Below are 242,398 nucleotides of genomic sequence, written 5' to 3'. Positions count from 1 at the left end.
GGGTAGGTCATGGGCAGGAAAGAAACAATTTGTACCTTACACCTTTATGCTATTCAAATATTTTAAACATCGGCGTATCTTACTTTTTCAATAAAAACGTTAATTAAAACAAAACTTTATTGAAGCTTCTATCAATACATCTTTAATACTTAACTGTGTGTGTGTGTGTGTGTGTGTGTGTGTGTGTGTGTGTGAGAGAGAGAGAGAGAGAGAGAGAGAGTTTATGTTATTTTATTTCCTCTAACACATAAAGCTCTTTAGTGCTTTAGAACCTTTGCACTAGAACCTTTGCACATTTTTTTTCTCTCTGCCTGGGATGTTTCTCCCCACCCCACCCTTGCATTGCATGCTAATTCCTTCTCCTTTAGGTCTCAGTTCAAATGTTACCAGTTTAGAGAGGTTTCCTTGTCAGACATTGTCTCCCAACAGCCATTCTCTGTTTCTTGCCTGATGACAGAACACGCATTTCGTGAGCACAGCTCCAGAAGTTCTTCCTGTTCCCCAGTCCCAGCGGATGAACCTTCATTGTTTTAAGACTGTCATGGTCATCCCTCGGGATTGGGTAAGGGGTGGTTATGTGGCCAAGTTCTGGTAAGTGAGAAGTTGGGGAAGTATGCTGGGATTTCTGGGGAAAATAATTCTCCCTGATAAAAAGGAGCAGCAGGGAGAAGACCTCCATGTGGTTGAGTTAGTTTCGGATGTCTGGAGTTGTAGCAGCCATGTAGAAAACCATGGGAATTGCAGAGAAGCCAACCAAGGTTCCAACATCCTCATAGTTAAATAAATGATCCAACCCTGCTACCACCTATGTCCAGACTTCTTTTAGGTGAGTTAATGAATGTCTTCCCTGCTTACACCATCTTTGGTGAAAAAGTTCCTACTGACCCACTCTCCCTAACCACTCAATTCAAAGGAAATTATGTTTTCCCCACTCCCTGCCTGCAGCTGGTGCTCTCTCTGACCCTTACCTGCTTCTTTTATGACACGTATCATGACTTTCAATTTACATATGTACATATGCATATTTATATTCAAATATACTGTGTATATATACATATACATATTTGCCTGTCATTATCTTGTCTCTTTCTCAAGGAATACAAGTTCCTTAAGGACAGGGACTTTTCTGTCTTGTTCACCGTTGTACTCTAGCACCTAGCATGTTGCCTGGCTCAATAAACATCTGTTGAATAAATGAAAAACTGAAGGAATGATGGGATGGATGAACAAACATACCAGTCCTCCCCTGCTAACTGAACATTCCTTGAGGATGGTGTACATGTCCCATATTCTCAAAATGTAAAACACAATACCTGGCACTTAACCCATACATAATAAATCATTGTTAAATTAGTTAATACTGTCTCAGATTGCCAACAGTATCTCTATGTTGTGCAGGCTTCTGGCCTAACCAAAGAGTAGAAGGGAAGGTTTAAAAAAACAGGAAAACCAAAGATGTACAATTGATAGACCAATTTCCATTCCACTGCAGCTGTTTTCCTTTATTCCATTTGGTTATACATATTAGTGAACTTGAACTGATTCATACAACTTTAGGTAACTGGAGTATAATATACTATGATATCTAAGAAAAAAATATTTGTACTCATGCATAATCGTACTCATGCATAATCTCTTATTCTTCATTTCAGTATCTTTCTTATTTTATGTAAGGATTTTAAACTCTGTATATATAAACACTATATTTTCAAAAAAGGAAAAAAAAAAAAAGACAGCTACAAAGGAAGCAGAAGAAACATATACTTCTCTCCCAGGATTTTAAGATTCATGAAATGGTCTAAGTCAGCTCTATTTTAAATTTCAAACAAACGACCACACAAAACCAACCAGGTCCAATAGCAAACTGTCTATTGGTTAACAGTACAAACTCTGGGGATGGACTGAGTCAATTCAAAGGCTCCACAACTAAAAATATCAGCAGCCTTCAGCAAATTACTTAACCCTGCTCTGAGCCTCAGTTTCCCCATTTGTAAAACAGAGACACTGATAGTGGATACAACTAGAATTACTGAGGAGATAAATGACATAACAAACCTACAGTACTTAGTGACAGACCCATAGTAAGAGCTCAAAAATGTGAACTGTATTATTTTTATTCAAATGTAAGTTTTTATCACTCATCAAATTTCTCCTCAAATCTAGTATATATTTTTTGTTTATATTTACCTAGAACTCTACTTAGCTAACAAATTATTCATATTCATGAGACAAATTATCTGTAATTAACTATAATATAACTACATTTTTATGATATAAACTCTCAAGAATATCTTCAACAGTTTACCGATTACTGACCTTGTTAAAAGAATCAATAAACCTTAGATGACTCTTCCCCAATATTTATTGCAGTCAGCCAGCAGCATCATGGCCAAGTGAGGAGGTAGCTAGCACAGTCAAGTTCGAGGAAGTAGTCAGCATGCCCAAAGATTGGTTACTTAAAAGGGAATTGAGCAAGTAAGTAAATATATTGAGGGTAATATAAGCAAGGATTCCCACTGTTAGAGAAGGAAGTTACAAATATAAAAAGGGGAACCTTGTGGTGTTTGACAGGAATTGAAGGTATTGGTGTGAACACATGGCTTTCAATAGATTTAAAAAAATTAGAGATATATAGTTGTGAGTGTGTGCATTTATATGTGTGTGTGAGTATATAGTGATAGCTCATTAGCAGTGAATACACATAGTGTCCAGATCTTGGTTTCTAAACACCAAACTCCACTAAAAGGAAGCAGAGCTCCTTGGAGAAATGGCTGGTTCCAGGGCTGGGGCATGGAAAGTACAAGATGAGAATGGTACATCTTGTTATGTTACAAAGTAAGGAAATACTCAAAGAATGATGGGAACATGTCAAAAGGACAGAGAACCCAGTCTGGAGGGGGTACCACTGGGCAAATCTGGGACAAACTGAGCATCAAATAAATAATGATGGTAATGGATCATAACCCATTGAACAAAATAGGAATCCATGGATGCATAATGATATAAATAAATGAATTAATGGGAGAGTGGAGGGAAGAGAAAGTGCTTCTCTATGTCAACTATAAATGTAGAGAGAGTGATGGGATCAGAAAAATCACCATTTGACAACCACCATAGTAACAATTGATTCAAACAAGAATCATCAATAGATGCTAAAAATAGCAGAGGAGTTTTGTAGAGGACTGAGATATCCACCTGGTTTCAAAGCATCTTCCCATTAGATACCTACTAATTACAAAAGGAATAGTAATAACTTCATAGTGAAGGAGACATGCAGACACCACCTTAACCAAGTGATCAAAGGCAACAACGCCTTGGGGCTTCCCTGGTGGCGCAGTGGTTAAGAATCCGACTGCTAATGCAGGGGACACGGGTTCGAGCCCTGGTCTGGGAAGATCCCACATGCTGCGGAGCAACTAAGCCCGTGAACCACAACTACTGAGCCTGTGCTCTAGAGCCTGAGAGCCACAACTACTGAAGCCCACGTGCCTAGAGCTCATGCTCCACAAGAAGAGAAGCCACCGCAATGAGAAGCCAGTGCACTGCAATGAAGAGTAGCCCCCGCTCACTACAACTAGAGAAAGTCCGTGCGCAGCAACAAAGACCCAATGCAGCCAAAAATAAATAAATAAATATATAAATAAATCTTGTTTTTAAAAAAAGGGCAACAATGCCAATTATGGGATAAATCAGCATGGCGTGCCACACGATGAGGATAGTTCACATCTGTGACATTCCTGCCAAAATGCTTGACTTAAATCTGATCACGTGGAAACGTCAGACAAATCCAAACTGAGAAGCAGTCTACAAAGTCACTGGCCTGTGCTTTTAAAACCTATTCAGGTTGTGACAGATAAGGAAAGACTTAGGAACTGTTCCAGATTGAAGGAGACTAAAGAGACATGGCAAACATATGTAACACATGATCCTGTACATTATTGGGACAACTGGCAGAATTTGAATAGCGTTTGCAGATTAGATGATAGTATTACATCAATGTGAAATCAAAATTCTTCATTTTGATGGTTATGTGGAGGAGATCTTCCTTATTTTTAGGAAATACACACTGAAGTATTTAGGGGTAATTGGGCATCACATCTGCAAACTTTCAGAAGAGAAAGAAAATATAAAGTAAATGTGATAAAGTATCAACAAGAGGGGAAATTGGTAAATGACATACAGGAATTCTTTGCACTCTTTTTAAAAATTTTTATTTATTTATTTATTACTTAATTTTGGCTGCATTGGGTCTTTGTTGCTGGACACAGGCTTTCTCTAGTTGCGGCAAGCAGGGGCTACTCTTCATTGCGGTGCGTGGACTTCTCATTGCGGTGGCTTCTCTTGTTGTGGAGCACGGGGTCTAGGCACGCAGGCTCAGTAGTTGTGGCGCACGGGCTTAGTTGTTCCGCAGCATGTGGGATCTTCCCGGACCAGGGCTCAAACCTGTGTCCCCTGCATTGGCAGGTGGATTCTTAACCACTGCACCACCAGGGAAGCCCTGCACTCTTCTTTATACTTTTCTGTTAGTGAAATTATTTCAACAATTTAAAAAACATACTTAGATATAGTTCACACTACAGTCGAAGCCTTATGACAATTTTTTATATAACAGTAGGGATAAAGATCAAACCAGGTTTAATAATTTGTTAATTTGTTAATATGTGCTGACCAGAGTTATGACTCCAAGGTCATTTCCAGTCATTCTCTAATAAAACTACAAAGGACAGTGACATTGAAACATACACTACAATACATTCAGAAGGATAGTGGTGACATTACTTCTGGGTCCCTTGTGAGTCTTATTGGGTTGGCCAAAATGTGACTTAGGTTTCTAAGTAAAAATAAAAGACACATTTTTCATTTTCACCAAGAACTTTATTGAACAACGTATTCACCTTTTTGTTCCACTACCTTCTGCCATTTTTCAGGCAACTTCATAATTCCATCTTCCCCAAACTTTTTATCTTTTTGAGCAAAGAACTGTTCCAGGTGCCTTTTACAGTCTTCCAGGGAATTGAAATTTTTTCCATTAAGAGAATTTTGTAAAGACCGAAATAAATGGACATTCGAAGGTACAATGTTTGGTGAATACAGCCGATGAATCAGAACTTCCCAGCCAAGCTGTAACAGTTTTTGCCTGGTCATCAAAGAAACATGCAGTCTTGCATTAACCTGATGAAGATTATGCGTTTTCTGTTGACTAATTCCAGACGCTTTTCGTCAAGTGCTGCTTTCAGTTGGTCTAATTGGGAGCAGTACTTGTTGGAATTAATCATTTGGTTTTCCAGAAGGGGCTCATAATAGAGGACTGCCTTCCAATCCCACCATATACACAACATCACCTTCTTTGGATGAAGACCGGCTTTTGGTGTGGTTGGGGGTGGTTCATTTCACTTGCCCCACAATCTCTTCCATTCCACATTACTGTACAGTACCCACTTTTCATCGCCCTTCACAATTTGTTTTAAAAATGGAATGTTTTCATTACATTTAAGTAGAGAATCACGTGCGGAAATATTGTCAAGAAGGTTTTCTTTGCTTAACTTATGCAGAACCCAAACATCAAAGCAATTCACATAACCAAGCTGGCGCAAATGATTTTCAATGCTTGATTTGGATATTTTGAATATGTTGGCTATCTCCTGTGTAGTATAACGTTGATTGTTCTCAATTAATGTCCCGATGTGATTGTTATCAACTTCAACTGGTCTACCTGACCGTGAAGCACCATGCAGCGAGAAATCTCCAGCACAAAACTTCACAAACTAGTTTTGACACGTTTGATCAGTCATAGCACCTTCTCCATACACTGTATAAATCTCTTTTTGTGTTCCAGTTGCACTTTTACCTTTCTTGAAATAATAAAGCATAATATGCCAAAAATGTTGCTTTTTTCTTCCATCTTCAATATTAAAATGGCTACACAAAAATTCACCAATTTTGATAAGTTTTTTTCTAAATGCATGCTGATATGACAGTTGTCAAAATACAATCTAACAAAATTGTTTCAAATGAAGTTAAAGACAACTAAGCACCACTAGAGCCATCTTATGGAAAACACCAAATGAACTTTTTGGCCAACTAAATAGTTGGAAGAAACTGGGGAAGACTCACTGCTCAGTAGGCCTCCTGGAACCCGAAGGAACCAAAGTCTTGACAAGACAGGCTAAAGACCAGGGACCTGGAGAAGCTTCCTTCACCTGAGGAACTTTAGGATGCAGTTTGGATTAAAGTAGAATTCAGTAAATATCAGTTTAAAAAAAATTTACTGGAGGATGATGTACTTACAGAAATGCATATAAATTATAAGTGTAGAGCTCGCCAGATTATGCCAAAGTGGACCCCCTGTGTAACCACCACCCAGCTTATGAACTGGAGACAGCCAGAAGCTCCTCTCCACACCTTCTCCAATCATTACTGCTTCCCAGAGATTCTCTGACTTACTGCACCAGAGATTTGTTTTACCAGTTCTAATAATACTTTCAACTGGTCAGGGGTTTCAGCATTAAATTTTACTTTTAAAATTCAATTTTCTTTTGTTTTTCTGCATACAAATAATTCACACCCAAGGTAGAAATTCTGAACATTCACTATGTCTTTTAAAGCTTTAATAAATGGCATAGTTCAGTTCTGGAAAAGTCATTTAACAAGGATGAATTTCACAGCTCAACTTTAAAAGTTCTTTCCCTTGGCAGTCACTCTGGAAAGAAAAGACTCCATTAGCCAATTCATACTCATTCCATAAAGTTATTAGACATCTACAATGGGCCATAGTAATATACTAAGGTCTTAGTAGCATAAGGAAATTATTCTGTTCCCACGTGACAACATCAGCTAAATGAAGTTAAAATGAGCCATTGCCTACTTAAACACAAGTTAAACATAATTACTGGTTTCAAACTCAGCCTAAGTAACCAAGTATTATTTGCAGTCAGTGATTCTTGACTAACAGCCACTACCACTAATTAACGTAGTAAAGATGAAAATGGCAAAATTGGACAACTGGTCACAGCAGAAGGGTGTTCCCACATATGAATCCCTCCTGGTTCTCTGCTTCTCCTAGGAAGGGTTAAGACAAAGCCCCATAAACTTTTGAGCAAATATAAAGGCAAGAGTCAGAAAAAGAATCCTATCTGGTAGTACACCACCAAGAGAGTGAACAAACCATATGATTTTTCAAGGTTAACTGTTAGCCAGAAAGATTCATAACAGTCTTCAACAACAGTAAAGACAATATCTTGTATAAATCTATTTGTCCTAAGATCCAGTGAAGGCTCTCTAGCTACGTATATCCTGCTCGAAGCCTCATTCTGCAGCTATACAGCCATATTCACAGAACATCTAACCAATGCCCATCAATGAAGAAGTACGATCTGTAAAAAAATCTGGCTCCCTAGATCTACCAGGCAGTTAAATACATCCTTGGCAACTATTTTGAGCAGCTGAAATTCTAAGGACCATACTTTTTTTTTTTTTTAATTTGGGAATGAGCCTTAGATGAAAGATAAGTCAGGTCTAAAAGAAACGCATTCCTGCTTCGTGAGAATCTGACCGAAGTACTATAGAGTCCTAGGGGAAAGAAATACAGTAGTGAACGCTGCTGACCTCTAGTGCTGAATAGAAGAATTACATGTCCCACTCAAAAGACCCAAAGGGCAGAGGCCTGGCACCAAAAAATCTCTGAGTGGCTGGTCACTGATTTCCCCGGTGTGAGGGCAAAAAGGAGCAAAGTTTAAATCTTTTACATTCATTGTGATCATTGCTATGTTTTGATGTACTGTTATCATCTCATATATATGTATTTTTTCTGTTTACCATGCTTTTTCTTTGCTTCTCTTATACCCTGCCTTCTGTTCAATGAATAGTTTTATTTCCCTTTGACTGACTTGGAGTTATATTTACATTCCTTTTATACTCTAAATAAAAATTTCTAACAAAATCCTAAATTACTCACCTTCTTATCTTCCTCCTAAATAAGACCTTAGTCCTCCTTCTGAATCAGGGGTGGGCATTATTGCCTTAAGGGTTGGTTCATTTGCTCATGATGTGCTTATTCAATAACCGCATTTTTATTTTCTAGGATTACTAACTGGTTCTTTAAATATCTACCTTTACTATTTCATTTCTGACCACTTTTATTTCACAATTTCTTATTCTTCTAGAAAGAAAAGGTATCCTTCCTTTATGTCTTTGAGTGTTCTAAACATATTTTAGGGTTTTTTTTAACTTTATTTTTTGGCCACACCACGAGGCATGTGGGTTCTTAGTTCCCCGATCAGTGATCGAACCCACACCCCCTGCACTGGAAGTGCAGAGTCATAGCCACTGGACTGCCGGGGAAGTCCCTGAACATATTTATTTTAAAGTTATTATCAGTTCGCTCCATTATTTTCATTTCAATTACAGTGAATTCATCTCCTGATGCAGATTTTGTTGGTTATCTTTCTTTTGGCTAGGTTTTCTTGTATGTTTTGGAAGCTTAACTTCTAAGCTTTTCATGAATGGAAAAAGTTTCCCCATACATGTTATCTTTCCTTCCCTCATGGTTTTGTGGTAACCTCTACCCAATTCTCCAGGAACGCCAACCAGAAACAAGTCTTACATTAGTAATCTGAGACTCTGTTTGCACCATGAAATTTGGGAGACAGGAGTTTCCAGGCACTAAGTGAGAGGGTAGCTGGACTTAGGTCTGGATTCAATGTTGTGTCTGCTTCCTAAGTATTCAACTTCATATAAACTATGTCTTCATGCACAGACGGGATGTAGTTTTTTTCAATCTCTATTGAGTTTAGGGAGCCCTACCTAAATTCCTAATTGCAAGCAGCAATCCAGGCCCCAGTTAGCCACATTCCATGGTTCTACCCACCCCTTCAATCTGTTACCTTTTAAGTTACAAACTCCAGACTGCCTCTATTTCTGGATCCATAGCCCAGCAAGATTACAGCTCCTTGTTCCTGGTCAACAAAAGAGTTTATCTTGTTTTTGAATATGGATATGTAATTTCAATCTTTTCTTGTTAATTCTACCATGTGTTTGGAGCAAAGGGAGTGGCATCAAAGTGTGTACTATCTTGACCAGAAGTCAGTTTCATTCACTTTTCTGAAAAAGCCTATATGTTGGTCCTTTGGCAGTACCATGGTTAACAGTGATGGCTAAAAAGCAGCCTGGGAGCTACACATTCTCTTTCTAGTTTTACCAATAAATATTTTATAAGGTTGGGGATAACTGACTTGTACAATTTGGCCAATGACATTAACTAGAGCTTCTGTCAGAAATAATTGATTTTATAACTGTGTTTACTGCATATCTAAACACGTGATACTTCATTACCCAAATTCCCCTATCTTTGCACTTTGAGGTCCAAAAAATTAACCCATGGGAAGTCAACAAATAAATAAACTACATTCATGCTTTGATGTTGCAATGACACCAAACTTAAAATATTGGTGCAAAGGACAGGGATAAGATTCAAATTTACCCAAAATAATTTATCTATAGTTAAGAATTATAAAAATTATATTAAGGATTTACCAGCTTTTTAAAAGTATGATATTTGTTTTGTGACTGTGCTGAATAAAAGGAGTCTTATAGAGGTGCACCCCGGAATTTTTACAGATGAAATGGTATAATCTGATTAAAAGAATCTGGGGTGGTGGACATTGGCTGATGGGGATTTATAGATGAAGCAGTTTTGGCCTTGAGTTAATAATTGTTAAAACTAGGTGGGAAAGATGGGGACTATGGGTGTTCATTGTACTGACAGGAACTATGCAGGTGCAGGTCTGGAATTTTAACCTACACAAGCTAAACTGGTAGCTACCCTATTACTGTTCCATTGATGATGGCAGAAGACACAAGCCCCCGGGTCAGACACAAAGGATGTTAATCACAGCAAAAGCAGTTGCCAGACATTCATATTGGTTTGCAACAGTTCTCCTGCCCCAAGTTTCCTGGGTGTGACACAAAGGGCTGACCACCTTTGTCTGCTCACATAATGGATTTCATTACCAGAGAGGAACACTGAGCTTGGTAGATTCAGTTTTTATAGCAAGTGGAAGCTAAGTCTGCCCTTTGTCATGGGGGAGGTAATACTTCTTCCCTCAAGGTTGCTTGCTGAAAACACAATCCTGAGAAATAGCCCAGGTAAAGAGCAGTCAGGGCCTTGCACTCTTGATATACCCAAAAAGAACTTGCAGGGGCGCTCAGGGTCCATGGCAGATTGCCTCACCTAACACACACTATCTCTTTACTTGTGTATGTTTGAAATTATTCATAATAGAAAGTAAATTTTAAAAAGAAATGTACATCTGAGTTGAATATATTTGAAAAGGTATGCACAGCTGCCAGCATAGGTGCGTTAACAGCTACCATTATAACCACATTTCTTTCTCAGAAGCCCTACATATTCCAAATACTTCATTTCTACTTTTTATTATCATGAAAGGAATGCATACTTTTGGCTCCCCAAAAGCAAACCACATAGAAGAGTATTAACTGAAAACTGAGAGACTCTGACCTAGCTGTACAGTTAAGAATTCTGATATATCCTTTCAGAAATGTCCTGTGCTTACATAAGCATATGTATAAACATGTTTTTTTTAAAAAATGCCACTTGGTGGAATCTAAAGAAATGGTACAAATCAACTTATTTGCAAAACGGAAACAGAGTCACAGATGTAGAGAGCAGACTTACGGTTGCCAAGGGGGAAAGTGGCGGGGAGGGATGAATTGGGATACTGACATATACAAACTACTATGTAATATAAAAGAGATAACTAATAAGAACCTACTGTATAGCACAGGGAACTCAACACTCTGTAATGACCTGTAATGGGAAAAGAATCTAAAAAAGAGTAGATATGTGTATGTGTATAGCTGATTCACTGTGCTGCACAGCAGAAACTGACACAGCATTGTAAATCAACTATACTCCAATAAAAATTGATAAAAAGATAAAAATAAAAAATGCACTTGAGGACCTCCCTGGTGGTGCAGTGTTAAGAATCCACCTGCCAATGCAGAGGACACGGGTTCGAGCCCTGGTCTGGGAAGATCCCACATGCCGTGGAGCAACTAAGTCCATGCGCCACAACTACTGAGCCTACGCTCTAGAGCCCGTGTGCCTAGAGCCCATGCTCCGCTACAAGAGACGCCACTGAGATGAGAAGCCCGAGCACTGCATCAAAGAGTAGCCCTCACTCGCCACAACTAGAGAAAGCCCAAGCACAGCAACAAAGACCCAACGCACCCAAAAAAAAAAAAAAATGTACTTGGAATCATAAACGTACTGGTTATAGCAGTTGCTTTTTTTACTCGACGTTCCCTGTATACTTTCCATGTCTGTACACTAGATCTAACTCATCCTTTTAAACTGCTGCTTCCTCCTTCATTTAATTAATGTTATTATGGACTGAATTGTGTCCATATGTTGAAATTTATATGTTGAATACCTAACCTTCAATGTGACTGTGTTTGGAGATGGGGCCTTTAGGGAGGTAACTGAGGTTAAATGAGGTCCTATGATTGGGGCCCTAATATGATAGGACTGGTGTCCTTACATGAGGAAGCAACACCGGAGACCTCTCTCTCTCCAAGCAACCACAGAAGAAAAACCATGTGAGGACACTGTCTACAGGTTGTGAGTAGAGGTCTCACCAGAAACCAACTCTGATGGCACATTGATCTTGGACCCATAGGCTCCAGAACTATGAGAAAATAAATTTCTGTTGCTTAAGTCACCCAGTCTTTGGTACTTTGCTCTGACAGCCCAAGCAGACTAATACAGATGTCTTTCTTTTTTTTTTTTTTTGGCCGTGCCACACAGCATGTGGGATCTTAGTTCCCCAACCAGGGATTGAACCTGCGCCCCCTGCATTGGAAGTGTGGAGTCTTAACCACTGGAGCGCCAGGGAAGTCCCAGATATATTCTATTTCATTCAATTAGTCTCCTAATAAGAGATGTGTAGGGTTTTTTTTTAACATTAAATATAAGGCACCAATGATTTTCTCACACATTCATGATGATGGTTAGATACACTCTTAGAACTGAAATGGGTCAAAGGGCACGCACATCTTAAATCTGATACTGCCAAACCACCCTTTAAAAAAGTACTACCAATTTCTGTTCCCCCAATAGGACTGCTTGTTTCCCTAAACTGGAACCAGCCTCCCAGGTGAAAGTGCTCACTCATTCAACAACACTTATTCAGTGCTTATTTCTAAATAGGACCAGGCACTGTGCAATTTTCTTAGGATACAGTGGTGAACAAAGGATTAAGTTCTTGCTCTCAAGGATCTGTATTCTAGGGAGAAACAGTTGGTAAGTAAGAATACACACATAAATCCACAAGGTCTGGGAAGCTGTCTCTGAGATAACATCTGAGCAGAGACCCAGATGGAGAAAGAAAACAAATCTTACCAATACTTGAAGAAAGAATGCTAAGAGTGTTTCATGGTTTTAATTGTCTTTTAAAAATAAGCAAAGTTGGGGGACTTCCCTGGCAGTTTGGTGGTTAAGACTCCGCACTTCCAGTGCAGGAGCGTGTTCTATTCCTGTTCGGGGAACTATGATCCCACACGCCACGCAGAGTGGCCAAAAACAAAAAACAAAAAACCCGCAAAGTTGGAGTTCCCTGGTGGGCTAGTGGTTAGGATTTGGTGCTTTCACTGCCATGGCCTGGGTTCAGTCCACGGTCGGGAAACTGAGATCCTGCAAGCCTGAGAGGCGTGGCCAAAAAGAAAAAAAAGCAAAGTTGCAATTCTATTCTTCAGTATACACCAAAAGAATTGAAAACAAACAGGTATTCAAATACTTGTACACCAATGTTCACAGCAGCACTATTCTCAATAGGGCTACCACACACGGAAGAATAAACTGCTAATAGAAGCTCAAAGTAGCACCTTGAAGAATGAGTAGGAAACATCAGAAGAAGTGGAGAAGTTTCTAGACAGAGATGTTAGCAAAGAATGAAATCTAGGGACTGGACAGGGATGAGAAAAATAAGGCAGTTAAAGTAATGACTAGGAAATAAGAGATGAAATATATGGGAGGGAAGGGGAAAGATAGACACTAACTGGCACTCACTTTGATATAAAATGGATCATTCTATCAGCCTCACCAGATACAGCCATTCATTAAGAAGAGTCCAAGGTTCAAGAATAGGAAAAGACCTTCAGGGACAAAACTAACAACATAAAATGTTCAAGAAGGAAAAAGTTTAGAATGTTCTACTTGTGCCTCTTGCAGTGCCGCCTCTAGCTTTTGATTTAAGACTTATTTGCATGCTTTTCTCATCCTCTCTTGCAGATTAGAACTTCCTTTGGAGCAGAGACCACGTCTTTATCACTTAACATTCACAACAGCACTTCAAACACAATCTGAATGAGGCTGAATCTATCATCTCCAACTTAATCATATTAACAGTGCATAATCCCTCCAGTCACTCGGGTACAGTCAGGTCTCCACACACCTGTGGCCAGGGACCAGCCTGGAGGTCTACAATCACCCTCTCCTTATCTTTCTTGTCTTTTTCACCGCTGAGCACAGTTCAACCCTTCATTACAGTCATCTAATTAGTATCCTAGCTAATATTTTCCCAGCCAACTCTACCCTCACACTTCCAGAATAACGTCCCTAAAATACAGTATTTTACTCTCCTACTTAGAACCATAAAAATGTCTTACAAAAACTAATTGATTAAAAATAAAGTCAAAATCCTAGCGTAGCATTCCTGACTCTGCTTTTTCTGCTCTATCTCCTCTAAAGAACATTCACATACCCAGCCCTCTCCTCACACTGAACTATTGAATAGTTTTAGGATTTGCCCTTTGTTCCACCTGGATGCCTTTGCTCACATGGTTCTCTCTGCCCCTAGAATACTTTATACTTCCTCTTTTTGCTTTACGCAGGTTTTCATCTTCTCTACTAGGCCCTAAGCCCCTTGGGGGCAGTGTCTTTGCATCCTCCACACCTGCCTATCAACTGCTATATATCAATATCCGTGCAGGGGTCATCCCCACACGTCATAGCACCACGCCCTGCTCAAAATAGAGAATAATTATTTAAATGAATGATGGTCCATGCTCACCTCCCTCACCCTTCTGTCCAACGCAGAGAGAAAGTAAATAACAAATACTTGTTGAATTTAATTGTTTGGACAAAAATGAAGGGATATGGCCACATCTTAAAAGCATATTCTAGGTCTTTCCAGCTGTAAAATCCTGACCCAGCTTCCGAGGTATCCCCCACCGAGATCTCTCCTTTTGAAGTTGGATTCCACTGAACGCACACAGGAGCCTCACCTGGAGGACTGTTGCATATAACGGGGATAAGGCCCTTTCTCACTTCTGAGACGCGAGGGCGGAGGGGGAGGGGGCGGGACCTTCAGACCCGCCCAGCAGCACTCCGAGCTGCAAGTGCCACCTTGTCCTTTTCCTAACGTTGTACCGTTTACAATGCGCCATCACGTAGATTTCATCCTCGTTAACAATCTCGTGAGGCAGAAATTCTCATCTCCCTAAAGAAACAAAATTAGAGGGGAGATGGAGAAGAGAAGAGGCGTGGCAACGAGCCGCGGCGAGGAAGGCGGGTGGAAGCCCGGGGCGCGAGCTGGATTTCGTTCCTGGCTCAGCCCTCCTGCTCACTCGCAGCGGGAGGAGCGGGTCACGCGCGCAGAGGACCTGAAGGCCCTGCCGCTCTCACACTCCGGATGCTAACCCTCTGCGAGAAACCAGCTGCTCAGACTCGCTCCCTCGGCACCCCCAGGACCCCCCGCGCGCCCGCCCCATTCGCGACCCTGCCGGAAGTCCCGCCTCGCCCGCCGCGGCCGTCCCCCATTGGGCCCCGCGCCGGGGTCTCGCCGCCGGTTGGCTGCTCGGCGGCGTGAGCCCTGGGCGGCCACTGCGGGCCCCACGCGAGGGACCACATCAAGACCCGCGGAGACACGGGGTCCAGCGCGGGAGGCGGGGCTGGGGCCGCGGGGCGGGGAGCGCCGCCGGCCGGCGGGACTTCCGCCACGGGACCCGGAAGGGGCCGCGCCGCCGCTGGTGGGAGTTGTAGTCCGGCCTTGGTTGGGGGGGGCCCGCGGCTCATGCGCGGTGCACCGAGGCTTGTTTCACATCTGTAACAACAGGTGAATTGGGCTTTTGATTCTCCCTTTTCGTGCCCCATTGAGGAGCTTCCCGCGGCCGGGGGTGGTCAGCGCGAGGAGGGGTCCGGGTCCGATCGCCGGCTTGGCGGAGAGTGGGGCGGAGAAGCGGGCGGGCCGGAGGAGCAGGCCGGGCATCCGAGGCCTGCCCGGGAAGCCGGCCGGGCCGAGCCGTGAGCAACCAGGCCTCGGCCTGCCGTTGCCATGGAGCCGGGGCGGGGGCGGGGGCGGGGGCCAGACCGGTCCGCCAGGGCGGGCCTCGTAGCCAGGGGCACCGCGGGGGCCGCGGGAGAGGCCGCTTCATTGGCGCAACGACGCCTCCGCCTCAGGGGATGCTCTGTTTCCCGAGGCAGGGCCTGGAGGAAGCCCCCGGAGTGCCCTGGGACCTTTGTCTGCCCCCGTGCCGCCTGGACCGTTCGTCCACAAAGAGGCCTGGTGCATTCTGGCCCCCCTGGTTTGCCCCCTTTTGCACCGACCTTGTCACTGGGGGAGGCCAAGGGGTGAGGTGTTCTTTGTTTGATGGTGGTGACTTGCCCCATTTCGCAGGGGAAGACCTAATGCATGTTGGGTCCTTTGTTTGCAGTGAACTGGAGTCCCAGGGGTCCTCAGAGCCCCTGAGCCAGGAGTATGGCGTTAGCATGCTGTCTAATTAGTCATCGTAGAGCAACACTGGTCACCTTAATTGTGATTTTGCAAGGCAGAGGTTGTCCACTTTGCAACCCTCATCCACAGGGGTTTGTCATACGCTGTAGCAAGTGGACTGCAGATGGCCACTTGCAGATTCTCAACCTGTTTTTGGTTGCAACTTACTGGCCAGAGCGAAATGAGACTTTGATAGTTTCCCTTGCAGTTTCTTTAAAGGCGGTAATCCCGCCGTCATTGTGGGTCTTGACTACATTTTATAATTTACACTTAAATTTTGGAGTCTTGGAGTTTCCAGGAGGGAGAATCTTTTTTCCTGATGTAGTATTTGGGATTTATATAGTGGTCTTTATTTATGTAGCTGTTTTAGGTGCAGGAAGTACATCCTTTGCTGCATTTTCTTCCTATGTAGGTTGTCCCTTTACCCAAAAGATACTTACTCTCAAAGTGTTTTAATTTATGGAATTGTGGTCCAGAGTTTATCAAAGTTCTTTCCTCTTTCAACCTTTGAAGATGTCAGTATAAAATATTATTTCAAAGAATGAATAGGCAACAGCATGATATCATGGAAATAAGTGGTATAGTATAAGCATGGAAAACTTTGGAGCTCAGTACCTTAACTGCAGGTTTGCATTCTGCCCTGGGCAGTTATAGCATCTTGGGCAAGTTGTGTAAACTCCTCTGGGAAAATCTGCTTCAATTTCCTTCTCTGGGAAGGATATTTCCTTCCTCACTGGGTAGTTGCATAGGTTAAGTGAGATGAAGTCTGTGGAAGTACTTTGTAAACTATAAAAATGGTACTTAGCATTTAATTTTGTTATTTTCCCAATCTGGAAGAGCTTCTTTATCTACCTTAGATAGATTCATATTATAGTCAGATGGGAGTAGAACTCAAAACTGAAGTAAGTTTTGCTCTGGGCTTGGAGAAAATGCTTTCGGGACTACACATCCCTCTTCACCATGACATATCTTTCTTGGTATCTTACAGGTGCGGATGTAGGGCAGCTCACAATTTGATGGGTATAGAGTGGGTCATGGCAGGTCCTGAAGTGAGGCCAAAGTGTACTGTGTGTGTTTCATGCCACTAACATAACTTGTCCTTGTTGTCAGAGTTAGTAGATGAATTTCAGTGGTCCGGAGCAACTGTCTTTCCCTGCGGGGGCCATCACTTTAGTGACCCAGCATTGTACTTCCCAGGAGGAGGCCCAGCCTCGTGATGAGGAATAGCAAAGAGAGAATTCAGCTCCAGTTCAAAAGCCCACAAAATCTGAGACTGTCACTGCTCTTGTAAGGTAAGTTGATTTATCCATGCACACAAAGCAGTGGTGGGTCTCATGCCCAGCCACACTGTAAAGCAAAAGGCATGTATTGAATCCATTTGTGACTGTCTTGGAAGAAGGGCATCATTTTAAGTTATACCCTCTCTCTGTCCTTGAATCATCTCATAGTGATTCTGTCTGGAGTTAGGTTTCATTATGCAAGAAATCTCGACATAATATTATTTAACTTATCTCTAGATTATTTTAGAGAAACTCTAAACCATAAAGGTTTCTAACATAATACTGTATAACCAGGAAGGCGGTTTTCTTTTAGATCTCTTATGAAATTTTCTAGAGCTCTGTAAAATATCTCTAAAAGATCCTATCTTGAATCTCATAGTATATTTTTTAAGACTGATACATGAAAAGATAGTGTTATATGAGCCTTGGTTGGCATGGAGAGGATCAGGGGCTTTTTAAAAAAGCAAAACCAAGAGTCTGTTTACGAGCAAATGAACTTAAAACTTCTTAGCAAGAAAGTATTGTTTCTTAAATAATAATCGCTTAGATGTTTTAGATTTTATAATAGTCAGAGTTTCTTTAAAATTAGAATCTCAAATTACACCCCTTTTCTTTTAATTTGGATAGAAGGAGTCTATAGAATGTAACTTATTAAAGTAAATTGTATTATTGTTGATATTGTATTGAAGTTTTCTCTCTGAGCTACCATATCCTATCGGCTGAAATTTCCGGCATCCCTGGGGGAGAGGAGGCCATCAGGGCAGACCTGCTATGGACCTGAAAGATTCGTCCCCAGGTCAGCCCTCCACCCCCACCTCCCCATGATTTGAGAATGAGAGGGAATAGCACTCAGGAACAGGAGTGTAGGCCCCATTAGACTCCTAGTAATGTTGGACATCATCATGATTTGCTAAAATGTTGTGTAGATGTTTTTAAACTAATGCCACATAGGATTACTGCACCAACCCAAGAGTACTACAGTATTAGAAACATCTGTAGGGACTTCCCTGGTGGTCCAGTGGTTAAGACTCCGTGCTTCCACTGCAGGGAGCATGGGTTCAATCCTTGGTCGGGTAACTAAGGTCCTGCATGCTGCATGGGGCAGCCAAAACAAAACAAAACAAACAAACGAACAAAAAAATCTGTAAGTGTGAGTTGGAGTGTTTTTTAAAACAAAATTGTTAAACCAGAGGTGTTACTTATTTGTGTGTGTGTGTGTGTGTGTGTGTGTGTGTGTGTGTGTGTGTGTTTAAGTCTCTAGGTATATTCCTCACTTAAATGTACTAATGAGCAAAATGCAGCAAAATTTTTGGCCAACAGTCGAACCTTAACTTAATATTTGTTATTTCATAGAGACTCCGCCATGAAAAGCTTTTTATTTTGAATCACTCTACAGTTACTCTTTGATACTGTCAGTCAAGTCCCATTCCTAGGGGCCTGACTAGGTTTTATGAAAGCCCAGTACACCAGTTTGTCCATAAGGCAATCATCAGTCCCATTTCCTGACGCCACATGAAAAAAGGGGTCCATGTAGGATTTCATTTCTTCCTACACGTCCCAGGATAACTGCAAGTATTGTGATGAGGTGGAAATATATGTCTCTCACGATGAAATGCATCCCTTTCTGTTTAGCAGGGATCAGGGAGTTTAGGACAGAGAAAAGAAGAAAGCTCTCAATTAGAAACAAAGACATGTAATTACTTTGTAGTGGAGATGGCCCTTCCATCCTTAAGACTGGGAGCAGTTGGGGCTCATTAGTGAAGAGCTTCATTTTTCTTGTCTTCTGGACAGTGCTCTCTGTGTTATTGAAATCTTCTCTGTGGGTTCCTAGACCATGAATATTAACCATAGCCTCTCGGCCCTCCTTCTTCTTAGGATTCCAGCTTTCCCTCCTGGCCAGAAATGTTCAGCCTGGACTCATTCAGAAAAGGTAAGAATGTAATTGTGCTTGTGGCCTCAGGCCCTTCTTCCCTGTGACAGGCAGCTATGAAGGCTGTGGAAGTCCCTCACCAGTGTGTAGTCCTTGGACCCCCCGCTTTGGGTGGCTTTCCAAAGTCCTTTCTCAGCCTTCCTCTTGCATGGTGTTTTTAACCCTTGCCACCCCTTGTCTAGGCCTTTGTGTACATTTGCCACCCCTCTCCCTGAATACCCTCTCCTGCATATTCGCTGCTTATTGAAATCCTACTGTTTTTCTAGGCCAGTGTTTTACACCATTTCCTCCATGAGCCATTCTTGATTCTGTCAACCAAAGACAATTTCTCTTCTCTCTGATTTCCTCAGCACCACATCTGTACTTTCTCGTGCTTAGTCTATCTGAATTACTCATTGTATCACTAGATTAGAAGCTCCCCGCAGCCGGGGCCTGTTGTGCTGTTTTATCATCCGTGGTACCTGGCATAGCATTTTGTACACGATAGACCTCAGTAAAAGCCAGTGGAAATGGATTGAGTCATTGTTTTATATTAGTGGTTAGAGAAATTGTAGCAAGTCTTGAAATCAGTACCCTCCAGCAGCTGAGGTGAGAGGATTGCATAAGCAGTAGCAGAACTGAGCCATGGCAGGGCGAGAGGGTAGCATTCAAGGGCTGCTTACAGGAAGAGATATAGGTGGTGAAGACTTGAAGGGGCCAGATCCCAAGGGCATTGTATATCTTAGATAGGAGCAGGACTTTTCTTCTTTAAGAAAATAAAGAGTAAAAGGCCTGTGTCACCTGTATTGAAGCTGACTGTGAGCCTCCTAAGCTGAGCATATTTTACAAATAAATGAGAACCACAACAGGCCATCCATAACTGCTGATGAAAAAGATGCTCCCTGTTGTGTCTCCTCTCCAACTTATGTTCGCAGAGGCCTGGAAAACCTTGGCCAGGTGGTGCCCTATGTAAGTAACCCACTGAATGGGGCCAGAAGGAGGCTGGATGTTCCAGGTCTCAGAGCAGCCTCTTCCTGTCTCCTTGTTTCTCTTCAGCCACTCGATCTGTTTACATAGTGCATGAAGAAATTAATCTGTCATCCTCGTTGTGTTGGTTAACTGTGTCTGAAAAGGGAAACGTTGAACTTGAGATTAGTGTGGATAGCGCATTTTGAGCTGAAAATTAAGTACATTTAATTGCTTTGTGTTTATCTCCTCATCAGTGGGCTTTGTTGTCCACCCAGTTGTAAAAGGATGAAGACAGGTTCTCTCCTGGTGGGAGTGTCTGAATTAACAGTACTGATTTCGTAAAGGGATGGAGAGCCCAATAAAATCACGGTCCTCCTCCTCCCTGTGATAGGGAAATGGTACCAGATGAGAGAGTTTTCGGGACAAAATTCCTTTCTAGCATTTGTGATTTTGCTTTCTAGGCTGGAAATTGATTTGTTCAAGAGGTTTTCCTTCAGGGGTGACACTGCCAGCACTCAGCTTAGTGGGAGGCAGCAGGACCTCCCTGAGCCAAAGATGCAGACCCAGGTGCCTGGTTCACATCTCACTTCTGCTTCTCGCTGGCCAAGGAGGCTTGGGTGGTGACCGAGCCTCGCTGTGCCTCCTTCCTTACTATTTAAGTGGGCATAGGGTTGTTCCAAGGATCAGATGAGTTACTATGTGTAAACAGCTTAGAACAGGGCCTGACACGTGGTAAATTCACAAATCCATGGTATTAAGTAGCTTCAGGACATAATAATTGGACAGAGTCTGATTTCGGACCTCGCTTTCCACACAGGTAAATGTTTTGTGTTTCTACCAAGAACCATTTTATGCTTGAAGGTCTCCGGGAAAACCATTAATCAGAAAGAGTTGCTGATTTGAATATTTTCCTTCAGGCAGAGCTGTCTTTTCATGGCTCTAAGGCTGAATGCCTTCTCCTGTCTTATGAATGCTGGTCTCATTTGTGGTTTGCATCATGACCTTGGCAATTGGTCATGGGTGGCCTTGTGACACTTTATTGTTGTATAGGACTTCTTTATCTCTTATGGAGTTTTTATGTATTTCTTTGTTCCTCATGGTGAAATTATGAGCTCCCTAGGGCATTGTGAATCTTGAGAGAAAATTTAACATGGTATAAAGCTTGATTCAGACTGGCTAAGGTTCCAATCGGGTCCCCACTAACACTAACAAGGTGTTAACTTACCTGTTTCCCAGTCCCTATCTTCAGGGGTATAGTGAAGTTTAGAGATGATATAGGAAAAGCACTTGGCTGTAGTCTGTCCCCAGCCCTTAGCCATGGGTTGGCAGGCCTTTAATAAATGAGAGTAGGTTGATCTATTTGGGGTACAGCCCTGTAGCCCATGTTTTTCTGGAGAGTGACAGCCTGGCCTCAACATGCAGTGTGCTGTGTGGCTGCAAAATTGAGCACCTGCTGTGTACAAGCCACTAGGGTGGAGATAGTTGTGTTTCAGAGATGCTTTCTGGCACTCAGGGCTTTACGATCTTAATGGTATGGGCTATTTGATGGTTCTGAAGGTAATGGCCCTAGCAATTCCCTGCAGCATTGTGGACTGTGGCCCACTGGGTCTTGGGGCTACCATCTTTCCTATTATGTAGTTAAACAGAGCTGCCAACGCCTCCCAACTAGAACACTTGTGTGCCTGGTAAGTAACCTGTTATTGCCTTCTCCAGCATCTTAACACAGGTTTCTTGTCTCTCAGCTGTAATGCCATCAGAATCAGGCCACAAAGAGTGAGCTGAGTCTTTTACAGTCAGCACAAAACTTTGAAAAATACTGTATCAACCACAAGAATGTGCAGTTTTCCTCCAGCTCCAGTGGTCAGAAGCGGGCTCAGTGATGTTGTTGTGGAATTGTAGCAACCTTCCCCCAGTTACTGAAAATGCTTAATGAAATAAAATAATCATCAAATCATTTATTCTCTTTTTTTTTCAAGCCAGCATCCTTGGATATGAATGAAGACCTTCCTCAAACAGGAAAGGAGAGGTTGAGCTGGTCATTTACAACCTTAGCTTCAAGGCAGAGCTAGAATTAGTTCCAAGATAACCTTCATCTTAGGCACTTTGTTCCAGAAGTAACAACATTTCTGCTGTAACAGTATATATGTTTTCTGCAAAATCACACACCTGCAATGTTTTAAGAGGGCTTATGGGAAAAATAGAGTTGAGGCTGTATACCTGCAACTTTATGACCAGAAGATGACAAAAACAGTCATTGGTACCTGGGAAGGAGCTTTGGACCACCAAAGCAGGCAGCTCAGTGTGATGCTACAAATGTACATTGAGCCTTCTAATGAGAATGGAGCTGGCAGTTGCTGAGACAGCGCAGGTGGAGGTGGAGCTCTGAGCCAGTGGGGCAGCCATTAATGAGTGTGTGCAGCTGGGAATGTGGGGGAAGGGGACCTGAGTGCAAGTACATGCTTTCCCCTAACATTTTATTATGAAAAAATTTCAGAAATAGTGAAATGTTGGAGAAGTTGTATAGTGACCACCCATGTATCTACCACCTCGATTCCCTACAGGCACTTGATTTTAATTTTTTAAAAATATAGCTGAAGGGGCTTTTTCTTTTCCTGCCGAAAATTATCATTCCACTCCTGCTTTTTAGTTCCCTTGCCTTAGAAAAATCAGATTTGAACCAAGGGTTCTTATGTTTACTGATATCATTCCCCCATTTACCAATTGTACATGAGCTAATTTGCATTATAGAAAGGGGCATCATTTTAGCACTACAGGCTGTTGCTCAAGTGTGTAGAGTGTGTATGACTGTCTCTCCCTGCTCCTCTCCTGCCCCATTTATTATACCAAAACGTGTGGGGCAGAGAGAGCAGAGAGCTCTTGCACCTTTTCCCCCAGACCAGTGACTATCTGATGTTTTCACCATTTTGGTGCTTTAAAGACCTTAAACCTTTCTTAGCCATACATTTCCACCTTCCCATGGAACACTCAGTGAGTGTCTTAATTTTAGTTCATGTATATCAAAATTTTGGAACTCCTTAAAAATGTACTTTATGTACCCACTGATGGGTAGTATTTAGTCTCCCAATGAATGGAAATATGTGGAATAGTAAATCATTAACTTTTAGAAAGAAGGAGAAGGCTGGTAAGGGTGGATCTGATATTGGCTCTTGGGGAGGACACCAGCAGTCAATTAGTCCCTATCTCACCAGTTCTTAGAGGGGGAGAATAATTTGAGATCTGGTGGCTTATCTGGGGAACCCATAGCAGATACAGGGGTAGCTTACGTAAGTGGAGGACAGATAAGTGGAAGAACCCCGGTGATGTGCATGGTACCATGAGACTGTAGAGAAGCACATGGGATGGGCGTTACACTCATGGAGGGTGGCTAAAAGAACAGGGAGAGTTTGAGGGCTTTTTTGAGAGCCAAGAAGGGATCTGTACGAGGCTGTCACGTATCACGTCTGTATAAGACAATGCCTTCTTTCTGTATGGCATTGGTGGCACTGTTTCTCAGAACCTGTGACTGGCTCCAGATATGGTCCAGCAGCTCTGCTGCCCAGAGCTCCTCACGGGTGCTCTGGGGTGAGTCAGTCCAGGCGTCTGTAACTGTGAGGGGTGAGAACATGTCACCCTGATGCCCTTTCTCTTTCCCCAGATCGGGCCCAGCACAGGCAGCGTCAGTGCAAACTTCCCCCACCTCGTCTTCCACCCATGTGTGTCAACCCTGCCCCTGGAGGGACCATTTCTCGAGGTAAGGGAGGAGCCATGCCTCCAGCACCAGGTTGGTCCAGGGACTGTGGGGAGGCGGGTGGCAGCAGGACCCCGGGTGCCAGGGCCATAGGCCTCTGGAAAGTGAGTGAGGAGGAGTGGGGTTAGCAGAGCTCTCGGAGCCCTCAGGGAGACATCATTTGGAAAGGTCTGGGTTATTTCATGATGCTTGGCCACTTGGCTTAGACCCTACAGTCTCATCGGGCCTCCTGGTGTGACCAGGAATAAAGCCTAGGCTCATTCTGCGTGTCTGGCACCAGTGTGGAGAAGCAGAGGGCTTGGACCTTCTAGGCAGTCTCTGGCTCAGGTGCCTCAGAAAGTTCAGGGCGCTTGTAGCAGGGCCAGAACAGAGAGCCTGACTCGGCCTAGTGCCCTCCATCTTGGAGGCTTTGGGGATGCCCGACAAATCACTTCCCTATCTCCCCCAGCACCTCAAAGCACTTTACTGACATTAGAATCTGTCTCTCAGTCCATTTGGCAAGGTAGGCTCTCCTTTTGATTGGGGAGAATGTCAGAGCTCCCCGACAGGTGACAGCTGACCTCAGATCCCACTGGTACCCAGGGATGGGGCCAGTAATAGGACCCAGGGAAGCATCTTTGCCCGTGAGTTTCTCTTCTCTTCCCTCAGACTTAGATCTTTTCCAGGTCTGCTAAGACCAGTGCTCCTGGCAGCCTCTTCCTTGTCCTGACAGCTGCTCTTCCCAACTCCATTGGCCACCTGTTCACACCCCTCCCTCAGTTTTTTAGTGGAAGAACACTATTATAGTTCATAGAGTCTTTGCCTTATTTGGAGACAGCATGTCCACTTTAGGCTCTGTCTGTAAAGTGCTTTGAAGGGCAAGAGCTCAGGAAGGGTGCGGGGAACACACAGCACCCCAGTTTCTGCAGCACACACTGCTGCCGTGTTCCCATGTGGTTTCTACATGCACTGCCCTCCTGCCGCAGTGGCCCTGACTATAGACAGCAGTATAGAAATAAGTACTTCTGGCCCCTGTGACCATTTGACTTAGGTATTAAAGAAATGCCACCCCCTACCGTTGCCAAAACAAGAGTTGATTGCCCTTTTTTCTTTCTTTCTTAAAATGCCCTGTAACTCGAAAAGGCTGAACGTTAACATTTCCAACATGGCAGGTGAGTGGCTCTGAGAGTGTCAGATGTGCTTTGGCTAAGCTTAAAGATGGTTAGTTGGGATTAACCAGGCAGCATGGCTAGGCAGTGCCTCCTTGAGCACATGCAGAGGAGAAGGCCGCTGCTCTTGGGAGGGGCAGCTGCTCCCTGTGGGGCAGCCCAACAGGCCTGCACTGTCTTCCCCAGAGGAAGACAGACACCCCCCTCCCCCTGCCCCCCAGCCTGATTGTCTCCTCACAGTTCCACCTCCAGAAGGTATCTGGGTGTATGCATCTTTGCCGTCTCTTTCTTTTTTAAGCTATAAAGCGTTCTTGCCTCTGTTCCTTTATCACAGAAGCAACAATCTCTTAGTCCACATGACTCTTGGACCTTTCTGCCATGCTTTCTGTTTCCCTGCAGGCTTTGCTGGTACCTCTGTCCGGAAGAAGGAAGTGCAGGGCAGAAACAATCTCTCTGGTGTTCAAATAGGAAAACAATGCTCAGAAAATGGTGGCCACTTAAATAGGTTACAGTGCCCATCAGAGTCAGATTTGGAATTGGAAAAAGATATCATCTCCTTTCCCAATCTACCCTTCCCTCTACGGCCAACCTCTTACCAAGGCCACATTCCAAAGTAAAGGGTGAATAAATTAAGAAACTTGCCCCCAACCGTCCCCTGCGAATCTTCCCCACCCATGCAGATCTGAGATGTAGAGCAGCTAGAAAGCAACATGGGATAACACGCCTTCTGGCAGGATTCTGGGGACCACAGGACTGGTCCTGTCCATTCCCTGATATAGACGTGTCACCTCTTGGTGTGGTGGTTTACCTCAAGGGACCTTGGGGCTATACATACATGGATGGGAGAACCGTGAGAATGTGTCGGGTGGTCAGGGTGGCTACCCAGCCCCTGTAGGTCCCCTTACCTTTCTTTTTCTTTTTTCTTTCTTTTTTTTTTGTTCCCTTTACTTTTCTTGTTGCCAAGCAGGTGGACCATTTCTTGCCATTTTGACCATCCATAAAATATCTAACTGTGATTAAGTTGACAGAACTTTGGCTGAGACGTCTGGTTTTTTTCAGCTGTCAGTGGTCCCTCTCACTTTCCCTCCAGAAGTTCTCTGGTCTGCCCGAAGTCCGGACTGTCTTGGGCTTCCTCCTGTTGCTTTTTCCTGGGGCCTCCAAAGTTTAGAATCCTACAGCATCCTCCTGTGTATTCAGCAGATCCTTTAACCTTAATTCCATGCTTCTAGATGTCATTGTTTAGCACTTTGAGTACCAGACATTGTGCTTGATCCAGAAGTGATGGCAAGATCTCTGAGCCAGTAAACCCTTCCTTTTTTCAGAACTTCCCTCCTTTTTCACAGGCAGAGGAGTCAACTTTCTCTCCCCAAAGAATGGAGAGTGGAAGAGAAAGCTTAATGTTGGTGGAAAGGAACCAGGAACATGCCTGAGCCTCTTTAACTTTCTTCAAGGTCCTCTAAAGCAGGAGCCAGCAAACTTTCTTTAAGGATCAGAGAGTACACATTCCAGGCTTTGCAGGCCATATGGTTTCCCTTGCAGCTACTTAACTCTGCCATTATAGCATGAAAGCAGTAATAGATAATACAGAAACAAGTGAGCATGGCTATGTTCCAATAAAACTTTATTTTTAAAAACAGGCAGTGGGTGGGTTTGGTCTTCAGGCTACACTTTGGCCACCCCTGCTCTAGACCAATGGGGAGATCACAGAACCAGAAGGGTTCCAAGAGCTGGTCTAAGAGTTGCCCTCATTTTACAAAAGGCAATGAGGTTTGCGGAGGTGAAATATATGCTCAAGGTGACACCAGCTGTTAGAACCCAGATGAAGTAAATGAATAGGAAAAGGGGACAAAGAGCTCCCAGAGAACCAACTAGTTGGTTGGCATCACCTGACCTTTTTTTTTTTTTTTTACATAAAGTCTCAAATATCTGTTTGAAATATGTTTTCTAAAATAGAGAAAATTGTATAGTAAATCCCTATGTACCTATCACCTGGCTTGAACAATGAACAGCTCATGGACAATCTTACTTTGTGTATATTTTTCCACTTTGGCCCCTTTGGAAGCAAATCCATGAAATCATAGCATTTCAACCTTAGCCTAAGTGGCTGTCAGAGCAGAGTGCTATTCTGAGGGCTTCTTGAAACACCAAGATAGACCCAGGCCCTGCTTTCCAGGTGAGGTTTAGGCTGTTGCCTCCTTCAGCTTTCAGACACCATAATTTTCAAAATTTGGCCTCAGCTACTGCTGCCACTCCCAGGCTTGCTAAGCTTCTGGATTCTTTTGAGGGAATTTGGGCTGCTAACAATCCTTGAAAAGTACTCCTGAAGCTGGGTGGATGCCTTAGGTTTTGGCAAATTAAAGTGCCACTTGGCCAAATTCAGAGCCCTTGTAAATCATGTTCTGCCCCAAGGGTCTTGCCATCCCTATATGGACGATCTGGGTAGGGGTGTTTGACATGGATGGTGATGTCCCTTTGTGACGTCAGACCATTGCTGCCAGGGCCACCTTCCCTTTTTTGCCCTTTCCTGGTTAAAAACCCACTAAGGAGGGAATGGAGGAGCAGGAGTTGAAGCTGCCCCATTTTGCCCTGGGTCTGCTTCTAAGGGACCTGTCCCCTGTTGTCTCAGATCTCAGAGGGCAGAGGCGTCTCTATCAGAGCACTCTGCAAAGCCCCCTTCCAAACATTCCCATTTTTTTTTTTCTTTTTTTTTTAATGAGGATCTTGAATCAGATGCGTATGTTTGATTGATTGATTGATTGATTGATTTTGGCTGTGTTGGGTCTTCGTTTCTGTGCGAGGGCTTTCTCCAGTTGTGGCAAGCGGGGGCCACTCTTCATCGCGATGCGCGGGCCTCTCACCGTCGCGGCCTCTCTCGTTGCGGAGCACAGGCTCCAGACGCGCAGGCTCAGCAGTTGTGGCTCACGGGCCCAGCCGCTCTGCGGCATGTGGGATCTTCCCAGGCCAGGGCTCGAACCCGTGTCCCCTGCATTAGCAGGCAGATTCCCAACCACTGCGCCACCAGGGAAGCCCCCCATTTTATATTAACCACAGCCATACCAAATGAGTAGAGCAAGTTTGTCCTAATTTTCCCCAGTGATAAAATGGCCCAAGGTTCACAGCTGGCACGTGGTAGACTTGGGGCTAAGCCCAAGTGTTAGGACTCAAATCCCTGTTCTTGCCATAGGCCAGCAGTTCTGAGTGTGATCCCAGACCAGCAACCTCAGTATTATCTGGAAACTTGTTAAAAATGCAGATCTTGGGCCCTATTCCAGACCTAGTGACTAAGAAACTCTGGGGGGGTGGCTCCCAGTAATGTTTTAACAAGCTCTTCAGGGGATCGTCGGAATCACATCTAGAATTATAAGACAAACAACAAACAGCCCCCCACCGCCAGCTGCACCCAAACTGCACTGCCAACCTCTGACCAAGGCCTCCTTCCAAGGGATGGAGGCCTTGAGGCCCTTGCTGTCACCGCTGCTGCCCCAACATGCAGATCCAGTCTGATTCCCACCTGACCCAAAACCCTGCTCCTCAGTGCCAGAAGAGGAAGAGGAATGAGCCTGGCCAGAACCCAGGTGTAGTAGTTTGGAAGCAGAATCCCATCTGGCTTTCAAACAAGCACAGAACAGCAGCTTCAGACTTTCACTGCTGGAACAGCTCAGTTCTTGGGCACAGTGTCCAAGTTGGGTACTTTACATCTTTGACTCCAGCTCTGGAGAGTAAACCTGGTTTGCTTATGTTCAAGAGGTCTTCCCTGTCCTGGCTCCAGATTCTTCACCAGGTTTACTTTGCAAGCCATTAAATGAGGTGGCTGTGCCCCACCTTAGCAATGATCTTAGGCTCTGCTGGCCGGGAGTGCAGGCCACTTTGCAAGGGCATGTGGGAGGTATTTACCCGCAATGGGTAGGACCTAGAGGGAACTTCAAGTTCATTTCCTTGGATGGACATTAAGCTAAGGCCTGTACTATTTCCCAAGAAGCCCCCCTCTCTCTTCCTGCCTCAGCTTCAGATGACGAGTCTGTGGGTTGGATTTACTGGGGGAGTGATTTCGGCAGGGTTCCAGCCCTGGTCTGGTCGGCCCACCGGTTGACCGGAGCGTGCAGCGCTGGAGGCCCTGGGCTGCGTGGGGCGGGAGCCATCTCGGCTCGGTCCCGGGTCCGCCCGTCCGGCAGGGGGCGCCCGGCGTCCGGGCCGCCCGCTCCTGCCCTTCTACCCTGTCCCTGCCGGGATCCCGAGTCGCGGGGGCGGGCGGGAGCGAGATGGCGGCCGCCAGGAGACTCATGGCGCTGGCCGCCGGCGTCTCTCCGCGCCTGCGGCCGCTGGCTCCCTACATCCCCGGGCGACAGGGACGCCCGCGCGGCCTCTCGACAGGCTGCATCCACCCTGACAGCACGAAGGCGGCCGCCGAGGCTGAGGCGGGGGCGGCCCCCGACGGGCCTGGGGAAGGCGACGGGAGCATGGTGAACGGTGAGGGCAGGGGCAGCCAGGCTGCGACGCCCTTGACTTCGGGGGATGACAGAGCTAGAGGCGCGGGCTGGGGTCGGGTCCTCTCTTGTATGGCTGAGACCGCCATTCAGTGGCGGGCCGGAGCCCTGCTGTTGTAAAGCTCGGTGTGGCTCAGGCCCAAATGGTCTCCAAGCGCGGAGGTTCTGGGACTGGAGCGCTTGCACCTGGCAACAATAGGTGATAGGGGCGTACCCAAGGGAGTTGGGGAAAACAGGTAAACGTCCCGTTCCTGCCACGTCGGTGGTCAAGGGTTAGAGCATCAAGGTTAAGCACATCCTCGCTGTTGTGAGAAAGGCAAAGAGCTCAAAATACACCTGAGACTTCAGAATCTCGAATAGAGACAGAATGATTGCTCTAGTGGACCCCAGCGCGGTACCTCCTGAATGGTGCAGGAAGTGAAACTGGTAAGAGCATCCCTGCCCATCAAAGATGGACAGAGAGAGCCAGCCTCTGTCCTGTAGAGCTGGAGGGGGTACCAGTGCATGTCTGCTGTTACATGTGTGTCTAGTGGGCTACTTAAAGTTGGGTTCTTCTGTGGGATGGAAAGCCTTTGAGTCTCCTTACGTACTGTTTCTCGACTACTCGATTCTTAGTTGCTTTACAAGTTAACATTTAGAGGGAGACAGGGCCAGGCAGAATCCTCCCTCTTGGCGAGTTGACACAGGAGTCTGCTCCAAGGAAATAGCCTCAACCCAGGCAACAGAGTTACAGCAGAACTCCTGGAGGAGCTTTTTCAAAATACAGACTTCCCTAACATCATTGCCATTCTCAAGTGCCCTGTGGGGATCAGTGTGGGCAGTGCTGTGATGAAGCTCTCCAGGTGACTTATGATTGATGCATGCAGGTGCACAGGTGCATATATGTACCCCCTACAAAATTACTTTTTGGAGCTGAATTATAATGCCAGAGACTGTGGGTGGAGAATGAAAAGGCTTCCCATCCTTTCTGCTGGTCTCTGACTGCATCTCTTGAAGGTCCACTCTGGTGCTTTGGGGCTCTTCCTTTAGTTTTCAGCCACTCTCAGCAGGCTTCTTCATGGTCTAAGTCCTGTGTTTGGCACAAGCTGCTTCTAGGTGGACATCTCACCCATTTGTGCTCTGGGATTGATCCAAAGTGCAAGTAAAAAATAGTAAGTTACCTCTCACGGTGTTTGATGCATCCTGCCTCCACTTGGTTCACTGCAGTGAACTCCCGGGAGGAATAGCTCATGCCCGTGTCTAAGCTAAGGAGGTCTCTAATCAGTGTCCCTACACATAATCTGGCTCTGGGGAGGCCTTTTGCACGGTGTTGAGGTAGAGTTGAGAACTGGGGCCTGGTATTCAGACTCCGCAGCCAATCCTCCCTGTTGTGTGTCTGTTATTTTAGGAGGGGCCTTGCATTGTCTTGATCTCCACTGTGTGTGTGTGGTTGATTTTGTTTTTTGTTTAGTGCGTTCTTTCAGACATCAGATTGGGGTGGTTGTTGTCATGTAGGCTTCTGTAGCTGATGTGTTAAGTCGGGAGCTTGGGTGGGGAAGAGGATCCTGGCTGGTTCCCCTCTGTGGTGTGGGGGGCATTGGCCCTTCTATTTCAGGAGATGATCGTGCATTGGCTCTAGCCCCACTGTCCCCTGTAAACCCTGAAGTCATCCTCCCTCCTTCTTAAGATGCTCCTGGGTGGTTTGGGATCATGAGCCAACATCCTCAGTATCCAGTCCAGGGTTGTCCTGATACACACCCCATGGAGTTTTTAGAAGAAAAAGCACAGCTATAATGCTTTTGTTCTTATTCTCTTAGCTTCTAGGGACCTATTAAAAGAGTTTCCACAGCCCAAAAATCTTCTCAACAGTGTGATTGGAAGAGCCCTTGGCATCTCACATGCAAAAGACAAATTGGTCTACGTGCACACAAATGGACCAAAGAAAAAGGTAACTCTGCTGGTGGCAAGGAGACATGTTGGTCTGATTCTCAGGAAAGAGACTGGCTGCTCTTTTTCTCTCAGATTTCTTGTCAGGGAGGCCATAGAGTGGGTTTTCTGAATTGAGAATGGTTAGCAGAGAATCTCAGAGCAAAGCTAAGTCTGGAGAAGAGCCTGGTTTAGGGAAGGGGAACACGGGCAAGTGAAGTGAGACATTCTCATCTTGTGTAAGACAGGCCTCTGTACTGGGCCCTGGATTTGGTCCCTTCCAACTAACTGGAACTGTAGAGGGTTAGAATTGATGATAATTCCTGCTCCCAGAGTCTTGTAGGTCCTGGGACCCACAGGGAGCATGCAGGCAAACCATTCTGAATGAAAATTTTTAAGGATAAAGATGGGTCCCACCTTGCCCTCTGGCTAGAACATGGCACTTTGAAGAAGCAAAACAGCTTGAGGTGGGACAGTGGCTTGAGGGTGGGGGAGTCTGAGCCTTTCAAGGAGTTAATGATGGGGTTGGGGTTCTGTCTTGCACTCAGCCCTGCTGCCATGAGGTCTACAGCTTTGCTGTTGATTCTCCATGTGGTTTGTTATATCTTTGTAGTCTAGAGAGGCAAGAGTCCTGATTCTCTCTTCTCTTCCTCAGAAAGTCACCCTCCACATAAAGTGGCCCAAGAGCGTGGAGGTAGAAGGCTATGGCAGCAAGAAGATCGACGCTGAGAGGCAGGCTGCAGCTGCGGCCTGCCAGCTGTTCAAGGTGACCCTCCCGTAGTGAAAACGATGCAGACCTCCCTCCTGAGAACTCCTTGAAGTGACGGTCTTTCTGGTGTTGGCTGCACCTAGGTTTAGGTTGGCAGGATGTTCAACCACTCACCTGTGCTAGGCCCTTCCCACCTTGTGGTTCCTTTTTTGTTTCAGCCAGTGACGGAATAGATTAATATTATTTTCTTGCCACTGTAGTTATCTACTTTTTGTGGTTTCAAAAACCACAGAGAAGAACTCCTTTATGGAGAACACTCCCTCTGTACAGCACCATGGTGAGACTTCTATTTTGGTTTCTGTTTTTCTTTCCCTGTTATTTCATGTATTTAGGTTTTTCCTTGTAGCCACATAGTCCTCTCTTACAGTGGAAGAATAATAGTCACTTCTCTCACTTCCCAGTGGTGGGACGTGGGTTGCTTTCAGTTTTTGGTTGTGCAGCATTTCCTAGACCTTCATTGTTGCTCCCAGCCTTTCTTTCCATCCCTAATTGGCTCCCTTCATGGCTGTGCCAACCTTGAATTTTCCTCACATTCCTAGGTCTTTGCTCTTGACAAGGACAAAGCTGTATTCCTTCAGCTTCTCTCCTGCTCATGGTCTGCAGACCTTCATTGTCACTGCTTCTCCTGGGTCTGAGGAGGCAAGGTCCCTCTTCCTATCCTGGGCTCCCACACGACCCTTCTCTTTTCTCTGTCCTCTCTGTCTCTCTTCTCCATCTTGTCTCCCACACTTTTATTTAATTTTCAGATCTTTCCTCATCTGATTCTTTTCTGTAAGCATCAAAAATTCTTCAGTGTTGGGGAATTCTCTGGCAGTCCAGTGGTTAGGATGCCACACTTTCACTGCCGAGGGCACGGGTTCGATCCCTGGTTGGGGAACTAGGGTGCCGCAAGCGGCGCAGCACAGCCAAAAAAAATTCTTCAGTGTTGTAATCCCTTCCCCAGGCCCTGCTTCCCTGCACACAGCTCTCCGTGCTTGTGGTTTGCATTCTTTCCACTCCAGCATTATAGCCCATGCTGTGGTTGCTGGTTCCCTTCACATCCTCATAGCGCCTGGTGATTGTTGGCTGACTGGGGCAGCTTTGCCAGGCTCACTAGCCTCTCCTCAGTCCTTGCTCTGCTTGAATGGTCTGTGGCTTTGGCACTGCTGGGCATCTTTTCCTCAGCCCCTGGGTTATACCTGCTTTCCTTGTCTCTGGGTCACTCCAGGCTCCTCTTCCTCTCCCACTCTCTATAAACATCTCCTTTTTCTGTACTCCTTCTGCCTGGGGAAATCTTCTCTCTCAGAAATTCAACCATCCTTTCTGTGTTTAATGTCTTGGAAATCGCTGTCTCCCTTAGAGCACCTCTACCTCAGGGGTTCTCAATTTGGGGGGGATTTTGCCCCCCAGGGGACATTTGGTAACGTCTAGAGACATTTTTGGCGGCCACAAGGAGAAGAGTGCTACCTGCTGTGACGCCAGGGATGCTGCTAAACGCCCCACAGTGCACAGGCCAGCCCCTCACACAAAGAATTACCTGGTCCAAAATGTCTCTAGTGCCAAGGGTGAGGATGCTTTTTCTGCCTGGATGTAGAAGGCACTTTAAACCGAGACCATGTGAGCAAGTTGTCGTCACATTCCTCCCCAGCCCGTTCTCTGTTCTCTATCTATGCTCATAGCCTTTTTTGTTTGTATGTTTAATTGTGGTAAAATACACAAAATATAAAATTTACCATTTTAGCCACTTTTAAGTGTACAGTTCAATAGTATTAAGTGCAGCCACGTTGTTGAGCACCCAGTCTCTAGAACTTCTTCATCTTGGAAAACTGAATCTCTATACCCAGTAAGCAACTCCCCATCCTCCCTTCCCCCCCCCAGTCCCTGGCAGCCACCATTCTGCTTTCTGTTTCTGCGAATTTGACTACTTGTCACATAAGTGAAATCACACAGTGTTTGTCCTTTTGTGACTGGTTTATGTCACTTAGCATAATGTTCTCAAGGTTCATTCATGTTGTAGCAAGTGTCAGAGTTTCTCTCTTTGTAAAGGCCGATAATATTCAATTGTATGTATGTATCACATTTGTTTATCCATTCATCCATTGATGGACTCTTGGGTCCACTTTTTGGCCATTGTGAAATAAGGCTGCAGTGAACAAATATCTCTTCAAGACCCTGCTTTTAATCCCCAGAATTGGAATTGCTAGATCATATGGTAATTCTATTCTTAATTTTTTGAGGAACTGCCACACTGTTTCCATAGTGTACTATTATACATTCCCACCAACAGTGCACAAGTGTTCTAATTTCTCCACAGCCTCACTAACGCTTGTTGTTTTCTTTCATTTTATTTATTTATTTTATAGTAGTCATCCTAATGGGTATGAGGTCGTATCTCACTGTGGTTTTTTTAAATTTATTTTAATTTTTTTAATTTTAAAAATTTTTTAAATTTTTGGCTGTGTTGGGTCTTCGTTTCTGTGCAAGGGCTTTCTCTAGTTGCGGCGAGCGGGGGCCACTCTTCATCACGGTGCGCGGGCTTCTCACTATCGTGGCCTCTCTTGTTGCGGAGCACAGGCTCCAGACGCGCAGGCTCAGTAGTTGTGGCTCACGGGCCTAGTTGCTCTGCGGCATGTGGGATCTTCCCAGACCAGGGCTCGAACCCGTGTCCCCCTGCATTGGCAGGCAGATTCTCAACCACTGTGCCACCAGGGAAGCCCTCACTGTGGTTTTGATTTGCAGTTCCCTAATGATTAGAGATGTTGAGCATCTTTTCTTGTGCTTATTGGCCATTTATGTATCTTCTTTGTAGAAATGTCTGTTTAAGTCCTTTGCCCAATTTTTAGTCAGATTGTTTTGTTGTTGAGTTATGGGAGTTCTGTATATATTCTGGAGTGTATAGCCCATTCATTCCCAATATTTGTACTGAAATTTGTTCAGCTTTTTTCCTCCCAAACTAGATGTGTTTGTTAAGCATTGCCCTCAGGCTTGGTGTGAGGTGCTGGCAGCACAGAGGTGACTGAGGGTGCTCTTGGGGCAGCCACAGCCCAGAGAGGAAGCACCCACATGAGGGGAGAGGTGCACCTCAGCCTCCTGAATAAAGCAGGCTATTCTTGAAGAGTGAGTAGAAGTTTTCCAGGGACAGGGATGGAGAGGGCACTCCAGATAGAGGGCGCAGAGGCATGGGACCTGGGTGCACGCGAGCAACTAGAGGATTGTGAACGTGGGTCTGAGTGCTTGGCGATGGTGCGAACAGGTGGGCAGGAGCCAGAACACCAAGCCCTTAGGTATCTCAAGTAGGAGTCTTGATTGATCCTGTGGATGCTAGGTCTGCTGACCGGTGGTAATTGTTGGAATGACACAGCTGAGTTTGCCTTTAGGAATAGTCCCTAATAGCAGTGGGGTCAGGCAAGACCAGAGTTGGGGGCACAGGATAGGTGAGAATGCCAGTAGCAGCAGTGCAGGAGTTTTCTTCTGGGGTTATTAAAGAGCTGGAAAAGACAGTGACTCGTCAGATGGAGGAGGGAGGAAGAGCGGGTTGGTGGGGAAGCATGAGCCAGCACGGGGAGCCCTGGAAGGGAAGCGGGTTGGGTGGGTGCTCATCATCAGGAACATCTCATGGCCTTGTTGTGGGGGGGGGGGGATGTGAGTGGGAGGCAGGGAGGTAAAGCATGCTGGCGTCCTGGGGAAGGCCAAGGGGGAGTGTGCTCTATGTGTTTTCTGTATAATCAGATCGTCCTTGTAAGCAGGCGGTGATGTGACGCAGAAGCACGGAGGCTGAGCCTTGGGCCAGGCACCCGTACTGCCCTGCCCTGAGTGGCTGTGCTTTCATGCATGTGGATGTGTGTGGTGTGCCCTTTTCACATTCTCTGTCACAGAATCCTGCTGTTCTCATGCATCTGTTCTTCCACACAGATTTGACAATCAATTTGTCAAATGCCCAGAAAGTCTATCCAGACTTTGATTGGAGTTATGTTACACGGGTTAATTTAGGAGGCTTTTGTCTCTTTACGCAAAAAAGTTTCATCATCAGGAACTCCCATATTTTGTGTTCTTTTACCAAGTTTTATACTTTAAAAAAATATGTAAATCTATTCCTTTAAGTTCATTTTAGGTAGGCTATGGTTATTGTTGCTGTTGTGAGTAGAATTTTCCTGATTACATTTTATTGTTTTTTTAGATTTTTTTGATGTGGACCATTTTTTTTTTTTTTTAAGAAATTCACGTTCTTTTTTATTTATTTATTTATTTTTATTTATGACTGTGTTGAGTCTTCGTTTCTGTGCGAGGGCTTTCTCTAGTTGCGGCAAGTGGGGACCACTCTTCATCGCTGTGCGCGGGCCTCTCACCATCGCGGCCTCTCTTGTTGTGGAGCACAGGCTCCAGACGCGCAGGCTCAGTAAGTGTGGCTCACGGGCCCAGTTGCTCTGCGGCATGTGGGATCTTCCCAGACCAGGGCTCGAACCCGTGTCCCCTGCATTGGCAGGCAGACTCTCAACCACTGCGCCACCAGGGAAGCCCGATGTGGACCATTTTTAAAGTCTTTATTGAATTTGTTACAATATTGCTTCTGTTTTATGTTTTGGTTTTTTGGCTGCGAGGCATGTGGGATCTTAGCTCCCCGACCTGGGATCAAACCCGCACGCCCTGCATTGGAAGGTGAAGTCTTAACCACTGGACTGCCAGGGAAGTCCCTTCCTGATTACTTTTTTTTTTTTTAACATCTTTATTAGAGTATAATTGCTTTACAATGTTGTGTTAGTTTCTGCTGTATAACAAAGTGAATCAGCTATATGTATACATATATCCCCGTATCTCCTCCCTCTTGCGTCTCCCTCCCACCCTCCCTATCCCACCACTCTAGGTGGACACAAAGCACCGAGCTGATCTCCCTGTGCTATGTGGCTGCTTCCCACTAGCTACCTGATTACATTTTAAATTACAGTTGGTTCTTTCAGAAATCTGAGGAGAGAGTTGTTGTTGTTGTTGTTGTTTAAAGATTTAATTTTATTTATTTTTGACTGCGTTGAGTCTTCGTTGCTGCGCACGGGCTTTCTCTAGTTGCAGTGAGCGGGGGCTACTCTTTGTTGCAGTGCATGGGCTTCTCCTTACGGTGGCTTCTCGTTGCGGAGCATGGGCTCTAGGTGTGCGGGCTTCAGTAGTTGTAGCACATGGGCTCAGTAGTTGTGGCTCTTGGGCTCTAGAGCGCCGGCTCAGTAGTTGTGGTTCATGGGCTTATTTGCTGCACGGCATATAGGATCTTCCCAGACCAGGGATCGAACCCATGTCCCCTGCATTGGCAGGCGGATTCTTAACCACTGAGCCACCAGGGAAGTCCCCGAGGAGAGAGTTTTAAGAAGTGAGTGGTCACTCCTCGGCTTGTCACGAGTCAGGTGGAGCTGAAGCCGCACTGTGGAGCGGTGCCTGGATTCTGGCACCTGCCGTCCACTGTCACATGGCTGTAATGTCTGAAACCCTCTTGATGTGCCTGGCTCACCCGTGTTGTCTTTACCACTCCCAACTTGAATTTCTTGACCTTGTGCTCTATTCACGTGCTACTCCTGTTCTTCTAGCTTCTTGCTTATTTTTTTGTTCTTTAGACTCTGTTTTTCTGCATTTTTCTTCTGCCTCTTAGATTTTGAGCTTCTTGAGGGCAGAGACCAGGTCTCATCTCTCCTGATGGTGCCCAGGGTGGCAAGCATGTTGCTTTGTACATGCTAGAGACTCGGCAAATGTCTTACTTGATTTTCTCTAGAAAAAGAATGAAACTGTAATATATTTTAAAATAATATTTTTGTATAACTGGCTTTAAAAACGTTTGGTGTTATTTCTAGAGTATGTTCCCAACATAGGATTCTTGTGTCAGAGGTATATCTGTTTTATGGTGTAGACGACATATTTCCTAATTGCTACACTCACTGAAGCTTTCTAGATCACTTTGTGAATGCATCTGCTTCCCGTTGCCCTGTGGGGTTTTTGTGGGGTTTTTCTTTGTTTTGTTTTGTTTCTTTGGTCTTTTGTCTTAATAGCTGTAAGAATTTACCTTGTCATTTTCATCTGTTGAAGCTAGACATGTTAAGTGCTCTCTCTGTGCCCAGTTCTGGACTAGGGCCTGAGGTGAGTAGACAGGTGAAAAAGCATGGCTCCCACACATGAGGGACTTACGGTGTAACTGGGCAGGTTCCGAGCAGCCTGAGGTGTGAGGGTGGTATGGGCCCTCACAACGCCCCTTTTTTCCCCAGGGCTGGGGTCTGCTGGGTCCCCGGAATGAGCTGTTTGATGCAGCCAAATACCGCGTGCTAGCCGATCGCTTTGGCTCTCCGGCTGACAGCTGGTGGCGCCCAGAACCCACCATGCCACCTACTTCCTGGCGGCAGCTGAATCCTGAGAGCATCCGGCCAGGGGGACCTGGGGGCCTATCCCGCTCCTTGGGCCGGGAGGAAGAGGAGGATGAGGAGGAAGAGCTAGAAGAGGGGACCATTGATGTCACTGAATTTCTGTCTATGACCCAGCAGGACTCCCATACCCCACTCAGGGATTCGAGGTACAGCCAGGGGCAGGGAATGCAGGGGAAGCTGGCTGCACCTTGACATGGGGTGGGGGGTGTTCCCAGGGAGTCTTCTCTGAGATGGGAGGGTCCCTGCCCCACATCTCAGTCCGTGTCTCTGTTATTCATTGGTACATCTACCTGTTCTTGGGGAAAGCCATTTGTGGCCATGTACTGTATGGCTGGGCTTTTGCGAAACAGCAGCACGGACCCTCCCTCCAGCTCACACTGGGGTCCTTCAGAGGCCCAGTAACTACTCTGCCTGCCCCCTGCCCCTACCCTCCTATCTGTTTGGGGGAACTGAGGGAGCGCCAGGTGTGCTTTGTGTCTGTGAGAGGATCACAGGCCAAGTGGAAATGCCCCAGCCTCCTGGCTGCCTACTGCAACTATGCAATATCCTAGCCCCTGGGTCTCAGAGCAGGTGAAATTGGCCCAGGAAGAGAGAGTGCTTTTTCACCTAAACTTTCGGTCCTCCCAGGGGGGGTTCCTTTGAAATGACAGATGACGACAGTGCTATTAGGGCTCTGACCCAGTTTCCACTTCCCAAGAACCTTCTGGCCAAGGTGATTCAGATAGCGACATCGTCCTCCACAGCCAAGGTGAGCTGGGTCTCCTAAAAGTGTGTGTGACTGGGGAGCTGGCTTGGTCAAGTCTGGTTTTCCTCCAGACCAGGTGGGAGGGAGACTACAGGTATACGGGAGGGCCGAAGATGCCCATTCTCCAAGCCCAGCCTGGGCCAGCTGGGGGAACTCCAGGTCCTTGGAGGGTTGAAGCAGCAGGGGCAGATTGGAAGTCAGAACACTGGAGCACAGGGAGGGGGCTGGGGACTGTAGGAGTGGAAGACCTATATCTGTTCAAGGGTTGCGGGCAGGAAAGGAGGGTTTGGGGAGGGGGTGGCTGACTTGCTGAGGTTTTCATCTTTGTTGTCAAGCTGAGGGGCTTTGGTTAAGCAGAGCTTCTCTCCAGGTGCAAGGCCTTTTTGATCCCCCAGGATGTGCTTGGTTTTTAGCTTATGTTGACAGCTTCAACCCGCAGCTACCATCACACCTGTTTGCTTTGAAAGTGCTGAGAGGACAGTGGGCTAGGAGGCAGGTAGTGGCGTTGCCCAGATGCCGTTTCCTGCTGTGAAATCGTGGTACCACAGGAGAAGCAAGGCCAGGATCTGGGAGCTGCAGCCCCACAGGGCTGGCTTCTGCCTGTCCAGTGGCACTTCGTTTGTGGCTGATGCTTGGTACCTGCTCAGATGGGGGTTAAATCCATCTCTGCGTTCCTCGGCATTCTGAGAACTCCTGGATGTTTTCATTCCCTGTTTTTTTGTAACCATCTCTCTTGCCCTTTGTGTAGAACCTCATGCAGTTCCATACTGTGGGCACCAAGACCAAGCTGTCCACCCTCACCCTACTCTGGCCCTGTCCCATGACCTTTGTCGCCAAAGGGCGTCGCAAAGCAGAGGCAGAGAATAAGGCGGCAGCCCTGGCTTGTAAGAAACTGAAGGTGAGTGCATGATCCCTGGTGTGATGCATGAGATGTCTTGGAGCTCCCTGCTACCCTTGGCAAATGGTCCACTTTTCCAGGAAATGAAATCTACCACTGCCAGGCTTTTGGCCTGGGCACATAAGTATCTGGTATCCCAGCCTTGCTTGTCAGGCTGTGGGGTGCTGTTTCCAGGGCTTCTGCACAGTCCCTGTGGAGGTGCTTTGCCCGTGAGCTCAGCCGTTTCAGCACTGTTGGCTGGAACCTGGGTGAAGCCAGGAGGAGACCTGCTCATCCTGAATGGTATGGAGCTGGAGAAATGCTGTCTCTGTTGAGGGACAGACTTGGTATCTAGAAAGATCTTGATAACTTGGGCTTTGTGGCCAAAGCAAACCATGCGACGTTCATCTAGGATGAAGATTGAAGGGATCAACATCCAGGTGAAGGCAGTGGGGCTTACAGCTAGCAATCATTTTATTTATTTTTCTATTTATTTTTGGCTGTGTTGGGTCTTCGTTTCTGTGCGAGGGTTTTCTCTAGTTGCGGCACGCGGGGGCCACTCTTCATCGCGGTGTGTGGGCCTCTTCACTACCGCGGCCTCTCTTGTTGCGGAGCACGGGCTCCAGATGCGCAGGCTCAGTAGTTGTGGCTCACGGGCCTAGTTGCTCTGTGGCATGTGGGATCTTCCCAGACCAGGGCTCGAACCCGTGTCCCCTGCGTTAGCAGGCAGATTCTCAACCACTGCGCCACCAGGGAAGCCCTACTAGCAATCATTTTGAAGCGGCTTTGGAGGTCAGCTGATACCCCAGTTGTGGGAGTTAACCTGAACCCGTGGGGGTCTGGTTTGCAGAATAAGAGAGGAAGGAGGCCCTGTTTTACTCTGAATGGTCGGATATACCTTTGGTGTACATTTGGCTCTGGGAACTGAATTTTAGATAGAGCTGATAGGGGTAACAAGATCCTGGAGAACTGAAGAGGGATGGGCTCAGGTAAATGGTGAGAGGGAATGGATGTGTCATTACCTGTGGCCCAAGAGGACAGAACTAGGGCTAACTGGGAGAACTTTGAGGAAGTCTGAATTTTAATTTGATAGACAAAAACAGTGATGAACTTGTTCCCAAGAACTCTTGTTTTAGGAGGGTATTTCCACTGTCCTGGGAGCATTTAATTCAAATTTGTGAAAACTAACGTTGGAATAAGATTGCACCTGTCACCATTGTTTAATCTGCTAATGTCCACATTTGTCCCCAGAAGATCACTTTTCGTTGACTTATTTTATTAAGCAACCGTTAGATTGAAACTGAAAAATAAATGCATTGACAAAAAACAAAAACAAACAAACAAAAAAGTGATGAGAAGACCCTCAGCATGGTAGAGGCCTGTCTCAGGAAGGAACAAGCTTCCAGGTGGCAGCAGTGTTCTGAGAGCAGCTGCCTGCCCCCGGTCAGAGAGGCTGTAGGTAAATTCTCACAGTCCTGGGAAAGGACAGAGGCCTCCCCTGCAGCAAGGTGGCCCTGTTGGCACCTCTTCTGTTCTGGCACGAGGAGGCCGGGGGAAGGGGATTGGTCCCTGTGCAGGTAGACTTCTTAAAGGAGGGAGTGTTTGCTCTGGGTTTTGGAGGGTGTGCGGAATCCGGACATGACAGACTATAGGGGTAAATGACTGGTTTTCCACACTTGCCCAATGTGTTGGAATGCTTTGTCTTATTTCTGGTGGGGTGGCTTTGGGCATATAGGGAAATAAAACAGAGAGTTTCCCTTCCAGTGGCTTATTTTATCAAGTTGCATAAGTAGGTATTTACGGGAACTTCCATGTATGTTTGTACGGTGGACTGGGTGTCATGCAGAGACAGGTGGAGGTGTGGCAGCTGGATGTGAAATGCGGCAGGGGTGGGCAGGCAGCGAAGGCAGAGGAGCCTGTGACTGGGTTCCGGGGTGGCTCAGGGCCTGGCCCCCCTGTCTCAGGTGAGGATTCATGGAGGTGAGCCTGGGCTGCTGTGGGGACTCTGGCTGCTCGGGGAGAGGATTCTCCGTGGCGCCCGTCTGCGTGGGTGGGGGCTGTAACACTCAGACACGCCAGGTCTGGTTTTTCTTGAATCATTTTTAACTTTGTTTTTTTTTTTTTTTTTTTTTTGGTGGAGACTTAACATTTTCCTGGTTCCTAATTTCTCCCTCCTGCACCATATCGGCCCAAACCCAAAAATGTCTTAGAAAAGAGGTTGCTCTGCACGACTTCTCTCAAGCTCCTGAGCAGGTCTGGGCCAGTTCTGGGGAGACAGGCATAGACCAGCCGCCCGTGTCCCCTCTGCAGAGCCTGGGCCTGGTGGACCGGAACAACGAGCCGCTCACCCACGCCATGTATAACCTGGCCTCCTTGCGCGAGCTGGGTGAGACCCAGCGCCGGCCGTGTACCATCCAGGTGCCTGAACCCATCCTCCGCAAGATAGAGACTTTCCTGAACCACGTAAGAGAAGCCCCACATTCCTCCTTACCTGCCCGCCTTCATCTACCCATACCAAAAGCTTTCACCTGCAGCAGGTGGTAGTGACTCCCCGCTTTCCCCACTGGGGATGGAGCCTGGGTGCACCCTTGCCCTGAGCAGTCCCGTCTTGCCCACGAGGGTCCCAGGGCAGTTGAGGACTGAGTTCTGCCCAGTGGGTGGGCCATAGCCTCTGGCCAAGGTGAATTGTGTGGAGGGTCTGGCTGGCTGTGGGTAAATGAGAAGAAGGTATTTCTCTTCACCATTTTGTTTGCCTCTCCCGTCCCCCAGTACCCCATGGACAGTTCATGGATCTCCCCAGAGCTCCGGCTGCAGAGTGATGACATCTTGCCCTTGGGCAAGGACTCGGGGCCACTGGGTGACCCTATCACAGGCAAGCCCTACGTGCCCCTGTCAGAAACAGAGGAGCTGCGTCTGAGCCAGAGCCTGCTGGAGCTGTGGCGGCGGCGAGGGCCGGTCTGGCAGGAGGCCCCCCAGCTCCCTGTGGACCCTCATCGGGACACCATCCTCAGTGCCATCGAGCAGCACCCGGTGGTGGTCATCGCCGGGGACACGGGCTGTGGGAAGACCACGCGCATCCCCCAGCTGCTGCTGGAGCGCTACGTGACCGAGGGCCGAGGTGCTCGCTGCAATGTGATCATCACTCAGCCGCGCCGCATCTCGGCTGTGTCCGTGGCACAGCGGGTCAGCCACGAACTGGGCCCCTCCCTGCGCCGGAACGTGGGCTTCCAGGTGCGGTTGGAAAGCAAGCCTCCAGCCCGAGGCGGGGCTCTGCTCTTCTGTACAGTGGGCATCCTGCTACGGAAGCTGCAGAGCAACCCCAGCCTGGAGGGTGTGAGCCATGTCATCGTGGACGAGGTGCACGAGCGGGACGTGAACACGGACTTCCTGCTGATTCTGCTCAAGGGCCTGCAGCGGCTCAACCCGGCCCTGCGGCTGGTGCTCATGAGTGCCACAGGTGATAACGAGCGCTTCTCCCGCTACTTTGGTGGCTGCCCTGTCATCAAGGTGCCTGGCTTCATGTACCCTGTCAAGGAGCACTACCTGGAGGATATCCTGGCCAAGCTGGGCAAGCACCAGTACCCACACCGGCATCGGCACCACGAGGTGAGGGGATACGCCCGCCCCGTCCTGCCCACGGCTCCTGGCCTTTTCTCCATGGATTCCCCTCCTCCTTCCCAAGCCTTGGTTTCCTTGCTAGAAATGGGAATGATCAGGCCTGCTTGACAAGGGTGTGGTGAGGGTTGGAGGTGATGTGTCACGTGCCTTGACCTCACCAAGTCGCGGTGGCCATGTCCTGTGCACGACCCCTGGCCCCGGGGCTGTGACTGGCCTCTCTTCCCCCACCCCAGTCTGAGGATGAATGCGCTCTCGATTTGGACCTCGTGACTGATCTGGTTCTGCACATTGATGCCCGCGGGGAACCAGGTGGGTGCTTTCTTCTCTGCCCCGTGCCCCCCCTGCTCTCCATCTGCCGGGAGCCACTAGCTCATGCCTACAGGGCCCTTTACAGGTGGGATCCTCTGCTTCCTGCCTGGGTGGCAGGAGATCAAAGGAGTGCAGCAACGCCTCCAGGAGGCCCTGGGCATGCATGAGAGCAAGTACCTCATCCTGCCAGGTGAGAGTGTGTGCGCAAGGACGGTGGCCCCCGACACCAGGCTTGCCCTCTGTCTTGGGGAGTGACTCACCTGGGGCTCAGGGCCTTGGGTTTCTTAACAGGCTGCACTAGTTTTTTGCTGGCTTTGTGACCTCTACTGGGCATATTACTGATCTGGACTTCAGTTTCATCAAAATAGGGTCAAAATCCTTGCCTGCCCTCATATGGGGAGGTTTTGGCTGGAGCAGTGCCCGTGACCATTGTGTTCTTGCTGCCCGCCAGTGCACTCCAACATCCCCATGATAGACCAGAAGGCCATATTCCAGCAGCCTCCCGTTGGGGTGCGCAAGATTGTCTTGGCCACCAACATCGCTGAGACCTCCATCACAATCAATGACATTGTGCACGTGGTGGACAGCGGTCTGCACAAGGAGGAACGCTACGACCTGAAGACCAAGGTGGCACCCATCTCCTGGCCCCGCCCCAGCCCAGATCTACCCTGGGCCTGTGTGTCTGGAGAAGGCCACACCTCTGGGATCTCAGTGTCCCTGCTGTGGGGGGCAGTTGAGGAGCTGAGTGAGGTGAAGGCCAGGCACAGGGGAGCATGGAGGAAGGCGTGTGGTCTGTGTGGCTGCTCACCTGCCCCCTCCCCCAGGTGTCCTGCCTGGAGACTGTGTGGGTGTCACGAGCCAACGTGATCCAGCGCCGGGGCCGGGCGGGCCGCTGCCAGTCAGGCTTTGCCTACCACCTCTTCCCGCGGAGCCGGCTGGAGAAGATGGCCCCTTTCCAGGTGCCGGAGATCCTGCGCACGCCCCTCGAGAACCTGGTGCTGCAAGCCAAGATCCACATGCCAGAGAAGACGGTGCGGCAGAGGTGGGCGGGGTGGGCCCTGGGAAGGTGCAGGTGGGGTGCGGGCTAACGGGCTCCGCCTTGTTCGTGCTGTAGGCAGTGGAGTTCCTCTCCAAGGCCGTGGACAGTCCAAACATCAAGGCGGTGGACGAGGCTGTGATCTTGCTCCAGGAGATCGGTGAGTGGTGCAGGGCTGGGCCGGGCTGCGGAATGGCCGTCAGGGGCGGGACTGACAGCTGAACTTGCAGGGGTGCTGGACCAGCGGGAGTACCTGACCACTCTGGGGCAGCGCCTGGCCCACATCTCCACTGACCCACGGCTGGCCAAGGCCATAGTGTTGGCTGCCATCTTCCGTTGCCTGCACCCGCTGCTAGTGGTCGTTTCCTGCCTCACCCGGGACCCCTTCAGCAGCAGCCTGCAGAACCGGGCGGAGGTGGACAAGGTCAGACCCAGTGCCTTTGTGTGGCCCTCTGCGCTCCCTTCCGGCCCTCCGCTCCCTTCGGTCCCGAGGTGGCTTCCTCTGGTCCCTGCCCTGTGACCCTGGCACCCTCCTCCCCTCCCAGGTGAAGGCACTGTTGAGCCACGACAGTGGCAGTGACCACCTGGCGTTCGTGCGGGCTGTGTCCGGCTGGGAGGAGGTGCTGCGCTGGCAGGACCGCAGCTCTCGTGAGAACTACCTGGAGGAAAACCTGCTCTATGCGCCCAGCCTGCGCTTCATCCACGGTCAGCGGGTCCCGAGCTGCCCTGAGCCCCTCCACCCTTCCCACTCGCACTGGGCCGGTGCACAGTGAGCTGTGAACCAGGGGCCCTAGGTTCACCCTGACTTTGCCTCCCCAGGACTCATCAAGCAGTTCTCAGAGAACATTTATGAGGCTTTCCTGGTGGGGAAGCCCTCGGACTGCACCCTGGCCTCTGCCCAGTGCAACGAGTACAGTGAGGAGGAGGAGCTGGTGAAGGGTGTGCTGATGGCGGGTCTCTACCCCAACCTCATCCAGGTGCTGCCTCGGGGAGGGGGCCCCAGGCCGTGACCTCTCTTTCCATCCCAGCTCCTTGCTCAACTCACCCACCTTTTCCTTCATCCTTGCAGGTGAGGCAGGGCAAGGTGACCCGGCAGGGCAAATTCAAGCCCAACAGTGTCACGTATAGGACCAAATCCGGCAACATCTTGCTGCACAAGTCGACCATTAACAGGTGGGGGACTGTCAGGCTGGGGCAGGGCAGCTGGGGTGGTTGAGCAGGGGGGCCTCACCCAGCTCTTTGTTCCCTAGGGAGGCCACACGGCTACGGAGCCGATGGCTGACGTATTTCATGGCTGTCAAGTCCAATGGCAGCGTCTTTGTCCGGGACTCCTCCCAGGTGCACCCACTAGCTGTGCTGCTACTGACCGACGGGGACGTCCACATCCGTGGTGGGTACCTGTACACCCCCCGCCCCACCGCTCCTCCGGCTGCTCTGTCTCCTCAGGGGTCTGGCTTCACTCACCCGGGCTCCCCGCGTCTTTCCTTTCCTCTAGATGATGGGCGCCGGGCCACCATCTCCCTTAGTGACAGCGACCTGCTGCGGCTGGAGGGCGACTCACGCACCATGCGGCTGCTGCGGGAGCTGCGCCGGGCCCTGGGCCGCATGGTGGAGCGGAGCCTGCGCAGCGAGCTGGCTGCACTGCCGCCCTGCGTGCAGGAGGAGCACGGGCAGCTGCTTGCGCTGCTGGCAGAGCTGCTGCGCGGGCCCTGTGGCAGCTTTGACGTGCGCAAGACAGCTGACGACTAAGCCCCGTCTCCGCTGGGGCCATGTACAGAGTGCAAATGTTTATTTAAAATAAAGTTCTATTTATCCCTTGTGAGCATCGCTATCCGCTGGGGCGCCCCAAACCAAGAGGAAGAGTGAAGGCTCAGAAGGGAGGGCCCCAAAGTCTTTCTTAGGAGAGCAAGGGGCTTAGAACCCAGCCCTCAGGAGCTTGAACCACTCATGCGGTTCTTGGCTTGTGCTGCTTGGCCCAGTCTAGTCGTCTTTGTCACAGCCGCGGTGGGAGGCAGTGTCCTTGCGCGTGCGGCAGGGCCCGCAGCGTGGATCCTCTCTGGCTGGCTGCCACCTCCTAACCCAGGCAAACGGGGGAGGGAGAAGTTCCACAAGCAGCCTTAACCTTTGGTCACAGCCACAGATTCACAGACTGCACGCTGCACCCCAGTCCCTCGATGCGAGGGGACAAGCTGGGGGCTGTGGGGGCCTCGGATGCTGAAGACGTAGACAACCAGGACGTATACAGAAGACAGGGCCTGCGTGGTGGGACATACGAGCTTTATTTGTTCTGGAAATCGCAACAACAATCACAGATCGACATGGTTAACGGCTGAGCCATAAGCAAATGGGGAAGTACAGAAACGTTCCAGCCCCAACAGCTGCAGGATAGAACACAGCACACACGGCCTCTGGTCCCACCTGTCAGGGCGGCCTTCTCAGCTTCTCTGGCTTGTGGGACCCTTCCAAGGGAGCTGTGACCAAACCACCTTTCAGAACACTGATCACTCCAGCGCCCCCTAGAGTGCTCTCTGCTGGGGTCACCTCTCCCACCCCTACCTTTGGCCAACGGAGTAAAAGGACCGAGAGCTTGTCCACCCCAGCATCAACACAGGTGCAGGTACCTTTAGGCCCAGCACTGTCACCCCACTGCATCTGGCACCCCACCTCCCACTGCGTCCTCCCAGTTTCATCTCACCCTTTCTTGCAGACAAAACACGGATGCCCTGATGTCCCTGGCGCCGTTGAAGCACTGTGTGGACAGTCTCTGGCCCTGGGAGCGCTTTTTCCACAAGACCCCTGCAATTTCTTGGTATGTGCTTGGGGAGCTGGGGAGATGGTGTCGAACCTCCCTGGAGAAAATGCTACCTCAGAAAGGGAGAGCACCTGCCCAGCACAGACACCCTCCCTCTACATGGACTTCGAATCTGATCCTAGGTCAGCAGCTCCCACCTTCTCAGCGCCAAGGGATGCCAGAGGAGAAGGTGGGGAGTGTGAGGGGCCAAGTCTGCACTGCAGAAAATGCTCTTCCAGAGGAGAAGCCTTGGAGACTCCCAGGCCATTTCACTACAAACTGTTACGTTTTAATCCTTTATTAGAAACCATGCAAACTTTAATACAAAAAATACAAGTGCAATAAGAATCTTCGTGTCAATACAATTCCCGGGACTTATCATTGCAGCCATCCCAAGACCAGGCCTAACCAGGACACACCCCTTAGGCTGGCCTCACCTCTCCTCTCTCCCCTCTCCAGTCAGGCCGCAAGGGAGCCTGGATGGGTCATCTCAGGTACTTATTTTTTTTTAATTTCCAGACTTGATTCCCCACTATCCACATGAGTTCTGAACACATCGGGCTCCCTGGCAACTGAGGGCTCGAGTGTCCTAGGTTGCAGGCTTGGAGGAATTTGACCTCCATGGCCCTTTCCAGCCCAACCTTGTCTCCCACCAGATCCCAGGGAATGAGATAAGACATAGATGCCAAAACCAGCCTCTTGGTTAGAAAAGAAAAGCAGCATACACACAAAATGCCAGAACCACCAGTCCATACTCTGACCAGCCCCTAGCGGTCCCTGCCTGCCCTCTAGCCCACAGCCCCCCACTGCGCCTGCCCTGCCCACACCACCTCCGGGGCCAGGGCCCCGAGCTGCCCAAGACAGGGCAGCCTCCAATGCCTCACCTCCCAGCTGGAGGCTTCAGGATCTCCCCTCCCTGTTTCCTTTAACACCTACCAACGACTTTCATTCAGACATGGCTTCAACCTGCAAAACTACTCCACCGGTTTTCAGGTTATTAAAAAAAAAAACAAAAAAACAAAAAAGATAAAGTGTGCCAGCAGCTAGGTAGGTATGGGAAGCAGCGGGGACAGGCAGCATTGCCCCTGACTAACTTGGGGGAGGGCAGCAAGAGGTGCCTGGCGCCACCTGCGAGGTGGGCACCACTGTGGGGTCAAAGGAAGAGGCAGTGGCTTAGCAGGCTCCAGGGTACGCAGTCAGCGCCCAGCCGTCACGTGGACATCCACTTCCACTCTTCCCTCCAGATGGACCAGCGAGGAGGGAGGGTATGTCAGTTTCTCTTGGGTTTGGTCCAAAAAACCCAAACGAACAAAGAGGAGGTTGGACTCCGGCTCCCCCCACCCAGATCCCAGGAGGTCCCAAACTAGCCTCCCCCATCCAACTTTCCACCCAACCTTCTCCGCGGAGCAGCGGCGCAATGGTGAGGACGGGAGCCAAGCAGGGAGCTGGGTCTGGGGCCAGGAATGGAGGGAGCACGGGGATGGGGCTGCTGCCACCCTGGGCAAGTGAGGCAGGAGGGAGGGAGGGAGGGGCCTAGAGGGCAGCCCGGGAGAGGGAGCTAGGGGCCCAGGTGCCTGAGCTGGGGCCGCCAGGGAAGTGGAGGGGGGCGGGAGACAATGTCGGCCCCGTGGTCGGTGCGGGCCCTGGCGTTTGCCCGGAACGTCAGCCTGTAGGTCTCAATCTGCAGTGACACGGGAGGAGGGAAGGGAGAGGGTGACAGGGGAGACAAGAGGGGGGGGACACGGGGGACGGAAGACGAGACCAGAATGTCATCATTAGATGCCTGGAAAATAAAAGGTTCCTTCGTTAAAATTCAGGCCACACTCTGGTCAGGAAACAAAGGAGTTTCAATCTGCAGCCAGTGGCAGGGCCCCTGGCTGGCCCTTAGGCCGAGCCCAGCCACTTACTTGTCTCCTGGATCTGGCTGTCCAAGGTCTGGGCCTCCCTTTGGTCACCACCCCCTGCCAGGGTGGTGTGGCCACTGAGGCCACTGGCTGAAGTGGGGGCGCCAGCTTCGGGCGCTGCCTCAGGGACGGCCGGCTCCTCCCCAGCGGGGGGGCCCGGACACGGAGGGGCCTCGCTGCCACCGCCCTCAGTCTACAAATGAAACAGTGGGGGAGACAGTGCAGGGTCAGTCGGGGAGGGCGTGTGATGGTGATGGTGGGGGGTTTCACACACAGTCCCCACCCCCGCTGCTGCCGCTCCCCATTGGCTCAAGGTACAGTCACCTGGGAGTCTAGACCAGGTGCCCCCCCGCCGCCCCTCCCCCCCCCACCCCCAGACCAACTCCTGGCCTGGGCGGCAGGGTGCTGGGTAAGAACTCAGGCTCTGGAGCAGGAGAGCAGTGCAGCCTGGCCAGTGACACGCTCTGAGAGCCTCCTCTGGGAGACGAAAGGCTTCGTGAAGCCTCTGACATGAGAGGTGAAAGGTGCCTGGCTTCTCAACAAGGCTGATGCCAGATCAAAACACTTAGGACAGCAGATTGTTAGCAAACAAGCTAAGGAACGATCTCAAATTGTGGGTCTGGAGCCACTAGGGCTAGGGAGCTCCGGGAGCTTGAACCAGTTCCCGTGGGGTACAGGCCGCCACCTCAGACCTGAGGGACCCAGGGGCACTCCCTGCACGTGCGAGTGTTCGGAGAGGCTTTCTCGGCCATTCCTGGGGCAGCCCTGCCCGTGTATCCATCATTCATGCACCCCTGACACAGGCCTCCTCTGTGCTGGGCACCTTTCTGGGGCCTGGGGACACAGAGGAGGGAAGAAGGTGTCCAAGGAGGTGTGAGGGAGACTGTGGGGGCCTGGCGAGGAAGGCCTTGAGGCGGCCGTGGACACCCAGTGTGAGTCCAGAGCACAAGAGGGAGGGCTGCTGGGAGGCACTGGCGAGCTGGCACGCCTGTGCTGGGAACGCCCAAAGGCGACAACAGGAGAAATCAGAGCAGTGAAAGAAACAGGCCTCTGTGTTAGAAAAATAGTTCCAGAAGTGATAAGAAAGGGAGGTGATGTAAGTAAAGAAAAGACTTGCGGTCAGAAAGGCCCAAGCGTGAGCCCTGGTCTGCATGCGCCTGTCGTGTGGCCTGGGACAAGTGACTACACCCAAGTTAGTGCCCGGGGGGTGCTGACCAGAGAACGGCCCCTCACAAGGTGTGGAGCACGTCCTGAGAGGCTGCGACAGAGGGAGCTAGTCTGGGCTTGAACGGAGCACTGAGTGGGGTGGGACAAAGTGCGGGCTGGGATGGAGCCGCGCTGCGCGGTCAGATGCAGGGGGAAGGCCCGCAGCGCTGCTCACGTCCCCTCTCCCTCGCCCACCCTTCCCTGAGCAGCTGCAGCCGCCCTCAGGCCTGGAAGCCGGCAAGGCGCTGCCCCCACGGCCCCGCTACCCAATGACACGGAACAAAGGACAGACAGCATCTTGGCAGACAAAAGGTCTCACGGTACTGTGGAAGGAGTGCGAAGGGACAAGAGGGAGGGAAGGGAGGAGAGGCCCAACCAGGATGGGAAGCCCGCCGCCCGAGTGCTCTCCAGAGCCCGGCCGCGCAGGCCTCCAGAGCGGGTGGATGCCGGGCCTGCCATCACGGGCAGCTAAAAATGCGCCATCCCGCTCCCAGGACCGGAACAGAGCTTGACACAGAGCAGGTACCGAACACTCCCGTCTCAGGAGGTGCTGCGAGAACTGTACCACACAGACCCCGGCCTTGTGGGGACCTGCACTCCAGCCCTGTCCCTCTGAACATGGCTGAGATGGGCTCAAAAAGGCAGGCCATGGCTCTCAGGAGAACGTTCCATCTCCAGCTGGACAGGTGAGAGGGGACCGGGCTGGGGCCTCTTCACCTCTCCTGCCTTGCTCAGGACTGATGACAGACGATGGAAACAGCAATGGTGTGGGTGAAACATGACCCCTGAAGAGACTGAGGGGCGGTGACAGGTGCCCACCTGCTGGGACCCAGACTCCAGCCGCACAACCCCACCCCCCAGCTGTGTCCCCGCAAGGACCCACTCACTACCTTCACGGCGCCTCCTGCGGGCAGGTGGCCCACGTTATCAAGGGATCCCACCTTCGCCTGGGCCTTCTCCTTGAAGTTCAGCTTCTGACTTTCGATCTTGACATCTCCTCCACCTGGAACCAAACATAAATGGGTCACTATGGGTGACAGAGAAATACCCCTACAGGCAAAGCCAGGAGGCTGGCCAAGGACTGGGATGTGCCCAGTATAGAAATGGGGAAAACGTGACCTGCTCTGAGGACAAAGGAAGAGGCACAGTGAACACATGTTTTCAGCCTCATAAACACCCTGTTGGTCAGGGTCAGGATCCTGGAATCCTGGTTTTCCAGCTGCCAGCACTGATACTGGAGGAGAGGAGTGACTTGCCCAAAGTCACCAGCGAGCCAGTGACTCACAGGATGGAGTATGGTCTAGGTGAGCAGTTTAACTGAATCTCACTGCCATGAAAAGAAGGGAAGGCAAGAGGCGGGAGCAGAGGGGAGGCAGTCGGTACACAGGCAACGCTCACAGCTCAGCCAGAGTGAGGCCACGGGATCAAGGGCCAGAGCACTGTCACTGGTCACCCGGCCCCTCAGCTTGGCTTTCCCTTGAGCCCTTCTTCATTCTCCCATCTCCTCTTGGCTCATATCAGCAACCTCAACACCTAGCTTCCTGCCAAATCCTCCAGGTATCCTACCCACTGGATTTCTGGCCCCTTGCAAAAACTGGACCTCAAGTCACTCAGTGTCACTAGGGAAGGAGGTTATCTCACAAGAGTGGATTTTCCAGATAGAAGGAAAAATGAAGGTTAGTTAAGGGCCAGTGTTTTGATCCTTTTAAACAGAACACCTTCTAAAATGGATGACACTTTTTGCTGAGAGGGAAGGGAGTTTTCTTTGCCTTCACCTTAACTGGCCCGTGGCGACTGATCTCTGAGACACCAGACCTGTCAGCCAGTGTGCCTGCCGCTACAGATACGGCCCTGCCCCAAATCTGCTGCCGACCCAGGGTCCAGGACACACGAGGCTCTTAGGGTACAGCCGAGGCAAGAACGCAGGCCCTGCTCAGACAACATTGCCAGCGGCTCAGAGGCCTCCGCGGGGGCGCCAGGCCACCTGTGCTGCTGGCAGGAGAGTCTGCATTGCTGTAATGGCAAGATCCACATGGGCAGGCCGAGGTGGCATTATTGAATGGCGCCCTATCTCCTGCTGGAGCAGCTGGTGGATGCTTCACTGCTCGGGTATACCCTTTGCTCCTGAGTCTGACAGGCAAGGCCCGGCCACCACTCTCCAGAGCTCCTTCAGCACCAGCTCCTGAACGCTTGCCTGGGAGGCCAAGAAGGGTTCTTAGCCCATAGCGCACCTTTCCCCTAGGCCTAGGTCAACAGTGCCGTGCACACGGCAGGTCCTCAAGACGCTGCTGGTGCAAATGGCAGCCCTTACACACTGTTCCTCCTCCAACTAAAAGGTTAGTGCCCAGAATCCCCCCTCCCTGACAGGGACTGAGGACTACGTTGTTTCTACCGCTGTGCCCTGGGTGTGTGGCTCCAGGGATCTTCATGGAAGGACAGAGACATAGGGGTGAAACCTGGGACAAGGGAGGCACCACTCACCAGGCTTGTGCTTAATGTTAGCCTTGGACCCACACTTGGAGGAGACCTTAGAGATGTCCACCTTTTTGTTCTGAATCTGAACCTGAGGAGAAAAACACACAAAAAAATGACTGCCTCAGAGACAGAGTGTATATTGCCAGGTCCAAACCCATGCTCTCTTTATAGTCTCCAAACCCGAGCTCAGAGGCCGCCTTCTCCAAAGCCTTCCCTGACTCTAACCTCACTCCATCTCTTCTTCATACCATCTCTTGAAAGGACCTCAGCATCAGCTCTACGCTAATCGCTTCATGTGCTCAATCATCATCTATAGCGCACCTACTACCATCAAAACAGCAGCCTCTACTCTGGCTCATCTTTCCAACAAGGCTGCAGTTCTCCCTAAACAGGAGCATGGGGAAATGCACTTTTCCCAGCCACAGATCTGGCAGCTGCTAAAGCCACCACGTGGCCTCGGCAAAGGTGACAGGCTCATCTTGCGCCATGCCTGAGATGACCTGTGAGGAGTCAACAGAGGTCACTCGCCACGGCTGGGCTCTTGCCAGGCTGTGGAGCCCACACATCTGTTGACAGTGTGCCACAGCTGAACCTAGTCCCCAAAAAAAGAATAGTTGATGAGGGGAAGTTTCGCTGTATAGGTGTATTCCAGCCAATAAATGAAGAAGGGACAGGAGAATTAGAGTCTCACCACAGTGCACCTTCACTGAACTCATGGTTTTGGGCATCAACAGCCGCCAGCATCACGAGGAGCGAGACGACGAGAAGGGTGAGACATTACGTTTCCTGACAGAAACACCACCACTGCCTATGAACATCTTGCAAAAATGTGGGGAAAAAAATCGAGTCTGAATCAATCTAAAGAAAACTGTGGAACTAATGAATATGTTAAGTGAAACCATGGGGACATCCTCAGCAGAATCCAAATTCTAGGACAAACCACTCAGTTTACTCTTGAAAAATATTACCGTGAAAAAAGAAAAAATGAACAGGGAACTTGTAGAGTAAGAGAAACCTAAGATTATAAGATGCAAATCAACCAATCACAACTTACGGACCTTACTTGTTTCCTGATTAAGCAAACCTGTTTAACATGCTATGGGATTTTATATTATATACATATGTATATTAGAGTTCTTATCTTTTAAAGTTACATACTTGAATATTTGCAGATAAAAGATATAACTAGAACTGGCTTCAAAATAACTGGGGTGGGCATTTATAGATAAGACTGGCCACTAAGATAATAAATGAAGCTGGGTAAAAAAGTACAATCCAGGGGGCTTCCCCAGTGGTGCAGTGGTTAAGAATCTGCCTGCCAAAGCAGGGGACACGGGTTCGAGCCCTGGTCCGGGAATATCCCACATGCCGCGGAGCAACTAAGCCCATGCGCCACAAGTACTGAGCCTGCGCTCTAGAGCCTACAAGCCACAACTACTGAGCCCGCGTGCCTAGAGCCCGTGCTCCGCAACAAGGGAAGCCACTGCAATGAGAAGCCCGCGCACCACAACGGACAGTAGCCCCCGCTTGCCACAACTAGAGAAAGACTGCACGCAGCAACGAAGACCCAATGCAGACAAAAATAAATAAATAAATAACTTTATAAAAAAAAAAAAAAAAGTACAATCCAGTTAACGTTACCATTTCTTCTACTTTTCTATATGTTTGAAAATTTCTATAATTAAAAGTTTTAGGGACTTCCCTGGTGGCGCAGTGGTTAAGAATCCGCCTGTCAATGCAGGGGACACGGGTTCAAGCCCTGGGCCGGAAGATCCCACATGCCACGGAGCAAGTAAGCCCGTGCACCACAACTACTGAGCCTGTGCTCTAGAGCCCGCGAGCCACAACTACTGAAGCCCACGTGCCACAACTACTGAAGCCTGCGTGGCCTAGAGCCCACGCACCACAACGAAGAGTAGCCCCCGCTCGCCGCAACTAGAGAAAGCCCGCACACAGCAACGAAGACCCAACGCAGCCAAAAATAAATAAATAAATAAATAAATTTATATATCTATAAAAAAGTTTTAAAAAGCTTAATTGCATCTCACTGAGTTAACAAAGCCTCTGAGACAAGGCTCTGCCTTCCCAGGCTGGTACATAGAGGAGCCACAATCTGCTTCCAAAAGATCCCCCCACCCGCTCCCCTAGCCACTGGCCTCCACTGATGGCTTCGGCTTCAGGGAGCCACGTGCTGCTGCTCTGGCCTAGGAAGTGTGTTTCTCGTGCTGGGCCCAAAGTCACCCGCAGTGACGCCCGGCAGCCAGCACCAGCCTGTTCACCACCAACCCGGCATTCCCGCACCTCGCTCCAGCCGTGTGCTCACGTGATCTGCCCCTGGCCTGCAGGCCACTGCAGGTGTCAATACTGCTACTGAAGTGACAATGCGAACAGGTCTCAGAACCCATTAGCATGCACACCCCTCCTTGCAAGGGGGAAATGGAACTATAACTGCTGCAACATTTAAACTGGGATCAGCCACAGAAGTAGCTGCTATGTTCTCCCCCGACGGCCTCTCAGTTCTCAACAAGAGGCACGTTTATGTGTACGTGGGGACATGTGGGGAGTACTGACCAGGATCCTGTTCCAAGCCACTAATCCCTATGGTAACCCCAGAGTTTCTCTCTGGGGGGAAGGCGGGCCCTGTGGGGGAATGGGGTTAGACGCGTACAGCTGGCAGCCACCCTTCTTACATGCAGGTATATTTATGGTGGCTTTATGGAGGGGCTGATGGAAGGCACGACAGCGCCTTAGTCCAGGCTGTTTACCCTCATCTTCCCACCTGGAAACACTGTCACAGGCATTTTCCTAATGCTCTGCTGTTTAAGGAAACCTCCTAAAATGAAAACTCTTTTAAAAAGTACATTCCCTCGCCAAAAAAATCTTGTTTGAAGTCATGTGTAGGCAGTGTGGGAAGACCATACTAGGTGACAGATAAACGAGGACTTATTTTCAGAGCTCTGACATACACCACACAACATATATAAATGCATTTCTGTGTCACACACACACACACACACACACGCAACCCAATTCCCTCAGAATCCCTGTTCACCTTCTGTTTGCATCTAGGCCAAAGCCTGAGAGGAAAAGCTAGGGCCGGTGCCTACCTGCACCCTTCACGGGTTGGATCTTTCTCACCTTAACCAGACACTGCCTTTAAAAGCTTCACCCACCTCTGCCTTCCCACACTGGGATGGCTGATCTCTGGCCAACTTCCAAGATGGCCAAGAACCGGCCACCCAAGTGCCAAGGATGCAGTTTCTGCCCACGCCAGGAAGAGCCAGTGGTGGGGAGATGACCAGGAAGGACGTGCAGTAGGGGAGTTGTGCGGGGGGAAGAAAGAGGTGTTCTATGTTTGCACCCTCACAGCAGAACTGCAGGGTCGAGCCCTCTGTAAGCCATGGGCAGGATGACATGACCACCGAGGGGGCAGGGGGACAGAGCCTAAAAATGAAGAAGGTAAGCAGAGCGGGACTTAATCCAGGTCAGGAAAGAGAGGAGAAGGAACTGAATGAACCCAAGGGAGACCAGGACAGGGCAGCTCTCTCCCTCTTGGGGTGGGAGAGAAGCGAGGGGAGAGGCGGTGAGGGCAAGGCTCTGTCACAGGGACGTGGAAAATGCAAGTGTGTTCTCCACATGCCAGATGACAATGGTGATCTACCCGGTCTCTCCCTAGACCAGGACCTCCCTATGAGCTCCAGTCACCTGTGTCCCCAACACAGATCTAAAGGGTGGCACAGAGTAGCAGCATGATAAACAGGATGTCTGGATGGGAGAAGGAAAGAGCCAAAAAGAAAAGGAAATAGGAGGAGGAAGGGGTTGGAAAAGGGAAACAGTGGGGGAAGGAGAGCAGAAGGAAAAGCGGGGGAAGGAAGCAGGGAGAGCAGAGGAGAAAGAGCAGAGTCACAGAGATGAAGTGAGGGCACAGGAGACGGGGGCGCATGTGGAACACAAACGCCCTGCTCTACAACAGCAAGGGCTCGAGGATGGGCTCTGGAGAAGTCCGGACATCTGTCTCCAGGTCAGGACCACTGCATCCCCAAGAGCGGACTCGAGACAGACTACGTCCCTCAGACCAGGTCTCTGAACCCCTAAGGCCTCCCACCCACAGGGGCAAAAGATGCTAAGTGGGTGTCACCCAGCTGTCGTTTAGGGCTCACCAGAAACACTCAGTCTGAACACATTTGAGCAACGGGGTCCCCCCGACTCCGCTCGCCCACCAGCGCGGGGCGGCCCTCTCTCCAGGGTGCCTCAGACGCCAGCGGCCCCGAGCGCATACTTACATTACCACCTCCAGGGACATGCTTAATATTGTCCTTGGAACCACACTTGGACTGAATATGGCTGTAGCTCACTTTTTTGGAGACTATCTGGACCTGGAGTGTTAGAGAACAGAAAAAACAACACAAAGGGAGAGGGCTGGTTAGAACCGACACGGGGCAGGCAGTGAGTCCACACGTGACCACGATGAGCGGCAGGGAGTGCTGTTAAAACCCCACCTTCAGCAGAACGGCTGTGGAAAAGCACAGGCCAAGGAACTGGAAGGAGCAGGAAAGGGAGGGAAAACACGAACAAACAGCACAAGGACAGAAGATGTCGCCAGAGCGCTACATGGTCATCCTCACTGCTCCTGGGGGCCAGCTGCAGTTCACAGGGTGCAGACAGCAGTGGCCCCAATGCCCACTCGGCCACGGCCCACCCCCGCCTGCTCTCTCCCCGACGCTCCTCTCTGCAAGGGTCCTGCTCATCCGGACACATCCTCACCCAAGGATGGCACTTCCCTTAAATCTGGGGCCTGGAATCGCTGCAGCCAGACCTGCTCTAGGAAGCAAAGGCTGCGTGGAGAAGCCCGGGGCCGCTGGCTCACGGCCCAGATCTGACGCTGATGGGAAGGAAGGGACCAGAGGCCGCTGGACCTGCTATGCAGAACCCTGGGCACCAGGGGGCACAGGCCGAAGCCACACTTCCACACAGAGCCCACTTGTCTCAGGACTCAAGAAAGCACAGTGCAATTGAGGTTTAAGTCTAGTCTTCTTTTTGATTCCAGGGTAAAACCCCTTCCACAATCCTCCAGATGTCCAATCCTGTGCCCTGTTTCATGTGTAAAGAGACTAGGCTCTGGGCAGGGCTGCAGTGAGGCACAATCTTGGGGGGGCACCTGCACAGTGTGTTGTATATAAACGGCTCCCCCTGGAACGGAGCAACACAAAGGCTCAGGATCCAAGATCTGGGACAAAGAATTCTTTTTGAGCCTTCTCAAGAAGGAATAGTTGCCAGCGTCCTTCCTTCCTTTTCTTAGAGCACCTCACAAATGATGTAGCCCCCAAACTGAAGAGTTCTCCCCAGAGTAGAGAAATCTACCCTGAGAAACTCCAACTGTTTCTTGCCTTCTTTACAACATCAGTGATGAGTAAGTGGTGAGCAAACCACTTTGCTAATGAACCAGAGACCTACAGGACCTCTAGAAGCTCCCAGGAACCATGGCGCAGCCTTCCCCACCTGCCAACCATACAAAGTCCTTGCCCTGGCCACCTACCTGCCACAGATAAGGACAGAAGGTTCCCAGGGCAAGAGGAGGGCCCTGGCTCCAGGGTGTGGAGACAAGGGGAAAGAACCTAGCATTTCCCCGCTGCATCCAGGTGACAGTGCAATCCCTATGCTGAGTGGGTTTTCGCTGGGAATCAGCATCCTAACTTTCAGTACAGAGGTCCTTGGAGAACCAGGACAAATGAAGCTATCTCCACACCCAGAGGTGTTGAGAGGGGCCTTCAGCTGAACTTGAAGCACAGGGGCTCCAGGGTTCCTATTGCTGGAAGGTTACCAGTGCCATGTCTTACTGAGGAAGAAGCTGGGTACTCTGTGTGTGTTTGTGTACATAATGGGTGTGTTTCAGATCAAGGTCAGAGTGAAGGAAGTGACTGAAAGTGTTTGGATCCATTTTATCCAGCTAAATAAATATTCCCTAAAGGGCTAGTGGGCTCCTACCTCTGTTAACTTTCAGGTTAATAGAGAATATTTTCTGATGCCTGAGTCATCAAACACAGAGGCAGGAACACGGGGAGAAGTAGAAACTAGTTAAGGACAGGAAAAAAGTGCAATAGAAGGGAAAGTGACTGAGGCTGGAAGAAACAGTTGACCATCTTTTACCTTCAAGAGGTAAAAGTCTAAATAAAACTCACTTTCCCAGCAGGCGGTTTCTGTGCACTGCCAATTGGGCCGGCTGCTTTAGTGACTGCGTTAGGTTCAGGCTTTCGAGCTGGAGCAGCTGCCTCTGTTTTTTTCTCTACTTTGGCCTGGATGGAGATAAAGGGAGGGCAAATTTCAAACCAAGAGGACAAGAGCCCAGATACTAAGAAGGGAAGAAGGCTGAAGGGGACTCGCATCCAGGCCAGGCCACCATGCAGAAGCAGGTCACCCTTGCTCCTAGAAAAAAACCACCGATTTGCCAGGGCAGACCAAGCTGGAGGGAGAGGGGCTACAGACCAGACTTGAGACACGAGGAAGAGATCAAGACACCATTCGTGAAGAAGAGGCAAGAAGGAGGCTAAATGAGCGATTCTCTTCTGAGTGTGTACTGGGGTTTTCAAATCACAATGTCCCACCCCCATGCCCCATGTTCTGATATGCCCCAAGCAAGCTGCCATGGTCACAGGGAGCCACTACTGATGATGGGAAGTGTCACACCCTCGGGTACGTTGGAACAGAAAATACTTTCATCACCAGACTGAGTTACTCAACTCTCCACCAAGACCTCCTGCCACTTTTGCACCATGAAAACATAAGAAGAGCATGGGCGGGGGTGGGGAACGGGCAGGCCATCAGCACCACAGCCCCAGATGCCTGGCTGGGTATGTTAGAGCCATAATCTCTTGTCAAAAGCAACTCTTGGGCCCTTATCCCAGTTTTCCATCAGCACCAGGATTCTGCTTCATTTTGGACCCTCTTCAATTTTTTAGCAGCTCTGGATTGAAGCAACTTAAGTATCCTATCCTGAGTGGCGGGTGGGTGGGGGGGAGGCGCACGCCGGTGGTGGTGGTTTAAGTGCTAGAGAATGAGGCAGGAGGTGAGAAGGTTGCTGCTCCTGGGACTTTGAACTTGGACTTTTGCCACCACCTTTTCACACATAAAATCCCCGTGGTTGCTAATAGTTAACAAATAATTCTGGGGTGGATGCACCCAGAAAGTCCTTAAAGTGAAGCGCTGTGGCCAGCCATGCTTCTCCATCTCAACACTCTATCATGGTCCTTTGTTTAGGAAAGCCAGGGGCTCGCAGCAAGTCACCCTGGCCACAAGAGGACACTAGTCCTCGTTCAGACAGACTCTCCACCCAAGACACAGCTTCGGGAACAAAGAGGCGGTCCATCTTCTGCCTATCCTGCTGTTCACAGTGCAGGGGTAAGAAACAGAACCAACCAGGTTCCCGCCCAGTGTCTCTCACCTGTTCAAGGCTCAGAGTCCTCCTCTGTTTGATTTGTAAAGCAGAACCCTTTTGCCTCCAAAAATGTAAGCCTACACCCCAAAATGCAGAACAGGTGAGGAAAAGAGAAAGCTCAGAGCCACCTGCTTGCTGCTGCTGGGAGGCGGAGCCCAGGATGAAATTCCCTGACACTGAATCCAACGTCCTGACTGCTCCCTGCATGGTGGGCCCCTTGGGCCGACGCAAGGACATGCCTGGGAACGGTGCTTAGATGTGGCGGGGGAAGAAGCAGGGGCCAGCATGCCGAGGACCCCAAGCTCCCTGGACTCACCCGGCCTCCTCCAGGCTGATGCTTGATGTTTTCCGTGGAGCCAACCTTGGAACGGACATTCTTCAGATCAGGGGCAGAAGCATTGGTAGCCACGCGGCCCAGCCTTGGGGCAGAGGAGCTGGGCTTGGCTGACGTGGGCTTCTTGTCCACGGAAGGAGTCCCAGAGGGCCGGGGAGGCGTGGCTGTGGGCTTCACACGGCTGGGAGTCACCCCTGCTGGGGGTGCCGCCCCAGGGACGGCGGCGCTTTTCTTCACGGAACTGGTGGAGGTGCTCTTTGGGCGACTCACGTCAGCTGCAAAGGTGGGAGTGAGAGATAACAGGTGTGCAGGGGAGAAAGCAAAGGGAGCCTTAAAGCCATGGAAGAGGTGGGGGTTTAAATCTGGGATCCATGAAGTGGGGGATGGGGTCTTACCTGGTGCAGACTTCGTAGCCATCTTCTTGATGTCTGCAGGTTTCCCCTCAGTCTTGACTGCTGCACAAACGTATACTTTTTAACATCACGTTTAACAAAATAACCTACTGAATGGCTCATCCAAAACTGAGATTCATGCATTCATTCAACAATTACTAACCTGTTTGAGCCAGGGGCTGTGCTAGTATCTGAGAACAAACTAGTAAATCAGACAGCCAAGTAAAGACCACGCCCTGATGGAGCGTCCAAGGCCAAGCACTGTGTCTTACTCTTTTCTACAGTCTTGACAATGCCTTCCTTCTACGTGGCCTTTCTTTGAATGGCCTATTTCTTATCATCAAAGTCCATGAACACAACGTGCTGGGTGCTGTGGAGTTACTAAGAAAGGAATAGTAAATTCTACCTTGGAATTCATGAGAATCCCCTTCACTCAGGATTTTTCTGGATGCACATATCTACTAACCTCACATGGGGATCGAGGCTACCACTTTTCAATGGACCTCATTAAGGGCTGGTGCACAAGCAGGTCTGCACAGCTGTCTGTGATGCCGGCTGGCGCTATGGCTGGGGCAAAAAGCCAAGGCCCCACCCTCCTCCCCACTGGTTCCCATGGGAGGGAAGTGCAGTACTCACCAGTGGGCCTCTTGGGCAGGGGTGTAGAGGGGCTCCTGCTGCTTGGCCCAGCTGAGGCAAGAGTGGCAGCTGCTGTGGCTTTTGGAACAGTCTGGGTGCTCTTGGAGCCAGGCCTACCGGCCAGGGCAGAAGCCAGCTTGGATGGCGAGACTGGCTTGGATGTTGAGGCCCGCTTCTCAGGAATCTTTGCCTCTGCAACAGGCTGCTAATAAGAAAGTGGGAATAAGAGCTGCAGGTCAGCAATAGGCCGAGGAATTCATGCCAAAGGATGGTTCCATATACGCTTATGCCAGAAAGCAGGGGTACTGTGGGTTTGGCACCCACTGATAGGAAATACATGTGGCTATACGATCAAAGTCCACACAACATGGGAAATGGCCATGTAGGGTGCCATGTGATCGGGGATCAGGAAACAGGGAGTCAAACCACCTCAATCCAACCTGAACCAGTGAGAATGAACAGCCCTGAAAATATACCACACCACAAACTACGTCTGCCTCAGGATCCACTGCATTAAATACTTATGTATTTAAGGTATTAATATTTGACCAGAGATCAGACAAATACATAAACAAAACAAAAAATTTAAAATGTTCAGTCAAATTCAGCCATTCTTTTTTTTTTTTTGAGGAGAGAGTTTAATTATTATTATTATTATTTTTTTTTATTTATGGCTGTGTTGGGTCTTCGTTTCTGTGCGAGGGCTTTCTCCAGTTGCAGAGAGCGGGGGCCACTCTTCATCGCGGTGCGCAGGCCTCTCACTGCCGCGGCCTCTCTTGTTGCAGAGCACAGGCTCCAGACGCGCAGGCTCAGTGGTTGTGGCTCACGGGCCCAGTCGCTCCACGACATGTGGGATCCTCCCAGACCAGGGTTCGAACCCGTGTCCCCTGCATTGGCAGGCGGATTCTCAACCACTGCGCCACCAGGGAAGCCCAAATTCAGCCATTCTTTTGGCTAAGATGCACCCAGTGAATTCTGAACAGGATGGAGCTGCAGCTGGAAACTGCATTGGCCAAATCAGTCAGGTCTAAGCTCCAGCCCCAGGCAGGCCCCCAACTCACAGTGTGATCTTGGGCAAATCACTGAGCCTCTCTGGGCTTTATTTCCTCATCTGGACAAAGGAGGCTGGAACAAAGGATCGCTACGGACCAGCTTTGATAATAAGTGACGTTAGGGACGGGAGGATGAGGATTCTGTAAGAGCACAGGGACAATGAGAAGGGGCAGTGGAGGGTGCAGGCCTGACCAACAGAGGGAATGAGCAGGCCGATGCCACAGCTCTGACTGAAAGCAAAAAGGAAAAGCCTCTCAAGTGTAGACACAGGCCATCTGGGTCACTCTAGCTCCTCTTCCATGGAGGCTGGGCATGCAGTCACTATCAAGGAAGGGAAGGAATCAATACAGCCTGGTTTCTACAGGAATAGGCAATGAACAGACTGTTTTGATAAGCAAATATACCATGTTACTCAAGAGAGTAAGCCAAACCACAGACAAAGGGGATCCAGCTCTTGTACTCCAAGAGAAATGGCCACACAGAGGGTAATATGTTGGTGGAGACAAGCAGGATATTGCTTAAATGGAAAATCAGCTAAGGAGGATCTCAGAAATTAAGGGCTGGCAGCCATTTAAATAAAATCTAACCCTGCAAATGCAGGGTAATGACCATTCCTACAAATGAAGGGCCCAAGCATGGTGTAAAGAACCCTAAGGTTGGAACCAGGGGAAGGTCCAGCTACCAGCTCTGTCTCGAGCATGACATGGGAGTCTGTGCAGAGGGACTCCTGCTCTGTCTGCTCTAAAATGTAAAGATTAAACCAGATGCTCTCTGGGGTCTCCTTCAAATTTTCAATACTGTGAGTCAGAATAATCGGGTGGGGTCTTATATTTTGCTAGTAAGAGTAATAATAATAAAATAAGTTAGAAAAAAGTTGCTTGAGATAGAAATCTCTAAAGGACGTGATGTTCTTTAGACGTCAGGCTTTTGGCCTCAGCAGGCTGCAGAACCAGCCTGCTCTCAGAGTTGGAGTCACTCTCCTGTTTTCTCAATTATATTTTCTCCTCTGCCAGAATCACAGATCTTGTTTTTTCTGAATAGTTTTTTCCCCTTTGTTTGCTCCTATAAATCTTTCTACCAAATAAGGAAAAAAACAAATTTCATTAGGCTTTAGTTTTTATCCATCTCTCAAAATGTTTCCATCTGTTTCTTATCTAAAAGATAAACAACGGTAATCATTATGAGGCACATCACCTCTTCAGGTCAGCAGTATCTCAAAATGCTGCCTAAAAGCTGCATGGCAAAAAGACAGGAAACAAGAGTGTTGACAGAGGCCCTGCGCACCAGCGTTGGAGTTAGACCCAAGTTCAAATACGGGCTCTGCCGCTTATTAGCACTGGACTACAGAAAGGTTATTTAACTGAGCTCTGAAATGAGGATACTAAGATCCACACTATGGGTTGTTGAGAGAGAGAATTAAAAGAGTTAATGTCTATAAAGAAACCACTACAGTATGCTTCATTTTTGTTATTATTACAGAGTGAACTTCACTAGACAGCACCCCCTCCTTCCCATGGCCTCCTCTGTCTCCCCCAGGATTTGCTGCTAAGAAAGTGTCAGGGAGGAGCTGCTGTCACAGCTCCAGCCACCTTCCCTCCGCCCTCTTATTCAAATAAATTGTTTTCTAAACATCAAGAAAAGCAGGGTCAACTGGGTAAATGAGGATCAGAAAGCTTCATGAGATTTTATAATTCCTAGTCTATATTAGGATTTCTCAGTTTCTTGGCCAGGGTTTCAACCTAGCCTACAATTCCTAGGTTCCACCAGTTTTCTTTACAAGATTAAATGAAAACACTGACATTTTAACATGGTAAACTATTCCTCATCATGATTTTAAAGAGTAATATCAGGCTGACCTAAAGACCCTCCTCAAAGAAAACAAGATGTTAGAAAAGGCAGTCACAGATTCTACCCACCCTGTCCTCCAAGAACAATCCTGTGAAGCTACTGCTGTTCCAATCTGACCAGTTTCTAAGCAATAATGTGTGGGTGACCCGGAAAACTGAAAAACTGCAGAAGGAGCCCGGTGAGAGGTAGCCTAATGCCAAAAGCAAAGTAAGTTACCACCTCATGCTGGAATCTGCTGGAAGATAAGCTGGAAGAGCTAATCACTAATCAACTAATGGAGGAAATTCACTTCTGCAGGATGATTAAGAAGAAAGACAAAGAATTGAATTTGACTGGGAATTTGATGGCGGAATTACACCAAAAATGAGTATATGATTGGCATGTGGAGTGGGGAAAGTGGTTAACCAGTATGTAAATAGACGAAGAGTGAGGAGGAGCTGGGAGAAAGGAGGAGCCAGAGCAGAGGCAAGAGTGCCTCCAGCCAGGGCAGAAAAGGCACAAAGGAAAACAGGCCATCGAATTTCATGGCTGCATCAAGAGCTCCCAAAATGACCTGAGTTACCCTTCCCCCTTTGCCCTTTCCTTTCCCCTAGTCCACCAGCCTGCTTTCATATCTGGAAGCAACAGAGCCTGACTACCTGACGCTCGGAGGGGAAAACTTTTCCCTGGCACGGTGCTCAGGTGACTACTTACCTTGGGCTTCCAGTCTTTTGAAGGTAAGGTGGAAGGCCTGGAAGTGGCAGCAGCTGGGCGTTTGGGTGGGGCAGCCGGTGCTGAGCCTGAAGCAAGGCTCATGGATTTTTTATTCAACCCACCAAAGGTGGTGGGAGCTGGCTGCTTAGGGAGAGAAGTGGGCTGTGTTTTGGCTTTCGATGTTGAAGTCTTTGCAGGTTGAGTGGTGGCCAAAGGCTTTAAGTTGATTTGTTGTTTTTTTTTAAAGGCCAACATCAAACACACAGACAGAATAAAAACAAATTAAAAAAAAAGTATAAATTGCACAATTCAAAGTAAAATTATAAGCAATGAGGATAGATGCAACTGAAAATTTGCACTCCTTTCTTCTGAGCTCAGTAAATAGTGGAAAGACATCAGGATGCAGATAAAGAAAACTGGGAATTGTTTCTTAATGACAGTGTCACAAATTCCAGCAGTTTGGCACCTGAAGATTTAAATTCAGTAATAACTTGAAACAATTAACTAACTTTTGAAGCCTGCAATAATTCTGTGAAGAAAGTCACCAGCAGGTGATTAGGCTATTTATTATCTGCACCTCTATGAGGCAATATCAACGTCCTGTTTTAAGCCCACACTAAAATGTGGCATTTGTACTTTGCAATAAGTACCAATAAATGTCTGGAGCTATGATCCACCTTAAAAGTCTGTGCTCCTTTTTCATTAGCAGAGACTTCAGAATGGATTTCTGAATAATTCTGTAATTCCCTTTATTATTGTTGTTAAGGGAAGCAGAAACAACATCTACAGAACAGATATTCAAGATAATACAGTCAAAAGCAAAGATTTAAAGGATTGAGTTAGGCCACCATGGTAAAATGGGAATATAAAATATTTTCTAAGCATGTCCAAACTTGAGGAAGGACTCATAATAGCTCAGAAAAAAGAAATTTCATTTGCATGATTCAAGCAATAATAAGCAGAAGATAGTTTTAAAAAAGTACAGCAGAAGACAACCCACCATTCTGGCACCTACCTTTGTTTTCTTCTCTGGGCTTGGTGGGAGCTCCTTGTTTGGAGGGGCGGTGATGTCATTTCCGGTCACACTCCCAGTAAGCCGTCCTTCTTCTAGTTTGGCTATTCCTAAAGGGGGAAAAGTTATGCTAAGCAAATGTTTTTCACACCCATTGAGAAAATGCAAGTCTTTGCAGAGACACACCACTAACTAGCACTCCATTCTGAGAAAATCCAGAGCTATGCTGCTGAAAGTAGACAAGACTCCCAAGTCCCCCTCACTATGACAAAGGACAGTTTTAGAGTCCAGAGATTCAAGCAGCCTGTCCCTGTGGAGAAGCAACTTAACTAGGATTTCCACGAATGATCAGTGGAAGGAAATGGCCCTTGAAGTTTGGTTTCCCTTCCCTGGAGACCGGCAAAGGGGTTCTGTCACCCAACCACTAACTCCCAGAGCACATAGGGGACAAAAACCACTTCTACTAGAGTTTATCTCTTGGAATAAAGGTTGCTGAGAGATGGGATAAGAGCCAGAAGATCATCCAATGTCCTCCCCTTCCTTCCTTTCCCTGTAAAGCACCACTTTATGGAGGATGTGAGATGAACTTGATCTGGTTCTAGCAGTGACCCAGATTTCCAACAAGGCCGAGGAGACCCATGAAATCAGATCCAGGGCCAGAAATAAAGTCTACAGCCTAAGGCTACGCCCAGCAGCACCACTGGGAGGTGACTCCAGATTTCAGTAGGGCTGTACCAGAAAGCACTAAAATACCATGAAATTTATAACCTGGGTGTGGGGAACAACTTTCTAACTGGCACAAAATCTAGAAGTCACAAAAGATAAGTTGGACTACAGAAAAATAAAAAGTTTCCACGTGCCCCAAAAAACAATATGAAAAGTCAAAAGGCAAATGATAAACAGGAAAAAAGTACTGAACCTCACATCAAAGACACAGAGCTTATTACATAAACTACTCCTACAAATCAACCAACTCCTATAAAGGCCAAAAAGAAAATGAACAGGAAAAATGGCCAAAAGAATATGAACACAGTTTACAGAAAAAGAAATACAAATCACTTTTGAAAATATGAAAAGATACTATTACTAACCTAACATATTGTCAAAAAGTCCTAAAATCTCAAAGTAGCTGCTGGGGATAATGTGAGGACATACACTGCTGGGAAGTGTGTGAAATGGTACAAATCAGATGCAGGGCAGTCTAGCAGTATCTCCGAAAATTACAAGTGCAGATAAATTCTAATCCAGAATTACAATTTCTGGAAATTTATCTTAGAGATATATTCATATACCTGCAAAATAGCAAATGTGTATGGTCTTTTACCAGAGCATTGTTTCTAAAAGCAAAGGACTGAACCCGGAAGTCTGTTAACTGAAAACTGGTTAAAGCATATGGCAGAAGTATCAATATTATCTCTGAATTTGAAAAAATAAACCATGACTGATAGGGAACGATCTCTACTCTGTGAAAAGAAAAGCAAGGCACAGAACAGTAGGTATAACATGAAACCATTGTCTAGAAAAGACAATACACTTGTACATGCATTTTTTTAAAGTCTTTGGAAGAACGATGATGAAACAAAACAATGGTGACTTAATTTTGGGATGGGGTGGAGGACCAGGCACAAAACTAGGGAGAGTTAGGAGGCTTTATTTTTATTTTTATTTTTTTAATTTTATTTATTTATTTATTTTTATTTATTTATGGCTGTGTTGAGTCTTCGTTTCTGTGCGAGGGCTTTCTCTAATTGCGGCAAGTGGGGGCCGCTCCTCATCGCGGTGCGTGGGCCTCTCACTATCGCGGCCTCTCTTGTTGCGGAGCACAGGCTCCAGACGCGCAGGCTCAGTAATTGTGGCTCACGGGCCCAGCCGCTCCGCGGCATGTGGGATCCTCCCAGACCAGGGCTCGAACCCGTGTCCCCTGCATTGGCAGGCAGACTCCCAACCACTGCACCACTAGGGAAGCCCAGGAGGCTTTATTTTAAAACTGCTTGTTTTGAAGTAAAGATTCAGAGGAAGTTACAAAGAAATGTACAGGGAGGTTCTGTGTACCTTTTACCCAGTCTCCCCCAATGACACCCTGCATAACTAAAGTACACCGGGAAACTGATATTGGTACAATCCAGAGAGCTTATCAGACTTTTCCAGTTTTACATGCATTCATTTGTGTGTGTGTGTGTGTGTGTGTGTGTGTGCGCACGCACATGCAGGTGTGCAGGTATGTAAGCAGTTCTATGACATTTTATCACATGTGTAGCTTTATGTAACCACTACTAAGAATCAAAACACATTAATTGTTCCATCACCACAGAGCTCCCTCATGTTACCCTTTTTTCTTTTATAGCCACCCCACTCCCTCTGCCTTTCCAATCCCTTAATCTCTGGCAGCTATTAATCTGCTTGCCATCTCTAAAATATTATTTCAAGAATATTATATAAGTGGAATCACACAGTGTCCTACTTTTTGTAGCTGGCCTCTTTCACCGAGCAACACGCTTCTGAGGTGCATCCATGTTGTACATGAGAAGTCCATGGTGTGGCTGTACCACAGGTCAACCGTTCACCTACTGTAGGACATTTTGGTTGTTTCTGGCTGTTTGCCATTATAAGTAAAGCTGCTACGAATATTTATTACAGGATTTTGAATAAAATAGTTTCATTGTTACTAAATGGAAATGCAATTAATTGTTTCTTACATGTTGATAGTGTATCCTGTGACACTGATAAACTCACTAATTAGTTCTAGGGGTTGTGAGGGTAGATTCCTTGGAATTTTCTACATAAACAATCATGTCATCTACAAATACAGCCAGATTTTTTTCTTCCTTTCCAATCTATATGCCTTTTATTTCCTTCTCTTGCTTTACTGTGCTAACCAGAACCTCTAGTACTATGTTAAATAAGAGTGATGACAGCAAGTATCCTTGCCTTGTTCCCAACTTTAGGGTGAAAACATGTAGTCTTTCACTATTAACTATGATGTCAGCTGTAGGTTTTTTGTAGATGTTCTTCATCAAGTTGAGGAAGTTCTCCCTCTATTCTTTGATGAGAGTTTATCATAAACGGGTGTTGGATTTTGTTGAATGAATTTTACGTGTTTATGATTTTTCTTCTTTAGACTTTTGATATGGATTACAGTGATTGGTTTTTGATTATTGAACCAGCCTTGCATACCTGGAATAAATTCCACTTGGCTGTTGTGTATAATCATCTTAATATACTGCTGGGTGTGATTTGTTAGTACTTTGTTAAAAATTTTTGCATCTACGTTCATGGGAGATATCAGTCTGTAGTTTGTTTGGTACTGTCTTTGTCTGATTTTGGTTATCAGGATAATACAGACATCATATAATGAGTTAGGAAGTGTTCCTTCCTCTTACATTTTCTGGCAAAGAATGTGTAAAACTCGTGTTAATTATTCTTTAAATGTATGGTAAAATTCTCCACTGAAACCATCAGAAGCTTTTTAATTAAAAATTCAATTTCCTGGGCATATACCCAGACAAAACTATAATTTGAAAAGATATATGCACCCCTATGTTCATAGCAGCACTATTTACAATAGCCAAGACATGGAAACAACCTATATGTCCATCAACAGATGAATGGATAAAGAAGATGTGGTGTGTATATATACAACAGAATATTACTCAGCCATAAAAAAGAATGAAATAATGCCATTTGCAGCAACATGGATGGACCTAGAGATGATCATACTAAGTGAAGTCAGTCAGAAAGAGAACGACAAATATCATGATATCACTTATATGTGAAATCTAAAATATGACCCAAATGAACATATCTACAAAATATAAACAGACTCACAAACACAGAGAACAGACCTGTGATGGCCAAAGGGGAGGGAAGGATTGGGAATTTGGGATTAGCAGATGCAAACTCATATATTTGGGATGAATAAACAAGGCCCTACTGTATAGCACAGGGAACTACATTCAATATCCTATGATAAACCATAATGGAAAAGAATATTAAAAAAAGAATATATGTATATATGTATAATGGAATCACTTTGCTGTACAGCAGAAATTAAAACAACATTGTAAGTCAACTATACTTCAATAAAATAAAAAATTTCAGTTTCATTAATGGCTCTTCAGGTTACCTATTTCATCGTGGTTGAGTTATGGTAATTTGTGGGGTTTAAGGAATTGGTACATTTCTTCGACGTTATTGAATTTATGAGGGTAAAGGTGCTCCTAGTATTCCCCTATTATACTTTTAATGTCTGTAGTGATATCCCGTGTTCCTGTTATTGGTTGGCTGTGTCTCTTTTTCACCTTTGTCAGTTTTGCTAAAAGTTTATCAGCTGTGTTGGTTTTAAGAACCAGCTTTTGGTTTAATAAATTTTCTTTTCTGTTTTATTGTTTATAATTTCACTGATCTCTGCCTGTTTTGGATTTATTTCATTCTTTTTTTAGTTTCAGAGTATTGATTTGAGACCTTTTCTCTTTTCTAATGTAAGCACTTAGTGCCACAAATTCCCCTCTCAGTACTGCTATAGCTGCATTCGACAAATTTTGACATGTTCCTTTTTCTTTTTCTTTTTGTCTGTGCCACAAGGCTTGTGGGATCATCCCCCAACCAGGGATGGAACCCCGGCCCTGGCAGTGAAATCGCCGAGTCCTAACCACTGTACCGCCAGGGAACTCCTGATATGTTCATTTTCATTCAGTTCATTGTATTTTTAAAATGTCCTCTGAAAACTTCCTCTCTGACCCATGGATTATTTAGAAGTATACTGTTTAATTTCCAAGTGATTGAAGATTTTCCTGTGGTCTTTCTATTATTGGTTTCTCATTTGTTCCATTATGGTCAGACAATATATTCTGCATGATTTCAATCGTTTAAATGTATTGAAGTTTGTTTTATGACCCAAGATCCATCTTGATGCATGTTCCACGGGCACTTGAAAAGAATCTACAAACAATAAATGCTGGAGAGGGTGTGGAGAAGAGGGAACCCTCTTGCACTGTTGGTAGGAATGTAAATTGATACAGCCACTATGGAGAACAGTATGGACATTCATTAAAAACTAAAAATAGAATTACCATATGACCCAGCAAGCCCACTACGGGGCATATACCCTGAAAAAACCATAATTCAAAAAGACACATGGGGCTTCCCTGGTGGCGCAGTGGTTAAGAATCCGCCTGCCAATGCAGGGGACATGGGTTCGAGCCCTGGTCCGGGAAGATCCCACATGTCACGGAGCAACTAAGCCCGTGCGCCACAACTGCTGAGCCTGTGCTCTAGAGCCCGCGAGCCACAACTACTGAGCCTGCATGCAACAACTACTGAAGCCCACGCACCTAGAGCCGGTGCTCTGCAACAAGAGAAGCCACCTCAGTGAGAAGCCCGCACACCGCAACGAAGAGTAGCCCCCGCTCCCCACAACTAGAGAAAAGCCTGCGCACAGCAACGAAGATCCAACGCAGCCAAAAAAAAAAAAAAAAAAAAAAAAGACACATGTACCCAAATGTTCACTGCAGCTCTATTCATAACAGCCAGGACATGGAAGCATCCTAAATGTCCACTGACAGATGAATGGATAAAGATGATGTGGTACATACATCACACACTGTGGTACATATATACCACATCCATATATGGCTGGAATATTACTCAGCCATAAAAAGGAATGAAATTCGGTCATTTGTAGAGATGTGGATGGACCTAGAGTCGGTCATACAGAGTGAAGTAAGTCAGAAAGAGAAAAACAAATATTGTATATTACCGCATATATGTGGTATCTAGAAAAATGGTACAGATGAACGTATTTGCCGGGCAGGAATAGAGAACAGGAGGGTGGGATGAACTGGGAGATTAGGATGGACATATATACACTACCATGTGTAAAATAAATAGCTAGTGGGAACCTGCTGTATAGCACAGGGAGCTCAGCTCGGTGCTCTATGATGACCTGGATGAGTAGGAAGGGTGGGGCGGGGGGGGGGGGTGGTTGGGAGAGAGGTCCAAAAGGGAGGGGATATATGTATACATATAGCTGATTCACTTTGTTGTACAGCAGAAACTAACACAACATTGTAAAGCAATTATACTCCAATAAAAAAAAAAAGAATATTCTGCTGTTGTTAGGTGGAATTTCTATAAATGTCAATTGGATGCTGTTGTTTGATATTACTGTTAAATTCTTCTTTACCTTTACTAATATTCTGTCCAGTAGTTCTATCAATTGCTTAGAGTGGGATGTAGAAGTCCCCAACTACAACTGTGGATTTGTCTATTTCTCCTTTCAGCTCTACCAGTTTTTGTTCATTGTATTTTGTGTGTGTGTGTGTGTGTGTGCGTGTGCGTGTGTGTGTGTGTGTGTGTGTGCGTGCTGCGTTGGGTCTTTGTTGCGGTGCGCGGGCTTCTCATTGTGGTGGCTTCTCTTGCTGTGGAGCATGGGCTCTAGGGTGCATGGGCTTCAGTAGTTGCAGCAGGCAGGCTCAGTAGTTGTGGCTCACAGACTCTAGAGTGCAGGCTCAGTAGTCGTGGTGCACGGGCTTAGTTGCTCCACGGCATGTGGGATCTTCCAGGACCAGGGCTCAAACCCATGTCCCCTGCATTGGCAGGCAGATTCTTAACCAGTGTGCCACCAGGGAGGCCCATAACTTCTATTTCTTTGCTGAGATTTTCTAGTTCCATTTGTTTCAAGAGAATTCATAACTTCTTCTTGAAACGGTTTTATGATGGATTTTAAAAAGGGATTTTAAAATCCTTTTTGTATATTAGCAGGTAATCACTGTTTAAATTTAGTGTGCAGGTAGTTTCAATAACAATTTAGTTCCCAGGGCCCTTGTAATGCAATACAGGCCTGCTGTGTTCTTCTGGTTCCATGAGGCTGTCACTCAATCCCTGCTGGTATTGCCTGCAAGGGCTCAAGGCACTTCCCTGGGACAGATGGTTTCACTGGGTGGGGGATGAGTGATGCTGGACCCACGGAATGAAGACTTTCTCCTGGCCTGTTTTCTGGCTGCCTGATGCTGGTGGACTTCCTGTTTTTTTTTTTTTTTTTTAACTAATAGCTACTTTATTTATTTATTTATTTATTTATAGCTGTGTTGGGTCTTCGTTTCGTGCGAGGGCTTTCTCCAGTTGCGGCAAGCGGGGGCCACGCTTCATCGTGGTGCGGGGGCCACTCTTCATTGCGGTGCGCGGGCCTCTCACCATCGTGGCCCCTCCCGCTGCGGGGCACAGGCTCCAGACGCGCAGGCTCAGCAGTTGTGGCTCACGGGCCCAGCTGCTCCGTGGCATGTGGGATCTTCCCAGACCAGGGCTCGAACCCGTGTCCCCTGCATTGGCAGGCAGATTCTCAACCACTGCGCCACCAGGGAAGCCCTGGACTTCCTGTTTTGATGCCACTGGGAGCAGGAAGCACCTAACTGGCCTGATGATGGAGGAAAGAGTGTAGCAGGAAACCTACCTACCTTTCCTTCTGCTACTGGGTAGAAGGCTGGTGCCGCTGGTGCTGTCACCTAGTGGGGACAGGGGATGAGCTTCCCTGCCACTGTGGGTGGATCAGGCCTGCAACTGCTGCCAGGTGTGAAGTGCACAACAGGTAGGCCCTGATGACCTCTGCTGACACTGTACCTGCAAGAGGTATCCACCACCACTGCTGGATATGGAGATGGAAATAGGGCTTCCCCGTTCCTGGTCTTTGGTCAAAAGAGAACAGATTTTTTTTTCTTTCTTTTTGCCTTTTCTTCTTCTTTTATCTATGCTTGTTGGTGATTCCAGGTTGTAGACACTCTCCAGTGCCCAGACCAGGACACATGGGAGATTAAAAAGAAAAGCCAGGGAACTCACTGCACTGTCCTTCCTCAAGTCCTGAGCCCTACCCAGCCTGCCCTCTCCCTTCTACCTTTCAGATTCCTTTTCTGATTATCTGGCACATTCTTTCCAGAGTATTTAGCTGTATTTAGAAGAGAGGAACAGGAAAAAGTGAATCAACGTCACCTTCTCTTGGAAGGAGATTTTCTAATGTATAGCATTTTGTACTTTTTGATGCTTGAAACCATATGCATTTCTAGTTGAAAACGGAATTTTTTTAGTTTTAAAAATATGAAGAAAGAAAACCACCTCCACCATGCAAGGTATTGGTAACACCTCTGTTCTAGAGCAAGCTGAAAGAATATCTCACCAAATGTCTGACTTGTTGCCACTGGCCACTGGCTTCAGACCACCATGAACATTTTTCAATAAGCACAGGATTTTTCAGCAAACAACATGAACACTTCATGAAGTCTCACTGCTTATGATATAAACATGCAACATCTCAACCTGCACAAGTAAGTGTCACCCAGTGAAAAACGCCTGACCGCCACATAAGCAGAAACCACAGTCTTCCTCCCAGATGGTGCTTCTCACCATGACCCTCCTCCTTTGCTTCCGGGGTATATACCAGCCAACTGCTAGAGACCCCCACCCAAATGTCCCTACAGTTCCACAGAAGAATGTTCAAAAAGAACACAAAACTGCTCTACAAAACTGCTCCCTTCTGTTGCATCTTTCCATTATTTGTACTACTACTTGCTGGAAAACCCAGGCTCAAAATCACAGCATAATTTTCAACTCCTCTCTCTCTCTCCCTCTCCCTCTCCCTCTCCCTCTCCTTCTCCCTCCCCCTCCCCCCCCCTCAACTTCCACACCCAGTTTTCAAGTCCAGTTGATTTCGCCTCTGGTATACTTCCCCTATCACGTCCTCAGTAGTTCACCTTTTACTATTAAATGAATCCAATTGTCATCATGGGAGTTTTTGCCTTCAATCCTCTGTCTTCCAGTTTATCTTTTCTACTGAGAACAGGTGACTCTTCTCAAAGCCAAATTTGGGCCACTTTATTTATTGTCATAGGCAGTCAGGACAGTTTTTTGAAAATGGGAGTAAGGTTTAAACAACTCAGGCAACAACTAAGCTTGGGTTCCAAACAACTTTCTAGATTTGTTATCCCATTATTTCTGGCCACAGATGTACAGATGGCTTTGGCATATTTGCTCAACCCACATCCTTCTCCAGAGGAGCCCCAGATGAAGTGGGCAGCTCAAAATGGCCAAGACTGGTGAAGAAGGCTTTGGTACCTGGCACACAGGTGACTGGACCAAGCTGAGACAACAAGATATATTTACTCATTCTTTCCCTAAAAGAAAGAAAATATGAAAACTATAGCCAAGCAACCTTGGGTTCCTGAGATACAAAGTAGGGCACAGAACCCAAAACCATGGCAACCAATGTCCTGTGCAGCAGAGACACAAACGAAGCAAAAAGTAAGAGACGGCAGAGAACAGTTTCCAAAAGGGAAGAGAGGGGCTTCCCTGGTGGCGCAGTGGTTGAGAGTCTGCCTGCTAATGCAGGGGACACGGGTTCGCGCCCTGGTCTGGGAAGATCCCACATGCCGCGGAGCTACTAGGCCCGTGAGCCACAACTGCTGAGCCTGCGCGTCTGGAGCCTGTGCTCCGCAACAAGAGAGGCCACGATGGTGAGAGGCCCGCGCACCGCGATGAAGAGTGGCCCCCGCTCGCCGCAACTGGAGAAAGCCCTCGCACAGAAATGAAGACCCAACATAGCAATCAATCAGTCAATAAATAAATCTTAAAAAAAAAAAAATAAAAAAAAAATAAAAAATAAAAATAAAATAAAATCCTTAAAAAAAAAAAAAGGGAAGAGAATGGAACACATGTTTAGGGCAAAGCAGAGGTCCTAAGAGAGACACACAATGGCTGTAGCTGGGCTACACTTCCTGCAATAGGATTCCATGAGATTGTCAACAAATAGCTTTTTACAAATTTGAGTTCCTATGAGTGTGTTTCTGTTCTTTGAAACTAAATAATCATTAAGAGAAGCCCCACAAATACTCGTCATTGCTCTTTTACCTAATGTGAGCTGTCTGAGCTTCATACCTTTGCCTGGAAGGCTTTCCCTCCACGTTGTTAGGCTTCCAAGGCCACCTCCTCCCGAAAGTTTTCATGATTCACAATCCTCTCATACAACCCCCACCCCCCGACCCCTGCCACCCCAACTAGATCACAAGTCGCTCGAGGATAAGGACAATATCCAGGGCCTAGGTAGTGGCATATGATAGGTATGGTGAACAATGAATCCTTATATAGCTTTATCTACATAGAGTTTAGCAGTCAGCATTCAAACATTTATTAGGTGAACAGATCAGTGAGGTTTGTCAGTCATCTGACATTTTTTTCCTACCAGCGTGAAATACTCTTAGTGTGAACTAGGACAAACTTGTTCTGAAATAAACAAAAATCTTCACTCATTACCACTTAGAAGGTATACGGCACTGAATTGGGCACCTGGGGATCAAGCAAAAAAAGATGAGACAATCCTATCCAGGAGGACCTTACAGTTCTGCTACAGTTAGAAGGAAGTGACAGCATAGAACACCTGAGTCTTATCATCTTGGAGTCATAAGAAATCAGAGGAAATATGACGCTTTTTTGCCCACCTCTATTTAAAAAAACAAAAACAAAAACACACGCCACACACCTGCAGGTCTTCAAGGGTCCTTTCCACTTACCCTTACCCCTAGAAAATACCACTTCTAATATTAAGAAAAAATGAGTAAAACATTTTTGTAAAAATGTACTGAGAGGTATAAATACTAGAGGAAACGGTTCCTAGGAAAAGAGGCTATTTTTATAACAAACAAAACACATATTGTAAATCTCCATTAACTAGCTTGTGAATCATGGTCCTTTGTGCACAAACTGGACTCAGAGGAAAACAAGCTTTTGTAAGACCACCAACAATAAGACCCGTGGAGGGCTGGGGGTGGGGAAGAGAAGAAAGGGCCAGGAAGAAAGACAAAGGGGCAGCCGCAAGGACCGCAACATTTAGCTGTTTATTAACCACAAGTCTTTCCACTGTCCACTTTCCCCTTCTTCCCCTTCTCCCCACAAATCCTCCTAACACACATACACAGAGAGGAAACTAGAAGCAAGACCGGGTCAAACATGAAGAACAGCAAAAGAATATTAAATAGCCAGCTTTAAAAGGCTCTTTTTCAGCTTGAACAAAAGTAAAACGTTCTCAAAAGCAAAACGGAAAACAGAGCTTGCACCCAGACTGCGCTACTTAATGAGAGGAGGTTAGTGCTGATAAAGCCATTGTGAATCCACACAGTGACAGATTTTCAAGCAAGGAAATCAATCAGTTGTGATTGGATGATTTAGGGCTCGGGAATCATCTGGTTCAAACCAACAGGGAGCTGAGGGGTGGGAGGATGGGGGGGGGGTGGGCAGGGTGACATGAGGTCAAGTGAGGGGCTCTATGTCTTATGACCACCCCTCTCTGACGGGATTCGGCCCACGCCCTCAGCCCACACCATCTGTCACACCAGCAGACGTGCAGGCTGACCCAGCTAGAGTCACTTTGTGCACTCTCTCGCTTCACTCTCCTCAACCTTCTGACGCAAGGGAATTCAGCTTTCCCTGGGCAGTCACAGACTCCAAGCAGGAACAAGCCGCCTAACGCTCCTGCTGGTAATCTGTCACTTTGGTTCCTTCCTTGCTGTCTGCTTGTTCCCCATGGAGGCAAAATTTAGAAACATACCATCACGTGGGGTCTCTTCACACAGGAACGATGGAGTGCTCTGGGTTGTGGTGACCTCAATTTCCTTCTTCCCTGCCAGAACTGTCTGTCCTGGCCGTTTCTCACCTCCCCGGCAGACTTGGAAGCATGAATCCGCTCTAGTTTCACTAGTATCTTCTTGTCCTTTTTCCTTGCTGCTTACTTCAGGAATCTGCTCCAGCTTACCATGGAGATAGAACCCAGCAGTGCCCAGTTCCCTCTTCCCAGAGCTGCTGCTGTTGTTGTTGAAGTGGGTCAATTCTTCTCTCCTCTTGGCCACTGGTTCCTCGCAGTTGAAAGGAGGTATCTCTTCAGTAGACAGAATGGGCCGTTCTCCAGGGTTCAATTTGTGGCTGGCTGTCTGTTCTTCAGCCACTGTCATGGAACGCCTAATGGCAGGAGCCCCCAGTTTTCTGGGTGTGGGACTCAGCATTGGGCTACTGGTGAGGAGTAGCAGGCCAGAAGAAAGCTCTTCTTGGGTGGGAAGTTCAGGATACTTATCTGCAAGGTTGACAGCTGGGGGGACTGAGAGATGAGAGCACTCAGACAGGGCCCGGCGCATTGCCTTTTTCTGCTGGGGGGCTTGGTCAAGCAAAGCCCCCTCCTCAGTAGAACTCAATTTCTCCAACTCCTTATCATGGTCTTTGACATGAGAGCTGGCATTCAAATAGTCCGGGGTGAACTCGACCCTAGTGATTGGTGGAATGGCAGTGGGTGAGTGCTCAACAGTGGGGGCTGGGTGGGCTACAGCCACCACTAGGGAGGACTCATATTCGAGCTGCCCAGAGCTATCACTCACCACCCCAATCACCCGGCAGCCAGCAGGGATGCCACCTTGAGCCACTGACAATGGATGAAAGTTGGGGTCCCAAACACTGGTTTCCTGCTCCTTAACATACTGGGTGGGCATGTCAGCAGCCCCAGGGAAATGCAGATCTGGCTGGCTCTCTGTCTCCGGCACATTCTTCCCTGCCACCGTCCCCGGAACTATAGTGGCTTTGTTTTTGTCTGGCCCCTCTCTGGGTCCCAGATGTAATTCGGCCGTCTTCTGGTGCAATGAGTTCCCCTCCAAGGGATGGCAGCTGTCTGCAATCACATACCTGCTCGCAAGGTGACCCGAGGTGGCTTGATACTCCTTGTCCTGCGCTTCAATGCCGAGCTCTTTGTCTAGCTTCCCCTCAAAGAAGCAGAGCTTATTCTGCTCCAGGAAGCTGGCATTCTTGACAAGCCCGTCTTTCAGCTGCCCTTCCATGCTGACATTCAGCCCGATCTCATTCAGCTTGCCCTCTGTCCTCTGCCACTCAAACCCAGCTTGGCTCATTTCTTTTGTGGAATCCACCCAGCACTGTGCAGGCGGGCCCTGACAGAGCTGGCCGGGAACGGCAGTGCATGAGGCTGGCTGCCTGTGTGAGAGCGACATCGCCTCTTCCACGGCTCTCCCCGCCGCTCCTGGAGCTCTAACACCACCTATGATCACAGAGCTGGCAGTGACATCACACCAAGTCCCCAGCATTCATGACTAAACCTGTCTTTCGCCCAACACTCCTCTCTCCTCAAGCAGTTGGATGATAAATGTATTTACTAGTGTGAAAGGAACCAAGGAAGAAAGAAGGAATGAATGAAAAAGAAAGAGAAAGCAAGGAACCTGCTCCTTTCTGCACAATCGAATGCCACTGTTAAACTGAAAATGTAATTTCCTGTTAACTGGTACCGTGTTTAGATCTGCAATTTAAAACACGGGATGGTGCTAATCTGGGTACTGAGGATAGTAATGATGCCAGCTTTCACCAGTATAGACACGTGTGTACCCACACACTCGCTTATGTGACACTATGCCCACACTTCCACAGTCACCTACTCAAAAAACTGTTTTAAAAATAAGACTCATTTGCCAATCCTAAGCCATAACCCTTAAAGAATGACTCCAAAAAATTGCTCAAAATTTCACTTAAAAAAAAGAACCTTAATGTAATATCAAAATTGGAGACATTCATTTCTCAGAGGAAGAGTAGGTTTGCTGTCATAACAACTTATCAAATTCACTTGAAAACTGACTTGACTGAGTCCCCAAAGCCCAGTGAGAGCTCTACCTTGTAGCTCTGCATTGTGCAAGAGTCTAATAAGTGGTTCATTTAAAGGTTTCAGTGATCAGCACTTTGGGGACATGTATCCAAGTTGTAAGACACTTGTGTGACAATACATCCTCGTACTTTTACTCCTGCTCCTGATCCCTCTTAGTTTCTTGGACAAGATGTGTCTCTCCCTCCTGCACCAGCCCTGCCTGCTCTTTCCAGCCTGCTGATCACTTAGTTGCCACGGGAACACACTGCAGCAGTTCATCTTCCTCCGACCTCTAGGACTTAGGGACCTTGGCTATCTGTGGCTTGGGGTTTTAGCCGCCCACCAGAGCCCACTGCCCCCATTTAATTCAGCATAGTCCTTTGCTGCCCTGAGCTTTGAGTTTACAAACTGTACTTTCAGGATTGAGGGACCCACGAGAGAAAATTCTTGAAAAAAAAGTTACACTGAAAGGATAGGAAAAACTCTGCCTTGAACAAAGCTGATTTTTGTTCCCTAGCTTGAAAGTCACTAATTGAAGTAACATAGCATATTGTGAAGTAGTCTATCAAGAATACAAGAGATGGACTTCCCTCATGGCACAGTGGTTAAGAATCTGCCTGTCAATGCAGGGGACACAGGTTCGAGCCCTGGTCCAGGAAGATCCCACACGCCGCGGAGCAACTAAGCCCGTGCGCTACAATTACTGAGCCCGCGAGCCACAACTACTGAAGCCCGCGTGCCTAGAGCCCGTGCTCCGCAACAAGAGAAGCCACCGGAATGAGAAGCCCGCACACCTTGCCGCAACTAGAGAAAGTCCACGTGCAGCAATGAAGACCCAATCCAGCCAAAAAAAAAAAAAAAAAAAAAAGTGAAGAGATTACCAAGGCCCAGCCCAAGAAAGCTTCCTTAACTGGAGCCTCTGTCCCCATTACTCACCTTCTCTACTTGCTATTCATACCCTTCACATAATTTTCTCAAGTTCCCAACTAGAGCGCAAGAACCAACCCTAATATGTTTCCTGCGTTAGCATTAGTACCTAACACAGAGCTATGTTCATGGTCAGGAGTGGCAGTGTTGCAATGCTGGAAAAAATGTGAACTTAACCTCTGTCCTGAACATTAACTGAACTCGTATACACCTCTCCTTCCCCTTGACCTTAAGTAGCTTAGCAGCAATACATGCGAAAGCACAATAAAGGTTCATTAGCAAGAAACTAGGGTCACCTTACTCTATAGCAAAGCTCTCACCAAGGAAAAGCAAGGAAGGATGTATAATAAAATGAAAAATGAAGGTGGTGCCAGGAGGGTCATGTTTCTAATTAGTAATGGGACAAAATAAGAGATGAGTCTTGGGTATATAAAGGCTTGGTGATAAAACATGGTCAAATTCTGGCTTTCAAAGAATGAGGAAGGTGTGTCTTATTCCTTAGCAACTGTCTGCTACTGTTTTCCATCCTCAAGTGGACTTGCATTTATGCTGGCGTCCTGTTACAGTGCTCAGCACTGTGGGCATCCTTCACTGCTGCTTCTGAGTGGGCAAGCAGGTCCTCCTGCTTCACTAAGAAAACATGGAGATCCAGAGGCTTTTACAGAGGGGAGGGGACAGAGTGGCTTATAGTTTGATTACACTATTGCTTTGCAACACATACCAAGGAAGAGGTCACATGGAACAAGAATTAATGTGTTTATTTCTCTCCTAATGAGGTGACTGCTACCTGGATGACAAACAATGAGAAAAATCTAGTACAGAATAATTAGTAAAACCTGAGGATGACCCTGTCAGTGCCCTAGTCCAATTCAGAATTACAAACACAATCTCACTCAGGAATGCACATTCACCCACGGGAGAGAGCTCCATCAAGGAACTCAAATGCCCCCCCCAGTCACTGTGATATTTTATCAAGTTGGCGGATGAGGAACTTACATGAAGTCTTAGAAAGTTGAGCGTGCCCAGGTAAAAAGAAATGTACTTAAGAACCCGAAGACTTAAATTCTAGACTCAGTTGCCACTAGAATTCCTTGCCTCTGGGTTCTGCTTCTACTCATTCAGAACTCACAGAAATGTCACCTCCTCTGTAAAGTCTCCTAGACCCCCAACTCCCAAACTGAATCCTTAATGTTTACACAGAACTATACTTGTTCTACTTCTTCTTAGGATTTGGAAACTACACCATAATCTTTTCTGTATGTGCCTTTCCTGGAAGCTTCTAGAAGGCAGGAATAAGACCTGTCCACCTCTGCTATCAGATGCCCAGCACAGTGCTTGATACAGTGCTTAAGTAGGCTCTCAAAAAAGTTCTGCTCAAGTCGGATTCCTTTCACGGACTTCTATCATTTGACCTGATCTCTCCCATCGTTAAACTCATGTAGACAGGTGTCGATTTGGAATGTCCTTTGGAATGTCCTTTGCGCTGAAGGTTTTTAAGTTCCATTCTGTCTGAGTCTGAGGAAAGTGCATGGACTCCCATGTGTCTGGTCAGAAGGCGACCTCTCTTTTATCAGACTGTATAACAACTTGTCAAGCTTCCAAGGGCTCTGGCACAGCTTGCAGGTCTCTGATCTCAGCAGATGCACTGGCAGATGTTTCTGTTTTTGCCTTGTGCCTTGAGCTAGTACTCAACCTGTTCAGGGCCTTGGTTTTGATACGCTCCACAACTGGTTTCTCTGCATTCTTTCAGTTACCGAGGCAACAAAGCTACTTTCCAGATTGACCAAATGTTCCCTGTTACTGTGTCCAGGAAACAATTTCTAATAGATTATCATTACAATGAAAGTCGATAAGTCTACTGATTACAATGATGGATGACACTCTACTAATAAAAGCTGAAGACTATGAAGCTGCAATCTAGTTTCTTACCTGGAAGAAAATGATGTTTGTTTATATACAAATATACATGTATGCAAAAACATTTCAAAACCACATTCTACTAAATCTTAGAAAAATTTCTTAGTACATGTTTAACTCAAGAAAATCGTGATTCTTCCTGATTAACTTTCAAAAGTTGGGAGGCAGACAGAATGAAAAAACTGAAGCTAGTAATCTGATTTATGTGACCCTTGATAAAGGTAATTCATTTACCAGGACTCACAAAATGGAGGCCGCCCCAGTGGCTTGGCCCACAAATCTAAGTCAGCCTGCACTTTACTGTCAAGTCAAGGAAACCTAAAACACACCAAACAATCCTACGACTCAGCTTCAGCTAGCTCACCTTACCCCAGAAAATTGGACCTGTTAGCCTTATAAGGAAACCCCAGGCCTTCTAGCCAGTCATGCCCTATTTCCCCCAGTTGCCGCTTATAATGCTCTATAAAACTCGCTCTTGCCCAGAATCCCTCGGTAAGAGCGGTCCACTGTTCTCTGCTGTACTCCCCTAATCCATGGATTGTTCTCCCTTAAGTAAAGGACATCACACTCATTACTAAATTGCATTATTTTTGTCATTTAACAGGCAAAAGCATTAAAATGCTTACAGATGAAAAGTCCCCCAAGAAGTACAACTTGGAAATTCCAGGCCTTTTGAGTACTGAGCCTAGCATAGCCTCCCTGAAAAAGATAAGAGATTCATGCAAGGAAACTAGGTAAAAGCCTAACTCCCTCCACCAATTACCTCCAGTGTAAAGTTTAAGATCCTCTGCTCATGGAGGTACACACAACTCTCAGGACCCTTGAAGAGCTTACCTTCTTTTCTCCCCAGTCTTGTCTCAGAATGTTTCTCCCTGCTCCCCACATGATGTATATACCAGTCACACCCAAATGTTTGCTAGTCCTCAAATATTCCATGCACTTGCACTTCACTATGCCTCTATGCAGTCTATCCCCTAGAATGCCTTACCCTGCTTATCAGCTCTTCAAACTTCCAGACCCACCAAATGTCACCTCCTCCAGTAAGCTTTCTTTTGCTCTCCTAAGAGGACTTAGTTACTTTCTGCTCTGTATTCCCATGGCATATAGCTCATCCTTCTATTATAGAACTTCTCTCACTAGAGTAAAATTATCTGTTTATGTGTTTATCTCCCCACTATGGAATCCTTGAGGAGTAAAAGCTGTGGCTTCTTGATCTACCCTTAGAATGTGGGAATAATGTTACCTGGTGTTTGCTGAATGAATGAATGAATGAACTAAATACTAAAAAATCCAAATCATGTTGAGTGTTCACTATCTGCAGAGCAACAGAAAATGTTTATAATTACATCGTTGCTGAACAGTTTAAAAACTAGCAATTTCAATCTGCTCACAGCTGAGATGACCTACTCAATGTCACAGGTAAAAATAAGCACAGAAGTCCCCTCTACTGTCCACTTCATCTTTTTTTTTTTTTTTTTGTCCACTTCATCTTTTAGAGTAAAAATTTCTGCAACACCAAAAGTAAGAAGCAAGTTGCTTTTGCTTTTCATTTGCTTTCTTAATCTTCCAATGCTGTCAGCCAGAGGGTAAAAGTGAGGGAGTGTCAGGGGAAGAAATTCCTTTTAAAGTAGAACAACCAATATTTGCTGGACTTGTTTCACAGAACATTTAGATGCTCTGGCTCAAATCAGGTGAACAGTAGCACAGAACTGTTTGAGGGTTAAGAGTTTAAGAGAGTGCTGAGCGTATAGTAAGTTTCAATAAACAATGACTGTTTTTAGTTATTGAACATATAGAATCTCCCAATAAATTTCATTAATATACAGCTAGTAAGAAGAAAACAAGCCAGAGAATGAGAGGGTAAGTGGGAAGAAAGCAATTAGGAAACTTCACAAATGGCACTACATTTAAGATGTGGCGCAGTGGTTAAGAATCCGCCTGCCAATGCAGGGGACACGGGTTCAAGCCCTGGTCCGGGAAGATCCCACATGCCAAGGAGCAACTAAGCCCAATCACCATAACTACGGAGCCTGCGCTCTAGAGCCCGCGCACCTAGAGCCTGAGCTCCGCAACAAGAGAAGCCACCGCGATGAGAAGCCCGCGCACCCCAACGAAGAGTAGCCCTTGCTCGCCGCAACTAGAAAAAAGCCCGCGAACAGCAACAAAGGCCCAACGCAGCCAAAAATAAATAAATAAATAAATAAATTTTTAAAAAAAGGATATTACCAAATGGGCACTTCTCCAGTTGTAAGACTGTAGTGAGCTCTAAGATTACAAATGATTTTTTCATCTGCTGAGCATATTTTATTTATGTACAAGGGCCTTGAAACTGCTAGCATTTGAGGTTTATAAATTACTCCAAGTTTCACACCAAAAGAATTTCCCACCATAAACTGATATCCCCAGCTGTTGGAAGACTGTTGATGGGCTCAAGAAAACTGAAGAAAAAGAAATGAAGCCAGATAAAAGGGAGAAATGGCTCTCACTATGGCAAAGGGAAGGGCTTATCTATGGAGACCCATGATAACTGTCCCTCTCACAGAACAACATGCCAAGTGCACTGCCACTCACAGCTCTCCTTGGCTTCCTTCCAGGGGAGCGACTACTGTGGAGCCATCGCATATACCAGAGTCCAGTGAGGATCGCCCTTTCAACCTTGCTCTTCCCTGCACAAAACACACGGTCCCAAAAGAAGTCCTTTTCGGACTAGTTGAGCTCAGATTTCCTGAAGTATCTCAGTGTTCCCTAGTTAGAACAATAGCATAATATGTGAAGAAACCTTCTGCTAAAGCTTCCCTAAACTTTAGACGTGAAAAAAATAACAGGAGAGGAATCATTAAGCTGGAAGAGACTTTAGCAGTATATTCACTTTCCCTTCTTCCAAAGAAGATAAGCGTAGCAAAAGGTAACTCATTTATAATTTAAAAACTGTCATCAGACATCATATACAGTAAAGCTCTATGCTGGGTGGTAGGGAGAACACAGGAATAAATCAAACACAGTCTCTGCCTAGAGAATAAAATGCTAGACAGACTTAAAAGACCTAGATTCTAATCCTAAATTAGCCTCTGATTAGTTTATGTCCTCATGATGTGTCTCCACTTTCCAACTAGAAAAGTGCTTAGTTATAGAACTTGGATATTAAAATTTTTAAAATATAATTATTAATCATCGACCTTCATCTTTTTCTTTTTAAGAACCTAAAACTTCTGGAAGGTTCCTCTGAGGCAAGAATGAGGAAAGCATGGGCCTTAGAGTCAGAAAGACTTGGGTTTAAATTCTATTTCTGCCACTTCACTATCAGTGTGACCTTAACATGGAGAGCCTCCATTTCCTCACGTGTAAAATGGAGAGAATCCTTCAAAGTACTGTTGTGTGTGTGTGTGTGTGTGTGTGTGTGTGTGTGTACACGACTATCCACCTACCTATCTACAGACAACTAGACACTGAGTATTCACTCAATAGGTGGCAGATGCTATTATTTTTATGGACACCACTAATAATATCTTTACTGTCCAAACACTGAAAACCATGGGTAACACCATCCGACCACAGGAGAGTTAACATGAATGATTCGAAGTGAGGAACAAAAATAAAATTTACCAAGGCCAGGTCTATTACCAGTCATGCATGAAACATCAGAGCCCATATGAATCCATAAGGGGTCACCCTGCCTAGTTCCCTATCACAAATCCAGGCACTCCCCATTCCACTCAGTCCCCTGCCTCAGAGCCCAGGCTTGCCTAAAGCTCTGCATCTGCACATTCGCCTGCCTTCTGAACATCTCTGAATAAGCATTATTAGAAACATACAAGATCTTGGGAATTCCCTGGCGGTCCAGTGGTTAGGACTCCACATTTTCACTGCCGAGGGCGGGGGTTCAATCCCTAGTCAGGGAACTAAGATCCCACAAGCCGTGAGGCCAAAGAAAAGAGAAGAAACATACAAGATCTGCACAAAGAAAACACCAGCGAGGGACTAAGACATGTAAACCTGAACACGTGATGTTACTGAATATGGCATGTATTACATATTGGACAGAAAAACTCAACATACGCAACAACTCTCCCTAGGGTAATCTATACATTTAACGTGATTTCAAGAACAAGACTGACTGGATTTTCCCCCCGCAAACCTATGAGCCAATTGTCAAGTTTATATGAAATAATAAACAAGCAAGAATAGTCAGGAAAACTCTGAAAAATAGTGTGACATGTGGGGCGAAACCTATTAGATATTAAAATATATTATTAAGCCATACTGTGTTACTTAGAGCATGACAAAGGTGGCATTTCAGAGGGAGACAGAATATACAAATATAGTGAGACAACCAAGTAATCATATCTCAGATTTCATAAACAAAGTACACACACACACACACAAAAACAAATAAGCAAATTCTAGACTGATCAAAGATTAAAAAAGTGAAAAATTTAAAATATTTTTATAAACTCAGAGCAAGGATGGCTTTTATAAACTGGATAATAAAGGAAGTCATTTAAGAAGTAAAACACAAAATACATGTATACCAAGTAATAATTTTTTACCTATTAGATCAGCACACCTCAACAAAAAAGAAAAACCACACTAGTAGGAGAAAGTACAGGGGAACAGGTACTGGTCTACGCTCAGGGTGGGAGTATAGTTCTGATGCATCTCTGTGCCCCTATGAGGAACAATTTGGCAACACCTATCAAAAAGATAAACATATATTCTTCAAACCAGAGGTTCTAATCCAGAGCCCCTTTTTATTATACAGATGTATTTGTATAAGTATGTACGTACGTAAGTATGACATTCTGTATATACAAGATTAGTTTATGCACCTTGTTTCTAATAGAGAAAAAAAGGAAAACACTTGAACATCCATCAATAAAGAAGTGGTAAAATACATTAGGGTATCTCCATACAATGAAATACTATACAGCTATTTAAAAAGACTGAGGCCCCTTTCTTTGTACTGATTTGTAAAGAGCTCTAAAATAATTAGGTTTACAAATCAAGGTACACACCAGTATGTATGATATGTCTCACTTTTATAAAATCAGGAAATATATATATCATTGATTCTTTATGCGTAAATTATCTGGAAGGACGTGTAAGACATTGTTAACACTGGTTGCTTGTGGAGAGGGAAACCTGGATGGGGGTTAACAGAGGGAGGCAGACTTACATTTTACTGCATATCTCGTTCTACCATGTGAATGTATTAACCTATTCAAAAATTAATTTTTGAAAATTTTAATTTTACCTACCAAAATAAAAAAAGTATAGATTGTCCTTAGGAAAAGGGTGTGATAGAATTTAGAGAAGATATTTTCTAATATCTTAGAAATGATATGTCTAAGATACATTACTCCCTCCTCAGCCACTCTACAAGGCTACTCCTAACACATGTCGCTGAGGGTGGCCTGGCCAAGGTAGGAGCCCAAAAGTTCTACAGCACCTGGATTGCTTCCTCAAGAATCAGAATAAATCCTCTTCCTACATTTTTCAGTAATACTGAGCTAAAAGAGATGCCTAAGTTTCAGAAAACTTACATGTTATACTTTAATTACCACTGAAACAAAAGGACTGGTCTAGAACCTAAAACTAATGAACTGGAGAGAGGGCTGGGAATCTTAATGAAAACTGGAAAGCACTTTACATACAACATCATTTTCTGCCTTGGCAACAGGGTAGCTAATGGAAGATAAAAACGGAAAAGATCAGAATGTCTTATGCAAATAATAGCTTCTAGCATTCTCTACTCACATGACACACGTTCCTTACTGGGTACATATTCATGCATAGCACAAGCTTTACCCAAAACAAGTCCATACCATGCAGAACACCATCTCATGATGAAGCCTCTCCAAAAGCCTAACTGGCTACACCAAGGCCAACCAGTGTTTTTTCATTTCTGGAGTTAGTAGCTGCATCATGCAAGCTGGGAAACAGTGATTAAGAAATAGCATCATTTGTAGGCTGTGAACACCTCAAAGGGCATGATTAGATGTATACTTTTCAGGGGAAAAGAAAAACTTAACATTTCTAAATCTTAAAGGAATCATCATCTTCTCAGTCTCCTCTCAATTACTTCACTGATTAGAGGCAAAAAGGGCAAAATTATGAGGAATCCTATATGGGCAAGTTTTACAGACTTGCCCATGGATATGGACTATGTTTCATGGGCACAGGCTATGCCCAAACTCTAACTCCTGTGAAACTGTGGGCCAATGGCTGCAAGCAACAAACCGGTAAAAGATAGAGCTGCACCACTGAAAGATCATTTCCCACTTCTAGAAACACAAATAAAGTCTGTGCCTAACAATCTGGGTGGAGGCTACCATAAGGGATCCATTTTCATTCAATCCAAAAGCAATTTGGATATTTAGTCCCACCAGCACAAGTTACATACGTATACTGGAAAAAAAAAATCCCACACACACAGCTGGACATGAAATGTTTTCTTTCCTCTTGTGAATCCTTATACAAAATAATGATATGATTAAAATTTGGCTGTAAACTTTACACATAGGAGGCACACTTTTTTTTCTTTTTTTAAATTTAAGAATATCGTGGATGGTGATAGGCTTTCTGCTAAACAATTTATTGTTTGAAATTCAACTTCCCCTGAAAGTCAAGGTTCAGTGCTGGCTAAAAAGGCATGCAACCAAGTCACCAGCCTCCCAAGCTGGACACAAGGCGTGCCTTCGCTGCAGAAAACACATAATTAGCAGTTACAGGTCTTCATGCCAACAAACCAATGGTTAACAAGAATGATTAGAGTCTGGATGGAACCAAAGCACAAGCTCTTTGCCTTTCTGATGCTGACCAAAAGCCACAAGCACACACATTTCCCCACGGCAGGTTCATACCACTGGACTTGAGTTGCTTGGATCGCTCTCGTTCCTGGACTGTAGATTTTGGTAAAAGTGGAGTGAGTCCTCGGGACTTGGTGGGTCTCATGTAGCCTTTCATGGGTTCTGCCGCTCTGCTTTTATCTTCCTTCTTCCCTTGTCCCAGTGCCTTTGGTTCAGATTTTTCTGTCATTTTCTCAGGTGCCTCCAAGATCTTGTCTTTGGGTTCTGGGAGCTGAAGAGCCTTGGAAGCCATCACTACTAACTCATCTACCACCCTTGAAGGAGTCACTTCAAGTTTGCCATCTAAGACACCTGACTGGAGTTCTGGTGGTGCCAAGGAAACACATGCCATTGCTCTGATTTCAGAATCCAGACTGATTTCTTCCAATTTATCCTTTTCACTTTCTGGAGGCAAAAGAGTCGTATCTACCTCCTTATTCAAACTATCTGGGCCCTGGGAATCTCTATTTTCAGCACGTTGGTCCTCAAAGAAACTGGGCTTTTGTGCTTTGTCTCCCATTAGGTCAAGAATTGGAACTGGAGCAGAACCTTCCTCAGACTCTTTCTGTTTGTTTACTGGACATGTTGGAAAATTACTGCTATCTGCACATGCTTCTAGGACTCTGACCTCACCTGCCAGGCTTTGGTCTTCTATGAGCACGCCAGAAAGAAGGTGCCCCCCTGCTGGCTCTGTGGTTTTCTCTACTGAGTGCTTTGATGCACCACTGGGCACTGACTCAGATTCTCCTATCACATGCCCTTCGTCTATCCCTGCTTCGTTTTTCATGGGACCAGCAAGCTCACCTTTATTCTGAAGACAGCTACCTCCATGGTTGTTAACTGTTTCTATGGCTGCTGTCAGAGTTGGGGCAACTCCTCCTGTGCTCCTAGAGGGCATTACAGCACAGGGAGCCTTGGGTCTTTCTTCATCTGGGACTCCATCTTTGCTGCAATTATCTACCTCTAATAATTTGGAAATCTGGGCTGGAGCTGTCCCTTGCCCGCTTTCTGCCAAGGTGTCTGGAAATGAATCACTTTCCTTTACTACTTGAGAAGTAGAAGGGGGCAGTTTTTCACAGGCTGCTGATTCCTGAGCCTCTAGGGGGGCTGTCTTATTCATCAACCCTGGTGGTGTTCTAGGGCAGGTAAATGTAATATTTCTATTTTCATCCACATAGCCCATTCCTTCAATTCTGTGGTCCCCTATGGTTTCCATGGGAACATGTATTTTTGTTGCATCTATCTTATTCTCCAGAATGTGCTTCTCAGGGAAACTATTTTTAATCTTTTTGCTTTTTCCATCATTACTCCTTTTATTTGGTTTGTCAGCAACTGCAGTATGCCCCTTGGCCACATCTGTCTTATTCTCCTCAGACGGTACTGAAGGAACAAATCCTGCCCCCTGGATTTGGTCTTGGCAGCTCACATCTGTCACCTTGGTAGCTGGTTCAGTAACAGCACAATCCTTGCCTGCGTTTGTTTTGATCCTGCCAAGAAGAGCCTCAAGCTTAGAAGAATTAACCTCAACATTTCTACCCTTTTGGCCAACTCCTTCCATTGTGGGTGTATCTGATATACGTGAGAACAAAGGGTCACGATTTACGGGGAAAGTAAGTTCTAATTCTCTGTTTTGATGGGGAGTACTACCAATATCCCCACCCTTCCCTAGAAAAGGTGGGTTGATGATTTCTTCCTTCCTCTCTATTCTAGCAGGCTGTGTGGAATAACTATTTTTAAACTTTTTGTTTTTGTCTTCACTGCCTCTTTTTGTAGGCTTTTCAGAAAACCAGGGAGCTGCCTCATGATCCATCCAAGGACATTTTTCCTCCTCACTCTGGTTGCCGACACGCATGTCTATGGCTACAGCTCCTCTTTCTGTTCTAGCACCGGAAGTCTGAATCATGCCTGACCCATTTCCCAAAGGAATCAATGCCTGCAAGGTGCCTGCCACCCTCAGGTCAGTCATCTCCTTAGGGTCCCGCATCACCACTGCCTCAGTGAGCTCAGCCACGGTCCCTGGTTGCTCTGAAGAACCCAGCCCCAGCTCCTCACTTTTATCCATTCTTTCCATTTTAGGCGCTGGCTCACTTGGCACAAGAACAGCTCTGCTGTCCTTCTGGCTGTCCGCAAGCAACAGCAGCTCAGACCTTGCTCTCACCTTCCCAGAACTTGCTCTCATCTTCCCAGAACTTCCCTTTCCCTTCCTGATTCTGCCATCACCTGCCATTCTCTTAAATGGTTCATTCCCTAGTCCAGGAACCTGAGCTAACACCGTGTCCTGCGGCTGCTCAGAAGCAAAGATGCTGTTCTCCTGTCTTTCCTTGGGAATACTTTCCTTTTTTAGTTCTTTAACCTCTTCAGCTCCCTCAGAAAACTCTTTCTGTTTGTCATTTTGCAGTTTAGTCGTTTTACTTTCATCATTCCCTTCTTTTAGACTATTTACTAATGGATTACCTGTTGTCAAAGTGGGTATGGAATTAGGCAGTTCTTTTGCTGCTTTGGGTTTTGAAACTCCACCCACAGCCTCTTGGTCCAAGACAGGAGAGCAACCCTCTTTGGGTCTGATCTCCAAAGGAATTTCTACTTTGTGTGAAAAAACTTCTGTCAGGGGTCCTTTCAGATTGAGGGAGCCTACTGTCTGGCTTTTACCCACAGGAGTCTTGAGGTGGGGTGCAGGCTGTGGTCTGCACTCATCTTGCTGCAGCAATTTCTTGTCTTGGCTCTGTGGTGCTGACTTGTTACCTTTCACCTCTGCCTCTACTCTCAGTTTGGGCTGAGAATTTACTGCAGTTTTCGGGGGTTCTTCCAAAGGACACAAAGGAATGCTGAGACCCTCTGAGACAAAGTTCTCAGCTACCAGTTTGGCTGCTCTGGAGTCAATTTCACACCCCTTTTTCAAGTTTTCTCTGGATACCAGTCCACGTTCTGTGCCCACAGTGGTAGGCTGGCTGGGGGGAACACCTGACTTTTCTGGGTCAGTGGCAAAGGGATGACCTTTAGGCTCATCTGCATTGTCATCATCCCAAGGTCCCCCAGCCCGGGGCTGAGAGTATCTCTTTTGCTTTGGTTTCTTCTTTTTTTTCTTCATCATCATTGGTGTTCTTTCTATATCCCAGGACTCCCTGCCAAGATCCCTCTGGGGTTCAAGGAAGTCACCATGAATAGTTTTCCTCTGGTTCCCAGGCTCACCACAGGAAGACGAACCAGAAACCCAACCCAACTCAGACAAAGGGCAGGGGCCCAGCCCAGGATCAAGAGTCTTCCGTGGAGAAGAGCCTCCCAGCAGCTCAGGAGGGACCCTGGCAAGCCTGGGTCGGGCGGGCCGGGCGGACCTGCGATCACTGGGTCTGCACGCTTTTTTGGCTTGTGTGGGAGGGGTACCTGTAATACATGAAGTTGGCCAAAATTCCAAACAGAAAACCCCTTGTTATTGTTTCTTTAAAAAAGTGTCCATTTAGTGACTCATTTAAGTAGTCTATTTTCACCAACCCACATACTGATTCATTTAGGAAAACAGTTTTTTTCCAAAACATTTCTCACTCTTAACTTGGATTAGTAAATATTTAACAAAGATCAAAGATCATCACCTTGGGTAAAGACTTTTTTTTACAAAACGTATTTACAAAATATTCGAAACTTAATAAAAGAAATTCAAACAGAGATCTTCTAATCTGTATCATAAGCACCTACTGCCTATAAATCTCCTCTGATACTTATTTATATTTGTTATTATTTTTAATAGGTACATAATTCCCAGGATAGTAACAAGATGGTAAGCTCCTCTTTTTGGTGACACTGATTAATTGATTCATTGAAATATGTATGATTTTACAATTCTAAGAGTCTGTCACCAATATTATACTAATTACTTATCAATATTATACCAATTACTTGTGAAACAGACCAGAAGGACAGAATTATACTGCTTTTTAAAAAAAAGAAAAGATACTGAATTAGTATTTTGTCCAGAGAAAAAGTCACATTATTTCAGAACCAGAGCCTCCTACTTTGAAACACAAATGTGCTAGATTTCAATGTTCTGTTGCTAAAGGTACTTCCCAAAAGACAGAGATATATACATAATGCCAAGTATAGGATAATGAATTAAAACAATTAGGATGAGCACCCTTGGAAAAGTTTCAGGAAGTCAATTAGTCCAACCTCCTGCCTCTAAGTCAATGAATGCAGTATGGATCCAAGATCCTGGAAAAAGACACGGTGAGAGCAGGTCTAGGACAACTCTTGTCAAGTTTGATGCAATAAATGACCTCACAGAATATTAAAATACTCAAATAGTGACTTTTGTCCTTATCTTTATCCCTCCAATATCCTCCAAATCCTACCCTTTACTTAATACCTCAGGCCAATTTTTGTTTTTCCTGAAAAACTGCTAGGTTTTAGCAACCCACAGCATTTATAACATTTAACTTGGCAATTAATCAGCAGCTATTTGGTGCCATCTCTAATACTATTTAATTCAATTACTATATAAATCTTTGGTTCCAGAGTTCACGCCTGGGAACTTCTCTCACCATCCAGGCTAGAAAAGGACCAGGACCCAGGCCTAAGTATGTGTGTGCCTTAGCGTGGTGTATACACAATAAGGACTTGAGAAATCTTTAATGATATGTGAGTCACTAAAACAACATTTTAAAAATCATACATTTATTTAGCTCCCACTTGGTGCTAGACAGTGTTCAAAGCAGTAGAGATTCCAAGTGTAGTAAATCTTGGTCCCTGCCCTCAAGTTCACGATCTCACCACAATCACAGAAAAGGAGGCAGAGAATCACTAAGTTGATAATCATGTGCACGTGCTTCTGGCTTACCATCAAAAATGTGTAAAGCTCACTGAAATCTGTTTAAGAAAGAGAGCTGACTTCGTAAACGGTCCTGCTGATCACTACCTTATAACCAGGAACAATGTCCTCCACCATCTCCCCATCTTTCCCAGTTTAAGCGGTTTCAAACAGGCCACTTTGTTTTCCTGACTTACCTGAGGTCTCTGAAGGAAGTTCAGAAGGTTGACTACTGAACAGTTTCTTTTGCTCTAGTTCCTCTGACACAGAATCCTCATCTGTTGGCAAGTTGTGCTTTTGGCCCATGGCTGTGACTGCTTCTAAAGGTAAAAGTAAAAACCACACAGGTTTCAGAGAAGCACCATTTCAGCTGCTTCTACACCTTCCAGAAACTGGAAACGGACACAGTTTTTGAGGAATGAGGGACACTCCTATGAGGGCAGAAGAGAAATGGAGTGGCAGTTGGAAGGGGGAGGGAAGGGGGAGTTGGGAGGGTTGTTTTTTTTTTTTTTTAAAAGAAGGGAAAAATAACAAATGTTTTTATGGTGGTGGGAATGATCCCATGTAAAGGGGAAAAAACATGGTGAGAGGCAGGAAAAGAGAATGGCCAGGGCAATGTATGTAAGTAGACAAGAGAAGACGGGATCTAGTGCAAGACAAAGATGCTGCCCCTCATGACTAGGAGGAGGGACTGTTTGCTGATGGCAGCATGAGGGAAGGCAGAGTCTATGGATAAAGATACAAGTAGTTAGGCAGACGAGCGAGTGGAAGTTTGTGAATGTTCTCTTGCTTCAATCATCTGTAAGAAAAATAGGAAGATGAGCAGAGAACAAGGATGGAGAAGGTGTTGGCGGTTGGAGGAGGGTAAAGGTGAGAAAGGACTGTTTAGGGGAGCAGGAATGTGTATAGACTTGCAAAGTACAGTGTGACTGTCTTTATTTACCTGGCATGACGTTTGTCCCTTACCCTTCTGGAGACTACACCCTTGTAGACAAATACTACCAGTAAGCGTAAGCCCATACCTGCTGAAATCATGAGAGGAGGTACAGCTGACTGTCCTTCATCCTGGAGAGATTCTAACTGGGAAGCCTCACTTGTTTCTTCCTGTGTCCGTGCAGCTTCCATGTCATTAACAGGAACTGGTGCCACCTCTGCTTCTGAGGATGCTGCAACATCCTTGGCTGGAGCCACACTGTTGGCCAGGGTCACCTCCGTTTCTGGGGGTAGATTCACATTCTTGCCCAGGGCCATCTCTGTTTCTGGAGATGAAACCACGTCCTTGCCCAGGGCCACCTCTGTTTCTTGAGGTGGAGCCACGTCCTTGCTCAGGGCCATCTCTACTTCTGGGGGTGGAGCCATGTCCTTGACTGGGGTGACTTCTGTTTCTGGAGGTGCAGCCATGTCCTTGACTAGGGCCACCTCTGTTTCTGGGGGTAGTACCATATCCCCAGTCAGGGCCACCTCTGTTTCTGAGGACAGGGCTACCTCCTTGGCTGAGGATATTTCTGTGGATGACACAACGTCCTCATCCAGTGGCGCCTCTATTTCTGAAAGTGATGCTACACCCTTGGGTGGGGCCACCTCTCGGTCTGTAGGTGGTACCATGCCCTCAGCTGGGGCCAAATCCATTTTCACAGGTGGTGTCCTCTCTGTTTCTTTGAATAGTAGTATGTCCTTGGCTGGGGTTACCTCTGTTTCTGTGGGCAGTACCATGTCCTTGGCCAAAGACACATCTGTTTCTGCGGGCAATACATCATCCTTAACTGGGATTGCCTCTGTTTCTAGGGGTAGTACCACGTCCTTGACCAAGGCCATATCTGGTTCGATGGATGATTCCATGTCCTTGGCCAGTGCCACATCTGGTTCGGTCGGCGGTTCCGTGTCTTTAGCCAATGCCACCTCTGTTTCTGTGGCTGGCGCCATACCCTTGGCCAGGACCACCTCTGATTCTCGAGATGGTGCCCTGTTAGCAGCCTTCAGTCCCATCATCATTTCCAGTGTTTTTGTTGGTGCTCTCTCTTCTGCTGATGCCATTTCTACCTTCTCAGCAGGCTCTAAGGGAAATAAATTGGACATATAGGATCCATCACTGTCTGCTCATAGCTCTTCATTCAAAACTTACTTTCTTAGGGCACGAGAGTATCTGGCTTTTGTGACCATAACATCCTAAACATAACTAAAAAGCTGTCCACTTAATGCATTTGTGCCTACTCTTCGACAGTCCTAATACTTAGAAGAACAGAATACTGGCAGAACAAAGAGTGGAGGAGGAAAGGCAAAGGAGAGAAAAAAACACAGGTCCAAAAAATCAACACAGGTACACAATTAGTGTCAGAAAGGGAACCTGTGGGACATCAAGAAAACCCCCCAGAGTTCTAAATCTGCCCTGAATTACAGAGGGATTGTCTTTGCCCATTGGCCCTTAAGTGTTGTATTTCAACTACAACTTAATTCCTCCAGCTTTGAAATCAGTAATTTAAATTTAAAAATATCTGTGACAGTTGTGAAAATTTTACCTACCTATACTGCTGCACAAGGCTCAAAAATGTCTGATGCTTTATACTGATTATTGATACTGTAACTATTAAGTGATAAACAGGGATCCTAATAACATACCTGCTGTAGGCTGCAGAGGCTGTGTAATGGCCTCAGGGGAAATGAAGGATTCTGAATGTGGAGGGTTTGGAGCTTCCACAGACCACCCATGAGGAACAAGAGCTGCAGGAGCGAATGTGTCACAGGGAAACACACCTAATATTGAAACACAAATACATTTTTCAGACTCAGTCAACATTGGGGAAAAAAGACATTTGATATTTAAAACCAGCTTTATATATTGCCATAAAGACATAGGCCAAAAGGACCAATGAGAAACAAAGCAAGAAAGTTTTAAAGTGAAAACCGTTGACATTCTCCAGGTTTTGGCTAATTGTTAGGCTGTTGCGCTGCTGATTGACACTGACTGGCCACCTTCTACAATGTTTTACAAAGATTCAAAAACACCAAAGGATAGGGAGGGTGGGAGGGAGACGCAAGAGGGAGGAGATATGGGGATATATGTATTTGTATAGCTGATTCACTTTGTTATAAAGCAGAAACTAACACACCATTGTAAAGCAATTATACTCCAATAAAGATATTTAAAAAATAAATAAATAAAAAAATACCGGGGCTTCCCTGGTGGCGCAGTGGTTGAGAATCTGCCTGCTAATGCAGGGGACACGGGTTCGAGCCCTGGTCTGGGAAGATCCCACATGCCACGGAGCAGCTGGGCCCGTGAGCCACAATTGCTGAGCCTGCGCGTCTGGAGCCTGTGCCCCGCGACGGGAGGGGCCGCGATAGAGAAAGGCCCGCGCACCGCGATGAAGAGCGGTCCCCGCACCGCGATGAAGAGTGGCCCCCGCTTGCCGCAACTGGAGAAAGCCCTCGCACGAACCGAAGACCCAACACAGCCAAAAATAAATAAATAAAAAAAAAAAAAAAAAAAAAAAAAAAGCAGGTGGAGGGCCAGATTTGACCACTGGGTCATAATTTTAAAAAAAAAAAAAAAAAAAAAATACCAAAGGACAAGCTCTTGCTCCTACATTACAACCGATAGAACGTAACATACAGTAAGGGACAGTGAATCAATTTCCTCATCTGTACAGTGAGATTAACATACAACCCTTTCCAACATTAGAAGACACTTTTGTGAAAATGCTTTGTAAATTATTAAGAACTAGACAGATGTAAAAGCATTATTATTATGCTGTCCTCTGCCAGACCTAATATCACATGGGATTTAGTATCGCCTGGTCCTTGCCATCTAGATTATTACAATTTAGCTAGAGAGGCAAGAGAGACATATATCAAATAAGGTAAACTGTGTAGTATGGACTAAATGCTATAAGAATTTCAAAAGAACCATGAGACCAGCACAGTCACAGAAGGCTTCAGAGGAGAAGCAAGGGCAGGAAGAGAGGAGAGAGTACTCAATTTCAAGGATGGAGAGCTCACTGAGCAAAGAAAAGAACGAGGATGCCAACAGGACAAGAATGTTTCTGGGACTATGAGATTAGTCTGATTCAAACAGATCTTGTATACCAGAGAGGGAAAATGGGATTAGAACAAACAGTAGAAGAAAGAATCCAGAAAACCAGAGAATTTAGAGAAAAAAGGTGGGGGGGTTGCTGTCTTAAGGTCTTCATCATAAAAATGAGACAATGAATACAGAACAGGGAGTCAGGTGATCAGGTATATTCAGAATTAATTTTAAAGGGGAGCAGGAAGTCTGATAGGCGACTATTGAGGTGGTCTAGGTATGAAGTGATAGGGGCTTGCACTGGGGTAAAGCAGAGGGAGCACAAAGGAAGAGAAGAAAGACGCTGTAAAGAAAGAAGTCAATGCAACTAAGTGACTGCCTAGGTAGTGAGCTGAAAAAACAGGAGTCAAAGCCAAAATCAAATCAGGAGACTAGATGGATAGCATCAAAGTCAACTCATTTAACATCCTTCTTGCAAGAGATCATCAGGCCAAAGAAAAGCATAAATGAAACATATTACTACTAGCCAGGATCTTTACAAATACAAAATTATAAGCATTATTTGAAGTGGGACTTACTGATGATGGGTACTGAAGGAAACCAGAACATGTAACCCCAAAATATGCCTCTTTGACATAAAAATTTTGAGCTGAAGCCAATTAAGCAAACAGCAAATTGAGAAAAAGCTCCTCCCTTTCTGCTTAAAGGCAGGATATAAATTTTCTTTTCACTGGCAAGAGACGCTTATCAGGCCAGAGAGGGCACCAGAGGAATATGCAAACAAACCTGACTCCATTAGTTCCCTCCCATATACTTACCTTCGCGAAGTATGACTCTTGGAAGTGTAAAATTGCTTTCCTTTATCCTGTCATTTCTCTACAAATTTAATATTCTTTGTTGAGGATGCTACACAAACTGAATTTCTTTCTTTTTTTAAATAAATTTATTTATTTTGTTTTTTTATTTATATATTTTTGACTGCGTTGGGTCTTTGTTGCTGCACGCGGACTTTCTCTAGTTGCAGCGAGCAGGGGCTACTCTTTGTTGAGGTGCGCCGGCTTCTCACTGCGAAGCATGGGCTCTAGGCACGCGGGCTCAGTAGTTGTGGCTCGCAGGCTCTAGAGCGCAGGGTCAGTGATTGTGGTGCAAGGGCTTAGCTGCTCCGCGGCATGCGGGATCTTCCCAGACCAGGGCTTGAACCCGTGTCCCCTGCATTGGCAGGCGGATTCTCAACCACTGTGCCACCAGGGAAGTCCCAAACTGAATTTCTAAGCTACACCTTTGAGTTACTTTCCTCCCATGTGATGTATGTTGCATGCGTTAATAAACTATTTGTTTTTTTCTTATTAACCTGTCTATAGAGTCTCAACTGAACACCAAAGATGGGTAGAAGTAAAGTTTTGCCTGCCCTACAGTACCTTGGCCACATTCATGTTAAGTTATACAAAACCAGGAATGAGGAAACTACTAATTGATAACTAAGATCTGTTTAACATTTAGTTTACCATGTACCAGAAACTATGTGAAGTACTTTTACATAAATTTTATTTAATCAACACCACATCTTTAAGGTAAGAACAAGTGGTGGCCCCATTTTATAAAGAAACCAAAGTTTAGGGAGAACATAACTTGCATAAGGCCATGAGCTAATAAAAATGTGGAGACAGAACCTGGCCCTAGGATATAGGATTCAAGATCCCATGAGAGGAGGTGAGCTGACCCTGAGCAGCCCAACTGTGAATTCTCTGTGACTAATCTAGAAGGAGCCTTGTCAGAGCCAGAGCCCCTAAACATGACTTTGCCTAGCGATTCACTTCAAAGGTGATGGGTGAAAGGCCAAATTAATTGATGGAGTTAAGAAATAAATCCAGCTGGAGAAGTCATACCGTAACTGTCTTTCAGGGGATCATTTTGTTCTTCAGATGCTGAAGCACTGGTTGTTCCAATGGGGAGAAAGAGCAAATCTTCCAGGCTGTCATCATGGTGCATCTTAAAGGGATCTGGAATAAAGAAGGAATTTAAAACTCATTCCCAGTGAACACAACTAGAAAGATTATCATTCCTTATTATCCTCTGATGAATACTGACTAGCTACATGTGTGTTGTCAACAGTGAGTTAAATATGTTGAGATAATATGTGACTGAATGTGGTAGGGAATCAAATATTCACTAATTCATTTGTGACAAGTTAAAAATACATAATCTCATATTCTCTAAGATTTAATTATCTAAATCAGACAGCCAACAAATACATAAAACTAAAACTACAACTAATGCTCGAGTCTATAATATATTAGGAGGTGAGAGTACAAATATAATTAAACTTTCAATATGTATTTACAGAGCAGACATTCATTTTAGGTTATTAAAAAAGAAAACAAAACACAGAACAAGTAAAAGAGATATTTTCACCTCCTGTGGAGAGCATGAAGAAAACTGCATTTCAAAAGCTGTCTGAATGAGACAAGGTGAACTGCTGGCACCTGGAAAGAATGAACTCTAGACTCAGGAGTTGGCATGAGTAAAGGCACTGAAAACATCAGGTAAACTCTGTACCTTCTTACATGAAAAAAGAGCAAAGCCATTCAGGCCAAGCAAGAATTCTGCTCTCTAAAGAGGCCATCTCGAAATGCAACACACATCTGAATTAGCCTGAAAGCTTATAAAAACAGACTGCTGGGCCCTAAGAATCTGCATTTCTAACTAGTTTCTCAGGGAATGCTAATTCCCTTCAGGCACTGCCATTGTCAGAGGCAGCTGCACTGAAGTCCAGGCTTTAAGTGAATGTTCATTCCTGTGGCTCTGAGGCAGCTGCCCCTCCCTCTTCTAGTAAGGGATTTCCGGCTTAGGGGAGAGCGCGGCAGTGCAGAATATGAACTAGCAGAAAGGAAACTGAGAAACTGCTGTGGCTGGAGGAGGCCCCAGTGCTGCTGCTTCAGAACAGCAGAGGAGCTAGAATCTAGACAGATTAGAAAGCTTCATTCTCCCCAGTCTTAACTTGGTTTGGGGTACCTGCTGCTTGCTCTGCCTCTCACACTTCCGCTGAAGGAAAACAGGACACTTAAACCAGCAACGAGAATAACTGTTGTATGGTTCACACATTAGGAGGGGAAGAATGCTAAATCACATGTAAAAATCAAAGATTTCTACAAAGTTCCGTCATTTATTCATTACTATTTTACTGGGTGCATATGATATGGCAGACCCTGTGTGCTCTAAAAACCCAAAGATGTATAAGATCAGGGTTGAAAACATTTAGGAGATGGATATACCTTAGTTCAAGTCAAGGAAGGTCTTCACTTGACAAATATTTAAGCTGAGCACTAAAGAACTGAGTGGCTGCGGGATGGAGGAAGACCTGTTCTTTCTCTACCTACATTCCCTCTCTTAGTGATCTCATCCAGTCTCACAGTTTAAAATTCCATCTATAAGATGATGACACTCGAATTTGTATCTCCAATCACCTCGACCTCTCCCTTTATTTCCTGACTTTTGTATCAAACTGCCAACACTTAATGTATAAAATAAAGCCCAAATGTAACCTGTTTCCCAAATCACTCCTCCTACAGTCTTCCCACCTCTGATGGCATTCTATCTTTTGGGTCCAAAACCCTGGAGTCATCCTTGATTTCTCTCTTTCATACACCACATCCAAGTCGTCAGGAAATCCAGCTGACTTGACCTTCAAAATGTCCCCCAGGGGGCTTCCCTGGTGGCGCAGTGGATAAGAATCTGCCTACCAAAAAAAAAAAAAAAAAGAAAAAAAAGAATCTGCCTACCAATGCAGGGGACACAGGTTCGAGCCCTGGCCCAGGAAGATCCTACATGCCGCGGAGCAACTAAGCCCGTGCGCCACAACTGCTGAGCCTGCGCTCTAGAGCCCGCGAGCCACAACTACTGAGCCCGCATGCCACAACTACTGAAGCCTGAGCTCCGCAACAAGATAAGCCACCGCAATGAGAAGCCCGCACACCGCAACAAAGAGTAGCCCCCGCTTGCCGCAACTAGAGAAAGCCCGTGTGCGGCAACGAAGACCCAACACAGCCAAAAAATAAATAAATAAAATGAAAAAGAAAATGTCCCCCAGAATCTATTTCTTCCCCACCTCCACTACAGTTTCTCACAAGGCCGCAGTGAAGGCACTGCCCAGGGCTTTGATCATTTGGAGACTTGACTGGGGCTGGAGAACCTGCCTACATGATGATGGCTTACTCACATGGCTGTTAACTGGAGGCTTCTGTTCCTCCCCACGTGTGCCTCTCCACAGCAGCAGCTATCGCCAGGGTGAGTAAACCCAGTGTGACCAAGACAGAAACTGTAGTGTCTTTTGTAATCTAATCTTAGAAATGGCACACCATTATTTCTGCCATCTATTCTATTGGTCACATAGCCCAAGCATGGTACAATGTGGAAGGTGACTACACAAGGGTGTGAATACTAGGAGGTGGGGATCACTGGAGCCATCGCCCTGAATTAGTAATTAAAAACTACTCACAAAAAAACGCCCTGGCTGAGACGGCTTCCCTGATGAAATCTACCAAACATTTAAAGAAGAATGAAAATCAATTCTTCACAAACACTTTCAAAAATATTAAAGAGAGGAGGATACTTCCCAACTCATTGTATGAGACTAATATAAAACTAGACAAAGACATCTCAAGAAAAGAAAACTACTGACCAGTATCTTTTCTGAATATGGATGCAAAAATCCTCAACAAATGTTTACATATGTGCCAGCATATAAAACTCATTATATACCATGACCAAATGGGATCCATCTCAGGAATGCAACATTGGTTTAACATCCAAAAATCAATTAATGGAATACATACATAACAACAGAATTAAAAAAATAAAACCACATGATCATCAATAGATGCAGAAAAACCACTTGGCAAAATCCAACACCCTTTCACGATAAATCAAACACTCAACAAATTAGGAATAGAAGGCATTTTCCTTAATCTGATAAACGACATCAACAAAAACCGCACAGCTAAGACCATGCTTAATGGTAAAAGACTGGATGCTTTTCCCTAAGACCAGGAACAAACAATGAAGTCTGCTCTTCCACTTCTATTTAACATTGTACTGAAGGTTCTAGTCAGGACAATTAAGCAAGGAAAAGAAATAAAAGGCAGCCTGATTAGAAAGGAAGAAGTAAAACTTTATTGTAGAGGACATGATCTTATATGCAGAAAATCCTACAGAATCAGCTAAAAAGCTATTAGAACTAATGAGTTCAGCAAGGTTGGAAGATACAAGATCAATACACAAAAACCAATTCAGATTCAGAACAATCTGAAAATGAAATTAAGAAAACAATTCCATTCATAAGAATAAAGAAGAATAAAATATTAGGAATAAATTTTACAAAAGGGAGTATAAAACTTACACTCTGAAAACTACAAAAATATTGCTGAAAGAAGATATAAACACATGGAAAAACATTCTAAGTTTAAGGATTGGAAGACTTAATATTGTTGAGATGGCAAAACTCCCCAAATTGATCTACAGATTTAATACAATTCCTATCAAAAATCCCAGCTGATTTCTTTTTTTTTAATTAATTAATTAATTTATTTATTTTTGGCTGCGTTGGGTCTTCATTGCTGCGTGCGGGTTTTCTCTAGTTGCGGCGAGCAGGGTCTACTCTTTGCAGCGGTGAGCAGGCTTCTCATTGCGGTGGCTTCTCTTTTGCAGAACACAGGCTCTAGGTGTGTGGGCTTCAGTAGTTGTGGCACGAGGGCTCAGCAGTTGTGGCTTGCGGGCTCTAGAGCGCAGGCTCAGTAGTTGTGGTGCACAGGCTTAGTAGTTCCATGGCATGTGGGATCTTCCCAGACCAGGGATCGAACCCATGTCCCCTGAATTGGCAGACAGATTCTTAACCACTGCGCCACAGGGAAGTCCCCCAGCTGATTTCTTTATAGAAATTCACAAGCTGACTCTAAAATTAATATGGAATTGCAAAGGATACAAAATAGCCAAAACAATCACCAAAAAGAAGACCAAAGTAGGTAGACTCATACTACCAAATTGCAAAACTTACCACAAAGGAACAGGAACTATGACAGTGTAGTACTGGCATAAGGACAGACATACAGAACAATGGAACAGAACTAAGAGCTGAGAAACAAAACTGTATATCTATGGTCAACAAATTTTCAACAAGGGTGCCAAGACAATTCAATGGGGAAAGAACAGACTTTTCAAAAAATGGAGCTGGGACAACTGGATATCCACATGAAGAACAATGAATCTGGACCCCTACACCTTTCACCATACACAAAAATTAACCCACAGTGGATCAAAGACCTCAATATAAGAGCTAAAACTATATACAATTTTTAGAAGAAAACATAAGGATAAATCTTCAGGACCTCAGATTTGGCGATGGATTCTTAGATATGACACCAAAGCTTGAGCAACAAAAGAAAAACTAGATAAACTGGACATCATCAAAATTAAAAACTGGGCTTCCCTGCTGGCACAGTGGTTGAGAATCCGCCTGCCGATGCAGGGGATATGGGTTCGAGCCCTGGTCTGGGAGGATCCCACGTCCCGCGGAGCAGCTGAGCCTGTGCACCACAACTACTGAGCCCACATGCCACAGCTACTGAGGCCCGCGCGCCTGGAGCCCGTGCTCCACAACGGAAGAAGCCACTGCAATGAGAGGCCTGCGCACCGCAGCCAGGAGCGGCCCCCGCTCGCTGCAGCTGGAGAAGGCCCATGCACAACAACAAAGACCCAACGCAGCCAAAAATAAATAAATTTAATTAATTAATTATTAAAAACTTTTGTGCTCCAAGGACACTACCAAGAAAATCAGAAGACAACCCACAAAATGGGAGAAAATATTTGCAAATCATAAATCTGATAAGCGTCTAGTATGTGGAATATATAAAGAATTCTTACAGCACAACAAAAAGATCAACCAATTAGAAAATGGTCAAAGGATCTGAATACACATTTCTCCAAGGAAGATATACAAATAGCCAATAAGCACATGAAAAGATAAAAAGATAATCAACATCATCAGCCATTAGGAAAATGCAAATCAAAATCACCACAAGGAAAAAAAAAAAAAATCACCACAAGATACCATTTCACACCCATTAGGTTAGCTATAATTGTTTAAAAAGGGAAAACAAGTGTTGTCAAGGATGTAGTGATTACAAACCTCATAGGTTACTGGTGGGAATATAAAATGTTGCAGTTGCTTTGGAAAACAGCTTGGCAATTCCTCAAATGATTAAACAGTTACCATATGATCAGCAATTCCAATCCAGGTTACATTCCTTCATCTACACAAAATCTTGCACACGAATGCTTTAGAAAGCATTATTTACAATAGTTTGAAAAAAAAAAGGGGGGGACTAACCCAAATGTCCGTCGACTGATGAATAAACAAAATGCAGTGTATCCATACAAAATATTACATGCCCATTTAAAGAACGAAGCTCTAATCCATGCCAAAAAATGCATGTACCTTGTAAACACTGGGCCAAATGAAAAAAGCCAGTCACAAAAGACCACATATTAACATGATGATTCCATTTATACGAAATGTCCTGAATAGGTAAATTTATAGAGACAGAAAGTAGATCTAGTGGTTGCTTAGGACTGGGGTGGATAAGGAGATGGGGGTGAAATCTAAGGAGTACTGAGTTTCTTTATGAGGTGACAAAAAATATTCTAAAATGGACTCTGGTGATGGCTGTACATATATGTAAATATACTAAAATCCACTCAATTGTACATTTTAAATGGGTGAATTGTATGGTATGTGAATTACATCTCATTAAAGCTTTCTTTAAAAATTACGTACATCTGGGACAGCCAATGACTGGAGAGTGGTACAGAACATCAAGTACTAGATCATCTGGAACCAGTTATGGGCACCTTATAAGTTAGATAGCAAAAAAGAAACCATATATAAGTGGAAACAAATAACATGAGCTCTCAACCTGATTAACTCTGACATGGAGGTATCGACTACTGCTTTGAGGTGCTTCTGCAGTCCATCCCTCCCACCACTTCCAGCTCTAGGCAACTACAAATACGCTTTTTTTGTCTCTATAAATTAGTTTGAATTTTATACAAATTGGGTAAAAGTAATAGTTTTCTTTTTTTTTTGTCAAATGAGGATAATATATACTTGGCAGAGTTAGGTAAGAAACGCAGATAATATGTATATTGAGGCTCTAGTACTGTGCCTGGCACAAAATAGGCATTTGACAAATGGTGCTATTAGTACTATAATAATTCCTTTTGGAAGAATTAAGGTTCTAAGGTACTATTGATCATTTAGTCCTCAATGAATATGAATTTCAGCTTATTTACTCAAAACAGGTTTTGAAGGGGAGAAAAGAAAGGGGCACCTGCCTCAGAAGAAGGGATAAATAGAGAGGAGAAAGGGTCAACTAAATGTTCAGGGGAAATAATTATACCTTGGTTGTGCTTTACAAGCTATATTTAGGCTGAAATGTTTTATCTGAGTGGTGATTGTGGCTTTTCCATGTTTATGTCATAGTTCACATTCAGCAGTCACAAGCAAGCCTTGCACTTACCAGTCTGGATAGGATTCACCACTTGCTCGGGTTCAAAGCAAAAGTTTGTATTTTCTGGCCAGTTCTGGCTGTTCTGATATCCCTGGTAGGCCATTTTCTCTTCACGGAATTCAGCTGGAGACCCTTCAAATAGAAACAGGAAACAAAAGTTATAAGGTACCACTGTTGACATCTGATTATTTTTGGCTTTTGTAAATAATGCTGCTATGAACATTCAAGTACAGGTTTTTGTGTGGACATACGTTTTCAATTCTATTGGGTATATATGCTCAGCAGTTGAACTGCTAGGTGATACAGCAATTCTATGTTTAACATTTTGAGGATCTGCCAAACTTTTCCATAAATGTATATAAATGGCTGCACCAGTTTATAATCTCACCAGTAATGTCTGAGGGCTTCAATTTCTCCACATCTTCACCAACACCTGCTATTATCTTTTTTTATTTTAGCCATTCTAGATATGGGTGTGATGTGGTATCTCATCATGGTTTTGATTTGCGTTTCCCTGATGACTAATGATGGTATGTATTATTTCATGTGCTTATCTAAGGTCACTTTTATGTTTTTTTTCCCCCAAAGAAAGGTTTATTCAAATAATTTACCCAATTTTAAATTAAGCCACTTGGTTTTTTTTATTACTGAAATGTAAGATTCACTTTCTTGATGATGTCCTTGGAACACAAAAGTTTTTAATTTCAATGAAGTCCAGTTTATCTACTTTTTTGGTCATCTGTGCTTTCGGTGTCATATCTAAGAAACCACTGACTAATCTAAGGTTACAAAGATTTACGCCCATGTTTTCTTGTAAGAGTCTTATAGTTTTACCTCTTACATATGATCCATTTTGGGTTAATTTTTTATATGGTGTTAGGTAGGGGGCTTAACTTCACTCCTTTGCATGTAGCTATCCAGTTTTCCCAGCACCATTTCTTGAAAAGACTGTGCTTCCCCCATTAATTTATCTTGGCACCCTTGCTGAAAAATGTAAGAGTTTACATCTAGACTTTGACAGTTTCTTAAAATGTTAAACTTAGACTTATCACACGACCCAGCAATTCCACTCCTAGGTGTCTACCCGAGAGAAATGAAAACAAATATCTATACAAAGACTAATATATGAATGTTCACAGCCATGTTATTCATAATAGCTAAAGACTGGAAACAAACCCAAAATTCATCAACTGATGAATGGATAAACAAAGTATGGTACATATACTGGAATATTATTCAGCTGTAAACGGTAATGAAATACTGATAAACACCTCAACATGGATGGATGAACTTTACAAGCATTAAGCTAAGTGAGAAAAGCACGACATGAAAGACTATATGCTGTATGATTCTGTTTATATGAGTTTTCTAGAAAAGATAACTATAAAGATAAGAAGCAAATCAGTGGTTGCCTAGACTGTAAATAGAGATGGGGATTGAGTGTAAATGGACTCAAGATAACTTTAAGGGTGGTAAAAAATTTTTTTGAAAAATGGACTGTGGTGATGAATGCACAACTCTATAAATTTACAATGGGTGAATTTTATAGTATGTAAATTATATCTCAATAAAGTGGTTAAAAAAAAAATCTAGGACTCCCAGGTATGTGCCTTTAGCGTATACTTCCCTTGTTGGGGGTTATGAATTTTTGTGGAGAAAGGTATGGAAGTGAGTGAGCAAAGAAGTTTTGAAAGGCTGAATAGCTACAGTACAAACACGGTTGAAGTTTCCCTACTGCCCTGTTTCTGGAAAAAAGACTAGGACTTTAAAAAGATGTACCTGGGAGAAGGAGAAGGCTCAGCCACAGGGTACTTCAAAAAAATCCACATACCTGCTGCTAATCTCAAGACAAACTTCGAGGGTAAGTGGCAGAACTGTCCCTCCTTTATTACTAGCTAACTCATCAGGTTGCCTTGAAGTGCAAATTTTCCCCTTCAAGACTGTCCTTTATTTTCATGTTTCACAGAATCACCTAAATCTGATTTCAACTACATGAAGCGTTTGAGGAAAGAGGAGGAAGAGGAATGAAACAAAAAAATTTATCCTAGATTACATTCCCTGAAATGTTCCTTCAGGAACACATCCCAAGAGAATGTTAGATATCTGAGGCTATTTTTTTTTTCTATAAACATTTTTACTTAAGCATAATAAATCTGTGGACTTTAAGTTATCTTCCATGCCTGCGAGAATGGAAGGGGGATAATATACTGTATTTTTACTTAAGATATTTCAATTATAATTTTATAATTAAAACTCTTCTTATGTAAGTGAAATGCCTAATCTCTGAGAAACTTATCTGCTGAAGGTAGACTGTACATGACAAAGCCTCCCAAGTTCTACCTGTCAAAGAGAGCCTCTAGCAGTTGTTCTTCTCTGAAGGTTCCAGGCCTCCAGACCTGCACACAACTAAGAAACTTCTGCTATAAGTTATAAGAGAAGGGAGCAAATCAATTCTTCAGGAGAGACTTTTTCTAAAATTTAGGCAGTATCTGTCATGAATATCTTTTTAAGACGGAAACTGATCATCATAATCATCTTTCATCAATAACAGTTTACAATGGATGTAGAGGATGTTCCACACATAGCTATTCCCTAGGTCAACTATCAATAAATGACAAAGGTACAGAAGTAAATACACCATTAGTTATGGTACAACCTGGGGACAGGGAGAAGAGAAAAACTCAGCAATACAGCTCAGCTATGGCATCTAGTACCAGAAGGGACTTAAAACATCCTGCAATGTGGCCCTGGCAAACTCATGTCTAAGACCTCCAGAGGTTGAAATGCAACCTCTCCATCCCCTCAAAACACTCCCTCCCTCCCCATTTTGGTCTCTCCCCAGGATTCTTTCTCTTTTCTGTCCCTCCTTTGGCTTTAAGAGAGCCAACTTTAAATGGCATTTCAACACAAGGAAGTTCTCCAGAGCTGACTATAGTCCAACTGGGTTAACTGTGTGATTTAATATTCTGTAGTAGCTTATATGTACTCATCATTATTTCAGCAGATATATAGGGCCAGTTTGATAACTGCCACATTCTGATTTTTAGATGGTGCTGGAGAAAAAGTCTCAAGGCTGACGGAAACAAAAGACGTTAAAATCTTCAGGAGAGCAATAAGACAGCAAGAACGAATCAACTGGCGATTATGCAGCTCCGAATTAACAGCACCAAGAAATATGAAATATTAAAGAAAAAAACAGAGATTGAGGTTCTCCACTTCAGTTTTCCCCAGGCAAACTTCCCACCTTTTCAATACTTTCTGATCTCTTTCCCTATCTTCTGTACACTGCTGGTGTACATGATTTGGGTTATTTACAGGAAGTCCAAAAAAAGAAATAGAAAAACAAGAAGCACCAATAAGAATTATTTTACTCTGAATTATTGACAGATAGATTTCTTATAAACAGTATTAGTGGTCATAATTTGCATATTACTAACAAAAAAACCAAATCTGTGACTGCTTCTATTTCATGTCCTTGGCTCTTTCCTTATCCGTCCCCCCTCCCCTGCCCCAGCGGCAACCTTAGAATTTTAGAGAAGAAAGCACCTAGGAGATCACCTAGTCCAAGCCCCTGAAGTTTAAACCATATCTCATTCAATTATCTATTTAAGCACCTGTTATGTGCCAGTCACTGTTCTAGGTATTAGTGATACAGCAGCAAACCAAACGGTGAAAGGTCTTGCTCTCACGGACACTGATCACTATCATCACCATTACACTGTACTTGGGCACGACAAAAACTGAGCAGCAAGTATTAGTCTAGCTGAGGGTTTAAGATATACCCAACAATGCAAATCTCTGCAAGCCTCAGTTTTCACATCCGGTATCTGCCTTACTTACTTCATAAGGCTGAGGGAGGATATGTGAAAGTGCTTAGAAAACTATGAAGAACATGATAGTCCCACAACTATAATGGGTCATATAGGATAAGTGTCTACAATAACACGTACTAAGTGTTGCTACCGGAGTTTAAAGGTCACATAATATGGTCATGGGATGATCTGGAATATTTTCCACAGGAGATTAGAATTTAACTGGACCTGGAAGGATAGTTAGGAGGATATAATTAAATGGAGCTGGGAGACTGAGAAAGAGACAAAGTGGAGAAGATATCCAGCAGAGGAAAATATGAGTTAAGACCACAGGCAAGAATGGGAAAGTAAGGAGCACACCAATTTGGCTGGAACACACTTACTGGGGGCAGCAGTTCTCCGTAGAGGGCAGCTAGAGAATAGCTAGGGTGTCAAAGGCCAAACAGAGTGGCATCCAAGAGTTGTCTGCCTGTATCCCATCTAAAGGGAACCACCCCAGTCCCTTCCAGGTCATCCTGGTATGGCTGCCCATCGTGGTACTTTGCTTTCCTGGCCAAACGAGTATACTTGTGATTCAGGCAGACCCAAAGTCCTTTGGGGAAATCTGATATACAGACATTTTGGATCTTGAGCCATAAGGCTACACTACACCTGGGCTGCCAGTAATCATTCTTCCCACCTTGAAAGAGTCTGCCTGAGAATGAAGCCAAAGAGGGGGCAGGGATGACAGAGGGAGAGAAGGAAGAATGGAAAAGAGGGAGGAAGAGTGGGAGAGAGAAGAAAATGGAGGAGTAAGGGAGAGAGGTAGAGGAAGAGAGAAAGAAGGGGGAGGTGAGGAAAGCAAGAGAGAAGAGACTTTTGAGCCAAATATGTTATTATAAAAGCTTTACATGTTTAAAAAAAAAAAAACAACTAGCTGTAGGCAGCCAACAAAGATGTAAATGCAATGCCCAGTTCCTTTAATTGAGAAAAAGTCTAAAAAGTAAGAAATACGTATTTTGCCTAGAGCTGTCTAAAGGTTTCTTCACATGCTAGAAATCTAAATCAGAAAGAAATATGATATTAAAGAAAGAAAACTGGACTGCAAATCAGGAGATCTAGATTCCAGTCCTGGCTCTGTCACTTAACTTTGGGTGTGACCTTGAGACTTTTAGAACCACAAACCATTCATCTATAGTAAAACACCAAACCAAACCAAAACAAATCCACAAAAAAAACATGAAACACAATAGGGTTGTGCTATATAATTTTTAAAATGCATTTTAATTCTAAAATTAAACTTTAAGACCTTTGATTTATCTATTCATTTTTATATTCCTCCAAAACCTGGCAAGATATAATTTGTGCATAAGTACTCAGCAGGAAGTATTGGTCATTTGCTTAAGCCAGAAAAATTACAATGAATCAAAGAACAAACCACAGTGTCATTGGGAAGGTTCACAAGCATATGGAGGAGGGAAGAAGAAAAAGTGGTAAAAACTTGGATAAATAAAGGGGAAGGGGGGGAAGGGATAAATTAGGAGGTTGGGATTAACATATACACACTACTGTATAGCACAGGGAGCTATACTTAGTATTTTGTAATAAACTATAAGGGAAAAGAATCTAAAAAAGAATATATATCCGTGTGTGTGTGTGTGTGTGTGTGTATATATATATATACACACACACAAACACACATATATACACATATGTATAAACTGAATCACTGTGCTGTACGCTGGAAACTAACACAACACTGTAAATCAATTATACTTCAATTAAAAAAAAAAAAAAAGAAGATTCTCTGTTGGTTTGATTTCTCCCAAGTCCCTGGTGTTTTAATAGAATATATGCTTAATAATTCTCTTTGGAAAAAAAAACTTGGATAAATAAATAGTTCTTAAAATTAGTAAAAACAGGGACTTCCCTGGTGGTGCAGTGGATAAGAATCCGCATGCCAACGCAGGGGACACGGGTTCAATCCCTGGTCCGAGAAGATCCCACATGCCGCGGAGCAACTAAGCCCATGCGCCACAGCTACTGAGTCTGCGCTCTACAGCCTGTGAGCCACAACTACTGAGCCCACGTGCCACAACTACTGAAGCCCGCGTGCCTAGAGCTCATGCTCCGCAACGAGAGAAGCCAACGCAATGAGAAGCCCACTACAATTAAGAGTAGCCCTCGCTTACTGCAACTAGAGAAAGTCTGCGCGCAGCAGTGAAGACCCAACGCAGCCATAATAAATTAAAAAAATATTTATTTAAAAAACTTTTTAAAAATTAGTAAAAATATTTTTAAAACAGTAAGATTTCATAGGATTAATTTATCTCAGTTCTAAAATAAACTTTAAAAGGCTGTGATTCTCCTTACATTTCTTACCCTTTTGGAATAAAGTAGTTTTTAATCAGAGAAGTGGGTACATTTTGCCAGCACATTCTGGAGAAGGAACATGCAACTCTGGTTATCTCCCCTCCACACTGGTGCCGCAGCACAGCCTAGAGAGGCTCTCCTGGGAGCAACATTCAGAACAGCCTCCGGCCAACAGTGTTATTTTTAAACAGCATGTTTGACAGAGGCTCACTCCCACATCTTCATTCAGTGTTACTGACCTAGATTTCCTTCTTAAAACTCAAGCAAAAGCAGGAAAACTCCCTTGCACGAACAACAGCCTTCAGAATAAACGTGGTGGTTTTTCTTTTAGCATAATTGCAATCTACTCAGAGAGTCTATTTCAGTAAAAGAATGAAAAATGAAATTCAAAACAAGAAGCAATTTACTTAATGCAGTGGAAACAACCCTAGATACCTTGGTTCTCCTATAAACGTAGAATGGGAAAAAATAGTGGCCAGTTTCTATTTCTGTGAAATTGGAAGCATTTAACAGAAGGGGCAAATGGCTAAATATTTTTAAAGTATCAATTAATCAAGTAGTAATATCTGTATATATATCAAAGCCAGAATAATTCTATCAGGTAACACCCATTCAAGTCTAAGACAGACCAAGAGATCTTAATGTTTAAGAGAATATAAAAAGTTCATTGATATGGTTTCAGATTCTACATTGCAAATAACTTTTAAGAAGCTACCACTTGTCCAGTTTTGATGTCAAATCAAAGAATATCCACAGTTATCGGGAAAAAAAAACTATCAAAATACCCTTTCTCTTAGCTTACATATATATGTGAAATGGATTTTCTTCATATACTTCAACTCAAACAACATATTGTGACAGATTGAATGCAGCTGTCTTCTATTAAACCAGACAGTTCACCAGAACTAAACTTCTTAAAAGAAGTATACTTACTAAACTTTTTAAAAGAAGTATACTTATTAAACTTACTAAACTTACTAAACTTTTACTAAAGTTTTACTTACTAACTTTAAGTTAGTAAGTTTTTACTAAACTTTTTTTAAAGAAGTATACTTATTAAAAACATTGGGAGGGGAGAATGTTAACATTAACGTATAATGAATTTATTGTTATTTTAACGAATACTTTTTTAAAGTCTCTCAGTTGTAATATCTAATTTGAAAAATATTGATAGATATAACCCATATAAACAAAAGCTCTTTGGGGTCCTTAAAAATTCTGTAAATAGCTTTACTGAGGTACAATTAACATACAACAAGCTCCACATATTTAAACTGTATACTTTGATTAATCTTGACTATGTATGCCATCACCACAAGAGACAGAACCTATTCATCACCCTCAAAAGTTTCCCAATTTTTAAGAGTGAAAAGTGGTCTTGATACCAAAAAGTTTGAGAGCTGATGCCTTAAGAGTATTTAGAGACATTCTCCCTCTGGAGAATTCTGCTATTTACCTGGAGAGTCAAGTAAAAAGATAAAGAAGCAAAAAAGAGCATAGATTGGGGCAGTAGACTAAGGTTCTAGTCCAGCTCTTTGGAGAGACCTTAGTTATTAACTCATTTAATTCCTTCAAACCTCAATGTTCTCACCCATATCATCAAAACATTGTACCAATATCTGGTATCTAAGCTCCTTTCCACTTATAAAAGTCTATTATATTAGTCCACACCTCTCCATACTACACTGTAGGCTTATGTATTACCACTATCATTCTTCTAGCCCCCTCCCCCAACACCTCCCCCCTCTCTCCCCCGCAGAGTCAAGAAGTCGAAGAAAAAGTTCAGGCTTCACTATGTTTTTGTGATAGAAATTAAGCCATCTGAGAAATGAGAAAATAATACAATATCTCACTAAGGGCTAAACTGTACGATGAAGATGTTTAAAGTACACACGTAAAGAGAAGTAAGAAAATTAATGCTGGCAAGAGGGCTTCACAGATAAGACAGGAGGCAGTCTTTGAATATGCTATTTTCAATTACTGTTGACACTATAACACATGTGAGAATGTCTGAGATTATTATTACAAATATAAAACAAAATTGGCCAGGAAAATAATGTATATCCATACATACATTGATTGTAGAAAGACAAAGCAGTCGTGGCAAAATGCTATTGATTGGTGAATCTGGAAAAACATACAAAAGTTCTTTGTTTTATTTGTTCTTTTCTTTCATTTGTCTGTATATTTGCAATTATTTCAAAATAAAAATTTAAGTACTTCTATTTTCTAAAAATAGAAAAAAAAGTGACAGAAGAAAGCTAACTCCTTTCTCAGATTTTCCACCAACTCTACTTTCTTTAATAAAATAGATTTAAATGCTCATATCCAACTATATTAGGATGTCTTTCTCCTCTGTACTAAACACGTAAAAAGCCCACCAACCTTCCTGATTTGAATAATATTTGACCATCCCTAAAATGGCCGGAGACTTTTTTTAAAGACTTCCAGAGCTCTAACAATATTTGAAAACAATGAAGCATTGAAGGTCTCAAGCAGGAAAGAGATGATGACTTTGAGTTAACAGTTTCTTTTCGGTTTGCTGTAAAACAAACCAGCATGCTTGTCTTGGAAATGTCATTTTAAAAAAAAGCCACACAGTATGCTCGTTTTGCTTAAACCGGAAATCCTGCAGGATGCTCCCCAGAGTGGGCTCAGGTGAAGGATACCACCATGAGGCCACAATACACCTTAAGTGAGCAATAGTTTAGCTATAAACACTACATTGTTTTCAGCTGTTCCTTTTACCGCCCATGACACTCGACTATCATACTGAATGTACACTGTTCCTATAAACACATGTATCTCTACACAACTTCCTTTCTTGTTCTCCAAAGAGGTTGTTACATATACTCTCTTCTCCAGCATTTTCCATCCCAACATATAAACTCTTACTTTATAGAAAATAATATTCTTCCACTGCCCTGTCCTCTATTGCAAACTTACCTACATGAGTCCACCATTACTCCTTTCCTTCCTATTTATGAGGGAGGTATAATCTTCCACCTTTTTTTTAATTAAAAAAAAACAAAACCTGCCCAACCAGAGAATATAAGAAATGCATTCTTATACTCTCCTTTCCAAGGACAGCATTTATGCAAGTACACCTTTCATACTGTCCCTTGCCATTCAGTCCTCCAGCCTCCTGGACTTGCTTTTTAATCTCTACTCTCCTCCTCTGGTTATAAGCACAATTAAATCTCAAGCATCTTTAAAACATAAAATCCAAACTGTATTAAAGAAAAAAAATCCCCTATAGAAGAATCTATGGATTAAAAGAAATTTAGATTCTAATTCTAACAAACCAGTCATTAAAAAACAAACAAATGAGGTAACTGGGCGAAATACTGGTGAACTGAATACTGACTGGACATCTGATGTTATGAATTGGGGTGTGTGTGTGAATGGGTAATTATGTTTTAAAAAGGAACCAATTTTTAGAGATACAGACAGGTATAAAGATAGGATAATATGATGCCTGGAATTTGCTTCCAAAAAACATCTAGGGTTGGGTGGAGGGACAGATTGTCCATCTGTTTGAAAAGCTGAACAACCAACTAAAGAGTCTCTGCCTCTAGTCTGACGCTCCTCTTCTTAGCATAAAACATGTTCATATTAGTCCCTGGTTTAAAACCCTTTAATGTTTCCCCATAACCTAGAGATTACAGAGCAAATTTATCACATAAGATCCTATATAAGCCAGTCTTAATGTTTCAGTGTCGTTCCCAGCTAACCATACTATTCCTTACCCACATCCCTCTACTCTTTCACATGAGCTGCTCTATCCATCTAGAATACTTTACTTTGCTCCCCCATACTGTCTGCCTGCCCTAAGCTTACTCATCCTCCCAGGGTCACTCTCTAGGAAACATCTGCGTGTACCACTCCTCTTAAACACAGGGACTTCTTTCCTCAGTGTTTGCATGGCAGCCTGTGCTTACACTAAACACGTGATACAAGACATTGCTCAATGGCTCTGTGGCTGGCCAACTGAGAGCAAGGAGTGTGTCTTCTCATTCAGTGTTCCCAGCCCCATATGCTGTGCCTGACACCTAGATGGTGCCCAATAAATGGTTGTTGAATGAACAAATGACTGCAATTTGGAGGGGAAAAAAGTAATCTGGACATAAAAATACCGATAACTCTGGTGGGCTTTTCTTAAGAGATACAACCTGCAAATTAAGATTCTACTTTTTGCAATACCTTTGTTCCATTTAATTTTATTCACATTATATTTTTTGCTGAATACTAAAATATAATCAGTATATAATTTACTTTTTCTAAATGTTCAGGGCTATTAAACAATAGAAATTTATGTTTAAATCAGCCTATTCAAAGACTTAAGTCTGCCTGGTCAGAGCAGATTAATACACTTGAGAGTAAAAACAGTACAATTAATTATGTCAGGGCAACAGACATCATAAACCATGACTGTTGTGTACCTGTGACATGACAGACAGCTACCCTAAGTAGAGAGAGATAAAAACTAGGCTCTTTCTTCAGACAAAATAGGAATTAAAATATTCCCTCAAAATAGCAATAACTGATAATAAGCCCCATTTCTATTTTCACATTCTGCTAAACAGGGTATATAAATGGAAGTATTTAAATTATTTTGGTTTAAAGCCAGAAAACATTTTACAAGTAGCCATAATCAAAATTCAACTGTGGTAGAAATCACATGTGAACATTAAACTGCATTCATGTCCACAGCCCATATTTCACTGACTTCTACTCATTCTGCCAATTTGTTCCAGACAACTATGGATACTTGACATTCCAGCTCTAAACTGAGAATGAAAAAACACTTTCCCAAGTAGGGCAAATTATTCATGGATATTTAACATTCTCATTATAGAATATGATCTGGAACACAACACACACGAATCAAGAAGGAAATTAATGTCCAAACAATTTACTCTCTTACTGTTTCTGGTTCCCTCAGATTCAAAAAGATTTCTTCATACTCTGATAACAAGTCTGTCAGCAGTGTGGGGTCTTGGAAGGGTTTGGTTTCCCACGACTTTTGTACCCCTTCCTCTTCCAGACACAGAGCTAACATGTAGTGAGATCTTCTATCCGAGGCAGCACAGAGAGGCAGCCAGCTAGGTGCAGGGTGAGGTTTCAATCCCCCTCCCCTCCACACACAACCGGAGGCACGTTTCTTTCCTACTCTGCCTAACTACCATACAACGACAACATACAACGACGACAACGAGGGAGGCAAGGCCAAATAATCTGCAAGAATCCTCCTAGACCCAACACACCTCTGTTTCTTTGGTTTACTAATGCCTGATAAAAGGATTATGACTGCAGGCACTTGATGCGGTAGCTTCCTCTCTGCTCTGAAAAAAATGCAACGAAAACTCACTTTTGTGCCCTCAAGTCGTAACCGTGGCCCATTCTTCTAAAGAAGGGTGTGTTAACAGTGCATGCAAACACACACCAAATCTTCAGAAGAGGGGTCCATCAGTGCCCTAGCAGGTGATCAATTTTCTTTAAGCCAAATGAAGGTATCCTTTAACTCAGCCATTCAGAATTTCACATTTAACAATTTCAATTGGTGGACCAGGTCAAATTACAATTTTTCTTTAAGTTGAATGAATCAAACATAACAAAGTTACCAACAATTTAATGTTATCTTGAGCTGTACTCGTTTATTCCTTCAACAACCATTTAAGTATGCATACTATGTTCCAGGTTCCAGGGATAAAGCAATGAATAAAATGTGCCTGGTTCCAATGTGTTTTCTTCTCTTTTTGTTCCCGTGGTGCTCTGCTGCTGTGTGGGACACCGAATGGTGCTCACCCCCACGAGTTCCAGTGTCACCCCACAGGTGACTTCGCATTAGTTCAGCTGTCACCCCGGCCAACTCCTAGTGAGTTTCCTAGAGAGTTTTGTTGGTACCCCAGCAAGTGGTAGTCCTCAGCCTGTGGCATCTCAGGAACTTCTCCACACTCCAGTGGACTTCAAAGATATCTGAATCTCAGCCTTGTGTGGGCTCTCTTTTACATATATCCCTTTCTTATATACCCTGCTTCAGTTCCCATATCTGCTATTCCTCTATTCTTCAGAGTTCTCTTTACCCTTTAGTGGGTAATCTCTATGTGTTAGTAATTCTTCACATTAACTTTCCCTTGTTCAAATTACTATGTTTCTGTTTCCTGACTGGACCTAACACAGAATTGGTACCAAAAGCAGGGTAATTCCAGAAGACAGACTTACAAACAAGGGATGTGGGAACTGATTTTTGTCACACCTTTGGGTTTAAGTGCAATGCTAACAAGCACATTACCAATGGGAAATAGGATGCTAGTAATCCATGGCACACAGTGGCAATACAATTAGTTGAGCTATCAGCTGTGATTGTGTTGAAGTATAAACTAAAGCAAGTACCTGGGGAGCCAAAGCAGCTGTTGTACTTGAATGTTATGGTGGCAACGATGACTACAATAACTGTAGTATGGATAGATCCTACTGAACACACCGAGTGCTCACAGAAAGAAAATGACAAACTCAGGTCTCTCAAGCCCTGAGAGTTAGCCTGAAAACCAGAGGGTGTATATCACAGCCCCAAAGAATCTCTTATTTCCTGTAGCCACAGGTCTAAAATTGTTTACAATAAATTTTTTTTCATTACAAAATTTGTTGAACTCACAGTCTCACCAAGTTTCTCATGTGAAGTTAGGACACTGACTGGAAAAGAATGGAATAATGACACTTGGAATGGAGACAACTAGTTATAGCTAGATGAAATTTATAATCTTGATGCCCCAAGTCACTCTGGGCCACACCAGAGAAGGAGCTGGCCCTTTGGTGCCTGAGATACCAGCCTTCCTGATTAAAATCCCTGAGAAAACTTCACCCGGGGCAGATGCTTTGAAAGAGGATGCTTATTTCCCTCGTCGCCCACCACAACCACCCTCTGTTGCCGGAGACCCATAACCAGGTCAAATCTCAGCATGCTCTAGGGCAGGGTTTGGTAAGCTACAGTCCATGGGCCAAATCCACCCAGCCACCTGTTTTTGTACAGCTCACAACCCAAGACTTTAGACTAGTTTTAGGTTCACAGCAAAACTGAACAGAGGGTACACAGATTTCCCAAATACCCCCTGTACCACCATCCACCCCCCTGCATCAACATCCACACCACTGTGGTACACTTTGTTACAATCAATGAACCTACACTAACACATAGGGTCATTACATTTTTTAATGGTTTAAAAAAATTAAGAGGATAGGGTTATTACATTTTTTAATGGTTTAAAAAATTAAAAGAGGAAAGAAAATTTGTGAAATTCACATTTCAGTGTCCACAAACAAATGGGCACAGACACACTCGTTTGCTTACGTACTGTCTAGGGCTGCTTTGTTGCTACAGCAGCAGAGTTGAGTATTTGTGACAGAGACCAAATGCCAACCCAGGTCTAGGGGAACAGGTACACACTATGGTCCTGAAGGAAATAGCTTGCACAGCAAAAAAAGACTCTGGTAATAATATATTGGCAGAAACCTGGGGAACATGTGTAGACATAGATTCTAAGGACATTTGACCAAGGAGGGTAGAATATAATTCTATATTGGGCCTACTTTATTGATACAGGTTCACCTACTAGATATTCCAAATTTAATTAACTTATGCAGCTAGAAGTGGCTCTAACAGCTCACTCAGTTGGCTGACTAAAATTTGGACTCAACAGTGACCTACGTTTAATGAGAGAGAGATGCCAAAGTTTCCACGGCAGGGAATCCAAAGGCTTAGGAAGACGGAAATGTTCAATAGATTTTTCATCTGTGATCTAAGTTGCACAAGAATTCCCAGAAGGCATTGAGAAATACATTAGTCAGGGGGAGCACCTGCATCCTTGAAAAGCTCTGTGGTTGTTCTCCTGTGTAGTATGTACCTGTTCCCCTAGACCTGGGTTGGCAAACTTTATCTGTAAAGGGCCAGATGTAAATATTTATGCTTTGCAGTCCATACAGGCTCTGTCACAACCCCCAGGTATGACCATGGGGGATGTCATCACTGAAGTGGATTCTCTGATTCCAATAGGGATCATGGGATCCTAGAATAGCAGAGGCCAAGTGGCAGCACTTACTTGCCAAAGACAAGGTGGGTACATCTGCCATAAAAGGCAGCAGGGCTGTATTAGTAATCAGAATGCCTTGGCCCACCAGGAGCTTTAGTGGTAGTTAATTGATTTCAGTGTTCCATAGGGAGCTTGCTAGAAAGTTTTTTCCTGTTGTATAGATCGATCTGTATAATAGGAAAAAACTTTACCCCTGGTAGTAAAAACTGTTCTTGATAAGTCAGGATCAAGATCTCTCATCCAGTTTCCAGACCCAAGTCAATTCACAAACCCAGGACCCCTTACGGAAGGATCCTGCATTGTTCCCACAAGTACATACTGTGAATCCTACCTCTATGCTTCCCCAAAGGCCACTTACAAGAGTGACTATTGATTAGAGAAAAGGAAATACCCAGACCTTTTAGGGATAACTAATTCCTGAGGTTCCAAAGTGCCACTGTGGCCGACCAGTCAAAGTGAGGGCTTATGGTAGTCAGGTAACAGATGGAGTGCTTAACTCAAGTCCAACTCACAGTGGACCCAATTGTTCCATGGACCCATTTTGCGGTTATTTCCTTAGTTCCTAGATGAATAATTGAGAACAGACATAATTGACAAGGGTCTTTAAAATAGGGAGAGCTGAGTGGGAATCACCTAGAACATCCCCTCCCTACTAAGATATTAAACCAGAAGCAATACTCCGTACCTAGGAGATTTAAAGAGATTAATGCCACTACCACAGACCTGAAAGAAACAAAGGTGGGTGATATCTACCACATTCCCATTTAACTCATCAGTTTGGCCAGTGCAGAGGTTGGATGGATCTTGGAGAATGACTATGGATAATCCTAAACTTAATTAGATTTTTCCATCTGGCAGCTGATACACCAGCATCTTTACTGGAGTAAATTAACATGGTCCTGGCACTTGGCATACTGCTACTGACCCAGCTAGTGTCTTTTTTTTCTATACTCATTTGCAAGGACCACCAGAAGCACTTTGCTTTTACCTGCCCTTTATATGCCTCTGAGTCTTGCCTCGGGCCTACATCAGTTCTCCTATAATATAGCCCACAGTGATGCTGAACAAAAAATATCACACAGGCCCACTATATATTGTTGGCATTATGCTAATTGGGTCTGATTAGTAGGACATAGCAAATATATGATCCAGTAGGTCCAATGATAGTTGAAGTGTCCATGGCAAATAGGGATGCTGAATGGGGCCTCTAGCAATCAAAAATAACAGAATTAGAGAGCCCAAACCTCTACATTTTGGGAGAAAATCTATACTCTATTCTGCAGACAACTATTCACCTTTAAAAAAAAAATAGCTTCACGCTTGCTATTGGGCCTTGCTAGAGACTAAATGCCTAACCATGGGGCATAATGTGATCACACAACCATGAGCTACTCATCATGAACTAGATGTTGTCTAACTCACGCAACCATAATGGTGGGCATGTGCAATACCAACCCATCATCAGGAGGAAACATGTAAGAGACCAAATTCAAGCAGGTCCAAAGATATGAGTAAGTTACCTAAGCAGGTGGCTCAGACTCCCTCAACTCTGACTCTTGTTGCAAAGCCCCCCCTCCCTTAACCCAAGCCAAGAGCCTCCTAAGAGTTCCATATGACCAGCTGAATGGGGAAGTCTGGTTTACATATGGATCTGCACAATATGCTGGTACAGATGCAGCACTACAGCCCCACTTGAAGGTAACCCTGAAGGACAGTGTTGACAGAAAATCCTCCAAGCGGGTGGAACTTTGAGCAGAACATCTGGTTGCCCCTCTGCCTGCAGTGAGAGATGGTCAGAGCACAGATTTACATTGTTTATACTAACATATTTGTGCCCCATGTGACTAATCATTAAAGAGCACTCATTGTAAAGGAAGCCCTTAATAAGCAGGTTGACAAAATGACATGCTCTATGGATATCAGTCAGCCTCTTGCCCCAGCCACCAGAGTGCTTCCTCAATGGCAGGGAGAGAGGCTATGTATTGGATCAACAACATGGACTTCCCCTAAACAAGGCTGATCTGGCTAAAGTTACTGCCAGGTGTGTCTAATCTGCCAATAGAACAGACCCAAACTCAGCCTCCTATAGGGTACCATTCCCAGAGAGACCAGCTAGTTGATTACACTAAACTTACATCATGGGGGGACTGTGGGAGCGGTTAGGGAGGGGCAGAGATTTGTCCTCAGTGGACTAGACATGTATTCTGGATATAGATTTGCCTTCTCTGCCTACCTTGCTTCTGCCAGTGCTCATAAAATGCCTGATCCACCATCATAACATTCCACACAGCACTGCTTCCAATCAATAAAGTCATTTCACAGCAAAGTGAAAAAAAAAAAAAAAGGGCTCAAGCCCATGGAATTAACTGGTATTGTCACACCCCATCACCCAGGATGGCTGGCCTAATTAAAAGATGGAATAATCACCTACTGAAGACTCAGTTACAGTTTCAGCTGGGAGAAAACACCCTAAAAGAATGGGGTAATGCTTTGCATCAGAGACCCTTATAGGGTGCTGTCTCCCCAACAGCCATAATATGTGAGTCTGGGAATCAAGAGGAATCAGTACTATATCCAATAACCCACTCATCAAATTTTCACTTCAACTCCTGACAACTTTGAGTTCTGCTAGTTTGAAGGTCTTAGTCCCCAAGGAGGAAATATACCTACCAGCATATACAACGGTTCAACCAAATTAGAAAATGAGACTCCTACATGGCCATTTGGGATTCCTTATTCCACTGAACCAACAGGCAGAAGAAAGAGGGTTACTTTACTGGCTGGGATGACTGAGCCTCATTATCAAGGGAAAACTGGGTTGCTGCAACACAATAAAAAGCAAGGAGGACTATATCTGGAACCCAAGGGATTCTCTGAGGTACCTCTTAATACTTCCATGCCAATAATAAAGGTTCATGGAAATCTAGGGCAACTAAAAAAAGGGTCAGACTACTGAAGAAGTGAACATTTGAAATTCTGGATCATTTCACCAGGTAAAGAATTTCTACCAGCTGAGGTTCTGGCTGAGGGCAAGGGAAACATAAAATGGGTAGCTGAAGAAAGAACTCACAGATATCAATTCTGGTCTTGTGACTAATTACAGAAATGAGAACTCTGATGGCTTTGTATATTTTCTCTTTGTTATATTCTGTTTATTTGTACATTCTAACCATTTTCTTTTCCTCCTTTTTCCCATTATTATAAATTGTCAAAGGTTAACTTTACAAGCAGTCTCTTGACAAAAGAATATTCAGTGGAACTGTGATTTGAGGAGTGATTAATATATCCAGCAATGAATGCCATGACTACAGGTACTGAGCATCTCATTTTGGGGAAAGGATGAAAGCTACTTCATCATATGAGAGACAGCTATATCTTGTTAGATGTAAACAAAAGAGTTGTTCTGTTGATATGTGAAAGCTCAAATATATGTAGACAAGTACATAGGGATGCTAAGTAGCCAAAGGGGTAGATTGTGTCAGTTATCAATTTATTGCTTCTCAGCTCCAAATCGCCCCTTCACTGCCCTGCTTGTGATAATGGAGCTGGACCCTGTAAACGTTTCTCCTTTGCCAGTTGGCATGATACTAAGGTTACTAGAGGGTGATGGAGGCAGGGGCTTCTCTTCCTGCTTCCAGGGTGCTTTTCCATCTTCTTGCTCCTGTGGTGCTCCGCTGGGATGCAGAACACCCAATGGTACTCATCCCAACATGTTTTAGTGGGCACTCCTGTGAGCATCTTCTCAGGCAAGTTCTGCCAGTGCCCCAAGCTGGCTTCCCGGTGATTCAGCAGCACCTCCACGTACAGTTTCCTGTTTGCCAACCTTGGTCTACATCTCCTCAGCAAACATCCAGTGAAGATATCCAAGATAAGAAACTGGCTTTGGAAGAGGAGGGTATTCTTCCAAATTTTTCTTTCCTTTGTACTCTGCCTCAGTCCTGGGGTAGTAACTGCTCCCCTGTATCTGCCATTCTTGTATTCTTTAGAGTTCTCTCTACCCCTCAGTAGTTAATTCCCTGTTCAAACTACTGTGTGGTTTCTGTCTCCTGACTAGGCCCTGATTGATACAGATACTGAGAATAAATCAGCGAGATGGCTAAAAGAGTAAAAAGTTCTCATCACAAGGAAAAAAAAAACTCTGTAACTAAGTGTGGTGATGGATATTAACTAGACTTTTTGTGGTGATCATTTCACAACATGTACAAATACCAAATCATTATGTTGTACACCTGAAACTAATAGTGTTTTATGTCAATTATACCTCAATAAAAAATAAATAAATAACCAACCCGTGAGATGGCTTAAATCCATATTATAGGAAAAAATGGGGAAAAGAATGAGCGACGTTTAACGCAAAGAAAATAAATCATAAGGCACGTGCTAAGCGCTAGTTAAAAGACTATCATGTGCACGAGAGAACACACTGCAACTTTGCTGCTCACGACCAACAACTACAGCAGCTGCAACAGCAGACTAGCTCTTTATTTTACACGGAAAAGCAAAGACCAGAAATATTAACTTTTACTAACCAGAGAGCAGAACTCTTCAGTGAAGATCTCTAAGAAGTCTAATGTCAATACTTAAATTTGTAATTTACACATCTTTGCATCTTCTCAGCTCATTTTAAACTGCTGTAATCCCCATTGGAGGATCAGCTGTCCCAGGTTTTTGCAGTAACAAAGTCCTAAGTTAATTTTCTCACAAGAAACAAAACAAAGGCTCTTCCTTCAGTTTGCCTGGAGTCTTTTTAAAGTTTCACCTTCAATTCTGTCCTCTAGAAATAGAGAATCTCCAAAGACAAAGGACACCAAATGCGCTCTAGTTACATCCAATTAAAATACTGTTATACACTCATTTAAATAGGAAAAGGGGCTGATGGCCAAACAAAGAATGATTTACTGGCAGAACTATTTACTAGGATGAATCTGTAAGAACTTTCTATGTGGACATTAATCATTATCCCAATATCATTTTACATTTATTAACCCCTTCAACCAGGTTACAAAGCACTGAAAATATTTTCTGTCCCTTAACACAAACAATTCTTTTATTACTAGTTCTCCTTTTATAGAGGAAGAACTTTGGCCTTAAAGAGGGCAAATAACTTGCCTAAGATACCAAAGCTAGCAGGTGGTAGATCTAGGCCTGCTCTTTACAAAGCTTTCTCAAATTTAAACAAACCACTAAGGGGATTTATTTCCAGAAAGACATGTACCAATAACCTGTCAAAAACTACTGCAATTATATCTGACCTTGCTCTTAACGTTCTTTGCCTACATGAGGCCTGAAACAAACAGAAAGAACCACCTACTCAGAGAAAAATGCTGGTGAAGAGAAAGGAAGAAAACATAATCAAACTGCTTATGCAACTTCACAATATACAAAAATTTAAGCTAGATAATCTGTTTATACACAAGATAGCAAGGTGGCCCACTCCTCTTCAACGTTAAACAAAACAGCTGTTATGGGCTAGGACAGAAGTTTGTAATTTTCTCAATAGCACAGAAAGATCATAGCGCAAGTCTTTATTTAAAAAGTTTTTGTTTTGTTTTTTTACCTCAGTGACAATGTTATAGCCATGAAAATGTATTAGGTAAAGAGGGAGATGGAAAACCATAATAGACTTAACACTGTCAGGGATACGAGAGTAACATCAGAGCAAATGGGCTGAATGGCACATGCTCAGGCTTTGCCACGGGAGAGGGGAAAGGATATGTCTGTTCCAAGGATGAATGTAAAATTCCCTGCCATGTCTCTTAAATGCTACAGAAACACAGCAAGGGATCTATGGGCCAAAGTCTTGATATGCTTTAGAATGACCCAGAAATCCCCTCCTTCACTGCTAGAGGGGCTCTGCCGTGGCTCCTCCTCCAGAGCTCCCCTCTCTGCTCCCATCAGTGCCTCCTCCCAGCCTTTCACCTACCTAACTTCCATCTTAGCAGACATAACACTGCCAGTTTAGAACAGACTCCTTCCTTAGAACCCCATTTCTTTCCTCCACCTTTTTTTTTTTTTTTAAACACATTCAACAAGATTATTCATTCAATAGCTACTGTGCATCTACTCTATGCCAGACACTGGTCTAGGTGCTGGGCCACAGCAGTGACCAAAACAAAAGCCCCACCTTCTCATAACACTTATCTTCTAGTGGGGAAAGGCAGACAATAAACAAGATAAATAACGTGTACAAATAATAAAGCGACAGGTGCCATGGAGAAAAATTAAAGCAGAGAAGTAGGAGAGAAAATTGGAAGGGGTACAATTTTAGGTAAGATAGAAAAGACCTTGCTGAGAAGGTGGAGAGTGAACTACGAATATATATGAGGGAAGAGTATTACAGACAGAGAAAACAGCTAGTGCTCAGAGCCCAAGGCAGAGGCCCACCTGGCTTGTCCAGGAACAGTGGTGAGAACACCAGTGAAGCAAAGTTAGCAAAGGGGAAAATCAGGAGATGTGGTCAGAGAGGTGACAGGGGTATCATATGGCCTTATGATATCTGGTAAAGACTTTGGCTCTTAGTCTGAAATAGGAAACTACTGGAAGACTCTGAGCAAAAGAATAACATGATCTATGTGCAGGACCATTCTGGATACTTTTGAGAATATACTATAAGGAGCAAATGAATGCAAGGAGGGAGACTAATTTGGGAAGTTACTGCAATAGTCACAGTGAGAGCTGGTGGCTCAAATCAGAGAGAGAGCAGGGGGTTGGTGAGGAGTGGTCAGGTTCCAGATCTATTTTTCTGACAAAATAGATGTGGAATGCAAGAGAAAGAAAGGATAGGGGAAGGCAAACATTTAGCCTGAGCAACTAGAAGAACATTCTATTTCTATTTAATGAGCTGGAGAAGGTTTTAGTTTTTTTGGTTGTTTTAGTTGCAGGGGTGGGATCAGAAGTACAGTTTAGGACACCTCAAATTTGAGATGTCAACTCTACATCTAAATGGAGATTTCAAGCTCTAATTTCAAATTTTCTTAGTTCTCATCCAACCTCCTCATGGAATTTAGCTAATATTACATATGTTCTTACAAAATGTTCCTTTAAACTCTGGTTAGCATTTAAATAATGTTTATAAATTTGTGCATTTCTCTCTGCAACTGGAAAAATTAGAACAAACCCACACGGCAGCTAACATACAAAGCAACACTTTAATTCTAAAGAGGTCTGTACGTGCACGATGGTTAATTTGAAAGTCACCTTTTTTTAATTTTAAATGAGCTAGCTTTATTTATTTATGTTTACCATTTTAAACGTGCAGTTCAGTGGCATTAGGTACATTCACACTGTTACACAAACATCACGGCCATCCATCTCCAGAACTTTTTTTCATCTTGCAAAACTGAAACTCTGTACCCATTGAAAAATAACTTCCCATTCCCCCCACTCCCAATTCCTGTCAACCACCATTCTACTTTCTGTCTCTATGAATTTGATTACTTATATGCAGTACCTCATATAAATGGAATCATATAAGTGGCATCAGCATTTGTCCTTTTGTGACTGGCTTATTTCACTTAGCATAATGTCTTCAAGGCCCATCCAGGTTGGAGCACATGTTGGAATTTCCTTCCTTTTTAAGGCTGAATAACACTCCATTGTATGTATATATAACTTAGGTTGCTTCCACCTTCTGACTATTGTGAATAATGCTGCTATAAACAAGGTTGTACAAAGTCCCTGCTTTCATTTGGGTACATATCCAAAAGTGGGACTGCTGGATTACACAGTAATTCTATTTTTAATTTTTTGAGGACCTCCCATACTGTTTCCTATAATGGTTGCACCATTTTACATTCCTACCAGCAGTGCGCAAGAGTTCCAATTTTTCCACATCCTCACCAATACTTGTTATTTTCTGTTTGTTTGTTTTAAAATAATAGCCTAGATCCTAATGGGTGTGAAGTAGTATCTCATTGTGCTTTTGATTTGCCTTTTCCTAATGATTAGTGATGTTAAGCATCTTTTCATGTGCTTATTGGCTTATATATCTTCTTTGGAGAAGTATCTATTGAAGTCCCTTGTTCTTTTTTAATCAAGTTGTTTGTTTTCATGTGGCTGAAATGTAGGAGTGCTTTATATATTCTGGATATTAACCCCTTGTCAGATGCATGTTTTGCAAATATCTTTTCCCATTCCATGAGTTGCCTTTTTACTCTACTGATAGTGCCTTTTGATGCACAAAAGTTTTTAACTTTGGTGGAGTCCAATTTATCTATTTTTACTTTTGTTGCCTGTGCTTTTGGTGTCACATCCAACAAATCATTGCCGAATCTAATTTCATGAAGATTTTGCCCTATGTTGTCTTCTAAGAGTTTTACAGTTTTAGCTCTTACATTTAGGTCCTTGATCCATTTTGAGTTAACTTTTGTATATGGTGTAAAGTAAGGATCCACCTTCATCCTAACACCAAGACTATCTTTTCCCCACTGGACGGTCTTAGCGCCTTTGTCTAAAATCATTTGACCATATATACAAGGGTTTATTTCTGGGCTCCCTGTTCTATTCCTTAGTCTATATGTCTGTCTTTATGCCAGTATCACCACTGTTTTAATTACTGTAGCATTTTGTAAATTCTGAAATCAGGAAGACTGAGAGCTCTAACTTTATCTTTTTCAAGATTGCTTTGACTATTTGGGATCCTTTGAGATTCCATATGAGTTTTAGGGCAGATTTTTCTATTTCTACAAAAAAAGGTAGTTGATATTTTAAGGGAAAAAATCCTTTGAAAAAGCATTTTTTTTCTTTTCCATAATGGTTCATTATAGGATATTGAATATAGTTCCCTATGCTATACAGTAGGACCTTGTTGTTTATCCATTCTATATATAATAGTTTGCATCTGCTAATCCCAAACTCCCAATCCATCCCTTCCCCCGCCCCCCCTTGGCAACCATAGTCTGTTCTCTATGTCTGTGAGTCTGTTTCTATTTCATAGGTAAGTTCATTTGTGTCATATTTTAGATTCCACATATAAATGAGATCATATGGCATTTGTGTTTCTCTTTCCAACTTACTTCACTTACTATGATCATCTCTAGGTCCATCCATGTTGCTGCAAATGGCATGATTTCGTTCTCTTTTACGGCTCAGTAATATTCCATTGTATATATGTACCACATCTTTATCCATTCATGTGTCAATGGACATTTAGGTTGTTTCCATGTCTTGGCTATTGTAAACAGTGCTGCTATAAACACAGGGGTGCATGTATCTTTTTGAATTACAGTTTTGTCTGGATACATGCCCAGGAGTGGGACTGCTGGATCATATGGCAACTCTATTTTTAGTTCTTTAAGGAGCCTCCATACTGTTTTCCATAGTGGCTGCAGCAACTTACATTCCCACCAACAGTGTAGGAAGGTTCCCTTTTCCCCCATACCCTCTCCAGCATTTGTTATTTGTTGACTTTTCAACGATGGCCATTCTGACCAATGGGAGGTGGTAACCTCACTGTAGTTTTGATTTGTGATAATTAGCAATGATGAGCATCCTGAAAAAGCACTTTGAATCTTCTACCAGTGACTGATATTTCCCTACCGTTGCTGGAAGTTCATAGTTGGAATAATCATTTGTATACATCCTCTTATCCACACCCCAGAATTTTTCACAAGGCATTAATCCTTGAACAATGTAAAAAGCATATAAAAATTAGTATTATTCAAATTTCTCCTTAAAACATTACAATGGGAGCCCTAAAATATATGAAGCAAAAACTAACAAAATTGAGAAATAGATAATTCATCAGTGATTGTTGGAGACTTCAATACACCACTTTTAATACTGGATAGAACAACTAGGAAGAATACCAACAAGAAACAGAAGAACCGAACAATATTATAAACCAAGCAGACCTACCAGACATTTATAGAACACTCCACCCAACAACAGAAGAACATACATACACATGGAACATTCTCTAGGACAGACCATATGTTAGGCAATAAAACAAGCCTGAATATATTCAAAAGGATTGAAATTACACAAAGTATGTTCTCCAACCACCATGAAATGAAATTAGGAAATGACAACAGTAAGTAATTTGGGAAATTCATAAATATGTGGAAATTAACAACACCCTCCTAAATCACCAATAGGTCAAAGAAATCACAAAGGATATTAGAAAATACTTTGAGATGACTGAAAGTGAAAACACAACACTTAGGAAAACCAAAACTTATGAGATGCAGCTAAAGCACTGCTCAGAGGGAAATTTATATCTGTAAATACCTACAATAACAGGGAAGGAAAAAAAAAATCCCAAGTCAATAACATAACCTTCCACCTTAAAGAACTAGAAAAAGAAGAGCAAACCAAACCCAAAGCAAGCAGAAGGAAAGAAATAACACAGATTAGAGAGGAAATAAATGAAATAGAGAAATGAAATAAAAAAGAGAAAAACAGAGAAAACCAAAGTTGACTCTTTGAAAAGCTCAATGAAACTGACAAATCTTTAGCTAGACCGATCAAGAAAAAGAGAGATGACTCAAATTACTCAATTCAGGAATAAAAGAGAAGACATCAACGCCAATGTTACAGAAATAAAAAGGTTTCTAAAGGAACACCAAAAACTACAGTATGTCAACAAAATACATAACCTAATTGAAATGGACAAACATTTCTAGAAAGATAGAAATTACTGAAACTGATTCATAAAGAAAACATTAGGATGGAAAATTCCAAAACTAAAATTGTGGTTGGTTACACAGTTTCTAACAATTAGGCTTGGAAATTAGTTCCATGATAGATGGAGTTGAGTCAAATTTCCCAGTATAGAACTCAAAGATCTCATATTCCATGATAAAGTACAGGCAGACAAATCTTTTGTTGAATTAACCTCTTGGTTAATTGGACACCACTTGTGCCCCCTGCCTCTCAACCTTTAAATCCCACCCAATAGGACTAAGCTCTCTTTGTCCACAGCAGTGACTAAGTTAGTAATACTTTACTGTATTGGTTTTTCATCTTTCCGTTTTCACTTTTTTCAGTCTCCCACTCTTGTTTCCTGAGATCACTTCTCAAAATAAACTACCTACATGCAAAACCCTTGCCTCAGCCTAGATTTTCTCCCAGAAAATAGTGCCTAAGAAAGGCTTTAAATAGGCCTTCAAACTTCCGTTCCTTCCGACTACCTTTCTGATGATTAGTTAGCACTTAAGAAGATCCACTGAGACATGACACTGTGGTAGAAAGAGCACAGCACTTCTTCCCAGACTGGGTACAGCCTGGAGCTCTCTTATTAACCTAAGTTCAACCTCTTCACATGAAAAATGGATACTGTTATCCATTCAAAAGCACTTTACAAACGCTAATGTGTTATACAAATGACAGTTATCCTTATTACCAATGAGATGTATCAGGCAGAAGAATCTGTTCATATCTAGATTCAGGTAAAAATACAAGATCAACTTATAGTAGCTTTGTGTGAATGTTAGTTCTATGAGTAAAAATCTTCTGATCTCTGATAGAGTGTGGCTCTATCTACAATGCTTTAGTTTTTCTTAGAAAGGAGAATGTATTCGTATATTACTTACAGAATTACAAATAAAAATAGAAAATATTCTATATCAACAAATGCCTTTTGACATAGGGTAGAGTATCATTCCACAAAGAGAAGCAAATCATATAAACGAGATTACCGTTTAAAAGTATTTCAGAATTATGGACTCACTCAAAGCTCAGGAAGAAGCTATTTTGTTTCATTTAACACAAAACTCCAACAGAAATAGAAATCGAATGGCTCACAGTATAATTAAATGCTTTGCTTAGATGAAGGTTCTTAAGCTCAGTCCCTGAGCTGGTTTCAAGGGAGTCCTAAACACCCTAGAAGTAAATATAACATGTTGCGTTAATGGGTACATGTGGATTTTTCTGAGAAGTTTTATATTTTTACCAGAAAACAATAAACCAAAAAAAAAAACTTTAATGGTATTTTACTGGTATATTTCCAAAATGCAATGCATATCTGAAAAAAGAAAGGAAAAAAAAAAACTAAAGCTTTGTTTTCAGGATTTGAGGAGGGGCAGGGGGAATGGCTGCCTTGCTGTGTCTACATCTAGGAACACAGTGTGCAGCTTTATATGTTCAGGCTTCATTTACGAGCTATAATGTCAGCATATGGGTTGGTTACAATAGCTGTTCAGAAACTCTAACATTACAGATTTTTCTGTTAAGATTTCACATTTTTGATGCCTTAAATTTTGCCTAATACAAAATCCTTTGCATTCCATCTGATGATACAAGTGACAGGGATGAAACACCTAGGATACTTTCTGTGTCATGACATTCTAACAAAGCAGTTTTACTGTTTCACTGCTGTGCTGACCTGAGGGAATGATAACACATCCCATTCAGAAGAGTTATCACAATAAAAAGCCATCGACTCTGATCACAATGGAAACCACTAGTAACACTGCCATTTGTGGAGCACTTAGTGTATTGCATCTAGCCCCAGTGTAAATAACAGCAATTTGGCTCCATGGCAGCAGAGAGGTTTATTTGTGGTTAAGTCTTGTTAAGCCTTCACTGTAATGAAAACAGCATCAAAATAAAATGGAGGATAATCCAGTTTTACCCATGACTTAGAAATAAAACTAACACTCTGTTCCTGCCCCACCAGTCCTGTGTCTTTGTCCAGAACCCTCTCTAGCCTCCCAGCCCCACCATATTACCAGGCCAACAAGGAGGAAGAATCCACCTGAAGCCGGGTTTCATCTCACTTTCATCAAAATGAATACACTAACAAAACCCAACAGTTGTTCCCATCACCAAAAGTTTAATCCTAAGGTAACTATAAGGTTAGTCAAGATTGAGAATTATTCTTTACAGTACTTAAATTATTGCGCTTCAAACCTAAGAATAGATTATTGAGCTCTCTTAATGAAAAGAAACCTAAGAACATTTAATAGAGCTTTCTTAATAAAAAGAAATGTTTGCCAAGCTAAAAAAGTTCTTTATGCCATGCAAATTACCTTAGGTATTCAGTCTTTTCAACATCTTAATTCAGTCAACATACTGCGTTTGCAAATCTATCTACTGTAAAGACACACTAACCCAGAATGGCTAGGAAATTGGGCATTCCATTGAATTCTTCCCAGATACAGCCTACTAGATTATCAAACAATAAGGTTACAAAATTAAAATGTTATTGAATGTAACACGTTTTATATATTAATTCAAAAGGCATTTTAGGAAGACTGTGAATGTGAATTTTAATCGGACTAAACAAAACATAAGTGTAGTGTTAGAAAGTATCTAACAGTAATTGATACGCCATGGAAACTGTCTTGGAATAACTTCTTATTGCTACTCTGCCAACTGTCTTTCTCATCAGATGCTATAAAATATCAAATAGTCATTTGGGCTTCTTAACTCTTACAGATTCCAGATAAAAGGGAGTTCACTCTGATAATCCAAAGTGACAACGTAAGTGAAGGTGCCTGGCAAAAAGTAAAAAGCCCATATAATTATGGAATTACTATGAATCGTATTAGAAGCTTTGTTAGACCAAGAGCTCATGTCTCAAGGGTCTTTATTTACAAAACTCATGTTTTGGTCACATTATACTTCAATAATTAAGACCCCAACCAAAATCCAGTCCATACGGTGTTGGTGTAAGATGTTTATTAGTGTAATTTATTTAGCACAATGATCACATTAAAATGTCCCAATATACAAAACTGTTGAAATCTAAAGTCACAAAAAATACAAACTTAGGTGAGTGAATAAAGTTATAAAAATATTATTTAAAAACAAAGTTCTACATCTTCAACATTGGGCCAAAGAAGGAAAAAAACAAGAGAGAGAGAGAGAAAGAGAAAGAGAGAGATTGCATATAAGAAACAACACATTTCAATAGCGCAACCCTGACCGGTCTTGGCTGCCTCACCAGTGAGATCCTGGGCCACTGGGTGTGACCATGATGGCAATACAGCATTTCATTGCAGGACTGGCTACTTCATATGAAGCTCTATGTGAAACGTTACATTTATTTCCTTCAAAATGAAACATCCAAGTGAAACAGAGCTAACAATATACACTAAATTTTAGCTGGCTGATAGTAGAAATTTTCAACAATTCCATAAATTCAAAAAGAAACATATTTGGAAAAAAACAAATTTCAAAGAGAAATAAACAAGACAAAATGGAAATTAAAATGGAATAAATCAATGTCAATAATGAAGTGTGAGTGTATGTTTCTGACCACAGCTATACCACAGGGGTCACACCCAGGCTTTTCTACCCACCTGTCACCTAGACAAGCTGCAGAGATTAGTTAGAAGTGATAGAAAGATGTCAAGCATGATTTTTTAAAGTTAGCACTAACAGCTGTGAAAAGTTCCTTGGCTAGAAAAAAAAAAGGCACAAAAAAACATATGAAACAACTACATACCAAATGAAAAGAGCTATGTTTTATTTGATGGTGTGCTCTCCTATGGTATTTTTCATATTTTTCTCCTTTGCTAAGAGTTTTCATATTTACCAACTGCTTAGAATGTTAGCATAAGCACTTCCCTCTAAAATGTGCCTCCCTTAGTGTCTTCTCTCCAGAACCCACAGAAGGAATTCCTGGCAGACAAACAAACCCTTGTTACCACAGGAGGGAACGTTTCCTAAATTCCAGAAGTCATTGCAGGGTCTTGGTTTAAACTTTCATAATATTCTAACTTTCCCATCCCCAAAGTAGTTTTGTATCAGGGGATCTAAAACAATGTACATCTCAAATCTTCCTGAGAACATGGTGGCAAATATTTAATCTGAAATAATCAGTAGCTTAGTGATTATACAACCTGCAAAGTCAGTAAGAGGATAGAAAATTTTGAAGAGTATCTCACATTCCAGATCTTAAACCAGAACTCCTCTACAATTTCAAAACACGGCCCATGTTTTATATTCTATTTCTAAAAATCCAATCAAAGCTTATCATTTGAAAAGTTCCACAGTATTTGTCCCAGATGGTTTCAGATTTTTTTAGCTTTTAGTTTGGGAAAATGAGGAATGAGAAAAACAAAGTCCTACTGGGACAATCCTCAGAATGTGTGAAAGTAAATCCCAAGGTTCGTGGTAAAGGACTTGACACACAGGTATTTATATGTGACCCACCAATCCCACCTCAGGCTGCACGAAGGCACCTCCACAGTTCATAGGGAGGCTAACACTGAACAGAGCTCCAGGAGTCCAGTCAGATAATCATTTCATTAGAAACCTAATAATTGGTTGTAGTTCTTCAATGTGTTGCAATTTAACATCATTCTCAGGTTGCTACAGAAAAAGTTATTTTCTATCTGTATCAACATCCCAGTATTTAACAATACAGGATTCCATTTTCCTTAACTTCCCAATTATTACCTTGATAGTTCATGATCATGTTAAGAAATTTGGGATATGAAATTCCACACACAATAATAAGGCTGTCAAATTTTCAGAATCTAAGCCTGGAAAAATAGATCATAATTTCGTAATAGAAACAATTTCAGCCCAAGTTGCAAATAACAAAGGATGATTTCATTTTGGGAAATATTTTTCAAAGTTTAATCAGAACTACTCTAAATTAGAAAACTTTAAATTAAAATAGCTATCATTATTCAGATGTTAGTAAGGTAGAGAGAAACATAGGTAGCCTGAAAGATGAATCTACCCTAAAAGCGAGCTCACAGAGGGAGGGAGGAGGGAGAGAAGAAGGGAGGTTCACGGCAGTGCTGGTGGCCTCGATCCCTTTATGAAAGCACACCTTCTCATTTGCTGCTACATTACCCTGATTCAGGTTGAAGATCTGAAAACCAAATGAAAAAGGCCAACTAAAAATGTTTAAAGAAAAGAAAAATGTGAGACTGAACTAAATAAAAAAATGAGTTTTAAAAGAGAACAAGAAATAAAAGACATTAGATGACCTTTATAAAAATACTAAAATTAAAAAGAATTCATCTGGTACTTTGTGCTCACAAAGGGAAACGAGGTTCCATCAAGCCCTGCGGAGCACAAAAGGAAGCAGGTGGTTTGCTCAGGCATCGGCAGAAATGGGCCCCGAAGAACTACCCTCAGCTTCTTCTATATCGTGTCCAGGAAGGAAAGCAAAGCTCTGCAAAATGCTGAAGGTTTTACAAGTGTAACGGTGCTTAGGAAAGATCACTGGTCTGGTGTTGCAGCAGCCCCAGTGTTGAGAGACACGCTAGGCTTCTAGGAGGAGAAAAATAGAAAGAGAGGAAGAAGTAGGAAAGGGAAGGAAAGGGTGGAAAAGCACAGATCATTAGTAAACAGCAAGTTCAACATTGCAAGATGCTCATAAACCCTTTATACACTGTCAGCAGAGCGGGTCTGCTCTTACGACTATAGATAACACCCTGAAGGAAACAGAAGTGGGAATTTTCAAAAGAGCACGGAGCTACATGCTCCAGTTAGTGATGGCCAAATTAGAATGATGTCACAACATGCTCTGAAAACATGCACTCTTGGCCCCCTCCCTACTCCTTTCCACCCCCAATGAAACATGCATATTTTCAGTAAAGCACCTGCTTTAATATAGTCAAGAGGTCAGGTTGGGAACACAACATTTCCCCAGGTGTGCAAACTATATTCTACACGATGGTGGAGAGGTGTCCAAGAGCAGAAAGACCTGCTCTCATAATGGCACTGGGCAGTTCATAAACAGCTGGGTTCTTTTTTGCAGCCAGAGAACTGAAGTCTTCAAACAGTAAGGGCCAGGCTGCATGTTCTTCCTGTTCTTTTTTCCTGCACAACTAAGCTGTGGCAGTGGGAAACAATTGCTACATAAAGTCTGAGTCTCCTCTGGTCAGACTGACATCCTGCTGGAGAAGAAACCTACTCTAGTGTGGTAGTCGTTTCCTTCCCGGATGAAAATGGCATTCATTCTTCCAAATGGCTAACCAAATCAATCCCTTCAAGCCTTTCCTTCCCCTAGCACTGCCTCCTCATTAAAGAAAGCTGAATTTATTCATTTTTTAAAAGTTTGTGTTCAAGCTTCTTCTCCTTTCATCATGGGGATATTTCTACAAATATTTTCTTAAAACCAAAATTATATAGACCTTTGTTTTCAAAGCAGACACAGAAACAGTGAACACTACATACGAACTAAGATTACCAAAAAAAACAAAAAAAAAACAAAAAAATTTCAGTTCACAAAACTGGAAGATAAATAAGGTCACACTTCAGGTTGTTTCTAGCCTTTGAAGTAAAGAGTTCCTAATTAATGAGTTGCTAATAAGGATTTATTGTCACTGGGTAAAACTAACATTCACAACTAATAGAACCTAGTCATCAGTAAACCTAACATACAAAGATGTATACAACATTTCTAAAGGTCACAGAATAAAGAGTAAATCCTGGAATAACTGCTATTGCTAACAGAAGGCTTTTTGGAAGCCTTAGAAACTGAGAAATCCTATGGTGGCTCAAGGAAAGGCTTCTCAAGGCTGAGGTATGCGTGCAAGAAGAGGAACACAGACATGGCTAGCACTTGCCTCCCTGCAGTAATGTGAAGCAAACGTTATGCCCAGTTAAAAGTCTTTTCAGTTGGGTCAACAGTATCAGCCTGATTGTGCACTTAAGCTAATTAAGTGCAGTTATTTTTAAAAATTCAACATGGCTCTCATATCAGCTACCTAAACAAAGATTTACATAGTATTGTACATCCCTGTGGACCCTGCTACTGCTTCAAGAATTTTGCTCACTGCAAAGACACTGGGGGAACCCACAGGAGCTCAGTGTTAGCCCTGGTAATGGGCTAGGCATCAGAGACAGATTTCAAAAGTAACAGTTAAGGGAAAAATAAAGGAAAAACAGACTGAGGGCACAACAGAAAGGAAAGAACTTTTAATTTCCAGCTCACAAGTTTCCTAACATTGAGCCATGGAAAGCAAACTGAGTGCAGTGTGCATTCAGGGATGAGACCTGCCCAAAGAAATGTAGCAGCCAAAGGACTCCATTATAACATTTTTTTGATGGTCATTCTGCATCAAAAGCATATTGTTAAGATTGATCCAGCTCCTATGTGGTACAACTACAAAAGATATTCAAGGAATGTCAAATGAAATTCTCTCTTTCCATTGTTGGAAATGTTATGGGGCAGATGCCCTGGGTTTAAATACAACCACCAAGAACAAGAGTACCCTCAGAAATAATCTATATGCTTCCACTAACAATCTTCCTCAAAGGAGCTGATCAAGGTGTTTACTGTGACTGTTTCACCCACACATTTGGGGACTCCTGGGAATCACTTACCAGTGGCATCATTCCCTTCTATTCCGTGGTCACCGTTGGCAAGCACTGTTGCTTGAGAAGATGAAGTACCTGCAATGACCACAAAGAATAATTACCCGCTGTGACAGATAGAAAAATGAAAAACAGACACAATTACTGTCTAACTAGTAGAATTTTTGTCACTCTTCATAGTATTAGCTTAAAGCAGATAAAATCTGTCCAAAATTTAAAGATCCAATAAAAGGAAATCCAGGGCTTCCCTGGTGGCGCAGTGGTTGAGAGTCTGCCTGCTAATGCAGGGGACACGGGTTCGAGCCCTGGTCTGGGACGGTCCCACATGCCGCGGAGCAGCTGGGCCCGTGAGCCACAATTACTGAGCCTGCGCGTCTGGAGCCTGTGCTCCGTAACAAGAGAGGCCGCGATAGTGAGAGGCCCGCGCACCGCGATGAAGAGTGGCCCCCACTTGCCGCAACTAGAGAAAGCCCTCGCGCACAGAAACGAAGACCCAACACAGCCATAAATAAAAATAAATAAATAAATAAATAATTTTTAAAAATGTTATAAAAAAAAAAAAAAAGGAAATCCAGAAACACAGAACAGAACTGAGTCATTGATTTCTATGGCATCCAAACTCTGATAAGCACCACGACTACAGGAGAAGCTTTCCTAATACCAAGTCTAAGTCTTTCCTGCTCTGTACATTGTCAAAGGTTACTATTATACTCAATAAAACCATCATGAAGCACCACAGGTTTAGAACCTGTGATTCAAGCCAAATGGTCCAAGGATACAGAGCCGCTTAAAACAACCCCCATGTGGGACTTCGTTGGTGGTCCAGTGGTTGGGAATCCACCTTCCAATGCAGGGGATGCGAGTTCAATCCCTGGTCAGGGAACCAGGATCCCACATGCCGTGGGACAACTAAGCCCACGCACCACAACTAGAGAGCCCATGAGCTCTGGAGCCTGAGTGCCACAACTAGAGAGAAGCCCGCGTGCTGCAACAAAAGATCCCGCATGCTGCAACACAGCCAAATAAATAAATATTAAAAAAAAAAAAACAACCAACAACCACCACCCATGTAGAAAGTCCAGGGCACCATCACTGCTCCTGTACATGAGGATTACCTGGAAGTCACCAGCAGCACTTCTGGAAGCAGAGGGCTTTTTTTTTTTTTTTTTTTTTTTTAAAGCTATCCTAATAGACTATAGTTGTATCTTATTTCCTAATAACTAAGGATGTTGAGCAACTTTTCATTTGTTTACTTGCCATTCTTTTATTTTCTTTGGTGAATTGAATGGTCAAATTTTTTGGACTATTTTTTTTAATTGGGTTATGTATTTTCTTATTATTGAATTTTGAAGATTCTTTATTGTTCTGAATACCAACCCTTATCAGATGAGTTCTGCAAATATATTCTCCCATAAATGTATTTTCCAAGAAAATACATCCAAGAAATGTATTTTTGTTTTCTTAACTGTGTCTTTTGAACAGCAAAAGCTTTCGATTTTGATAAAGTCTAATTTATCATTTTTTCCTTCATGCTTCCATGCTTTTGGTGGGATATCTAAGAAATTACTGCCTAACCCAAGGTCACAGGATTTTCTCCTATGTTTTCCTCTAGAAGTTTTATAGTTTTCATTTAGGTTTCCCATTGAGGTCTATGACACATTTGGAGTTAAATTTTTTACGTGGTATAAGATATGGGTCTATTCATATTTTTGTACATTGACATCTAATTGTTCCTTTACTCCACTGATTCCTTTGCACCTTTCTTGAAAATCAACTGACCATATTACGGGTAGGTGTTTCTGGACTCTCCTGTTCCACCAACCTATAAACTATCCATTTTGCCAGTACCACAATGTCTGGATTACTGTATTTGCATAAAGTCTTCAAATGATGTCACACAAGTCTTGCAAATTAGGTCTTTTCCAAAATTGTCTTGGTTATATTTTAGTGTCTTTGCTTTTCCATATAAGTTTTAGAATCAGTTGTTGATTTATACAAAAAAATCCTGATGGGATCTTGACTGCACTGACTGTATAGGTCAATTTGAGGACATATAAACTTTTCTGAAAGGCTCTGACGATATCTAACATTTCAGCAACCTGCCTAGCTCTGCAGTCAGCCTGCCAACCCAAGAGGTTCCTACAAATCACTCTTACTTAACAACCTCACAGGGATTTCCCTGGTGGCGTAGTGGTTAAGAATCCGCCTGCCAATGCAGGGGACATGGGTTTGAGCTCTGGTACAGGAAGATCCCACATGCTGTGGAGCAACAAAGCCTGTGCGCCACAACTACTGAGCCTGCGCTTCTAGAGCCCGCGAGCCACAACTACTGAAGCCCGTGTGCCTAGAGCCCATGCTCTGCAACAAGAGAAGCCACCACAATGATAAGCCTGTGCACTGCAACAAAGAGTAGCCCCCGCTCTCTGCAACTAGAGAAAGCCCGCGCACAGCAACAAAGACCCAATGCAGCCAAAAATAAATAAATAAATAAATTAATTAATTAATTTTAAAACAGATTAGGGAACTAAGTCAAATAATGCTGGGCTTCCCTGGTGGCGCAGTGGTTGAGAATCTGCCTGCCAATGCAGGGGACACGGGTTCGAGCCCTGGTCTGGGAAGATCCCACATGCCGTGGAGCAACTGGGCCCGTGAGCCACAACTACTGAGCCTATGCTTCTGGAGCCTGCGCTCCGCAATAAGAGAGGCCGTGACAGTGAGAGGCTTGCGCACTGCGATGAAGAGTGGCCCCCACTCGCCGCAACTAGAGAAAGCCCTGGCACAGAAACGAAGACCCAACACAGCCAAAAATAAATAAATAAATAAAGTAGGTGACTTTTTAAAAAAAAAATAAATAAATAATGCTTAGTTACCTTAGTAGGAAAAAAAAAAAACCACCTCACAGACATATTTTTCATGAGTCAAGTAAAAATCTAGAACATATGCTACTAAACTATAAAATGCAAGATTTTACTTTGGAAGACAGCAAACTACAATGTCCAAGCTTCTGGGTCCCACAAATCCAAGGCAGAAATCTTTCATATAAACTCACTGAAAAGATCATTCATTCTGTAATCTCAGGTAACAGAGGAACAACTAAAGAGAACCACCTAAAAGAACAAGGCAGACTGAAAAGAAAATATCAAGTAACTGTTAGAAGAGAGGAAAATAAAGGAATGAAAGATAACAGACTTTTATTAAATACCCAGTATGCACCATGCACCATGCACCATGCTAGGGTTTCACATATTGTTTTACTTATCCAGAGAGATAGAACAAATATGAGCTAGAACATATTTGGCTTAAATAAATTCCCTTTTACCCTCACACAGTAAGCTTATAAAATTTATTCTTCCTAGCTCAAGAAAGAATGCATATTTTCAAAAATCTGCCTCACATGAAAATGCAAATTGCAAAAAAATAAAATAAAATGCAGACTATAGGAAAATGCGAATTACAAAAATGATACCGTCTTCTGGCCATGAGAGTAATAAAATCTTTTTTTAAATTTGATAATAGCCTGTGTTGGCAAAGGTGTAGAAAAATGGGTAATCTGATACTCCACTGGAGGAATATAAATTGAAACAACTTTTTAATGAGACAATCTGGCAGTCTATCAAATTTTGAAATACCAGCTTAACTCAAGAATCCATTTTAGGTGCTGGAGAGGGTGTGGAGAAAAGGGAACCCTCTTGCACTGTTGGTGGGAATGTAAATTGATACAGCCACTATGGAGAACAATATGGAGCTTCCTTAAAAAACTAAAAATAGAACTACCATATGACCCAGCAATCCCACTACTGGCCATATACCCTGAGAAAACCATAATTCAAAAAGAGTCATGTACCACAATGTTCATTGCAGCACTATTTACAATAGCCAGGACATGGAAGCAACCTAAGTGTCCATCGACAGATGAATGGATAAAGAAGATGTGGCACATATATACAATGGAATATTACTCAGCCATAAAAAGAAATGAAATTGAGTTATTTGTAGTGAGGTGGATGGACCTAGAGTCTGTCATACAGAGTGAAGTAAGTCAAAAAAAGAAAAACAAATACCATATGCTAACACATATATATGGAATCTAAAAAAAAAAATGGTTCTGATGAACATAGGGGCAGGACAGGAATAAAGACGCAGAGGTAGAGAATGGACTTGAGGACACGGGGCGGGGGAAGGGTAAACTGGGACAAAGTGATAGAGTAACACTGACATATATACACTACCAAATGTAAGACAGATAGCTAGTGGGAAGCAGCTGCACAGCACAAGGGAGATCAGCCCCATGCTTTGCAACCACCTAGAGGGGTGGGATAAGGAGGGTAGGAGGGAGACGCAAAAGGGAGGAGTTATGGGAATATACGTATGCATATAGTTGATTCACTTTGTTATACAGCAGAAACTAACACAATATTGTAAAGCAATTATACTCCAATAAAGATGTTAAAAAAAAAAAGAATCCATTTTAGGTATGTAGTTCACAAAAAGACATACAACACACACAAATAATAAGAAAAGGTGTGGGGAAAAAAATATACCAAACACCACTGGTAACTGCTAAGGAATGTAGTGCAGGGAAACAGAGATGGGGATAAAAAGGAAGATTTTCACAGATGTAAAGTCCTGTTTTAACTGAGCACCTTAAATAGTGGATAGATAGCCAACTGAAGCACACAGGCCAGCTTCAACATACTATCACAAGCAGTTAGAAGCAGCAGGAAAGACTGCTAAAAAAATTAATAAAAGATCTATAAATCAAGAAGGGTACCCCCCCCCAGTGGAACAGAAATTACAACGAATATCCAAGAAAATGAAGCAAATAGACCACACTAAGGAGAAACCCCAGCCCAAAGAAGGCATAGGAACACAGGACTCCAAGATACTCTAGGCTTAGAGACAGCAGCGATGATGGGACTCAGTTAAAAGCTGTCAGGTGAGCCCTCACTTCCCCTATGCTTTCCTTCCCTCACCCCACAATAGTCAGCTTTGTGCCAAACCCAAGATGGGAACAGAGACTGAATGCTTTGGCACAAGAGGAAGCCAACGGGTGAATGGTGATACCCAGAGGAGTTGGGGGGGAGCCCTACACCACACCTGGCAGCACTGTCACACCCCTGTCAGAGGCAGGTGGTAGAAAACAGTCATGTTATCACAGGGACTCTCAAGTATTGCCAAATAACTGAGGAAAACTACTACCAAAAAAGAAAGGCATCACGTTCAAAGAGAATAAATGTCACCCAGCGAAACAATGTTGATACGGCAAATAGGAGACTTTTAAAAAGAAATATGCCATTTTCCTCATACGGATGAAAGAAAATATCACACATCTGTGAAACAAAAGCAAACCCCTAAACTAAGTGAATTATCTAATGACTAACAAATCCTTTCCAGGTTAGGTAGTTTTCAATTCTTTGCTTTTCCAAAATTCAAAGAGGTCATAATGTTTAATAATACTGAGTTATGGAATGCTTAGCATGTAACTCAAAGATCTGAAGACATTACCATAATAAAGCTTCCATTCCCACATGCTTAGCTGAGTGAATAAGGTTTTTTGGCTATTATTAGCTATAAAAACAATAGGACTAAATATTGTTAAAACCTTTCCATCCTAACAAAAAATAGTTATCCAGATTTATGGTCTAATCAAGGAAAATAATAGCCCCCATAATCTCATTAGAAAAACATTTCCAATCAGATTCAACTTTTATGGTTGTTAATAATTTGTCAAAAACAACTGTGATAAATGTGATCAACTGGGTACTACTAATATCGATAATTGTGATGATAAATCTCCTAATATCGATAATTGTGATGATAAATCTCCTCTGGACCAAGTTAATGCATAGGAGCCTTTGGTTACAGAAACTTTTTAAATTAAAATTTAAGTGTTTTTTTTTGATGTGGACCATTTTTATTTATTTATTTTTTATCTATCTATCTATCTATCTTTGGCTGCATTGGGTCTTCATTGCTGTGTACGGGCTTTCTCTAGCTGCGGCGAGTGGGTGCTACTCTTTGTTGTGGTGCGCGGGCTTCTCATTGCGGTGGCTTCTCTTGTTGTGGAGCACGGGCTCTAGGCACGCGGGCTTCAGTAGTTGTGGCTCACGGGCTCTAGAACGCAGGCTCAGTAGTTGTGGTGCACGGGCTTAGTTGTTTCGTGGCATGTGGGATCTTCCCAGACCAGAGATCGAACCCATGTCCCCTGCATTGGCAAGTGGATTTTTTTTTTTTTAACATCTGTATTAGAGTATAATTGCTTTACAATGCTGTGTTAGTTTCTGCGGTATTACAAAGTGAATCAGCTATATATCCCCATATCCCCTCCCTCCTGCGTCTCCCTCCCACCCTTCCTATGTCTAGGTGATCACAAAGCTCCAAGCTGATCTCCCTGTGCTATGCAGATGCTTCCCACTAGCTATCTATCTTACATTTGGTAGTGTATATATGTCAATGCCACTCTCTCACTACATCCCAGCTTACCCTTCCCCCTCCCCGTGTCCTCAAGTCCATTCTCTACATCTGCGTCTTTATTCCTGTCCTGCCCCTACGTTCATCAGAACCTTTTTTTTCTTTTTTTTTAGATTCCATATATATGTGTTAGCATACGGTATTTGTTTTTCTCTTTCTGACTTATTCAATCTGTATGACAGACTCTAGGTCCATCCTCCTCACTACAAATAACTCAATTTCGTTTCTTTTTATGGCTGAGTAATATTCCATTGTATATATGTGCCACATCTTCTTTATCCATTCATCTGTTGATGGACACTTAAGTTGCTTCCATGTCCTGGCTATTGTAAATAGAGCTGCAATGAACATTGTGGTACATGACTCTTTTTGAATTATGGTTTTCTCAGGGTATATGGCCAGTAGTGGGATTGCTGGGTCATATGGTAGTTCTATTTTTAGTTTTTTAAGGAAGCTCCATACTGTTCTCCATAGTGGCTGTATCAATTTACATTCCCACCAACAGTGCAAGAGCGTTCCCTTTTCTCCACACCCTCTCCAGCATTTATTGTTTGTAGATTTTTTGATGATGGCCATTCTGACCGGTGTGAGGTGATACCTCATTGTAGTTTTGATTTGCATTTCTCTAATGATTAGTGATGTTGAGCATTGGCAGGCGGATTCTTAACCACTGCGCCACCAGGGAAGTCCCAAGACCTACCACTTTAGTTTGCAGACATTCATTACTTGTTAGTCTGCATATTAACATAACCCAAACCTGAACGAAATGATTCTAGTTCAATAACAGATAAAATGACTTCAATTCAGTTTAACGAGCAATGATTGTATATCTACCATGTGCCAAGAGCAGTGATCTCTCTTTAATGCATATCTGACCAAGTTTCCCAGTCCCACCTTATCTCCCCACAGACTGTGAGACTCTGCATGATGTCACTGGATGTGCTTCTCCATGGTTCCACCCTGTCACTTGTCTCACTTGTCATTGTGACCTCTGGTTTCTTATCACTGAGCAACTTGAGGTTGCTGGTACACTTTGAACTATTCTGTGCCTCTTTGCTTTTCCTAAATGTGTCATTCTGCAGGAATATAGAAATAAACAAAACACTATCCCTACTCTAGAGTAGCTTAAGTGTGAGACAACAGATAGCTTAACTATGACCTTACAAGTGCCATGAGAAAGGAAGGTTCAAGGAAGAAAGGCACTTACCAAGGGGAAAACGAAAGATAAAGGGTGTTGTGGGAGAAGATGGGAGAGGGAAGTCAGGGAATGTTCTTGGAAGATTACATCTAAACCCATTCGTAAAGGATTTTTTGTAGAAGACCACTTTTAGCCAATGCTTTATCATCAACCTCCAGATGTGTATCTTTAGCCCAGAACTCTCCTCTCAGTTCCAGACTCTTTTATCTAGCTGCCTACTGCTCTTGACTAGGTATCTTCTCCACTATCAGATAAGCTGAAATTCTTACCTTTCCCTCAAAATCTACTCCTTTTACAGCCTTCCCAATCTCACAAGATGATAATTCCTTCCTTTCAGTTGCTCAGGCCAAAACCTTGAGTCATCCTGGATTCATCCTTGGCAATGTAAAGTCTTATACCTTCAAAGGAGCAGTTGGGTGACATGGTGTGGGTTAAAGTCAGATGGGAGTGGGTTCAAGGGAGAATGAAAGGGGGGCTTCCCTGGTGGTGCAGTGGTTAAGACTCCGCGTTCCCAATGCAGGCGACCCAGGTTCAATCCCTGGTCAGGGAACTAGATCCCACATGCATGCCACAACTAAGAGTTCGCATGCCACAACTAAGAGTTCGCATGCCACAATTAAGAGTTTGCATGCCACAACTAAGACCCGGCAAAACCAAATAAATAAATATTTTTTTTAAAAAAAGAGAGAATGAGAGGAAAGGAATTGGGATTAGGGAGTAGATACACCTTTTTCAAAGAAGGAGCAGAATAAAAGAAAGTAAATGAGATGGACATAGACTGAGATAGGATTTTTTATGAAGGAAAAAATTATGGTATGTTTGATGCTGATGAATGGCCCAGTTGAAGACAGGAACTGATGATGCAGGAGACAGAGGAGACAATTGCTATAGCAGTACCCTTGAGTGAGAGCAATGAGCAGTTCACTGATGACAATAAAAGTAATACCAGAGTAAAGGGCACAGATAAAAGTAGTTTAGGAGATGGGGGGGGGGGGTGCATAAACTCTCTTTTGATTGAGTTTACTGATTATCTGTTCTAAAAGACATCAACTGAGAATATGAACAGGAAAGCAAGTGCTGGAGGTTTGAACAGAGAGAAGATGTGAAATAGCTGTCTAGGAAGGCAGAAGGTTTTATAAATTCGTATGAATTAGTAGCAGAGTCCTCAAGTACATGCTCTTTATGCAAATAAGACTCTCATTTACATTTCCTGAACATAATGTTTATAGGTCTAATAATTCTACCTTTTGATCTAAATAAGTGAACCTTTAGTTTTGAAAAACAGTTATCTATGAGACATTAAATCAATCAGAAAGTATGCATTCATGAAGATGGTAAGGGTTCACAGAAAGAACATGGGGTTTAAAAATCATAAGACCTGGGTTCAGGTTGTGGTTCTGTCACTATAAACTAAATGATCAAATGCAATTCCCTTGTGCTCCCTAAGCCTGAATAGCCTCACCTGAAAGACGGGATAATATCTACTTCCCATGGTCACCAAGAGGACTGAACACAATAACACTGGAGGCAGCACCGTGGCAATTGCACAGTGTTAAGTACATGTTAACTATTATTATTCTCATTGTTGTTTAACTGTAGATTGATCAACTATATTGACTTACCTATAGAACAACTATAGATTGTTGACTGTAGATTGATCACTAAACTACAAAGTAACCTCAAGAGAACACTGAAATTAATTTACTTTTGCCTTATATAAAACTCATTTAAATGACATTACCAGACTAGGTAATAACTGCAAGACTAAGAAATAAGCAATTTACCAGAATAAAATAAAAGCAACACAAGGTTAGAAGAAAATAAAAGGGAGACGGAGATTCTACCATACACATAACACCTAACGATCTCAAAATCTACGCTCAGAAGAGAAGAATAAAAACACTACAACACAAAAACAATTAGGTTTTAGAGTAGGAAAAAGCTTTGCATACTTCTCTGGAGATAAGGCTTGGGCTCTAATCATTGGAAATGATTATTAGACGTACCCTACTGGACGTACCCAGTAGGGTACGTCCTCATTCGAAAGGTGCTATACTGTCTTCTTTCTGATTTCCCAGAGGGACAGACTCCCATTTCATGAAGTGAAAACTTTCTCAGCTAAATACATACAGCACTGAAAACAACACAAGTTTTTTAAACTAATCACATGCTCTGAGATATAAGGATATTGAAATTTACTGTTTTTTTTTATCTCTTCTCCTGCAATCTCTTCTCTTTCCCAGCAGTGGGATTTCAGAGTCCCACTGCTGGCAAATCAATTTGGCAGAGAAGGGAAGTAGCAAGAAGGTGAGTGGGCATGTGTGCTGTGAAGAAGAGACCCACAGTGAGTGCGCTTTGGGCAAAATGGGGAGGATTCAGCATGGTCTCAATGCATGGCCTCCTTCTTGTGTAAAAGTCAGGCTTGTGCCAACATCGCCCTCTGGTGGCCAATGAAGGTAGTTACAAAGCTCCACAATAGAAAGCCCCAGTCAGTTGAACAATGAAAAGTTCTGTAGTATCTAGTTATCATCCTTCCCAGGACTTACTTAGGCCCTTTCTCCAGGATCAATGTTTCTCAGTCATGGACGTGCATCCAAGTCACTTGCAAAAAGGGCTTGTTAAAAAACAGATTGCTGGGACTTCCCTGGTGGCTCAGTGGTTAAGAATATGCCTGCCAACGCAGGGGACGCCGGTTCGAGCCCTGATCCAGCAAGATCCCACATGCCGTGGAGCAACTAAGCCCGAGCACCATAATTAGGGAGCCTGTGCTCTAGAGCCCACGCGCCACAACTACTGAGCCCATGTGCCACAACTACTGAAGCCCACGCACCTAGAGCCCGAGCTCCACAACAAGAGAAGCCACCGCGATGAGAAGCCTGCGCACAGCAACGAAGAGTAGCCCCCTGCTCTCCGCAATTAGAGAAAGCCCGCGTGCAGCAATGAAGAACCAACGCAGCCATAAATAAATAAATAAATATAAATTTAAAAAATAAAAAGCCAATTGCTGAGTCCTATCCCCAGCGTTTGCCTAAGAATTGCATTTTGAACAAGGTCCCAAGTGATACTGCTGGTCCAAGAACCACACTTTGAGAACCACTGTCTTAAGATTAAAACATTCTGTAGAAATAAGTTCTTAGCCTCCTGGAATGTTGGGGAGTAAGTATCCTCTCAATATCATAAGTGCTCTATCTAAGCACATGGAGTACAGAAAAATTAAGTGGCTTACCCACAAATTTGCCAACTATTTGTGTTTAAGGGTCAACAATATGTTAGATGTTCATTCAAACATCTGTGACAATGTTTTGAATGAACAAGAGTGACAGAAGTTATATTGTTACATCTAAGAGAAAGCTTCTGTCTTTTGTCTTCCTAGCCTTGAAAATAGAGCCATATAGAGCTGATATTGAACAAGTATTAGGAAGACAACATTTTTGAAGGAAAAAAAAAAAGTAATACATATGTTCTGAAAAAGTATCTTGAGAATTGTTTCCCAAGGAGACAGGCATTTTAGAAGAAGTTTAAAAACAGTTTCATTTCTAGGTATTTGGTTATTTAGGTATTTTATGGAGGCAATGCTATGGGAAAATACTTGTAGACGCACAACTAAATGGGGGTAAAATGGGAAAGAGTATAGTACAGAAGAGGTATCCCTAGCACCCACACTGTGAACTTGAAATACCATAGTTTCTTGGAGAAATCATTTTTTCCAGATTTGGGGCAAGAACTATACCTGGGGGGAAAAAAAGCAACATTTCCTACTTTGTGCTAAGTGCCATAAAGGCAGTCTCACTTTCCTTCCCCCTCATTTTAAAGCTAAGGGCAATTACAGTAGGTGTATAATAATTAAAAGAAATAAAAACACCATTGCCCAGAGAGTTCCATTATGTGTAACCCACTTAACTAACCTTTCTATATCTAGATGCAGGAAGCTGGTTGATAAATTTCCAGTAGTTGGCCTAAGTTAGCCTGCTGTAAAGTCATATCAAGAGCACCAGTGATGGGGCTTCCCTGGTGGCGCAGTGGTTAAGAAGGTTAATTACAGGTTATTCAAATATTTAAAGTATCAGCAGGAAAAATTTAATAATTTTTATAAGCAAAACAGTTTCTTAAAAACTCTCCTCCTCTTGGGTCAAGTTCATGGTACATAGATCAAGTCACCCAAGATGAACCACAAGAAAATCTACTGCTACCATCTCATTATCCTCACCCACCTAAGCTGAGTCCCAGGTGGTAGGAGCCACGCACAGCTAAAGGAAGATTTTAAATGAAAAGCAGCAAGCTTCCTCCACCTATGACTGATGAGGGTAAGTTAATGCGGATGGGAAGAGTATCTTAGCCATGACTCAAGTTATTAAAATATTTACTCTGTACCATTTCCTTTCTTCCAACTAAAGTGTTCCTTTTAGGTTAATCAAAGGACAAATAACTCCACTGACCATTACGGATTAAAAGAGAACAGACATTTCCATTTTCCATTAACGAATCCAATTTTTTTCTTGGAGTAAATATTTATACGGATATAATTTGATTTTAAACTCTCAATAATATTTCTTTTGATCATTTGTGGTTACCCTCCCACCCCCCAAATAAAGCACATATACAAAAAGCAGGAGTTCCTCTTCCACTCAGGCTACAGAAAGCCAGAAGAAATGTCACTCCCACCCTATCAACAACAAAAAACCCAGATCAACTACAAAATCGAACTCAACTACAACAACTCAACTACAAAAACAAACTCACCAGAGAGCTGAGGTTTTAGGGCAACCAAGTAGTGTGGAATCCAAAGAAAGACATTCCCCTCAAGGAGATATGGGAGGTAAGCAATAGTTCTCCTGTGTCTCACATGCCATGCAAGCAGGTGAGAAGAATTCAACTAAAGAGTTTAACGATTTGCTAAAGGCTAAGTGAAGGCTAGCGTGAGAGTAAAGGGTCCCTGGGATCCACAGACACAAAAGGAGTTCATACCCACTCGCAGGTTAGAAAGACTGGAGGCAGAGGGGGGACCAGAGAGCTGCTCTAGGTGGTGCAGACCTGGAAAAAGCTGCCACTAAAAGCAAAGGCAAGAAGCCCTGGCCCCCAGGACTCCTCTCTCCTACGCAAACAGAAGCTTTAAGCTGCTGGGGGAGGAGTATCAAACCCTGTCAGCCCCAGGGCCCGGGTGAAGACCCACCGCAGCTGGGGAAGAAGTTAACAAGAAAACCCCCTCTTACCCTAGGGGAGGAGCCAGAAAGAGTCCTAGCCCAGGATCCTATGCCAATACCTTTAGAAAACGCCAGCCATGTAAGAGGGATAGTGTGACTGAGAAAAAGACTCAACCACAAGACGCATGCACACAGGCCTGAGCCTAAACCAAGACCAAAAAACAAAAATAAAATAACTCCTGCCCGCTACCAGGCTATCCCTCTTCTGATAAGGGAGGGGAGAGCATGGAGAGAGATCCTTCTGAGACACAGGTGCACAGCAGGGCCAAAAGCTGGGAGTGGAACAAGAACTTTGAGAAAAGAACTTTTGAGAAAAGCTTTCCAGCACCTCAGTCCCTACTCTACACACCAGAAATGGAAGAATTTGAAGCCAGTAGTGCTCTGAAGATCATCATAGCAACAACAAAGCCCAACCCTAGCTCAGCCCTGGCCTAAATTGACTCAACCCTTTCAACCCTTTGAAAGTATTAATTAACTAGTAAAAGAAGAGAGTTGCCCATTGTTGGGTTGTACCCCGCAGGCCTACAAGGTCTGTGCTTGCCCAGCTCTAAAACTGAAGAAAGAGCCCAGAGTCAGCAACAGAGACATCAACGGTGTAATGGATGGGGGACCTTACACAGCTGAAGCAAGGTCCTGGAGCGACACCCCACCGTGTGCAGCAGACAGCAGGCAGGACATGGTAGCAGTCTTCACTGCCGGCGGGGGGTGGGGGGGACTACCAGTTATAGGAGAATTACGTCAGGTGGGTTCATTAGTTACCAGGGAAACCAGCAGAGGTGCACGCCCCTCACTACCCCTTTGATAAAAATAGTCACCAGCTGGGGCGGGGGCAAGAGTGTAGGAAGGTCGGGCATGTGAGTAGGGTACAGGTGAAGCAGGCACTGGTCAAGAAGGGGATGTACAGAGAGCAAGAGAACAGCCATCTTGAGTGGCCTGACCATACACTCATTTCCAGGCATAAATATTTTATTTCAGTCTCTACTGTTTTACATGTGAGGTCCAGCATTCACTCAAAAATTAAGATACACATAAAAAGTACCAGAAAAAAACAGTAAAGAGACAAAATAATCAGACTGAGAGATGACCCAGATGTTCAAATTACCAGACAGACATTTAAAATAATTATGATTAATGTGTTAAAGTCTATAGTGGAAGAGATAGAAATATGCATTAACAGATGGATAATTTCAGCAGAGAGATGGAAACTCTAAAAGTCAAACAGAAATGCTAGAAGTTAAAAACAGTAAAGATATTAAAGATAAAGAATGCCACTGAGTGCTCATCATTAGACTCAACGCAACCAGGAAAAAAATCGGGGAATTTGAAGATAGATGAAAAGAAAGTACCCAAAATGAAACACAGAGCATCCAAGGACTGTGGGACAATACTCAAAAATCTAACAAAAATGTAACTGGAATCCCAGAAGGAGAAGAGAGAAAGAAAGAGGCAAAGCACAGATCAAGCTCAGAGAAGCCAAGAAGGACAAATAACAAAATATCACCTAAACACAAGACATTCAAACTGAACAAAATATCACCTAAACACAACACGTTCAAACTGCTAAAAACCCAAGATAAAGATAGCCTTGAAGGTGGGGGGGGTGGGGGAGAACAGTGATCAAGATTGTAACAGATTTCCCATAGGAAACCATGCAAGTAGGACAACTAATTTTCTTTTAAATTACTGAAAGAAAAAAGTAACACAGAATAGACACGTAGCAAAAAGTACCTTCCAAAACTTAAGGTTTGTTTTTCAAATAAAACAAAGCTGAGATAATTCACTGCTAAGCAGATTTGTACTATAAGAGAAGAAGTGTTACAAGTTTTTCAGGCAGAAGGACTATGGTGCTAGACAGAAATTTGGGTCTATACAAAGAAATGAAGAATGCCCAAAACGGTAAAAATTAGAGTAAAGGTATATTTTTCCCGTGTTTTTATTCATTCTAAAAGGTAATTGACAAGCTAAAGCAAAAATAGTAACAAGGTAGGTAACTAACATAAGTCCAATTATGTGTATGACAATAACACAAAAAATGAAAGAGGAATTGGACATTTACTATCTTGCATGGAATTTTACAGTATACATGAAATGGTAGAATATTACTGGAAGGCAAACTGAAAGAAATTAACATACACAGTAAATTCTAGGTCAAATATAAAACAATTTTTAAAAGAAATATACATAATAAGCCAATGTTGGAGTTAAAACAATATTATAAAAAATATTCAGGGACTTCCCTGGCAGCACAGTGATTAGGAATCCACCTGCCAATGCAGGGGACATGAGTTCAAGCCCTGGTCTGGGAAGATACCACGTGCTGCAGAGCAACTAAGCCCGTGTGCCACAACTACTGAGCCTGAGCTCTAGAGCCCACAAGCCACAACTACTGAGCCCGCATGCTGCAACTACTGAAGCCCACGCGCCTAGAGTCCGTGCTCTGCAACAAGAGAAGCCACCGCAACGAGAAGCCGGCGCACTGCAACTAGAGAAAGCCCGTGCACCGCAACGAACACCCAACACAGACAAAAATAAAATAAATAAAATAAGTAAATTTTTTTTTAAAAAGCCTATTTTAGGTGGTTGCCAAAGGTGAGGGGTGGGCAAATGGGTGAAAGGAGTCAAAATAAATAAGATAAAAAATTTATAAAATAAGTCCTGAGGATACACTGTATGGCATGGTGTCTATAGTTAATAATAACACTGTACTATATTTGAAAGTTGCTAAGAGAGTAGATATTAGCAATTCTCATCACAAGAGGAAAAAAATTCAAACTGTATGTGGTGATGGATGTTAACTAGACTTGTGTCATCATTTCACAATATATACAAATATTGAATCATTATGTTGTATACCTGAAACTAATATAATGTTTTATGTCAATTATATCTCAATTTTTAAAAAATGCTTATTTTAGAAAAGAAATGTTTCAAATCAATGATCTAAGCTGCCACCTTAAAAAACTAGAAAAAGAGCAAATCAACTAAAAGTAAGCAGAATGAAGGAAATATTAAAAGATACAAGCAGGCACTGAAAACAGAGAGGACATGACAAGAGATCCTACAGACATTAAAAGAATAAGGTAATATTATAATTTTATCTCCATTAATTCGATGACTTAAAGGAAATAGACCAATTCCTTGAAAGATACAAAACACCAAAGCTCACTTGAAAAGATAGAAAACTTGAACAGTTCTGTATCTCTTAAACGAACTGAATTCCCAGTTAAAAACTTGACAGAGAAAACTCCAGATCCAGATGACTTCACTGACAAAGCCTGTCAAACATTAAAGAAAAAAACATCAATTCAACACAAACTGTTCTAGAAAACAGAACAGGAGGGAACACTTCCCAACTCATTCTATGATGTCAGCATGACCTCAGTTCTAAAACCGGACAAAGGCCTCACAAGAAAACAACAGACCAATATCCCACATGCACATAGATGCAAAAATCCTCAATCAAATGTTAGCAAATCTGACCCAGCAATATATAAAGACAGCAAATCTCCTTTAAAGGATTTAACCCATTTTTTAATCCTGACCTAGGACTACTCTCAAAGACAGGTGGCATCTGACTCTGTTCCAAATTGTCTTGGTATAAATACAGAATTTAAAGTATCTAACTTTACAAAGCTACTTTCAAAGAAAAGGCACAGCAGACAGTTTAATTTAGGAAATTAAGAGGCAAATTATATAGCAGTTGAGACATTACAGAAGAAACTTTAGGGTTAAGAGTAATCCACAGCTTCAAGAACACATACTCTACTGAAGGGTAATGAACCTACCTCCTTGGTTTCCAAGAAATTTAGATAAAGAGAAAGTTGCTAGTCTATACTAAAAAACTCAGTTCAGTTTCCTCAAAGGTTTCTAAGATTATGACCCAAAGCGTAATCCCTTATCTACTTTCTGAACCTATCTATCCAGTCTGGCTTAATTACTTACCTTCAGCCTGGCTAGTGTCTGAGCATGGTTTCTTCTTTGACTCCGAATTCCCGGTTTTCTCATCAACATCCAGGAGAGGAATATAGTCTGTTTTTCCAACAGTTTCTCCCACAACATCATCAAAGGCCTCTGCCTCCAGTGTGGCAATAAAGTCCCGTTTTATCTCTTCCTCAATTTCTGGAGGTGGCTCTGTTAATGCATCTGCAAGACTGAGGTCTGCCATTCTGCACCACTGCAACTGCCTGGTTAAGGGGGGAAAAAATGTTTCATATGATGAGAACTGCAAAGGGAAAAACATTCCTAGAAACTCTTGTCATCATTTTTAACAAAAAAGGAATTAAAATCTAAAATTTTAGAGCTAAAAGAGACTCCCCCATTTTATAGATTAGAAAATCACAGCTCCGTAACAGTCTTACCCAAGGTAAACACTTTTTCTTGCATCTCTGGGAGGTAAACAGAGCAAGTGCCATTTTGTCCTTTTCAATAATAAGAAAAATGAAGTGCAAAAAAACCCCTCAATTTATCCAAGGTTACAGCCAGTAAGATTCAAATCAGGTCTTTTGATTTCAAGCCTTAAAACCCTTTCAACTATTCCATTTATCTTAATTTCCAAATAATGTCACAGAATAATTCTTAAAAATATATACAAAAGGAGGTCAGATTAGGTTATATTCCCATTTTTTAAAAAAACGGTTAATTACTATCAGGCAAATGAAGTCACTTTTCTTTACCAGGGACTAGGAATATGGACCTTATCTTGTAGGGGTAAGTAGTGCTTCATGAATCACTTGGACGTGGCTCTGTCAACCGAACTACACTTACTAGTTCCCTGCTGGCATGAAAATACAGAAAATGTTCCCTGAATTAGCTAAGGGAGGCAGTCCCTCTCTGTGGTCATGTACATTAGCATCTTTGCAGAACACCAGGCTTTCCATTTTTAAACATAACCTGAAATTAAAAAGTATATGGGGGGACTTCCCTGGTGGCGCAGTGGTTGAGAATCTGCCTGCTAATGCAAGGGACACGGGTTCGAGCCCTGGCTGGGAAGATCCCACATGCCGCGGAGCGGCTGGGCCCGTGAGCCACAATTACTGAGCCTGCGCATCTGGAGCCTGTGCTCCGCAACATGAGAGGTCGCGATAGTGAGAGGCCCGCGCAACGCGATGAAGAGTGGCCCCCACTTGGCGCAGTTAGAGAAAGCCCTCGCACAGAAACGAAGACCCAACACAGCCATAAATAAATAAATAAAATAAAATAAAAATTAAAGAAAAAAAAAACAAAAAACAAAACCTTGTTTAAAAAAAAAAAAAAAAAAGTATATGGGGGACTTCCCTGGTGGCGCAGTGGTTAAGAATCTGTCTGCCAATGCAGGGGACACGGGTCCAAGCCCTGGTCCGGGAAGATCCCACATGCCACGGAGCAATTAAGCCCGTGCGCCACAACTACTGAGCCTGCACTCTAGAGCCCGCGAGCCACAACTACTGAGCCTGCGCTCTAGAGCCCGTGAGCCACAACTACTGAAGCCCACGCGCCTAGAGCCCGTGCTCTGCAACAAAAGAAGCCACCGCAATGAGAAGTCCGTACACTGCAACGAAGAGTAGCCCCCACCTGCCGCAACTAGAGAAAGCCCGTGCGCGGCAACGAAGACCCAATGCAGCCAAAAATAAATAAATAATTTATATCAAAAGAATAAATAAATAAATAAAATAATAAAACACATGCAAGAAAACTGGTAGAAATAAAAGGAGGAACAAATTGCAACCTCTTGTCTCAGTAATCACTACAACAAACTTTCTTCCTTAGTATTAGCGTTTGTCTTGTGCAAGTAGTCCATTATGGTGGGAAAATGCATAACTGTAAAAGTTAAAAGCACTGTAGGTTTTTACAGCTTAGTAAAATCAATCTTTCAAGAGAAAAACTTAAGATTATTCTTAGGAATTTACTACAAATTACATGGATTTAAGCATGCAGTAAGAAAAATAGGAAGCTATGAAATATTGATTCATTTAAAGTTTTATTGGGACTTCCCTGGCGGTCCAGTGGTTAGGACTTGGCACTTTCCGTGCCGGGGCCTGGGTTTGACCTCTGATCGGGGAACTAAGATCCCACAAGCCGCGCGATGAAATAAAAAAAAAAAAAAAAGACTCATTTAAAGAACTTTGGGGCTTCCCTGGTGGCACAGTGGTTAAGAATCTGCCTGCCAATGCAGGAGAAGCGGGTTCGAGCCCTGGTCCAGGAAGATCCTACATGCCACGGAGCAACTAAGCCCGTGCACCACAACTACTGAGCCTGCGCTCTAGAGCCCGCGAGCCACAACTACTGAGCCTGTGTGCCACAACTACTGAAGCCCACGCGCCTAGAGCCTGTGCTCCGCGACAAGAGAAGCCACCGTAATGAGAAGCCTGCACATCACAACTAAGAGTAGCCCCCGCTCGCTGCAACCAGAGAAGAGCCCGCACGCAGAAACGAAGACCCAACGCAGCCAAAAATAAAATAAATAAAATAAAAATAAAGAACTTTGTAAAGGCCTGACATATGTCAAAGGGTTCCATAAAAAGGAACTGCTTTTCCCTTTTCTATCTATGATAGCTATCATTACCAGTTAGCCTTTGAAAGCTGTTATGAACAAAAACCAATAATGTCTATAATTAAGCAGTTTCATTGTCAAAGAGAACTTGTAAGGACACCTGTACCATCTTTAACAACATACAATAAGAGCCCAACAGATTTATTTTTCCTGGAAATATGTAATTATGACACTTACTTCATGCAGTCTTCTCAGACTTTTCCTAATTTAGGACACTGGTGAAAATACAGACAAAACCAGCAATACATTTTAAACCTCATTTATCTGAGTGCGGATTCTCAAAGGGCAACTTTTTATTCACTGTAATCTTTCCCCTCCTCCCCGCCTCCCAACCTCCCAAACCATTTTCTGGGCTGACATGTGTTTCATGGAATATGAACAGCAGCTTAAATTCAGCCTAAGAGGGTAAAATTGATAGAAAATTAGACAGCTGGAAGTGGGAAGGTCACTTGACTCCCAGTACACGCAACCAACCACCCAGCATCTGCATCTCAAAACAGTTTAGCTATTCTTTTCATATCACATATAAATAGAAGTATGATTTAAACACACACACACACACACACACACACACAATCTACTTACGGAAAATGACCCTGTAAAAGCAATACTAGCTAGTGGAAGTGAAAGTACTGGCTTTTAGCCAAAAAGCCCCAGTTTTCAATAAATTAAAGAGAAGACTACTCAATTTTATAGTTATTCTATTCTAAAATATGTGTAAGTATAATAAATTCCTTAGGTGCTCTGCAGATCTGTTAAGCTGGTTCTGCAAGTGCTCCAGAATTGATCTTAATAACTTCATGACTGAATGTCATCCCACACTTAACAGAATCATTTAAGGTCACAATATTTATTCATGCCTTAAAATGTTTAGTTATGTATTTTATGGACAAATGGATCTGACACAGTGTTCTTCTCAAATCTGGATATACAGGAAAATTCAAAAACATATCCTTGTGAATGAGAAGTATTTAAAAAAAATTCTCTCATTGACTATTTATGCTTTTCCTCCTCTATTTGTATAGATAATAGAGAAAATTAACTGAGTTTGGATTTTTTTAAATTTAGTACAGTTGATTTACAATGTTTCAGGTGTACAGCAAAGTGATTCAGTTATATACATATTCTTTTTCAGATTCTTTTCCGTTATAGGTTATTACAAGATATTGAATATAGTTCCCTGTTCTGTTAACTTTAAATGGATTTGTTGATAGGAGGCAAGAAACGAAAGCTGGTTAAAGAAGTTTCCATGCTTCACTAGTTCAGTCTGATTCTCACTATGGCTTTGAGTGAGTCACCTTCCAGGGCTGAGTTCCCTAAGCTGTAAAATGAGAGTGGTATGTTAAATGATTCCTGAGGTTGACTATTCTATAAGCTACTTATAATTCAGTTTCATCACTTAAATTAGAAATAAACAAACAAACTTCATATAGATCCTCTGTGTGACTATTATTTTATACATCAAGTACTCTCAATTATAACTGGGTTCAGGTTTATTAAAAGGTAAAAAGCCTTTCGGCAAAGGGAGAGACTAAAAACCAACTACCCAGTGCACAGTGCCTGCTTGAGCAAATCTGACTAGAGCTTAAGAAACTCCACCCAGTTCTGGCTAACATCAAAGGAGACTTGACACCACTCTGCCAGAAAATAAGCCCCATATTATTTAACCAGGCACCAAGAGCGTACCATTTTCAAGCATAGCACTCTGGACATCTGATCTTTCATTCTGACTTCATGCCTGATGTGAAACTATCTGGTGAGAGCATTTTGAAAATACCTAGGTAAACCAAGGCAAGAGGAAATGACAGGACATGATGATGAAGCACAGAAGAGAATTTTGGCCTCTTGACTATTCTTTTACTATTAATAGCTATGTGCTCATAAAGAGTAAATAAGAATACATAATGAGATCACAAGTGCCTTCTCTGTTGTATGGTTTTCTTCAGATCACAAACTCTGGAATTAATTACTGAACTAAAAATATTTTCTAGGTCTATACAGATTAAATAGTGTTCATATCTAACGTAAATACACAGAAGTATGGGCAAGTTTTCAAGCTCCCAGAAGTCCTTGTGAAAATTTTAGGTCAGTCATATCTATAGTCACTCAGTTGGGATCTGTGCTCATTCTGGCTGATGAGAAATTAGCATTCTAGTTTGCAAATGGCCTGTTGTTGCCTCTGTCCTCCCTTACTAACCTCCCCCCATCCCCACCCCTGACCAAAGGTGCTGCTTTGAAACTAAACTGGAGGAAGAAAACTCATGAAAAGGAAGAACACAAGCCTAATTCCCACCAACATACTCACACACTTTTCATAACCACTGTAATATTTTCATTTCACTCGGTCACATTAGTCAAACTTCTACCAAGATTCAAACTTCTACCAAGATTCATTCAATGCGGCAGCCAGCATTCTCTTTTAAAGCACAGAATCCTATTTCACAATTTAAAAGGGGGTAATAAGGGGACATACACCCCTTGAAGGACCATCATTCCACCTTATGTGAGTTTAGTTAGCAAGTAGCTTTCCTCCTAACCCCAGAGATAAATTCCATTGAAAGTGTCTGAATTTCTGGTTTTAGGGTAAAAAGGAAGAAACATAATTTAGCAACATGGAATATTTCAGGGAACAAAGCAGATCTGGATAAGGTACCAAAGTAGGGAGAAGGTATGTGGGCCCAGAGACCCTAGGAGGTCAGAGAAAGGGAGGTGACACAACGCCAAAGGCAAGCTCAACACCTTTCAAAACACTGCCTGTCAGTTTTAGAAAAAAGAAAGAAACTTTCTTCTCAGTAATTGGGACTAGTTTAGAACCAAAATTATCATTTATAACATTGTTTATCTAAGGAAAATGTATTCTGAGTTCCAAATAACCAATTTAAAAAAGAAACATTTAATAATAATTCTTAAAGGTAGGAGACTGTTCATAATACTCACTTAAATTGTACCCATGATGGATATTCTGTCCTGTTTGGGGGGTGGGGGTGGGGTGGAGGGGTGAGTTATGGACAAGACACAAAACTGTAAAGATATGTGGGCTAATATTTTCTTCTACACTTTTTTTCTCCATGACAGAGAATTCTGAAGCCAGCACTAAGCTGCTATCCCAGGAGAGTGCTGTGGCCAAAATGCAGGGCTTGTTCCTCAAGCTTGGAAGAAACCCAGCATCCCAGACAGTCCCAGAGACCATTTATAATCTAACATGCTTAAAGGTATAGTCTGCATCATAAAGATTTCATATTCAACATGAGATTTTTTTAGTTTGCCTAGCAAGCTTTCAGTTACTAAATGGGGACTTTATTCCTCAGATTTGTTTTAATGAATTTCTTTCAGAGGCCTATTACGTATCAAGCTGAACCTTATTTGTCTGGAGGCTGTGTTCTGTTTTTAATTTATTTAACTAGAAAACCTTGATTTATACTTTCAATTGAAACAGTATTTCATTCGAAGTAAAACCAAATATTTATTAAGGACCTCTAGAGGTCCTTATACAGCTCACAGGCACTTATGATTCCTGAAGCTAAGCTAAATTTCTCCTGCTCCTCCCCAGAACCAGACTGGAAACAGCAACAGACAGCTCAGCAACATCTTGATTGTCCTGAGCAATAAACTCCAACCCCCCTGTGGAATATATTAACTTTCCACCCCCAGGTGCCTCCCTACCCACTACAAGGACAACAGCTGTACTATGACCAAGTGATGGAATTTCCAGGCTCGGCGGGGTTCTGTTCATCACCACCATTTGTCCTGCTCATCATAGGATTAGCAACAGGAGAGAGCCCTTGATTACTAGAATAGCTGAGGCCATCAACCAGTGACATTCCTATATGAAAGAACACAGTGATACACATTTCTTCCATGTAGTCCCCAAAGCAGTGTTCCTTTTCCCACTGCTAGTTTAGGAAGCCCTGTCCTGTAAGTATAAAAACACTGCACACACATGCACACACATATTCACATACCTAAGACCTTGCAGCACAAGGCTTAAAGCCTAGCTTACTTACTTACAGGGACTATCCAGGCAGCTTAGATTCAGTCCTGACTGAATGCATTTTGCATCTCTAAACAAGCACCTGCCACATTTCTATCCAAGTGAATTTGAATCTATTTCCCCAAGAAGAAGAATCTACACTAGATACCTCCCACTGTTAGCCATGTGATACAGATGGCATGATGTCTGCTGAAGTCCGGTTATATGCGCCAAAACAAGAGATGACAATGACACAGCACTTACATTTCTGTTATTACTGCCCTCAAGACCAAATTTTCAATTTTATCTCAATTTTTTTTAAAAGAAGAACGAACCTTAAGATGATTCTCAATACCTAATGCCCCCAAATTTTGAAAAAAGAAAGTATTTTTTAATACTTTCATCCCAGTTAGTCTAACCTCAGTCTAACAGACAAAAAAACATTCAGAGTTTGCTTACTCTTATCCAGAAATTATTTCTAAGCACTTAAGATCTCTAAAGGCTTTTTAAAAAACACCAGTTCAAATAATCTACGATCCAATTCCCTCACTTTAACAGATGACAAAAAAGGAATCAGAGAAAATGAATCACTTATAAATGAAACCAGGATTGAGGATCAGGCTAAGAGACCCAGAGAACACCAGACACAGATGCAGGGTGTGACAAAACTGGCAAAATCTTGGAATTTTACAGTCTCTGCTTTAACCTGACACAATGATATCACTATATCTCAAAATCAATTTTTTTGCTCTACCTTTTCTTCTTAAAAGATGAAGGCAGTTGGGAAGAGTCCTGAATATCAGGAAAACATATCAGTTGATTTAAAAGGACTCCAATGCCTATTTAAAAACAAAACAAAACTCCTTAGTGTGATATCAAGGCCACACAATCCTAGAAGACCCAGTCCTACCACCTACTACAACCATCAGCAGTTTTCCACTTGGGGCTCCCTATATTTTAGTCACATGGGACCAGCTGCCATTTTACAAGCAGACCATTGACTTCATCACTGTATACTTTTGCTCATATTGCTCTCCACACTTCAAATTCTCTTTACTTCCTCCTTGTTAGTCTTGAAATTGAGGTCCACATCCTATCACCTTTTCTCTGATTCCTTTTTAGAATCTGTTCTCCCAGTACTATTCAGAACTAATACATCGTCTATACTTCTATTGTAACAAACAGTACAGTCTGATCTATACTGTAGTGAGCTGTATATACTAGCAGCTCCTGTAACCTACTAGGTCCCAAAGGGGAAAGACCATGTCTAAGTGATGTGTCTATCTTCTCTTAGTGGATTACTTTATACAGAAGATGGGCCAAAACAGCAAAAGCCAACAAAACGAAGGGGCTAACTAAACAGACAGTTCTAAAATGGTAAATGAAAGTTAATTAAAACCATGTCTAATCTGAAATTAATCAGAGATGCCAAAGCTACAAAAAGTCAGAACTGGAAAAAGAATCAACAGCGACTTCCCTGGTGGCGCAGTGGTTAAGAATCCGCCTGCCAATGCAGGGGACACGGGTACGAGCCCTGGTCCAGGAAGATCCCACGTACCTTGGAGCAACTAACCCTGTGAGCCACAACTACTGAGCCCGCGTGCCACAACTACTGAAGCCCACATGCCTAGAGCCCACGCTCTGCAACAAGAGAAGCCACTGCAATGAGAAGCACACGCACCACAATGAAGAGTAGACCCCGCTCACCGCAACTAGAGAAAGCCCGCATGAAGCAACGAAGACCCAACACAGCCAAAAATAAATTAATAAAAATTAATTAATTAAAAAAAAAACCTGGGCTTCCCTGGTGGCGCAGTGGTTGAGAATCTGCCTGCTAATGCAGGGGACACGGGTTCGAGCCCTGGTCTGGGAAGATCCCACATGCCACGGAGCAGCTGGGCCCATGAGCCACAACTACTGAGCCTGCGCGTCTGGAGCCTGTGCCCCGCAACGGGAGGGGCCGCGATAGTGAAAGGCCCGCGCACCGCGATGAAGAGCGGTCCCCGCACCGCGATGAAGAGTGGCCCCCACTTGCCGCAACTAGAGAAAGCCCTCGCACGAACCGAAGACCCAGCACAGCCAAAAATAAAAAAAAAAAATAAATAAAAATAAAAGTAGCTATAAAAAAAAAAAAAAAAACTCAAAGAAAAAAAAGAATAAACAGATTAAAGGTGGAAGGTCATCAGTAATTAAGAATATTCACCTCATTTCTCCTACTTTCTAAACATGGCCTGTGCCAGAGCAATCATGAAAAGAAAGCCAACAGGGAGTAACCAGACAAGCCAGCTCTCTGTGCTGGTCATCTTATCATTATTAGGCAGGGCAACAAAAATAGCTCTCTGCTTTTAGAAAAGCACAACAACATGATGCAATGTGACAAAAACAAATCGTTTTTTGTTCAAGAGATCAGCTACCACCATCATGTTACTATCACTTATATAATTATTGCAATGTTAAATCTCTATAGTATCAGCTCACATGTCTCTGTCAAGGAGTAACAAATATATTATGGAATTTTAAGCTACTTAGGCTTGGGGAAATTGGATGAAGTAATCACAATTGATCAGCTCTTAGCTTTTTTTTTTTTTTTAAAGATACCCTTGTTTTTTATTTATTATTATTATTTTTTTGGTTGCGTTGAGTCTTCGTTTCTGTGCGAGGCCTTTCTCTAGTTGTGGCAAGCGGGGGCCACTCTTCATCGCGGTGCGCGGGCCTCTCACTATCGCAGCCTCTCTTGTTGCGGAGCACAGGCTCCAGAGGCGCAGGCTCAGTAATTGTGGCTCACAGGCCTAGTTGCTCCGCGGCATGTGGGATCTTCCCAAACCAGGGCTTGAACCTGTGTCCCCTGCATTGGCAGGCAGATTCTCAACCACTGCGCCAGCAGGGAAGCCCCAGCTCTTAGCTTTTGAGAACTATTTTATTTAAGAAAAACCTCTCGGGACTTCCCTGGTGCCACAACTACTGAGCCTGTGCTATAGAGCCCGTAAGCCACAACTACTGAGCCCATGTGCCACAACTACTGAAGCTCGCAAGCTCTAGGGCCTGTGTGCTGCAACAAGAGAAGCCACCGCAATGAGAAGCCCACGCACCACAACGAAGAGTAGCCCCCGCTCGCCAGAACTAGAGAAAGCCCGCGCGCAGCAACGAAGACCCAACGTAGCCAAAAATAAATTAAAAAAAAAAAAAAAAGAAAGAAAGAAAGAAAAAAGTCTCCATCGGGGCTTCCCTGGTGGCTCAGTGGTTGAGAATCTGCCTGCCAATGCAGGGAACACGGGTTCAAGCCCTGGTTTGGGAAGATCCCACATGCCGCGGAGCAACTAGGCCCGTGAGCCACAACTACTGAGCCTGCGCGTCTGGAGCCCGTGCTCCGCAACAAGAGAGGCCGCGACAGTGAGAGGCCCGCGCACCGCGATGAAGAGTGGCCCCTGCTCGCCCCAACTAGAGAAAGCCCTCGCACAGAAACGAAGACCTAACACAGCCAAAAATAAATAAATAAATAAATAAATTAAAAGCCAATGTTTAAAAAAAATCTCTCCATCAAGTGAAGTTTCTCTCTGAAGTTCAGAGCCACAGTATGCCACACTTTATTGTCGAAAATGTCAGTGAAAGTGAGGGGAAATGGAAGCTAGAACTAAGAGGAGATAGGGATTTGTGCTGATACTTCTTTAATTATTTATCTACAATGTGTGTCTCTTTCAGAGCCCGCCTTGGACTCTGAGTTCTGAGATGCAAAAGACAGCATCTTTTTCACCTTTTATCCTAGGCATCTAGTACAATAAAGGGCCACCTCATAGGCACTCATTAAACGCACAGGCATTCTGCTGGTTGTGCTTTGTTCTATATCACGACACCAGCCTTTTCTTGCTGGGGTCGACTTTTTTTTTTTTTTTTTTTTAATTTAACAATTTTCATGGCTACACTTTTTTTTTTTTTTTTAATTTATTTTTTGGCTGTGTTGGGTCTTGTTTCTGTGCGAGGGCTTTCTCTAGTTGCGGCAAGCGGGGGCCACTCTTCATCGCGGTGCACGGGCCTCTCACTATCGTGGCCTCTCTTGTTGGGAGCACAGACTCCAGACGCGCAGGCTCAGTAAGTGTGGCTCACGGGCCCAGTTGCTCCGCGGCATGTGGGATCTTCCCAGACCAGGGCTCGAACCCGTGTCCCCTGCATTGGCAGGCAGATTCTCAACCACTGCGCCACCAGGGAAGCCCTGGGGTCAACATTTGTCCAGCTAAAGGAGCCTGCTGGCTCTTCCTTCCACTGTTGGTCCTAGGCATGGAATCAGCATTGGGGCACAGTAGCTCAGCTCTTCTGAGCAGGAAAGAAGATGGCATAAACTCTATGGGAGTACTTAGTAGGCATTTTGTAGAACAACCTTAGTGGTGGTAAATGTCTTACCTTTAACATAAAAGTACCTTACAGATGCGTTCAAAAAGAGGGGGGGGGAAGCCTATAAGTAAAAAATAAAAACAATACTTTTAAGTGAAAACTGAACAAGCAAAGTAAAAAGTCAAAGGAATCTTTCAAGTTATTATTTACCATAACTTTGAACATTTTACCTGAAATAGAGGAAAAGATCTGAGTTAAAAGTGAAAAGCCACTGGAACAGAATCAATCAGAGACAGAGTTGAGCAATTTCAGTTTTTAAGAGTTAATTCTGAAGGACACCCACAACTGAGAGCTACTGAATTAAGCAATAGTCTACCTAATACACTAAAGATAAAGTTCATCAAAATGAAACATAAAACAGGATCTGTAAAACTTAACACTAGAAAGAGATAAAGTTCTCCCCTGTCGGGAGGGTAGATGCTTTAGATCCAGTTTACTAGAAGCAGAGCCTGAAACAGGGATTTTTATATGTAGAAGGAAGGGAGCCAGCACTGGTTTCAGCCGAGTCCCCCTCTCTGCCTCTTCCCTGGGAAGCTGTGGAGCACAAGAGCAGCACTGAGTCAGTGCCGCCATGAAGGAAAGGGGCCAGGTTTCTGTAACCCTCGTCAAGGCAGTCATTGGCTGAGGGACACACTGGCTGGTTAAGGCGATCCAGACAGGGCACCAGTAGCATCTACTGCAGAACGTTCAACTGTGTAACAAAAAGGCATACCAGATTGGTGTATATAAATATCAAGCAAAATCAACTCTAAGCAAAAAACCATTAGTAGAAATAAAATGACAAAAAGTTTAATTCACTAAGAGTTATCAATATTAAATATCAAACTTATACATACCTAACAACACAGATGTGCAAAAATACATAAAACTGATAGTAATGAGGAGAAATAGATGAATCCTCCTTCATAAGGGGATACTGTAATATACCTCTCCCAGCAACTGACACATCAAGTAGACAAAAATCAGCAAATACAATATAAGCTTTGAGCAACTCAGTATACAGGTTTCAACTACTGGACTACAGAGTACACTGGAGAAGACACTTTCTCTTCTGGCACACATGAAACTTTCTTTTTAAAATAAATGTATACAGGAAATAAAGTCTCATATTTTAAAAATTATTATACAATCCATTTATGAAACATATAAATAAGTTAGAAATAAAAACCTGAATTTTTTAATGTATTTAGGAAATTTTAAAACACTACAAATAACCCATGAGTTAAACCATAATAGAAATGAAAAAATACTAGAACTGAATAATACCAAAAATACTATATAGCAAAGTTTGTGGAATACACCTAAAGAGGGAATTTAAGAATGTCTCCAGCCTTAAGTGCTTATATTAGAAAAAGAAGAACAAAATTAATTAGTTAACATACATCTTAAGAGTTAGATAAAAATAAATCTGAATAAAATCAAAGGAAGGGAATAAAATCATGAACAAAAGTAAAGCACAAAGAAACAGAAGAGGATGGACTTCCCTGGTGGCGCAGTGGTTGAGAATCCGCCTGCCAATGCAGGGGACATGGGTTTGAGCCCTGGTCCGGGAAGATCCCACATGCCGCGGAGCAACTAAGCCCATGTGCCACAACTACTGAGCCTGTGCTCTAGAGCCTGCGAGCCACAACTACTGAGGCTGCGTGCCACAACTACTGAAGCCCGCATGCCTAGAACCAGTGCTATGCAGCAGAACCTACCGCAATGAGAGGCCTGTGCACCGCAATGAAGATTAGCCCCCGTTTGCCGCAACTAGAAAAAGCCCGCGTGCAGCAACGAAGACCCAATGCAGCCAAATAAATAAATAAATACATTAAAAAAAAAAAAGATTGATCCTTTAAAAAAAAAAAAAACAGAAGAGGAGATCAGCAAAGCAAAAGTCCTCTTTGAGGACTGATAAAGTTAACAAACCACTGGGAAGACTGACAAAAAAAGAAGAGAAGGCACAAATGAACAATTTTAGGAAGGAAAAAGAATAATGCCACAAATGCAGGAGAGAGGAAAAAAGAGAATATAAAACTATGCCAACAAATTTGAAGATCAGATAAAAAACATCAATTCCTAAAAGAGTATATATCACAAAAACTGATCCAAAATATAATAAATAGAAAACCTAAACAGTACAAAATCAATGAAAGAAATTGAAACAGTATTTTTAAATCTTCCAAATACACACACACACACACACGCACATACACACACATACACACACATCCCACAAAGGGTTTTATAGGAGTTCTACTAAATATTTAAGGTGCTTATCTAACACAAACTCTAGAAATTAGAAAAAGAATGCTCCCCAACTCATTTTATGAGACTAATATCAATATAAGTATAATGTAGTAGAGGCCGGGATCCACACTGGACCACCAGAGGTTCAAATTTGGGTTCTACCATTTAGTATCTATGTGACCTTGGGCAAGTTTCTTAACTTCTTTACTTCAGCTTCCTCAAATGTAAGTTGGGGATAATAGAATTAACTACTTCTGGATCTGTTAATATTTAAAATGTTAGAACAGTGCCTGGAACACTGTATGTGCTTTAGGTATTTGCTAGTGATTACTATATGATTATTGGTAATATACCCCAATATCAAAACCAGACAAGAATACAGTAATGGAAAATTATAAGCAAAAGTAAACTTATGAACTTAGATCACAGGTCAGCAAATATTTTCTGTGAAGAGCCAGATAATAAATTGTTTAAACTTTGAGGCCCATATAATCTGTGTCACAAATACAGGCAGTCCTTGCATTGCAAGGTTCTAATATCCACAAATTTCAATTACCATAGTTTAGCTAAATAACACCAGTCCTTCAACAACCTGGTTCAAGTTCCAGTTACCACGGTATATTAACTGTGAGTAATTGCATAAAGCACAAAATTTGCTGCTAGCTCTTCAGTCTACAAATCACTACATAAATAACAGGTGTGCATCAAGATCAGTGACCTATCACATCACAAAGTATGTTAGTGACTGGTCACTGAGCATCTGTTATTCAGTTCATGCACAAACAGTTGTGCTGCCTCATCTCCCAGTGATAAACCCCTGTGACATTTTATAAAAAGGATAGTTGTAAGAGGGAACTGGTCAACAAAAACAAAAGTGCAGCAAAGAACTAAAAAGGAGTAACATTGGAAGTGAAATCCAAATCGAATATGAATGGAGTTACAGAAGTAACAGCTACGCTGTGGGATGTTGACTCTACCGTCATTCAAAAGACTCTGGATATGGTTAAGAATCCACCTGCCAATGCAGGGGACACGGGTTCGATCCCTGGTCCAGGAAGATCCCACATGCCATGGAGCCACTAAGCCCATGCGCCACAACTACTGAAGCCCGCGCACCTAGGGCCCATGCTCCACAACAAGAGAAGCCACTGCAATGAGAAGCCTGCACTCCTCAACGAAGAGTAGCCCCCGCTCACCACAACTAGAGAAAGCCCGTGCGCAGCAACAAAGACCCAACGCAGCCAAAAATAAATAAATAAAATAAATTTAAAAAAAAAAGACTCTGGATATGCAGCCGGAGGAATTTAGTGAAGGTGAGCTTATCTATGTGTGTTTGGTGAAAAAGATGAGGATGTCCCGGAAGAAGTGACTTGGGCAAGAAACTTCACATTAAAAGAATTCTCAAAGATACTTTGTGACACTGAAAACCCAAACGATAAAATCCTGGAAGCAGATCCAAACTTAGAAAGGACTATGACAACTTGTCAAGGCAGAGAAAAGATGCCCATTCCACATCATAAGTCACAAGAAGAGAAGAAACTACTCTTGATAAGTTTTTTACTAAGAAATAAAACATTTTCATTCTCAAAGTTTCTAATGTTTTAAATTAGTGTACTAAACATTAATCTTCCTATTTTTTTCATTTCCCTATGCATTTATAACAGGCAACAAGAGAACTTTTAAAGTTTCTGGGGACTTCCCTGGTGGCACAGTGGTTAAGAATCCGCCTGCCCATACAGGGCACACAGGTTCGAGCCCTGGTCCAGGAAGAACACACATGCTGCAGAGCAAGTAAGCCCATGTGCCGCAACTACTGAGCCTGAGCTCTAGAGCCCACGAGCTACAACTACTGAGCCCACGGGCCACAACTACTGAAACCCGCGCGACTAGAGCCCAAGCTCTGCAACAAGAGAAGCCACCGGAATGAGAAGCCCGCGCACCGCAACGAAGAGTAGCCCCCGCTCGCAGCAGCTAGAGAAAGCCCACACGCAGCAACAAAGACCCAACGCAGCCAAAAAAACAAAAACAAAAAAAACACTGTCATTATTTGCAGGAAACATAACTATAAAAATATAGAGAAAATCAAATAAACTATTAGAATCAGTAAATGAATTTATTTAGCAAGGTTGTTGAACTCCAGGTAAACTGCTAAAACTCCAACTGTATTTCCACATACAGCAAAAATAATTGGAAAACAAATTTTTCAAAAATACCTCTGACAATGGTATTTTTGAAAAAAACTAAGAATAACTTTAATGAAAGATACCCATGACCACTACAAAACATATAAAAAAAAGAGAGAGAGAAATTAAAGACCTAAATAAATGGCAGGAAATATCACAATTATGTACTATATACTGGAAGACTCAGTATTTTTTAAAATGTCAACTATTTCCAAACTGATCTACAGAATGAACATTTCCAAGCAAAATTCCAATAGTTTTTTCTTTTTAATTCAAACTCAAAAGCCAATTCTAAATTTTATATAAAAATGCAAAAAGCCAAGAATAGCCAAGACAACGTTAGAGAACAAACTTAGAAGAACTTAAGGTACTGTATATCAAAACTTACTACTGGGTTGAATCATATGAAATTGCTAAAAACTGATGAACTAAAAATGTGCCCATTTCATATGCTTCAACCTACTACACATAAATACAATAATGAAGACACTGTGGTACTGGCACAACCACCAAGAAAGAGCCCAATACAAGAGAACAGTTTCAAAACAGAACCACTACATATGGACACGTAACTTATGACAAATGTGACAATGCAGAGCAGTAGGGAAAGAACTGTCTTTTCAATAAGTGGTGTTGAGTCGACTGGATATCCAACTATTGGGAGAAATATATCTTGAGTTCTACCTCACACCATACACAAAAATCAATTCCAGATGGATAGCAGGTCTAAATGTGAAAGATAAAACAATAAGGCTACCAGTCAGAATGGTCATCATCAAAAAATCTACAAACAATAAGAGCTGGAGAGGGTGTGGAGAAAAGGGAACCCTCTTGCACTGTTGGTGGGAATGCAAACTGATACAGCCACTATGGAGAACAGTATGGAGGTTCCTCAAAAACCTAAAAATAGAACTACCATACGACCCAGCAATCCCACTACTGGGCATATACCCTGAGAAAACCATAATTCAAAAAGAGTCATGTACCACAATGTTCATTGCAGCTCTATTTACAATAGCCAGGACATGGAAGCAACTTAAGTGTCCATCAACAGATGAATGGATAAAGAAGATGTGGCACATATAGACAATGGAATATTACTCAGCCATAAAAAGAAACGAAAATGAGTTATTTGTAGTGAGGTGGATGGACCTAGAGACTGTCATACAGAGTGAAGTAAGTCAGAAAGAGAAAAACAAATACCGTATGCTAACACATATATATGGAATTAAAAAAAAAAAACGGTTCTGAAGAACCTAGAGGCAGGACAGGAATAAAGACGCAGACATAGAGAATGGACTTGAGGACACGGGGAGGGGAAACGGTAAGCTGGGACGAAGTGAGAGAGTGGCATGCACATATATATACACTACCAAATGTAAAAGAGATAGCTAGTGGGAAGCAGCTGCATAGCACAGGGAGATCAGCTCCATGCTTTGTGTCCACCTAGAGGGGTGGAATAGGGAGGGTGGGAGGGAGACGCAAGAGGGAGGAGATATGGGATATATGTATATGTATAGCTGATTTACTTTGTTATACAGCAGAAACTAACACACCATTGTAAAGCAATTATACTCCAATAAAGATGTTAAAAAAAAAAATAAGGCTTCTAGAAGATAATATGAAGAGTACCTTCATGCTCATGTGGTAATAAGCAAAGATTTCTTAAACAGGTCACACAATTCACTAACCATAAAGGGCTAGAAATGATAAATTGGACAACACTAAAGGTAAGAATTTATATCCATCCAAATATACCATTAAGAGAGCGAAAGCAAACCACAGAGTTGAAGATGATATCTGCAATATGTAAAAAGAAAACTCATATATGGGACATATAAAGAACTTCTACAAATAAAAAGCACAACAAAACATAACAGTCACCTCTTATAGGAGCCTATCCAAAAATCCAATAAACATCAAAGGTGCTTACTTTTACTAATCACCAGGGATAGGTAAATTAAAACTACTCTGAGATCCAATAAGTACTTGCCAGAATTGCTAAAATGAAAAAGTCAGACAATATCAAGCGTTAGGAAGGATGACCAGCAACTAGGCCTCTCCTGCACTGCTGTAAATTGATACAATCATTTTACACAACAGTATATCATTGTTTATAAGAATTTGTATATAAACTCTTGCATTCATGTACAAGAATGTCAAAGCAGTATTATTGATAATAACAAGAACCTGATAACAACCCAAATGTACATCAACAGAGAACAGATTAAATTTTACATTAATACATATAATAAAATCAATACAGCATTGAAAATGAATTAACTACAGATATACATATCAACATGGTTGAATTTCAACACAGTGTTAATGGAATCATACATTTGTACTCTATATTAAAATAAACACAAAGATTAATTCCTAGTGATATGTATATTGTAAGATATGAATTCAGCGTGAAAGGAGTTATAATGTGTGACACACTACAAGACGCATTCTTATAATCTTCTATGCATTTTATTTTGAATCTACTGTATTTAGCACAGAGTCTGGATGTGGCAGGAACATAATAAAACATTTATTAAATAAACAATAAAATAAACACAGAGAGGCACAAATTCAGAACAGCAATACTCTCTGGTGTGGAGAAAATCAAAAAGGAAGAGACAACAAGGGGTTTAGAAAAGTCCAATTTTGTAAGTTGGGTGGTAGATTCACAGATATTTATCTTTTTATTATCTTTAAATTTTGCACATATTTTACACACAAAAAGGTACATATAACATATCACAGCAAAAAAGGGGGTGGGGGAGACAGGGATGATGGAGGGAGCAGAGAGACAGGGACAGAAGGGAGAAAGGAGAAGAAAAGAAAATTCCCCAAGCAGTGTCTACCAAGTTATGAGAAACAGATTTGCTTCTGACTTCTAATAGCAACACTGGATGCTAGAAAGCAATGGAGTGATGCCTTGAGAACTGAGAGAAATTATTTTGAACCTAGAGTTTTATACCTGACCCATCTATGCAGTCAGGACCAAAGCAGGAAATTCAAACATGCAGTAAATCCAAAAAGTTTACTTTCCAGACACCCTTTCTAAAAATGAACTTCCAGCACAGACTCCAGGAAAATGACAAATGAACAAAGCATCCTAGGAGAGCCACAGTATCAAAGTAATAGTACAATTAACCTATGAGAAACAACAAGAAATCCCAGGATGATGGTTATGCACTATGATCTAGAAACAACTCTGTACAAAATTAATCTTTCCAAAAACAGCATAATTTTTGTACTTTTTTTTTGGCCGCACCCTTGAGAATGCGAGATCTTAGTTCCTCGACCAGGGATCAAACCCATGCCTGCTGCAGTGGAAGCGCAGAGTCTTAACCACTGGACCACCAGGGAAGTCCCCAAAAGCAGTATAATTTTTAAAAGCTAAAAGACTTAGACATTTGGTACAGATAGCATATATTTTTCTGCCAACAACAAAAAAAGGCAACTGGGATTTCCCTGGCGGTGCAGTGGTTAGGACTCTGCGCTTTCACTGCCAAGGGCCCGGGTTCAATCCTTGGTCCGGGAACTAAAAAAAGAAAAAAAAAAGGCAACTGCAGCGGGAGGGGCGGGTGTGATTTACCAGAGGGGTAACTACACAAGAAAGTATTGATTCAAATATAATGCAAACTGAACTGTGGCATTATTTTGAGATAATTATATATTTTAAGAAAAAAATGAATTTAATACTTAAGGCTTACAACATTCTCATCAGCTTTACTAACATAGGATGGATCCATGAGGAATGATATGTTTTGGTCTTAAGTACAAAATGGTATATATAATGGATCACAGAAAGGGGGTGGGGGGGGATAACTAAAACAGCAGCTGAAATCAAAGCTGAAAGGCTTTTGCTGACTCTAAGTTTAATCTTAAGTGGGCAGAAGGCAAAGAGAACTTTGCCTCCTCACTGGAATGTGCTTCTTTATTGGTCTGCAAGTCTGCATGTGCTGACCTTTACAAGACAGTGTAAGGTTTCTCTGTTCTCCCTTCTGCTAGTGGGCTGACAGACTGAACATGGGTGGACAATGACTTGGTGGCTCTGGTGTTGGCTGTGTTCAATATTCTAGTCTATTTCTTGTATAAGCAATGGGAGATTTTTGCCATAGATGCATTTTTAATCCTTCAAAAATAAGCAAGGCATAATGAGGTTTAAAAAAAGTTTAAGCAGAAATGAAATTACAAAAGAAAATAACATGATATAACCATCTTGGGGTAAAAAAACAAAAAACAAACAAACAAAAAAACTTTCCTAAATATAGCAAGCACCAAAGAGTTTACAAACTAAACTAACAAAGACTCCCAAACTAAATTTCTTCTAAGAAAATTTGGAAGTAAATTCTGAGTAATCAAAGGTACAAAAAGTAGCACGCAATAGGAGATTTTTGTGGTGAATATAGAATCTAAGAATGTATTATACAAACTGAATGGGAGTACAGCACAGATGCTCAATGCTCAACCAATCCGCTTTCTTCTTCCTAGGCACTCAGAAAAACATCTCCCATCCACCTCCCTTGCAGTTGAGACCATACTAGGTTCCAGACAGCGGGATTCCAGCTGAAGTAATATGCTTCCCCACAAAACATTCAACGAGAGATCTTTCTTGCTGGTGCTCTTTGTTGTCAACCAAATGAATGCAAAGGAGCTGGAATTCTTCAATCACCACATGAAGCAAGAAATAAACTTTGTGTTAAAGCACTGAAATGCTAGATATATTAGACAGCATTAATTACACTAATACAGGGATCTTACATATCTAACATCCTCATTTTACAAATAAAATGAGAAAGAGACTTTCCAAAAATTACTCTAGTTGTTGAAAGAACCAGGTTCTTCTTTTGTTACAAGACCACAGAAAAGGCAGCAAGATAAACAGTTGCTCACATAAACATGAGGGGTCTTAAACTTTTTAAAAATGTTTGTGAAAAAAAAAAAAAATGTTTGTGAAAATCTCAGAGGCATCCATCCCAAACAGTATGATTGACAATGGCTCTCACATCTGACTTGTATCTTAAAATATGGCTGAAATTATTAAAAACTTTGTATACCACAACAGACTAATAAATTACATAAAACATTATATAATTTGTTACTCTATTACCTCATTTTCTTTTTTTTACTAAATTTATTTATTTTATTTATTTATTTTGGCTGCGTTGGGTCTTCGTTGCTGCGCGGGCTTTCTCTAGTTGCAGCATGTGGGCTTCTCATTGCGGTGGCCTCTCTTGTTGCAGAGCACGGGCTCTAGGCGCGTGGGCTTCAGCAGTTGTGGCTCACGGGCTCTAGAGCGCAGGCTCAGTAGTTGTGGCACACGGGCTTAGCTGCTCTGCAGCATGTGGGATCCTCCCGGACCAGGGCTCAAACCCGTGTCCCCTACGTTGGCAGGCATATTCTTAACCACTGCACCACCAGGGAAGCCCCTTATTTTCTAAGAAGTAATTTTAATGTATTATACTATGTAAATAGACATCATGTGAAAACAGTATTTGTGATCATTTCTATTAAGTACCATGGGCACTAGGTCTACGGTCAAATACATAGCTTCAGGTTATGCCTTTATTTCTACAGGAGAAAGAAAAAAATCCAAGCTTTTAACAGTATCTCAAGTTAAATTTAAAATAATTTGCCATTGGCAGATCATCTGGCCTCTTTTTACCTTAGCCATAAACTGGATAAAAGGTCTCAGGCAAATCACCTCACTTTATTTGTAAAAAGAATTATCCAGGACTTCCCTGGTGGCGCAGTGGTTAAGAATCCGCCTGTCAATTCAGGGAACACGGGTTCAAGCCCTGGTCCGGGAAGATCCCACATGCCGTGGAGCAACTAAGCCCATGCGCCACAACTACTGAGCCTGCGCTCTAGAGCCCACAAGCCACAACTACTGAAGCCCACACGCCTAAATCTTGTGCTCCGCAACAAAGAGAAGCCACCACAATGAGATGCCCACGCACCGCAATGAAGAGTAGCCCCTGCTTGCCGCAACTAGAGAAAGCCCGCACGCAGCAACGAAGACCCAACGCAGCCCCAACGTAGCCAAAAAATAAATAAGTATATATATATATTAAAAAAAAAAAAAAAAAAAGAATTATCCAGAAGTCCTTTTTAAGCCTACCATTTTGACTATGATCTCACTCTGTTCAGGTCAACAAAATGTATTGAATATTTATTAAGTGGAACGACATAAAATTACTGATATTTGATTGGTTTTGGGGGGGTTTTAAATAAATTTATTTATTTATTTTTGGCTACGTTGGGTCTTCACTGCAGTGTGCGGCCTTCTCATTGCGGTGACTTCTCTTGTTGTGGAGCATGGGCTCTAGGTGCGTGGGCTTCAGTAGTTGTGGCACGCGGGCTCAGTAGTTGTGGCTCACAGGTTCTAGAGCGCAGGCTCAGTAGTTGCAGCGCACAGGCTTAGTTGCTCCGCGGCATGTGGGATCTTCCCGGGTCAGGGACGGAACCCGTGTCACCTGCACTGGCAGGCGGATTCTTAAGCACTGCGCCACCAGGGAAGCCCAATATTTGGTTGTTTTTGACCTAGAAAAACTGCATTTATGTATGGCTTAACCTAATACTAAGCGCTATGCACTATGTTAAAAAAATACTAATTTTTTTAGGTATGTATACAAACATACATTTTTTTAGAAAAAAACTAGTATGTTGATTTAGGGGGCTCCTGACTGCTGTCATTAGATCTAAAGAGCAAAGTCTATACATCTGAGGAGAAAAACCTTTCACATACTCTCTTCTCCTGAGTTCTTATAGCTATGTGCTATTTACAAAGAAGGGACACAATTTCTGTTAATTAGTATACTGTATCAGAATACTAATTCAAATGTTTTGGCCAAAATTGCTGCAGTAACTGGGAAAACATAAATCCCACCTGTCTATTATGCCATCAGTTTAGACTGCTACTTAAAGATTTAGGATTAAGTTTGCCTTGTGAGGCTCACAGAGGATTAAATTACTTGTAAGTAGCCATTCCCATGAAAGACTAAGTCATGAATGCTCATGTTACAACCTAATCAAATACAAAAACTTTGGCAATCCATACAAAACAGGAATTTAGACTGGCCCTTAGGATAGAGGTATGTTTGTTAACCAAATCGCCTAACATCAAGATACTTTATTCCAAAGACAACACTTAGAGCCAAATGAACATATTTTTACAAAAATCCTACAGCTGGGGACTTCCCTGGTGGCACAGTGGTTCAGAATCCGCCTGCCAATGCAGGGGACACGGGTTTGAGCCCTGGTCCAGGAAGATCCCACATGCCGCGGAGCAGCTAAGCCCATGAGCCACAACTACTGAGCCTGCATTCTAGAGCCCGCGAGCCACAACTACTGAGCCTGCACTCTAGAGCCCGCGAGCCACAACTACTGAGCCCATGTGCCACAACTACTGAAGCCCGCACGCCTAGAGCCCATGCTCTACAACAAGAGAAGCTATCGCAATGAGAAGCCCACGCACCACAACAAGGAGTAGCCCCCGCTCGCCGCAACTAGAGACAGCCCGCGTGCAGCAATGAAGACCCAACACAGCCAATAATAAATAAAATAAATTTTTTAAAAAATGTCTTACTTTCCTGGAAGTAACAACCACTAACTCCTTTGAAGAGATTTAATCAGTGACATGAAAAGCTCTGTCCTGATACCTCTGCTTTAAGGAAAGAGCAAGAATGCATACTCCTATTTCCTAAGGCAGTAATCTAATGGTTTAAAATTCTATATATTACAGCTACAGACCACTAGTTTAGTGGTATTTTACATGATACATATTTTAAGATTTAGTACTATATTGCAATAAAACCACAGCAAAAGGAGGTAGACAGAAAAGAGAAAAGAATGGGAGAAAGAAGTCTAAATTAGGAACAAGCCTAAATATTTTCCCATAAATATGACATTTCCATTCCGTTCAAACGGATAGAGACTTCCCTGGTGGCGCGGTGGTTAAGAATCCACCTGCCAATTTAGGGGACACGGGTTTGAGCCCTCGTCGGGGAAGATCCCACATGCCGCGAAGCAACTAAGCCTATGTGCCACAACTACTGAGCCTGCGCTCTAGAACCTGTGAGCCACAACTACTGAGCCCGTGTGCCACAACTACTGAAGCTCACACGCCCTAGAGCCCACGCGCCCCAACTATTGAGCCCACACATCGCAACTACTGAAGCCTGCGCACTCTAGGGCCCATGTGCTGCAACTACTGAAGCCCACACACCCTAGAGCCCGCGCACCACAACTACTGAAGCCCACACACCTAGAGCCCGTGCCCCGCAGCAAGAGAAGCCACTACAGTGAGAAGCTCACGCACCGCAACCAAGAGTAGCCCCCGCTTGCCGCAACTAGAGAAAAAGCCCATGTGCAGCAATGAAGACACAATGCAGCCAAAAATAAATTAATTAATTAATTTTTTAAAAACACAGATAAAGTTTAATTAAAATCTTCAGGGGCATTCCAGTAAGCAACAAGCACACCTGGTGTCCAGGGCTTGGTTTCTAATACCACGTTTTACACAGGAAACAGGGCTCCTTGGAGAAATGACTAATTCTAGGACCAGGACAGAAAATATACAAGCAAAGCCTGGAACATCTTGTAATGCCAGAAAGTTAGGAAATGCTATAAAAATAATAATTAATTAATTAATGAGGGAATGTGAAAGGCACACAGAGGTCAAATGAAAGAGCTTCCAATGACCAAAGCTGGAACAATTTGAGCAACAAAATACAGTATTGGATTGTAACCCAAAATACAAAATAAGTATTCATGAATCCATACTGGTATAAATAATGATTGAATAAATTAGTGATGGAGCATAAATAAATCTATCATGAAGAAGAATTCCAAAGAATTAGTCTAGACATTCCAGCTTCTAGGTGGTAGAACTTAACCCTGATTCCTTAAGTGTGGGTGGGTCACATAGTGACCTCCTTCCAAAGAGTACAATATGAAAAGGGAGACAAAAGAGAAACCTGACAAACACTACCTAAACCAGGTGATCAAGATTAACATTAACAGTGATGAGTTATGTTGATAGTATGTGCCCTTGATATGTGATAAGAATGGCATTTTACCTCTATAATCTTCCTCTCAAAAACTGTAGCCCTGGTCTAGTCATAAGAAAAAGATCAGATAAATCCCAGTTGAAGGCATTCTACAAAATATCAGACTAGTACTCCTCAAAACTGTCAAGATCATGAAAAAAAAATCATCAAAAATCAAGTCTGAGAAACTGTCCTAGCCAAGAGAAGCCTAAGCATAACAACTAAATGCAATACGGTATCCTGGATGAGACCCAGAACAGAAAAGGGCTGTTAGGTAAAAACTAAATCCAAACAAAGTATGAACTTTAATTAATAATAATGTATCAAAATTGGTTCATTAGTTGTAACAAATATACCATACTAATGTAAGATGTTAATAATAGGAGGAGATCCTAACAACTTTTCTGTAAATCTAAATCTATTTTCCATAAGTTACAAAATTAATTTTAAAAATACTTAGATGGGCTTATTTACATAAAAATATTGATGCAATCATTATAAGTTGTCTTTATTTCTGAACATGGTCAAAATGTACACTTCCAAAGTGATCAGGGAGTTTGCTCTACGACTGTAGGTAAGCACTTGAATGGCTAGTGCCGTTTTAGTATTTAACATTGTTTAAGCATCAAAAATCATGAACCTGGGCCTTATTTACAGAAATTTCTGAAATACAGAAAAATATAAATTGCCCACAATATATCCCCTATTTTCCCCAGGACAGGTATTCAGAAACAGATCTAAAGAAAAGAACAGTACAGTACTACACAATCCACGGTCGGCTGAATCCATGGACGTGGAACCATGGATATGGAGGGCTGGCTACGGAACTTAAGCACCAGGGGATTTTGGAATCTGAAGTGGGTCCTAGAACAAATCCCCTATGAATACCGAGGGACAACTGTATACAACGTCTGTTTTTAACATTCTAGTAACAAACTGTATTCACTTCCAACTTAAATCTGACCCATGACCAAAAACTGCACTCTCACACAATCTACAATTCCATGGAGAAACTTACTACGGAAGAAAGTCTGTATAAGTAACGTCCAAGTCTCTAATCACTGAAAACTAGCTGGCTCTCCATTAAAGTTTCAAATCTGAAGTTCTACCACTGGTACTATTGAAACAGGAGAGAAGGGAGCAGGGCATAACCTCTGAAAGAATGACATAGCCTGAGGACATGACATAAACGGATTAGAACCAAATGGGTCCAAGATGGTGGACAAGTTGACTCCCACTAGACCTTGAACCTCAGTATACGCTCACTGTAACACATCAGCAAGCTAAATGACACACCCACAGGCACCATGACAGTTCTAAGGCAACCATAAGGATCAAAAAGTGGGCTGTGGCCCAATTCCTGAAAATCCCTGCCCCTTCCTGAAATAGCTGGAATACTCCTCCCACTCACTAGCCTATGAAATTACCCACCACTATAAAAACTGACAACCCCATACCCTGACAACCCCATACCCATACCCTCACCTTCTGAGATGGCCCACTCTCTCTGTCTGTGGAGTGTGTTTCTCTCTAAATAAATCCACTTATTACCTATCACTTTGTCTCTCACTGAATTCTTTCTGTGATGAGACATCAAGAACCTGAGCTTCATTAAGTCCTGGAACCAGGTGTGTGATCTCAGTTGGAAGACTGTGGGTTTTGGCCACGTTCGAGTCCCAGCCACATGGGTTCAAGTCCCAGTCAGGGTTTTCGCCGGGTTCGAGTCCCTGCCACATGGGTTCAAGTCCCAATCTGGGTTTTGGCTGGGTTCGAGTGCCAGCTGTGTGCGTTCAAGTCCCAATCTGAGGTGCACGGTTTCACTATTAACTCTAACTTAATTTTGTAGATTCACAGTGACCAACTCAATAAGGACTTATTTATTACACTCAGAGAAACAAAACAAAATAATTTAGCAATGTGTGTCTGATATTTCCAACCAAATCACAAAAAAAGGGGCATTTGAATCCAAACTCCTTATTTTATAAGTGAGAAAAGAGCCAAGGGGATTAACAAAGATACTTATTCAAGGCTATCTTGAATCTCAACTAGAACCAGGATTTCCTCTCAGCCCTATACTATTCCAAAGAAGGAAACAAGGGCAAGATAAAGGGTATTATAATTCTGACCATTTCCTACGCTAGGTTAGAAAGCTTTAGTTTTCTCAGAGGTCAACAAAATAAGCCAGCCTACCTACTGGAAATAGCACCAAATAACTATCCTTTTTTTAAGTGACATGCCCTCCTGACACAGATTCTTGTCTCCTATTTAATTATCAATTCTTGAATTGTGCCACTATTCAATATCCATGATGTGAAAGTTGAAGCCTTGGTTAAAGCTTGTAAGTGTTCAATTTAATTTGGTACAAACAGAAGAGTGAGTATATTAGTTTTCCTCCCAGTTATCCCTAATAATTTTTTTTCTTTTGTTATTGAGATAAAATTTACAGAACATACACTTAAGCATTTTATTTAAAAAAAAAATTTTTTTAAGCATTTTGAAGTATACAATTCCATGGCATCAACCTTTCTTTAGTTTCAAAATGCCAAATATTTTTCATTAGAGATGCACTAATCCAAATGTAGAAGGACTACTGTTTTCAATTAATTCATCACATCTCAAGGAAAGCCTAAACCCAGGTTCCAACCTTAAGTGTGGCCTGAGCCCCTTTATCATTCTAATCTCTTTCCACACGTGGCCAGCCACAGTGCAGAGGTATTGTGCCAAGCACCTTTCACCTTCTTCCACATATCAGTAGTATTCTGTCACACTCTCCTGCCCTGAACATACCCACAAAGTCAGGCTTATTGTGTGGTTAGCCAACCCGGCAGGCTTTTGTTTCAGCAAATACTTCAAACTTTGCAAACTAGTTAGGAAGGAATGATCTCATCCCACTGACCCAACAGCCAACTTTATCAAAAAAGCTTTTTGTTACAAGCTGTGATAACCTAGGAAACCAGATCTATTTTTACTGTACAGGCATGGAAAAGGAAAAGAAGAAATCATAAGGAAAAAAAACAGCTCACATGTTGACCATTTTTAAAAAATCACTTATTCTCCAGAATTTCCCCCATTCTTTGATATCTGGCTGCAAGTGAACAAAAAGAAAGACTTTTAGAATTTTTCAATGCCCCCCAAAAAATCATTATTGTGACAATTAAAAAGCAAACTTCATATTCTAGACCAAATATTGAACCTACGCTGGGTCAGATTTGTAAGAAAAAATAAGGATTCCTCTCCAGCATCACCTCAACATTTACTGAGTGCTTATGTTCCAGGTACTATTCTAATCACTTTACATATATCAATTCAATGAATATGTTGAGGACTTCCCTGATGGCGCAGTGGTTAAGAATCCGCCTGCCAATGCAGGGGACATGGGTTCGAGCCCTGGTCTGGGAAGACCCCCACATGCCATGAAGCAACTAAGCCCGTGCGCCACAACTACTGAGCCTGCGCTCTAGAGCCCGCAAGCCACAACTACTGAGGTCTCATGCCACAATTACTGAAGCCTGCGCGCCTAGAGCCCGTTCTCCACAACAAGAGAAGCTACCGCCAACAAGAAGCCTGTGCACTGCAACAAAGAGTAACCCCTGCTTGCAGCAACTAGAGAAAGCCCACACACAGCAACAAAGACCCAATGCAGCCAAAAATAAATAAATAAAATAAATTTAAAAAAAAAAAGAATATGTTGAACAATTCTAGTATGTAGGTATATTATTATCCCCATTTAAAATATGGACACTATGGTACTTAGAGGTTAAGTAACTTGCCTAAGGTCACTCGCCTAGTAAAGTAGTGGACCCCAACTCTTAACTGTTACCCCACACTGTCTCTCCCAGCAACTTTTTAAAAAATAAATAAATTTATTTATTTATTTATTTATTTATTTATGGCTGCGTTGGGTCTTCGTTGCTGTGCACGGGCTTTCTCTAGTTGCAGCGAGCGGGGGCTACTCTTTCATTGCAGTGCATGGGCTCCTCAGTGCGGTGGCTTCTCCTGTTACAGAGCACGGGCTTTAGGCGTGCGGGCTTCAGTAGTTGCAGCCCACGGGCTTAGCTGCTCCATGGTATGTGGGATCTTCCCGGACCAGGGCTCGAACCCGTGTCCCCTGCATTGGCAGGTGGATTCTTAACCACTGTGCCACCAGGGAAGTCCCTATTTTTTTAATTCTTAAAAAAAGTTGTGATTCATCATCTACTATACACCTGGGTATTCAAATCACATGGATGTGCCCTTTCTCTGCTTGGTCTCCAAGCAGCATACTGTCACAGGTGGAGCTATGGCCAAATGCTGTGACACAGGGTGCGCACCTCCAGAGCCTTGCCCAGGCAGTTCCTTCTGCTTAGGTAGTAGGTGATCAGCCTCTACTCTAAAACATTCAAGAAAAACAAATTAGATCAAGAGCACTATTTAGAGTGAATCGTCCTAAATCTGTATGTGTCAGTATGAATGTGAGAATCAGGTGACTAAAGGTGGCTGATGTAAACAAAGGATTCTACAGCAGACAACTATAAGGAACAAAAGCTAACAATCTCTGATAGTTTGTGGAGCAGCTGTGGGACATTCTAAAGGTGAATGTTGGCCTACCTTAAGATAAAACAAAAAAAAAGGTTATAAAGTCTACTGAAAGATAAAGGCTAAAGTTAGATTACTGGCCTAGAGCCTGAAGACAGAAGTACACACAGTTTACCCTTCTGAAATGCATAAAGCTTTCCCCAGGTCTCAACTAGACCTCCCCCACTGTCCTCGACTCTTAGTGGGTCCAAGTACATCTAATGAGGACAGTAATACAAGCACTAACATGAAATAAAATTTGAAAAGGAAACAAGTAAACTCCAGCAAAGAAAGTTCCAAGAGCAGGAAAGAAAGAGTGCCTCCAGAAAGAGGAAAGCTGTGACAAGAGCTATAAAACCTCCCTTAAGCTCCTCCCTTAAGCTCCCTTAAGATCCCCATGCACTCGTGTGCTACACCAGAATGAGTGTAGGCAGTATATGAATAAGAGTGGATAAGTACATCACTGCACTGAATTAGAAATAATTTACACAGATATACAGATATAGATATCAATTCTTCCTCTTCAATCCTAAAATCATTCTCTCTCACTTAATAACTAAAATGTCATTTTTCTTTTCCACCTTTTCAAGGCCTACCTCTACTCTCTCAGTCCGTCTCTATGAAAGCCTCCGTGGCTTCCAGAGCACTCTAGCTATATGATGTGTGCTACTAGTACACCACCGACCAACTTTATTATTTATATGCCTATTACCCACTATAAACTGTGAGCTCAAGAGCAATAATGTTCAGTAATCTCTGGTTATTCTCTAGCACCTATCCCAGTTCCATGAACATAGTAGATACAAAATAATGCAAAATATGTTGCACATTTTTCTAATTCTGAGGACTTCAATCTTTTTCTCTTTATATCACAACCCATGGGGGAAAATTCATTTCATAAAATGACCCATATTCACACACATACAGTTACACACACACACATACACATAAATGAAACCGAAGTATGTAAAATGTACTGATATCTTCTGTTCCTGTTTTTTAAGGGCTTCCTGTGAAAATTTCAATTTCTGGTAAAAATAATCTCTTAAGAGAAGGAGGTACACAATTAAAAGCAGTTTTCAAACTTTAATGTGGACATCCCTTGGGAAGATGGTTTAAAATAGATTACAGAGAACTATACCCAGAATCTGATTTAGTAAGTCTGGGTAGAAGCCCAGGAATCTGCCTTTCAAATTACCCCAAATCATTCTGATGTAGATGATAAAACTATACTTATAAGACACATGCCCATATAATTTAAGATTTAATCTCAAAAGACATAGTTTCAACTCTTCTTACACTAGCTAAGGGTTAACCAAACTATCTGCAAGAGGTTCCTGCCTTGCTAATAGACTGGTTTTTCATCTGAAAGCTGTCTGGCTCAACAATCCTTTTATAGACTTTCTCTAATGCAATTGGTAAACCACTAAAATCTAACTGTTCTCTTAACTACAGCTCTTCGCAGCAAGAAAATGAAAGGCATTTCTGTTGCCAAGTCATTTGCTTTATAACTGAAAGGGCTTTTGAAAACCAGTCACATTGGCCATACAAGTGGCATATGTAGTCATCAGTTTGGAACTCCTAAGTACAAGTGGCCTATAGCTCAAAAGTGATCACTAAATAACTCAAAGTCTGACCACAAACTGCTTGAAAGCTACAATACAAGCCTCCATGTCTTGTAATTATAAGCCAATAAGAAGACCCTTGATTCCTGAAAGTTTTAAATTCAACAAAGTCAATATTAAAACAGCACCAAACACTTGCAATGAACAATCCAAAAATGAAATTAAGAAAACAATTCCATTTACAACAGCATCAAAAAGAACACTTAACAATAAATTTAACAAAAGAAGCACAAAACTTATAGTACTCCAAAAAATACAAAAAATGGAGAAAGAAGATCTTCCAAATTCATGGATGGGAAGACTTAACATTGTTAAGAAGAGGGAATTCCCCATCGGTACAATGGAAGAAGGCAATACTCCTCCCAAACTCATCTACAGATTCGACGCAATCCCCATCAAAATCCCAATTAGCTTCTTTGCAGAAATTGACAAGCTAAATCTAAAAGTCATATGGAGGGACTTCCCTGGTGGTGCAGTTGTTAAGAATCCACCTGCCAATGCAGGGAACATGGGTTCAATCCCTGGTCTGGGAAGATCCCACATGCCGAGGAGCAACTAAGCCCGTGTGCCACAACTACTGAGCCTGCACTCTAGAGCCCACAAACCACAACTACTGAGCCCACATGCCACAACTACTGAAGCCCGCATGCCTAGAGCCCGTGCTCCACAACAACAGAAGCCACAGCAATGAGACCCCAGCACACCACGATGAAGAGTAGCCCCCGCTCACCGCAACTAGAGAAAGACTGTGCACAGCAATGAAGACCCAATGCAGCCAAAAATAAATAAATGAATAAATAAATTTATAAAAAATTTAAAAATAAAAGTCATAGGGAAATTCAAAGGACCCAGAACAGCCAAAACAATCTTGAAATAAGAACACAGTTGGAAGACTCACACTTCCTCATTTCAAAACATACTACAGGGCTTCCCTGGTGGCGCAGTGGTTGAGAATCTGCCTGCCAATGCAGGGCACACGGGTTCGAGCCCTGGTCTGGGAAGATCCCACATGCCGCAGAGCAACTAGGCCCGTGAGCCACAATTACTGAGCCTGCGCATCTGGAGCTTGTGCTCCACAACAAGAGAGGCCGCGATAGTGAGAGGCCCGCGCACCGCGATGAAGAGTGGCCCCCGCTTGCCGCAACGGGAGGAAGCCCTCGCACAGAAACGAAGACCCAACACAGCCATAAATAAATAAATAAATAAATTTAAAATAAATGTGATTTGAATAAAATATTAAAAAAAAAAAAAACATACTACAAAGTCATAGCAATCAAGACAATGTGGTACTAGTACGAGCACAGACATAAAGATCAATGGAACAGAATAAAAAGTTCAAAAATAGGGGCTTCCCTGGTGGCGCAGTGGTTAGGAATCCGCCTGCTAATGCAAGGGACACGGGTTCGAGCCCTGGCCTGGGAAGATCCCACATGCTGCGGACCAGCTAAGCCCATGTGCCACAACTACTGAGCCTGCGCTCTAGAGCCCGCAAGCCACAACTACTGAGCCCACGTGCCACAGCTACTGAAGCCTGCGTGCCTAGAGTCCGTGCTCTGCAACAAGAGAAGCCACGACAATGAGAAGCCCGCGCACTGCAACAAAGAGTAGCCCCGGCTCGCTGCAACTAGAGAAACCCCGCACACAGCACCAAACACCCAACACAGCCAAAAATAATATAAATAAATAAATAAATAAATTTAAAAAAAAAAAAAAAAAAAAGAAAGTTCAAAAATAAATCTTCACATTTACAGTCAATGTTCAAGAAAGGTGCCAATACAATTCAATAGGGGAAGAACAGTCTTTTTGACAAATGGTGCTGGGACAACTGGATATCCAGAAGCAAAAAAGTGAAGTCGGGGGCTTCCCTGGTGGCGCAGTGGTTGAGAGTTTGCCTGCCAATGCACGGGACATGGGTTCGAGTCCTGGTCCGGGAAGATCCCACATGCCACAGGGCAACTGGGTCCGTGAGCCACAACTACTGAGCCTGCGCATCTGGAGCCTGTGCTCCACAACAAGAGAGGCCACGACAGTGAGAGGCCCGCGCACCGCAATGAAGAGTGGCCCCCACTCACCGCAACTGGAGAAAGCCCTCGTACAGAAACGAAGACCCAACACAGCCAAAATAAATAAATAAAAATAAATAAATTTATTAAAAAAAAAAAAAGTGAAGTCAGACCCCCTACTCACACCATATACAAAAATTAACTCAAGATGGAACAAAGGGGGCTTCCCTGGTGGCGCAGTGGTTAAGAATCCACCTGCCAATGCAGAGGACACGTGTTCGAGCCCTGGTCCAGGAAGATCCCACATGCCGCAGGGCAACTAAGCCCATGTGCCACAACTACTGAGCTTGTGCTCTAGAGCCCACAAGCCGCACCTACTGAGCCCATGTGCCACAACTACTGAAGCCCGTGCATCTAGAGCCCGTGCTCCGCAACAAGAGAAGCCACCTTAATGAGAGGCCTGCGCACCGCAACAAAGAGTAGCCCCCGCTCACCGCAACTAGAGAAAGTCTGCACACAGCAATAAAGACCCAACACAGCCAAAAATAAATAAATAAATTAAATAATAAAAAAAAAAAGATGGAACAAAGACCTAATCCAACTGCTAAAACTATAAATCTCTTAGAGGAAAACATGGGATAAATCTTCATGACCCTGGATTTGGCAATAGTTTCTTAAATTTAGCACCAAAAGTGCAAGCAACAAGGGAAGAAGATTAAACTGGACTTTATCAAAATTTTAAATTTTTTGGCTTCAAAGGACACCATCAAGAAAGTGAAAAGACAGACACAACCCAACACATAGACTAGGAGAAAATATTTACAAATCATATACCTATGATAAGGAACTTATATCTAGACTATATTAAAAAAAAAAAAAAACTCTTACAAAGCAGTCATAAGAAGACAAAATAACCTAATTTTTAAATAGGCAGGGACGTCCCTGGCAGTCCAGTGGTTAAGACTCCGCACTTCCAATGCAAGGGGTGTGGGCTCGATCCCTGGTCAGAGAATTAAGTTCCCACATGCCGCAGGGTGCAACCAAAAAAAGAAAAAAATGGGCAAATAATCTGAACAGACATTTCTCCAAAGATGATATACAAATAGCTAGTAAGTACATTAGTCATCAGGGAAATGAAAGTCAATACCACAATGAGATACCACTTCATACCCACTAGGATGATGATAATCACAAGGACAGAAATTGGAACCCTCATATAGTGCTAATGGAAATGTAAAATGGTGTGGCCATTTTATTAATAGAAAACAGTATGGCAGTTCCTCAACAGGTTAAACATATGACCCAACAATTCCACTCCTAGGTATAAACCCAAGAGAAGTGAAACCCTATGTCCACACAAAAACTTGAACACAAATGTTCACAGCGGCATTATTCATAATAGCGAAAAAGTGGAAACATAAATGTCCATCTACAGATGAATGAATAAACAAAATGTGGTATATCCAAACTGTAGAATGTTATATGTCCATAAAAAGGAATGAAGTAGTAATAAAAGCTACAAGACAGATGAACCTTGAAAATATTATGCTAAGTGAAAGAAACCAGTCACAAAAGACTACATACTGTATCACTCCATTTATATGAAATGTCCAGAACAGGCAAATCTAGAGGGACAGAAAGATTAGTGGTTCTCAAGGGCTTGGGACGAGGGGGTGCTGAAAAGATTAGGGAGTCATGGCTATAGAGTATGGGGTTTCTTTTGGGAGTGATGAAAATGTTCTAAAACTGTGGTAATAGTGACACATATCTGTGAATATACTAAAAACCATTGATTTCTATACTTTAAATGGGTGAACTGTATGGTATGTGAATAATACCTCAATAAAACTGTTACCCCCCAAAAAAGAGAGACAGAGCACCAAACACATGAAACTAACATTTTCTTTCCTATGAGATTGCCCTTAATACCAACTTAAAGGATATTTCCTTTCTTGTTATCACAAGATAGATATGTTATTTCTTTTCCAGTAAGTACAATTTTTTTTTAAAAAAAAGCAAGGCTCGCTCAAAGAAACATGCTTTGTTGGTTAGATGCATATAAAAACTTCTGCAAGAAAAGGCTAGAGGGAGCCACTAGAAGATGAAGAGAAAAACTAAACTTTCAACAGTTAAGTATAGGCAGTCTTCGTTTTGCATAGTGGTGTGAGACCAAAAAAGTGACAATGCAAGTTGAAACCATGCAAAATGATAGTAATAATAAATGGGGAAAATTACAATTGTTCTGTTATCTTTAAAAATTTTTGTTGACACATTAAAAATTCTGTCATTTATAATTGTATAAGAATAAAAAAACAGGAAAACTAACATTTATTTATAAGCTGTAAAAGATTGGAAACATTGAAAATTATTTATAATTTCTTTGAAAAAACTTAGCAAGAGTAGTTAACTTATGATGTGGAATGGATCAGCTTCCAGCATTTTATCCTTTGTGTTTTCAATGTCACAAAGTATCTTTGAGAATTCTTTTAATAAAAGTGAAATTTGGGCTTCCCTGGTGGCGCAGTGGTTGAGAAGCTGCCTGCCAATGCAGGGGACACGGGTTCGAGCCCTGGTCTGGGAAGATCCCACATGTCACGGAGCAACTGGGTGCGTGAACCACAACTACTGAGCCTGCGCGTCTGGAGCCTGTGCTCCACAACAAGAGAGGCCGCGATAGTGAGAGGCCCGCGCACCGCGATGAAGAGTGGCCCCCGCTCGCCGCAACTAGAGGAAGCCCTCGCACAGAAACGAAGACCCAACACAGCCAAAAATAAATAAATAAATAAATAAATAAATAAATAAATTTATTAAAAAAAAAAAAAAAAAAAAAAAAGTACCTTTTAAAAGTGAAATTTCTTGCCCATGTCACTTTCTCCTCTGGGATATCTTCATCTTTTTCACCAAACCATTTTCCTCATTTACATAAATAAGCTCACCTTCACTGAGCTTCTCTAGCTGCATATCCAGAGTCTTTTGAATGACAGTAGTGTCAACATTCCCACAGTGAAGTTATTTCTTCTGTAACTCCATTCACATATGATTTGCATATGATTTTTGCTTCTTTGCTGCACCTTCTTCTTTGTTCTTTCTTTCTTTCAATTATCCATTTTTGTAAAATGTCACATGGGTTTACCACTGGGTGACATGGAGGCAACGGAACTGCATGCTTTGCTATCTGTGCATGAACTGAATAACAGATGTGCAGTGAACAGTCACCAGCAGGCTTTGAAAGAAGTGAGATGACAGATCACTGATACTGATGTACACCTGTTATTTACACAGTAATTTGTAGACAGAAGAGCTAGCAGCAATTTTGTAGTTTATGCAATTACAGGTAGTATATGTTATTAGGGAATGGGTGTTATTTAACTGAATCATGGTAAGTAAAATTTGTGCATATCAGAACCATGCAAACCAAGGAGTCCCTGTATATCAAATCACAGAATCTTGGCATTTCTAGAAAGCTCCCTCAGGGTAATCTAACCAAACCACCCTTGATGTAGATGATTGATGACCATCACATGACACACATTACGTCAAAGGGTAGCTCTTCCACCAATGAACAGCTCTAATGATTAGAAAAATAAACCCCCAAGCAGTCAAGAGCACAGGTTCTAGAATCAGACTGCCTGACTTCCCATCCTGGCTTTTCCTTTTGTAGAGCTAGGTAAACTTGGGCAAGTTATGTAATCTCTCTGTGACTCAGTTTCCTCATTTGTAAAATAAAAATGTTATGACCTGCAATCATGGGACTGTTATGAGAGTTAAATGAGAATTAAATTCATAGAAAGTACTTACTAATTCTAGCACATAGTAAGTGTTCAATAAATGGTAGCCTCTATAATTAATCATATGACCATCATGAACTGTACAGTGCTTGACCTTCCTCATTCAAACCCTTTCCCTCACCTGGACTCTGTAGCAGCCTCTTAACAGAGCCCTCGGACACAGTCTCTCACCTAACTCTCCATATGGTCATAAGAATTATACCCCTCAAAATCGAATCTGACCCTCTTCCTCTTGCCAAACAATTCAGCCTAAAGCATCAGGTAGGGCAGAGCAAAGTCAGAGTCCTTGTTTTGGGGTGGGGAGGGAGCCATAGTGGCCCAGAGCAGGGTGTCAAAGACCAAGTTAGGGTAAGGCAGGAATTCACATGGTGAGGTGGCCTGGCCCAATTTATTTAACTTATAAGGGGTCAGAAAATAGCTACCATTTTAAAAGTTCAAATGAATTTCAAAACTGAGGAAACATAAATAATAGTCCAAGAGGGAATAATTAAGCTTAACTTTAAAAAGAAAACAACTTATCTCAAGTAGACATAATGACAATACACAACTGGTAACCCTGATTCCTTGGAAGTAGGTTGGCATTTCAATGTTTGTTCATTATTTTCTCAGTGCCAATGTTCACTGCATTCACTTTCAAAATAAAATTTCATTTGGAATGGTGGTCTCTCTTGAAGTTGTTAACAAAAGGAAACTCCTGGTGAAGCCTACTCATCAAGTACATAAATATTAGGTATTTGAAAATATGCTAGGTCTTCAACAACACATCCCTGGTTTCCTGTCTCTTAAAAGCAAAGAGAGAGAAAGGAAAAAGTTAAAACAAAAGGATGAAGGAGAAAAGAAAAAAACAAGGACAAAGAACAAGGCAGACAATAATAACTCTGAAACTAAAATAGGTTGTAGAGTTGCTCCTGAGCTGTAAACTGATCATGATGCACTGATCCTCTCCCATTACACCAACACACGAAAGCCACAGGATAACAGAGCAAGCCATCACCTCCTTGTATTACAATCTCATACACTTGCTTTGGATGCTGTGCCTCCTAATCACACCTAGTTTAAGTAGCATCATATATCTGGCAACATCTAGTATTTAAGAACCAAGTAAAAACCTGAAAGGAATTACCAAGCAAGGCTGCATGGTACTATGCAAGAACACACACTTTATCGTCAAAAAGATTGAGATTTGAACCTGTCTTTTTACTGGCTGTGCAACCTTGGGCCTTATCTTCTCTAATGTCTATCATTCCCAACTTTATAGATAAGGAAAGTGTCTACACAGAAGTATTATAAGGACTGAATGAAACAATACATGAAACACCCAGTACAAGCCTGCCTTGGACCAGACAAAAGTATGTCATTAAACCCCTCAAACTCAATTCTAAAATCTGGTTTCCTAAACCACAGCAGCTTATAAGAAAAAAATTAGAAAAGAAAAATAAAGATTTTTCCCCCCACAAAATAAAGTGCAGAGACAGAAGCACTACAAAGCAAGCACTCAAAATCATAGCCATGTGAGGCGCTTAGGGGTAAAACCTACACGATTCAGCAAGTGTGAAGGATATGATTCTACGTTATGAGCCATCATATTTGTTGTACGAAATGATGACTAACAAGTCACTGGAAAATATTATATTTAGGTTATAATAATCACTTCCTATATATGAATTCCTTTTATGCAAAGTTCAAATATACATAGATTACATTTTACTTGATAAAATGGATTCAACTTAAGCATAAGAAATTCCTAAGTCACTCCTACTAGGATACATAAAAATAGGGAACTGGGCAATTGGGTAAAGAAAATGGACATAAATGGACAACACAGCTAAAGACATATTTGTAATGCAGTCTTAGAAGAGATGGAGACAGCTGGCTGTGGAACTGCAGTTATATAGGAAGAAGAGGTGAATAAATAGGGTAAACAATGCCAGATCAGTGTTATTACCTTCTTGTGAACATGAAATTAGTATGGGTCATAATCCTTATGTACTATATTAAGTGGGGGGACTTCCCTGGTGGTCCAGCAGTAAAGAATCCACCTTGCAATGCAGGGGACGTGGGTTCAATACTAAGATCCCACATGCCGCAGAGCAACTAAGCCCGCGTGCCACAACTACTGAGCCCGTGTGCCATAACTACTGAGCCTGCGTGCCTCAACTAGAGACCCTGCATGCCACAAACCACAGAGCCCACGTGCTCTGGAACCCACTCGCCACAACTACAGAGCCCACGCACCCAAGCTTGTGCACCACGACTAGAGAAGAGAAAACCTGCACGCCGCAACTAGAGAGAAATCCACCTGTCACAACGAAAGATCCCGCATGCCTCAACGAAGATCCCACACGCCGCAACTAAGACCTGATGCAGCACCCCCCAAAAAAAAAAATAATAAATAAATAAATAAATATATTAAGTGGGGAAAGTTGAGAAATTATCCCAGAATACATGTGGATTTGCTCAGTAATGGGTTTAACTTATGTTTTATCCATCTCAAGAATCCAGGTCACTTTGCATCTCCCTATCAATTTGATCCAGGATAGAACGTAGTAGTTAAAAAACAATAAATTTTAGGGGGATTTCCATGGTGGCACAGTGGTTAAGAATCTGCCTGACAATGCAGGGGACACGGGTTCGAGCCCTGGTCCGGGAAGATCCCCCATGCCGCGGAGCAACTAAGCCTGCGCACCACAACTACTGAGCCTCTGCTCTAGAGCCCACGCACCACAACTACTGAAGCCCACGCGCCTAGAGCCCATGCTCCACAACAAGAGAAGCCACCACAATGAGAAGCCCGCGCACCGCAACGAAGAGTAGCCCCCACTTGCCGCAACTAGAGAAAGCCCACACACAGCAACGAAGACCCAATGCAGCCAAAAAATAATTAATTAATTAATTAATTTTAAAAAGAAACAACAAATTTTAAAAGTAATTAAATATAATTAAATGAAAAACCATACAGAAAATAGTGTTAGTATGCACACATACAATAAAAACATGCAACATGCAATAAAACATTGAAATTTTAAATGCAAATACAGAAAGTACAAACAACTGAAAGTAAAAAATTATGAATTAAAGGTATTTGAAGTTCTTTTATTATGAGCTGTCTGCTCTTTTTTTTTGAAGAAACTATTAAAAATAAAGGCACAGCGGGGCAACTGGGCCCGTGTGCCACAATTACTGAGCCTGCGCGTCTGGAGCCTGTGCTCCGCAACAAGAGAGGCCGCGACAGTGAGAGGCCCGCGCACCGCGATGAAGAGTGGCCCCCGCTTGCCACAACTCTTGCCCTCGCACAGAAACGAAGACCCAACACAGCCATAAATAAATAAAAATAAATAATAAATTGCCATATCTTTAAAAAATAAAATTAAAATTAAAAAAAGTAAAGGCACATCTATTAAAGGAGCTAAAATAAAAATACTGACTGTACCAAATGCCGGTGAAGATGCAGAAAAACTGGACCTCTCCTACAATGCTGGTTGGAATGTAATGGAACTGCCAATCCAGAAAACAGTTGGACAGTTTCTTGAAAAATCAAACATACCCTTACCATACAACCCAGCAATCACACTCTTGCGTATTTATTCCAAAGAAAAGAAAACACATGTTCACTCAAAAACCTATACACAGGGCTTCCCTGGTGGCGCAGTGGTTGAGAATCTGCCTGCTAATGCAGGGGACGCGGGTTCGAGCCCTGGTCTGGGAAGATCCCACATGCCACGGACCAGCTGGGCCCGTGAGCCACAACTACTGAGCCTGCGCGTCTGGAGCCTGTGCCCCGCAACGGGAGGGGCCGCGATAGTGAAAGGCCCGCGCACCGCGATGAAGAGCGGTCCCCGCACCGCGATGAAGAGTGGCCCCCACTTGCCGCAACTAGAGAAAGCCCTCGCACGAACCGAAGACCCAACACAGCCAAAAATAAATAAATAAAGTAGCTATAAAATTAAAAAAAAAAAAATGAAGTAAAATGGCCTCTATTTAAAAAAAAAAAAAAAAATCTTACTAAATTTCTCACATGCAAACTTCCCTATCAAGGCTCTCCAGGGCTTCCCTGGTGGTGCAGTGGCTGAGAATCTGCCTCCCAATGCAGGGGACACGGGTTCGAGCCCTGGTCTGGGAAGATCCCACATGCCGCGGATCAACTAGACCCGTGAGCCACAACTACTGAGCCTGCGCCTCTGCAGCCTGTGCTCCGCAACAAGAGAGGCCACGACAGTGAGAGGCCCGCGCACCGCGATGAAGAGTGGCCCCCACTCGCCGCAACTGGAGAAAGCCCTCGCACAGAAACGAAGACCCAACACAGCCAAAATAAATAAATAAATAAATAAATAAAAATTAAAAAAAAAAAAAAGAAGGCTCTCCAGGACTTATTACCTTTGTGTATATGGAGGAAATACTTTATTACTAAAGTTCAAAAGCCCAGAAATCAAAGTAAAATATTGAAATCTCATTTTAAAAACTAACAAGTCAAAAGGCAAACAACACACAAGGGGAAAAATATTTGTATTACAAATAATACATAAAGGGCTAATTTTTATAATATACTAAGAGCTCTCACAAATAAATAAGAAAAATATCAACAACCCAATAGAAAAATAAGCCCAGGATACAAACTCTTCACAGAAATTCAAATGATTAATAAATTTATGAAAAGATATTCAGACTCTCTCACATTATAAAAAATACAAATTAAACAATGAGAAACCAATTTTCACTTGCCAGGAAGAAAGTTTCGGTTTTCATTTAATACTCCTGTACTAAATTTTCTTAGTATTGTTTGTCTTAATTTATTATGAACTTTTTAAAAAACACTCAACATGTGCCACATTCTAGAAAATTTTTTTAAAATTTGGAAAACTTCACATTTGTGAAGACTTTAAAAAGAGTTTAACTGAAAAATTCACTTCAATTAATCACTGTATTTTCTCTACAAGAAAAAAGTTGTTAGAATATCCACAAATTACATGTCTGATTTTTCTCAAAAATATTATATTACATGTCTGATTTTCCTCAAAAATATTATATTACATGTCTGATTTTCCTCAAAAATATTATACATTTAAGGGGCTTCCCTGGTGGCGCAGTGGTTAAGAATACTCTTGCCAATGCAGGAGACAGGGGTTTGAGCCCTGGTCTGGGAAGATCCCACATGCCACGGAGCCACTAAGCCCGTGCGCCACAACTACTGAGCCTGCGCTCTAGAGCCCGCGAGCCACAACTACTGAAGCCCATGCACCTAGAACCCGTGCACCGGAACAAGAGAAGCCCCCGCTCACTGCAACTAGAGAAAGCCCATGCGCAGCAATGAAGACCCAATCAGCTAATAAATTAATTAATAATTTTAAAAATAATAATAATATAATACATTTAAGAGAGGGATTACCTTTCTTTAATCCTTCATATCACCAAACGTAATACAGGACAAAAAATGACAAACACGGAGGAAAAAAAATGGAGACATAAGGGGAGAGAAGACAAACAGATCTTGGATTCACGTTTAGTCTCATTAAATAGCACCACCTCTGGAAAGCACAAGATTTCAAAATACACACACATATCCTCTGCCAGTAAGCCATACCACAGCCAGTCTCTAATTTCATTTATAGGGCTGTTGAGACTTTTAAAATGACTTCCATTAAAATATTTTCTTTGAAACAAACTATAAAATCAGACCCTATGTACACTCTTTTATGCAATCATTGATTTTGGTAGGGTAGAGGAATTCAAGAGAGGAAACACAGTCAATATAGCTACGTGGAGGCTACCAATCTAGACATTCATTATAAAATAACTAAGAATAATTTTAGTTCAAACTACCACCACATATCTTTTCATTCAACAAATACGTACCAAATCAGGCTCTGGGCTAGGACCCACTGCTCTCAGTGAGCACATATTATACTAAACTAGACTGAGGCTCTTAGGTCCCTAAGGTTCCCTTTTCTAGATTTGATATACAGATCTTGCATGGAAAATAATGTCCTACTGCCAATATGTGGGCTAAAAATTTGATCTGTAATTGTTTAATTCTCTTCTGGACCAGAGTTTCTCAACCCATGTTCTATTCACATTTTGTACCGGATCATTCTTTGTAGTGGGGTGTTATCCTGTGCATAGCAGCATCCCTGGCCTCTACCTACTACATGCCACAAGTACCCTCCCAGTTGTGACAATGAAAAACATCTCCAGACATTGTCAAATGTCCCCTAGGGGGCAAAACCACATCTCTACCCCAACCCCCACTGAGAACTACTATTCTATAGACCACCAAAATAATTTGAGAAACTTTTGTTTTTAAATTCAGATTCTGCAACTTCACACCCACTAGGATAGATATAACCAAAAGACAGATTAAGTGTTGACGAGAATATGGAGAAACATGAAGGCTCATATGTTGTTAAAGGGACTGAAAAATGGTACAGACACTTTGGAAAACCAATATAGCAGCTCCCCAGAAGGTTACACCTAGAGTTACCATTAGACCCAGCAATTCCACCCCTAAGCACATACCCAAGAAAAATTAAAACAAATGTCCACACAAAAACGTGTACTCAAATGTTCACAGTAGTATAATTCATAACAGCCAAAAAGTACAAACAACCCTAATGTCCATCAACTTATGAATGTATAAACAAAATACAGTATATTCATACAATATTATGTGTCCATAAAAAGGAATGAAGTACTGATACATGCTATAATACAGATTAACCTTAAAAACATTATGCTAAATGAAAGAGGCCAGTCACAAAAGACTACATGTTGTATGATTCTATTTATATGAAACATCCAGAATAGGCAAATCTATAGAGATAGAAAGTAGATTAGTGGTTGCCTAGGGCTGGGGCCCAGGGGTTGCGGGGTAGATAGAGGAATTAAGGGGGTAATGGCTAAGAGGGGCAGGGGTTTTGTACGGTCTAACAAAACCATCTAAAATCGACTGTGGTGATAAATACACAACTCTGAAAATACTAAAAAACACTGAAATGTACACTTTCAATGGCTGAATTGTAAGGTTCTAGACTCCACCTCAGATCTAATAAATGAGAATAAAAGGCAGAAAGCCAAAACTATTTTAAAAGACCCTCCAGGTGATCCCAATGAAGCTGGTGTGGGACATTTGGGGTTCACTACCAGATAGTGATGAACATCGCAAACCACAAGCTGCAGAGACTGGCAAAGAGGAAACAGCTTGCTGAGCACTTCTCAATGGTAAACTGCTTGTAAAAGAATATGAAAACTAGTAACTTGGTAACTTTTTTCCTTTTTCTAAATTTATATTTTTTTTCATAGCATTACTTATCTCTTTTGGAAAGGAAAAAGTAAATAAATATGATTATTAAGTTTTAAAAATATGATCAATAACATCTCGATTTCATGTCTAATTAATGACTCCATGTTAAGTTGAAAGATTGCTTGCTAAACAAATTATGACATATGCACCTTCATATTTCAAGAAATAGAATCTAAAACAACTCTATATATTACATACTTCTACATCTATGCTCATTTGTAAAGTGATTTTATAATTATTAGTTTCAGTTTGACATACAGTGCAACTATTCACATGATACTAAGAAAAAGATTATATAAAGTGGAAAAAAATGAAAGAGTAATAATTTTTAATTAGATCTGCTACATGAACCTGGACATCTAATACTAAAAATTCCAATCTATGAAATTTAAACTTCCCAATAAATCTGAACATCTGGAATTATACTGCACAGCAATTATAAAAAGTTGCACTATGGAAAACGATTTAAATCATTCTGGTTTATGTTTTGCAAACTCCAGCAGAAAACTAATGCTAGGGTTCACTGAAACAAACACTGCTGGTATCTCCTATTTCCTCCAAGAAAAAACAAGAAAGCCATTATTATCTCTGATTTTCTCCTGAAAAGTATAATGACCCCTCTTATGACATAATGGAAAATATGAACAAGAATTTTAATCAAAATAGCATTTATAAAGACATGTGGATACTTTTAAACTTTAAAATATAAATATCTACCCATACACCCAGAGTTTCTGAAACTAATGGCTAAATCTGGTTTACTTCAGACTCCCTTTTGTAAAAAAGCAATGTCTAAACACTGAGATTCACGTGAAACAGTACATCCTTTATTTGTACAGGAACTCTCTCTCAGGTACTTAACCTAGCAGAGTAATACATATGGATCACCTCCTGAATGTGATTACATTACAACTTAATTGATACCACAAAAAATGGCATTATACATAAGTATTTATTGACAAGGAATGATGCTTATAATAGTTAAGTGGAAAGTTCTTAAATAGTATAAACAGTTCATACTTTAGCAAGGAAAATATGTATGCATATTCACAGGAAACAGCTGAAAGAATATATGTCAAAATGTTATTCTTTTATAATTTTTGTATGTTCTAAATTTTCTACATTATATATATATTCTCATCAACAGAAAAATAAATGTCATTTTAAAAACAATATAAAAACTTTTCTGCTTTTATGAAAATAGAGAAGATCTACTTTTTCCTCTTCCTTCCACTAGATACAACTAAAAACCCTGGACATGATACATACATAAAACAAACGTTAAGACTCTGAAAGGTGGCGAGAATAAGTTAGAAAGGCAAGGGACCTTGGGAACCTGAGGAACAAAAAAGTGACGAGTTCCCTGGGTTTCCTTTTTGCCTTATAGATCTCAATATTGGAAATGACGAGCCTGGCAACCTAGAAACACCTAAGAGTACAGACAAGAAAAACTCCAACAAAAGCCTGCTCACTTTAGCCAAAGGACCAGGAAAGGGGCAGCTTAGTAAGACAGAAAACTTTTAGACAATAACCATTTTACTCCAGCCAAACACCACAGAAAACACAGTGGGCCCAACACCACCCATACAGTAAAGGCCAAGCCCTCTCCAGGCTGGAATGAGGCACCCAACACCCTCTCCAAGGTGGAGTCAGAGGCCAAGGAGGGGAGCCAGGACTTCACCCCTGCAGTCGGCAAAGGCACCGCTGTGTCAGTGAAGACCACTTGCAGAGCCTGGACTACCACCATATTATATCAATGTAAATGGCGTTTCTCTAAAAAGTAAACATGCAACTACCATATGACCCAGCAATTACACTCTCAGGCAAACTGCCAAACTGTTTTCCAGAGGAGCTGTACCATTTACTGTTAACTGTTTCTATGTCAATACCCTGGTTGTTATACGGTTTTGCAAAATACTACCACAGCGGGGACACTGGACAAGGGGTACAAGGGATCTCTCTGTATTGTTTTCTTACAACTGCATATGTATCTACAATTATCTCCAAGTTAAAAGTTTAATTGAAAAACAGAATTTAAAAATTATATAAAAAACTACTATTGATACTATGTATAAAATAGATAACTAATGAGAACCTACCGGATAGCACAGGGAACTCTACTCAATGCTCTGTGGTGACCTAAATGGGAAGGAAATCCAAATAAGAAAGGATATGTGTATATGTATAGCTGATTCATTTTGCTGTACAGTACAAACTAACACAACATTGTAAAGCAACTATACTCCAATAAAAATTAATTTTTAAAAAAACCTGACAAACATACTAAATATTTGGACTTCTTAAGGCAGGACTTAATATAGTCTTATAGCCATAGCACCTAAACTGAACCTAGAACATATCAAATACTCAAGAAACACTTATTGGGGAGTTCCCTGGTGACCTAGTGGATTAGGATTCTGAGCCTTCACCACTGTGGCCTAGGTTCAATCCCTGGTCATGGAACTGAGATCCCACAAGCTGCACGGCACAGCCAAGAAAAAAAAGGAAAGAAAAAAAATAAAAGAAACACTTATTGAATTAGATTGAATAATATAAGCAACATTTCAAAAATAAGATGCTTAAAAAACCCAACAGCTCCATATCATTGGCTTTAAACAAAACAACCTTAAAACAAGTGCCAAAAAAAAAAAGTCTCTTTCAAGAAAATAAAGTATCCTGGAATTTTTCCACAAAGAGAACAGTAACTCAGACTTAGACTACAATGAGCTAGAAAGATATTACCTCATCATTTTAGTCAATTTATTGCTGGCTTGTTAGGGAAAATAAAAACAAAGAAGAAGAAAGAGAAAGAAAGCTTTCAGGGCTTAAAAGTACCATGTATGTCCACCCCAATGCTCATAGCAACACTATTTACAATAGCCAAGGGACTTCCCTGGTGGTCCAGTGGGTAAGACACCATGCTCCCAATGCAGGGGGCCCGGGTTCGATCCCTGGTCGGGGAACTAGATCCCACATGCATGCTGCAACTAAGAAGCCCGCTGCCACTACTAAGATCTGGAGCAGCCAAATTAAAAAAAAAAAAAAACAGCCAAGACATGGAAGCAACCTAAACGTCCATCGACAGATGAATGGATAAAGTAGATGCGGTACATATATACAATGGAATATTACTCAGCCATAAGAAAAAGAATGAAATAATGTTATTTGCAGCAACATGGATGGACCTAGAGATTATCATACTAAGTGAAGTAAGTCAGAAAGACAAATACCATATGATATCATTTATATGTGGAATCTAAAATATGATGCAGGGCTTCCCTGGTGGTGCAGTGGTTAAGAATCCGCCTGCCAATGCAGGGGACACAGGTTCGAACCCTGGTCCGGGAAGATCCCACGTGCCGCAGAGCAACTAAGTCCATGTGCCACAACTACTGAGCCTGCGCTCTAGAGCCCGCGAGCCACAACTACTGAGCCTGCGTGCTGCAACTACTGAAGCCCATGCACCTAAAGCCCGTGCTCTGCAACGAGAGAAGCCACCGCAATGAGAAGCCTGTGCACCGCAACAAAGAGTAGCCCCAGCTCGCCACAACTAGAGAAAGCCCGCGTGCAGCAACGAAGATCCAACACAGCCAAAAATAAATAAATTAAATAAATAAATTTTAAAAATAATATATGATACAAATGAACTTATTTAAGAAACAGAAACAGACTCACAGACATAGAAAACAAACTTATGGTTACCAAAGGGGAAAGGGGGAAGGGGAGAGAACAATTAGGAGTTTGGGATTAGCAGATACAAAGAACTATATATAAAACAGATCAACAACAAGATCCTACTGTGTAGCACAGGGGAACTATATTCAATATCCTGTTTAAACCATAATGGAAAAGAATATGGAAAAGAATATATATATATATATTTATGTATAACTAAATCACTTTGCTATACACTAGAGACTAACACAACATTGTAAATCAAGTATACTTCAATAAAAATAATAAAATATAAACCTAAATTGAAAAAAAGAGTACCACATATGAAATTTGAAATTACCATATAGCAGAGATTCTTTAGAAACCAAGAAGCACACATAAATACTATGTATACCCACCCACTTTCAAATGTCCTTAGGCCAAAAATCTTATATTCTACTCGCCTAACTCTTTGTCAGTATGTCTGATTTTAACTGGGTCTGGCTAAATGGGATGTATCTTGAACAGAATGTCTTTAAGATTAACTGTCACAATTGGTGACCATCTCCTTTTACCTGACAAAACCTTTTACCTGACAAAACCGTCATTCAATAACAAGACAGTCTCTTATTCTACCAGAAAGACCCAATCAATTCATTAATGAAAGGAAAAAAATGTATACAGGGACCTGTGCTGTCACTTCACTTAAAACCAATAAAACAGCCGTCTTTTCTGACATGAGTTCCCCTGTGCATGGACACCTGATCTGAAAATAAAGGTGCAGCATCAGCAGCCTTCATGATTAGTAATGAAAGTGAAAGTAGAGTTAACAGCCAATTAACAGACTTCGTGACTGAATAATGCAAGTAAAAGTACAGGGTTACAGCCAAAACTACATAAACTAAGTTGATAATGATAAAAACTACCCAGGATATCAACTTTAGAATAATGGCCAACCATCCTTACTTTGATTCTTTATGGTCCATTAAATCTATGGACATATGAAGCCTTAATTATTTCAGAATTAAACTACTCTTGAATATCTCTCTTAAACCTCTGGTCTTTAAAATCCCAATCATACAGCCTTTTTTCTTTTTTCCCCCAATCATATAGTTTTTAATATACACAGGTTCAGGAAGTGTCAGTTTGCAGCAGAACTCTGCAGTAAACAATAAACAGTTCCATCACCAAAAGGTACCTGGGTCACATCCCAACTAGTACAAACTCAGGCATTCATAACATTACTAATCCATTTCCTTTGGAATGTTATATAACACAAGGCAAGTCATTATGCTGACCTTTCTTGCCTACTAAAAAGTCTTAACAGTTATGCTCCTGAATGCTGCAGAAACTGCAACAGAACAAAGTCCTAGAGAACCCATCAAAACTAAGGAAGACTAGGGAATTCCCTGGCAGTCCAGTGGTTAGGACTTTGCGCTTTCACTGCCGCGAGCCCAGGTTCAATCCCTGGTCAGGGAACTAAGATCCCACAAGCCGTGCAGCACAGCCAAAGAAATTTTAAAAATAAATAAAAATAAAATTAAAACTTCTCATTTGTAAAATGCGCCGTTAAGAAAATGAAAAGACAAGTTACAGACTGGGAGAAAATATTTGCAAAACACAAATCTGATAAAGGACTGGTACCCAAAATATACAAAAAACTCTTAAAACTCAACAATGAGAAATGAACAGGACTTCCCTGGTGGCGCAGTGGTTAAGAATCCACCTGCCAATGCAGGGGACACGGGTTCGATACCTGGCCCGGGAAGATCCCACATGCCGCAGAGCAACCAGCCCGTGTGCCACAACTACTGAGCCTGCGCTCTAGAGCCCGTGAGCCACAACTACTGAAGCCCATGTGCCACAACTACTGAAGCCCAGGCACCTAAAGGCCGTGCTCCACAACAAGAGAAGCCGCCTCAATGAGCCTGTGCACCGCAACAAAGAGTAGCCCCCGCTCACCGCAACTAGAGAAAGCCCACGTGCAGCAACAAAGACCCAATGTAGCCAAAAATAATATATAAATAAATAAATTTATAAAAATTTTTTAAACAAGAAAAAAATGAACAAATAGATTTTTTTAAATGGGCAAAAGATCTGAACAGACACCTCACAAGAGAAGAAACATAATGGCAAATAAGAAACATAATGGCAAATAAGAGTATGAAAAGATGCTCAACATCATGTCATTAGGGAATTGCAAATTAAAACAATGAGATAGCACCAAATATCTATTAGAAAGGCCAAAATCCAAAACACTGACATCATCAAATGCCGACTAGGATGTGGAGCAACAGGAACTTTGATTCATTGCTAATGGGAATATTAAATGGTACAGCCACTTTGGAAGACAATTTGGCAGCTTCTTACAAAACACAGTCTTACCATCCAATCCAGCAATCGTGGTCTCTGGTATTTACCCAAATGAGTTGAAAACTTACGTCCATGCAGAAACCTGCCCGTTAGTGTTTATAGCAGCTTTATTCATAATTGTCAAAACTTGGAAGCAACCAAGATATTCTTCAATAGGTGAATTTGGTTCCTCAGAATCAGAATCTCCATTATAACCAGATCCTCTACATACACACTAAAATCTGAGAAGCCCTAAACTAGAGCTTCAGTTCAAGGGCCACGCAGAGCAAGGCAGACAGAAATCAGGGCCCTCCCAAGGTTAAGTCTTATAAAGAGACACCCCACTTTACCTCTGAAGGTGAACCAGATTTAAACCAAGACCCAATTTTCCACAACCCCAGGGGACACAAAGAAGCCTGCGGTAGTGGCAAAAGAACCAAAAATTCCTGAGAAATTACTGCCACAGAATATCCCTTATGTGCACTGGCACCCAAGGTTCTCATAATCTGGATAAGCCAAGTACCCTCAAATTGTACACAGTTTTAGGTAATCAACTACTAGGACTGCCATAGAATACTTGACAGAAACGAACACCAAGAGTAACTTCCCAACAGTAATAGTGTAAGCCAAAAGATAATGGAATGACTAATTCAATATGAAAGAAAATATAAGCAAACATACAATTCTATACCCAGAAAAAGTACTTTTCAAGGATGAGAGCAAAATAGACATATGCATACATAGAAGGTGTTAGATTCTCAAAGGGATCTGTACTCAATAATATTAAAAACCACTTACAAAGACCTTGAAGGTGATTCAACCTAACCACCTTCTCAGTATCTCTAGACCACGACCCAGGCTCTGCTCTAACATTAGTAGTCAAAGGAAACTCACTGTCTTCTAAGGAATTTTCATTCCACTTTTCTCCTTAACTTGACTTGATGGTTCTGTTCTGCCAAAGCAACAAAATAGTAAATCTAATCCCTCTTCCACTTGCCAGATCTTGATATATTTGAAAATAGTTGCCCCCACCTATTTCTTCTCCAAAGGAAATAGCTCTAATTCCTTAAATAGTACGTCAAATCATTTGATGTCTACCTTCATCACAAGCCAGACTGCTTTCTTCTGGATAGGCTCTAGATCATCCATGTCTCTGAAAATGTGGTTCTTAAAACTGAACACAATACCTAAGGTATGGTGTATTACATTCCTCTCTAAGGGTCCTTATATATTTTTTGGGGGGGTCCTTATATTTTTAATCCTAAGAATCTATAATCTTTATGCTTCTGATTGCCTGAATAATACCATCTCTTCATTACCACCTCAAGGCCAAGAAAGAAGCATTTGAAGAACTGTTTTAAAGAACAGTATATTAAACTGTATGATATCACTTATATGTGGAATCTAAAAAATACAACAGGCTAGTGAATATAACAAAAAAGCAGACTCACAGATAGAGAGAACAAACTAGTGGTTACCAGTGGGGAGAGGGAAGTGGGGAGGGGCAAGATAGGGGTAGGGGATTAAGTGGTACAAACTATTACATATAAAATAAGCTACAAGGATATATTGTACAACACAGGGAATACAGCCAATATCTTATAGTAACTAAAAATGGACTATAAGCTTTAAAAATTGTGGGAAGAAAAAAGTGTAACAACATAGCAAAAAAAAAAAAAAAAAAGGAAATTCCCTGGCAGTCCAGCGGTTAGGACTCAGTGCTTTCATTACTGTGGCCCCGGGGTTCAATCCCTGGTCGGGAACTAAGAGCCCTCAAGCTGCAAGCTGTGGCCAAAAACAAACAAACAAAACAAAACAAAACAAAAGGGCTTCCCTGGTGGGAGAATCTGCCTGCCAATCTGGGAAGATCCCACACGCTGCAGGGCAACTGGGCCCATGAGCCACAACTACTGAGCCTGCGCGTCTGGAGCCTGTGCTCCGTAACAAGAGAGGCCGTGATAGTGAGAGGCCCGCGCACCGCGATGAAGAGTGGCCCCCGCTTGCCGCAACTGGAGAAAGCCCTCGCACAGAAACGAAGACCCAACACAGCCAAAAATAAATAAATAATTAATTTTTAATTTAAAAAAAAAAAAGTTTGAAGCAAATGTAGGATAATATACGAGCACTACTGGTATAATTTTCTAAAAAACAAAACAAAACAAAACAAAACAAATAAATAAAATTAAAATTAAAAATTAAAAAATCACCTGCAGCACTTATCACAGTGCTATGCACAAAGAAGATAACAGAAGTACCTGTGGTATTAAGCTGAACATAGTAAAAAGAATGCTAGAGATTAAACTTCAAGTCCTGACTCAGCTACAAATGTGGCATGTGATCTCAAAGAAGACAATTATCCTGGGCCTCAAAGTGGTTTCATGAGTCCATGAATTTCACGTTTCATAGCCAATTTACTATATATATGATAAAAATGAAACTTAGAGACAATGCAATTTCCATTGAAAACACCAATACACCACCAATTCCATATCCACCAAGACTGTACTTTGATATGGATCACTAGGCAATATCTCGCTAGCATTTTTTTTTTTTTTTTTAAAGGATTTTCTTATTTATTTATTTATTTATTTATTTATTTATTTTTGGCTGTGTTGGGTCTTCGGTTCGTGCGAGGGCTTTCTCCAGTTGCGGCAAGCGGGGGCCACTCTTCATCGCGGTGCGGGGACCGCTCTTCATCGCGGTGCGCGGGCCTTTCTCTATCGCGGCCCCTCCCGTCGCGGGGCACAGGCTCCAGACGCGCAGGCTCAGCAATTGTGGCTCACGGGCCCAGCTGCTCCGTGGCATGTGGGATCTTCCCAGACCAGGGCTCGAACCCGTGTCCCCTGCATTAGCAGGCAGATTCTCAACCACTGCGCCACCAGGGAAGCCCTCTCGCTAGCATTTTAAAGAGTACTTTCCCATTCACATATCTCTTAATTCTCACAACAGCCCTGTGAGACAGATTAGTTGAAAGGCACCCCTATTCCTGACTGATGAACTGGCTTGTTTGCCCCTGAGGCATTTCAGCAAGCCTCAGCTACACTATGCATATAAAATTGTTCAGAATATCCTTCAAACATTTATTTTGTCTCCGTTATTAATGTTACCCCCATTTTAGTTTGCTAAAGAACAGCTGTCTGGGTAGCCTGCTGACATTCACTTTAAATTATACCCAACCCAAGAGAATCACGCTAAAATGGACAGTGATTGAGTACTAGGCAACCAGCTATTTCAGAGAACCTCATTCTTAGTGATCCAATCTTACCCTTGATTATTAGGTATATGACTATGCAATACTTTTTCTGTCACCATTTAAAAAAAAGACAGATGTGAGATTTTTTTTCCTATTTAACCTATTAAATCAGCAATTTTTAATGTACAATTTTTTTAATGATAAAATTTTCTTAATGATAATTCTCAATGCTACCAAGGGTATGATGAAATGGGCGTTGGTAAGAATGTACAATCTTACAGAAAGCAATTTTGCAAAATGTATCAAAAGCCTTAAATTTACACACTGTCTGACTCAGTAATTAAATATATATTTAAGAATCTAGGGCTTCCCTGGTGGCGCAGTGGTTAAGAATCCGCCTGCCAATGCAGGGGACATGGGCTCGAGCCTTGGTCCGGGAAGATCCCACATGCCACGGAGCAACTAAGCCCATGCGCCACAACTACTGAGCCTGCGCTCTAGAGCCCGCGAGCCACAACTACTGAAGCCCACGAGCCACAACTACCGAAGCCCGCGCACTAGAGCCCGTGCTCCACAAGAGAAGCCACTGCAATGAGAAGCCCGTGCACCACAAGGAAGAGTAGCCCCCGCTCATCGCAACTAGAGAAAGCCCGCGCGCAACAACAAAGACACAACGCAGCCAAAAATAATAAATAAAATAAATGAATTTGGAAAAAAAAAGAAGAATCTATCATAATATTTTTTTTTTTTATTTTTTTTTTTACCATATTGTGCAGCTTGCAGGATCTGAATTCCCCGACCAGGGATTGAACCAGGGCCCTCTGCAGTGACAGCGTGGAGTCTTAACCACTGGACCACCAGGGAATTCCCCCAAGGATGCTTTTTTAAAAGAATTTCTTGCGAGTTCCCTGGCGATCCAGTGGTTAAGACTCTGAGATCCCACTAAAGGGGGTTTGGGTTCAATCCCTGGTCAGGGAACTAAGATTTCACATGCCAGGCAGCACGGCCAAAAAAAAAAAAAAATTTCTTCATGTCTGGTAATGAAAGGTAGACAAAACAATAACAAAAGAACAGGGGACTTCCCTGGTGGTCCAGTGGCTAAGACTCCCAATATTGGAGGCCCAGGTTCGATCCCTGGTCAGGGAACTAGATCCCACATGCATGCCGCAACTAAGGGTTTGCATGACACAACTAAGGAGCCCATGGACCACAACTGAGAAGCCCACCTGCCACAACTAAGGAGCCCGCCTGCCACAATTAAGACCCGGTGCAACCAAATAAGTAAATAATTTTTTTTTTAGGTTCCGTCCCCGCTGGGCTGTCGCCCCTGTTGGGCTGCCACAATGGAACTCAGCGCCGAGTATCTCCGGGAGAAGCTGCAGCGGGACCTGGAGGCGGAACACGTGGAAGTGGAGGACACGACTCCCAACCGTTGCACATCCAGCTTCCGAGTCCTAGTGGTGTCGGCCAAGTTTGAGGGAAAGCCGCTGCTTCAGAGACACCGGCTTGTGAACAGTTGCCTAGCAGAAGAGCTCCTGCACATCCATGTGCCTGCACACCGCAACGAGTAGCCCCCCCTCACCACTAGAGAAAGCCCACGCGCAGCAACAAAGACGCAACGCAGCCAAAAATAAATTAATTAATTAATTTTTAAAAACCAAACAAACAACCGAGGACAAAGACTTGGGTTAATAGCAGTTCTAGAGAAAAAAAGACCTACAGGTGACCTTACTACCAGACAAGTATAAACTAACACTGAAAAGTGGATATTGAAAGAAAAAAGAACCTAATTTATTCTAAAGCAACACTGATGGAAACTAAGCTCCCCAAGGGCAGGGATCATTTTAAATTCCTTAATCACTTTACTTTCAGGGCCTAATACAGTAGTATCTGGATCAGAACATGTGACAAACTGTAGCATGTCCAGAGGATGATGCCCAACACGGTAAAAAGTTTAGAAAGCACATTTCAGAAGAGGTGGCTAGAAGGAAAAAACTGTTTAGTCTGGAAAATAAAAAATTTAAGTGGGACAAAATAACTGTCACTGAATAGCTGTAAAGTGGAGATTGGAGCTACAAGGAATAATTGTAGACAGCAAAATTAGAACCAGTGAATAAAAACTGCAGGGAGGCAGCTCTGAGATAATTATCAAGGAAGTCTTTCTAAAATGACAAATTTGCAAACCTGGAATTGATAGCCACCAGCTGTGAAGTTCCTGTCTAGGGGAATACTTCCTAAAAGAGAGGACTGGATGAATCACTTATACTGTGTGAAAAACTGCACTAGATTATCTCTAAGATCTCTACCAAGTCTATGATTCTACAAGTAGGAAGAAGTCCAGTAAAGGAATTATTTTTGCTCTCAACACTGCCAAAGTTTAAAAAAAAAACCTAAAACCCAGGAATTTCTTTAATTAAAAGGAACAATCCCACCAAGAAGGGATAAAGGTTGACCTGTTGGTCAAGATACTTGATATGAAGAGACTGCTTTGCTTGGGATTAAGCTTTTCATTGGGAGTGAGAATAGGTCACCAATTCCAGCTACAGTCACTCACTTCCTGTTTGGCCAGGGGCAAATGACTTCACCTCTCCACTGGAACTGAAAAATAGTAATTTAAAATACCAATATTGCAGGAATATAATTTAAATTAGCTGCAAAATACTTTAGAATTTACCTTATGTGACAATTAAAACTGCATTTTCCACCTGAAACTAACATAATATTGTAAATCAGTTATACTCCAATATAAAATAAAATTTAAATTAAAAAAGAAGAAATACTAAAGAAAAACCCCCTGCATTTTCCTACTTTACACATACACTAGGGTTGGACTATTAAGTAAATCTATTATAAATAATAAGAACCAAGTTTCTCACTGACAGAGAAAGAAATTACAAATAAGCAAGGAGGTGAATGCTAGAATGAGCTCTGTGGTGCTGGATTAGAGTCAGAAGAGACCAGTATGAACCCATGTTTATATGTATATACAGATAGATACAGAAACAGATCTGTGTAGGGAATTCCCTGGTGGTCCAGTGGTTAGGACTCTCTGCCTTTTCACTGTTGAGGGCGCAGGTTCAATCCCTGGTTGGGGAACTAAGATCCTGCAAGCTGCAAGGCGTGGCCAAAACAAAACAAAATAGGTATGTGTATACCTGGGTCAGTATACATACATATATTTCCTAGCTCTGTTCCCTAAGAGTGCCAAGAAGCAGTGATATCCCAGTAGCAATGAGTACACCCAGTTTATTTAGAAACCAGACCTTGGTTTCTAAATATTTTTCTGCAATAAAAGAAACCAGAGCTCCTTGAAGAAATGGTTCTAGGGCCAGGGCGGGGGAGATACAAGATGAGACTGGAGCATCTTGCAGCACCAGAAAGTAAAAACGTGATCCAAAAAAAAAGGGGGGGGAGCGTCTCATGTCAAAAGAACATAGGTGGCAAATGGCCAAAGCTATAAGAATTTATGCAACAAAATATAGTACTGGATTACAATCCAAAGGGAGAAAAATATTCATGAATCCATACTGATATAAATGATTAAATAAATAAATGGGGGAAAGGCACAAATCTTCCTTACAGAAGAATTCCAAATAATAAATGTAAGAGGAATGAGGGAAACAGAAAATCACCACTAGACTAACACAATAATAATTGCTGCTGCAGGCAAGTTTCACTGATGAGTGCTAAAGTTAGTGGGTGAAACTTTAAGAAAGAAAATCAGATCTTTGTTTAGCCTCACAGAGATATTTACTAATTACTGTGGGTGGTTTTAACATACGCTCACAAATTCTTTGATACTCATCCCTTCAGGAGGTGGAGCTTAAATTCCCTTGCCCTGGAGTGTGGGCTTGACTCGGTGACTCATTTCTAGCTTCTAACAAATGAAGTAAGGAAACGGAAAAAGCGTCACTTTATTGAAAGCAGGCAGCCACACTACTTTCAATCAAGCTACCAAAGTTAACATCAGTAATAAATCGTGTTGATATCAGATATCCTCTGATATGAAATATGATGGGACAAGAAGGGCATACTATCTCTCTGGTTATCTTCCCTAAAATGCCTAACCTCAGGCTAATCAAGGGAACACAGAAAATGCAAATTCAGGAACACTCTACGAATGACCACTACTCTTCAAAAGTATCAAGCGTCAAAAGCAAGGAGAAACCAAGAAACTGTCACTGGTTGGAAGAAACTAAGGAACCATGACATCTAAAGTGCAATGTGGCATCCTGGATTGAATCCTGTAACACAAAAAGAGTATCAGTGTGGAAAAACTGGGGAAATCAGAGGCAAGTCTGTAAGTTAGTTGATAACATTAAACTAATGTTGATTTCTTAATTTTGATAAATGTATGATGATTATATAAGATGTTAACATTAAGGGAAGCTGAATGAAGAGTATACAGAAATTGTATACTACTATCTTTACAACTCTTCTGTAAAATTATCTCAAAATAAAAGGTTTTTTTAAATTGCATTTTCCTTGTAAAATTAGGGAGAGTGAGGAAAGGTTATAAATACATTTCAAACGATACTTAAATGCAAACTAACAAAATGGGTTTTACGGGGCTTCCCTGGTGGCGCAGTGGTTAAGAATCCGCCTACCAATGCAGGAGACATGGGTTCAAGCCCTGGTCTGGGAAGATCCCACATGCCGCAGAGCAACTAAGCCCGTGTGCCACAACTACTGAGCCTGCGCTCTAGAGCCCACAAGCCACAACTACTGAAGCCTACGTGCCACAACTACTGAAGGCTGCATGCCTAGAGCCTGTGCTCTGCAACAAGAGAAGCCACCGCAATGAGAGGCTGACACACCGCAAGGAAGAGTAGTCCCCGCCCTCCGCAACTAGAGAAAGCCCGCGCACAGCACCAGACGCAGCCAAAAATTATTTATGTATTTATTTATTTATTTATTTATTTATTTTTAAATGGGTTTTACGGTGAGAAGATTAACTTTTCAACCTGTAAAGAATCACAAAAGTAAATTCGGTTGACTTTCAAGCTTAAAATTTTAATGACATACAAAGTAGTTCCCCTAAGGTCTGCGTTGAGAAATTAGCCTACAATGCTCTAAGAAGGTAGTGTGTACAAACCCCTCATATATATCAGTTTGCTCTATTCCCTTTCTTGACCCTAACTGTCCTCAACATACTCACTCCTAGCAATAAGGCCACAGTAACCTGGTTCTAAGAGCGCCATTTAGAAGGATAAAGTGAAATCAGTTGATATCTACTCGGTTTCCTTTTCACACTGAGCAAGTCAAATGAACTACACCAAGATGACTTCAAAATGTTCCTCTCAGATTTTCTCGCTTTTTAAAGAAAAATAAAACCTACATATCAACGACTGATGCTTAATATTTAAAAAGGAGGAGGAGAAGGAGGAGGAGGAAAATAGTGATGTCAAAAATTTGAAGTATCGAGGCTTCCCTGGTGGCGCAGTGGTTGAGAATCTGCCTGCCAATGCAGAGGACACGGGTTCTGAGCCCTGGTCTGGGAAGATCCCACATACCGCGGAGCAACTAGGCCCGTGAGCCACAACTACTGAGCCTGCGCGTCTGGAGCCTGTGCTCCGCAACAAGAGAGGCCGCGACAATGAGAGGCCCGCGCACCGCGATGAAGAGTGGCCCCCGCTCACCGCAACTAGAGAAAGCCCTAGCACAGAAACGAAGACCCAACACAGCCAAAAATAAATAAATAAATAAATTTATAAAAAAAAAAATTTGAAGTATCAACAGCAAAAGTTTACAAAGCCAAAGGATGGACCACCAAATTCAGAAACAAGATTAGGAAAAAGAACAAGACCCTAAGATCAATAGGAACCATATCTCTAAAACTAAGCAACCTATCTTGATGTAGGTGGGACGTTCAAACCACACAAGGGAACACTCACTCCCACCCCACCCTACAACCAAAATTAAAACTGCAAGCATCTTTCCTTGTTCTCAAGCCATTTTGAAAAAGTATGACAAACTTGTCCTACTCTCCCCTGAAAGCCAATTAATTAATAAAAGTTTTCATACCCTCTAAAAAATAAAGCTAAGCCACTAGGCATAAGAAAGACAGGTGTTTCCTTCACTGTCAGCAAACAATGGAAAATGACTTTTTAAATATGTAATATAAACTTATTTATAAATTTGGGAATTTTAACTCAAGTAAGTATATGCTGGTATGACAAATATATGAAGAGATGACTTAAAAAACTGAGACAGTGGGGAAATGTGTTAGAATCTCCCCAGCACTGTCCAACATACGTATTCCATAAGTTACGGAAAAAAACCCAAAGGAACTTTTTGGCCAACCCAATAGGAGTTTGCACAGTGGAGAAAGAAGGCAGACCCACTAGGCTTCTGTGACTTGATTAAAACATCCCCTAAGAACATCCCGTGCCCTTAGTTTCAATTCTATAATCAACCGCATCCTTATTACTGATTTGGCTGCCCAGAAACAAAGGAGGTGCCCTGGCCAGTGGATAATTAATTCCCATGTGCATATGGCACTTAAAACTTTGGACATAAATTTTTTAAATTTTTAAATATTTATTTATTTATTTATTTTGGCTGCACTGGGTCTTCGCTGCGGCATGCGGGATCTTCATTGCGGCATGTGGACTCTTAGTTGTGGCATGCATGCATACAGAATCTAGTTCCCCAACCAGGGATTGAACCCGGGCCCCCTGCATTGGGAGCACAGAGTCTTACCCATGGACCACCAGGGAAGTCCCTGATGTAAATGAACTGATATCTGGCTTATCAGTCTCCAGTGAGATTACTCTGCATGAATAAATTCTTAAGTGCTTAAATCACCCCTGTGTGAACCAAAAATGTCCAGTTTCTGAAATGTCCAGTTTCTGAACTACTGTGGGAGTCAGAGGGACCTTGGTGTGGATGACACTTTATCTGTGTGACCTTGATTCCTGTCAGTCTAAATTTCCTCATCTGTAAATAAACACCAACAGCTAGTGCCTGGAAGATGGCAAGTGCTCAAAAAGTGATAGCTTTACTATATTTAAGGCAAATTTGAAAGGAAGTGTATAATTGAGGTAAAAACATTTCATTTAAAAAGCAGCGGTATGGGACTTCCCTGGTGGCCCAGTGGTTAAGAATCCGCCTGCCAATGCCGGGGACACGGGTTCGAGCCCTGGTCCGGGAAGATCCCACATGCCGCGGAGCAACTAAACCTATGCACCACAACTACTGAGCCTGCGCTCTAGAGCCCTTGAGCCACAACTACTGAAGCCCGCACGCCTAGAGCCCGTGCTCCACAACAAGAGAAGCCACCGCAACGAGAAGCCTGCGCACCACCACGAAGAGTAGCTCCCGCTCTCTGCAACTAGAGAAAGCCCGCACGCAACCAACGCAGCCAAAATAAATTCATTAAAAAAAAAAAAGCAGTGGTATGAACCATCAAACCACATCAATTTAAAAGACATCCCCTGACAAGAGATGTCCCATGCAAGAGAGTTGAGAAGCGCAGTTAAAATGCTACAAGTACCCCCTGCACTGTACAGATGGAGTCTCTTGCTTAGCAACTCTAGTGTTGTCTACCAAACACCCAGCCCATAATAGTTAGAGCATGACAACTGTTCACTCTAAATCCATGTGCTCAGCTTGGATTCAGAACTGATTTATAAAAATAGCTGCTGCTGCCGCTCTTTGAATCTCTTTGAGCTGATGACTGGGCAGTGTTACCCTATAGGCCTAGAGCAGCTGTATTCCCTCACCACACCCATTTCTCTGTCTGCCCAGCCGAGCTGACGGCACACCCCCCCCACCCCACCCCCATCTCTGCAGCATACTATTCTCCCTCTTCCCGGGCTGAGTGAGCAAATTACAAGCACAAATATCCCCTGATGCAATGCCACAACCATCCCTGGGAAAGAGCAGAGGCAGTTGCCAAAAGCGCAGCAGCAGGAAAATGGGCGGGAGACACACACACGCAGAGCAAGAAACACTGCAATCCTAGGGAGCCAGGGAGAGGGAATCGAGAGGCCCTGGGGAGCAATACTGTAACTGGACCGAGGAGGGTGAGGAGAAAAGGGGGTTCCCAGGAGAAAGCTGGGTAACACTAACCATCCCAAGAAATACGTTTCACTCTGGGTCTGGGTCCTACACAGACCTAAGCGTAATCACTGTCTCCTCCCCAAAGCAGTAAATGCATTTAATTTACCCATTCCTGGATGCAAGCAAAACCCTAACATCCCCCGCCACCCCCCCCCCACGGGGTAATTTCACCGAAGAGCTCAAGCAACATACCAGCGGTGAACCTGGTCCATGTGCTAAATCACAATCTCTGTTCTGGGTAACATTTCCAACTGCCCCCCAGGTGCCTGTCCTATCCTCGCATCCCCACCCTTTACAGCGACCCTGCGCACTCCCGCAGCCAGAAACATGCTTAGTCCCCAAACAGTGCTAGGGCCACGCGCGCAGGGAGAGCCCTGCCTGGGGCCCCGTTCTCCCGACCACCCTGCAGCCCCTCCCGTAACCCCTGACCCTGCACCCTCTCTAAGGCTCGCCTCAGCCCCACCTCAACTGACCCCCCAAAGCCTCACGGGACAACCTTTGAGTTCTCCTACGTCCCCGAGCCCCACCCAGGGCCCCAGGCTGCAGCCGACCCTCGCTCCCCAGGCTCAGCCCCATCCCGCGCCCAAGGCGTGCCTCTCGGCCCCACCGCTCCAGACCCCAGCAGCTGGACCTCTCAGCCCGCCCCGCCCGGCGGGTCCCCAGATCGCGCCTCGAAGACTTGGAAGATCACGCCCGCAGGCCCCCCGCCCGGCCGCCCCCGCGTCCCGAAGCCGGCGGCCACCGCCCTTCCCCGCCTCGGGCGGGCCTGGTGGGGTCCCGGGCGGCCGCGGGGCGAGGCTCGGGCAGTCCCGGGGGCACTAGGGAGGCCACCCCTCTGACCGGGCCCCGCCTGCCGCTGCACCTACCCGCCGCCGCCGCGCCGGAGCCGGAGCCTGAGCCGGAGCCGGAGGGAGCCGGGAGAGGGCCGAGAGCAGCCGGGAGCCAGCGAGCGAGCCCGAGGGGCGGGACGCAGGGAGAGGCCGCTTCCTCGTCGCCCTCTTGAGGGCCGGCGCGAGGGAGGGACGCCGCCACCGCCTATCCCGCGGGCGCCGTGGCTCCGGCCAATAAGCGCGGTGAGGGGGCGGGCGGACGACAGCGGCGGACCAATAGGCGCCGGCCCCGCCGCCTCGACCCCGCCGGGGTAGCGGCCAAGCGGAGGGCCGTTGGGGGTGAGGTACGGATGGGGGCTTCAGACGCCCGCCTCCCGCCCGCCTGCTGCCGCCAGAGCGGCGGGAGGACAGACTGGCCTACTCCGCTGCTCTGTGCATTGGTCGTCGCTTCCTTTTAGAACTTGGTGCCTGGAGCGGGGAGGATGCGAGCGGCGGGGAACACGCGGCCGGGCCTGTGGCTCTATGACGTAAACTGGGAGGGGCGCGGGGCGGGGCCTGGGGCGCTGGCCAGCTGGTCGCTGGAAAGAACCCTAGCGGGATGAGGACGCAGCTGGGGGGCCTCTCCTGGGCTGCTCTGCCACCAGCCACAAGTGACGTGGCTGTTCCAAGTTGAGATACTTTATAAGTGTAGAATACACACCGAATTTCCGAGACTTAAAAAATATATAAGATAGCTCATTCATAATCATTGATTACAATTTGGGTCATTACAAAATTGATTGCAGGTTTGAATATCTTTGGTTAAATAAAATATATTTAAAACAATTTCATGTTTCTTTTTTACTACTTTTTAAATGTAACTACTAGAGGGACTTCCCTGGTGGCGCAGTGGTTAAGAATCCGCCTGCCAATGCAGGGGACACGGGTTCGATCCCTGCAGAGCAACTAAGCCCGCGAGCCACAACGACTGAGCCCACGTGCCACAACTACTGAAGCCCGCGCGCCTAGAGCCTGTGCTCTGCAACAAGAAAAGCCACCGCAATGAGAAGCCCGCGCACCGCAACGAAGAGTAGCCCCTGCTTGCTGCAACTAGAGAAAGCCCGCGCGCAGCAACAAAGACCCAATACAGCCAAATAAAGAAAATAAATTAAAAAAATAAAATGTAACTACCAGAAAAAGAATTACTGTTTGGTTCACGTTGTATTTCTGCTGGATAACGCTGGTCCAGAAGTTAAAAGTGATAGCTGACACTGTATTGAATGCTCACTATATTCCAGGCACTCTCTAAGTATGTGATACCTAATAACTCATTTAAATCATCACAACAATCCTATATGGTTGGTATTCATGTTCTTATTATCATTTTACAGATGAGAAAACAAACAGAACCTTAGTGACTTACCTAACTGGTGGTTGCTTGAGAGGAGGAGGGTGAGGAGTTGGGCAAAATAGGTGAAGGGGGTTAAGAGGTACAAACTTCCAATTATAAGTAAGTCACAGGGATGTAATATACAGCATAAGGAATATAGTTGATAATACTAAATACTGTAATAATTTTGTATGGTGACATGGTTACTAGACATTGTGGTGATCATTTTGTAATGTATTTAAATGTTGAATCACTGTGAATTCTCTGGTGGTCCAGTGGTTAGGACTCTACACTTTTCACTGCTGAGGACACGGGTTCAATCCCTGGTCGGGGAACTAAGATCCCACAAGCGTTGGGGTGCGGCCATAAATAAATAAATAAATAAATATTGACTCACTATGTTGTACACTTGAAACTAACATAATATTGCATATCAACTGTACTTAATAAAATTAAAGAAATTAAAGGATAAGTGGAAAAGGGATAGCACTGCGAATTTGGAGCCCTGGAAAGGACTCTAAGCCAATCACAGAAAACTGAAATGACTGATCTGGATCACACACCAATTAATAAGACAGGTGTCTTGGCCCAAACCCAGAGATTTCCCCCTCTCACCTTACCCAGACTCCAAAGTAGGAGAACTACCATTGCAAGCCTGAATTCATTCATCCAACAGATGTTGACTGAGTACTTGCACATCAGGAAGGGCCACACAGTGAGGGGCACATGTACAAAGATAAAAAAGATAGGTTTCGGGCTTCCCTGGTGGCGCAGTGGTTGAGAATCTGCCTGCCAATGCAGGGGACACGGGTTCGGGCCCTGGTCTGGGAAGATCCCACATGCCACGGAGCAACTGGGCCCGTGAGCCACAACTACTGAGCCTGCGCTCCTGGAGCCTGTGCTCCACAACAAGAGAGGCCGCGATAGTGAGAGGCCCGCGCACCGCGATGAAGAGTGGCCCCCACTTGCCACAACTAGAGAAAGCCCTCGCACAGAAACAAAGACCCAACACAGCCAAAAATAAATAAATAAATAAATAAATCTTTAAAAAAAAAAAAAAAAAAGATAGGTTTCCTGTCTGGTGAAATTAGCATTACTTCACACCAAAGCCCACTGACTTGGTCTAAGCATGAACTTACTATTGAAGAAAAACACACAGGTGGGAGCTAAAAAAGTTACTTTGCTCCTTCTCCCTGCTGCCTGGAATAACCAGCCCCTAGGCCTGTCCCAGGCTTTATGAATAGAATTGGCTTTGAAATCCTTAGAAGACAGATGGCTAGGAAGATTCAGAAGTGTTGGAATCCTCCACTTCTTCCTTAATGTAATAGAATCACCATGTTCTGTGTATCCCAAGCTAGACAACCATCTCAGTTATTCCCTTCCTCCTCCCTTCTCAGGCCTACCAGATGCCCCTTCTGCCTCAGAAACATCTCCATCAACATGGATGCTGTTCCCTGTTCTCTTTCCTGTGTACTGCCACGGCTACTTCCAAGCCCTCTGCCAAGCTTGACAACCTTCTGGACTGCCCCCCCCTCCAATTCATATACACCCTCCTGCACCCCTTATATACCTCTCTATTAACAGCACTCGCCACATATGTAGTAATTATTTGTGTAAACACAGATCTGCCCTAATTGTTTCTCAAGGTATAGGTACTTTCTGTTTTACCACCTGCAATAGGAAAGAACATTCCCTTCAGTTCCAGGGTACCCAGGATGAAAACATAGAGCCCCAGGGAATTCCCTGGCCGTCCAGTGGTTAGGACTCTGAGGTTCCACTGCTGGGGGCTGGGGGTTCCATCCCTGGCTGGGGAACTAAGATCCTGCAAGCCACATGGAATGGCCAAAAAAAACAAAAAAACAAAAACAAAACAAAACATAGATCCCCAGCATCTCAGAGTTGGAAGGGAATCTTAGCAAACATCTAGTCCCATGTCTAAGGATATATTCTTGAAGCTCTACAAGTTCACAAGAAGACATTTTAGGGTTATCCAATATATTTATTACCCATGAAAAGCCTGCTTTATATTTATTCATCCAATTTTTTTTTAAGGCGGAGCCAGGTGGCACGTGGGCATGTGGGATCTTAGTTCCCCAACCAAGGATCGAACCCAGCCCCCTGCATTGGAAGCGTGGCATCTGAATCACTGGACCTCCAGGGAAGGCCCTATTCATCCAAATTTTGATCAAAATGTTGGCCAGGACACAAACATGGGCAGAGTCCAATGGCTTACCATAGAGCCTTCCCTCTAGTTTTAACCTAAACTACTTCAGTAGCTTTCCTTTGCATTACAATCCTGAAAATGGCGTCCAAGATCCTGTGCAATGATGCTGTCTCTGTTACCCCTCATCATTTGCCTTGTTTCTCAATATGTCCAGCATTATCTGCCTTCTTTGTTTCCTGAACTTTCCCCTCTCAGGACCTTCCTCAGGCTGTTTTCTCTGCCTATCCTGATTTGTAGGTAACATGAATTTCTGCATAGAAAATTAGGGAAGATCTACAAACTATTAGAATTAATAAGAATTCAGCAAGGTTACTGGATACGAAGTTAATATACAAAAAGAATAGCTTTCCTAAATACCAATAATCACCAATTACAAAATGGGATAGAAAAAAAATCTCATTCATCACAGTGAAACAATAAAATTGTTATGGAACCTAGGAATAAACCTAACAACAGAATTGTAAGACCCCGATAGAAAAATGTTATAAAACTTTACAACTTTTAGTAGAAAATATAGGGAGATATCTTGATGCTCTCAAGGTAGGAATCTCTGGCTGAAATTTCTTGGTACCAACACTTGTCAGATAAATACACAATTTTTACATACCAGTTTTTATCATAATTTATGATGTTTATGTTAGAATTCCATGAGGAGAGGGAAATATAATTACGTGGATTCAAATTCAGATAGGATAGAGAAATAGAACTTAAGAGCCAGAAGGGTCTTTTGGGGTCATTTAGCCCAAACCTTTTTCAGGTGAGGTAATTGGAACATGCCAAAGACCCACAAAAAAGTGGCAGAATCCAGACTTAAACCAATTTTCCGACTCTCAGGCGGGTGCTTTTTGCCCCCACCCCTTCTTTCATCTTTAAAATGGTGTAGCATAGTGATTCAGCAAACATATGTATGTATGTGTGTATATATATATATATATATATATATATATATATATATTTAAAACATGTATATGTACATACATATATACTCATTAATCTATATTACATGTTATATATAATACAACATATTAATATGTAACATAGAATATTTTATATATGTATTATATATATTATATGGAGTTTTCAGGTAAGTCTTTATAAAAAGACAAACTCAGCTGCATTTCTTCCACCTGTCCAGAATACGGACACAATGCCTAGAGGTAAAGCAGCCATCTTATGACAATAAAGACAAAAGCTATGGGCTATGGGCTGAGGGTGAAAATAGGAAGATAGGAGGAGAGTAGGTCCTTAACATCTTCCAGCAGCTACACTAATCTTTGACTGCCCACCTCCGGACTTCCTATAAAGTGAGAAAAGTAACCCCTATCTCTTAAAGTCATCATTAGTCAATAAATCTCCATTGGTGTTAGCCACCATTGGTCTCTGCCATTTGCAGTGAAATGCAACCCCAAATGGCACATGGAGTAAAAGCCCTGGACTTCAAATTGAGAAACCTCGTTACAGTCCCAGCTCTGCCAGGAACAAGCTGTATGGCCTTGGGCAAGCCATTTCCCATCCCTGGGCCTTAGGTTGCTCATCTCTATCAGGGGAAGTAGAACAAGATGGCCTCACCTCTCTCTTCACTCACTTGCATGCTGTGTAATGTACAGGGTGGGACTTCCTCTCCCTTGAAATAAGACTACTTCTTTCAAGGTTCACTAAGTGTTTCCTTGTTCCTGTGACCTCTGGAGTAATTACAAGGGCCTGTTCCTTTTGAGTGCATGTGATACAACACGCAACTTTGGGGTATTCCCTGAACACAAAGTCCCCCTAGCTAGGTCCTTGCTCTCTCTTCCTTTGGTGAGTTTCATTTACCTACACCTAGAGGGAGCACAAAGGGGGTTTTACTCTGAAACTAATGGAGCACTGTGCCCACCTCTGCCCTACAGTTGCTGTGTAATTTCTCCTCTTGGGGTCTCAAATTCATCGTTTGTGAAATGAGAGGGTTGCAGATGTTCAAAGGGCCCTTCGAGCCCTGACATTCTAAGACTGTATTACACCTTCTGAATTTCATCTCACATTGCGATGGTACTTCCCTGGTTGCTAAATGATTTGCTCTCTGGTATTACAGTTAAGCTTTCTATAACACTGAGATAGGCAGGGCTAGTATTATCATCCCTATTTGGAAACTGAGGAAGCAGATGCAGGGATGTGGAGTGATATGCCCACCATCAAACACTTAGTAAGTGGTAGATCTGGAACTAGAAGCCCCATCCTTTGATTCCTTGCTCAGTGCTCTTTCCACTACACCTTGATTATTTTGTTTCCTCTTTCCTTTTTCTCTCCAGGATCCACTTCCTGGCTACAAGTCAAAACTGCTCTCAACTGTGACCCTATCACTGTGACTGCTCAGAGTAATGCCCTCAGTTCCAGGCACTTGGCCAGCTCAGCAGACACCTGGCTTTCCCCCAATTCTTCTTCCATTTTCCATTCTGAACCCTCAGTCTCAATAAAACCTCCTAGCTTCTCCCCAGCTCTGACTCCAAGCATCACATCCCATCTAGAGCTCCACTGGATATATCACCATGTTGAACCAGAATCTGGCCCTTTGTCTCAATATGCTTGAGACAACTCTCATCCTGGTTCTGTTATTGCTTCTTCACCTCACTCTTCACTCCATCCAACCTCTTGTTCAGCATCTGAAGCCCCTAAAGAGATAAGCCATGGTCAGAGAAGATGTGAACTGGAAGGCCCTTAGAGATCTTCCAGTCCAAAGGCCCAGCAGAAGTTGAAAATGAGGAAATTGATTAGTCACAATATAAAAGAGTGGGGTGGGGGCCGTGAGGAGCAGGAGGGCGCTGACCCCAACTCCAGCCAGTTCCTGGAAATGTGGGCCCAGTGTGGTCACACTGGAGCCAAACGTTTATGTACAGTATCCTGGGTGTTGAGTGTCGACAACTAATTAAGCCTTTTTGAAAATACTGTCTAGGCCAAACACAGCTCTGGACCAGTGGCTCTTGGGTTGCCAATTTGCAACCTGTGCTCTGGTCCAAATCCTTCACCCACAGATAAGAGGCCAACATCATGCACCAGATCAGCAGGAGAAGAGGAGGCAGGACCCAGACTTCAGACCCTCTATTCAGAGCTCACCATCCGTCACTCTGAAGCCAGAAAGCAGATTTGGCCAATTTAACAAGGCTCTGGTGAGAGTCTGCTCTAGAAAGATGTTCTGAGAGGAGACAAAGATGAAGGGATTCTTTTAAAAGATGCCTGCCTTAGCTCCATGGCACTTCTTCACTTAGCTTGGGATCAAAGATTTGGCAGGTTGGGACAAACTAACTTATATTTAGGAAAGAGCTGCCCACGTTCATGGAATTCCTGTGGGCACAGTCCACACTGATTGAATTAGGATTCCAGGGACTTTGCGGGGGAGCATTTTCTAAAATTTTTATTTGGAAATAATTTCAAACATACGAAGTTGCAAGGATAAAAATAGTGCATAGCACTCTCATGTACCCTTTACCAAAATTCACCTCTTTTTCAGATTTTTCCCAGTTGCTTAATTATGTGCTGCACACACACACACCACACACAAATAATATATTTGGAGTTTGAGTGTAGATCACATGCATCATAGCTTTTTACCCCTAAATAGTTCAGCATGTGTTCCTAATGATGCTATTTCTTATAACCACAATACAGATTTCAACCTCAGCAAATTTATCTATTTATTTATTATTTTTAGTTGCGGCATGCAGGCTCATAGTTGTGGCATGCAGGCTTCTTAGTTGCGGCATGTGGACTTCTTAGTTGTGGCATGTGCACTCCTAGTTGCGGCGTGAATGCAGGATCTAGTTCCCTGACCAGGGATCGAACCCGGGCCCCCTGCATTGGGAGCGCAGAGTCTTAACTACTACTGCACTACCAGGGAAGTCCCAACCTCAGTAAATTTACATTGACTCAGTTCTATCTACTCTACCGTTCATATTCCAGTTTTGTCAATTGACCCAGTAATGTCCCTTAAAGTATTTTTTTTCTTCCTCCAAAACAGGACCCAATCCAGGATCAAACGTCACATTTCGTTGTCATGTCTCTTTAGTTTCCTTTAATATGGAATATTTTCACAGCCTTTGTGTGTGTGTATATGTGTATGTTTTTTTTTGTTTTTTTTGTTTTTTTAAATTTTTTATTTATTTATTTATTTATTTATTTATTTATTTATTTATTTTTGGCTGTGCTGGGTCTTCGGTTCGTGCGAGGGCTTTCTCTAGTTGCGGCAAGTGGGGGCCACTCTTCATCGCGGTGCGGGGACCGCTCTTCATCGCGGTGCGCGGGCCTTTCACTATCGCGGCCCCTCCCGTTGCGGGGCACAGGCTCCAGACGCGCAGGCTCAGCAGCTGTGGCTCACGGGCCCAGCCGCTCCGCGGCATGTGGGATCCTCCCAGACCAGGGCTCGAACCCGTGTCTCCTGCATTAGCAGGCAGATTCTCAACCACTGCGCCACCAGGGAAGCCCCTATGTGTATGTTTTTTTATGACATTAACATTTTTGAAGAATACAAATTCTTCAAAATTCCCCCTTTTTTTAAATTAGAATGTATCTCATCTGGGGAGTCTGATGTTTTCTTGTGGTTAGATTCAGCTTATATCAATACATCCCAGTCAGAATACTGCATGAACAATGGCATGTCCTCAGAATATCATACTAGGAGGCATGCCATGGCCATCTGCCCGTCACTGGTGATGTTAATTTTGATCATTGAGACAAGGTGTGTTCTGATTTCTCCGGTGTACTGTTACTATTTTTTCCCTTGCAACTAATATGCAATCTGTGGAGAGATGCTTTACCACATGCTCAGATCCTGCTCCTCATCAAAGTTATTCCCCAGATTCGTCATCCATTGATGATTCTTGCCTAAACCAACCTTTCCTATGATGACTGCACAGTGGTGTATTTTCCATTCCACCTCTCCTTCCACAGTTACCTGTTGACACTCAGCATTTTGTTGTCAACTATAACCCTCCCTTCTGGAGGGGTGAAGTGTTGATCTCTATCAAGGTAAGCGAGATCTGGAGTTCCACTAGAAAACAATCATTCATGTCGAATGGAGGGAAAGGAGATAGCCAACATTGCCCATCCCCTAAGAGCAGATAAAGGTGAACTGGAACAGTAACTCCAAGGGTTTCAGCTAAAGGAGCTGAGACCCTCAGAGAAGTCAAGTGGCACAGAGATTCCTCTATGCAGGGGCTTTACACAAACAGTATCTGTTTCAGGACTTCCCTGGTGATCCAGTGGGTAAGACTCCACACTCCCAATGCAGGGGGCCTGGGTTCAGTCCCTGGTCAGGGAACTAGATCCCACATGCATGCCACAACTAAGAGTCTGCGTGCTGCAACTAAGACCCGGTGCAGCCTAAATAAATAAATATTTTTAAAAAAATTATAAAACAAAACAAAACAAAACAAAAAAACAGTGTCTCTTTCAAATTCTGTCTCTGTCTCTTCCCTCACCTGCTCTGTGACCTCCAACAGCTCACCTAACTTCTTTCAGCCTCTGGTTCCTAATTCTTACCTTAGAGGCTCATTGGGAAGATTAAGAAACAATGCTCATCTTACTGGGCCCATAGAGTGCTAAATGAGAGGTACCTATTATACAGAATATAGGAAAATTAGGTTGTGCTTGAATTATGTTTCATTTCAACAAACATCTGCTGAGACTCTACCACGTACCAAGGCACTATGGTGGAGGCTAAAGACTAGCCTATAGGTAGAGACTAAATACATCAGCCCTCAAAAAGCTCACAATCTGGGGCTTCCCTGGTGGTGCAGTGGTTGAGAATCTGCCTGCTAATGCAGGGGACATGGGTTCGAGCCCTGGTCCGGGAAGATCCCACATGCCACGGAGCAACTAAGCCCATGTGCCACAACTACTGAGCCTGTGCGTCTGGAGCTTGTGCTCCACAACAAGAGAGGCCGCGACAGTGAGAGGCCCGCGCACCACGAGGAAGAGTGGCTCCTGCTTGCCACAACTAGAGAAAGCCCTCGCACAGAAACGAAGACCCAACACAGCTAAAAATAAATAAATAAATAAATAAATATTTTTTTTTTTTAAAAAAGCTCACAATCTAGAGGAAGAAAAAGACAAACTTAATTCCACTCCTAGTACTTACCCCTCCCCAAATTAAAACATACATTCACACAAAGATTTCTTCAAGAATGTTTATGGCAGGACTTCCCTGGTGGCTCAGTGGTTAAGAATCCGCCTGCCAACGCAGGGGACACCGGTTCGAGCCCTGGTCCAGGAAGATTCCCACATGCCGCGGAGCAACTAAGCCCGTGCACCACAGCTACTGAGCCTGCGCTCTAGAGCCCACGAGCCACAGCTACTGAGCCCAAGGGCCACAACTACTGAAGCCCACGCGCCTAGAGCCCACACTCCTCAACAAGAGAAGCCACCGCAATGAGAAGCCCGTGCACCACAATGAAGACCCAGGACAGCCAAAAATAAAATAAATTAATTAAAAAAAATGTTTATGGCAACTATATTCTTAATAGCCCCAAACTGGAAATAGCCCAGGCATTCATCAACAGATGCATAGATAAACAAAAATTATAGTACATCCATACAATGGAATACTACTCAGCAATAAAGAGGAACAAACAACTGATTTTATGTAACCTGTCTGAATCTCAAAAACACGCTGAGTGGAAGAAGTCTTACCCAAGAGTACATATTCTATGATGTCATTTATATGAAGTTCCAAGACAGGAAAAACAGGAAAAACCATCAGAAGAGTGGTTGCCTAGGACAGAGGCAGGGCAGGAGTTTGCTGGGAAGGGGCAGGAGGTTGCTGGGAAGGGGCAGGAGGGAACATTCTGAGTGATGATCGTGTGCTATATGTTGATAGGGGTCAGATTGCACAGGTGTATGCACATGTCCAAATTCAGTAATTGTTCACTTAAGATTTGTGTATTTCATTGTATATAAATTTCATATCAAAATAGAAAAAAAATTGTAAAAAACAATTGAACTCTGATTAATGGTATACTTCTAGGGGTATTTAGGGAGAAGTGTACTGATGTCTAGAATTTACTTTGAAATGTATCAAAAATAATATGGATTAATAGATGGATAGCAGGGCTTCCCTGGTGGCGCAGTGGTTAAGAATCCGCCTGCCAATGCAGGGGACACGGGTTTGAGCCCTGGTCCGGGAAGATCTCACATGCTGCGGAGCAACTAATCCCGTGTGCCACAACTACCGAGCCTGCGCTCTAGAGCCCGCGAGCCACAACTACTGAGCCTGCGTGCCGCAACTATTGAAGCTTGCATGCCTAGAGCCCATGCTTCACAACAAGAGAAGCCACCACAATGAGAAGCCCACGCACCGCAACAAAGAGTAGCCCCCGCTCGCCGCAGCTAGAGAAAGCTCGCATGCAGCAACGAAGACCCAATGCAGCCAAATATAAATAAAATAAAATTAATAAATTTATTTTTAAAAATAGATGGATAGCAGCATGGAGAGATGGACAGATATGTGATAAAACAAGGATGATAAAGTGTTAACGGTAGAAACAAGGTGTCAGAGAAATGGGAGTTAACTGGAAAATTCTCTCAGCTTTGCTGTACATGTGAAATATTTCATAATAAAATGTTGGAGTGGAAAGCCAGTACTGTACAGTGCAAGTCAGAGTTTGATAAATGATGTGGTTGAGAAATAACCAGCTTTCTCTGCTGTGGGAGTGGAGAGGAGAAAGTGATTACTTCTGCTGGGGATGGATGGTGGCAGGGGTCAAGCAGAGTCTCAGAGAGGAGGAGCCCTAGGAAATGGGCCTAAAAGATAAGATTTTAAAGGCAGAAGAGGGAAAGGGGGAAAAGGGCATCCCAGTAGATAAAACAGGGCAGCGTGAAAATGCTAGGCTCTTTTGGGAAGCTGCAAGGGAGCAGAGAGACTTTGGGGGCAGAATGGCAAGAGAGGAGGCTGATGAGTTGAACTGTGCTCAGGCTGGGATGGGAATTAAAAGACAGACAAGAGCATGTGGTTTTGACTCAGTAAACAATGGGGAGCCACTGAGTATGTGTATGTGTAAGGCTTTGACATCTGACAGCCAGAGTAGAGGAAGGCAGTGGAGAGAGCCAGCAATGCGAAGAACAGCCAGCAGTGGGGAGAACAGCAACTCAAAGTTTTCTATTGCTTTTATTAGCCAGCTGACAAGGAGGGCAATTTTTGTGACAGAAAAGTGGTCAAGACATGACCTTCCCGGAGGTGAGAAGTCTGAAAGTGAATCAGGGAGATAATTCAGTTTGTCTTAATTCCCAGCTCTCTAGTAACTTTGATCTCCCTGAAGACTTCCTGTTCCCTTTGAAGGTCTAGGCTGCCCGTTGACCTCCCCTCTGGCCCTCAGCCACAGCCCAGAAGCTGCAGCTCACCCTCAGCACCCTCCGGAATGAACACACTGGGAGTCGGGAAGCCTGCTTTCCAGTCCTGCTGTTGCCGCCATCCCTCTCTGCGGCCCAGATTCCTCATCTGTAAATCAGTTGTGCTGGCCCCACTGTTCCCTGTGGTTCCTTCCAGTTTTGAGACTTCTCTACTCCAGTCTTTTTCTTTTCTTTCTTCCTTTTTTTTTTTTTGGCTTTGCCACGCAGCTTGCAGGATCTCAGTTGCCCGACCAGGGATCAAACCCATGCCCCCTGCTGTGGAAGCGTGGAGTCCTAACCACTGGACCACCAGGGAATTCCCTACTCCAGGCTTCTTGCAACCAGCCTGCCAGGCTCTCTCTCAAATGTTAATTTTCCCCTTGACGTGCAGGTGTCTTTCTGATCACAGCCCCCACTGTCTTTTTCCCATCTTCCTCTTTCCTCCCCGGTCAGGGGTGTCACTGTGGTGTCCAGCTCCAGCTCCTGGCTGATCTGGGCTGAGGCTTGAAAGAGCCCTGCTGGCAGGTCAGGAGCCTCTGAGCTTCAGGGGCTGAAAGTGTGAAAGGGGTAACAATTCCCACTGCCCTGGTTGTAAGAATAACAAGAAAGTGATGTGTGAATGCACAGACTGGGGACTCATCCTCTCTCCTCCACACCTTCCCTCCATTTCCCCAAGTTCACAGAGGACAGGTAGTGATTTACCTGAAAAGGATACAGGACAGTCACAGCCCTCCTTGGTCCAGCACCCACGACACCTGTTTCCAATCTTCACACCAGCCCTGCAAGCAAGACAGGACAGAAATGCCCCATTTCCCCAACCCTTACTGAGTTCCAGGAAAAGCTCAAAGTTTCACACACATAATCTCCTTTAATTCTCACAGTGAGGCTGGTATCTGTTCCCCTTCTGACAGTTAAGGAACTGAAGGCTCAGAGAAGCTACATAACTTGTCCAAGGTCACACAGCCAAATCCCAGAAATTCACAACCAAAGTATCAAAAGGAAGAGTTACTTGGTGTCCTGTATGCCCAGCACTGACTTTTAAAAATATATACTATAATCCCCACAGCTAGAGTCCACTCAGGCCCTGAGAAGCCTGCCCTGGGGTCCTGGCGCACACATGGGAAGGTGGAGGTGGGCAGGGTTGCTCACCAGTCTTGGGTGGCAAAAGGAAAAGGCCTAGAGGTGGCATTTGCTGCTTCCTGAGGGACAGTAGGAGTTCCCCAGACTCATCCTTTCACTGAGCTAATCCTGAAGCTTCACCTGAGAGTCAACTGGTGGGAAAGAGGCAAGGGAGGGCCTTCCAGGGTCTCTCAAAGATGCAGTCAGGAAGCTGAGAAATGGCAAGGCACATGCAGGGCGGGCATGTTCAGAGAAGTAGAAGCAGAGAGGAGAGTAGACTCCTTTTGGTGGGTAGAAGTCCCTCTAGGCCTCGGATCGCAGGAGCAGCTTCCCATGCTATCTGAGCAGGCAGGCCATGTGCAGTCAACCTTCCATGGATACCCCCAGCACCACACTTGTGGGCTCAATAAAAGCTTTGGAAGAATGCAGCTCAGATGCCACCCCTGGCAGCCCTTCCCTGACTCTACTCGGGGGAAGAGGTTCATGTCCTCGGGTTATGTGTTCACCAGATGATGAGCACCTTCTGCCCTGGTCCAAGCCACTTCTTATTCCTCCATCCACAGCAAGCGGTGCTGTGTCTTCACTGGGTTGTGTACTTATACTGCCTCAACTAGTGCCAGGGTTCATGGTCCCCTAAATAGATGACATGGGGGCAGGACTGCTGGATCCCCATGGGAGGCTGGGTCCCTTGGAGTCCCACTCAGCTCGGAGAGCCCATGACTTCTGAACAGACAAACCTTCCCATCCTCATTATCTGTGGTTACTTAAAAATATGTCCAAAAATTCTTAGACACTTTTCCCTTTCAAAGGTGAAGCCTCATTCTTCTCCCCTTGAATGCGGGCCAGACTTAGCGACTTGCTTCTACTGCATAGAATGTGGCAGAAGTGGTGCTCTGACTTTGGAGGCCAACACATAAAAAGTTATAGCTTCCTCCTGGTTCCTTCCTCTCGGACCGCTCACTCTGGAGGACGTCAGTCACCATGTCTTTAGGACGCTTATGCAGCCCTGTGGAGGACCCCTGTGGGAAGGAAGGGAGGTCTCCCACCACCAAAGCCAGCACCAGCTGGCCAGGTGAATGAGTGAGCCCCGTGGAAGGGGATGCCCCAGCCTTAGTCAAGCCTTCTTGACTGCAGCCCCTGCCCATGCATGACCACAATGCTTGAGACTTCAAGCCAGGACTGGCCAGCCAAGCCATTCTCGAATTCCTGATCCACAGCAAATGTGAGAGATAATCAATGTTTCTTGCTGAATTAAGCCACTAAGTTTTGGGTAATTTGTTGCACAGCAGTGGATAACTAAGACATTATCCTCCTCCCCATTGCCTCTCAGAAAGCTCCCTCTGCTCCAGCCATACTGAACCACTCAATGTTCAAAGCAACACATTTCTGCTGAGTACCTTGTGTGCCAGCCCAGGCCGGACACGGGGGATAGGGCAGTGAACCGGCTAGATCAGCATGGCCACTGTCCTGAGGAGCTTAAGGGGTCACGCACTCCAAACATTTACAGATCCTGCTTTGGCCCACATTGTGCCCTCACCCAGAAAGCTTGCCCCAGCCCACCCCTTATAGCTAGATCCTGAACATTTTTGAATTGACCATTCTCCTTCAGGCTTGAACCTTCTCCATGAAGCCTTTTCTGATTGCCCCATTGGAAATGAGCTTTCTCATCTCTGAACTCCTATAAGGCTTTATCTCAACCTTAGCTTGACCACTTAACATCTTCCTTGTACTATGATTATTCATGTTTATTACCTCTCAGGTTAGCTGCTGTAGTCCCCTTGGGGAAGATGTCTTATATGTGTCTGTATTCCCCACATAACTAGTATACAAAGTGTCATGTGCATAGTTATCATTCAAGAAATGTACATTATGCAAATGAACACGTGAATGAAGCTTTCCAAACCTCTCCTTCAGAATTTTTATGGAGGCTGCTTTACACAGATGGGATCTATTAAATCTCTGGAGATTGATTCAACCTCCAGCCCCTCTGCCCTCCCCAGAGGTCAAGGGGGTGGGATGAAAGTTCCAACCTCCAATCACCTGGTTAGTTTCCCTGGCAACCAGCCTCCATCCTTAGGTGCTTTCCAAAAGTCACTAGGTTAACATAAACTTGGGTGTGGTTGACCAGAGTTTGTTATGAATATCAAGATATCTTTATTGATCTTTCCGCTTAGGAAATTTCAAGAGATTTAGGAATTTTGTGCCAGGAATGGAGATGAAGGCCAAATATATATTTATTATAAATCACAATATCACAGTGAAAAGTCTCATTGGGCGGTGGGATTTCAAACAAGTACAGAGCAGCATTTTACTTGCCAAACTTACTTGACGAAGTAACAGCTTATCTTCCTGAACTTTCTCAGTGGTAGAGTTTGGATTCAAGCATTAAGCTCTCTTAACACTTTTTTTTAAAGTTATTGTAAAATATATGTAGCATAAAACTTAGTATTTTAATAATTTTTAAGTGTACAGTTCAGTGGCATTAAGTACCCTCACATTCTTCTGCAACCCACACCACCATCCATCTCCAGAACTTTTTCATCATCCCATATTGGAATTCTCTACCCATTGAACACTAACTCCCCAGTCTCCCTGCCCCAGTCCCTGGTAACCATTGTTCTATCTTCTATCTATGAATTTGACTACTCTAGGTATCACATATAAGTAGAATCATACAGTATTTGTTTTTTATGGCTGGCTTATTTCAGTTAGCATAATGTCTTCAATGTTCATCCATGTTGTAGCATACATCAGAACTGCATTCTTTTTTTTTAATGTCTTTTTTAAAAGAATATATCTATTTATTTATTTATTTGGCTGCACCAGGTCTTAGTTGCAGCACTTGGGATCTTCGGTGCAGCACGCAGGATCTTTCAGTTGCGGCATGTGAGATCTAGTTCCCCGACTAGGGATCAAACCCAAGCCCCCGGCAGTGGAAGCATGGAGTCCTAACCACTGGACCACCAGGGAAGTCTCAAATGCTTTTTGATAAAAATGATTGTGTTATGAGCATCCTTACTTTGAGCATAATGAGTGTTTGTTGATGCTTCAGCATTGACATGCTGAATCCTTCTACCTCTGTCAGTGCCTGTTTCTCTCTACAATGAAAGGGCTCACTTGGGTCTTCTTTATAGCTATGACTGTGGCTTTTGCCTTCCTTGAAGTCTTGGGCCCTGACTCCATCTGTCCCTTGGGCAGGAGTGAGTGGACTGTGTGTTCTCTAGACAGAGAAGGGATATGACCTTGGTCAGCACACTTTCTTGGCCTGGAAAGCCCATCGTAAGGGGCGGGTAAGCACAGTATAATAAATATAAACAAGAATATTGTACTATCATTATAAATGAGATAAATATTGCTGTATCAGCAATCATATCACAATATCTAAATGTATCAAAGTAACACCTTGTATACCTTAAAATTATACAATGTTACACAACAAATTTATTCAACTAAAATTGTTTTTAATAATAAAAATAAAAGGGGGCACAAGTAAGTCAAAGGAGATGAACTCAGGGAGTCTGAAGCCATAGCTAGGAACACACATCTGACTCTTGCATCATGACAGGCCACACCCCTCTCTGCTCAAGCAGGTTGGTGAAAACCACCTCCAGGCATTTCTCCTGGCACATATCACCCCAGAACCCAGCCAGAGATCAGTACTGATGTCAATGGGGAATCCCAGGCAATCGGCACTCATGTCCAACACCCAGCCTGAAGAGAGGGACATGGCAGCCTAGTCTGGCTCGTCAGGACACCCAGGTGAGAAAAACACTGCCTAGAGGCATGGTTAACAGTTTATGTATGGAAGGAAGTCTCTGCCCCAGAGAACTTCTCTGAGATCCCACAAGGGGATACAGCACCCACATCCTGTACCTGCCTGCCCCAGACCTGAGACTCATGGGTGTGTTCAGCATCCTTCCTTAAAAGCATGGGAGAGAAGTATGATGCTGTATGATACATGCCAGCATCACCCTGTTTCTGGGCTCCAGTCCTGGCTCCTTCATAATGAGCTGTGAGGACTTTAGATGATGTATAAAAGTACCAGAACCCAGCATGCCCTTGGTAAGTGGAATCAAGGCTCATCATCATCATGTTTCAGCTCTGTTGGAGGGGAGAGTAGGTTGACCATGAGAGGTTGTGGGTTTTGTCATCTACAGCATGCGAAAAACCAGAGAAGACCGATGGAAAGGAACACAGTGGGCAGGAGCAGAGGGCTGTTTCCAGGCTGCCATGGACCTGGGGGGCAGGTCACACACTCACCAGTCCAGTCCCATTCTCAGCAGTCAGAAGAAGCTCTTGCCCAGGTCACTTGCTCAAGCTGGGGACTCACCTGCCCAGGTTAGACTGGAAAGTCACTGGAGAAGACCCTGTTCAGCCAATGGGCAAGAAAAAGACCCACACTTTGTTCCAAGAGAGACCCTAAGGGGCTGTGCTTCATGCGACTCCCCTGGCTCTTCCCTGGGCGCTGCTGGTGTTGCTCACATCATCAGGAATGAAGCGCTGCACAAATCATTTGGGGCCAAAGCACCTGGCTATGAGCGCTGGCTTTGTCACTCAACAGGGAGTGATCTCGGGCAAGTCAGTTAAGTTCCATAAACCCCAAGTTGCTCATCTATAAATCAAGCACAGTGTTAGTGAGAGGGTCAAGGGAGACAGATAACACATGAAAGTGCTTTGTAAATGATCAAACTCTAAACAAATGATAGGTATTATTATTATTAAATAACTCCATGGCCAGACATTCTGGATTCTGGTTTGGCCCTGCCTTTACCTAGAGTAAGTCCCTAGCCTCTCTGCCCATTTAAATAGTTGGGCTAAGGACTTCCCTGGTGGCGCAGTGGTTAAGATTCTGTGCTGCCAATGCAGGGGGCCTGGGTTCAATCCCTGGTCTAGAAACTAGATCCCACATGCATGCTGCAACTAAGAGTTCACATGCCACAACTAAGGAACCCTCCTACTGCAACTAAGACCCGGCGAAACCAAAAAAATAATTGGGCTAGAAGAGTTTCTCTATTTGATTCAGTCTAACAGTCAACAGGATCAGAGGAGGAAAGGCAGGGGTTGTGAACCTTGCGTGGGAGGGCCATGCAAAGGCAAACGGACAGCAGCAACGAGCGCTGAAAGACCACAGGAAGAGACCTCATGTGGGGTGGCCTAAAGTAGGGCACTGAGCCAAGCTTCTGGCAGTGCTGGGTTTAAACAGGGAGGCCTCAGCTCAACCGCAGTTTCCTGAGCAGCTCCAGGACAAAGTTGGCACCACTGTTTGGAAGGGCCACTCCGTGCAGGACTGGTGTCTGCAGGCCAGGCAGACATGATGTCATCTGTGCATCTGGAAACCACAGACCAGCCCTCCTGGGTCTCCAGCGGCTCTCATGTTCTCTGGCCAGGATCCCCAAGTTCCGTTCTCTCTATATCCCCAACCCTGTGCATTCCAGGCTCCCAAGGAACTGAGCTAGGACCTCCTGGGCTTCCATCCAAGCATCTAGTTCCAAATTCCCCCACCCCTTCGTCCCTTGGGAGTAAACAATATAACTTTAAACAAAGACTGCTGCCTCAGCCTTGAGGAAAATACTGGGCCAATTTCAGTGCTCTGCTGACTGTTTATTTCTTCATACCCACACTTAGTGCCAAGATAGAACCTGAGGGGCTGTGTTTATTGCGATTCTCCTGTCTCCTCCCTGGGCTTCCAGGTGCTGGGAAAGGTGCTCACATTCACAAGGTCCACACAAGTGCAGCAGGTGTGTTTCAAGTCAGAAACTTGGTTGTTTGATCCCACTTCTGTCCTTTCGTTAACTGGCAAGTCTGTCAGCCTCTCTGAACCTTAGTTTCTTTGTCTGAAAAATGGGGCCAATAATATTGATGTCACACGGCTGCTGTGAGGATGGTATCACTCCGGGCATGTCCGGTGGCTGCACACAGTGGGTGCTCAACATCAATGACCTTTCTGCTCTCCTCTCCCCCTTCCATTAGACCATGGTTCTCACTCCCCTGGAGGGGAGTTCAAGTTCCCATTTCTGGGCCTCACCACCACAGTATCTGATTCAGCAGTTCTGAGATTTGCATTGCTAACAAGCCCCCAGGGGCTGCTGCTCTGGTGGTCCAGAGGCTACTCTTGGAGAACCCTCATCTCCCTTGTGAGGAGGAGGTGGAGGGTCTCTACTCCCAGCCTGGCACACAGGGGAGCTCCAGGATGGACTTGTCAAAAGTGAAAGACTTCAAGCATTTATTATATTATAATTGACATATCAAAAAATTCACCCATTTTAAGGTGTACGGCTTGATAAGCTTTAGTAAATTTACAGAACTGTGCAACCATCTCCACAATCCAGTTTTACAATATTCCCACCACTCCAAAAAGTTCCCTTGGGCCATCTGCGGTCAATCCATGTCCGCTCCAAGCTCCAGGCAACCACTGTTCTGCTTTCTGTCTCTAAGTTTTGTTTTTACAAGACATTTCACATACATGGACTCATATAATTTGTGGTCTTTTGCGGCCAGCTTCTTCTGGTCAGCATAATGTTTTTGAAGTTCATCCATGTCGTAGCATGTGTCGGGAGTTCATTCCTCTTTACTGCTGAGTACTATTCCATCGTGTGGGTGCATCACAATTGGTTTATACACTCGCCAACGATGGACACCTGAATTGTTTCCAGTTTTTGGTATTATGAATAATGTTGTTATGAACATTCACATACATGCCCTTGTGTGGACATGTGTTTCCAAATGGTTTACCTTCTTTAAAGGTAAGCCGTAATTTACCAAGTCTCTCCTCCCCAGTCCTTGGAGCGTCTGCAGCCAATACTGTTAGCGACTAAGGGCTAATGGGAGGCCCAGGCTCAGCTCAGCAGCTAAGATCAAACTCAGACCCCTCCCCAGGCCCTGTCTCCCTGCAGCCTCACCTTACACACTGGTCATGGCCCTCCCCCCCTCCGTTACCCCAAATGTCATGCCTTGATTTAGAGCTGGTGATTAAAGGATTTTGCCTTTCAGTGAAATTAAACTGCTCAAAGCAGCCAGCAGGGAAGAGAATGAAAACAGGATTGACCCAGATCTCTTAAAAGTCCTGGGGTTTCTCATCTCTCCTGAGCATCACTAGGCCTAGATGTCCCCATGGATGCAGCACTGTCTGGTCCAAAAGTAGCATCCTCTGTATGTGCACAGTGGTCAGAGCAAACCGAGGACCCAGACACTGGCCTTCCACCCCAACGCCCCTGATTCTTGCTGCTATTCGGCTCCCCTTGGTTTGGCTGACTTCATGTCTGACACACCTAGACTCTGTTCCTTCTCTCCCAGGGACATCCCAGCCGCTGTATGGGAAAGTATTTTTCCTGCTCCACTTCCAAGTCCTTCCATCAGCCACACGAGGGGGGCACCAAAGCTGTTATCCTGGACACACACACTGTCCCTGGCAAGGGCCCCAAAAGAATCGATTGAGCAAAGGCTGACTGCCTAAGACCCTTTGCCCTGGGCCAGTTCCCCTCTCCCATTCCAATAAACCTCTCCCATGCCCAGGTAGTTTCCGGGCTCAAATCTTAAGCCATGCCATTTGGTAGAGGAGGTTCTGGCCTCAGAGCTCAAAGATCTGAGTTTGCATACCTGTGCGGACTTGTGGCAGCAGTGACCTCGGGCTCTTTACCACGAGGAAGGTGATGTTTTTCATCCCGCCGGCCTCCGGGTGCAGATGAGATAACAGGAAGAGATTTTTTGGGTACACCGCTCTGGAAACCCGTGGGGCACATGTAGGCCCCAGGTCAAAAGGATTCAGAGAGCAGGAAAGACTTCACTCCTGTCACCAGTGAGTGTAGAAACAAGGACCTTTTCCGAGAAATGGCCTCTCAGGAACTGCCATCCTTGACTTGCTGTCCGGATTTGCCAAGTCAAATGGTGGCCCTGACAGGAGTTAAAGAGGTGCATCAAAGTGGTGGATTATAGTTGTGTTTTTATCTAGTAATGAGAGGTTGGGTGACTTAGGTTGGGAAATGTCTGTGCGTATACTGCAGAAGGGATTATAACGACTAGCTGAGAACGAAGGCCTGGAGTGTGAATCCTAGCCCTGTTACCTACTAGCTGTATGACCTTAGGCAAATTACTTAACATCTCTGGGCCTCAGTTTCCTCATCTATAAAATGGGAGTAGGGTTTCCCTGGTGGCGCAGTGGTTAAGAATCCACCTGCCAATGCAGGGGACACGGGTTCGAGCCCCGGTCCAGGAAGATCCCACATGCTGCAGAGCAAATAAGCCCGTGCACAACTACTGAGCCTGCGCTCTAGAGCCCAAGAGCCACAACTACCGAAGCCCACGTGCCACAACTACTGAAGGCTGCGTGCCTAGAGCCTGTGCTCTGCAACAAGAGAAGCCACCGCAATGAGAAGCCCATGCACCGCAACGAAGAGTAGCCCCTGCTCGCCGCAACTAGAGAAAGCCCGCGCGCAGCAACAAAGACCCAATGCAGCCAAAAATAAATAAATTAATTAATTAATTTTAAAAAAAATGGGAGTAATCATCTTACAAGGTTACTGTGAAAATTAAGTGAGGGAATGTGTGTGAAATTCTCAGCTCATTAGCTGATAGTAAGTATGTCAAGAGTGGCAATTTTCTCGTTTATGTTTTATTTTTAATAAAGCATTTCCTGAGTGCCTCTTATCCATTCGGTCATCCATTCGTTTGTTCATTCATTTGTTCGTTCATCTAGTCAACAGAAACCTTCAAGTGCCAACAGTGTGCCAGAATCTATGAAATGCACTGGAAAAAAAAATAATACAGTGCTTGACCATTTTTAAAGCTCTTTTACATGCATTGCCTTGTTTTACCTTCCCACTACCTTCAGGGCGACATTAAGAGAACAGAGGCTCTGAGGATGTGGTGATTTGCCTAAGATACCAACTAAACAGTGGCACAACTCCCTCCAACTCATGTTTTCATTTCTTTTTTTCAATTAAAAAAAGTTTTTTAAAAAATATTTATTTATTTATTTACTTTGGCTGCACCAGGTCTTTGTTGTGGCATGCATGTGGGATCTAGTTCCCTGACCGGGGATCGAACCCGGGCCCCCTGCATTGGGAGCATTGGGAGCTTGGAGTCTTACTCACTGGACCACCAGGGAAGTCCCCCAACTCATGGTTTCAGACATTCAATCCAGTTTACTTTATAGGACACCTCACTGCCAGAAGGACAGGGTCATTAATAAATGAGTAAGACGGGGCCTCTCCCTGCCAGTCTCCATAGTCTCTGCTCCCAGAACTCAGGACACCTCCCCTCACTGTAGTCTTTTCCCCAGGGCTCTATTGGAGTTGCTTGTTCTGATTCATCTCCGGACACCAGGAGTCTGCTCAGAACACAGTATGGCATCTGGATGATGCCTGTGTCCATCTGGGTTCTCAGTTGCCAACAATGGGGCAGCGCCCAGGGCCCAGGCGGTGCCCCAGCTGTAAAGAGGCTGGTAAAGCTTAGGTCTGGCTTCTACCTGGAGGAGTGGGACTCAGAGTGGGGGAGTCCACAACACAGGAGAATGTTCAAAGTTTCTGGGAAGCCAAAGAGAATCCATGTGTGCTGTGTCCTGGCCTGAAACTGAATCTGGGTGGCTGGGGAGACCTATATACGTTTAGCCTAATTAAAGAGTAAGGAATCCTTCCAGCAGAGCCTCAGTGCCTCTACGGGGGCTTAGGGCCAGGATCCAAGACTTCTGATGGCCAAAGGTACTCAGACGGATTCCTGGCCAAGGAGGCCTCACGCTGCACAGGCTCAGAGACACACAGCCTCTTGGCCTTGCCCCACCCACGTTCAGGGGCAGGATTCACTGGCATGTGGCCACTCCCAGGCGAGGTGGGAACCTCAATACTGAGGGGTCCGATGCAGCTCCTTCCTGGACACCAGCTTTGGGAGCAGTCATCGAGTCTGACACTGAGCATTCCACAAACTGCGTCCAGCTGAGCTATGGGTTCCAGGGGTGATCCCGTTCTCCATGCTCTGATACCCTAAAAAGTACACAACTCCTCTACCCAGCTCAGTTTCTCTAAGGCCAACTCTGTTGAGAATAGGGAGAGCCAGAGAAACACGAAGAGAATAAGAGAAATGGCAGCTAAGATAAACATGAAATAAGCGCATGGAAAAGCCCCTGGGAGAGCAGAGGAAGAGGTGATTAATGCTGCCTGTGGGGCCTGAGAACGCTGGGGAGGAGGACTGAACCCAGTGAAAAGGATCGGCAAAGCGGGGGAAGGAAAGGTGTTTCATGCGAGGGAACAGAGTTCAGGGACACAGAGCTGTGAACAGGCAAATCACTGAGGCTCGCTGAGGATGCATAGGAGGCAGGAAGCAGGGAGGAAACGCCAGCAGGGCAAACCGGAACGTGAGACCTTGCTGTGACCTTCAGACAGAGACCAAACTGCTTGGGAAGTTGAGGCATTTTTCATTTGAAAGGAAAATGAACATTTGGGCTGAGAAATAAAGCTGTGTATGGAGTGCCTCCTCTGTGCCCAGTGGCTTACAGGCATTTTCTCCACATCACGCAATGTGCACGTTTTATAGGGGCAGACACGACAGAGCCATGGTTTTTCTACGGTATAAGCCCTGTCCGAGGAGGGGGCGGGGCAGAAGGGAGCTCGGCAGAGCCATTGCAGCTCCTTAAGGGTGACGACCCCCTTACACGGAAGGAAGCAAGTTGGAGCTTATTAAAGAGTTCACTCTTCTGATCTTAAGACCTGAAACCTGGGTCCGCACTCTGGGCCACCATAGCGCCGTCCAAGGTCACCACGCCCAACACCATGAGTGAGCCACCTGTCAAGGAACACCCACACTGAGGCTTCTCAGTGGCAGGG

At 43.4% G+C, this 242,398-nt stretch overlaps 3 protein-coding genes across 8 annotated transcripts; 2 read left to right on the top strand and 1 right to left on the bottom strand.

Annotated features, from left to right (window-relative positions):
- The first annotated feature begins 14,980 nt into the window (after positions 1-14,980).
- On the top strand, positions 14,981-46,781 carry DHX30 (DExH-box helicase 30). Of its 6 annotated transcripts, none has more exons than XM_057554355.1 (24): positions 14,981-15,131; positions 16,986-17,080; positions 17,758-17,864; positions 18,944-18,998; positions 23,602-23,697; positions 24,817-24,845; positions 31,123-31,253; positions 31,887-31,997; positions 38,219-38,520; positions 39,002-39,122; positions 39,868-40,017; positions 42,307-42,459; positions 42,766-43,602; positions 43,848-43,923; positions 44,009-44,113; positions 44,375-44,550; positions 44,748-44,954; positions 45,038-45,119; positions 45,190-45,383; positions 45,505-45,664; positions 45,779-45,936; positions 46,029-46,132; positions 46,210-46,349; positions 46,455-46,781. In XM_057554355.1, the coding sequence occupies exons 3-24, from the start codon at positions 17,840-17,842 to the stop codon at positions 46,706-46,708; spliced, it is 3,666 nt and encodes a 1,221-aa protein (XP_057410338.1). In that variant the 5' UTR covers positions 14,981-15,131; positions 16,986-17,080; positions 17,758-17,839; the 3' UTR covers positions 46,709-46,781. The 6 variants fall into 6 exon arrangements, with proteins under 6 accessions (XP_057410338.1, XP_057410341.1, XP_057410339.1 ...); XM_057554356.1 differs by having other exon boundaries at positions 15,002-15,131; positions 16,899-17,080; XM_057554359.1 differs by lacking the exon at positions 24,817-24,845 and having other exon boundaries at positions 15,002-15,131; positions 16,899-17,080.
- Positions 46,782-47,219: 438 nt separating this feature from the next.
- MAP4 (microtubule associated protein 4) lies at positions 47,220-157,000 on the bottom strand. The gene is given in 18 exon segments (XM_007168824.2): positions 47,220-49,349; positions 49,351-49,431; positions 51,751-51,863; positions 53,342-53,423; positions 57,619-57,711; positions 59,515-59,628; positions 61,084-61,376; positions 61,497-61,556; positions 62,130-62,331; positions 65,724-65,939; positions 66,739-66,845; positions 95,083-95,205; positions 95,908-96,939; positions 97,502-97,636; positions 100,793-100,906; positions 107,477-107,599; positions 139,956-140,024; positions 156,759-157,000. Coding segments are annotated over 18 exon segments (3,246 nt in total). The 5' UTR covers positions 156,982-157,000; the 3' UTR covers positions 47,220-49,283.
- Positions 157,001-210,932: 53,932 nt separating this feature from the next.
- Positions 210,933-211,197, top strand: LOC103016548 (bolA-like protein 2). Its single transcript, XM_057555754.1, has one exon. The coding sequence runs from the start codon at positions 210,970-210,972 to the stop codon at positions 211,195-211,197; it is 228 nt and encodes a 75-aa protein (XP_057411737.1). The 5' UTR covers positions 210,933-210,969.
- Positions 211,198-242,398: the final 31,201 nt, after the last annotated feature.

This window comes from Balaenoptera acutorostrata, chromosome 10 (assembly GCF_949987535.1).
Source record: "Balaenoptera acutorostrata chromosome 10, mBalAcu1.1, whole genome shotgun sequence".
In the NCBI taxonomy this organism is placed as follows: Eukaryota; Metazoa; Chordata; class Mammalia; order Artiodactyla; family Balaenopteridae; genus Balaenoptera; species Balaenoptera acutorostrata.
The sequence above is the reverse complement of the archived record's forward strand: the minus strand, read 5'-3'. Positions and strand labels throughout refer to the sequence as shown.

What these genes read in the sequence shown, in the direction of transcription:
- DHX30 (XM_057554354.1), top strand. Translation starts at nt 29,102, where the DNA reads ATGGCGGCCGCCAGGAGACTCATGGCGCTGGCCGCCGGCGTCTCTCCG. An exon ending in CAAATGGACCAAAGAAAAAG is followed by an intron (nt 31,254 to 31,886) that starts GTAACTCTGCTG and finishes TCTCTTCCTCAG; the next exon opens with AAAGTCACCCTCCACATAAA. An exon ending in TGATGCCCGCGGGGAACCAG is followed by an intron (nt 43,924 to 44,008) that starts GTGGGTGCTTTC and finishes GGCCCTTTACAG; the next exon opens with GTGGGATCCTCTGCTTCCTG.
- LOC103016548 (XM_057555754.1), top strand. Translation starts at nt 210,970, where the DNA reads ATGGAACTCAGCGCCGAGTATCTCCGGGAGAAGCTGCAGCGGGACCTG.